This window comes from Neoarius graeffei, chromosome 4 (assembly GCF_027579695.1).
Source record: "Neoarius graeffei isolate fNeoGra1 chromosome 4, fNeoGra1.pri, whole genome shotgun sequence".
In the NCBI taxonomy this organism is placed as follows: domain Eukaryota; kingdom Metazoa; phylum Chordata; class Actinopteri; order Siluriformes; family Ariidae; genus Neoarius; species Neoarius graeffei.
Genome location: NC_083572.1, coordinates 26,746,310 through 27,034,667, shown reverse-complemented (window position 1 = coordinate 27,034,667; position 288,358 = coordinate 26,746,310). Strand labels below are relative to the sequence as shown.

The following is a 288,358-nucleotide window of genomic DNA, read 5'->3' as shown; positions in this document are numbered from 1 at the left end:
TTCTGTTTAACATACCATTCTGACAGTTTGGCCATATTGCTGTGTTGAACAGCTTGTTGCACCTTCCATTAAAGTGTTCACTTTTGTACACATCTTCTTGCGTTATTCATTCAGTTGTGGGGAATGGTTAGTAAGGTTGATTCTGACCTAGGCTATGTTGAGGTCACATATCTACTTTTTAAGTTCATGCTATAGTGCATACAATTTTAGAGATATAGCCTACATGTGCATATGCATTCTTCTTGGTGTTCTCACAAACAGGTGAAATAAATCAGTTTAAATTTGGCTGGCCTATTCTCAGCCATTACAAAATATGTTGTCTGACCATAATTTAACTGATCTGTATACCACTATGCTACTAGATAACAAAATGTCTGTTTGTTTTATTTCATGTGAGATGTTGATAAATGTGAGCTTCAACAAAATGATGAGCACCTCTCTGAGTGTCACATTTACGTAAAAAAAAGGTGTGCGTGCACGAGCATGGTCGCGTGCAAAAGTGTCCCGGTTTCAGACTAGGGAAATCTGGTCACCCTACCTTAACCCCAAAGCACAAAAAAAATAATGTATTTACAGTGCAATTCACAGATTGCACTGTAAATACATTATCAACAAAATACTGCTCATCTCCTTCTGTTTCAACTGGGAGGGGGGTTGAGGGAGGGTTTCCTAATCCTGAGGCTGCATCTGTGCATGTTGAGGGCAGACCTCATTAGTGAACAAGCTAGTTATAGCATGCACCTTAACCTAGCTGGCACACAAGCTGTATAGTGGACCTACAAATTCACTGAGCTCTTTGCAGAACAAATTACATTCATTACTCATCTCATTTTCAGTGGCAATAAAGGTAACCTATGAAATGTTTCAGTAAAATGACACTGCATTGTAAATTAAGTTGTTAGCTTGATCATCCAAGCAGTGGTTAAGCTACAATAATAAGCTCCTGTAGCATTAACATTAGCATGTGAGATTAATAGCTACCAAAGGAAGGTCAGTGAATAAATGTATAGGCTACCTTTCTTCGGAAAAAAGGATGACTAATTGTCGGCCCTTTTTCTCTCTGTCAGCTTTCTGCTGCCTCTCTTTACATTTCTGGTAACACGACTTCTTCATGATGGTGTCAATCTACTGATGGATTCACCATCAATTCTGCTTGTACCGTGCGCAGCTAACGTTAGTGCTGGATTGGAAAGCAACAAACCTAACACTGTGTCATGCTCTGGCTCTGCCTTCACAAAACTGTACCATGAAATGAATAGGGAGAGGGGTGAAATATAAAGACGATCTATTATAATAATTTTGCGGAAAATGGAAAATCAAACCAAAAGGTTGTTCTATTTACTCTATATAAGAGTGTGGCAGTGGGGGCGTGGTCAAGCGCTGGTCTGTGACAGGAGGGTGGAGTCAGGGAAGGTAAGTGGCAGAATTACTACACCTGACGTCAATTAACCTGTGTTTGTATGTCTTCCCAGTGACCACGCCCTATTTAAAGAGGGAGAGCAGAGAGCAAAGGAGCTCTCCCCGGAACCAGATGCTGAGTGTGTGTGTCTGTAAAAGTATTCAAAGTTGTTAGACTGAAAAGTGTGACAATAAAACGGTTTATCAACCTGAGCTCTGTCCTGCCATCTTCTGTGCTCCACCCCTACATAAGAACTGCCACAGTGGTGCCGAAACCCGGGATCTGGAGCGCAGAACGCCGAACCGCCCCATGGAGTCTTCCCCATTCGCCGACCCGGTCCACGCCCTTGCCACGGCCCAGCAAAGCCAGCACCAGGAGCTCGTCACTCTCCATAAGGAGCAGGAGCAGCGCTTCGAGGCCCTGGTGTTGGCCCAGCAAGAGGACCGATAGGCGTTCCGGCACCTCCTTGCGTCGGCGGGGACAATCGACGCTTCCACCGCGGGCCCGTCCCCCCTCACCCTGACAAAGATGGGCCCGCAGGATGACCCCAAGGCTTTCATCACGCTCTTTGAGCAAGTCGCGGAGACCTCGGGGTGGCCGATGGATCGGCGCGCCTCCTCCCCCTGCTAACGGGGGAGGCGCAGCTGGCCGCGCTACAGCTCCCCGCTGACCGCCAGCTGGCCTACGCGGACCTTCGCCAGGTCATCCTCCAGCGTGTGGGGCGCACCGCCGAACAGCAGCGCCAGCGCTTCCGCGCTCTGCACTTGGAGGAAGTCGGCCGCCCATTCGCGTTTGGCCAGCAACTCCGGGACGCCTGCTGGCGGTGGCTGAGGGCCAACAACCGCGACGCCGAGGAGATCATTGATCAGGTGGTGCTGGAGCAGTTCATCGTGCGCTTGCCCACAGGAACCGCGGAGTGTGTCCAGTGCCACCGCCCGGCGTCGCTGGATCAGGCCATCGAGTTGGCGGAGGACCATTTGGCGGCTGTTCCGGCGGCAGGACAGCAGACAGCCTCTTCTCTTCTCTTCTCTCTCTCTCTCTCTCTCTCCCCCTCCTTCTGTGTCCCATCCTCGCCCCATTCCCCCACCGCGGAGACGGGGGCCGGCACCACCCCAGCCGGCCCGCCGCACCCGTGGTGCCCTCCCGTTTCACCCTTCTGTGTCTGTCTCTCCCCCCCCCCCAGGTGAGTGAGCCCCAGAACACCGGTGCAGAGAGGAAGCCCGGGCCGGTTTGCTGGCACTGCGGGGAACCGGGCCACCTCCAACAGCAGTGCACGGCAATGGAGGTGGGCGCAGTGGTTCGGATCCCCGATGTGCCAGAAGCTGCCCTCGATCGGGCCGGAGCATATTGCATACCGGTGAGTATTCAAGGGGATACATATCAGGCGTTGGTGGATTCTGGTTGTAATCAGATCTCAAGTCACCAAAGCCTGGTGCAAAACGAGGCATTGGGGGGGCACAGGGGGTGAAGGTGTTGTGTGTGCACAGGGATGTTCACAGCTACCCTTTGGTGGCAGTCCACATTTTTTTCCGAAGGGAAAAATTTATAGTGAAGGCGGCGCTTAATCCTCGCCTTACCCACTCTTTAATTTTGGGGACTGATTGGCTGGGATTTTGGGGTTTGATGACACGCTTAGTAGAGAGTGGGTCCTGCCATTTAGCAGGGGGAGGTCCCGGTTTTGCTTTGGCGGGAGCAGCTGTCGCAGAGCCGTCTACGTCATCTCCGCATCAGAGTGAGGAGCCCCAGGCTCCTCCTCTCTCTCTCGGGGAAGCCCTCGCGGATTTCCCGTTAGAACAATCGCGAGACGAGACTCTGCGACATGCGTTTGACCAAGTGAGAGTAATCGATGGTCAAATGCTCCTGCCGAACGCCACCCCGTCCTTCCCCTCATCTCATCTCATCTCATTATCTCTAGCCGCTTTATCCTTCTACAGGGTCGCAGGCAAGCTGGAGCCTATCCCAGCTGACCACGGGCGAAAGGCGGGGCACACCCTGGACAAGTCGCCAGGCCATCACAGGGCCGACACACAGACACAGACAACCACTCACACCTACGGTCAATTTAGAGTCACCAGTTAACCTAACCTGCATGTCTTTGGACTGTGGGGGAAACCGGAGCACCCGGAGGAAACCCACGCGGACACGGGGAGAACATGCAAACTCCACACAGAGAGGCCCTCGCCGGCCCCGGGGCTCGAACCCAGGACCTTCTTGCTGTGAGGCGACAGCGCTAACCACTACACCACCGTGCCGCCCCGTCCTTCCCCTATTTCTCTATTATGAAGGATAGGTTATACCGAGTGACGCAAGACACGCAGATGAAAGAGCAAATCACACAGCTTTTAATTCCAAAGAGCCGCCGGGAATTGGTATTCCAGGCGGCTCACTTTAATCCCATGGCTGGACACCTAGGGCAGGACAAGACACTAGCCTGAATAATGGCCCGATTCTATTGGCCGGGGATTCGCGGTGACGTTCGTAGGTGGTGTATGGCGTGCCGCGAATGCCAATTAGTAAATCCAGCGGCCATTCCAAAAGCGGCTTTGCGCCCTCTACCTTTAATCAAGACCCCGTTTGAAAGAGTTGGGATGGATCTCGTCGGGCCATTAGATCGGTCAACACGAGGGTACCACTTTATATTAGTTCTAGTGGACTATGCAATGCGATACCCGGAAGCAGTGCCTCTGCGCAATATCTCAGCACGCAGTATTGCAGAGGCACTCTTCCACATTATCTCCTGAGTTGGAATCCCGAAAGAGATTCTGACTGATCAAGGCACCACATTTATGTCACGGACACTGCGCGAACTGTATGGGTTATTGGGGATTAAGCCGATCCGCACCAGCGTGTATCACCCACAAACGGACGGTTTAGTGGAACGATTCAATCGCACCCTCAAGAATATCATAAAAAAAATTCGTAAGTGAGGACGCACGTAATTGGGATAAGTGGCTTGAGCCCTTGTTGTTTTCAGTGTGAGAGGTCCCCCAAGCCTCCATGGGGTTCTCCAGGTTCAAATTATTATATGGGCGTAAGCCGCATGGCATTCTAGACGTGCTGCGGGAAAATTGGGAGGAGGGACCTTCATAAAGTAAGAATGAAATTCAATACGTTATGGACCTGCATGCAAAACTCCACACGCTCACCCACCTAACCCAGGAGAATTTGCGGCAGGCCCAAGAACGGCAAGCCCGCCTGTACAACAAGGGTACGCACCTTAGGGAGTTCACACCGGGAGATAAGGTACTCGTACTGTTGCCCACATCGAGCTCCAAATTGATCGCCAAGTGGCAAGGACCCTTTGAGGTCACACGGCGAGTTGGGGACGTCGACTATGAGGTGAGGTGAACGGACAGGGGTGGGGCGCTACAAATTTACCACCTCAATCTGCTTAAACTCTGGAACAAGGAGGTCCCTGTGGCGTTGGTGTCGGTAGTTCCAGAGAAGGCGGAGCTGGGGCCGGAGGTTCAAAAAGGGACATTGGCATCACGTACCTCTCCGGTCCCCTGTGGAGACCACCTCTCCCCGACCCAACTCACGGAGGTCGCCCAGTTGCAGACCGAGTTTTCGGATGTGTTCTCGCCCCTGCCCGGTTGCACTAACCTCATAGAGCACCACATAGAGATGCCCCCGGGGGTAGTAGTGCGTAGCCGCCCTTACAGGCTACCCGAACACAAAAAAAAGGTGGTTCGGGAAGAACTTGAGGCCATGCTCGAAATGGGCATCATCGAGGAGTCCCACAGTGACTGGAGCAGCCCGGTGGTCTTGGTACCCAAGGCCGACGGGTCGGTCCGGTTCTGTGTGGACTATAGAAAAGTCAACACGGTGTCTAAATTCAACGCATACCCAATGCCTCGTATTGATGAGTTGCTTGATCGACTTGGCACTGCTCGCTTTTATTCGACGCTGGATTTGACGAAGGGATATTGGCAGATCCCCTTGACTCCACTATCCCGAGAAAAAAATGGCCTTTTCCACACCGTTTGGTTTACACCAATTCGTCACCCTTCTGTTTGGGCTGTTTGGGGTGCCCGCTACGTTTCAGCGGCTGATGGACAGGGTCCTCCGCCCCCACGCCACTTATGCGGCCGCTTATCTAGATGATATCATCATCTATAGTAATGACTGGCCGAGGCACCTCGAACATCTGAGGGCCGTCCTTAGGTCGCTGAGGCGAGCGGGGCTCACAGCCAACCCAAAGAAGTGTGCGATTGGGCGGGTGGAAGTACGGTATCTGGGCTTCCACTTGGGCAACGGGCAGGTGCGTCCTCAAATTAATAAGACGGCAGCAATTGCAGCCTGCCTGAGGCCCAAGACCAAAAAGGGGGTGAGACAGTTCCTGGGGCTGGCTGGCTATTACCGTAGGTTTATACCTAATTATTCGGACGTCACCAGCCCGCTGACTGATCTCACTAAAAAGGGGGCACCAGATCCGGTCCAGTGGACGGAGCAATGCCAGCGGGCTTTTTCTGAGGTAAAGGCTGCACTGTGTGGGGGGGGCCACTTTTACACTCCCCTGACTTTTCTCTCCCCTTTATGTTGCAGACCGATGCGTCGGACAGAGGGCTGGGGGCGGTTTTGTCCCAGGAGGTGGAGGACCGCCCTGTCCTGTACATTAGTAGGAAGCTGTTGGTGCGTGAGGGGTGCTACAGCACCATAGAAAAAGAGTGTCTGGCGATCAAGTGGGCGGTCCTCGCCCTCCGTTACTACCTGCTGGGGCACCCTTTCACCCTCTGTTCGGACCACGTGCCCCTCCAGTGGCTCCACCGCACGAAAGATGCCAACGCGCGGATCACCCGTTGGTATCTGGCACTCCAACCCTTCAATTTTAAGGTGGTCCACAGGCTGGGGGCGCAGATGGTCGTGGCGGACTTCCTCTCCCATCAAGGGGGGGGGGTCTGCTGCAGGCCAGACGGCCGCCCGGCCTGAGTCGGGCAGTGGGGGTATGTGGCAGCGGGGGCGTGGTCAAGCGCCGGTCTGTGACAGGAGGGCGGAGTCAGGGAAGGTAAGTGGCAGAATTACTACACCTGACGTCAATTAACCTGTGTTTGTGTGTCTTCCCAGTGACCGTGCCCTATTTAAAGAGGGAGAGCAGAGAGCAAAGGAGCTCTCCCCAGAACCAGACGCTGAGTGTGTGTGTCTGTAAAAGTATTCAAAGTTGTTAGACTGAAAAGTGTGACAATAAAACGTTTTATCAACCTGAGCTCTGTCCTGCCATCTTCTGTGCTCCGCCCCTACATAAGAACTGCCACAAAGAGAGAAAAGTATTTTTTTATTAAATTAATTTACACATGGTAATTAATATTGTCTTCTGAGGACCTCCTGTCAATGCAGGGCCCCTAGAATCATCCCCCCCCATGGCACCCCTGCGTGCCAGGAACAAGTGGTGTTCTTTTCTATCTTTATATTAAATGCTTTGTTTGGTTTAGTGAAGTTACTGTAGCACATAGGGTAGGCTAGTTGGAGTAGTTGACCAGGGCGTCTACCCCCAGCATTGTTCTGGGAGTATGGCTGACTCAGGTATGAGGTTGTTTGAACCACTTACACAGCAGCATGTCGTTAAAATAGCATCAAATGCTTGTGTTGAAGATTGTAGTTTGGCTGCTGGGGAAATTGTAGGCCACAATAATATTTTGTCAGCAGCCTGCATGAAAAATGCGATTGTTCTGTTTTTGAGAAAGGTTGAAATGGTGAATGATTTAGTTGAAAATGGGGTTGTGACTGACAGTGTCCTTTCACTTTCTACCTCACTGAAGAAAGTTACCTTGTCAAATGTAGTGCCATTCATCAAACATGAGGTTTTGGCACAAACCTTGTTACGTTATGGTCAATTAGTTTCACTGATTGAAAAGATTCCGATCGCAAGTAAATCACCTCTTCTAAAACATTTAGTGTCTTTTAGGTGATTTGCATACATAATCTTGAAAGATAATGAAGATGAATTGGATTTTACTCTTAGTGTGAATGTTGACAACTTTAACTACTGTATGCAACTACAAATGTGATGAGATGCTTTGGTTGTCTTCAGATGTGGCATATTGTATGGGCTTATCCCAAAAAACAGGAGAGATCAGATTATGCAACCAGACAAATATGATAAAGCCGGTACGTCCTACAGTAACTCAATGGAGGAACAGTCTGCTGGTGGCGCTGTGTCTAGTGCTGGTGATGCGACAACTGCTTCACCCACTGCTGGAGAAACATCTGAGGTAATTCTGCCTCAGAATACATCAGAAGAAAATGTAACAAACTTGCAAAATGAGACTTGCAAGTTCTGGGGTTGTAGACAATGCTGAACCTGAATTCACAGCTAACTCGCAAAACAGTAATGATTCAGTTACTAACATTTTCACTTACTAAGGTTTTCCTAGACAAAAATGTAATTGAAATGGAAGAGAACATTTTTAAAATACCTCCGAAGAGAAAACGAGCAGCTCAGACAAATAGGAAAACTAAAAAGTCTGACCCTCTCACTGCTCTAAGTGTGACTGACACTGAAAGTGAGAGCAGTTTCTCTGACTGCAGTGTGACTTGCAGTGTGGCAGAGTGGGTTTACCAGTATTACTTACACCATGGGGGATATTAAATCTTTCTTGAAAGAAACAAAGCATGCTAGAAATGCCTGCATTGATGACTACTTCCCTGATGTTGAACAATTTATCACAAACACAAGGTCATTTATGAGTGAGGGTTATTTTCACAGTACAGGAGATTTACCATTGGAAGAAAACTCTAAGCTTAATGTTTTACTCAATAGCAGTGTATATAGGGTGTAATAATTCTCACTATACATTCGGACAGCACTACAAAATGGCGAACTCACTATATAGTCCACTATATAGTGAGTGGTCTTGGACACAGGGCCGAAACCACTTCTACAGCCAAAATTGTTTGGTGCATCAAAGCTTTTGACACTTTGCTCCACGATGACATCTGGTGGCTAATATGAATTCCTACACCAACTACATCATTCAGAAGTTTTGAACATTGCTATATCAGTTTAAGATTTATTTGTGTAAAACATACACAGAACATGTATGTTTTCTTCACCTTCTAAATAAAACTTTCATATCTTGAGCATGCCAATAAATCACTGAGTTTTCATGACACTGTTTGCTTGGCTATTGCTCTTCTTCTTCTATCTGCTCCCATTAGGGGTTGCCACAGCAGATCTGTTCCACACATTTGATTTGGCATAGGTTTTTACAGTGAATGCCCTTCCTGACACAACCCTCCCCAATCTATCCAGGCTTGGGACTGGTGCTAAGTATGTACACTAGCACTAAGCATGCACAGTTGTGCAACCCACTATTGTGTATTTTACCCAAGTCTTTGAACTGTGGGGGAAACCGGAGCACACCCATGCAGACAAGGGGAGAACATGCAAACTGCACACTAGTGCTGGTTAGCATTAGTTAGCTTAGCTAGCCAGTTTATTACAACCAGCTACACAGGAACATCTCATCTCATTATCTCTAGACGCTTTATCCTTCTACAGGGTCGCAGGCAAGCTGGAGCCTATCCCAGCTGACTACGGGCGAAAGGCGGGGTACACCCTGGACAAGTCGCCAGGTCATCACAGGGCTGACACATAGACACAGACAACCATTCACACTCACATTCACACCTACGGTCAATTTAGAGTCACCAGTCAACCTAACCTGCATGTCTTTGGATTGTGGGGGAAACCGGAGCACCCGGAGGAAACCCACGCGGACACGGGGAGAACATGCAAACTCCACACAGAAAGGCCCTCGCCGGCCCCGGGGCTCGAACCCAGGACCTTCTTGCTGTGAGGCGACAGCGCTAACCACTACACCACCGTGCCGCCCCACACAGGAACATGTAATATAAATATTTAACATCAACACGTTGCTGGTCCTCGTCTTGTCATGTCACTCATTCTGAGGCATTAGTGGAGTCTTGCTGTCCTGAGGCTGTGGTTCTTCTTGTGGTTCTTTTTATGGTCATCATCATTGTGACTCCTTGGTCCCTTGCATGTTGTGTAGTGAGAATTATTACACCCTATACTAGTGCATCTCAAAAAATTAGAATACCATGAAAAAGTTCCTTTCTTTCATAATTTAATTCAAAAAGGTAAACTTTCATATATTCTACAGTATATTCATTACATGTAAAGTGAAATATTTAAAGCCTTTTTTGTTTTAATTTTGATGATTATGGCTTATAGCTCATGAAAATCAGAAATCCAGTATCTCAAATTATTAGAATATTCCCTAAGATCAATCAAAAAAAGGATTTACAATACAGAAATGTCCAACTTCTGAAAAGTATATTCATTTACATGCTCAATACTTGGTTGGGGCTCCTTTACCATGAATTACTGTATCAATGTGGTGTGGCATGGAGGTGATCAGCCTGTGGTACTGCTGAGGTGTTACTGAAGCCCAGGTTGCTTTGATAGTGGCCTTCAGCGTATCTGTATTTTTGGGTCAGGTGTTTCTCATCTTCCTCTTGACAATACCCCATAGATTTTCTATGGGGTTCAGGTCAGGCAAGTTGGCTGGCCAATCAAACACAGTAATATCATGGTCAGCAAACCATTTGCTAGTAGTTTTGGCACTGTGGGTAGGTGCTAAATCCTGCTGAAAAAGGAAATCAGCATCTCCAAAAAGCTCGTCAGCAGATGGAAGCATGAAGTGCTCTAAAATCTCCTGGTAGATGGCTGTGTTGACTTTGGACTTGATAAAATACAGTGGATCAACACCAGCAGATGACATGGCACCCCAAATCATCACAGACTGTGGAAACTTCACACTGGGCTTCAAACACCTTGGATTCTGTGCCTCTCCACTCTTCCTCCAGACACTAGAACCGTGATTTCCAAATTAAATGCAAAATGTACTTTCATCTGAAAAGAGGACTTTGGACCACTGAGCAACAGTCCATTTCTTTCTCTCCTTAGCCCAGATAAGACACTTCTGACATTGTCTCTGGCTCAGGAGTAGCTTGATATTAGGAATGCAAAAGTTGTATCCCCTTTCTTGAAGATGTCTGTTCATGATGGCTCTTGATACACTGACACCAGCCTCAGTCCACTCCTTGTGAAGCTCTCCCAAGTTCTTGAATCAACTTTTCTTGACAATCCTCTCAAGACTGCAGCCATCCCTGTTGCTTGTGCACCTTTTCCAGCCACCCTTTTCAGCAGTGACCTTTTGTGGCTTAAGGCCTCTGCATGCTCTTGCGACAAGGCTTTCGCAGATAGCTTTTCGCAGACAGTTGTAATTTATTGTTGAGCAGGGATAATAGGCGTGCGCGATGTTATTCACTGGCACAACGCAAGGGGGCGCGAAGTCGCTAGGAGTAGTTGGTGGGTGTGGTTAGTGGAGTGTTTATCCTCCGGTTACTTATAATGACTAGAACTTTTTTTTTTTTATAATGACTAGAACTGGAGTCGTATAGATGTACGTACTTCCTCAATCAACTGCTCTTCATGCTGCTCCATCTTCGCTCGTGTTTTTAAAAATGCCGGTCGTGAAAACAAACCAAACCGGGAAAGTAGGGAAGCGGAAGTGCGTGTACAGCAGATGTAGAGTGGACCAATCAGAGCCCTCTTGTCTGCGAGGCTTCTGCGGTGGTCACAATTTTTGGGAGGTGCGCGCAGAGCGTCTGCGAAGGTGGGGGGCTACGCAGACACTGTCTGCGATGCTATCTGCAAGGACTGGGTTGTCAGCATAAATTGGCCTTTACCCTCCTTGTGGAGGGCATCAGTGATCATTTTCTGGACAACAGTCAAGTCAGCAGTCTCCCCCATGATTGTGGTTGTGTGTACTGAACTAGACCGAGAGATACACTGTGTTCATACTGTTTTACTCAAACTCGAAATTAAATATTTTAATATTTTGAGATGGGTTTTTTATATTTTTGTACTGTATGCCATACTGATTAAAATTAAAATGCTTGAAACATTTTAGTTTATGTGTAATGAGTCTATAATTTATAACATTTTCACTTTCTTAAATAACTGATGGAAAATATTGAACTTTTTCACAATATTCTAATTTTTTGGGATGCACTAGTATAGTGGACTCAATATATATCCCACAATGTGTCAATAAAAGTAGTGTACAACCGATGGTCACTAACAAAGCAATATATACCATCATGCATTGCGGTCGCACTGAAAGGAAAACTGTGAAAGCTATTTCATAAGGACCATTAAGTATTTTAGATTGAGTATAACAGTAGTTTGTTTTTCTTTATGACAAAGGGCATGAGACAAATTTATACAGTGGTGCTTGAAAATTTGTGAACCATTGTGAAGGAAATTTAGTGAATGAACATTCCTATTCTCTGTGTTTCTATGTGTTGAGTTCAAGTGGCCTAGTGTACTGAGAAATTGTTTTCCCACAAGATGTACGGTAATCGCCTTTGTGTCGTTGGCTCAACGGCTGGTGATAAGCAGGCTGCCTTGTTTACATTTCATGTTATGTTATGCCTAACCACGCATCTGCTGCGCATCTCAGAGCACACCAGGTGCATGCACTAACAAAGAACCAATGTTTAGCTTCAAGGGCAAGCCTCGAGCCAATCATGTGCAGACGCGAGCAGTAGGTGAATGCCTTTAGAGTATAATAGATAACAGCCACTAAGACACAACTCAGAGTGTGCACTCTCAGCATCACCTGAGGTTGTGTCTTTTTTTCTTTTCCTGTTTTATATCTCTGTTTTATAAGGTCTACTATAATAAATAACTGAAAAGACAACTGCTAAGCGTTCTGAAGTGTTTATTAGAAGTTTCCATTATACCCTTTAGAATTTTCTATATTTCTGCATAAATATGACCTAAAACATGATCAGATTTTCACACAAGTCCTAAAAGTACAGCACCCTCCACAATTATTGGCACCCCTGGTTAAGATGTGTTAAAAGCCTTAAAATAAATTCAATTTTTATTGCAGAAGCATAATCTCACACTGAAAATTGTGGAAAAATGTAACCCTTAACTCAAGTGAATTAAAAAAAAATCCTTGACAAATAAATTATTTTTCATAAAATCACCTGTTCCACAATTATTGGCACCCATAACAATTCCTAGAAAATAAATGCAATTGAAGCATTTCTGTCATTTCTACTGTAGTTTATAAAGTTGATCAGGGTATCTGGGAACCTTTAATTAGTAATTCATCACATCCTGTTTCCCTGGGGTATAAATATGATGTGACACAGAGGCCTATTTCTCTTATCCATTCTTCAACATGGGAAAGACAAGAGAACACACCATTCAAGTAAGGCACATGTGTCGACCTTCATAAGTCAGGCAATGGCTACAAGAAAATAGCCACTTGCCCATATCTACAGTCAGAGGAATCAAGAAGTTGAAAACAACTGGAACAGTGGCAAACAAGCCTGGACGAGGATGCAAGTTTATCTTGCCACCACGCACAGTGAGGAGGATGGTAAGAGAAGTAAAAAGTTCTCCAAAGCTCACTGTTAGAGAATTGCATCAAAGAGTAGCATCTTAGGGTCACAAAGTCTCCATAACAACCATCAGGTGCTATCTACATGCCAACAAGCTGTTTGGAAGGCATGCATGGAAAAATTCTTTTCTCACTTACAAGCATAAATGTAAACATCTGGAGTTCGCTAAGCGGTACTGGGACTTCAACTGGGACCATGTGCTTTGGTCAGATGAGACCAAGATAGAGCTTTTTGGCAACAAACACTCTAATACATCACAAAAGATGAGTATGCGGAAAAGCACCTCATGCCCACTGTGAAGTATGGGGGAGGATCGGTGACCCTGTGGGCCTGTTTCTCTTCCAAAGGCCCTGGGAACCTTGTTAGGGTGCATGGCATCATGAACTCTTTGAAATACCAGGATATTTTAAATCAAAATCTGGTGGCCTCTACCCAAAAGCTGAAGATGGGTCATCACTGGGCCTTTCAGCAAGATAATGACCCTAAACATGTGGCCAAATCTACACAAAAATGGTTCACCAGACACAAAATCAAGCTCCTCCCATGGCCATCTCAGTCTCCAGACCTCAACCCAATTGAAAACCTGTGGGGTGAGCTGAAGAGGAGAGTGCATAGGAAAGGACCCAGGATTCTGGATGATTTGGAGAGACTGTGCAAAGAGGAATGGTCGAATATCCCTCTCTCTGTATTCTCCCATCTTGTAAAACGTTATAGGAGAATATTAAGTGCTGTCTTGTTGGCAAAAGGGAGTTGTACAAAGTATTAACATCAGGGGTGCCAATAATTGTGGCACACATGATTTCATGTTAAAGAATTATTTCTTAATGTGGGATTTTTTCCCACTGAATAAATGCACTTGAATTAAAGGTTGGATTTTTCTCTTTTTTTGCATTGTTGTCCTATATATATTTTTTTAAATGAATTTATTAGAAGCCTAAGAACATATCTTAACGAGGGGTGCCAATAATTGTGGAGGGTGCTGTACATAAAGAGAACCCAGTTAAATAAATGAGAAAATATTATACTTGGTTATTTATTTATTGAGGAAAATGATCCAATATTACATGTCTGTGAGTGGCAAAAGTATGTGAACCTCTAGGATTAGCAGTTAATTTGAAGGTGAAATTAGTGTCATGTGTTTTCAATCAATGGGATGACAATCAGGTGTGAGTGGGCACCCTGTTTTATTTAAAGAACAGGGATCTATCAAAGTCTGATCTTTACAACACATGTTTGTTTCATGGCACGAACAAAGGAGATTTCTGAGGACCTCAGAAAAAGCATTGTTGTTGCTCATCAGGCTGGAAAAGGTTACAAAACCATCTCTAAAGGGTTTGGACTCCACCAATCCACAGTCAGACAGACTGTGTACAAATGGAGGAAATTCAAAACCATTGTTACCCTCTCCAGGAGTGGTTGACCAACAAAGGTCACTCCAAGAGCAAGGTGTGTGATAGTCAGCGAGGTCACAAAAGACCCCAGGGTAACTTCTAAGCAACTGAAGTCCACCATCAGGAGAACACTGTACAACAATGATTTGCATGGCAGGGTTGCAAGGAGAAAGTCACTGCTCTCCAAAAAGAACATTGCTGCTCGTCTGCAGTTTGCTAAAGATCACATGGACAAGGCAGAAGGCTATTGGACAAATGTTTTGTGGACAGATGAGACCAAAATAGAACTTTTTGGTTTAAATGAGAAGTGTTATGTTTGGAGAAAGGAAAACATTGCATTCCAGCATAAGAACCTTATCCCAGTTGTGAAACATGGTGGTGGTAGTATCATGGTTTGGGCCTGTTTTGCTGCATCTGGGCCAGGATGGCTTGCCATCATTGATGGAGCAATAAATTCTGAATTATACCAATGAATTTTAAAGGAAAATGCCAGGATATCTGTCCATGAATTGAATCTCAAGAAAAGGTGGGTCATGCAGCAAGACAACGACCCTAAGCACACAAGTCATTCTACCAAAGAATGGTTAAAGAAGAATAAGTTAATGTTTTGGAATGGCCAAGTCAGAGTCCTGACCTTAAGCCAATCAAAATATTGTGGAATGACCTGAAGCGAGCAGTTCATGTGAGGAAACCCACCAACATTCCAGAGTTGAAGCTGTTCTTAATGGAGGAATGGGCTAAAATTCCTCCAAGCCAGTGTGCAGGACTGATCAACAGTTACAGGAAATGTTTAGTTGCAGTTATTGCTGCACAAGGGGGTCACATCAGATACTGACAGCAAAGGTTCACATACTTTTGCCACTCACAGATATGTAATATTGGATCATTTTCTTCAATAAATAAATGACCAAGTATAATATTTTTGTCTCATTTGTTGAACTGGGTTATCTACAGTACTTTAACTCTTTACCCCTTAAAGCAGTTGCTACAGCCACCCTTGTCTATGTATATACTGTTCACCCTGAGAACATATTTACAAGAAAAAAAGTCTAAAGACAAGGTTTTGACAAGGTTTTAGACAAGGCATCATATGTCGTCATTATGGGATATACACGGGGTTGTCATATGTCGTCATTAAGGGATATACACGGGGTTGTCATATGTAGTCATTAAGGGGTAAAGAGTTAAGGACTTGTGTGAAAATCTGATGATACTTTAGGTCATATTTATGCAGAAATATAAAAAATTCTAAAGAGTTCACAAACTTTCAAGCACCACTAAGTTGTGACGCAAAAATGGCAATAATTTTGTAGTGTGTTGGGGTGACTGGACGGAGGAAGAAACACATTATAAATGATCATTCAAGTACAATTAAAAATAGTAAGGGAATAGAAAATAAGCTAAAACAGTATAAAAACACATAAAATACAAGAATAAAAGTTACAGTGCGTAGCAATGAATTAAAAAAAATTCAGCCTCAAATTTGATTTAATAAAAGGCAGCAGCAAAGAAGAAAGTATTCAGCCTTGATGTATTATTTTGAAAACCCACCAGTTGACTGATCTGGCATGTTTTAATTGTGCGACAGTAATGACATAACGGCATGGCAGAGTATTGTCCAAAAGCTTTTTTTTTTTTTTCCATTTTACCAATGGACTCACTATATGGTCCTCTATAATACTAATACTATCTAGAATTCCCTAGCAGTGGCGGGGGGGACTGCCCCCCCTAAAATTATGTTGGGGGGCTGTGCCCCCCAAGGTACGATGGGAGTCATTTGACTGTTTATAAGGAAGAAAAGGAAAGGGTAGTGTGAATAAACAGCCCACTGCGCACCTTTGTTTTCCCTTATTAAATCCCACTGAGTCCCTTCATCCCGGCACCCCAGCAGCATCCCTTTGTACTGTAGGTTGGTCGCACCTATTCGCATCAAAACTGATGCAAATTAGCCTGGCCCCGACATCACTGATTGCCTCCACTTTCCAGGATTTTCCATATTTAACTTGTGCAGAACTGCAAAACCCATTCACTTTAAGTAGACAAGCTGATTTATGAATATTCTGTGGACTAATTAATCCGTTGTTGTGGCAACTGTCTAGACATGTCTGGTCTCCTTGGGTACTCATGCCAAAGCGGGGACCCTGTGACAGCAAGGCTATGACAGTGTCACTATATTTGTATCTGATAACTCGTGTCCTGTCCAGATGACTAGATAGCGTTCACGAGGTGTACAAGCAGTTTTGATGCTGCTCTGACCACTCACTGAAAATCAGTATGAAGAAGAGTTTCAAACAAATATCCATTGCAAAGGTTTTGGGCTTGACAAAGCCACCCAAGTTGCTTGATGATAATGAGGTAACTTTTCAGTATAATTTTTTTTTTTTAACATCCCAAGTCAAATTTCGCAAACCAAGAAATGAATGACTGTTTACTCACAAAGAAAAATAAAGGAAAGACAGTTATTTGTGCTCTTGCTTAATACCACATAGCTGAGCAGGTATATAAATTTATTAGCACTTTAATTCAACAAGGACATTGAGGACAAATTTTCTCACATTTTGTTTTTGTGTACGTGTGTGTTTGTGTGTGTGTGTGTGTGGTGGGTGGGAGAGGATCCATAATGTAGTTTTTCCAGTTTACCGATACAGCCCCATATGTCATTCATACATGCTTCAATACACCAATATCACACAGTTTTGATTTGAAAAATATGCAACAAACAGAAAAAAAATTAATTCACACCCAATCTGGTGTTACGACCGGTCATTACCAGTCAGCTGGATTTCCTGGGAGCGGACAGTGGTACTTGAAGGATTGGGAATATTACTTTCATGGGCTTATTCCTCGGTCAAAACAGGATTGCCAAGAGATGTGATCGTTTTTTATATATTATTACGTGTTTATTCAAATTTTCCAAGGCTATCTGACCTAATCATTGAAATATTTGACTAGCACTGTGTGAAGTTTTGTCATGATACGTGTTGACAGCCAGTCGGTGTGAGTATGACTTGTCCGGTCAGTTCATTGTATCCATGTGTAGTATAGCTCGTTACACCGCCTCTGCTGTGTTAGCATTACTTCTTGTTTTAGCAGCTCTTCCTTTGTTAGTGTTACTTTCTTAAATTGACAGAGTAGCCATATTAAGAAAACTGCGTTTGACAGCTCTATTCTTGAATAAGTAACCTTTTTTTATTGAGTATAGTAAGTTGTCTGCATAAATAGAGATATTAAACTTAGCTTTACTCCACCAAAATTTGCCTCTCAAAATGTGGGAAATAGCGTTTTAGAGGGTTAAAAATTCCAAAATTTCTCGGGGTGGATGCCCCCCGACCCCCCTAGATTTGGCACACCTTCAGTGCATGACACATCGCCCCCCCCCCATCCAAAACTTCCTGACACCGCCTCTGCTGTGTTAGCATTACTACTTGTTTTAGCAGCTCTTCCTTTGTTAGTGTTACTTCCTGCTTTAGCATTGTCTCCTTGTAGAAACTTTGTGTTTTGGTGAAATATAGGGTAAAATATCTCTCTCCCTGGTTACCTGAAAGACACACAGAGACACACATTAATAGACAGTCAGTAATTAGACACAGGTGTAACTCATCACGTTACCTGCTGGTTCAGCCTGACTGCTCGCCATTCACAGCCGACGCTCGACCACACCCTTGCTGCTACATACTCTCACCGCCCAGCTTGGGCTGGGAAGCCATCCGGCCTGCAGCTGACTCCCCTGCAGGGATGGTAATCCGCTACCACCACCATCTGTGCCCCTGGCCTGAAGACCACTTTGAAATTAAAGTCAAATAAAACTCAAAGATAAACACTGTTTGCCGATCATGGCAAGTGCCCTGATGTATTCTCCATACATTTAAATTAAAAATAACACTTTATAACATTTTGTCCATTTTAAAAGTTAAGGTATTGCTAAAAATAGGCTTACCTGGACGCAACCGTTTGTACTGAAACCAGATAACTGCCTGTGAAGTTAACAGCACACTAGTAAGCCCTCTAAATTCGTTACACAGAGCCATCAAATAAAGGCTTCTAATTCTTGGGGGAAAAAAGAATAATTGCCGGACACCACTTCTCTCTCTCTCTGTGTGCATGTGTCTGTATGTGTGTGCATGCGTGCATTTTCACTGCTTCAGATGGGTTGAATACAAGAAAGAATTTCACTTTGCTGTGACAATGTGACAAGTAAAGGCTTCTATTTCTAAAAAGCTAATTAGAAATTTTCCATAACCATGAGATTTTTGCTGGCAACAAAACATGCAAATCAACAGACTTCAATTTCATGAAGTTTAAATCTCCCTTGGCAAGATAATGCATACGCAGTACTGACACGGATACAAGATTTATTTTTCTATGGCCACAGTTATCTTTGTGCCAGGCTTTCTGTGTTACAAGGGTCAGCAGGTCAGACTATGGAGTGTATTTTTGTTAGCCAGTTTAGGCAAGGCAAGTTTATTTATATAGCACATTTCATACACAGTGGCAGTTCAATGTGCTTTACAGAAGTAAAAGCAAAACAGTAAACAATAGAGAATAAAATTACATAAAATAAATGGGAAAAATATAAGAATTAAACAATAGTAGAAATAAAATAAAATGAAGTAGAAGTTCAAATAGGGGGAGAAAAAAACAGCAGAATAAAATGGAATAAAAGTTAAGTAAAATTTGAAACATGCAGAGACTGTAAAAGTACAGATTATAAAACATGTAAAGAAGACAATATTAATTATTTAACAGAAAGCATCTGAAAACAGCTTGGTCTTTAACCTAGATTTGAAGCTGCCAACAGCAGGAGCATTTTTAATGTCCTCTGGCAGTTGGTTCCATAGCTGCACTGCATAGTAGCTAAAAGCTGCTTCACCATACTTTGTTTTAACAACAGGTTTTAATAGTAAATTTTTCTGTTGCGATCTGGTAGATCTGATTGGGTTAGGCCACTGCAACATATCAGAGAGGTAATTGGGCCCTGTACCATTTAGAGATTTGTACACCAGCAGCAATGCTTTAAAGTCAATTCTGTAGCTTACTGGAAGCCAGTGAAGGGACCTTAGAATTGGAGTAATGTGCTCTGTTCTTTTTGTTCGTGTGAGAACCCTAGCTGCTGCATTTTGAACCAGCTGAAGTCGTTTGATGGTCTTTTTTGGCAGGCCTGTGAAAAGGCCATTGCAGTAATCAACCCTACTAGAGATGAAGGCATGTATCAGTTTTTCCAGATCATTTTTTGACATAAGTCCTCTTAGTTTGGAAATGTTTTTTAGGTGATAGAATGCCGTTTTAGTGATTGCTTTCATGTGACTGTCAAAGTTTAGCTCGCTGTCAATGAAAACACCAAGTTTTTTAACCATTTCTTTAGTTTTAATCCCCTTTGTGTCAAGAATACTGGTAATCCTGAGTCTTTCATCTTTTTTTCCAAATAGAATTACTTCTGTTTTATCTGTGTTCAGCTGAAGAAAATTTTCTGACATCCAGTTGTTGATTTGATCAATACACTGGTAGAGACATTCAAGGGGGGGCATAATCATTAGGTGATAAAGCAAAATAAATTTGGGTGTCATCTGCATAGCAGTGATACAAAATTGAATTGTTATTGATAATTTGCCCAAGTGGGAGCATATAAAGGTTGAAAAGTAATGGTCCAAGAATCGACCCCTGGGGGACACCACAGGTCAAGGACATTGACGTCGAGGAACAATTTCCCATGGTAACAAAGAAGCTTCTATCTTTTAAGTATGAATTTAACCAATTGATAACTTTACCAGTCAATCCAACCCAGTGTTCAAGTCGATATAGCAGTATGTTGTGATCAACAGTATCAAAAGCTGCACTGGGGTCCAGTAATACCAGGACCGATGTTTTGCCTGCATCAGTATTAAGACGTATGTCATTTATAACTTTAATGAGCGCTGTTTCAGTGCTATGATTGGCACGAAAACCTGACTGAAAATTATCAAAACGGCTGTTTGATATCAAGAAGGCAGTTAATTGATTGAAGACAATTTTTTCAAGGATTTTCCCGATGAATGGTAAATTTGATATTGGCCTGTAGTTATTTAATACTGAAGGATCCAGATTAATTTTTTTAAGTAGGGGCTTTACAACGGCTTTTTTCAGGGACACAGGAACAACGCCAGTCTCTAGGGATGTATTTATAATTTGAAGCACATCTGTAATTATAAGATGAACAGACTTAAAAAAGTTGGTGGGCAGAGTATCCAATTCAGATGTTGAGGAACTGAGATTTTGTACAGTTTTTTCAAGAGTCTCATCAATTAAACAAAATTCTGACATTGTGTTGAAGTTACCTATCTGTGTCATTGGTGATTGCAGTTTTTCAATTTTTTGCAGCTGAGATGTATTATGAGCAATATTCTGCCATATTTTATCAATTTTACCTTTGAAGAAGGATGCAAACTCATTGCATTTATTAACTGAGAGAAGTTCAGGTGCTAATTGTGGTGGGGGATTAGTTAGCTTCTCTACTGTTGAAAATAGAACACGGGCATTGTTCATATTCCTGTTTATGATATTGGAGAAGAAAGACTGTCTTGCTTTACGAATTTCATAATTATAATTACAAAGCATCTCTTTATGGATTTGATAATGGATGTGAAGTTTAGATTTGCGCCATTTTCTTTCAGTCTTTCTACATTCTCTCTTTAGCAGTTTAACAGCCAGGTACTGCTTCCATGGTGCTTTCTGCTTATCATTGACTCTTTTGATTTTGAATGGAGCAATATCATCCATAATTTGGGTCATATTTAAATTAAAAATTTCCAGTAAATCATCTACAGAGTCTGACATTTTGGTTGAGTTCTGAGAGAGAGCTTGTTCAAAGAGAGCACATGTGTTGTCTTTTATGACTCTCCTACCCATAGTCGTTGAGCTGTTCTGAATGTGAGGAGACATAGAAACATCTGAGAAAACACAAAAATGATCAGATAAGGCCAGGTCAACAACAGTAGGAGAAACAGTAAGACCCTTTGTGATGACGAGGTCAAGGGTATGACCACGAGAGTGGGTCGGCCCCTGTACATGTTGTACTAGGTTGAAGTTGTCAATAAGTGCAAGTAGTTCTTTGGCATAAGTGTTTTCAGTATTATCTACATGCAAGTTAAAATCCCCAGATATAATTAGACAATCAAACTCTAAGCAAATGACTGACAACAGTTCACTCTTCAAGAAAGACTTTGGCTGAATGTCTTGGAGGCCTATAAATAGTTAATAAGAATTTGTTAGGAGAGCATGTAACAAGTGCACATAAGTGTTCAAAGGATGTAAAATCACCAAGTGAGGATTGTTTACATTGAAAAGAGACTTTTAATATATTTGCGATCCCTCCACCTTTCCCTTGTCGAGTAACATTCAAAAAATTTAAATTTGGGGGAGCTGCTTCAATAAGGGTGGTAGCACTGTTTGCTTGATCCAGCCAAGTTTCAGTTAGAAGCAAAAAATCAAGATTGTGTTTGCAGATAAGATCATTAATTAAAAATGACTTGTTTAAAAGTAATCTAACGTTCAGAAGAGCTAGCTTTACAGAAAGTCTAGAAGTAATATCTGCTTGTGCACTCTGATATTGTTTTAAAACAGGAAGGAGATTAGATTGGTTTACCCCCTGGGTTAAATGTGCTCTATGTTTTCTATTTCTTATCAACACAGGAATAGAGAATGGCATAGGCATATTGGGTCCCAGCTGGTTTTCAAAACTACACCCATTTGCAGGGACCCAGAGTACATCAAACAAGACTTTCTAAATGTTCCATTTGGTTTGAGGGTGAAAGGATTGGAGATGACATGTATCTTTTAGATGGTGAGCCAGCTGAAAGTCCTGGGCGAACACAGTTTTGATGAACTGGGTACACTGCTTGTCGTGACAGATTTGGGCTGGAAAAAGAGTGTAGCCATTGGGAGCAATATCTGCATACTATTTGGGAAATCCATGCGTGTGGAAGATGGAGATGGCGTAGTGAAGTCAGAAGAGCGAGAAATTGGTGAGTTCTTTGTATGGCAGTTTGTCTCTGATTTTTGGCAGTCTGTCTTTGAATCTTGGCAGTCTGGCAGATCAGATGTCTGTGTGTCCTTGAATGACGACTTGCAAAGATGATTGTTTTGTCTTTGCAGAGGTATTGTTTTTTGTAACTATGTCAGTCTGCGACATCTTAACTGTTTTCCTCAGTGCTGGCTGAGAAAAGATTGCAAGTCTGTAATGGTCTACTAAGACCTTGGCTCCAATCCAGCTGAGTTCAGTGCTATTTGGCTTGAAGAATTCTCTGCGATTCCAGAAAAGGTTAAAATTGTCTATGAAGTTCATACCAAATGAAGAACAAGTTTTTCCAAGCCAGGTGTTAAGACTGAAGAGTCGAGAAAATGCAAAACTTCCTCTCGCTGGGAGTGGGCCACTAATAAAAGATTGTATTCCAGTCTTATAGAGATCAGAAAAAAGTTTTCTGAAATCATCTTGGACAAACAGCTGTTCTCTGAAAACATCATTTGCTCCAACATGCACAACAATACGTTTGATAGTTTTATGCTCGGACATGAGTTTCAAAATGCTGTCTTTGGTGTCAGAGATGGATGCATTTGGAAGGCAGCAAATAATCATCCCATGACCTTTTAAATGTTTTACAGTGGAATCACCAAGAACAAGGGTTGTGGGATCACGTGGTGTAACGAGCTGCTTTTTGCCTCTTCCCACAGCTCTTCGATCTTGGTGCGATCTCTTTTTACGATGTGTTTGTCCGCTTGAAAAATCCTCTTCCACATCCCTGAGGCATTCAAATTTGTTCTGAAGCCTTATGGGCTGTGAATTTTCCATAGGATTGTAAATCCTACTGTAATTTGTAGAACGAGCTGGTGTTGAGGTAATTACTCTTCTGTTTTTATTTTTGGGCTTGCCACCCATCATTTGCCAGTTTTCTGTACTCACATTTTGCCCAGCTTGATCGATGAATTCATACACTCGATCTGCAATGCCATCGGTCTGTCAGAGTGCAATCTCTGCATTCTCAGCCACTGTTTCTGTACTCCTTTCCTGAGATATCGCTTTTAATTCGTCCATCTTTGGCAGAGCATCAATCTTTGATTCCAGGATAGAAATCCTCTGTTCTAGTTCCATGCATTTTCTGCAGGATATTTTGTCCCCTGGCATTTTGTTTTAAAAGCTAACTTATCTTATAAAGATGAAAAATAAAATGAAAAAATAGTGGAAATTAAATTAAATTAAAAGCTGATAAAGATGAAAAATAAAATGAAAAAAAAATAGTGGAAATTAAATGAGAAAGTAAAGTATAGAAATAAAGATCAAGAAAGCAGGAGCAAAGCAAAGAAGCGTCCTACTCGCTTGAGTAGGAAGAGCGAAAGTTTAGAAAGTTAGTACTCTCTCATTCCAATATTTTATGGACCTGACACACAAAACTGCATCAGGCTGCTACAAATATTTTTCTAAGATAATTGAGAAATTATGTTGTATTACTTAGCCTGAATTTATGATATTATAATATCATATGATAGGGGTCTTTCTCACACTAGGCTCCATGAAGCTGAGCCTAGGAATAATTTGAGTTAAAATATTTAGAGGATCTTGTGTGTAACCATCTTGTGTTTCCTCACCACTGATTGCTATCATTGCAAAAGTTCTTAGCATGTTAAACACAGAATTGCGACCGTGTAGTTGAAACCTTAAGATGCCATATAATGGGAAATACGAGTGGGTCTGTTTTATTTCAAGTTCAGCAGAAGTTATGCTTTAGCCAATGAGAAGCCTCCATTGGGCCACCAATCAGAAGTCTGTGCTCAAAAAAGAATGATTTTACAATGACTTTAATAGGAGCTGCCATTTTGTTTTGGGGTGATTCTGAGGTGGGCCCCTGTAGCAGGATAGAGTTTAAAATTACTGGTAGAAAAGAAAAAAAAATCAGTGTGTATCCTGTATATCACTCAGTGCTCAAATTGTTTTACATAATAATAAAAGAGCTTTAAGGTGACTTCTTTTTGTACAGTGCCTTGCAAAAGTATTCATCCCCACTGGTGTTTGTCCTGTTTTGTCGCATTACAAGATGGAATTAAAATGGATTTTTGGGGGTTAGCACCATTTGATTTACACAACATGCCTACCACTTTAAAGGTGCACATTTTTTTTGTTGTGACACAAACAATAATTAAGATGAAAAAACAGAAATCTGGAGTGTGCATAAGTACCCCCCCCCCCTCCAAAGTCAATACTTTATAGAGCCACCTTTTGCTACAATTACAGCTGCAAGTCTCTTGGGGTATGTCTCTATTAGCTTAGCACATCTAACCGCTGGGAGTTTTGCCCATTACTCAAGGCAAAACTGTTCCAACTCCTTAAAGTTAGATGGGTTGTGTTGGTGTACAGCAATCTTTAAGTTATGCCACAGATTCTCAATTGGATTGAGGTCTGGGCTTTGACTAGGCCATTCCAAGACATTTAAATGTTTCCCCAAGTGGCCTTCCCTGTGGTTTAAAAACCACTCCAGTGTAGCTTTAGCAGTATGTTTAGGGTCATTGTCCTGCTAGACCATGAACCTTCATCCCAGTCTCAAACCTCTGGCTGCCTCAAACAGGTTTTCCTCCAGAATTGCCCTGTATTTAGTGCCATTCATCTTTCCTTCAGTCCTGACCAGCTTTCCTGTCCCTGCAGATGAAAAACATCCCCACAGCATAATGCTGCCACCACCATGCTTCATTGTAGGGTGTTCTCAGGGTGTTGGGTTTGCGCCATACATTGTGTTTCCCATGATGGCCAAAAAGTTCAATTTTTGTCTCATTTGACCAGAGAATCTTCTTCCGTGTGTTTGGGGAGTCTGCCACATGCTGTTGGGCAAACTCCAAATGTGATTTTTTTAAAAGCAATGACTTTTTTTCTGGCCACTCTTCCATAAAGCCCCACTCTATGGAGTGTATGGCTTAAAGTGGTCCTATGGACAGAAACTCCCATCTCCACTGTGGATCTTTGCAGCTCCCTCAGTGTTATCGTTGGTGTCTTTGTTGCATCTCTGATTAATGCCCTCCTTGCCCGGTCTGTGAGTTTTGGTGGGTGGCCTTCTCTTGTCAAGTTTGTAGTGGGTGCCATATTCTTTCGATTTTGCTGTAATGGATTTAAATGGTGCTCCCTGGGATATTCAAAGTTTGGGATATTTTTTTATGACCCAACCCTGATCTATACTTCTCCACAACTTTGTCTCTGACCTGTTTGGAGTGCTCCTTGGTTTTCATGTTGCTTGCTTAGTAGTGTTGCAGAGTCAGGGTCCTTCCAGAACAGGTTGATTTATACAGACATCATGTGGCAGATCATGTGACACTTTGATTGCACACAGCTGGATCTTAATTAACTAATTACGTGACTTATGAAATGAATTGGTTGGACTAGCTCTTATTTAGGGGCTTCATATGTAAGGGGGTGAATACTTATGCACACTCCAGATTTTTCATCTTAATTATTGTTTGTGTCACAATAAAAAAAAAAAGTGCACCTTTAAAGTGGTAGGCGTATTGTGTAAATCAAATGGTGCTAAACACCCCCCTCCCCCCCCCCCCCAAAAAAAATCCATTTTAATTCCAGCTTGCAATGCAACAAAACAGGACAAATGCCAAGGGGGATGAATACTTTTGCAAGGCACTGTATAAATGAAGATCAGCAATTTTTTTTTAGTTAAAATTATAGCTGCAACATGAATTAGTTCATTCTCCTCACAGTTTTGGCTACTGTGAATTTAATTTAAATTAGGCCTTTCTGCTTTAAATTAAATAAGATGACAAAGGAAATTTCTTTAGTATTAGGCATTTGTAGTGTATCAAATTAAGAATTTCTTCAGACACACAGTCTGGTGAAACAGATAAGTTCATCTGGGTGTTGTCTGAAACTGTGGTCAGCGATTGTGACAAACACTAAAGTGGAGTTAAGTTTCTGTTGGTGGTATCCTGGAAATAGTATTTAGTGTCCACTGAAACTTTAAATTAAAACTGTATAGTAAATTATGTTCCATGTCTCTAACTAGATGGATAGTTTTCCCTTTTACTTTCCTGGCTTGTAAATATGTTTTAATGTGGAGATAAGTGAGTATACAAGGAATGTACAGTACTGTGCAAAGGTCAAAGACCACCATTTAGTTTTCAAGAAAATGACCATTCAGTATTTATGCAGGTCAGTATTAAAATTCAATCATATAACTAAAATGAAAATACTGTTATTGCTTGTAGATAGCTATGAGTATCGTTTGCTTGAATGTTGGTTACAAAAAAAAAAGTGGTGATTGCAGACTTTTGGTCCAACCAAGTGCCACAGTTGTTTAACTATACAAATTAAGCCAGTGTAATTCATTTTCTAACTTTGAATCCAAGTGTGGCAAAATCCTACATACACCAGCACTTTCTGCATTATGGTGCTACATGCTATGCTCCGAGTATGTCAATGTCTCTGCAAGGAGAGCATGTGACTGAAGAGAGGGGGTGAGCTTTTTCAGTGGCTAAGTCAAGAGGAAGTTAGGAAGTTGCCAATATCACTTACAGCAGCTTTCACTATCATTTGCGGTTAATAGAGTTTGTTTTTTTTCTGAGCTGCTTATCAATATCTACAGAGCTGCTTGAGTTTAATCATATCCTGTCAGACCATCTGTTTGGAAGGCTAGGGTTCCCTTTCAGATCTTCATGGGGGTATTAACAGTGACATCTTTTTACACAATTTCAGATTTTGCACACATACATTAATGGAACATTTCTGTTCCAAAGCAACAGAAATGTTCATTAAATGAACATTGTGTAACATTTATTGTTTATATACACTATCTACTAAATGTTGGAACATTTATTTAAAAATAATGCTGGTTGGTACATAATTGTGCATGTTTTGAAACAAATTACATGCTGCAAAAAGTGACAAAGTATACTAACACTCATTTTACAAACAATTTTGTTAAGTAGAAATTAATATTTTTAATGAAAAGAGCATTCATGTTGTCATTCTAATGTTTTCATATCAATATATTGTAGTAATAGTATCATTTTTCACATCAATATTTTTCGATATTCAAGAAATAGCACAGTTGGTAACGCAACCCTCTTCACTTGAGTTGTTCACTAGACTAAGATTCACTGATGGTCTCAGTTATGTCCATTCTTGTGTTTATTACTGTTGCCAGATTTCCCTCTACCTCGGTCATTTCTTCCTCTGGCTCCCACTCCAGCTCAGCTGTGGCATCCTGATATTGCTGATACTCCGATACTAGATCATTGAGGTTGCTCTCCGCCTCTGTGAACTCCATCTCATCCATGCCCTCTCCTGTATACCAGTGCAGAAAAGCCTTGCGGCGGAACATCATGGCAAACTGCTCCCCAACTCGCCGGAAAATCTCTTGGATGGCTGTGTTGTTTCCAATGAAAGTAGATGCCATTTTAAGGCCACGTGGTGGGATGTCACAAACAGCCACTTTAACATTGTGGGGGATCCACTCCACAAAGCAATTGCTGTTCTTCTGCTGAACAGTGAGCATTTGTTCGTCTACCTCTTTAGTGGACATGCGACCGCGAAAAACTCCTGCAACAGTGAGGTAGCGGCCACGCCGGGGGTCACATGCAGTCATCATGTTCCGGGCATCAAACATCTGCTGGGTGAGTTCAGGAACAGTGAGGGCCTGGTATTGCTGACTTCCACGTGGTGTGAGAGGAGCAAAGCCAGGCATAAAGAAGTGAAGGCGGGGAAATGGCACCATATTTACAGCCAGCTTGCGGAGGTCAGCATTCAGCTGACCTGGGAAGCGCAGAGAAGTTGTAACCCCACTCATAGTCATAGAGACAAGGTGATTGAGATCTCCATATGTTGGTGTGGTGAGCTTGAGTGTACGGAAACAGATATCATAAAGAGCTTCATTGTCAATGCAGTATGTCTCATCTGTATTCTCAATCAGTTGGTGAATGGACAGTGTGGCATTATATGGCTCCACTACTGTATCAGAGACTTTAGGAGAGGGCATCACACTAAAGCTATTCATGATTCGGTCTGGAAACTCTTCACGGATTTTGTTGATGAGAAGGGTGCCCATGCCTGAGCCAGTACCACCACCCAAAGAGTGAACAAACTGGAAGCCCTGCAGGCAGTCACAGCTTTCAGCTTCATTACGGACACGGTCTACTACTTGCTCAACCAACTCTGCCCCCTCTGTGTAGTGACCTTTTGCCCAGTTATTTCCAGCTCCAGAACTCCCTGTCAATTAATGCATGAGGAAATAAATTACATTGACAGAAACAGAAACCAAGACCTCTACTTTGTTGTACAAAATTGTATGGTAACCTTTAGGTATTACTACTAGGTGTATGGTAACCTGTAGGTTGTATGGTAACCTTTATCTAAACATACATAAGATTTAAAAAAAAAAAGCGCTTTATAGCTTATTCAGTTCTGTACATGTTATTTGGTACCATACATTATTTCTGTCCACTACCATCCTCATACCATAGTTGAGGATCTGCAAACCAGGAAGCTTCCATGAATTCGCTTGGGTGATTAGAGTACACCAGAGGGACCCAAACCCTCATCTGGTGGTGGGTACACATATGGCCCTTTTCCACTACCCTTTTTCAGCTCACTTCAGCTCGCTTCAGCTCACTTCAGCCCGACACGGCTCGCGTTTCGACTACCAAAAAACAGCATGACTCGGCTCGCTTCAGCCCTGCTTAGCCCCTAAAACTCGCACCATTTTGGAGTGGGGCTGAAGCGAGCCAAACTGTGCCGAGTGAGGCTGGGGGCATGAGCAGACACTCCCCTGTGCACTGATTGGTGAGGAGGAGTGTCCTCACATGCCCACACACGCCCCGCGAGCACGCTGGGATCTGTAAACACCGCAAACCCGGAAGAATAATAATTACGAATTACGAGAATTTCTGAAGCCTTATGCGCCTCGCCTCATCTATACGCTCTTGCCAGTATCTGTTGGCGTTGTCGGTGACAACAAGCCACAGCACCAAGACCAGCAACACTAACGACTCCATGTCCTCCATGTTTATTGTTTACTATTCGGGTTGTGAGACTACCGCTTAAAAGCTCACTGATGTCACTGTTTGCGCTGCTTAACGACATCACGTGACGTCCACCCACTTTCGCTAACTCCACCCAATGTGTCCACCCACTTCCAGCCAGCACGGTTCAGCGCGGTTGTAGTCGAAATGCAACTCCAACAGCCCCGCTCAGCTCGACTCAGCACAGCCGCGTTTGTAGTGGAAAAGCGGCAGTACACACCTATGGACAATTTAGAGTAGCCAGTTGACCTAATCTGCATGTCTTTGGACTGTGGGAGGAAAGCAGAGCACCCTGAGGAAACCCATGCAGGCACAAGGAGAATACGCAAATTTCACACAAAGGCTGGGCTCAAACCCAGAACCTTCTTGCTGTAAGGCAACAATGCTAACCACTGCACCACTGTTCTGCCCCTTGGTACATTATGCCTCAGGCTTAATACCTGAGCTACTGGGTCACTCTGGCTGCTAAGGTAAAATAATGTATAATATTTACAGATTTATTCTTACCAGTAGATTTTACTGCCATTGAGAAATCTCTTGTAAATAAGGAGCTTTTACACTTGGTCTCACCATGTATGAAGTTATCTGGTCTGAAGAGTTTTCCAATGTGACTTCCCCTCACACTGTCTATTGTTCCTGGTTCCAAATCCACCAGCAGTGCCCGGGGGACATACTTTCCACCTAAGAGTATACAACAAGAAATATTCATCAGCAAAATCTTAGAGTAATTACTATACGTTATTTCTTGTTGAATTACTCATTTCTTGCAAAGGATTGGATTCTTAAGAAAACAGTAAAGGTTTGTACAGATTTAATTCTTAAGAAAATGGTAAAGGTTTTATCTATCTGTGAAGATTCTCAGTCATCCAGGTCACAGTAAACTGTGGGTGGTAAAAGAGAGCAACTGGACTTGCTTGAAGATTCTTGAAGACGTTTCACCTCTCATCCGAAAGGCTTCTTCAGTTCTGTCTGACTGGTAGGGAGCATCAGGTATTGAGGTTTTTCACCCACGTGACCAAGTCATGTGATGCTGCCATTTTGGACGTCACGGCTCAAATAAGTTTGAATGCGAGGAAGGCGACAAACGAAAAACATAAAAGAAAAAGGAGCGAGATGCAGAAAACACCTTCACTATCCAGCGACATAGGGCATTTACAGGGCAAGCAGAGGGAGAGGTATTTGCAAAAATTGAGGTTAGCAGGCTTAGAGAACGACGTTTACCTGCTTCCACCAGGGTTGTTCACTGACGTACGGAAGTACACAAAGCCCTCGTCTTTACCTGACTTCGGCCCGCATGATCTGTATACCTATGTCGTTAAAAACCCATTGCCATACACAGGTATTGATCTGAAAGTGTACAAGAGTTTGGATGCCTACAAATATTTTGTGTCTCATCTCATCTCATTATCTCTAGCCGCTTTATCCTTCTACAGGGTCGCAGGCAAGCTGGAGCCTATCCCAGCTGACTACGGGCGAAAGGCGGGGTACACCCTGGACAAGTCGCCAGGTCATCACAGGGCTGACACATAGACACAGACAACCATTCACACCTACGGTCAATTTAGAGTCACCAGTTAACCTAACCTGCATGTCTTTGGACTGTGGGGGAAACCGGAGCACCCGGAGGAAACCCACGCGGACACGGGGAGAACATGCAAACTCCACACAGAAAGGCCCTCGCCGGCCCCGGGGCTCGAACCCAGGACCTTCTTGCTGTGAGGCGACAGCGCTAACCACTACACCACCGTGCCACCCAATATTTTGTGTCAGGCTGGGTAACATGCCTACATCAGTGGGTCGTCCCTGGAGCCAGTGGTCGCCATCTTATTACAGCTAAGGTTTGTTCACATTTTCATTTACTTTCGGTCCTCAGGATAAACAAAATGTTATTAAATGTCATTGAAATAACTTCTTAGTCTGTTGAGACATGGCCCGTTATAAATTTGCTGTTACCAGGCAATGACCAAGAACTGTATTATTAGGGTCGGTGTCTGTGTTGTAGCAGTGTACTAGCAGCTAGCTGCTAGCACTAGCTAATGTCAACAACAGTAGCTAGTATGTTACTGTAGCAATGTTTACATTGCCATTTGGATGACTGTTAAAACCTTTCAGTCTCAAGTTTTTCCTTTACTGTATTTACTAGTTTACTGTAATTATGATCCGGCAGCTATTTACACCGGATCCAGTGTAAATAGCTGCCGGAGCCGACGTCCGAGCTTGCTGGAGCTAGCGTGCTCGGGCAGGCTGGGAGCTAGTGCACTCGGGCAGGCTGGGACGTCGGCTCCGGCAGCTATTTACACTGGATCCGGTGTAAATAGCTGCTGGATCATAATTACAGTAAACTAGTAAATACAGTAAAGGAAAAACTTGAGACTGAAAGGTTTTAACAGTCATCCAAATGACTGAACGTAAACATTGCTACAGTAACATACTAGCTACTGTTGTCGACATTAGCTAGCTTGACCTTCAAAATGGCGGACACCGGGGCGTCACGTGACCCTGTGACGTCAGGTGAAAAACCTCAATTTATCCTCTCATGGGTGAAAAGCTCATCTAAGGTGTCATTGAGTCATCCTGTTGGTGTGGGTCACTGGGGGCTGGTTGTGAACGGCCTCGAGAATCGTTAGGATGATCGATGGATTGCCCGTTAGGGTGATCAATGGAATGCTGATTCTCTCTGTCCTCATGTGAGTCACTGAAAACAGCTGGGTTTTGGTGTGCATTCAGTTGTCTGGGAAGTGTGCCAAGGACTGCATTGTAGGTGGCTGATAAATGATGTCTTAGGCTACATCCACACGACAATGGCAACGAGATGTTATTTAAAAAAATATCGCATCCACATGGGCAATGATCAGTAAAATATCAGGTCCATATGGCAATGCAACGCTTGCTGAAAATGATGCAATACACATGCCACACCTCTAGGGGCGCTGTAAGATGGTCCCTTCGGAGACACCAGAACAATAGAAGTAGTAAGGACGCATGCGCATAAACTGTTATGCGCGAGACTTCATATTAGCCACAAAGTCAGAAAAATCTGTTTGTAAAATTACATTATAATGACCAAATACAATGAAAAGTATTTTTCCAGTCTCACCTGTGAAGGGTAATCCCATGTGATCTCGTTTGGATGGCAAACCTGTTGGTACAGTTAAACGCAGCACATGAATGAGGCATCTTTATTCTCCGCTTTGACCCATCCAATATGGCGGCAAGGATGACGTATGATTCTACGCGGAAGGCGGCGTCTTTAATGATCCGGAATAAATTGAATGCTACACGTTGATGGATTAATTTGTTCTTCTACGCCCTTTTTGAGGAATGTATTGTAGGACTTAAACCAACATCTGAAGAGGTGAGATCGCTCCTTTTTTTCCCTATTTTTGCTGGCGGGATTTACTCTGCCCTAAGGGCAATTCTCTCTCTCTCTCTCTCTCTCTCTCTCTCTTTGCACCATTACACAATAAATATTCACAGTGAAAATATTTTGTAAGCGCGTTTCATGAACCAAGTTATAGGATTTGTTGACAACTCGCATCGAGTTCGTTACACTTCTACCCGGCGTGAAGCACTCACAGTCATGTGGTTGTGACATCATCGTAAACAAATCCGTTCTACTCATCCAGACGACTTTGCAACGGCAATGTTGCCAGATCTTTCCACTCTGGAACCTGTTCTCAAACGATTGCGTTTTGGGGCACCCAAAACGCCGGTGCCGTGTGGACGCCAGGCCTAAACGATAAACAATTGTATTGGATTCACCTGAATCCATTGCCGTGTGGACAGGGCCTTAGACCCCCACCTCTGTTCAGTGATGGCCATTCCAGGTTGGCAAAAATGGCTTCTTTAACTCCTCGCTCATACCAATGATCCTCTCTGGCTAAAATGCATACGTTGCAATCCTGAAATGAGTGTCCTTTGTTGTTAAGATGAAGGTAGACAGCAGAGTCCTGGCCCGAGGAACTGGCTCTCCTGTGTTGAGCCATGCGCCTGTGAAGTGGTTGTTTAGTGTCCCCAATATGAGTCCATGCATTCCTCACTGCACTGAATGGCATACACTACGTTGTCCTGTTTGTGTCTGGGTATTCTGTCCTTAGGGTGGACCAGTTTCTGCTTCAGGGTGTTACTGGGTCTGAAATGTACTGGAATGTTGTGTTCCTCAGGCCAGGACTCTGTTATCTACCTTCATCTTAACAACAAAGGACACTCATTTCAGGATTGCAATGTACGCATTTTAGCCAGAGAGGATCATTGGTATGAGCGAGGAGTTAAAGAAGCTATTTTTGTCAACCTGGAATGGCCATCACTGAACAGAGGTGTGGGTCTAAGACATCATTTATCAGCCACCTACAATGCAGTCCTTGACACACTTCCCAGACAACTGAGGCCCTGTCCACACGGCAACGGATTCAGGTGACTCCGATACAATTGCTTATCGTTTAGGCCTGGCGTCCACACGGCACCGGCGTTTTGGGTGCCCAAAACGCAACCTTTTTGAGAACGGGTTCCAGAGTGGAAAGATCTGGCAACGTTGCCGTTGTGAAGTCGTCTGGATGAGTAGAACGGATTTGTTTACGATGATGTCACAACCACATGACTGTGAGTGCTTCACGCCGGGTAGAAGTGTAACGAATATCACCAGGAAAAAGCCTTACAGAGCACTAGTGAGAGTGAAACACGAGCTTGGATATTATTATTATTATTATTATTATTATGTTCAGTGTTAGTTCACAGTAGTAATGCAAGAAGCAGAATAGTGACAGTAATAGTGAAGCAAAAACATGCAACTGTACAAACACTGCAGCTCTACAGCAAAATATTCATTTATGAAATGGTCTGATTCTTAACACCAGTAGTGCCAATGATCTTCTCATTGCGATGCGAGTTGTCAACAAATCCTATAACTTGGTTCATGAAATGCGCTTACAAAATATTTTCACTGTGAATATTTATTGTGTAATGGTGCAATCCCGCCAGCAAAAATAGGGAAAAAAAGGAGCGATCTCACCTCTTCAGATGTTGATTTAAGTCCGACAATACATTCCTCAAAAAGGGCATAGAGGAGCAAATTAATCCAATTTATTCCGGACCATTAAAGACGCTGCCTTCCGCGTAGAATCATATGTCATCCTCGCCGCCATATTGGATAGGTCAAAGCGGATAATAAAGATTCATGTGCTGCCTTTAACTGTACCAACAAGTTTACCGTCCAAACAAGATCACATGGGATTACCTTTCACAGGTGAGAAACAAATTAATCCATCAACGTGTAGTATTCAATTTATTCCGGACCATTAAAGATGCCGCCTTCTGCGTAGAATCATACGTCATCCTCGCCGCCATATTGGAGAGGTCAAAGCGGAGAATAAAGATTAGCTGCGTTTAACTGTACCAACAGGTTTGCTGTCCAAACGAGATCACATGGGATTACCTTTCACAGGTGAGACTGGAAAAATACTTTTCATTGTATTTGGTCATTATAATGTAACTTTACAAACAGATTTTCCTGACTTTGTGGCTAATATGAAGTCTCGCGCATTATGCGCATGCGTCCTTACTTCTTCTATTGTTCTGGTGTCTCCGAAGGGACCGTCTTACAGCGCCCCTAGAGGTGTGGCATGTGTATTGCATCGTTTTCAGCAAGCATTGCGTTGCCATATGGACCTGATATTTTACTGATTGTTGCCCATTTGGACGCGATATATTTTTAAATAACATCTCGTTGCCGTTGTCGTGTGGATGTAGCCTGAATGCACACCAAAACCCAGCTGTTTTCAGTGACTACGTTTACATGCACATCCAAATCGAGCTGCTGTCGGTAATCGAGCTGAAGGTCCCAGCAGGGTGCCAGAGAAATCCAATCCTACATGCACAGTGTTTAAATCGAGCTATTGTTATGAGGTGCATTGTGCACCCGAGCCACAGGTGGCGCTACACGCCCCATCGTGTTGGTACACTTCCGGTTATCGTCATGAAGAAGAGCTATTCAAGAGTATAAACAAAGTGACTACAGGCGGAAATTAGCATGCACTGCTATAACCTGGTACAGACATCTGTCCTTACCACAAGGATAATGTTTAATTTGTACACTGTCCCTTTTAAAAATAAAATAAACTCTAAACTCTAAGAAGAGTGTTTGTAGTTTGTATGTACGAACAGAAGTGTTCCTAATAAAGTGGGCGGCTAAGGTGAAGTGTCATGCCGACCGAGGCTGTTTTTTCGACACAATTCACAGCTATGCAACAGCTGTACAGATGTATTTGGTGATACAGTAAGTGAGCTAAATTTTAACAGTGCAAACAATGCCACAAAAAGAAAAGATTCATGCCGTTGTCATGATTCGTTGTCATGCCGACCGAGGCTGTTGTGTTTCCCCTGTGGTCTTGTCACTTCCGGAAGGGGTAGTGCTGAAGTAAGTAGCTCGAATACGTAGCTCAATAGGGTTTACATGCACAAAGTAGCTCGGCAGAAATCGCATAATCTAGGTCGTGTAGCTCGATTCCAAGAAATCAAGTTCGGTTCAATTTCAGCCGAATTAAGGTGTATACATGGCATTTTGAACTTCGATTTCAGTCGAGCAACGGCAGAAATTCGATTCTCTCTATGTGCATGTAAACGTAGTGACTGACTCACATGAGGACAGAGAGAATCAGCATTCCATTGATCACCCTAACAGGCAATCCATTGATCATCCTAACGATTCTCGAGGCCGTTCACAACCAGCCCCCAGTGACCCACACCAACTGGATGACTCAATGACACCTTAGATGAGCTTTTCACCCATGAGAGGATAAATACCTGATGCTCCCTACTGGACTACCTGAGCAACTGGACTTGCTTGAAGATTCTTGAAGACGTTTCACCTCTCATCTGAAAGGCTTCTTCAGTTCTGTCTGACTAGACAAAACTGAAGAAGCCTTTCAGATGAGAGGTGAAACGTCTTCAAGAATCTTCAAGCAAGTCCAGTTGCTCTCTTTTACCACCCACAGTTTAAAGGTTTTATCGAGCTGTTATGTAGCAGGAAAAATTACTGCCAACAACTGTAATTATGTACAGTCCCTTCTGAAAGTATTGGAATGGCAAAGCCAGTTCTTTTGGTTTTGCTATAGCTTAAAGACATTTGGGTTTGCGATCAAAAGTTGAATATGAGATAATAGATTAGAATTTCAGATTTAATTCCCTGATATTTAGATGTGTTAAACATCTTAGAACATAACACCTTTGATGGCAGGCCACCCAACTTTTAAGTGAGCAAAAGTATAGGGACAGATGTCAATAATTGAATCAAGCTGGCAATCCACTTTACTGTATATTTTAATAATAACTTTTATTACAGAACAATAAACTCATAAATTCAAATCTCTTACCATTTGCTTCATTAAAGTAGACATTAACCCTCTCCAGCTGAAGGTCCATATCCCCCTCATATGTCCCCTCTGTGCTGATACCATGTTCATCACTGATAACTTCCCAAAACTTTAAAAAAAAAACACAATGTTCAAATACAAGACTTGAAATGAGCACATCAACTTCAGGCACTGTAATGAAAAGTCTTGAATCTTGAATTTATTCCCACACTAACTAAAATGAAGAGAATGTCCAATTAAATGTACAATGAACATACACATATACTGGTATTTGCAAATTCGTGTAGCTAACCATTCTTTTGGTTAATTTAAACCACCATTTTTGTCCAAATTACAAAGCTGATGTAATCAATGGCATTACCCTAATTAAAACTAGGTTAGCTGTTCATTAAGAGGCTAGCCATTTAATTTCCTAAAGTATTATTTGTCAACTATATAAACTACTCTGTACTTATCTTTAATAAAGGCACCACATCCTTTCTAGCTTGTTCCTCATGTTTATCTTTCAGTACACTTGGATGAAGAAAAACCACCCTGCCACTTTGCAGAGGCATTATACTAACAATATCTTAGAATATAAAATATAGTTACACCTATGTCAAAATAGTCGGTTTATTGGTATGTTTAACTATACATACAAAGACAAACTATATAAAAGTCATAAATCAGATATGGACATCAGCTTTTCATTATAATCAGCTTTTCATTCATTCTGCAAACTCTAGATTCAATTTTAATTAATTGGTCAACATAAGGGCAAAAAATGTGCCTTTTTCAGAAAGTGCCAAACCTTTTTAACTGTGTTTTGGCTGTGTATTTGAATATGTTAAAGAATGTTATATCTATTATATTATACTCGTGTGGGAAAATGTAGGTGAAATTAAAATAACAGTTTTGCTATCACATACCTTTGAACTGATCTGATTCCCACATTGCCCGATCTGAAGATGAACAATCTCGCGCATGGTGCTCAGACTCACACTCCAAAGCAGAAGATAAATGCAAGAGCCTACTGTGAGTATTATACCAATGATGAGGTCATTGTCAGGGAGTCTCCCCCACTCTCCTGTCAATTTATATACAGTAAGAATATCTATATAAACAAACACTTGGTTAGTAAGAGATAACAGCATTTCATTTTAGTGGTATATCACAAAAGCATGTTGTTTTCCTATTTCTAAAATGTTGATACACTTGTGAATTGCAGACAATCTTAAGCAAATGTTAAATCTGTATTAATTTAAGTAATCCACATTAAAGGAGTGTTGTTAAAGTGTATCATAGCTTATATTGGGAGGGATAATGCTATTATTATTATAAATGAGTGAAAATTTATATGGATGCCCTGGCATTTATGCTTTCTAAGTGAATACAATATGAAGAAAAATGTTGGCAAGAATGTACGAGATGACGTTTCTGCCCATCACGCCTGTGGATGATAATACTATCTGGGACATTCAGACACAAACTGGTATCACATTCATTCACCATTCAATTCCACCACTTGTCACCAGAGGTCTCAGTTTTGCATCATATTCAAACCTGTATGATGGCTGAAATTGAGTTTAGCAGCATCCAACTACTGCTGATCACACTGAGCTCTATGTACAAATCTGGAGGACTTACAGGCTCGTCAGAGTGAAGCCATCTGGCCCCCATCTTACCACTCACACCGCAGAGTGGAACAGTCATTTAGGCTACTGGAAGCTACACAAGTTATTTTTGTAGTTGGTGAGAAAATTTACAAGAAAAATGCCTGCATGTGCAGCAGTGAACTGTACAAACCATCAAGTCAAAGGTTGTGGAAGGACATTTCACCTTGAGTATTGAAAGTGTGATCATTTTTACATGTGTGCACACAGTGCCATTTGCATGGACCCCCTATAGCATTTTAGGATGGCTTGCAAGAGCAAAAAAAAAAAAACCCAGAAAATCTGTCTTGTCTGGGGTTTTTTTTTGAAAATCTGACATTGATATCTGGGATCAACACTAACTGTGCCAGACTTTTGATAGAAATGTCCCAGATTAGCTCAAAGCCAAAGTCTAGATATGTTTGATACTGAATGTGAGAGCTCAAGCTCAATGGTTCAAATTCAAAAAGAAAAATGAACTGAGTAAATTAGCCTCAGTAGCCTAAATCAAAGAAGGACCAGAGCCAAAGGCGGAAATGGCAGTGAGGGATGCAAATAAAAAGAAATGTTATTGTGCTAGTTTGTCTCATCTCATCTCATTATCTCTAGCCACTTTATCCTTCTACAGGGTCGCAGGCAAGCTGGAGCCCATCCCAGCTGACCACGGGCGAAAGGCGGGGTACACCCTGGACAAGTCGCCAGGTCATCACAGGGCTGACACATAGACACAGACAACCATTCACACCTACGGTCAATTTAGAGTCACCAGTTAACCTAACCTGCATGTCTTTGGGGGAAACCAGAGCACCCGGAGGAAACCCACGCGGACACGGGGAGAACATGCAAACTCCACACAGAAAGGCCCTCGCCGGCCCCGGGACTCGAACCCAGGACCTTCTTGCTGTGAGGCAACAGCGCTAACCACTACACCACCGTGCCGCCCTGTGCTAGTTTGTTCAGTAGTTATTTTCATTTACCGGAGGCTAAGCACAATTGACAATATCAAATCTACATGTCGAGGGCGGCACGGTGGTGTAGTGGTTAGCGCTGTCGCCTCACAGCAAGAAGGTCCTGGGTTCAAGCCCCGGGGCCGGTGAGGGCCTTTCTGTGTGGAGTTTGCATGTTCTCCCCGTGTCCGCGTGGGTTTCCTCTGGGTGCTCCGGTTTCCCCCACAGTCCAAAGACATGCAGGTTAGGTTAACTGGTGACTCTAAATTGACTGTAGGTGTGAATGTGAGTGTGAATGGTTGTCTGTGTCTATGTGTCAGCCCTGTGATGACCTGGCGACTTGTCCAGGGTGTACCCCGCCTTTCGCCCGTAGTCAGCTGGGATAGGCTCCAGCTTGCCTGCGACCCTGTAGAAGGATAAAGCGGCTAGAGATAATGAGATAAGATGAAATCTACATGTCATACTCACATGCACAAATTGACAAAATGGGCATGATTGTTTTAACTACATGATTTTAGTTTAAATTGAGTGCAAGTATAATTGATGGAGTACTCTTAAATCAGGGTTGGTCATAGTTCCCGGCCAACGGCTTATTTCCCGGACAGCGTCCAAATATATGATTTCCTGTACAAAGTGAATAGGAGATGCATCATGTTTATATTTCACTGACAATTGACTGGGAAATATAACAAAATCAGGGAAAAAAAAACCCACACACTTGCAAAAGTATTTACCCCCCTTGGTGTTTGTTCTGTTGCATTACGAGCTGGAATTAAAATTGATTTTTTTTGGGGGGGGAGAAGGGGGTTAGCAGCATTTGATTTATACAACGTTCCTACCACTTTAAAGGTGCACTTTTTTTTATTGTGATACAAACAATAATTAAGATGAAAAAACTGAAATCTGGAGTGTGCACAAGTATTCACCCCCTTTCATATGAAACCCCCAAATAAGAGCTGGTCCAACCAATTCACTTCATAAGTCACATAATTAGTTGATTAAATTTAATCCCACTGGCAATAATAGTTGCCACACTTTTTTTTTTTTTTTTTTACTTCTGAAATCTCTTGAAGTGTTGGTTTGACTTTGGGTACACGGGCGCAGATGGGGGGGGCGGGGGGATTCGTCCCACCCAGATTTAAATTCACCTCGTTCGGTCCCCCCCACTTATAGGGAGGAAAAAACATCTATGCTGTCTTTCTTTGCATAAGGCAAACCTCACGGAAAAATCAAAAGACTAATTACCATTCGGTTTATTGAGGTGCACAGCAGTATATACATAGTTGCAACTGTGCAGACTGCACAGGTTGCGAGCTCGAGCTTGGTTGCTATGCTTGGTTACCCATAACAAGTTTGACAGGCATATCAGGGACATCTCCTTGTAGTTCAGGACCCCAACACGGCATGATGAAGGGTGCCAAAAGGCAGAAAACGACTGCATCGTTTTTCAAAAAAAAAAACGACTGTAAGTAAACTGTGCCTTACTTTATCATATCACCTTGCAATTTTTTGATAGTCTGTTCAAAGTAATGTCGTAGTGAAAGTAAAATCATACGGAGTAGAGATGCCTTTCTGGTAGCCTCCTTCTTTCGGTGGTAGCCTGTAGATACAGTGCTCAGAAGGCAGTTTTAATGTTTAATCTCGCATTCCCTGCCATAATTTCAGCGAGCATATTGTTTCATAAAGAAACTTTGCGAAGAGTTGTTGACTGACTGCCGCTCACGCAACACACAGGCATAGTTAGAAAGTCAGGATGCACTGGTTTACACTTTACACACACACACACGTAGCCCAGCCTCTCGCTATGTTTAACAGTTGGAACTTAGCGGTTTTAAAACTAGTTTTGCAATTTCTGTGCGTGATGATAATGTGTAAACTTTGGATTTCCATAGGCTATGTTAAAATGTTATCATTGTCCTGGCCTGCAGGTAGTTCCTGGTGATGGCAGTGAGGGAGGTGAAATAACATGTATACACACTACCGTTCAAATGTTTGGGGTCACCCAGACAATTTTGTGTTTTCCATGAAAAGTCACACTTTTATTTACCACCATAAGTTGTAAAATGAATAGAAAATATAGTCAAGACATTTTTCTGGCCATTTTGAGCATTTACTCGACCCCACAAATGTGATGCTCCAGAAACTCAATCTGCTCAAAGGAAGGTCAGTTTTATAGCTTCTCTAAAGAGCTCAACTGTTTTCAGCTGTGCTAACATGATTGTACAAGGGTTTTCTAATCATCCATTAGCCTTCTGAGGCAATGAGCAAACACATTGTACCATTAGAACACTGGAGCGATAGTTGCTGGAAATGGGCCTCTATACACCTATGGAGATATTGCACCAAAAACCAGACATTTGCAGCTAGAATAGTCATTTACCACATTAGCAATGTATAGAGTGTATTTCTGATTAGTTTAAAGTGATCTTCATTGAAAAGAACAGTGCTTTTCTTTCAAAAATAAGGACATTTCAAAGTGACCCCAAACTTTTGAACGGTAGTGTGTGTGTATGTATGTATGTGATATATATATATATATATATATATATATATATATATATATATATATATATATATATATATATATATGTGTGTGTGTGTGTATATATATATATATATATATATATATATATATATATATATATATATATATATATATATATATATATATATATATATATATATATATATATATATACACACACACATACATATATACACAAAATGGAATCATTTGCTGACAGCTCAGTCCCCCCCAGTTCAAAAATCCTATCTGCGCCCCTGTTTGGGTAGCTAATTTAAGTTTTAAAATGAAAAAAAAAAGTTGTCTCCTATAAATTATAACAATATCATGTAACTAGTGTGAATGGTCACATGACCAGGCCTCTTTACTTCCTGCCTGCACCTCCAGAAGGAGATGTCTGGCTCAAACTTTTACAAGAGGAAGTAAGTAAAATGCCTTAATGTACAGATATAACTAAAATATTTTCAACATGCATCTTTTAAAGGGTCTCCTACTGATATATAATGAGAACTGTGCGCCTTTATGCATATTTTGATCATAAGAGTAAATATAAGCATGGCAACATTTGTTGCCGCTAGCATAAAACATAGCCATAGTGTTATACCAAGTTTTATGCTAGGCTAGGTTTTAGGTGTTTCTTCTTTTTTTTTTGGGGGGGGGGATTTTTTCTACATAGCTTAAAACTGTCAGAGGTTTTGATTCTCCTAGACCTTAAGGAACCCCAAAGTGATGTATGCTACATCAGTCATTCCTACAGTTGAAAGTGACTGATGGTGACTGCTCAGATAGAGAGAGTACCAAGGCGAAACAGGCTATTTACCTGCTAGATTGCTAAACGGTGAAGCAGAAGTGACCCATCAGGTGGAGGAGGAAAATTTCATCTTGACAAGTCCAGACCTGTTCCCAGACCCTCTGTGTCCCCCCAATGGCCCCACCCTCTCACCTCTAATTCCTGCAGCATTTGGTGATGAAGAAAACCCATTGCCACTATTTGGCGAGTCTCCCACAGTGTCCAGCCATAAAAGGGGACTCCCTGAGGAAAATGAGACTCCACTACCAAAAAAAAAAGCCTGAGGAGAATGAAATCCCAAAACAGAAAATATCCCTTGATTCTCATGTGTCTCCCACAGCACCAAGCTGAAAAAGATGCCCAGAGGTTACTGATACCCCACAGTGCAGTAAAAGGAGATGCTCAGATGAAAATGAAACCCTGAAACGCAATAAAAAAAGTCCCTTCAAAATAAGCAAAATAGGGACACAGTTTTTAAAAGATCGCGACAACCAGCCACATCCAATATACCAGATTTTGTGGCCTATGGCCCAACTGCAGCAGATTGCATCAAACAAACCAAACCTGACCCTGCTGATTTGTTCCTGCTGATGTATCCTCCTACTCTGAGGGAGCTCACTGTTGAGATGTCAAATGCATATTCAATGCAAACCAAAGGGAAGGCACTTGATCTGAACATGGATGAGTTGCTGACTTTCTATGGGATTCTGCTCACATCTGGCTACAGTTCTGTGCCACGGAGGCACATGTATTGTCATATGACCCTGATGTCTACAATGAAGCCATCTCAAATGCAATGAGAAGGAACTGCTTTGATGAGATAATGGCCTCAATACATCTGGTTGATAACTCAAAAGCCACAGACGACCCTTTCTTTAAAGTGCGACCCATCTTCAGTGCACTCAATGACTCCTACAAGATGATACCATACACAAAACAGCTATCAGTTGATGAAGGCATGATCCCCTACTATGGCAAGCATGGCTGCAAGCAGTTTATCAGGGGCAAACCAATCCGGTTTGGATCAAGTTGTGGAGCCTTGCTTCACTCACAGGGTACATATTTCACATGGAGCCCTATTGTGGAGTCCACAAACTTTTTGCCATAAACTGGCTTGGGATAGGGCCCCAATGTTGTCCTTGGTCTGGCTGAGCAAGCAGAAGTTCCTCCAGGATGCACATTTGTGCATTATAACCTTTTCACTTCCCTTAGCCTCATTGATACCAAACAAGGGTATGGGTCCCTCAGCACACTGAAACAGTGCCGTCTGCATGACTTCCCTTTCACAGGTGTGAAGGATTTCAAAAAAGTACCTCATGGGAGCACCGAAGTCCTAAACAGAGGGGGAGAAGCTACTGGTGCATTGGAAGGATAAGTGTTGTGACCATGGCAACCAATGCTGTAGAAAAATATTCAGAAGGTCAAGCATCCAGGTGGAGCAAAGAGGAAAAAAAGCCTTTGTCAAAGTGCAACAGCCTCTGTGTTTCCTGACATACAACCACAACATGGGTGGCATGGATCTCCATGTGTCATGTAGGTGTAATTAATGATTTTGTGTATTTAAGATTGGATAAGTGATCAATCTTTAATAATTACATGAAATCAGTCTCATTAAATTTGAAGGTTAATAGTTAAAATGAATCAATCCTATTGAATTGTTTAATTTGACTCCTTTGAATTGAATCATACCATAGAATCAGTCTCATTTGAATCGTTTGAAGTGAATCGAATCAGTGAATCGAATCAGTGAATCATTTCGTGAATCATACCATTAATCCTGGTACTTCACAATAAATTACCAGACAGCTAAAATGGTATATCATTATTGATCACTTACCATGTTATATAAATCGTCTACACCTTCCTTGAATTCTTTGCGATTGGGCCACTTCAAAATATCGAAACAGCAGATGAATACACACAGCTTTGATAATAAATTAATTTATTATACAAAGATCAAAATGGATAATCAATTGGAATATATATATATATATATATATATATATATATATATATATATATTGAGGTGTGTGTATATGAATGTGTGTGTGTGTGTGTATATGAAAGAGAGGGAGAGAGAGAGACACAGGAATTTTCTTGAAGTTGGAATGTGTCCGTGCCAGGACGTGTTATCTGCAATCTTGGAGGAGGGGAATCCTCATGATTTAGTGAGCACGTGTTTTCTAAGTAACAAAGAAATTTCACACTCATAACATTATCAAACCCCCTGAAATCTTAATAAGGTCAAAATGTGTGTTAAGGAGATTGAGGATATCAGTAAAAGAATAAGAGAGAGAGAGAGACATGCACAAACTTATGGATTAACCAATTTTAAATCAACAAACAAATGATAGAGAACCAAAATTCAGTGTATACACTTCATTTAACCTCATATAACTTCACATTAAGTGAATAACTAATTCCTAAGACTTAAACTTCTGCCCAATGCCTTTTCTTACTGCAAAAGAAGTTCGTCTTCTGTCTGAAGAAAAGTTCTGTCTGAAGTTGGGTGGAAGCGCTTTGGTGGAGAGAGAGAGAGAGAGCGAGCGAGCGGTTGCTCTGGATTTTCCTTTGAAGATCTTCGTAGCTCATGAGAAGAAAGTTCTTATCAGACAGGGTTAGGACGGTCCAGCCGCTCCCAACACCAATAAAACTGCCTATTTGGTTGCAGTCTAGTACGTACTAAAAGATAACAAAGAACCGGTTTATAACTCACTTGAGTAAAAAGCGCGCGCGTTTCCGGAGTCCACCATGATCAAGGGTGGATAGAAGGAGGAGAACGTTCTAAAATGTGTCTCTTGCAGGAAAGAGTCGTGGTTTCGGACGGTCCAATGGTGAGCATCCCTCTATGGTCTGTTCTCCGCTGAGTCCAGACACCAAAGACAAAGAATAATGGAGTTTCCAAGTCTCTTATGTGAAACCTGAGGAATGATGTACGTGATCCCGCCCGTGACGTAGTCAACGCGGAAGTTGGCTGGGAGTTGTAGTTCTTAGACACAAAATGGCGGCATGATACCTACAGTCAAGATACAGATCTGCGATAAGGTCAAAAAAGTGGTGGTGGCCAGTCCTGGCTTGGTCTCTTCACAGTGCAGTGGTGAACAGATGGCTGTTCTTCAGAGATGTTGTTGGCAGTGACTATGACCTCCTGACAGCAGGTTGTGTCCATGGATCTCAAGAGATATGGAAAATGACCTCTTGGTCAAGGCAGAAGATCTGTAATTGTGAAACCTCGGAATTCCACAAGAGGTGATGGAAAACATCACTGGCCTGTCAACACGGGAAAATGCTACCAAAGATGCAGACGGTGCAACAAGTGCACTGCGTATATGCGAGAAGTGCGATTGAGTGCTTCAAGATTTTTCATGGAGAGTGAAATCTAACCAAAAAGCTTTTGAACTGTGTCTTGTTCTTATGTTAAGTAAATCAAGTTTGTTGAAACCAGTTCATGACACTGTTAAAAAAATTGTGCCCCTAATAGTACCCTAGAGTATGCACTGTATGTACTGTTATACCATTGCACAGTTTTTGAGGTACAGAAAATACTGGCAAGGTGTTTTTGTTTAATACTGTACACTCATTTTTGGTCATGATGTTACAGGATAGTAAATGTTATTTCAATCTAAGCTACTGCCACAATATGAATTTGATTCTTGTAACCTATTCTGAGGTCTCATTTTGTAAGTTCAATCACTTTTAGCTCTACAGTTATTTAACTGTTTTATAAGACTGAAATACAGTAATTCGTTGTCATTGTTGGTTCCTTTCAGTATACATTGTCATGGTATCTTCATGTATCTAATAAAATTTTGGAAAAAATTGTAACCATTCCTAGTTATATGTTACACTTGTTAGTTATATCCTGATTATTATGTGTAAATAGGTCAAACTGAAAAAATTGTGTAGATTTCGACTATGCTGTTTCCCACTGGCAACAATTGTTGCCGAGTATATTACCTACATTTTTCACTAACATCTCATCTCATTATCTCTAGCTGCTTTATCCTGTTCTACAGAGTCGCAGGCAAGCTGGAGCCTATCCCAGCTGACTACGGGCGAAAGGCGGGGTATACCCTGGACAAGTCGCCAGGTCATCACAGGGCTGACACATAGACACAGACAACCATTCACACTCACACCTACGGTCAATTTAGAGTCACCAGTTAACCTAACCTGCATGTCTTTGGACTGTGGGGGAAACCAGAGCACCCGGAGGAAACCCATGCGGACACAGGGAGAACATGCAAACTCCGCACAGAAAGGCCCTCGCCGGCCACGGGGCTCGAACCCGGACCTTCTTGCTGTGAGGCGACAGCGCTAACCACTATACCACTGTGCCACCCTTTTCATTAACATAACCAACATAAAATGAAAAAAAAAACACCACATATACTAGTGAGGTCTAAGGAATTAAATGCATGCACTTATTTTGCAGGGAAAATTTTGGGATTAAAACCGGTTAAGATCCACCTGTGTGCAATCAAAGTGTCACACGATCTGTCACATGATGTCTCAATAAATCAACCTGTTCTGGAAAGACCTCGACTCTGTATACTACTAAGCAAGCAACATGAAAACCAAGGAGCACTCCAAACAGGTCAGAGACAAAAGTTGTGGAGAAGTAAAAGATCAGGGTTGGATCATTAAAAAAAAAATCATCCCAAACTTTGAATATCCCAGGGAGCACCATTAAATCCATTATAGCAAAATGGAAGAATATGGCACCACTACAAACCTGACAAGACCACCTACCAAAACTCACAGATCAGGCAAGGAGGGCATTAATCAGAGATGCAACAAAGACACCAACAATAATGCTGAGGGAGCTGCAAAGATCCACAGTGGAGGTAGGAGTATCTGTCCATAGGACCATTAAGCCATACACTCCACAGAGTGGGGCTTTATGGAAGAATGGCCAGAAAAAGGTTATTGCTTTTTAAAAAAAAAATCACATTTGGAGTTTGCCCAACAGCATGTGGCAGACTCCCCAAACACATGGAAGATTCTTTGGTCAAATGAGACTAAAATTGAACTTTTTGGCCATCATGAGAAATGCCATGTGTGGTGCAAACCCAACACCTTGAGAACACCATCCCTACAATGAAGCATGATGGTGGCAGCATCATGCTGTGGGGATGTTTTTCATCTGCATGGACAGGAAAGCTGGTCAGGACTGAAGGAAAGATGGATGGCAATAAATACAGGGCAATTTTGGAGGAAAACCTGTTTGAGTCAGCCAGAGGTTTGAGACTGGGATGAAGGTTCACAGTCTAGCAGGACAATGACCCTAAACATACTGCTAAAGCTACACTGGAGTGGTTTAAAGGGAAACATTTAAATGTCTTAGAATGGCCTAGTCAAAGCCCAGACCTCAATCCAATTGAGAATCTGTGGCATAACTTAAAGATTGCTGTACACCAACACAACCCATCTAACTTTAAGGAGTTGGAGCAGTTTTACCTTGAGGAATGGGCAAAAATCCCAGTAGCTAGATGTGTTAAAGTGCATATCCTGGACCAATTTCATTTTTTTTTAAAATGTGAAAGTATGTCCCTTTACACACTCATCCAGAAGGGTAATTTTGCACAAGGCCATCTATTTACAGCAGAAAAAAAAAAAAAAAAACGCATCTGGAAAAATCCCAAGGGAGTTTGGAGCCAGATTCATGACATCACCTGCAGAACCAGGCTGCAAGAGCTTGCACAGTTTCAGTGCACAGACTGCATAGACCAAGTTTAGCAACTAGCGATCTTGTATTGAAATATGGAATTGTCACCTGAACGCAACATTACTTCACCTTTGGACAAAGAATATAACGAGATGTCAGAATTGGGGCTTTTGCCGATTTTCTTGGTCTTTTTCTCGGCTCTGTTTAGTCCTTGGCTTCGAGGGCCTCAGTGGATGCGGCACTTCGCCTTCTGTCAGGGGAGACAAACATGGCTGGCTCCTTTGGTGACACTGACAGATGGAGACGGTGTTGCTTTGGACATTGACAGATGGAACTACATCTTTTTTCAGATCAAGTTGCCTCACGAAGCCCAAGACCCTGAGAATTCTCGAAAAGTTCTCAAAAAGTCAGTCATCGGGCCTTGTGAAGTGAGCACCGCAAATAATGCTGTAGTCTGTAGCATGTAGCCAATTTTTCCAGGTGCCTTGCATGAAGCACTCCCATTTCTCTCTCATTGTCTGGTCTTTTGGAAAACAATGTGTACTAATCCCATCAAGATTGGTGTTGCTGCACCCTCCTATGATACATCTGTTAACCATTGTAATAATTACGTGATAATGTTGAAGAAATTTGCAGAAACCCACCAGGTCATTTTCTCATCAACAAACCAACGCTGACATAGGATTCAGAAGGAGGCATCCCTCATGTGACGTCACTAAAATCAAGGTTTGCCAGGAAATCCAAATGCCAAGTTTTATCAGAGGCGGACGAATTCGCCTCAAATGGCTTGATTTCAACTGAATTTCTCTGGTATTGTGCAAGGTAAAAAAAATTGCACAAAATGCAAAATGACATATTTGACTAAAGTTTAATATAAAATAGGAAAGTTACATTGATCTTGCTCCTGAATTTACCCATGATATGCACTTTAAGCTAATAGAGACATACCCCAAGAAACTTGCAGCTATAATTGTAGCAAAAGGTGGCTCTGTAAAAGTATTGACCTTGCAGGGAGGGTGAATACTTATGCACACTCCAGATTTCTGTTTATCTTAATTGTTTGTCACAATAAAAGAAAAACAAATGTGCACCTTTAAAGTGGTAGGCATGTTGTGCAAATCAAAAATGGTACCAACCCCCCAAAATCTATTTTAATTCCAGCTTGTAATGCGATAAAACAGGACAAAACACCAGAATACTTTTGCAAGGCACTGTATATACACAGTGTTCAGGATGTTTTAGATTGGGGGTGGTGGTGAATGCTTTCTTGAGCCTTTTGAAAGGTTTATTGGCTGCTGTGTTCCATGTCAGATATTTTGGTCTCTTCAGTAATAAGGATGTGAGGGGAATAGCAATGGAACTAAAGCCCCTGATGAACTTTCAATAGAAATTGGCAATGCCAAGGGATCTTTGGAGGTCATTGACTTTCTTGGGAGTAAGTATAAACTTTGCCTACTCCTTCTGGACCTGTAATGTACCCAAGGAAGGAGATGGTGGTCAAATGGAATTCAAATGTATCTTTTTACTTGAGCTGATTCTCAAGCAGACATGCAAGGAGTTGCTTGACATGCTGGACATGGGTCTCTGGAGTGGGAGAAGAGGTCAATATGTTGAATGAATTATACAGTATCACAAATTTTCCATGCATGTCCCTCAAGACATCATTTATTAGACACTGGAAGACTGAAGGGGTGTAAGAGAACCCATTTGGCATAACAGTACTCAAAGTGGCTGTCTTTCACTCATTGCCCTCTCTAAAGTGAACCAGGTTATAGGCACTGCATAGATCATATTTACTGAAAATCTTGGCTGAACTAAGCTGTTCCAGTACTGATGGAACAAGTGGAAGAGGATAGTGATACTTTACTTAAGTTCTCAAAATTCAATATACAGCCAGAGGCCACCTTTTGTTCTCCACAAAAAAAAAAAAAAATCCAGATGATGTTGGAGAGGTGGGGGATTGAATATACAACCCCAATTCCAAAAAAAGTTGGGACGCTCAGTAAACTGTAAATAAAAACAGAATGCAATAATTTGCAAATCATGGAAACCCTATATTTCATTGAAAATAGTACTGTAGTAGTCCTTGGATCCAAAAACATGATAGAAAGTCTTGACTGATGTGTAAGGTTTCCTTTATTTAAGTCCACCACAACAAGATGTTAAACTTTAATCCGTATCATCCTTACAGCACCCTGAAAACTGTTTTAAAACATACAAACATTTCACAAACTTATTTCCACGGCACACCTCTCATAAAATAAATACCAAGATAATCTCAACATTAAAATTTATACACACATGGTTCTATAACTTACAAATCTTAGACAAACAGACATCATACCTTGCTGCGCTCTCCAAGGAATGCAATATGTATATGATGGTCCTTTCTTCCATCATTAAATGTGCAAACAGGTACAATGCAATAGTTCCTTCTTCTGTCATTAAAACATGCATCGAAGACAAAAGCTCAAAAGTTGTGCAAATGAAGTGCAAAGTGCTGATAATAATCCCAACAGGCCCAAGCAAAGTAGTGTTCACCTGCCAACTACAGTACCTTGAAGGCTGTACAAAACTACGGCGCTACCACCAGGACAAATTTCAACACAAGAACATAGTATTTCTGGGTCAATTCACACATACAGGTCATATTAAAAACATACAAAATTCAGAATATTTATGATCTGAAAATAAAACTGGACATATTTTGCTCATAACCCAACGCATGTTCCCTTTTCAATATCAAACAGCACAAATACAAAACCTCAGTATGGTCCTTTACACTCCCACTGAAAGGGTTCCCCCAGCTGGAACGGTCAACTTCTCGAGACCAATGCCCTCGTGCCACCTGCAGAATTCTGGGGCGAAAAAACACTGCGAAAAAACAGACCAGAAAACCAGAGATTGGCTTCACCACTGTTTATTCACAGCCCTTTTCACCAAAGATAAAATATTTCACACAATCTTTTATAATATCCAAAAGCTGTTTATCTTCTATGTTTATGTGTTATGTCTGTATGTGTGTGATGAGAAGGGTGTGTGTGTTTAGAATGTGTGTGTGTGTTCAGGTGTGACCTCGGAGAGGGGTGGGTGTAGGATGTGTGTGTGTTATGTGTGCGCGTATGTGAGTGTGTGGATATCTTGTGCCAAGTCAGCAAATCACATCTCAATTCCAATGGAATTCCTTAATTCCATTCATATGCATGTGTGTAAGTGAAAATATATCCTGTATACATTTCAGATGTTCTAACAGATATCAACATTTACCTTATGTTCTGATAGAATGTTCCAAAACACGTCTCGAGCAATGTGTCTAGTTTAGACAGAAGGTCACACAGTAACTTACAAGTTACACAGAATTCAATGCCTTCTAACTGAAATAATAAAATAGAACAGAACAATATTAAGAATAAGTATTAAGAATTACTGCCTTCTTGGTCAAGAATAAATACTTACAATTATTTATCCTTACAAAGGAATAAAACCTTACAATACGTGTGAATGAAACCTTCGATCATAAGCAAAATAATATTCATATCAGCGATTCAGCAATTTCAGCATTTATGCACATCAAAGCGTGCGAGATATTTTCACAACAATTTTAAACAAGACACCATGTTTATGTCTAGCAAAGAGGAAGGTCAGGTTAGTCTAAAATAATAAAGGATCTTAAAAGCTCTAAAATATTAAAATCATAAAGTCTAACAATCCTAAATCACGTGTAGCTATAAAACTAACTTAAATCATGGCTTTAAATCTAACACCCACCAATCATTTCATGATGAACACTACATAAATCATGAATGATTTAAGATCTTAAGGGCCATTTAACCTTTGAATTGTGCAAATAAACATAGGATTGTATTATGTGAAGGGCTAGGTATTCACGCCTGTGTAAACGCGTGTGTGTGCGCTCATATTTCATTATTCACTTTCAAGAAGCAGCACTAATTTTTGAACCAGAGTCTTTCCATAATTGTAAATTTTGACTTAGAATGCCCCCCCCAGTCCTTCTCTCAAACTTGCAGTTTCACTTTCTGCACTAAACAGTCACTGTCCACAGTTGTTTTCACTATTCGTCCCAACTGCCACTGATTTCTTGGAAGGAGGTCCTCCTTTATGATGACCATATCATTCACCTTGAGATTGTGCTGAGCCACATGCCACTTCTGTCAGGTGGAGATGTTCAGGAGGTACTCCCTCTTCCATCAACCCCAGAATTGCTCAATCAAATACTGAACACAGGGCCAGCGCTTTATACTGTATACATCCTCGCTCACAAGTTTTCCTGGAGGTGGAAGAGTAGTCTTAGATTTCATTTGAATTAAATGATTGGGTGTTAGAGGTTCAAGAGAATTGGGGGCAATTTAACCCATCTACAGTTAAGGGACGGCTATTAACAAATGGCCATGGCCTTGTGTAAAGTGTTCTTAAAGAAGCAGTCAAGTCTTCCTAAGCTTTGAGACAAGGTGGCATTCAGCACATTTTGAATAGTGCACATCTGACACTCCCAAACTCCACCAGCATGGCTTGCTGATGGAGCATTAAAGACAAACTCGCAGTGCTTCTCGGTCAGAAACGTTTGCGACACTTGAGAATCACATTAAGTGATTCTTTCAGTTAATTCCTTGCTCCTATGAAGTTCCAACCTTGGTCACAGTAAAGTTGGCAGACAGTTCCCCTTAGGCTCTTATACAATTCCTTTTAATGACAAATGGTCCAAAGCAGTCCATGCCAGTGTGTAAATGGGGCAGATGCTACAACACACTCTTTAGGAAGTTCAGCCATATGCTGCTCTTTGACTGGATGCTTCAATTTCCTGCATTGCATGCACTTGTGGATCAACTTCGTGACCAACTTGCTACAGCTGATAATCCAAAATCCATTTGCTTGGAGTTCCATCAGAGTTTGAATTCTACCTTGATGGCATACTTGAAGGTGATAGTGAGATAAGATAAGAGAGTGATATGACTGTCTTTTGGCAAAATGAGCAGGTGCCTAAACTCTTCACTGAGAGAAGAATGTTTAAGTCTTCCACCAACATGCAGTATGCCCTCTTTCAAGATTGGATCAAGGCAAAAGAGAGGACTAGAAGAACTAAGACTTTCTCCAGCTTCAAGCACCTTTATCTCTTAAAAGCATGCTGTTTGGACAAGCTTTATCACTGCTTCGGCAATACCCTCATGCTCTTTGACAGTCACAACACCAGTAAGACATTTCTGCTTTGAAGCCAGTCTCTTAATTCTTGCCACCACCTTAAGAAGTGTTGCCCAAGATGAAAATCTTGACAGGCGATTGAGTACATCTGTACAAAGTCACCGATTCTTGTGGCAAAGGCCTTAACAGTTTTGACCTCTGGGTCACCAACCAGCAGGTCAGTTGACAGTCCAAGTTCCTCATGCACTTCTTCCTTCCACAATAATTCAGGACCTGACAGCCAGTTCGTTGAGAATATCGGAGGCTCCGAGTCCCCTAGAAAAGTGGTCAGCTAGATTTTCTGCTGTATCACTGGCTTGGACTAATGTTCTCTCTTACCAACTGGACACAGTTTGCCACAAAATACATGAAATCTTCGTGCATCATTGTTAAATGTATGTTAGAGTGACTTGAGAATCTGTCCAGAAGAACTCCTTATTGATCATATTGAGCTCCGATTTCAACAGGACAGTCAATCTGGCTGCGGTCACAGCAGCAGAAAGTTCTTAATGAGGGATGCTCATGATCTTTGTTGGAGCAACTCTTGTCTTAACCATGACTAGGCTACAGTGGACTTTGTTCTCATCATTCTTGTATTTCAGGTAGGAACATGCACCATATCCCACATTACTAGCATCTGAGAAGAAGTGGTGCAATTCTACCCTCACAATGTTGCCGAAGTCCTGTGGATGGCAACATCTTGGAATTGACCCCGATCTCAGGCTTTGAAGATCAGTCTTCCATTCCTCCTACTGTGGATGCAAGCCTTCAGGAAGGAGATCGTCCCATCCAATACTTCTGCAATACAGCTCCTGCAGAATGCACTTTCCACTCAAAACAAATGGAGCTACAAACCCCAGTGGATCATACAGAGAAGCTATGATGGACAGAATGCCACAGTGTTCATCAGGCTTATCTTTTAAGTTTATGTTAAAGCTAAAACAGTCACTTTCAATTAGCCACTGAATACCCAGTGCATGTTCCACTGAAGCTGAATTTGAATTGAGGTCAGGGCCTTCTGCACTTGCTGCTCTTTCAGATGGGTGCACACAGGAAAGAACTTCACTCACATTTGAGTTAAACTTATGAAGTCTCAGACCTCCTCTTTTGCACAATACTTGTGCTTCAATCAAATTAGAGGCCTCTTTGACTGTAGGGACACTCACTAACCCATCAGACATAGAAACTCATCTCGTTGTCTTCTTCTGCTTTATCCGGGACCGGGTTGCGGAGGCAGCAGCCTAAGCATGGAAGCTCAAACTTCCCTTTCCCCAGACACCTTGGCCAGCTCCTCGGGAAGAACACCAAGGCGTTCCCAGGCCAGCCGAGAAACATAGTCCCTCCAGCGTGTCCTGGGTCTTCCCCAGGGCCTCCTCCCAGGGGGACATGCCTGGAACACCTCCCCAGGGAGGCGTCCAGGAGGCATCTGAAAAAGATGCCCGAGCCACCTCAGCTGATTCCTCTCAATGTGGAGGAGCAGCAGCTCTACTCCGAGCTCCTCCCCCTATCTCTAAGGGAGTGCCCAGCCACCCTGCGAAGGAAACTCATTTCAGCCACTTGTATCCGCGATCTTGTTCTTTCGGTCATTACCCAAAGCTCATGACCATAGGTGAGAGTCGGAACGTAGATCGACCGGTAAATTGAGAGCTTCGCCTTTTGGCTCAGCTCCTTCTTCACCACAACAGACCGGTAAAGCGACCGCATCACTGCGGAGGCTGCACCGATCCGCCTGTCGATCTCATGCTCCATCCTTCCCTCACTCGTGAACAAGAGCCCAAGATACTTAAACTCCTCCACTTGAGGCAGGACTTCTCCACCTTCTCAAGGTGGAGAAGGCATAGAAACCATTTTTTTTTTAAAATGACGCTGCAGCTGGATAATCTGACGTGCATTTCTGTGCCAGATATTTAAGACCGAAGTTAGCACACCCTGGAGAAGAGGCAGCGCCAGAGGTGAACTGCCATCTGATACTCTTCAGGCAGGGAATCGAGGTTCCCATGCTCCCACCATAAAAACCTCAGATACGTGCAATGGTCAGGGTGTCACAAAGAACTGATGGAACATCCTCTCAATATCACAGATGACGGCAACTGCTTCCTTTCTAAAGCAACAGAGGACTCCCACCAAAAATTTGATAGGTCAGGACCTGTCAACAAGGTATCATTCAAGGAGATGCCACAGAATTTAACTGATCAAAAACAGCCCTCAGCTTGACAGGCTTCTTTGGATGGTACACACCATGGTGTGGTATGTACCAAACAACTTCTCCAGATGATACCTCTTGGGCAAGCTCAGCATCAGCATTATTGATCACATCTTCCATGAAGACCTTGTAATGATCATAGAACTGTTGATTGGCCTTAAGCTTTCTCTTTACATGATGTTGCAAGCAGATCATGGCCAACTTCTTATTGTTGGGTAGTGAAGGTGGACTACAGCCTTTAAATGGAAGAGGAATCTCTAGATGACTAGCCTCCCTTTGATGAATGTTGTAGGTATACAGTCCGTCTAAGAACTACAACACAGTCCCTTTAAGAAACTACATTTCCCATCAGCCAACTTCTGCGTTGACCTACATCATGCGTGGGCAGGATCACCAATGTCACATCCTCCATGAAAGCATAAGAAACCCAGAAACTCCTAGCTCCTCCTCTTTCCGCCTTGGGACCAGCAGTCTACGGACACAAAGAGGCTCGCTCTACCCGAGCAAACCCCAAAAGACCTCTTTCTTGCAAGATCCACGATTTAGTGCGATTTCTTTTTTACCCTTGGCCAAGGTAGACTCCAGAGTCGCGCAATCTTTAACTCAATCGAGTTACAACCGGGGCGGCACGGTGGTGTAGTGGTTAGCGCTGTCGCCTCACAGCAAGAAGGTCCTGGGTTCGAGCCCCGGGGCCGGCGAGGGCCTTTCTGTGTGGAGTTTGCATGTTCTCCCCGTGTCTGCGTGGGTTTCCTCCGGGTGCTCCGGTTTCCCCCACAGTCCAAAGACATGCAGGTTAGGTTAACTGGTGGCTCTAAATTGACCGTAGGTGTGAATGTGAGTGTGAATGGTTGTCTGTGTCTATGTGTCAGCCCTGTGATGACCTGGCGACTTGTCCAGGGTGTACCCCGCCTTTCGCCCGTAGTCAGCTGGGATAGGCTCCAGCTTGCCTGCGACCCTGTAGAAGGATAAAGCGGCTAGAGATAATGAGATGAGATGAATGAGATGAGTTACAACCGGTTTTATTCGTATTAGAAGTGACGTCACGACTGCCCAAGCAGTTTTAATTCAAAGTTAAGAGAGCAGCTGGACCCTTTTTTTAACTGAAGCTCTGTGCACATTGTTCTACAAAGATTTTCTTCCCGCAAGCTACGAAGTGTCGGACCGAGAATTCTCTGCTTTCCACAGACGTGCTCCACGAGCTCCTGTGAAACTCAGCCTCTCCCAGAAATCCCCTGTGCTTCACGGAGATCTCCACCACGGTGAAAAACTCCAAAAGTCTCGGGACATCTTCTCATAATCTCGTGTAAGACTGGCATTTTTGGGCATAATCAAAAACCTAGTCTTAGGAATTAGCTTTTATTGAAGTAGTGTGAATTTACCTCAGGAATGGTTTGTTACACTGTAAACATGCAGCGTGTTGAATTGATTTATTGTTTTGTTTTAATCTCTCAGTTGTTTTAATAGATAGGCTGTGCATGCTTCTCTTTATTCCTGACTAACACTTTAATTTCCTTATCACACATTTTGACCTTATCAAGGTTTCAGTGGATTCAGTACTGTTATAAGCTAGTGAAATTAGCCTACGGCTAATTACTTTTGTCCCATTAGCATCCAAAGCTAAGTGTATTGTCTTAGAAACACGTGGCGGTCCTCCCCCACTCACAAACACACCTTAGCTAGCTTCCCTTTGTCTTAGCTTAGCCACACGAGGTTAATCTAGGCCTACACGAACACGTGGTCACCAGGCCTGACACACACACAAACACGTGGTCACAGGCCTCACCTGGCCTCACAAATACACCTCAGTTAGCATCCCATGCTAGCTTCTTTCTTTTGCTAGGCCATAGGCCTTACCACGTGGTCAACTCCTCCCCCACAAACACACGTGGAGTTAGTTACCAGAGCTAATCCTTTTTGTAGGCCACACACAAGGCCTCTCTCTCCCCCCACACACAAACACACCTTAGCTAGCTTCCCTTTGTCTTAGCTTAGCCACACAAGGCTAATTCCTTTGTTCTCCTCAAATCCCACGTGGTGATCCCTACACCATGTGGACACACACGAACATACCTAGCTAGCATCCCACGCTAGCCTTCTGCTCAGGCCATAGGGCCTTTCACTCACACACACACACACACACCTCACTGTTTGTATATATTTCAACTGCCATTATCCATTTTTATCTTTGTTATAATAAATTCATTTATTATTGAAACTGTGTGTTTATTTGTGTTCCAATATCTTTGAAGTCCCCAATCTCCAAAGAATTCTAAAAGGTGCATATGATTTATGTAATATGGTAAGTGATCATAATAATTTGGAATATACCATAATTTAGCTGTTTGGTAATTTATTATTAAGCACCAAAATTAATGGTATTAATTAATGAGACTGATTAATGAGACTGATTCCATGAGACTGATTCCATGAGTGATTTAATGATATGAGACTGATTCAATGAAAATGATTCACTGAAAACGATTCAAATGAGACTGATTCAATTTTAATTATTAACCTTCAGATTTAATGAGATTGATCACTCAATTACCCAAATGCACCTACAATGTTATCACAGAGAAGCTGTATGAAGCGCACATCCTCTCGGGAAACATGTTTGCCCTCAGAGTTCTTCTCACTGAAGTCTGACTCAAGAAATTTCAAGACATCTGAGGCTGATGGGAGTAGCAGCTCTCTCACAGCAATTCTGTGTACATACCTTTGGCTTCCTTGTCTGTCAAGATGAGGCTTTGCGGCCCTTATTATACTCCATCCCAGCTCAGTTCTCTGTGCGAAAGGCTCATTCTCACCACCCATGATGACTTCAAGGGGTGCCAAAGCTGAAGAACAGTCGTATCCACTCAACAGCCCCACATCACAGTCTTGAAGTGTTGGCAACTTATTGGTGGGATGTTTGAGATGTGGCCACTGCAATGCTATGGTTCTATTTGGAATACAGGACATGTAACAGGAATGAAGTCACAAGTGCATGCTTAATGTATCTGTAAGTGATTTTCATAATGGAAATTTCGAATTTGCAAGCCACACACACTTTGACTGGGTATTACTGTATCTATAGTGGTCATTGTGCTAAGTTTCAACTGCAAAGGTCGAGTCGTGACATTCAGCTTTCTGACAAGATTTTCCAAAATGAAAGTTGAATCACTGTGTGTCAAGGAGAGCATGTGAGAATTTCCTTTTGAGGTTCTTTGCCAGATGACAAGACGACTGGAACAATACTAGAAGTAGCAGAAATGTGATGAACCAGTGCATGGGACAAAACTTTATGGACTTCCTGACTCATTTCCCCTTCTGTAGGAGTGGGAACTCTATTTGCTGCATTCTCGACCACTTCTCTCTTTATGCAGACAGGTGGGATGACGATGGCCACACACTCCACAGATGTGTTTGGTTCTACAGTCCTTAGTCTTGTGCCCTTTGCGCAGACATCCAAAGCACAGATGATTCTGAACACCTTTATCTCCCATTGACTTGGAATCAAAGACAGGGCACTTAGCTATGTCATGAAACTCTTCTTTGCAGATGAGGCATGGCAGCTTTGGCTTAGAAACAGACAGACTTTCTGATGACTTGGATCTATGATCTTTGGCTTGGGCATTAGTACCAAGAGCCTTTGCTCTCTTGGGGAATTTCTCATCTAACAATCTGGAGCTAAACAAGAAAGGAGAGGCAATGGAATTACAAGCTATACGAGCCTCCTTCTGCATAAATCCAGTAAAGTGTTCAAAGATGGGATATTCTCCAGATGTATCAAGTTCTTCTATGATGATTCTACTCCATTTATGTACAGTCCAGTCTGGTAACTTTAAGAGCTTATGATTTTCTTCACCATTATTTAAAATAGACAGGCCTTTAACATGGGGCATAGCCTCTGCACAGCTTTTTAAGAAGTCAGCAAAATCTGAGTGCAAGAGAATTAATCTTGGGCCATTTCACGAGTTTGTTTTGAAAAGCTTTCTGAATAGCAAATGGATTCCCATACCTGCCCTTTAAAAAACAGACCAGGCACCTTCATAAGCATCTTCAGAGCTCCTATAGAAGAATCCTTCTACAGCCTTACATGCCTCACCTGTGAGGTAGCTTTTTAGATATAGCATTTTTTCACTAGCAGGGATAGGTTTTCTATCAGAGTTGTGAATGACATCTTAATCTACAAACTTCAATGGATCACCAGCAAACAGTTGGTTCAGGAACAAGCAGGTGATTTAAGTGAACTTGCAATTGCGGGCGGTACAGTGGTGTACTGGTTAGCACTGTGGCCTCACAGCACGAAGGTCCTGGGTTCGAGCCCAGCGGCCAACAAGGGCCTTTCTGTGTGGAGTTTGCATGCTCTCCCGTGTCTGCGTGGGTTTCCTCCAGGTGCTTCAGTTTCCCCCACAGTCCAAAGGCATGCAGGTTAGGCTAATTGGTGGCTCTGAATTGACTGTAGGTGTGAATGTGAATGGTTGTTTGTCTCTATGTCAGCCCTGGGATGACCTGGCGACTTGTCCAGGGTGTACCCCGCCTCTTGCCCATAGTTATCTGGGATAGGCTCCAGCTTGCCTACAACCCTGTAGGATAGGATAAGCAGCTACAGATAATGGATGGATGGAACTTGCAATTGCTTCAGCCAAATTGGCTGCTGAACTTTGAGAAGAATCATACAATTGGGATAATGTAACTGTTGTACCTAGTTGTCTATTTAAATTCATAACTGGAGTCATTTTGACAACAGGGGCTGGGCTGTTACACTCGCCAACTGCATCACCTTCAATTTGATTACATGTTCAGACATGAGCTACAGCCACTAACATCCATTTCAGCTTGCATCATTTTAAGCCTTTTCTCCTCCTCAAAATTCAGATAAACTTCGGCTTGTGTTTCCTTCAATTGCACCATCATTTGTGACTCATGAAGTTTCCATTCACTTTCAAGCTTACAAAGCTTAGCTTGCTAAACTTGTATTTCCTGCATAGACTTTACTTGTTCTAATTTGGCTGCAAAGTCTGCTTCTGCATCTACTTTCTTACTTAAAGCTTTGGAAATGAATGACAAGTTGCCCAAATTCTCAGAGAGAACACTTTTTTCCACCAAAAATTGATACATATTCATCACGGTTTAAAATCATTCGCACTCGCTCTCAGCTTTTGATTTAAAAAGTATTTTGATCTAGACCTACTTCCAGTCATTTACTCACAAGATCACATATTTCTGTAGTGAGTGTATTACAAGCATCCATTTTCTGCACAATTTTGATTTAGACAATCATAGCCACTTTGAATTTGTTTATTTTAATCCAGATCCTCCTTCAGACAGAATTTCTTAAGTCTTGTTCTAGATTCTCTGGCTAGCTTCCAGGATTCATAAGCCCTCAGAACTGATTTTAAAGTGCATATCACAGGTAAATTCAGGAGCAAGTTCAATGTAATTATCCTATTTTATATTAAACTTTGGTCAAGTATCTGTCACATTTTGTGCAATACCAGAAAAATTCAGTTGAAATCAAGCCATTTGAGGTGAATTGGTCTGCCTCTGAAAAAAAATTGCATTTGGATTTCCCAGCAAACATTGATTTTCATGAGGTCACGTGTGAGATACCTCCTCCTGAATCCTAGGTCAGCGCTGGTTTGTTTATGAGAAAATTACCCGGTGGTTTTCTGCAAATGTCTACAACGTTATCACGTAATTATTAAAATGGTTAACAGATGTACGGTGTAGCAACACCAATCGTGATGGGATTAGGAGGGTGTAGCAACACCAATCGTGATGGGATTAGTACTCATCATTTTCCAAAAGACCAGACAATGAGAGAGAAAGGGGAGTGCTTTGTGCGAGGCACCTGGAAAAAGCCAAGGACCAAGAAGAGCTGAGAAAAAGACCAAGAAAATCGGCAATTCACAAGTTGACTGTTGCCAGGGTAAGAAATGAGACTATACTCGAACTCAGGTGTTTGTGTGGTACACGGATAATGTTACTGACACACATAAAAGTAAAAACAAAAGCGCTGGGCGAAAATACACTTGCTTAGATTAGCCAGAACTTCATTGATCCCTTTGGGAGGGTTCCCTCAGGGAAATTAAAAAGATACAGTCCACAGCCTAGTACAACTCCAATTCCAAAAAAGTTGGGACAAAGTACAAATTGTAAATAAAAACAGAATGCAATAATTTACATCCCCTCCTAGAACTGCCACCTTATTGTGGTGGAGGGGTTTGTGTGCTTGAATGATCCTAGGAGCTATGTTGTCGGGGGCATTATGCCCCTGTCAGGGCTCTTACTGTTGTTTGTGCCTACGGGCCGAATAGCAGTATAGAGTATCCGGCCTTCTTGGAGTCCCTGGGAGAGGTACTGAGGGGTGCTCAGACTGGGGACTCCATTGTGTTACTGGGGGACTTCAATGCTCACGTGGGCGATGACAGTGACACCTGGAGGGGCGTGGTTGGGAGGAACGGCCTCCCCGATCTGAACCCAAGTGGTGTTTTGTTATTGGACTTCTGTGCTAGTCACAGTTTGTCCATAACGAATACCATGTTCGAGCATAGGGGTGTCCATAAGTGCATGTGGCACCAGGACACCTTAGGTCGGAGGTCGATGATAGACTTTGTTGTCGTTTCATCTAATCTCCGGCCCTATGTCTTGGACACTCGGGTGAAGAGACCTGGCAGGCCCAAATGTATGGTGAGGGTCTGCTGGGAACGTCTGGCCGAGCACTCTGTTGGGGAGGTCTTTAACTCCCACCTCCGGGAGAGCTTTTCCCAGCTTCCGAGGGAGGCAGGGGACATTGCGTCTGAGTGGACCATGTTCTCTACCTCCATTGTGGACGCAGCTGTTCGGAGCTGTGGCTGCAAGGTCTCCAGTGTCTGTCGTGGCGGCAATCCCCGAACCCGGTGGTGGACACCGGAAGTAAGGGATGCCGTCAAGCTGAAGAAGGAGTCCTATCGGGCCATGTTGACCTCTGGGACCCCTGAGGCAGCTGACGGGTATCGGCAGGCCAGGCGTGCTGCAGCTCGGGCAGTTGCGGAGGCAAAAACTCGGAACTGGGAGGAGTTCGGGGAGGCCATGGAGAAGGACTATCGGTCAGCCTCGAAGAAATTCCGGCAAACCGTCCGGCGCCTCAGGAGGGGGAAGTAGTACTCTGCCAACACTGTTTATAGGGCGGGTGGGGAGCTGTTGACCTCGACTGGGGACATTGTCAGGCGGTGGAAGGAATACTTTGAGGATCTCCTCAATCCCACCGTCATGTCTTCAATTGAGGAGACTGAGGCTGATGACTCAGAGGTGGATTTGTCCATTACCCAAGCCGAAGTCACTGAGGTGGTTTGCAAGCTCCTCGGTGGCAAGGCACCGGGGGTGGATGAGAGCCGCCCTGAGTATCTCAAGTCTCTGGATGTTGTGGGGCTGTCTTGGTTGACACGCCTCTGCAACATCGCGTGGCAGTCGGGGACAGTGCCTCTGGAGTGGCAGACTGGGGTGGTGGTCCCTCTTTTTAAGAAAGGGGACCGGAGAGTGTGCTCCAATTATAGGCGAATCACACTTCTCAGCCTCCCGGGGAAAGTTTACTCTAGGGTACTGGAGAGGAGAATTCGACCAATAGTCAAACCTCAGCTCCAGGAGGAACAATGCGGTTTTCGTCCTGGTCGCGGAACACTGGACCAGCTCTTATACCCTTCATAGGGTGCTCGAGGGTTCATGGGAGTTTGCCCAACCAGTCCACATGTGCTTTGTGGATCTGGAGAAGGCATTCAACCGTGTCCCCTGTGGTATTCTGTGGGGGGTGCTTTGGGAGTATGGGGTTCGGGGCTCTTTGCTAAGGGCTGTCAGGTCCCTGTACGAATGGAGCAGGAGTCTGGTTCGCATTGCCAGCAGTAAGTCAGACCTGTTCCCAGTGCATGTTGGACTCCAGCAGGGCTGCCCTTTGTCACCAGTTCTGTTCATAATTTTTATGGACAGAATTTCTAGGCGCAGCCAGGGGCCGGAAGGAATCCTGTTTGGGAACCACAGGATTTCATCTCTGCTTTTTGCGGATGATGTTGTCCTGTTGGCTTCTTCAAACCAGGACCTCCAGCATGCACTGGGGTGGTTTGCAGTCGAGTGTGAAGCGGCTGGGATGAGAATCAGCACCTCCAAGTCTGAGGCCATGGTTCTCGACCGGAAAAGGGTGGCTTGCCCTCTCCAGGTTGGTGGAGAAGTCCTGCCTCAAGTGGAAGAGTTTAAGTATCTCGGGATCTTGTTCACAAGTGAGGGAAGGATGGAGCGTGAGATTGACAGGCGGATCGGTGCAGCCTCCGCAGTGATGTGGTCGCTTTACCGGTCTGTCGTGGTGAAGAAGGAGCTGAGCCAAAAGGCGAAGCTCTCAATTTACCGGTCGATCTATGTTCTGACTCTCACCTATGGTCATGAGCTTTGGGTAATGACCGAAAGAACAAGATCGCGGATACAAGTGGCCGAAATGAGTTTCCTTCGCAGGGTGGCTGGGCACTCCCTTAGAGATAGGGTGAGAAGCACAGTCACTCGGGAGGAGCTCGGAGTAGAGCCACTGCTCCTCCACATCGAGAGGAACCAGCTGAGGTGGCTCGGGCATCTTTTTCGGATGCCTCCTGGGCGCCTCCCTGGGGAGGTGTTCCAGGCATGTCCCCCCGGGAGGAGGCCCCGGGGAAGACCCAGGACACGCTGGAGGGACTGTCTCTCGGCTGGCCTGGGAACGCCTCGGTGTTCTTCCCGAGGAGCTGACCGAGGTGTCTGCGGAGAGGGAAGTTTGGGCTTCCATGCTTAGACTGCTGCCTCCGCGACCCGGTCCCGGATAAAGCGGAAGAAGACGAGACGAGACGAGATAATTTACAAAACTCAAAAACTGACATTATATTCACAATAGAACATAGACAACATATCAAATGTCGAAAGTGAGATTTTGAAATTTCATGCCAAATATTGGCTCATTTGAAATTTCATGACAGCAACACATCTCAAAAAAGTTGGGACAGGGGCAATAAGAGGCTAGAAAAAGTTAAAGGTACAAAAAAGGAACAGCTGGAGGACCAAATTGCAACTCATTAGGTCAATTGGCAATAGGTCATTAACATTACTGGGTATAAAAAAAGCATCTTGGAGTGGCAGCGGCTCTCAGAAGTAAAGATGGGAAGAGGATCACCAATCCCCTTAATTCTGCGCCGACAAATAGTGGAGCAATATCAGAAAGGAGTTTGACAGTGTAAAATTGCAAAGAGTTTGAACATATCTACAGTGCATAATATCAAAAGATTCAGAGAATCTGGAAGAATCTGTGCGTAAGGGTCAAGGCCAGAAAACCATACTGGGTACCTGTGATCTTCGGGTCCTTAGATGGCACTGCATCACATACAGGCATGCTTCTGTATTGGAAGTCACAAAATGGGCTCAGGAATATTTCCAGAGAACATTATCTGTGAAGACAATTCACCGTGCCATCCGCCGTTGCCAGCTAAAATTCTATCTTTCAAAGAAGCCGTATCTAAACATGATCCAGAAGTGCAGACATCTTCTCTGGACCAAGACTCATTTAAAATGGACTGTGGCAAAGTGGAAAACTGTTCTGTGGTCAGACGAATCAAAATTTGAAGTTCTTTATGGAAATCAGGGACGTCGTGTCATTCGGACTAAAGAGAAGGATGACCTGAGTTGTCATCAATGCTCAGTTCAGAAGCCTGCATCTCTGATAGTATGGGGTTGCATTAGTGGCATGGACAGCTTACACATCTGGAAAGACACCATCAATGCTGAAAGGTATATCCAGGTTCTAGAGCAACATATGCTCCCATCCAGATGATGTCTCTTTCAGGGAAGACCTTGCATTTTCCAACATGACAATGCCAAACCACATACTGCATCAATTACAGCATCATGGCTGCATAGAAGGGGGGTCTGGGTACTGAACTGGCCAGCCTGCAATCCAGATCTTTCACCCATAGAAAACATTTGGCGCATCATAAAACAGACGATACGACAAAAGAGACCCAAGACAGTTGAGCAACTAGAATCCTACATTAGACAAGAATGGGTTAACATTCCTATCCCTAAACTTGAGCAACTTGTCTCCTCAGTCCCCAGATGTTTACAGACTGTTGTAAAGAGAAAACGGGATGTCTCACAGTGGTAAACATAGCCTTGTCCCAACTTTGAGATGTGTTGTCATGAAATTTAAAATTACCTAATTTTTTTCTTTAAATGATACATTTTCTCAGTTTAAACATTTGATATGTCATCCATGTTCTATTCTGAATAAAATATGGAATTTTGAAACTTCCACATCATTGCATTCCATTTTTATTTACAATTTGTACTTTGTCCCAACTTTTTTGGAATCGGGGTTGTACAACATATTAAACTTCAAGGTAATCTGTTAACCACCAAACAAGAAAAAGCAAATCAGCTAGCAGAGACTTTTGAAAAGAATAAATCCATTGAGAACAGTCACCCTGATTTCCAGGCTACAGGAAGAGCAAAAACAATTTCTGTTCTGATAACACTGAGACATACAATCAGCCCTTCACACCAGAGGTGCTCCATAAGGAACTCTCGTGATATTACTGTTGGGCCAGATAAAATAATATCAGTTCTTAAAACACTTACTGTACCTCTGTGTGCAATCTCTTCTCTTGGGAAATTTAACACCATTTGGAAGTCAGGAAACATACCCAGATACTGGAATAATAATAATAATAATAATAATAATAATAATACATTAAAAAAATAACACTGTAGAACAGGATAAAGCGGCTACAGATAATGAGATGCAACAACCATCATTCCTAAATCAGGCAAGGGCCATACAGATTCCAATAATTACTGCCCAATACCTCTGAGAAGTTGTCTTTACAAAACCATGGAGAGAATGGTGAACGAGACAGTCAACGACAGTGTAGCTCACTCTGGCCCCATGAGAAATCAAATCTGGGTAGAAGTTATACAACCCTGATTCCAAAAAAGTTGGGACAAAGTACAAATTGTAAATAAAAACGGAATGCAATAATTTACAAATCTCAAAAACTGATATTGCTCCGGTTTCCCCCACAGTCCAAAGACATGCAGGTTAGGTTAACTGGTGGCTCTAAATTGACCATAGGTGTGAATGTGAGTGTGAATGGTTGTCTGTGTCTATGTGTCAGCCCTGTGATGACCTGGCGACTTGTCCAGGGTGTACCCCGCCTTTCGCCCGTGGTCAGCTGGGATAGGCTCCAGCTTGCCTGCGACCCTGTAGAAGGATAAAGCGGCTAGAGATAATGAGATGGGATGAGATGAAAAACTGATATTCTATTCACAATAGAATGTAGACAACATATCAAATGTCGAAAGTGAGCCATTTTGAAATTTCATGACAGCAACACATCTCAAAAAAGTTGGGACAGGGGCAATAAGAGGCTGGAAAAGTTAAAGGTACAGAAAAGGAACAGCTGGAGGACCAAATTGCAACTCATTAGGTCAATTGGCAATAGGTCATTAACATGACTGGGTATAAAAAGAGCATCTTGGAGTGGCAGCGGCTCTCAGAAGTAAAGATGGGAAGAGGATCACCAATCCCCCTAATTCTGCACTGACAAATAGTGGAGCAATTTCAGAAAGGAGTTCGACAGTGTAAAATTGCAAAGAGTTTGAACATATCATCATCTACAGTGCATAATATCATCAAAAGATTCAGAGAATCTGGAAGAATCTCTGTGCTTAAGGGTCAAGGCCGGAAAACCATACTGGGTGCCCGTGATGTTTGGGCCCTTAGACAGTACTGCATCACATATAGGCATGCTTCTGTATTGGAAATCACAAAATGGGCTCAGGAATACTTCCAGAGAACATTATCTGTGAACACAATTCACCGTGCCATCTGCCGTTGCCAGCTAAAACTCTATAGTTCAAAGAAGAAGCCATATCTAAACATTATCCAGAAGCGCAAATGTCTTCTCTGGGCCAAGGCTCATTTAAAATGGACTGTGGCAAAGTGGAAAACTGTTCTGTGGTCAGACGAATCAAAATTTGAAGCTCTTTATGGAAATCAGGGACGCCGTGTCATTTGGACTAAAGAGGAGAAGGACAACCCAAGTTGTTATCAGCGCTCAGTTCAGAAGCCTGCATTTCTGATGGTATGGGGTTCCATTAGTGCGTGTGGGCAGCTTACACATCTGGAAAGACACCATCAATGCCGAAAGGTATATCCAGGTTCTAGAACAACATATGCTCCCATCCAGATGACGCCTCTTTCAGGGAAGACTTTGCATTTTCCAACATGACAATGCCAAACCACATACTGCATCAATTACAGCATCATGGCTGCGTAGAAGAAGGGTCCGGGTACTGAACTGGCCAGCCCGCAGTCCAGATCTTTCACCCATAGAAAACATTTGGCACATCATAAAACGGAAGATATGACAAAAAAGACCTAAGACAGTTGAGCAACTAGAATCTTACATTAGACAAGAATGGGTTAACATTCCTATCCCTAAACTTGAGCAACTTGTCTCCTCAGTCCCCAGACGTTTACAGACTGTTGTAAAGAGAAAAGGGGATGTCTCACAGTGGTAAACATGGCCTTGTCCCAACCTTTTTGAGATGTGTTGTCATGAAATTTAAAAATCACCTAATTTTTCTCTTTAAATGATACATTTTCTCAGTTTAAACATTTGATATGCCATCCATGTTCTATTCTGAATAAAATATGGAATTTTGAAACTTCCACATCATTGCATTCCGTTTTTATTTACAATTTGTACTTTGTCCCAACTTTTTTGGAATCGGGGTTGTATGCACTGTAGGTACTCCTACCTTCATGCCAGAAAGAATCAAAATCAATCTGTGAAGAATTGAGGGAGAAGAACCAATGTGTGTGGAAACTGCTTGTTAGGGCTTAATTACTCCATATCATTATTACTTCCAGTTATGCAAATTTCGGTAGAAGCTATATGCACCCCAGGCAGACCTACCTTCCTGCCAAAAAGAATAAAGAAATCAGTGAAGAATAGAGAGAGTGTGTGATTTCCTATATTTTAAGGAAGTGACAGACTGAATGGGATGAAATGTCCCGAAAACAAATTGCATGATGTCACTTTGACCCTCATTTTAAACCAGACATGATCAAGTGGTGTATACCAGGTGTTACATTGGGTATTCAAGGGTCACCCATGTTTTTTCATGAAAGTGATACTGACAAAAACAGGTCTCCTTGGTGTCATTTTATAGATTTTAACGCAGACTTTCAATTTATGTAATTGCAAGGTGTGGAGATGAAAACTCAACAAAAAACATTTAAACCTCCCATTACGAAGCAATGTCTGGAATTCCCTTCCATCGAGAATTCCAGTTTGGGCCAATGACGTAGATCGGGGAACCCCTGCCTGGAAGGCACGCTGACAGAACATGTTTTCATGACTTACCATGAGCTGTGATCTGAGTCTGAAATCACTCTCATTCCCTCACTCCCTATCTAGGGAATTCTATATAGAGGACTATATTAGACAGACAGAACTGAGGATGCCTTTCGGATGAGAGGCGAAACATCTTCAAGACTTTTCAAGCAAGTCCAGTTGCTCTCTTCTACCAACCACAGATTACTATGTACCTGGATGACTGAGTATCTTCACAGATATGTTTCTACCCACTTTGGGATGAGTTCCCTTTGACTGGTGCGGGAGTATGAGAGGACTTCCAGAAAACTGGCAAACATCTTAGCCAGAGAGGATCGTTCATTATGATGATCCATGAGAGGATAAATACTTGATACTCCCTATTAGACAGACAGAACTGAGGATGCCTTTCGGATGAGAGGTGAAACGTCTTCAAGACTTTTCAAGCAAGTCCAGTGGCTCTCTTCTACCAACCATAGATCATGTACTGGGAAGCACTTACCTCTGACCACTCCCTGTGGAAGAACACCCTAAAGCAGAAGGGGAGACCAAGATGAGGGGAGACCAGGTCCTGGATGAGGCTATGGCTAGGCAAGCACACCATCGTGAACTCAGTAACGCCAACTGCACAAATCCATCTTGATTTGTATCCACTGTGGCAAAGACTGCCACTCAAGAATTGGGCTCTTCAGCCACAGCTGTAGCTGCTCAAGTAATCAGGCCACCAAATAGAATGAGACAGGATGCATCATCCTTAGTTGTTCTCAGCTGATGGAGGCAAAGAAGGTGAAATCACTCAACCAAGCTGTGTGTCTGTGGGGGGTAAACACTTGTGCAGATTGATTTAACCCCCAACAACTCATAAAGTCTGCAGAGGAGGGTGTGTGACATAAATGTTGTGCCCTGATCAGTCTGGATTTCTTTTGGAATCCTGACTCGGAAGATAATTTTAACCCTCTAGGGTCTGAGGGTACTTTTTTGGTATGCTCTGATTTTGTTGTCAATTCAATAAATCTAAGCAGTATTATCAAAGTCATATGAATTTTTTTGTATTCAGCACAAGTTCAGCGACAATAATATCTATATAGTATGTATGTCTTGATTGTACTTTTAAAAAATAACAGTTAAATGAAATTGTTGTAAAAAGCAGTTTTAGAACTGTGTTGGAATGTGTGAAAAAAATATTACCTTACTCATTGTGATGAACTGTTTTGATCACTTGAGGTGATTCTGTTCAGTCTTAGGAATGTATCAAACACAAAAAACTTAAATCTGCTCCATTGATTTGGACAATTAACTGGCCATCAAAAAAATTATGTCCTATTGTTTTGGGATAAAGGGTTGGCAGTGGGAGGGATGTTCAATGAGAAGGGTAAAAATTTGCAATTGCATTCAATGAGAAGAATGAAAACCCCTCCCACTGCCAACTCTTAATCCCACCAGGTCAAGTCACAATTGGTAAGGTCATGTTTCCTTCAGGGGCGGCACGGTGGTGTAGTGGTTAGCGCTGTCGCCTCACAGCAAGAAGGTCCTGGGTTCGAGCCCCGGGGCCGGCGAGGGCCTTTCTGTGTGGAGTTTGCATGTTCTCCCCGTGTCCGCGTGGGTGTGCTCCGGTTTCCCCCACAGTCCAAAGACATGCAGGTTAGGTTAACTGGTGACTCTAAATTGACCATAGGTGTGAGTGTGAATGGTTGTCTGTGTCTATGTGTCAGCCCTGTGATGACCTGGCGACTTGTCCAGGGTGTACCCCGCCTTTCGCCCGTAGTCAGCTGGGATAGGCTCCAGCTTGCCTGCGACCCTGTAGAAGGATAAAGCGGCTAGAGATGATGAGATGAGATGAGATGTTTCCTTCACACATTCCAACACAGTTCTAAAACTGCTTTTTACAACAGCTTCATTTACTGGTATTTGACTTTATTTTGGTATTTGACTCTATTCATTGTTACTTGAAATTAACTCTTGTACTATTTTACTCAGTTCAGAGCCACAACCTACCCTGTTACTCTGTTACACAATTAGCCTAGTCTGTAATTTTGCTCCCACTCCAACTCTAAATTTTACTCTCTAAACTTAAAGTAAAGCAAAATTAATTATTTTTGAGGAAAATACTTTTAACTATGGAAAAATTGTGCAGTCATTTTTCCTGTGTATGCACCACAGTGCACACATGTCAACCATAATAAATAGAAGTATTTACACTTACTCAAGCTGATATTTGGCTGGATCAAGTCAGAGTGAAAAAAAAAAATCACTGCTCATCATCAGTGTCACAGTTCTCAAGATTGAATTGAATTGCTGTCCTGAATCATGAATTGAATCATGATGAATCACTGTCCTGAATCATCCGAAGCACATAAATTCCGTGTGCCATCTTGCAACAAGTTTTACCTCCAAATAGCCTAAACTATGTCTGACAGATTTTATCCTGTTTACCATGGGCATTCCCACCATGAAGGAGAAACCAATTGAAACCGAAAGAGTCTCATCTCATCTCATTATCTCTAGCCGCTTTATCCTTCTACAGGGTCGCAGGCAAGCTGGAGCCTATCCCAGCTGACTACGGGCAAAAGGCGGGGTACACCCTGGACAAGTCGCCAGGTCATCACAGGGCTGACACATAGACACAGACAACCATTCACACTCACATTCACACCTACGGTCAATTTAGAGTCACCAGTTAACCTGACCTGCATGTCTTTGGACTGTGGGGGAAACCGGAGCACCCGGAGGAAACCCACGCGGACACGGGGAGAACATGCAAACTCCACACAGAAAGGCCCTCGCCGGCCTCAGGGCTCGAACCCAGGACCTTCTTGCTGTGAGGCAACAGTGCTAACCACTACACCACCGTGCCACCGTGCCGCCGAAACCGAAAGAGTGAACATGTAAATAGTCTTTTATGAATGCATAAGTGAGCGCTCAGCTCACTGACTCCAGTGTGATTGAGTATGGTGACAAGCTTTATGTTTCTTCTAATTTAGGGAATTTAAAGACTATAATATTATTTGGCAGTGGGCACATAGGAAAGTGTAAAGTATAAAGTTTATGTCAATATTTTTATCATGCTTGTCTCATAAAAAAAAAACTAATGAAGATATTTATCTCGATACATGACCAACTCATTCTAAACCTGTCAAGCTTTGCCAGCAAGGTTCTTGACCCCAGAGGGTTAGATAGTGCCTCTATGACATCATGTGCAGAAATGTTACACAGTGGTACTGCTTCCAGGGACTGCGTTGCATAGTCCACTAGGACTAAAATTGTTGTGGAAATCTGTAATTCAACAGTAGCCAAATAATATACTTACGTGAAAGAAGTTGCCTTAAATGCTTTTATTGTACAGAACCAATTCAAGCATTAGTGTATCCCAGGAAGCACTGAGGTCTGAACGCTTGATAACAGTTTTTAAGTCTGGTCCCTTTTTGGGAGACCTGCCCTAGGACTGTCCCAACCAAAATGGCAGATCCTATTAAAATCATTGTGAAAGGCCTTTCTTTGTTTGAAACACAGACTTCTGATTGGCTGAAACATTTCCTCCTATATTTCAAAAGAAAACAGACATACTAGATTTTTTTTAAGCTGCAGTGTCCATAATTATAACACAAGAGTAAGTAGCAATATTCATACTATGAGAATAAACTAAAAATCAGGACACAGGACGTTAGCTTTTTCAGCTGCCATGTGATATAATTCCCTGCCCAACTACGATAAAAATTCTGAGACTTTGAAGAAATTTAGAGTTAACTATTGGAAACAATTTTCTCATATTTAGATACAAATTTTATTCATTGTTAATAATTATATGCTTCTCTTGCTATTGTATATTACTTATTTTATATTATTTATATGATATATTTTATGAATTTAATAATGTAGATGATTAGCATAAATTTATACACATCTCCAGTGGAAACCAGCATCAACTGAATGGATGTTGTGTTAAATAAAGCTATCTACATTGGTGCTTGAAAGTTTGTGAACCCTTTAGAATTTTCTATATTTTCAAAGTCATTTATTTTTTAATCCACACAATGCACAGTCACTCGCTTCCCAAAATACAGGTTTTAAAGAGAAAAATTAGGTGATTTTAAATTTCATGACAACAACACATCTCAAAAAAGTTGGGACAAGGCCATGTTTACCACTGTGAGACATCCCCTTTTCTCTTTACAACAGTCTGTAAACGTCTGGGGACTGAGGAGACAAGTTGCTCAAGTTTAGGGATAGGAATGTTAACCCATTCTTGTCTAATGTAGGATTCTAGTTGCTCAACTGTCTTAGGTCTTTTTTGTCGTATCTTCCATTTTATGATGTGCCAAATGTTTTCTATGGGTGAAAGATCTGGACTGCAGGCTGGCCAGTTCAGTACCCAGACCCTTCTTCTACACAGCCATGATGCTGTAATTGATGCAGTATGTGGTTTGGCATTGTCATGTTGGAAAATGCAAAGTCTTCCCTGAAAGAGACGTCGTCTGGATGGGAGCATATGTTGCTCTCGAACCTGGATATACCTTTCAGCATTGATGGTGTCTTTCCAGATCTGTAAGCTGCCCATGCCACATGCACTAATGCAACCCCATACCATCAGAGGTGCAGGCTTCTGAACTGAGCGCTGATAACAACTTGGGTCGTCCTGCTCCTCTTTAGTCCGAATGACACGGCGTCCCTGATTTCCATAAAGAGCTTCAAATTTTGATTCATCTGACCACAGAACAGTTTTCTACTTTGCCACAGTCCATTTTAAATGAGTCTTGGCCCAGAGAAGATGTCTGCGCTTCTGGATCATGTTTAGATACGGCTTCTTCTTTGAACTATAGAGTTTTAGCTCTAGTTTCAGAGAGTTTGTTCCAGTAACCTAATCAATATAAAATTAGATCATACTGACTGTACAGCTGCTGCCAGCACCTTTGATCTAAAGGTGGGGCTATAAAATATTAGATCTCTTACATCTAAAGCGCTAATGGTTAATGAACTCATTACTGATCAGGAGTTTAATGTACTTTGTTTAACTGAAACATGGATTAAGCCAAATGAATATATAGCATTAAATGAAGCGAGTCCTCCTGGATACAGTTATATACACCAGCCTCGTCAAACTGGCAGAGGAGGAGGCGTTGCGGTTATTTATAACGATTATCTAGGTGTAACACAAAAACCTGGTTATAAATTTAATACATTTGAAGTTCTTCATACTCATATAATGTATGTAGCCTCGAAAAATAAGTCTACCCAGTTAATTCCATTGCTTATTATTTACAGGCCCCCGGGGCCATATTCTGAGTTTCTTTCTGAATTTGCAGATTTTATCTCAGATCTGGTTATTTCCTTAGACAAAGCTTTAGTTGTCGGAGATTTTAATATTCACTTCGATAACCCAGAAGACCCTTTAAAAACAGCGTTTGTGTCCATCTTAGATTCAGTCGGGATTAAGCAGAATGTCATAGGACCGACCCATAATGGTGGTCACACCCTTGATCTAATACTAACATTCAGATTAAACGTAGACAATACAGTCATACTTCCACAGTCTGAAGTTATCTCAGATCATTATCTCATCTCATTCAAACTATGTCTGAGTAATAATATATGCACCTCACCACGCTACTGTATTAAATGTACTTTCACGTCAACTACTACACAGAGCTTTATAAATTATCTCCCAGAGTTGTCAACTTTGACTGGGTCACTGTCAGCCCCTGCAGAACTTGATCAGGCAACTGAATGCTTAGAGTCAACATTCCGCCATACTTTAGATAATGTAGCTCCTCTAAAAAGGAAAATGGTCAGAGAAAAAAAATTAGCACCCTGGTATAATGATGACACTCGCACATTAAAACAGACCACTCGAAAATTGGAACGTAAATGGCGTCAAACAAAATTGGTAGTGTTCAAATTAGCTTGGAAGGAGAGCTTCCTGAAGTATAGAAAAGCTCTTAGTGCTGAGAGATCAACATATTTCTCCTCCCTAATAGAAGATAACAAAAATAATCCTAGATTCTTATTTAATACTGTAGCAAAATTAACCAGGAATAAGTCCACTATCGACACATGCACACCTGCAGTATGTAGTAGCAACGACTTCATGAATTTTTTTAATGACAAAATTGAGAATATCCGACAAAAAATTCAAACTACTAATTTAAGGTCAGACAATGCAAGTGACCGTGTAGTTAACAATATAACTGTATCAGATCATCAGTTAGAATGTTTTACTCCCCTTAAAGAAACTGAATTACTTTCATTAATCTCTACATCAAAAGCCTCAACTTGCGTACTAGATCCCTTACCTACACATCAAACAGATAATGCCTGGAGTAATTGAACCGCTTCTAAAAATAATAAATTCTTCTCTTACGATTGGCTATGTACCCAAATCCTTTAAACTAGCAGTTATCAAACCCCTGATTAAAAAACCTGACCTTGATCCCTGTCAGCTGTCCAATTATCGGCCAATATCAAACCTCCCCTTTATCTCCAAGATCCTTGAAAAAGCTGTGGCACAGCAGTTATGCTCATATTTACATAGGAATAACATCCATGAAATGTATCAGTCAGGATTTAGACCTCATCATAGCACAGAGACAGCACTGGTTAAAGTAGTAAAAGACCTACTGTTGGCATCTGATCAGGGCTGTGTCTCGCTACTTGTGTTGGTTGACCTTAGTGCAGCATTTGATACCATTGATCATTCCATTCTTCTGGATAGACTAGAAAATGTTGTGGGAGTTAAGGGAATGGCCCTCTCCTGGCTCAGGTCTTATCTAACTGATCGTTATCAGTATGTTGATATAAATGGTGATATTTCTAGATGTACCGAGGTAAAGTTTGGTGTTCCACAAGGTTCTGTCTTGGGTCCACTGCTTTTTCTCTATATATGTTACCTCTGGGTGATATTATTCATAAACATTGTATTAGTTTCCACTGTTATGCTGATGACACAGTTGTATGTCTCTGCAAAACCTGATGAGAGACACCAGCTTAATAGAATTGAGGAATGTGTTAAGGACATTAGACACTGGATGCTTATTAATTTCCTTCTGCTTAACTCTGACAAGACTGAAGTACTTGTACTAGGACCACATACAGCTAGAAGTAAGTTTTCTGATTACACAGTGACTCTGGATGGCCTTTCTGTTTCTTCATGTGCAGCAGTAAAAGACCTAGGAGTGATTATTGACCCCAGTCTTTCATTCGAAACTCACATTGATAACATCACCGGGATAGCTTTCTTTCATCTCAGAAATATTGCAAAGATAAGAAATTTAATGTCATTGCGTGACGCAGAAAAACTAGTCCATGCTTTCGTTACCTCCAGGTTGGATTATTGTAATGCCTTACTGTCTGGATGTTCCAATAAGTGCATAAACAAGCTCCTGTTAGTTCAAAATGCAGCAGCAAGAGTCCTTAATAGAACTAGAAAATATGACCACATCACGCCTGTCTTATCCACACTGCATTGGCTCCCAATCAAATTTCGTATTGATTATAAAATACTACTATTGACCTTTAAAGCACTAAATGGTCTCGCACCACAGTACCTGAGTGAACTTCTGCTCCTCTATGACCCGCCACGCCTACTTAGATCAAAAGGTGCAGGCTATCTGCTGGTACCTCGTATAGTGAAGGCTACATCAGGGGGCAGAGCCTTTTCTTACAAAGCCCCACAGTTATGGAACAGCCTTCCAAGTAATGTTCGGGAATCAGACACAGTCTCAGCATTTAAGTCTAGGCTGAAAACATATCTGTTTAGTCAAGCCTTTTGTTAATGGTGTTTATGAGGTAAAGGTGTAGATCTAGAGGGTCCTCAGACATAGAGTGTTTTGGTAAACTGGGATGTATGGATGCTGTCAGTCCCCACTCGCTTGCTCACTCGAGTTTGTTGACGGTGTAGTGGCTGGCTGATTTATGTCCCGGGGCTCCCTCATGCCTGTGTTACCTTCTGGCTCTCTCCTTTTAGTTATGCTGTCATAGTTAGTTGCCGGAGTCCCTGCTTGTACTCGGTGCAATATGTATACTGCTCCTACTTATTCAGGTGACATTGGGCATACCTAACAACCTGTGTTTTCTTTCCCTCCCCCCCACCCCAAATCTGTCCCTCTGAGTTCCATGGAGTCAACAGGAAATCTTTTGGTGGAGAGGGTGGAGACCTCGACTGGCTATCGTAGCCTGCAGGGAATCGGCCGTCAGACATTCTGTCGCATGTCCCAGACCCGGTGAAATGTAACTGAATTGTCTTGGCCAGCCCTAAGGGTCCCATCTGCATCTCATCATTGCTGAGGAGTGTGCTCCCATCACCCAATCAAGCATCCAGCCAGAGCAGGTCATGATATATTTTTTACCATATTAACATGCCATTGTTGTGTGTTATGCCTGATGCAAAGACTCTCGTCTCTGCGAGCCTACCACACAGATTTAATACTTGTCATTTTTAGGGCATACCTAACAACATGTGTTTTATTTCTCTCTCTCTCTCCCCCCCCAATCTGTCCGTCTGAGTTACATGTTGGTCCTGGGATTGAGATGCTGGCCTCTTCTGCCCCTCAGACCTGCTTGATCCATCCTGGTGCCCTGTGTCTGGTCAGAGTTTTATCGCACCACTCCTGTGAAGGACGGCCCCATGAGGACAGTTGAGGGTTATACCTGGAGGATGCTCTGGACTCTTACAGTGATGCTTTTATGGCTGAGGACTACAGTTGTCTTGTTAACTTTAGGACTGCAGTTATCATGAACAGTTTTGCACTCAAGTTTCCATCAATGAAGAGTTATAACATCAACGAAACTGCCCTCATGTTAAAACTGTTAATATTATAGTCAGGCTGTCTGTTGTTGCCCAAATGAGGATGGGTTCCCTTTTGAGTCTGGTTCCTCTCGAGGTTTCTTCCTCATGTCGTCTGAGGGAGTTTTTCCTTGCCACCGTCGCCACAGGCTTGCTCATTGGGGATAGATTAGGGATAAAATTAGCTCATGTTTTAAGTCGTTCAAATTCTATAAAGCTGCTTTGTGACAATGTTTATTGTTAAAAGTGCTATACAAATAAACTTGACTTGACTTGACTTAGCTGGCAACGGCGGATGGCACGGTGAATTGTCTTCAGAGATAATGTTCTCTGGAAATATTCCTGAGCCCATTTTGTGATTTCCAATACAGAAGCATGCCTGTATGTGATGCAGTGCCGTCTAAGGGCCTGAAGATCATGGGTACCCAGTATGGTTTTCCGGCCGTGACCCTTACGCACAGAGATTCTTCCAGATTCTCTGAATCTTTTGATGATATTATGCACTGTAGATGATGATATGTTCAAACTCTTGGCAATTTTACACTGTCGAACTCCTTTCTGATATTGCACCACTATTTGTCGGCGCAGAATTAGGGGGATTGGTGATCCTCTTCCCATCTTTACTTCTGAGAGCCGCTGCCACTCCAAGATGCTCTTTTTATACCCAGTCATGTTAATGACCTATTGCCAATTGACCTAATGAGTTGCAATTTGGTCCTCCAGCTGTTCCTTTTTTGTACCTTTAACTTTTCCAGCCTCTTATTGCCTCTGTCCCAACTTTTTTGAGATGTGTTGCTGTCATGAAATTTCAAATGAGCCAATATTTGGCATGAAATTTCAAAATGTCTCACTTTCGACATTTGATATGTTGTCTATGTTCTATTGTGAATACAATATCAGTTTTTGAGATTTGTAAATTATTGCATTCCGTTTTTATTTACAATTTGTACTTTGTCCCAACTTTTTTGGAATCGGGGTTGTAAATGACCAAGTATAATATTTTTGTCTCATTTGTTTAACTGGGTTCTCTTTATCTACTTTTAGGACTTGTGTGAAAATCTGGTGATGTTTTAGTTCATATTTATGCAGAAATATAGAAAATTCTAAAGGGTTCACAAACTTTCAAGCACCACTGTATGCTTGCCATGCGTCAGTGAATGTTTGAGGCAGAATCTCCCAGATATTCATGAGGCAGAATCTCTTCAGCAGCAGAGCTCTACATTCCTAGATCATACTTTTATGATGGCAGGCAAAGGCAGGAGCCTGGGCGTGCTGATCCTCAGCAGCGCAAATGAGTGATTGGGACGTGGAACATCACCTCTCTGGCAGGGAAGGAACTGGAGCTGGTGCAGGAGGCAGAGCGGTACCAACTAAATATAGTTGGGCTTGCCTCCATGCATAGCACTGGTTTTGGAACCAAACCCCTGGAGAGGGGGTGAACTCTTTCTTTTTCTGGTGTTGCCCAGGGTGAAAGGTGCTGGGCAGGTGTGGGGATACTTATGAGCTCCCAGCTGGGTGCCACTGTGTTGGAGTTCTCCCCAGAGAATGAGAGGATCACCTCTATGCGACTGCAAGTTGCTGAGTGGAAAAGTGTGACTGTTATTTGCGCTTATGCACCAAACAGTAGCGCAGAGCATTTGGCCTTCTTGGTGTCACTGAGTGGTGTTCTGGAAGGGGTGCCGACTGAGGACTCGATAGTTCTCCTGGGGGACTTCAACGGTCATGTGGGCAATGATGGAGAAACTTGGAGGGGGGTGATTGTTGGATCAGATTGTGGGGGAGGCTGCCAGACAGACCTGGAAAACCCAAGAGTGTAGTGAGTGTGAACTGGGAACATCTGGCGAAGTCCTCTGTTCATGAGGTCTTCAATTCCCACCCCCAGAAGAGTTTTTTGTGCATCCTGGGGAAGGTTGGGGCCATGGAATCCAAATGGACCATGTTCAAAGCCTCCATTGTAGAAGCGGCTGGTAGGAGCTGTGGCCAAAAGGTTGTAGATGCCTGTTGGGGCATTAACCTAAGAATCCACTTGTGGACACTGGTGGTGAAGGAAGCTGTCAAGCTGAAGAAAGAGGCCTTTCAGGCTTAGTTGGCCCAAGGGTCCCTTGAGGCAGCAGGCAGGTACTGGGAGACCAGAAGGGCTGCAGCTTCGACAGTTGCTGAAGCAAAAACCCGGGTGTGGGAGGAGTTCGGGGAGGCCATGGAGAAGGATTTTCGTTTGGCCTCAAGGAAAGTTCTGGCAAACCATTTGGTGACTCAGGAAAGGGAAGCAGGGCTTGCCTTAGGAGGAGAACTGAGGAGAACGGAGGAGAACTGCTGACCCAAACTAAGGATATCATCGGGCAGTGGAAGGAGCACTTTGAGGAACTCCTGAACCTGCCCTATATGTCCTTCAAGGAGGACGTGGAGTCTGAGGACTAGGGGGAAGCTTCACCCATATTGCTGACAGAAGTCACTGAGGTAGTCAAGAAGCTCCTTGGTGGCAAGGCATCAGGGGTGGATGATGAGATTCACCCAGAGATGCTGAAGGCTTTGGACATTGTTGGACTGTCTTGGCTGGCACGCCTCTTCAATGTTGCGTGGAGGTGGTGGTGATTCCTCCTTTCAAAAAGGGGGTCCAGAAAGTGTGCTCCAATTATAGGGGTATCACACTGCTCAGCCTCCCTGGGAAAGTTTGTTCCAGGGTGCTGGAAAGGAGGCTCTGACCAATTGTCATTGCTTGATGCCTGTAACTTGTGAAAGATCAGAAGCAGATTGAAATGTATTTTTCAAAAAGGCTGCAAGTTGGTTAAACATTTTATTAATGTGTTCAGAATCAGCACATGCAAAATAACTTTCCTATTTTCACTGGATTGACTAGATATGTCATGTTATTCATTCAAGGTGTTATTCTCAGCTTGCAGTATGCTGTCAGTGATCTCGGGTCCTAGGGCTCTCGTTAGAATGCAAAGAAAGTCAGGCCCAGTGAGCTGAGCATAGTGAGCCTGGGACTTCAGCTGGTCACAAAAGGCTTGGACCTGCTTGGGGTCAGGTAATGCTTTAAAAATAGTGTCAATTTCTGACAGCTGAGGTGGAGAAATATGATATTCATTCTCACCTGTGATCATGGGCGCCGCCAGGGGGGGAAAGGTTAGAACAATTCTAGGGGCCCAGCACTGCCATGGGGCCCTTTAAGGGGCTGATAATATGCTTTTAATTATTTTAATAAGACTTTTGAAATAACAACAATGCAATGTTCCATCTGGTAAAATGAGCTAATTGAACAAGGTTGTCTATTTCTTGAGTTCTTCAACATATTGTCATTTAACCCTCCCCCTTTTGCGAAATGGTTAGGTCCAGTTCTGGTAGAAGCGCGATGCGTTAAATCTGTGTGCTGATCAGTGCAACGCTACTTGCTGCTGTGTCGCGGTGCAGCAGCCAGCCAGCCAGCAGTGGAGTGCGTACAGTCTATGATCGCTAAATATGAAGAGTGGCTGTCAAAAACGTAAAGAAAGGCAGCTGAAAGCTGAGAGGGACTGGAGAGGCAGGCAACTGGTCACTCAGTTTTTCCCAAAGAAAGGTAGCTATCGCTCACGTGTGTTCAAAATATTAGTGAATGGTAAATGAACAGTATGAACGTGGTTGGATTAGCCTATCAAGAGAACACTTTTACAGTTTGTACAGTGACATTTTTTCCATTTTAATAACTGAACTGACTTGTGTGATAAACAAGATGAAATATTACGTTATGCTGGTGCTAATAACTAGTGCTAATAACCAGTTTCATAACTAATGGGGTGTCCTAAATATGCACAGATTCAGCCTCAGGGGGACCTCCGCCCTACCAAACCACTGAACCCCCCTTTGGAGAAAGAGGTAAGCAGCAATACAACCCCTAAATGCTTTAGGATTGAAGTTTTTAATGAGCGAGCGCCATATACAGTTTGCTAGATTAAAGTGTTGCTAATAACGGACACACTCCTGGTCCATGGAGGGGCAACCAATAGTCTAACTCTGCTTATGCTCAAATTTCTGTCTAGACACACTTTGCTTTGAACATATTCCCTTTTTGCAGAACAGTACACACAGCTTTCTACCTAACACATAACAAGCCATGGGATTTCCATAGGTATTTTGATGCTGGGTAGAAAACTTTTTCTATGATTTATTAGCAGTCACATCACACATTTCACTACCAATTGTCCTAGCACAAGAAGGCATGTGGCAAAATCTTGAATTTTCATTTGTGATTGTCCGTCCTTCCCTTTTTCCCCACCAAGTGGCGCATCGGCGCCTCGGGGGCGCCGCCGATCTCCGTTTCATGCACCAGAATTAGTCACTGACCAGTTTTCATCTAGTCCCTGGTAGGTTAATACATAAAAGGTAATAACAAAGTCACAAACTCAAGGTCCATGGGCTATCAAAAGTCAAATAATGACAATAGTGCAATTGTGACGAGGGTGGGCAAAGTTGGGGGGCCCAAAATTCTAATCTTTCATGGGGCCCAAAATTTCTGGCGGCGCCCCTGCCTGTGATCATGAAAGGGAAAGATGGGACTAAAGCACCAGTAGATAGCAGTGTTGATTTAGCTTCCACATACAAGCCATTTAGTCAAGTGGTAGGGTGCGGTGTGGGTGTCAAAGCTCTAATAGATGCATTGTAGCATGGCAGACATAACACATGTGTGGATGTAGGATTAATATTTGGCATTAGTTTAAGAGCTAAAAATTTTTTCATTATATTTTGATTAGAATGTTCACGGTCCCATTCAGGTTTCAAATCATGCCACTTTCTCAGTGCATTTCTCATATAGTTATAATCCCAAGGAGGATCTCCTATTCTATCATCTGTCATTACACCGGCACTTAACAAATTACCATCATCAAAAGAACCATCTTTAGGGAAAAGTCTATATTGAGGTTGACCCTCCGTCCATCTCTCTAAATTGTCAACAAAAGGCTGCGCATAGTATCACGGTCAGCGATTGTTCATGAATTCATTTGGAGTTTTACTGGACTGACCACTTCCACCCATCTTCACACACACACACTAGGGTTGCCACCCGTCCCATAAAATACGGAATTGTCCTTTATTTGGCAATTAAATCTTGTGTCCCGTATTGAACCCATACGGGACGCGATTTGTTCCGTATTTTCATAAATGTCCAGTACACATGTCTGTCTCACACATATCAACACTAAATCTAACAATAATGAACAAAATAAAACAGGAAATACTCCGTTGCGGGATCTACCCACGACACAAACCCCTCCACTCTGTGCGTCTGTGCCTGGCTGCATGCGTCACTGCGTGTGGCGCTGTCACGGTTGCCTAGAGACAGACAACACACACCGGCGCTGCTCAAAAATCCCGGGCCTTTTAAAAATGTCTGCTGCACCCGGGACTCCACCACGTCCTCAGAAGCGTAAACGCTTACAAAAATACAGACGTGAGTGGGAAGAGGCACATCCTTGGCTGGACAGCGTGAGTGGAGATGACTACAGAGCAAACTGTAAAGTCTGTCAGCGAGTGTTTTCAGTGGCGTACGGTGGGCTGTCTGACATTAGACAGCATTCGTCAGGAGAGCAACACTGCGGACATGTAAGAACACAGAAGACACAAGCGTCAGTGTCACAGTTCTTTATACCCCAATCATCTCCTGAGAGTGATACGGTATGGGACATTATGTTATGATTGTCGTTTGTTTGATTGATTGTTTGTTTGAATTAATGATCATTCATCCGTCCGACTGGACGTGTTAAAAAGGATGACAGAGTTGATCCACAAATCAAGCTCTCACTAAATCTCAGCACCTCACTCACTCACACACAGGACCCCTGTCTTCCACACTCAGTCCGCCCCCTCGCTTTCTCATCCAACCACGTACTTGCCCGTACTATACATATTCACTGACAGTCAGAAAACACACATTATTATTATTATTATTATTATTATTATTATTATTATTATACATTATTATTATTATTATTATTATTATTAGCACACATCATTCACATTATAATAGTAACAAATAAATAAATAAATACATACATACATACATACATACATACATACATACATACATACATACATACATACATACATACATACATTTCCTAGATTAAAAATTTTATTTTATTAGTGTGGTTTACTTTAACTGTTTGGATGACATGACTTCATTTCAAGTCATAAGACAGACAGCAGACAAATACTGTTCAATTTAATTAAGAAATTGTCATCCCACCCCTCCCCTCTAGGTTACCGCAGCTGAGGCGACACAGGTGTACCACACCTTCAGGCACAACCTCAGCTACAGTAGTGCTGACTGTGCACATAAACTGAATCAAAAGATTCTACCAGATTTAGATTATATTTTAAAAGTTCATTGTTGCCCACTTGTACATTATACATTTTTACAGCATTGGCAATAAAGCATTTCAAGCTTTAAGTATGAGTAATTGCTTTCTTGATCACCCCTTTACTAAAAACACCTACAAAATAAAACATACCACTGCTGCGGGCACCCCACCCCATGGGAGTCGTGCCCGTGGTGGTCATGGCCCCAAGGACCCGTGGTGGGTGTCCCTTATTTTCATTTCTGAATGGTGGCAACCCTAACACACACACACACACACACACACACACACACACACACACACACACACACACCCCACCACCAACAACAACAACAACAACAATAACACAAAATTACACAAACAGAGGAGAAATCGCTGAGCACAGTACTTAAAAGCCAATTGATCCTATAGGGTACACTTTTATGCGCCGTGAGTCAGACTTGTTACTTCCTAGATGAGCAGCCCTCAAATAGGGATAATCTGTATGCACTTAGAGTCTGACTGAGTCTGCCTTTATAATGAGCAGTAGTCATTAATAGGGTTTACACACAGATTACAACAGTCACTTCCCAGTGGTTCTGAGATACATCAGCAGAACGACTTTATAACATCAATTTATCCATTTTAAAAGTTATGATATTGCTGAGAATAGGCTTAGCTGGGCACAGCCATTTGCACTGAAATGGGATATCCGCTTGTGACAGAACTAGTACACTAGTATGCTGTTTCCCTTAATAACAGAAAGCCATCAAATAAAGGCTTCTAATTTGAAAAAAAAAAAAATCCCAGGGCACTGGCACGCACTGCTCTTGTGTGTGTTCACTGCTTCAGATGGGTTAAATGCAGAGAAAGCATTTTGCTGTGCTGTAATGTATATATGATAAAAAATAAAGGCTTCTAATTCTAATATTTAAAAATCTAATCAGAAATTTTCTGTAAGGCCAGCCTTAAAATTATTCTTGTTGGCGGTAATGCGGCCGGGTGGGCTGAAACTTCCCTAAAAACTGGCCGGGTGGATGATTTGGTAGTAAAAAAATAAAAATATAGCGGCCGGGTGGGAAGAAAATCTACAAAAAAAAAATCATTCTCAGACACCATTCTGTGGCTGCAAAATTATTGACGCTTTCGGACTCCATACTAGTAATTACTATCTAAGGACCGATAGTACCTTTGATCTGGCCAGTTAACTCAATGATGAATGTCCGACATTCAGTAAAACATATCTTATACCCAGAACAAAATTTTGTAATGACCACTATGCTGTATTTCTTCCAAATTATAGTATGAACGAAAAAATATTACCCGTGATATACCATGATAGGTGGGATTTTTTGCTACATGAGCTTGAATGCAGGTACCCTTAAAACACACATTTTTTTGGAACTGAGCGCACATCAACAACCACTATATATTGTTGTGTCTGTAGCAAAACTGACTCGCAATCAAACCCCCAGAATCACATGTTTTCCGTGACTGTCACTCTCTTTGGTGCACCATAAATGTTTTTTTTCTCCTGAAAAAAAAATTTTCAATATAGGCCGGTCAAGAAACACGTCTTCTAAATAATGGCCATTTTGAGTGAAACAGTCGCTGATTGGCTAGTTTTGGTGCTTCCGGTCCTTACTATCCAACGACATTAGATGCAAAACGTGTTCCTATTGGTGGATTTTTGTACTGGCGATTCTCATTGGCTGAATTTTTAAGCATCATCAAAACAACAAAAATGGCAGAAGCAGTGGATCCAACAGCACTGATTTCGGTCACGATTGTGACTGACAGCAATGAGATGAAAAAACATGCGAAAAATCATGTGGTAAGGGTGAATAGCAAGAAATCATTTGTAGATATCCTCAAAGATGTAGCCAAAAAACTGCTGCCAGACACTGAGATTGATTATGCCAAGTGTGATACCGTGTCAGTTGGTGCCGAGTTTGATGGCATGGGCAAGGGGGCCCAACTCGACGTCGATATATTCCAGATCCAGTGATAGATGATTCTGGTCACTACAAGAATTTCACAGATGTACTTGGTACAGCCACCACTGATCAGAACAGGCCATCGGTTCGCTTTGCCACAGCTACTGTTGTTGCTGAAGAACAAGTGAGTATATATACAAACATAAATATATATAAATATATATATATAAATTAAATATCAAGCATTGAAATATCAGTATCATGTGGAATAAAGTATATCTGGGTCATTTTGTTTCAGGGGTGTCCAGCATCTACACTGACAGGACAGAATGTCAGACACATCACTTCTTGTGCAGAATGCCAGAAACCTCGCTGCATATATGCCACAAAAGAGCTTTCATCAAGACAGACAACAAGACACTCCTGAGTTTCCATGAGTACATTTGTGGGAGCATCATAACACCAGAAGGTAAATTTTCACTCAGGTTATTTGTTGATATTGGTTCAGAAAATATACATTATTTTGGTGAAAATAAATTAACTGCATTTCATTTCAACACAGTTCTTATTTTATCTGCAGAACATGTGCTTCACAAAGTCGTCTTCTCTCGACTGGGAATTTCTTGTTCAAGCCCAGTGGAGTGGGCTTTTTATGCATCCAAGTTTGGCAGCCCAAGCACTTGTGCATTTTGTTCTTCCAGTACAGGAAATATTGACCAGACACTAAAGAAGCAATTCAAAACTGTTCTTCCTGTATGCCTGGACTGTTTGGCGAAGGGACACAAAGCTCTGACGCGTGGTCCTCTGGCTGGAGCAAAAAGGAAGAAATGAACAGTCATTGCAAGAAATGTCTGAAATTCAGTGTATTTTTCATGCTCAAGTTAATAAAATTATTGTTGGTTGCAATGTATGTTTTTATCTTGGCTTTATACAGTAATTCGCAAGTGATTTGCAAATATTGAGGGCCTGAGATGGAAAAAAAAAATCCCCGCAAATCCCTGGTGGCTCTGAGAGGCTAAAAAAAAAATGCTGCCTGCCTGGTGAATTTTATTTGGTCATGTTACCCCCAACAAAGATTTTTTTTAAGGCTGGCCTAACCATGTGATTTTTACTGGCAACAAAATATGCAAATCAACAGACTTCACTTTTATAAAGTGTAAATCTGACTCGGCTAGATAACACATATGCAATGCCCAGATACTAGTCGAATACAGATATGTAATACCCAGATACTACGGTAGTCAATAATGGCTGTTGTCATAGCAATGCAATTCTTGCCAGCTAAAAAGTTTGCTTCTCTCAGTGAATGGAAACTAAGGCATGCCACATAAAAATACAAGAAAAAAGAAAGAAAGAAAGAAAGAAAGAAAGAAAGAAAGAAAGAAAGAACACTGTGAGTAGTCAGTGATGGAGCTACTCACTGATAGGCAGCACTCAGTGCTAGGCAGCAAAAGGCTCCCAAAGGCTGGGTATGTGTCTGCTCACTGTTTACTTTGTGTGTGTGTTCACTGCTTCAATGATCGGGCTTATTTTTACAGCTAAATGCTTGACACTCTGGCATCTTTAGGGTCGTTTACAACAATTTAGAAGAGAAGTAGCCACTAGATCTCAGCCTCTGTAAGTCATGTGGCATGCAGGTTATGTCACTGTGGCAGCGGGGGCGTGGTCAAATGTCAGTTTGTGACCGGAGGGCAGAGTCAGGGAAGGTAAGTGGCAGAATCACTGCACCTCATGTCAGTTAAAGTGTGTTTTGTGTCTTCCCCAGTGACAGCCCTATATAAGGAGAGAGAGGGCAGAGGAAGGGAGCTCTCTCCCCAACCAGACGCCTTGTGTGTGTACGTGTGTGTGTGGCTGGGAGAGTGGAAAATAAGTACACTGAAAAGTGGAAAATAAAAGAGTTTTGTTGAACTCAGTTCTGGCCTGCCATCCTTCTGTGCTCCACCCACCCGTCAGAATTGCTACAGTGGTGCTGAAACCCAAGATCGGAGCACAGAGAAGAACAGCCCCATGGAGTCCTCCCCCTTTGTGGACCTGGTCCATGCCCTCACCACAGCCCAGCAGAGCCAGTACCAGGCACTAATCGCCCTCCGGAAGGAGCAGGAGCAAAGGTTCGAGGCCCTGGTGCTGGTGCAGCAGGAAGATCGTCAGGTGTTCCGGCACCTCCTCGCATCGGCGGGGTCCACCACCTCCACAGGCCCTCCCCACCTCACCCTAACGAAGATGGGCCCGCACGACGACCCCGAGACCTTCCTCACGATCTTTGAGCAGACAGCAGAGGCCTCGGGCTGGCTGGTGGAACAGCGCACGGCGCGCCTCCTCCCCCTGCAAACAGGCAAGATGCAGGTGGCCGTGCTACAGCTCCCCACCGACAGCTGGCTGGTCTACGCGGACCTCCAGCGTGTGGGGCGCACCCCTGAACAACATCGACAGCAATTCCACGCTCTGCACCTGGAGGAAGTCGGCCGGCCATTCGCATTTGGCCAGCAACTCTGGGATGCCTGCTGGTGGTAGCTGAGGGCTGACAACCGCGACGCCGAGGGAATCGTCGATCTGGTAGTACTGGAACAGTTCATCGCCCGACAACCCGAAAGGACCGCAGAGTGGGTCCAGTGCCATTGCCCGGCATTGCTGGATCAGGCCATCGAGCTGGCGGAGGACCATTTGGCAGCTGTTCTGACAGCAGGACAGCAGATCTCTTTTTCTCCCCTCTCCTTTCTCTCTCTCTCCCCCTCCCCTTCTGTGTCTTGTCCTTGCCCTGTTCCCCCACCGAGGAGGCGGGGGCTGGCTCCACCCCAGCCGGCCCGCCACACCCACGGTGCCCTCCCATTTCCCGCTTCTGTGTCTGTCTCTCCCCCCCCCTCAGGTGAGTGAGCCCCAGAGTACCGGTGCAGAGAGAAAGCTCAGGCGGGTTTGCTGGTGCTGTGGGGAGCTGGGGCACCTCCAGCAGCAGTGCTCGGCAATGGAGGTGGGCGCGGTGGTCCGGATCCCCGATGCGCCAGGAGACACCCTCGATCGGGCCGGAGCGTATCGCATACTGTTGAGTGTCCAAGGGGATACATATCAGGCATTGGTGGACTCTGGCTGTAATCAGACCTGAATCCACCAAAACCTGGTGCAAGACGAGGCATTGGGGGGAGCACAATTGGTGAAGGTATTGTGTGTGCACGGGGATGCTCACAACTACCCTTTAGTGTTGGTCCACATTCTTTTTCGAGGGGAAAAATTTAGTGTAAAGGCGGTGGTTAATCCTCACCTTACCCACTCGATAATTTTGGGGACTGATTGGCTGGGATTTCAGGAGTTAATGAGTCATTTAGTGAAGAGTGGGTCCTGCCATAGTTTAGCAGGGGGAGGTCCCGGTGTGGCATTGGCGGGAGCAGCTGTCACAGAGCCGTCTACATCATCTCTGCGTCAGAGCGAGGAGCCACAGGCTCCTCCTCCATCTCTCGGGGAATCCCTTGCAGATTTCCCGTTAGAGCAGTCGCGAGATGAGACTCTGTGGCATGCGTTTGACCAAGTGAGAGTAATCGATGGTCAAATGCTCCAGCCAAACGCCACCCCATCCTTCCCCTATTTCTCCTTTATGAGCGATAGATTATACAGAGTGACGCAGGACACTCAGACTAAGGAGCCGATAACACAGCTTTTAATCCCAAAGAGCCACCGGGAATTGGTATTCCAGGCAGCTCACTTTAATCCCATGGCTGGACACTTGGGGCAGGATAAGACACTAGCCTGAATAATGGCCCAGTTCTATTGGCCAGGGTTTCGCAGCGATGTCCATAGGTGGTGTACGGCATGCTGCGAATGCCAGTTAGTAAATCCAGCGGCCATTCCAAAAGCGTCTTTGCGCCCTCTAACATTAATCGAGATCCCATTCGAAAGAATTGGGATGGATCTCGTTGGGCCATTAGATCGGTCAACACGAGGGTATCAATTTATTTTAGTTCTGGTGGACTATGCAATGCAATACCTGGAAGCAGGGCCTCTTCACAATATCTCAGCACACAGTATTGCGGAGGCGCTCTTCCGTGTCATCTCCAGAGTCGGAATCCCCAAAGAGATTCTGACTGATCAAGGCACCTCATTTATGTCACGCACACTGAGCGAACTGTATGGGTTATTGGGAATTAAACCGATCCACGCCAGCATTTATCACCCACAAACGGATGGTTTAGTCGAGCGATTCAATCGCACCCTAAAGAATATAATTAAAAAGTTTTGTACGCGAGGACGCACACAATTGGGATAAATGGCTCGAACCCCTGTTATTTGCAGTGCGAGAGGTCCCACAAGCCTCCACTAGGTTCTCTCCATTTGAATTATTATATGGGCGTAAGCCGCGCAGCATCCTAGATGTACTGCGGGAAAATTGGGAGGAGGGACCTTCACCGAGCAAAAATGAAATCCAATATGTTATTGACCTGTGCGCAAAACTCCACACACTCACACACCTAACCAGGGAGAATTTGCCAGCCCAAGAATGGCAAATCCACCTGTATGACAGGGGTATGTGCCTTAGGGAGTTCGCACTGGGAGATAAAGTACTCGTACTGTTGCCCACGTTGAGCTCCAAATTGATCGCCAAGTGGCAAGGACCCTTTGAGGTCACACAGCGAGTCGGGGATATTGACTATGAGGTGAGGCGAACTGACAGGGGTGGGGCGCTACAGATTTACCACTTCAATCTGCTCAAACTCTGGAACGAGGAGGTCCCTGTGGCGTTGGTGTCGGTGGTTCCGGAGAAGGCGGAGCTGGGGCTGGAGGTTCAAAAAGGAACATTGACATCACTTACCTCTCTGGTCCTACCTCTTACGTGTTCTCGCCCCTGCCTGGCTGCACCTGCCTCATAGAACACCACATTGAGATGCCCCCGGGGGTGTTAGTGCGCAGCTGCCCTTACAGGCTACCCGAACACAAGAAGAAGGTGGTTCAGGAAGAACTCGAGGCCATGCTCGAAATGGGCATCATCGAGGAGTCCCACAGTGACTGGAGCAGCCCGGTGGTCTTGGTTCCCAAGGCTGATGGGTCGGTCCAGTTCTGTATGGACTATAGAAAAGTCAACGCGGTATCTAAATTCGATGCGTACCCAATGCCTCATATTGACGAGTTGCTGGATCAACTAGGCACGGCTCGCTTTTATTCGACACTGGATTTGACAAAGGGTTATTGACAGATCCCCTTGACTCCGCTATCCCAAGAACAAATGGCCTTTTCCACACCGTTTGGCTTACACCAGTTTGTCACACTTCCTTTTGGGCTTTTTGGGGCACCCACTATGTTCCAGCGGCTTATGGACAGGGTCTTCCGCTCCCACACCACCTATGCGGCCGCATACTTAGACGATATCATAATCTATAGTAATGACTGGCCGCAGCATCTGCAACACCTGAGGGCTGTCCTTGGGTCGCTGAGGCGAGCAGGTCTCACAGCCAACCTGAAGAAGTGTGCGATTGGGTGGGTGGAAGTACGGTATCTGGGCTTCCACTTGGGCAATGGGCAGGTGTGTCCCCAAATTAATAAGACAGCAGCGATTGCGGCCTGCCTGAGGCCCAAGACCAAAAAGGGGGTGAGACAGTTCCTGGGGCTGGCTGGCTACTATCATAGGTTTATACCTAATTATTCGGATGTCACCAGCTGATCTCACTAAAAAGGGGGCACCAGATCCGGTCCAGTGGACGGAGCAATGCCAGCGGGCTTTCTCTGAGGTGAAGGCTGCACTGTGTGGGGTGGCCACTGTTACACTCCCCTGACTTTTCTCTCCCCTTTATGTTGCAGATGGATGCATTGGACAGGGGGCTGGGGGCTGTTCTGTCCCAGGAGGTGGAGGGGGAGGATCGCCCTGTGCTGTACATCAGCAGGAAGCTGTCGGTGCGTGGGGGCGCTACAGCACGACAGAGAAGGAGTGCCTAGCCATCAAGTGGGTGGTCTCACCCTCCACTACTACCTGCTGGGACGCCCTTTCACCCTCTGTTTGGACCACGTGCCCCTCCAGTAGCTCCACCGCATGAAGGATGCCAACGCGCGGATCACCCATTGGTATCTGGCACTCCAGCCCTTTAACTTCAAGGTGATCCACAGGCCGGGGGCGCAGATGGTCGTGGTGGACTTCCTCTCCCGTCAAGGGGGGGGGGAGTTGGCTGCAGGCCGGACGGCTGCCTGGCCTGAGTCGGGCAGTGGGCGTATGTGGCAGCGGGGGCATGGTCAAGCGGTGGTCTGTGACCGGAGGGCAGAGTCAGGGAAGGTAAGTGGCAGAATCGCTGCACCTGATGTCAATTAACCTGTGTTTGTGTGTCTTCCCCAGTGACTGCGCCCTATATAAGGAGAGACAGAGCAGAGGAAGGTGGCTCTCTCCCCAACCAGACAAATGATGTGTGTGTGTGTGTGTGTGTGTGTGTGTCTGTGGTACTGGGAGATTGTGAAGCTTGAAAAGCTGAAAATAAAGAGTTTTGAAAACTCAGTTCTGGCCTGCCATACTTGTGTGCTCCACCCACCCACTCAAAGTCTTACAATGTCATTGAGAATATTATAAGGACAACATTAGGAATGGGAATCGAGAACCGGTTCCCAGTAGTTCAATTCCTTGGAATTGTTAGTCTGCTTGCCTAACGATTCCCTTATTGGTTCCATTGATGTGAGGACGCATTATAATGTCATACACACGCGCCATATTTGGTTCAGAAGTATTCAATATGGCATTGAGGCAGAAGCGCTCTAAAGTGTGGTTATATTTCACTAGGAAAGATGATAGTAGGGCCACTTGCAACACATGCAAAGCTTCAATTACAATAAAAGGGGGAAATACCTCCAACATGCTCAAACATTTAAATACACAGCATGCAATTAATTTGCATGAATCTTGCAATGTGTTTGATACAGTGCTTAGAGGTGATTAGCGGTGCTTTCAACACAGCATCCTCCATCTTAAATGTTGCGGGTAATGTTAAACTCTTCTGGTCCTGTAGATTGTGTTAATGTTAGCACCATTTCACTGTGTCAACCTGCTGTCACTATACTGTATGAATAACCTCCATCTCCTATCAACATTTAGTTGATGAGGACTGCCAGAGGCTGGCTCAGAGGCTGGTTCAGCGTCTAGCTCTTGCACACCGTTAGCTACCCCTTTCATCAAGGCAGGGAAGAGTAAAATGACCAAGGCGAAAATAAATAAATGTCACCAAGCAATGACTAGATTTGTGGTGAAAGGTTTGTACCCCTTTGCCACGGTGGATGCCTCTGAATTTCGGTAGGATAATTTTCTGCATATTATCTGGCATAGCTCAAATAAATAGATAGGCAACTTTAGACAACTTTGAAATTAGAATTGTTAATTGCATGTTGTTATTTTAACCAGTACAGTTCTGTTTCATTCATTCCCATTACATATTCTCTGTAGGGAGATGACAAAGACTCTGAACTCAAAATACCATCCCCCAAGCAGAGACAGTTTAACAAACCATCTGATCCCTGCTTGGTATGGGATTGAAAAGAGCAATCTGATCTCAGACCTGAAACAAGTCACAAAGGCAGCCATCACAGCTGATGGTTGGACAAGTTTTACTCAAGACCATTACCTCACTGTAACATTGCACTATAACAGGGAATGTCAGAATAAGGAAAAAGTCCTCAAAACCAAAGCAATGTATGAATCACAGACAGGGACAGCTGTGGCAGAGGAGATTGAGAGGGTCCTGGAGGAGTTTGGAGTAAAAGAGAAGGTTGTAGCAGCCACTGTGGAAATGCAGCAAATATGGATGTAGCTGTGAAAAAGCTGAATATTATCAAGTTTCCATGTTTCGCACACACGCTAAACCTTGCAGCTCAGAAGCTGTACACCTGCAGTACAATTTCCAACTGGGCAGCAAGGATTCGTTCTGTGATTGTATGGATGAAGAGATCCCACATGGCAAAAGTAGTCCTCAAGGAGAAGCAACAACTCTTCGGTAAGAGTATTTTAAATACTGTAATCAAAGCCAGCCAAAATGTAAGTGAACAGATTAGGGTCAATCTAAAATTATAATGATAGTATAATGTTGTTTATACTAATCTCATCATGTTGTTTGTGTGTGTGCCTTTCAGAGCTGCCCCAGCACATGCTCCTCTTAGATGTGAGGACAAGATGGAACTCTCCGTTTTTGATGATGGAGAGGTTCTGTGAGCAATTTTCTGCCATCCAAGCTGCAGCTGCACCCAAGGCTAAGAAACCCATGGAGAAAGAGAAATTGGCCAGAATTGGCAATGAGGACCCAAGGAAAGCAGAGGAGTTTGTGCTGCTGTGGAAGCATTACACATCTACACTTGCAGTCTGTAGCAAAAAAAGTCAGATCTGTGACCAGATACTGCCCATCATTCAGAAGCTGCACAAACATTACACAGTGCAGGCAGATGACTCTGCATTCACCAGGGGCATCAAGGAAAACATTTGGATTGATCTTTCTAAATGTTACAAGGATTATGACATACAAGCATTCCTGGAGGAAGCAACTGTATTAGACCCCAAATTTAAATCCAGAATGGATAGGGATGAAATCTGGGACAGGATCAGGGCAGCAACAGTGACAGCAAACACACAGGCAGCAGCAACAGAAGAGCTGTCAGAGCTGGGAGAGACACAGAGGCAGGCAGAAGAAGATGAAAAAGAAACTGTCTATACGCCACTCAAAGCAGCAAAAAAAAAAAAAGACAGCCCTAGGAGAACTTTTTGTGGAAAAGGACAGCAAGCTTCTGTCCCTGCAGCAGCAGCCCCCTATCTCAGTTGCCCAGAGAGTAGATCAAGAAGTTCAACTATATAGAAGCCTTCCTCCCATTCCAAACAAGGACAGCCCCACTCTCTGGTAGTGAATGAAGAGGGACACATTGCCAATGTTATCAGCTTTAGCTGAGAAGTATCTCTGTGTCCAAGCATCCTCTACCCCATCTGAGAGGGTGTTCTCCATAGCTGGCAATACCTTAAGTTCAGAAAGATCTTGTATCCTTCCTAAGAAGGCAAACATGCTAATTTTTCTGCACAAAAATTGTTAATTTGCCACTCGGGGCCAAATGGAGCCAGCAGAGACGATGCAGAAGTCATGTTAATAATGACTCCACACACACACACACACACACACACAGTCATGCTAATTTTTCTGCACAAAAATTATTGTAAATTCTTGTTTTTTCATGCCAGTTTTAATTTTATTCTAATATACTTTAAAGACTTAATATAAACAAACCCATTTCTACTATATTTTATTTCCTAACCCAATGAGAATTGATAAGAGAATCGATAAGGAATTGAATCGATAAGTGATAGATAATGGAATCGGAATTGCAAAATTCTTATCAATTTCCATCCGTAGAAAACATATCAAATGTTGAAACTAAGAAAATTTTTTTTTGAAAATACATGCTCATTTTTTAATTTGATGTCAGAAACATGCTTCAGAAAAGTTAGAACAGGGACAACAAAAGACGTGTGTAAAAGGTGTGTAATGCTAAAAAAAACTAATTTAGTTAATTGGCAACAGGTCAGTAACATGATTGGATATAAAAAGAGCATCTCAGAGAGGCTGTCTCTCAGAAGTTAAGATGGGGAGGGGTTCACCATTCCGTTTAACTGTGTGGGCAAACAGTGCAACAATCTAAGAATAATGTTCCTCAGTGTAAAATTGCAAAGAATTTGGTGATCACATCTATGGTACATATTAAATGATTCAGAGAATCTAGAGAAATCTCTGTATGCAAGAGATAAGGCTGAAAACTGACATTGTGACCTTCAGGTTCTCAGGCAACACTGCATTAAAAGCAGACACATGTCTGTAGTGGAAATCAGTGTATAGGCTCAGAAACACTTCAGAAAACCATCATCTGTGAAAAATATTTCATTACTGCATCCACAAATACAAGTTAAAAATCATATATAAACAATATCCAGAACACTGCCACCTTCTCTGGGCCTGAGCTGCTTTATGATGGACTGAGGCAAAGTGGAAAATTGTCCTGAAGTCTGACAAATCAAAAGTAGAAATTCTTTTTAAAAATCATGGACACAACATCCTCCAGGCTAAAGAGGAGAGGGATCATCCAGCTTGTTATCAGTGCAAAGTTCAAAAGCCAGCATCTGCGATGGTATGAGGGTGCATTAGTGCACATGACATGGGTAGCTTGTACATGTGGGAAGGCATCATTAATGCTGAATGATGTATACATGTTTCAGAGCAATATCCAGACACAGTGGTAAACATGTCCCTGTCCCAACTTTTTTGAAACGTGTTGCGGACATCAAATTCAAAATGAACATATTGTTATGGGAGCTGGAGATGTGGTGAAATTAGGATCCAGAAGCAGAACTCAACACAGACAGTAATCCAATAAATAAGGTGAGTTTAATCCAAGGAAAGGGTGTGGCAAAAAGGTAAACAAACAGGATGAAAAAACAAATAGGAAAAATAGTCCAGGTACAAAAGGAGACAAAAACTTGACAAAAACGAGGCAGGCAAGGACAAGAAAAATGCTAGTGTAAAAAACCAAGAGTGAGAAAAAAAAGCTAGTGCAAAAACCATGAACAAGAAACAAAACGCTAGAGAGAAAAAAAAACATGAAAAGCATTAAAGGCACAGAAATGGCTAGGGTAAACAAATGAGATGTTCTGGCAACACCAGAGTCTGAGAACGGCCTTTAAATAAGCAGCAGTAAAAAACAGGAAGTGAGTTCAGGAGAAATGGAATTCCCATCCCGGATCTGGTTTGGCACTGGCGTGGGAGAGCCGTAATCTCCAGAGTGGATGTCTGGGGCAGAGCATGACAGTACCCCCCCTTCAACGAGCAAAGGACTGGAAACCAGAGGTTTAAGCTTCTTGAGCTTCTCTAGCTTTATTCTTGTCCTTTTTCAGCTTAGTTTTGATATCCTTCTTGAGTTTTTTTCTTTAGGAGAGACACAGCCATGGGATCTTTTCACTCCTGTGGGGGGGTTGAGGGCTGGAGGTGGTTTGGCGGGAGGCAGAGCAGAGTTCAGGCAGGAGGCCAGGCAGGAAGGACTCCAGCCTAAGATGGTGTGATCAGTCCAATTTAAGTGGGGGTTGTGCTGCATCAACCAGAGTAGTCCAAGAATTACAGGAACGTGAGGGTCGTTCATGACGAAGTTGAATAGTTTCAGAGTGATTACCTGAAATCCTTAAAGCAGGGTGGTAAGGTGAGTGATGGTGGTCAAACCAGTGCCATTGAGTGTCAGGACAGTGAGAGGGACCTTGAGGGTGAGTAACGGGATTCCAAGATATTTGGCGGTGGCGGAGCAGATCAGGTTCCTGTCCGCCCCGAGTCGACGAGTGCTTGAAGATGGTGATGCTGGTTGCTGTGAGTGATGATAAAAGGTCGGTCAGCAGGGGGCTGGTTCCGAGCATTGCCCACCAGAGTCCCTTGATTCACTGGTGGGCTCGTCCTTTTTAGCAGGCAGGCTCGGCAGATGTGTCCTTGCTGACCGCAATAGAAACAGGCCCCCGTGCTTCACCGGCGCAGTCGTTCTTCCACTGACACCCATACCCGATCTACCAGCATGGGTTTGACGGACAAGGCGGGAGGTGGAGAGGAGGTGAGGCTGGGGCAGCTCTTCTCTCTCCCCCATTGTTGGATCCAAGCGTCGATATGATTGGCGAGGTCCATGAGAGTGGCGAGGTCCGACGGCAGTTCCCATGATACCATTTTGTCCTTGATGGTGCCGGCAAGCCATGTAGGAACACATCAACCTGGGCACTCTCGTTCCAACCGCATGATGCCGCCAATGTCTGAAACTCTATGGCATAGTCCGAGATAGCTCGGGACCCCTGCTACAGCTCCATGAGCTCCCTAGCCACCTCCCAGCCAGACAGAGAGCAGTCAAACGTTTGCCTCATTTCCTCGGAGAATTCCTTGAAGTTGGAGCAAAAGGATGCATCAGCGCCCCAGACTGCTGTTCCCCATTCCCTGGCCTCACCAGTAAGGAGCACGATGGCATAAGCTACCCGGGAACATTCTGTGGGGAAGGTCAGTGGTTGTAGCTCCAAGACCAGTGAACACTGAGACAAAAAAGATCTGCAGGTACCTGGTTCTCCACTGTAGGACTGAGGTGAAGGGAGTCTCGGTTCGTGGAGAGCAGCGGTGGTGGGAGCTGAAGAAAAAGGCAGCTGGGCAGGGGTAGGCATGGCTTGAGAGTGCTGGAGTTGCATGGCTAGGAAGTTGAGTGAACTGGACAAGGTGGCGAGGTCCTGGGTAACCTGTTGGAGCTCCTGTTGGTGGGTCCCAAGGAGAGCTCCTTGCTGCTGTATGGCCATTCTCAGATGGGCGAGCTCCGCTGGATCCATGCTGGCCAGAACGTACTGTTATGGGAGCTGGAGATGTGGTGAAATTAGGATCCAGAAGCAGAACTCAACACAGACAGTAATCCAATAAATAAGGTGGGTTTAATCCAAGGAAAGGGCATGGCAAAAAGGTAAACAAATAGGATGAAAGAACAAATAGCAAAAGTAGTCCAGGTACAAAAGGAGACAAAAACTTGACAAAAACGAGGCAGGCAAGGACAAGAAAAATGCTAGTGTAAAAAAACAAGAATGAGAAAAAAGCTAGTGCAAAAACTATGAACAAGAAACAGAATGCTCATGAAGAAAAGCCATGAAAAGCATTAAAGACACAGAACCGACTAGGGTAAACAAACGAGACTTCTAGCAACACCAGAGTCTGAGAACGGCCTTTAAATAAGCAGCAGTAAAAACCACAAAGTGAGTTCAGGCGAGATGGAATTCCCGTCCCGGATCTGGATCAGCACTGGCGTGGGAGATCCGTAATCTCCGGAGTGGATGTCCAGGGTGGAACATGACATATATTTTTCAAAAAACAATAAAATTTCTCAGTTTCAACATTTGATATGTTGTTTTTGTACTATTTTCAATTAAATATAAGGTTTCCATGATTTGCAAATTATCACATTCTGTTTTTATTTATGGGTGGCATGGTGGTGTAGTGGTTAGTACTGTCGCGTCATAGAAAGAAGGTTCTGGAGTTGAGCCCAGTGGCCGACGGGGGCCTTTCTGTGTGGAGTTTACATGTTCTCTCCTTGTCTGTGTGAGTTTCTTCTGGGTGTTCTGGTTTCCCCTCACAGTCCAAAGACATGAAGGTAAGGCTAATTTGTGGCTTTAAATTGAGCATAGGTGTGAATGGTTGTCTCTATCAGCTCTCCGATAGTCTGGCAACTTGTCCAGGATGTACCCTGCCTCTCGCTCGTAGTCAGCTGGGATAGGCTCCAGCTTGCTTGAGACCCTGCACAGGATAAGCGGTTACGGATAATGGATGGATGTCTTTATTTCCAGTTTAAACAGTGTCCCAACTTTTTTGGAATGAGGGTTGTATATTTCTATCATTGGTTAAAGTGAATAGCTATCATAAAATGATGAGAATTATATTTTTATTGATAGGCACAGAGCTTCTATACGGGCAGTTGAACTTGTAGTAATTAGTCATTTCAAATGAATAACGCAATAGGCTATGGGCCAAAAGGTTGCTTAAGAGCAATTTCTGTTTTTATTTATGGGTGGCACAGTGGTGTAGTGGTTAGCACTGTCGCCTCACTGTTGCTTAAGAGCAATTTCACAACGTGAAATTGTGCTTTAAAGCGAGACTGCCTTTCGATTTCATAAAATCTGTGAAATTTAATTCCCTCTGAAATTTGGTCATTGTGATCTATGTTTATTTCTGTAATATCTCACAAAATATCAGGCCATTCTGTGGCTGGGAAGTTATTTAATTTGAAGAAATTCCCTAGCAAATAATGTGCATGAAATCGCTCGCTTCACCAGTCAAGCAGACTGAGTAAGTCCGTGTGCGCATGTGCAGGTTTACCTTTGACCATGCACTGACACTTACACTGTTTTGTCGCTAAGCGAACAGCTGATCACATCCAGGTGCTCACTGACTGCTGATATTTATTAGTTTGGTCCTGCGTTTCCTTTCCTACATAAAGTCTTTTCTTCTTGCTTGCTGTTACTTGGGTCGGTCTTCCATGTTTCATTCGCACACTTACGTCCTCCATTTTTTTCTTCTGTTTCAAATTTGCATCCCACAATGCATTGTGCAAATGGGGAAAGCCCACCACGTGATGCATGACACACTATTTTGAATTGGGACATGTTAAAGCAAGCAGAAATAACAGAGAATTTAGCACCACTTGGCCCTTAATTCATTAATTGTTCTATTAGAAAAAAAAATAAAACTGGATGTCTGTGATTTGAATTCAGTAGCTTTTGGTCCACTAAACAAAATAATGAGCAGTGTTCTCCCCAGGATCAAAATAAAGCCATAACTTTTGGGTGGTCCGCAGGGCTGCGCCGCGCCAAAGGTGCACAGGGAGAGAGTACAAAAGGGGGGAAAACCTTGTTGGGGGGGGATCCGGGGGGCCTCCCCCGAAAATTTTGAAAAAAGGGAGCCCGTTTGGTGGCATCTGGTGACTTTTAGGAGCATTTTATGGTGGTACTGACACTGTCACTTTTAATTGTTAACCTGGTTGAACATAGCTGTCAACCCCAAAATGAAAAAAGAAGTGAGAAAGCCAGGGTCTAGGGACTGCAGGCCTCGGTCAGTTCCAGAACAAAGCCCAGGTGGGGGCTCTAAGGGGGTGCCCCCCAGCTGAAAATGATTTTGTCAACTTTAAGAGGGGATTGGTGGCCTTAGGATGAATATTTAGTTTTCACATTCTTGTTACTATTAATGAAAAAAAAAGGCTTCATGAGGACACCACATGTATTGACAAAACAATGCCAGGTAAACAATAACACATTTCAACATGATCATGAAATGAAAGATGTGCAATGATCACATTTCAAAAAGCTTTCACCACAAAACTTCATATGCATGCCACTTCATAGGAAAACAGGAAACACAATTTGTGTTGCCACCAAGTCATTTTTAAATCAAGGTTTTAACTCAGTAAAAGTGAATGTGTTTGGAATTTATTGCAGCATAGTTTGGGGTTTATTTTGCCCTTTATTAAATGAAAGTGTAAATAAATAATTATATTGTTACAAAAAATATCTGAATATAACACTACAAGCTGAGTAAATTTAATATTCTATCCTCTGTATTAAATTTCATTTATAAAATATTTATTCATTAGAGTTTATAACATGAAATAAATTATTAGAAAGATAATATTAAAGGTGTAGGTACAGCACATCTTCGCAACTACATCTCCCATAACTCCCTCACTTCTTGCCCTGGACAATATCCACCTCATCTCATCTTTCACTGCACCATGATTGGGTAATGTACTGCTGTGGATCATGATGCAAGCTCGCCTATAAATTAGGTGATCTGAACAAATCTCGCTCTCTCTGACCAATTCACTGTCGGTACTAAAGAGATACTACTACCTGCAGACAGAAAGAAAGAAACAAAGGAACAAGCATGCATTGTTGTACGGACCACTGGCCCCAGTTAAAAGTACCTCAGTCATGTTGTTTCGCTTTTGTTGTGTTTGAAACTGGTTAACGTTATTACTACACTGTAATAATGCAAATTAGGAAGCTTAGAGGCAAGCAGTTCCCTCTACGTCTTCAGCCAACGAATGCCAAGGACCTTCTGGATCAATGGGATCCCGCCTGGGAAGGACTTGTGCAACATTGCAGATCTGCATTATTAATCTGAATTGAATCTGTGCTCTGCACTCTTCAGAAGAATACCCAGAAATGGAGGATCATCGATGAACTCCTTCAGCTGCCATGCAAGAGTGGTCCCAAGTAAGGCTGGCATTTGGGCAACATTAGTCTTAGTTTGATTAGTTTATGTGAAAAGTGCTACTTAAACCTAAGGTTGTTTCAAGTGTGCACACAATAATCACATAGCTTTGGTCTGATCATATGTTATTGTATTTCTCAGTTTTACTCTGGTAGATAGACTTTGCATGCCCTATCTCTCTTTACCTCTCTCTCTAACACTCTCTTACCACACACCATTGTACGCACCTCAGCATTCAGACTTCAGTAAACTTTGGGGTGATTAGGTAATTGGATAACTAAGCTAATCCTTTGTTAAAATCCTTTGTCTAATCCGGCGTTTCTCAAAGTGTGGGGCACGCCCCACTAGTGGGGCGTAGAGGCATTGCAGGTGGGGTGCGTGAAATCGGAAGATTTATTATTATTATTTATGTATTTATTTATTTTGGATTCTTTATTTATGCCTTTCTGTTTTGCTTGTAAGTTACACTCGCTCAAAATGTGTTCAGTTATTGTCCTTGCTAAACGTGTTAAAGAACATTACATAGGAAACATCTGCACTCGACACCGGCCACCTTTCCTTTTTCATTCGCACTGACTATGCATTGCTATGCGACTAACCATTGTTTACATATCTCAGAAAGACTCTAGGGTGCTATGCACGCTAGAATCTTCAAACCTGCATTCGTGCTAGCTGAGCCTGAGACATCAGGACTAGGCACGAAAATGGATAAGTTTGTTAAAAGGGCCGCTAAAGTCAGGGATTTTACTGCGCCAATAGTGAAGGGGAAGGCAAGTACCAAATGCCAACCTAAAAGAAAATATGTTGAGTCCTACCTTGGCTTAGGATTCACGGTAGCTGAGGTAGGTGATGAGGAGCGACCTTTATGTGTATTATGCCTGCGGCAACTGGCAGCCGACAGTATGCGGCCTAACAAATTGCGCAGACACTTGGAGACTGCACACCCCACTCACATTGATAAACCCATAGCTTTTTTCGAATTAAAACTTGCGGAATACCGGCAGCAGGAAAAGGGAATGGTGAAAACTGCGTCAGTTAATAGCAGGGCACAGATGGCTTCATACAAAGTGGCATACCATATTGCCCAGTGCAAAAAGCCACATACAATAGCTGAGCAACTCATTCTCCCGGCTGCTATTGATATGGTATCAGTTATGATTGATGAGAAAAGCGCTTCCAAATTAAAATCAATCCCCCTGTCAAACGACACCGTTGCGAGACAAATTTCTGACATTTCTAATGACATCGAATCCCAACTCATTGAATAACTGCAAGAAAGTCACTTTGCTTTACAAGTGGATGAAGCAACAGACAGCAGTAAAACGTGCCTCTTCATTGCTTATGTCCGTTTCGTAAACGAGCTGTCACTAAATGAGGATTTGCTCTTTTGCAAACCTGTACCATCAAGAGCCACGGCAGAGGAGCTGTTCAAGATTATGGACAACTACTTCAAAGAACAAGGGCTGAGGTGGGAAAATTGCCTGGGGTTCTGTTCTGATGGAGCGCAGACAATGGCAGGAAAAAGGAAGGGACTCCAGGCATTGATCAAAAGGGCCGCGCCAGATGCACAGTGGACGCACTGCATTCTACACAGGGAAGTGCTGGCCTCCAGACACCTCAGCCCTTAATTAAACGAGGTGTTGACAGCAGTTGTGGATGTGGTCAATTTTATCAAAACAAGACCCCTGAAAGCGCGACTCTTCTCCACTATTTGTGAGGAGATGGGAGCAGACCATACCACTGTGCTGTTTCACAGCAAAGCGAGGTGGCTCTCCCGAGGCAAAGTCTTGTCGCGCATCTTTGAGCTTCGAACGGAGATCCGGGTGTTTTTAGAAGAAGAGCACATGTATGAGGCAGCGGCCAAATTTGGCGATGAACTGTTTCTGATGAAACTGGCTTACCTCAGCGATGTATTTGCAAAGCTGAATGAATTAAATTTTCAGCTTCAGGGAAAAGACAAGCACCTACCTCACCTGGCTGACAAGATCACTGCTTTCATCTGAAAGCTGGAGGTATGGGGGAAGCGCGTCGATCAAGGACATACCGAAGTCTTCGAAAATCTCACTGAAGTCGCAGAGCGCATCGATTCTGGTGCCACCACAGTGATCCCGTGTATACAGCAGCACATCACGGCATTGGGAGGATTCTTTAAAAAATACTTTCCCAACAGTGCTACACAATATGACTGGATAGTGGACCCATTTCATGCTGCAGGTATCTATCTATCTATCTATCTATCTATCTATCTATCTATCTATCTATCTATCTATCTATCTATCTGTCTGTCTGTCTGTCTTGTTAATGTGCAATGGCAAATAAAGTTTTTCATTTCTTTCTGCAGCACCAGCTGATTTTAGCTCTGCTGAAGAGGAACAACTGATTGAAATGACCTCTGACTCCACCCTGAGGTTAAGATTTACATCTCAGGCCCTCAGTCAATTTTGGCTGGAAGTTGAAAGCCAGTACCCACTCATTGGGCAGAGAGCTGTGGGCATTCTTCTTCCATTTGCCACATCTTATCTCTGTGAGATTGGTTTTTCAGCAGTTGCTTCGCTAAAAACAAAGTACAGATCTCAGCTTGACATTGAGCTTGACTTGAGAGTGGCAGTTTCAAGTATTCAACCCCGTTTCGAAAAAATCTGTAGCACAAAACAGGCCCATTACAGTCACTAATGCTGTGAAGGCAGTCATTTGTTCACCTGCCTCTGCCCTGCCTCTTTGTAAAGTTTAAAAAGTGACAAACTTAAGCACAATTTATTTAATTAGCCCATTTTCTATATAATTTTTTTTTAAACATTGTTCTTAATGTTGCTGGTGTTGAGAGAACTAGATAGAACTTTATGTTACTTAAATAAATTTTGAAAAATTGTGAACTTGAGTTATTTTTAACATTTTTATTTTGAACATATTGAATGTACAGTGGTGCTTGAAAGTTTGTGAACCCTTTAGAATTTTCTATATTTCGGCATAAATATGACCTAAAACATCATCACATTTTCACACAAGTCCTAAAAGTAGATAAAGAGAACCCAGTTAAACAAATGAGACAAAAATATTATACTTGGTCATTTATTTATTGAGGAAAATGATCCAATATTACATATCTGTGAGCGGCAAAAGTATGTGAACCTCTAGGATTAGCAGTTCATTTGAAGGTGAAATTCGAGTCAGCTGTTTTCAATCAATGGGATAACAATCAGGTGTGAGTGGGCACCCTGTTTTATTTAAAGAACAGGGATCTATCAAAGTCTGATCTTCACAACACATGTTTGTGGAAGTGTATCATGGCACGAACAAAGGAGATTTCTGAGGACCTCAGAAAAAGAATTGTTGATGCTCATCAGGCTGGAAAAGGTTACAAAACCATCTCTAAAGAGTTTGGACTCCACCAATCCACAGTCAGGCAGATTGTGTACAAATGGAGGAAATTCAAGACCATTGTTATCCTCCCCAGGAGTGGTCAACCAACAAAGATCACTCCAAGAGCAAGGCGTGTAATAGTCGGCAAGGTCACAAAGGACCCCAGGGTAACTTCTAAGCAACTGAAGGCCTCTCTCACATTGGCTAATGTTAATGTTCATGAGTCCACCATCAGGAGAACACTGAACAACAATGGTTTGCATGGCAGGGTTGCAAGGAGAAAGCCACTGCTCTTCAAAAGAACATTGCTGCTCATCTGCAGTTTGCTAAAGATCATGTGGACAAGCCAGAAGGCTATTGGAAAAATGTTTTGTGGACGGATGAGACCAAAATAGAACTTTTTGGTTTAAATGAGAAGTGTTATGTTTGGAGAAAGGAAGACACTGCATTCCAGCATAAGAACCCTATCCCATCTGTGAAACATGGTGGTGGTAGTATCATGGTTTGGGCCTGTTTTGCTGCATCTGGGCCAGGACGGCTTGCCATCATTGATGGAACAATGAATTCTGAATTATACCAGCGAATTCTAAAGGAAAATGTCACAACATCTGTCCATGAACTGAATCTCAAGAGAAGGTGGGTCATGCAGCAAGACAACGACCCTAAGCACACAAGTTGTTCTACCAAAGAATGGTTAAAGAAGAATAAAGTTAATGTTTTGGAATGGCCAAGTCGAAGTCCTGACCTTAACCCAATTGAAATGTTGTGGAAGGACCTGAAGCGAGCAGTTCATGTGAGGAAACCCACCAACATCCCAGAGTTGAAGCTGTTCTGTACAGAGGAATGGGCTAAAATTCCTCCAAGCCGGTGTGCAGGACTGATCAACAGTTACCGGAAACGTTTAGTTGCAGTTATTGCTGCACAAGGGAGTCACACCAGATACTGAAAGGAAAGGTTCACATACTTTTGCCACTCACAGATATGTAATATTGGATCATTTTCCTTAATAAATAAATGACCAAGTATAATATTTTTGTCTCATTTGTTTAACTGGGTTCTCTTTATCGACTTTTAGGACTTGTGTGAAAATCTGATGATGTTTTAGGTCATATTTATGCTGAAATATAGAAAATTCTAAAGGGTTCACAAACTTTCAAGCATCACTGTATCTGATGTTGTTATACAATAGAAATTGCTACAAATTGATGTTACCTCAATAAATTGAAAAATATGAACTTGTGTATTTTTTTTTACCATTTTGTTGGTGTGATATGGGACAAGTGGGGCGCAGAAAAATCCCCTTCTTCTGAGGTGGGGAATGATAGAAAAAGTTTGAGAAGCACTGGTCTAATCAGTCACACAGAGCGCCTAAGGTCCCCTCCCCCACCTTTAGCGAACATTGCACTCACTGGCATACACCATTTGCGTGCACTCCACTCAAACTCTCGTCTCTGTTAGGACTTGGACTGTTTTGGCCTCTAGAGGCCGCTGTTATTTCCTTTTCGTGTCATGTTTATTTTGGCCTCTAGAGGCCGCCACTGTTCCTGTGTTTTGTGTTTTTGTTAATTGCCTGTTTAGTCCTAATTATCTTCACCTGTGTCCTTAATTAGTTTGTGTATTTATACCCCTGAGTTCAGTCCTCTTGTCACGGAGTCTTTATGCTGTTATGTTTATCTACAGTTTCCTCTGTACCGTGTTCTTTGTTTTGCACTTTGCTTTTCTGGTTTTTTGGCTTTTGTTTTGTACCTTTGGATATTTTTATTTTTGTGATCTTCTGAGCTTTTGCATTTTTGCCTTTTCCTTTTTGGACTTTGAACTTTTGATATTTTATTTTTCCCTTTGTCTTCCCAGTATTGGATTATACTCTTTGTTTTTTTGTTTTGCCCTGTATATAGTGTATATAGTATAAATAAACCTTTTGATACTTTTTCTACTTCCGCCTCACGCCTCTGCATTTGAGTCATCCCCCTGGTGGCCTAGTGGGGGTTTGCTGGATTATCACACCAACAAACCAGGTTCGAATCCCAGCAAAACCCTAACAGAAAGACTCCGTCATGACCGACTCAGCAGAGGCTGCTTCAACTGTCTACCCGGCCAACCTTCAGGGAATTACAGCAGCTCCGACACGCTTCGGAGCAACCATGGACGCTCATGGACGTATGCTCACCAGCCAACGTGAGGCCCTTGCTCGCCACGAGGAACTGCTTCAGCAAATCGGGAAAACCCTGGCACAGCTGACATCTCTGCCTGCATCTCTGCCTGCATCTCCTGATCCAGCTCCTGCTCCTGTGCCTCCTGCCATGCTGCCTTCTTCACCTTGCGAACCCAGCCTTCCTGCACCACAGAGGTACGACGGCAAGCACAGTGAGTGCCAAGAGTTCCTTACCCAGTGTCAACTCACCTTTGAGCTTCAGCCTACCACCTACACTACGGATCGCCGCAAGATTGCCTTTGTGATCACCTTATTAGCTGGTAAGGCGCGAGCCTGGGCTACTGCTATCTGGCAAAGACAGGGACCTGAGTGCCTTGATTTCCAGCTGTTCTCTGAAGAGATGCTTCGGGCCTTCGATCAGGCGGACATCAGTACCGACGCAGCCCGAAAGCTCATGTCCATCCAGCAAGGAGGAAGCGTTGTAGATTACGCCATCTCGTTCCGAACGCTCGCAGCAGTAAGTGGATGGAACGAGACTGCCCTGGTGTCAGCCTTCCACCATGGTCTGTCTGACCCCATCAAGGATGGTCTGGCCTCTATTGGATGCCCAAGTGACCTTGAAAACCTCATCTCACATGCTATTCGTCTGGACAACAGGATGAGAGAACGCCACCAAGCCTTGAGCCCCCCCAGCCTCCCTACCTCTACCTGGAGACCGTCCACCTCCTTCAGTGACTGTCCAGAACCCATGCAAGTGGGTCGTACTCGCCTCTCCGCATCTGAGAGGGAGCGCAGAAGGAGGGACAAGTGCTGCATCTACTGTGGCAAGCCTGGTCACTTCCGAGCATCATGTCCTGAACTCGGGAAAAGGACCGCCCCGTCCAGCCGAGGGAGGGTTGTGACGGGGCCTACCCTCTCTCCCGGACTCCCTGGCCAAGGAATCTACATCCCGGTCTCCATCTCCTGGGGTGAGTCTGTCCACTCTTGTCAAGCTTTGTTAGACTCAGGGGCGGCTGGGAACTTTATGGATATTCACTTCGCCCAAACTATCAATGTTCCGACTGCACCTCTTGAAGTCCCACTGTCTGTGTCTGCCCTCGATGGCCAAGCGTTAGGTGATGGAAGAGTCACCCAAGTTACTTCTCCAGTCTTCCTCCAGTCTCAAGGTCACAAGGAAGAAATATCCCTGCACCTGATTCCTTCACCTGAGTTCCCAGTTATTCTAGGCCTTCCTTGGCTTACTCGCCACAACCCTCGCATAGACTGGGTAACAAGCCAGGTTGTGGAATGGGGCCCTGCATGCCATGCCTCTTGTCTGCTCTCTAGCTCTCCTGTGTCTCCTGCCGAGCCCCCTGATCTCACCGAGTTATCTCAAGTTCCCACAGAGTACTGGGATCTCAAGGAGGTATTCAGCAAGAGCAGGGCCGCCGTTCTTCCTCCGCACCGGGCCTACGACTGTGCCATCGACTTGCTCCCTGGGACTACCCCTCCTCGTGGCAGACTGTTTTCCCTCTCTCAGCCAGAACGCAAGGCCATGGAGGAATACCTCAAAGACGCCCTGGTCTCTGGGTTCATTCGACCCTCCACCTCACCTGCTGGTGCCGGCTTCTTCTTTGTCGGCAAGAAGGATGGGGGGCTCCGACCATGTATTGACTACAGGGGCCTGAACAAGATCACTGTGCACAACCGATATCCCCTTCCGCTGATGTCCACTGCTTTCGACCTGCTCCAAGGCGCCACCGTCTTCACCAAGTTGGACCTACGGAACGCATACCACCTCATCCGTATCCGACAGGGAGACTAGTGGAAGACTGCCTTTAACACCCCGTCTGGGCACTACGAATACCAGGTGATGCCCTTCGGACTCACCAATGCACCAGCTGTTTTTCAGGCCCTAATCAACGACGTCTTAAGGGACATGATTAACCTGTACGTTTTTGTCTACCTCGACGACATCCTTATCTTCTCCAAGACCATGCAGGAGCACCACCACCATGTCCGCCAGGTTCTCCAGAGGCTGCTACAGAACAATCTGTTCGCCAAGGCCCAGAAATGCAAATTTCATGTTCCCGAGGTCTCCTTTCTGGGATTTATTGTACGGACAGGCCAACTCCAAATGGACCCTGCCAAGACCCTGGCCGTCCGGGATTGGCCTACTCCCAAGTCCGTTAAGGAGGTTCAGCGGTTCTTAGGATTCGCTAACTTCTACCGCAAGTTCATCAGGAACTTCAGTTCTGTGGCAGCACCCATGTCAGACCTCACCAAAGGGACAGGTGGATCTTATGTCTGGTCTCCTCAGGCGGAAAAGGCGTTCAGAGACCTCAAGGACCGCTTCTGCACGGCACCCATTCTGGTCCTCCCGGACACCTCCCAACCATTCATCGTAGAGGTGGACGCCTCGGACAGTGGTGTCGGCGCGGTGCTCTCTCAACGTTCGGAAGGAAAGCTGCACCCCGGCGCTTACTTCTCCCACCGCCTGAGTCCTGCGGAGTCCCGGTACGATGTGGGGGATCGAGAACTGCTAGCGGTCAAACTGGCCCTTGAGGAGTGGAGGCACTGGCTGGAGGGAGCGCAACATCCATTCCTGGTTTGGACTGACCACAAGAACCTGGAGTACCTCCAGCAAGCCAAGAGACTTAACCCTCGACAGGCTAGGTGGGCCCTGTTTTTCAGTTGGTTTGACTTCACCCTCTCGTACCGCCCCGGCTCCAAGAACACCAAACCTGACGCACTGTCCAGGCTGTTCTCTGCCACTAACAGGGAGAAGGAAGTCGGGCCTATTATCCCTGTGTCCCGGATTGTGGCCCCTGTCTGCTGGGGTATTGAGGAGGCTGTCCGACGAGCCCAACGCCAGGACCCCGGTCCTGGGACGGGGCCACCGGGCCTCTTGTATGTCCCACATCAAGCCCGGGCCAAGGTTCTCCAGTGGGGTCACTCTTCCCCTCTCACCGCCCACCCGGGAGCTCGGAGGACCCTGGACTTCCTGAAAAGACGCTTCTGGTGGCCTAACATGGAGCAGGAAGTAAGGTCATTTGTCCTGTCCTGTGAGGTTTGCACCAGAACCAAGAACCCACGACAGCATCCCCAGGGTCTCCTGCATCCTCTGACCATTCCCCGGCGTCCCTGGTCCCACGTGGCAGTCGACTTCATCACGGGTCTCCCTGAGTCACAAGGTAACACGGTCATTTTGGTCATTGTTGACAGATTCTCCAAGGCCTGCCGCTTCATACCACTGTGCAAACTCCCCTCTGCTCTTGAAACAGCGAAACTTTTGTTTAATCATGTCTTCCGAGTCTTTGGTCTTCCACAGGACATCGTCTCAGACCGAGGGCCCCAGTTCTCCTCCCGAGTGTGGCACGGGTTCTGCAAGGTCATCGGAGCCACTGCCAGCCTCTCCTCTGGGTTTCACCCACAGTCCAATGGTCAGACGGAGAGGCTCAACCAGGACCTGGAAACCACCCTGCGAGGCCTGGCTATGGATAACCCGACATCATGGAGCACCTGGCTGCCATGGGCAGAGTACGCCCACAACACCCTGCAGTCATCGGCCACCAAGCTGTCACCATTCCAGTGCCAATTCGGGTTCCAGCCACCTCTGTTCCCAGACCAGGAGGAGGACGCGGGGGTGCCCTCGGTCAACCAATATGTGAGACGGTGTCGCAAGACCTGGAGCAAGGTCAGGAAGACCCTCATACAGACCTCCAGAACCAACCAGACTCAGGCCAACCGCCATAGAAGACCTGCACACACTTTCCGCCCTGGGCAGCGGGTTTGGCTGTCCACTAAGGACCTTCCGCTGCGGGTGGAGAACCACAAGCTTGCTCCTCGCTACATTGGCCCCTTCAAGGTGGTGCGCAGGGTGAACCCTGTCTCCTACCGGCTCCAGTTGCCCCGGACTCTGAGGATCAACCCCACTTTCCATGTTTCCCTGTTGCGGCCCGTACTGACGTCTACGTATGCCCCTGCCCCTAGGAACCCCCCACCCCCCTGCATCTTCCAGGGGCAGACTGTGTTCACTGTGCATCGCCTGCTTGACTCCCGCCGGGTCCACGGCGGCTTGCAATATCTGGTGGACTGGGAGGGCTATGGTCCTGAGGAGCGCTGCTGGGTTCCTGCTCGGGATGTCCTAGATAAAGAACTGTGTCAGGACTTCCATTTGGCCCATCCGGATCGCCCTGGGAACGTCAGGAGACGCTCCTAGAGGGGGGGGTCCTGTTAGGACTTGGACTGTTTTGGCCTCTAGAGGCCGCTGTTATTTCCTTTTCGTGTCATGTTTATTTTGGCCTCTAGAGGCCGCCACTGTTCCTGTGTTTTGTGTTTTTGTTAATTGCCTGTTTAGTCCTAATTATCTTCACCTGTGTCCTTAATTAGTTTGTGTATTTATACCCCTGAGTTCAGTCCTCTTGTCACGGAGTCTTTATGCTGTTAGGCTGCTGGGCCATAGAAGGTTCACGCTGCACGCTGCATGCTGCACGCTACACGCTACACGTTCATGTGAAGAACCGGACCCTGGGCCATTAAACTTCATGCTTGGATGTTCACGTGTTGCGTCTGTTCTACTTTGACCGAGTAATACAACAATAACCAACAATATGGACTCTTCAGATGATGACGATTGCCTCATTCTGCTTTTACTGAGACAGAGGAAGAGAAAAAGGAACAGAATTTGGAGCCGAGAACACTTCCTTCTGAGAGAAACCCGTGGTGAATTTCACTGAACATTCTATAATCTGCTTGACAATCCCGATGAAGAACTATTTTTCAATTATACCATTCAATTATATATTTTCTGAAGTTTTCCCCTGAAAGCATAGCGTTATCTCCCTAGACCCGTTCTGATTGGCTGGCGCGGCGGTGACCGCATGCATTGACTGGAATTTCCATCTTCATGCCTAGAAAAAAGTGTGCATGTTCATTTCACGCTTCACGCGTGAAGTGTGCAGCGTGCAACGTGAACGCCGTTCTATGGCCCAGAGCAAGTCATGCTACGTTTGTCCACTTTTCTTTACACGCGTGTAGCGTGTAGTGTGCAGCATGCAGCGTGAACCTTCTATGGCCCAGCAGCCTTATGTTTATCTACAGTTTCCTCTGTACCGTGTTCTTTGTTTTGCACTTTGCTTTTCTGGTTTTTTGGCTTTTGTTTTGTACCTTTGGATATTTTTATTTTTGTGATCTTCTGAGCTTTTGCATTTTTGCCTTTTCCTTTTTGGACTTTGAACTTTTGATATTTTATTTTTCCCTTTGTCTTCCCAGTATTGGATTATACTCTTTGTTTTTTTGTTTTGCCCTGTATATAGTGTATATAGTATAAATAAACCTTTTGATACTTTTTCTACTTCCGCCTCACGCCTCTGCATTTGAGTCATCCCCCTGGTGGCCTAGTGGGGGTTTGCTGGATTATCACACCAACAAACCAGGTTCGAATCCCAGCAAAACCCTAACAGTCTCCTCCCTCTCTGCATCTCTCTCCCTTCCTCCTGCTTTCACCCAGCATGCAGCCACACCATTGTACACACCCAGATGCTCATTCTCTCACTTATATGCAAACAGACAACATCTCCCTGTCTCATTTAGCATACAACCCTTTGTTAACCATTACCCTGCAAACATATACATATACACACACTTACACACATAATATTGCTACCTCATATCACCATTTTGTGCTTTGATTGTTAAACCGTTGCTAGTATTATTGACTGTACCTGACCAATATTATCCTCACTTGATTTTGTCATTTTAATAAATTAGATATTTACACGAAACTGTGTCTTGTCTGTTTTGCTGCAGTATTACTTGAAGCTATCCTCTGCCATCAAAGAATTCACATTGCCTTCATTGATGTAGTGCACCACTGGAGTAATTTAATAATTAATAGAAATATTGATTAGTAAAATTAATGAACTGATATTTTATGAGTGATTGTATGAGACTGATTTAATAATGCAATTGCACCTACAAAGGAATATAAAATGCATGAATTACTCAAAGTAATACCATCACCAAAAATCCCCAAACCATTATGACAATGATATATAACTTCCAATTATATAATTCTAGATTTATACATTTATGTGCTTATTTTTAATTTCCCATCACCAACACATACTAGCTAGGCTACTACTGTAACAATAATAAACATACCAAACACAGCATGCAAAGTTCCTGTTGAAAAAAATATTTGGCTATACATTTATGATAATATATCTGTGGGACAGTTCAAAATAAGCAATTATTTTACTTTAACTTAGCAACTTCGCAAATAGATCTAGTTGAGCTTAGATTAACTGAAACAAGGCATGTTTAACTTTTTTCAAACATGATAAAATATAAAAATATACCTTCTCACTGACAGAAGTCTGTGCTGCAAACGCAGTCAAGAGTGATCCTGATGACAATCTCGCTTTTTCAAGATCTTTGTGAGACTTTCTTTGCATGTGAAGTTCAACATCTCAAAGGTCTTGGTGTTTACAACTGATACTCCTGTTGCAAACAGTGCATTGGAAATGGTGCTTACTCACTGAATCAGCAATAATGCATGGATAGATTTTGGTCCAGGGGCGGCACGGTGGTGTAGTGGTTAGCGTTGTCGCCTCACAGCAAGAAGGTCCTGGGTTCGAGCCCCGGGGCCGGCGAGGGCCTTTCTGTGTGGAGTTTGCATGTTCTCCCCGTGTCTGCATGGGTTTCCTCCAGGTGCTCCGGTTTCCCCCACAGTCCAAAGACATGCAGGTTAGGTTAACTGGTGACTCTAAATTGACCGTAGGTGTGAATGTGAGTGTGAATGGTTGTCTGTGTCTATGTGTCAGCCCTGTGATGACCTGGTGACTTGTCCAGGGTGTACCCCGCCTTTCGCCCGTAGTCAGCTGGGATAGGCTCCAGCTTGCCTGCGACCCTGTAGAAGGATAAAGCGGCTAGAGATAATGAGATGAGATGAGATTTTGGTCCAGTTGGAATTAAACTTCATATCATACTTAGCTGCACCTTCATACTTGGAAATGTCCTATTTTTTAAAACTTGGAGGGCCGTGTGATCCAGATTCGCTGTCACTCATTATCGTCAGGTGCGTCTTTCTCCTCGGTAATGTGGAAATGATGAAGACAAAGTAATGTGATTTCATTGGTCAACTTCCTGCAGTCAACCAATCATGAACATCCTTTCACTGTGTGATTCAGTGCAAAAAATTGTGAGTCTCATGGCAAAGTCATGAGTTGACAGGGCAGTTTTCAGCAAGTGTCAGAACAACAACAACAAAAAAATAGCATGTTGGCAAATATAAAGCATGTTGGCCCCAACATGCAAAAGCGCTCTGGGGAGAACACTGTAATTAGGTGTCAGGGAAAATTCTTTTTATGAGCTATACATGAAAAATCTGAAAGGCAGTCTACCTTTAAACTTTACCCAGTGAAGCAAACCATGTTATTCTTAGTGTTTGAGAACCGTATTGGGTGGCTACTAGTTTCAATGGATGAAATGAACAAACAATTTGAAAAAAAAAGATTTGTTCATTTTACTGAAGGAGATTCAAAGTTTCGAGTCAGTAAAAAGGTCTGAACTTCCTATCACTCGGGAAAAATCCATAATGCCAAAGATGGCGGTTGTGTGCACATATCCCACCCCTTATCCTCAAAAAAACAATCGTCTGCCATATCAGGAAATATTGTTTTGTTGCACTGACGCAAGCGCATGCATAGTAGAAGTGTAGAGATTGCGTAATGGAGTCCAGCCAAGATGATGCTCTGAGTGCACACATTTTGTTGAGCTCCACAAACCGAACTGTTTTCTACATTGGTAAAGTATGAACAAAGTGACTTTTTGCAGCTACTATGGTACCACCTCTATCTGACTACCATTGGTTAACCTTTGCTTATTAAAATAAAAGCTTTAGATAAAGGAAGAATGATGCCAGAAAATTGCTAACTCTACTAGCAAAGCTGCTAACAAAGTTGCTACCACAATTCCCGCCTGGCAAGCTGATGCTAAAAACGTGCTCATCAACAACATGCACGACTATCTCAACTCAGTCTCCAATGTAGTGAAGGTTCCATTGATGGAGGAAGAGGTTCCACCTCTTCCCATTACTCCATCCAAGTCTCCTGCATCCAAACAGAGATGAGATGATGATATGGAGACAACCACTGCAATCCTCTCCCAGCTCTCCTCCCTCTCTCAGCTGATAAACAACAGGTCAGATGCCTTGGAAATGATAGTCAGTGACAACTCCAGTGTGATTGCTGAAGTGAAAGTAGCAGTTACAGAAAATGCCAGGCAGATTGCTGGTGTTAAAGAATCATTTGATACTGTTTGTGCTGAAATGAAAACCCTGAAAAAGAGAGTTGACTGCTGCAAATCACTGATGAAGGCATGCAAAGTAAGCTCTGACACAACTGAGAAACGGATTTCTTATCTGGAAAGTTACTCCTGTCACTGGAATCTTAAACTCTATGGCTTGGAGGAGAAGGATAAGCAGGATGTGCATCAAGAGATCATCCAGGTGTGCCAAGCTCTGCTTCCAGAGGCCAAAGCTAAGCTTCCAGATGTCATCGACACTGTGCACCACCTTGGCCCCAGGAAACCTAACAGCAATCGACCCAGAGGCATCATCATGAACTTCACCTCCAGGATCTACCATGATGCTGTCTGGCATTCTGCAAAAAACTCCAGCTTCCTGAAGAGAACCTAAAACTAGCGGAGAACTTGTCGGCAGAGGACAGAGAGAGATGGAAGAGACTGTGGCCCTCCGTGGAACAGGCACGGAAGGAAAACAAGCCGGTCTTTTATGTTGGTGGTCGAGCTTTTGTAGATAGAAAAGAAATTCTCCCACCTTGAGACACTGTTGGTGAGCCATCTTTAGTACACCATTTATAGTTTGGAAGGCTGTCTTTATTTATTTATTTATTTATTTATTAAATTCATTGTAATTAATTTCCTCCTCCTTCTGATCCTATGCCTAGGTTGTTTATTTTTTTTTTGGGGGGGGGGATATTTTATTTACACACATGAGTTAATAAAGACCATGTCATCCTATGGTATGTTTAACGCCTGACTTTATTTTGACATCTTTTGCAAATGCGACCTTATAATAGCACCTATATTACTTTAAAGTAGCTTTTATCAGCCTTCCATCTACTTTTTCTTTTGGAAGGGGAAAAAAGAGCATAAGGAAAACAGTTTCCTTTAAATCTTCCTTGCTATGTTTAGCTTTTTGATACTGTATCTTCTTGTTTACAGGTTACTTGATTACCCAGACAGTATATGTTCACCTACAGTATATGTTCATGTTCTTTTGTTGAAAGGTTTGCTGTTCTCAGCCCTATGTTAGCACATTCATAGAGACCTTAAATCCTTTTTACTTCAGTGTATGCATTACCATTTATTTGATCCCATTCTCTATTATCTATCTTCTTTTTTATTTCTTCCCTTATGTCTTTGTCCATTATTTCTCTAAATGCAAGATGTTTAAGAAACCACCTTAAATGTAAAGCTATTTTTCTATATTGTAAACATCTTAATACTGACTTTTGTTTTGTACAGGAATCTCACTCAACCCAACAGGATACTAATTTCTGAAGATCACAATGGGGATATGACTTATGGCTGTCTCATGGGTCTGAACGCTCGGCCGGTGAGTGTATTTTGAAAAACCGTTTCAGTGGAAAAGTCTTAATTTCTGATTGTGACAAAAATGACCGTTATATATTCTTGGTACTTGAAATTGCTAACATTAATTACATAATTGTCAATATTTATGGTTTTAACTCACAAGTGGAGAACAATAATTATGTTGAACAAATTGGAAGAATGACTTAGAGTAGAGTAGAGTAGAGTAGAGTAGAGTAGAGTAGAGTAGAGTAGAGTAACTTTATTGATCCCCAGAGGGAAATTAAAGTGTCAAGTAGCTTACACAAATGTACAAAAAACACATATTAAGATACAGAGAGGGAAGAAATTACACTAGATCAACATTACACTAAATTACACTAAATCAACACTAAATTACACTAATTCACCAAAGAGCAAAAACTTCTGGTATGGTGCAAAGAAAGTTATTAAAGGGAAACATTAAGTGAACAAATAACAAGTGAACAAATAGCAAGTGTCAGCCATGATAGGGGGGATGCTTCTCAATTCTCACAATAAAAAGTCCAGTGAAGAAAGTATTGCACAGTCAAAAAAAAAAACCCACCCACCCATACACACACACAGCACACACACACACGCACACACACTCACGCCCACATACATACACACCACACATGCACGTACACACACACGCACACATGCACGCACACACACACGCACACACACACACGCTCACACACACACGCTCTCACACACACGCTCTCACACACACGCTCTCACACACACGCTTTCACACACACGCTCTCACACACACACACACACTACAGTGAACAAGAACAGACTTATCAATTTTCACAGTGAGAAATCCAGTAAAAAATGTATTGCACAGTACACACACACACACACACACACACACACGCCAGCTGAGGCACACACACACACACACACACACACACACACACACACACACACACACACACACACACACAAGCATAGAAGCCTGGAATAAATGGAGGACATGGGTGTTAGGCAGTCCAGTCCCCAATGATGATGTCCTTGTTATCCTTCTGTGTGCAATTGAACAGTTGAATGGCCCGTGGGACAAAGGACCTCCGTAGCCTGTCTGTCCTGCATGAGGGGGCACGGAATCTGTGGCTAAAAAGACTCATCTGGTTGGTGAAAATGGTGTGAAGGGGGTGGTTTGGATTGTCCATTACAGAATCCAGTCTGTTCAGAGTTCTGTTCTCTGCTGTTGAGGTGAGGGTCTCTAGCTCCATGCCCACCACCGAACCTGCCTTCCTCACCAATCTGTCCAGGCGTCCAGCGTCCCTCCTCCTAATGCTACCACCCCAGCATGCCACAGCGTAGAAGAGCACGCTGGCCATGACAGACTGGTAAAACATCAGCAGAAGTCGGTTGCAGACATTGAAGGACCTCAGCCTCCTGAGGAAGTAGAGTCTGCTTTGGCCCTTCTTGTAGAGTGCCTCGGAGTTTGTAGACCAGTCCAGCTTATTGTCTAGGTGCACCCCCAAGTACTTGTAAGTGGAGACAATCTCCACATTCTCTCCCTCAATAGAGACCGGCACCACAGGCGGGGTGGATCTCCTGAAATCCACCACCATTTCCTTGGTTTTGGTGGTGTTCAGGTGCAGCTGATTGGTCTGGCACCATCCCACAAAGTCCTCCACCAAACCCCTGTACTCCTCTTCCTGACCTTCCTTGATACAACCAACAATTGCAGTGTCGTCTGAAAACTTCTGCATGTGGCATATCGCAGAGTTGTAGCTGAAATCAGTTGTGTACAGAGTGAAGAGCACCGGGGAGAGCACCGTTCCTTGTGGCGCTCCTATGCTGCTGACCACCGTCTCAGATGTAATGCCTCCCAGTCTAACAAACTGGGGCCGCTCGGTGAGGTAGTCTGTGATCCAGGTTACCAGGCCAGGCTCCACTCCCATCTGCACCAGTTTATCTCTCAGCAGCAGTGGTTGGATGGTGTTGAAAGCACTGGAGAAGTCAAAAAACATGATTCTCACAGCACATCCACCCTTGTCCAAGTGAGAGTGCACCCTGTGAAGAAGATACAGAATAGCATCCTCCACTCCTACGTTCTCTTGGTAGGCAAACTGCAGAGGATCCAGTGCATGTTGTACCTGGGGTTTGAGATGGTTGTGCAGCAGCACACGTTCTAATGTTTTCATTAGGTGAGAGGTGAGGGCAACCGGTCTGTAATCATTGAGTTCTTTGGGATGTGCTTTCTTTGGGATCGGTATAAGACACGAAGTTTTCCACAATGTAGGTACCTTGCCTTCCTGCAGACTCCTATTGAACAGGTGATGGAGTGGTTCGGCTAGTGACTCTGCACATGACTTTAGCAGTCTTGCACAGATGCCATCAGGCCCAGCCGCCTTGGACTTCAGTCCTTTCAGTGCCCCCCTCACTTGGCCTCTGGTGACTGTAGGTGGTGGGTGTGCTGGGTTTGGGTGTGGGGAGGTGGGTGGTGGGTAGGTTGTTTCTGATAGCAGAGATGAGAGGGCAGGGTGGAAAATGGAGGCAGTGGGAGTTGGTGAGCCAGTTGTGTGAGCTTGGGGACAGGGGGATGTAATATCCATGTCCACACTGGGGGTGGGGGTAGTGAGTGAGGGGGATGGGAGCTGGCTGAGCAGCCGATGTCCGGGTCATTGTCTGAGTCGTTATCACATGGGGGTAGCAGGGGGTGGGGGGGCTATAGGGGTGACAATAGAATTGGCTGCCCCCATCACAGAGTTGCCAAACCGGTTGTAGAAGTGGTTTAGGTCGTTGGCCATAGACAGGTCGCCATCAGCCATGCCTCTCTTCTTCCCACAACCAGTGATGTTTTTGATCCCCTGCCATGCCTCTTTAGTGCTGTTTTTCATTTTCAATTCCACCTTCCTCCCATATGCCACCCTGGCCTCCCTCAGGCTGCTTTTGAGATCCTGCTGTACATCCCTCAGCTCCGTCAGGTTGCCCTCCTTGAAGAATTTCTTTTTCTTGTTGAGGAGTTGTTTGACATCCCTGGTTATCCAGGGTTTATTATTGGGGTAGCCGCACACAGTCTTAGTTGGTGCAACAATGTCCATGCAGAAGTTTATGTAATCCATTGTACATGCTGTGGCCTCTTCCAGGTCATCACTGCCCTGTAGTAAACTCCAGTCAGTGGTGTCGAAGCAGTCTTTCAGCACCTCCTCTGCTTCTGGTGTCCATTCCCTGAAGGTGCGTGTGGTAGCTGGTAGCCTTTGTACTTTTGGAACATACACTGGCCGAAGGTGGATCAGATTGTGGTTGGATAAACCCAGTGGGGGAAGGGGAGTTGCACTGTATGCTTCCCTCACGTTTACATAAAGGAGGTCAATTGTTCTATTTTTCCTTGTAGCACAGTTGACAACCTGATGGAAATTTGTTAGGGTGGAGTCGAGGATAACATGGTTGAAATCTCCAGTTATTGCGAAGAAAGCATCTGTGTGTTGTGTTTGTAGCCTCGCAACAGTCGTATGAATGACATCACAGGCATTGTCGGGTACGGCTCGCGGTGGTATGTAAACACAGATAATGACGGCATGTGAGAACTCTCTTGGGATGTAGTAAGGACGCAAACTCACTGCCAGTAGCTCCACATCTTTGCTGCACACTGTCTCCTTCACCGTAACATGTCCCGGATGGCACCACTTGTTATTAATGTACATGATCAGTCCACCGCCTTTCTTTTTCCCCGAGAGTTAAATATCTCTATCCAGTCTAGCCACACTGAAGCCTGGCAAGTCAACATTAGCAGTAGGCGTGAGGCTAGTTAGCCCCGTTTCCGTCAGGCAAATCAGACTTGACTCTCTAAACAACTTTTGATTTCTTACCAGGGCAGACAACTCATTGGTTTTGTCTCATCTCATTATCTCTAGCCGCTTTATCCTGTTCTACAGGGTCGCAGGCAAGCTGGAGCCTATCCCAGCTGACTATGGGCGAAAGGCGGGGTACACCCTGGACAAGTCACCAGGTCATCACAGGGCTGACACATACCGGTAGACACAGACAACTCATTGGTTTTGTTGGTCAGTGAATTCATGTTTCCCATCACGATTGCTGGAACAGAGGGCTTAAATCTCCACTTCTTCTCACGTCGCCTAGCTTTAACTGCGACTCCAGCTCTGCATCCACGAAAACAAAACAATTCCTTAGGGATATCCCCATGTGCCGCTCTGCTGGCAAACTTGCGTAGCGCAAACAGCTGATTCCTTGTGTAAACAAGTTTGCTGTTGCCAGAATGTTGCATAGTATTATCCGTATCCATGGGATAGAAATAAAAAAAAAAAACACTTCTTGCAGCAAGCAGAAGTTAAAAAGAAAAGAGACGGAATTATAAAATTATAAAAAACGGCACAGAGATGAACTAAAAAGACAAACAAAACATGGAGCTACTGAGACCTGCTGCCATTCTCGTCGGCGCCGGAAGATTAAGGTGAATGTGAACAAAACAATTCAGATGCAGTTGAAGTTCAGATTTTCAGCTTTAATTCAGTGGGTTGAACAAAATGATTGCATAAAAATGTGAGGAACTAAAGCATTTTTTAAACACAATCACTTCATTTCAGGGACTTCTTCACTGGTAACTTATTTTCCAAGTTCTCTTATTATTTTAGGTGGAGATTTTAATATTGTGCTGGATAATCACTTGGACAGGTAGCCTGCAAGGAGTTTGGATCCTTCTCATTCTCATGTGAAGATGCTCTTACATAGTTTTAATTTAACTGATACATGGAGGGATACCCACCCACTGCAGAAATCCTACACGTGGAGCAATAGAACATTATCAAGACAGTCGCGTATTGATTTTTGGCTTACAGTTAGGTCCATAAATATTTGAACAGAGGCAACATTTTTCTAATTTTGGTTCTGTACATTACCACAATGAATGTGAACAAAACAATTCAGATGCAGTTGAAGTTCAGATTTTCAGCTTTAATTCAGTGGGTTGAACAAAATGATTGCATAAAAATGTGAGGAACTAAAGCATTTTTTAAACACAATCCCTTCATTTCAGGGGCTCAAAAGTAATTGGACAAATTAAATAATTGCAGATAAAATGTTCATTTCTAATACTTGGTTGAAAACCCTTTGTTGGCAATGACTGCCTGAAGTCTTGAACTCATGGACATCACCAGATGCTGTGTTTCCTCTTTTTTAATGCTCTGCCAGGCCTTTACTGCAGCGGTTTTCAGTTGCTGTTTGTTTGTGGGCCTTTCTGTCTGAAGTTTAGTCTTTAGCAAGTGAAATGCATGCTCAATTGGGTTGAGATCAGGTGACTGACTTGGCCATTCAAGAATATTCCACTTCTTTGCTTTAATAAACTCCTGGGTTGCTTTGGCTTTATGTTTTGGGTCATTGTCCATCTGTATTATGAAATGCTGACCAATCAGTTTGGCTGGATTTGAGCACACAGTATGTCTCTGAATACCTCAGAGTTCATCCGGCTGCTTCTGTCCTATGTCACATCATCAATAAACACTAGTGACTTGCGTACTAGATCCCTTACCGACACATCTATTCAAACAGATAATGCCTCGAGTAATTGAACCGCTTCTAAAAATAATAAATTCTTCTCTTATGATTGGCTATGTACCCAAATCCTTTAAACTAGCAGTTATCAAACCCCTGATTAAAAAACCTAACCTTGATCCCTGTCAGCTGTCCAATTATCGGCCAATATCAAACCTCCCCTTTATCTCCAAGATCCTTGAAAAAGCTGTGGCACAGCAGTTATGCTCATATTTACATAGGAATAACATCCATGAAATGTATCAGTCAGGATTTAGACCTCATCATAGCACAGAGACAGCACTGGTTAAAGTAGTAAACGACCTACTGTTGGCGTCTGATCAGGGCTGTGTCTCGCTACTTCTGTTGCTTGACCTTAGTGCAGCATTTGATACCATTGATCATTCCATTCTTCTGGATAGACTAGAAAATGTTGTGGGAGTTAAGGGAATGGCCCTCTCCTGGCTCAGGTCTTATCTAACTGATCGTTATCAGTATGTTGATATAAATGGTGATATTTCTAGACGTACCGAGGTAAAGTTTGGTGTTCCACAAGGTTCTGTCTTGGGTCCACTGCTTTTTTCTCTATATATGTTACCTCTGGGCGATATTATTCGTAAACATTGTATTAGTTTCCACTGTTATGCTGATGACACACAGTTGTATGTCTCTGCAAAACCTGATGAGAGACACCAGCTTAATAGAATTGAGGAATGTGTTAAGGACATTAGACACTGGATGCTTATTAATTTCCTTCTGCTTAACTCTGACAAGACTGAAGTACTTGTGCTAGGACCACATACAGCTAGAAGTAAGTTTTCTGATTACACGGTAACTCTGGATGGCCTTTCTGTTTCTTCACGTGCAGCAGTAAAAGACCTCGGAGTGATTATTGACCCCAGTCTTTCATTCGAAACTCACATTGATAACATCACCTGGATAGCTTTCTTTCATCTCAGAAATATTGCAAAGATAAGAAATTTAATGTCATTGCATGATGCAGAAAAACTAGTCCATGCTTTCGTTACCTCCAGGTTGGATTATTGTAATGCCTTACTGTCTGGATGTTCCAATAAGTGCATAAACAAGCTCCAGTTAGTTCAAAATGCAGCAGCAAGAGTCCTTACTAGAACTAGAAAATATGACCACATCACGCCTGTCTTATCCACACTGCATTGGCTCCCAATCAAATTTCGTATTGATTATAAAATACTACTATTGACCTTTAAAGCACTAAATGGTCTCCACCACAGTACCTGAGTGAACTTCTGCTCCTCTATGACCCGCCACGCCTACTTAGATCAAAAGGTGCAGTCTATCTGCTGGTACCTCGTATAGTGAAGGCTACATCAGGGGGCAGAGCCTTTTCTTACAAAGCCCCACAGTTATGGAACAGCCTTCCAAGTAATGTTCGGGAATCAGACACAGTCTCAGCATTTAAGTCTAGGCTGAAAACATATCTGTTTAGTCAAGCCTTTTGTTATTGGTGTTTATGAGGTAAAGGAGTAGATCTGGAGGGTCCTCAGACATAGAGTGTTTTGGTAAACTGGGATGTATGTATGCTGTCAGTCCCCACTCGCTTGCTCACTCGAGTTTGTTGACGGTGTAGTGGCTGGCTGCTTTATGTCCTGGGGCTCCCTCATGCCTGTGTTACCTTCTGGCTCTCTCCTTTTAGTTATGCTGTCATAGTTAGTTGCCGGAGTCCCTGCTTGTACTCGGTGCAATATGTATACTGTTCCTACTTATTCAGGTGACATTGGGCATACCTAACCACCTGTGTTTTCTTTCCCTCCCCCCCACCCCAAATCTGTCCCTCTGAGTTACATGGAGTCAACAGGAAATCTTTTGGTGGAGAGGGTGGAGACCTCGACTGGCTATTGTAGCCTGCAGGGAATCGGCCGTCAGACATTCTGTCGCATGTCCCAGACCCGGTGAAATGTAACTGAATTGTCTTGGCCAGCCCTAAGGGTCCCATCTGCATCTCATCATTGCTGAGGAGTGTGCTCCCATCACCCAATCAAGCATCCAGCCAGAGCAGGTCATGATATATTTTACCATATTAACATGCCATTGTTGTGTGTTATGCCTGATGTAAAGACTCTCGTCTCTGCGAGCCTACCACACAGATTTAATACTTGTGTCATTTTTAGGGCATACCTAACAACGTGTTTTCTTTCTCTCTTTCTTCCCCCCCCCCCAGTCTGTCCCTCTGAGTTACATGTTGATCCTGGGATTGAGATGCTGGCCTCTTCTGCCCCTCGGACCGGCTTGATCCATCCTGGTGCCCTGTGTCTGGTCGGAGTTTTATCGCACCACTCCTGTGAAGGACGGTCCCATGAGGACAGTTGAGGGTTATACCTGTTAAAACTGTTAATATTATAGTCAGGCTGTCTGTTGTTGCCCAAATGAGGATGGGTTCCCTTTTGAGTCTGGTTCCTCTCGAGGTTTCTTCCTCATGTCGTCTGAGGGAGTTTTTCCTTGCCACCGTCGCCACAGGCTTGCTCATTGGGGATAGATTAGGGATAAAATTAGCTCATGTTTTAAGTTGTTCAAATTCTGTAAAGCTGCTTTGCGACAATGTTTATTGTTAAAAGCGCTATACAAATAAACTTGATTTGATTTTGATTTAGTGACCCAATGCCACTGGCAGCCATGCATGCCCAAGCCGTCACACTGTCTCTGCCGTGTTTTACAGATGATGTCAAGTCAAGTCAAGTTTATTTGTATAGCGCTTTTAACAATAAACATTGTCGTAAAGCAGCTTTACAGAATTTGAGCGACTTAAAACATGAGCTAATTTTGTCCGTAATCTATCCCCAATGAGCAAGCCTGTGGCGACGGTGGCAAGGAAAAACTCCCTCAGACGACATGAGGAAGAAACCTCGAAAGGAACCAGACTCAAAAGGGAACCCATCCTCATTTGGGCAACAACAGACAGCATGACTATAACATTAACAGTTTTAACATGAAGACAGTTTCATTGATGATATAACTCTTCATTGATGGAAACTTGAGTGCAAAACTGTTCATGACAACTGCAGTCCTAAAGTTAGCAAGTCAACTGTAGTCCTCAGCCATAAAAGCATTAAAGTAAGAATCCAGAGCATCCTCCAGGTATAACCCTCAACTGTCCTCATGGGGCCGTCCTCCACAGGAGCGATGCGATAAAACTCTGACCAGACACAGGACACCAGGATGAATCAAGCAATTCTGAGGGGCAGAAGAGGCCAGCATCTCAATCCCAGGACCAACATGTAACTCAGAGGGACAGATGGGGGGGGAGAGAAAGAGAGAGAAAAAAAATACAGGTTGTTAGGTATGCCCTAAAAATGACACAAGTATTAAATCTGTGTGGTAGACTTGCAGAGACGAGTCTCTTGACATCAGGCATAACACAACAATGGCATGTTAATATGGTTAAAAAATATCATGACCTGCTCTGGCTGGATGCTTGATTGGGTGATGGGAGCACACTCCTCAGCAATGATGAGATGCAGATGGGACCCTTAGGGCTGGCCAAGACAATTCAGTTACATTTCACCGGGGCTGGGACATGTGACAGAATGTCTGACGGCCAATTCCCTGCAGGCTACGAGAGCCAGTCGAGGTCTCCACCCTCTCCACCAAAAGATTTTCTGTTGACTCCATGTCAGGATTAAACAGGAAGATGTTAATACCTGCAGGGCATTGCTGCCTGTCGCACCTCCTCTGGTGCCCATGGGTCAGCTGCAGGGTCATCAGCCAGAAACCACCATTCACCAACGTTTCGCTCCTTTAATTCTGGTACGTCTCCTGGTGGCAGAGCAGTGACAGGGATGTCTCCCTGTCACCCCCTGCAGCTGATGGGTGTTGTCCCCTGCGGCTGTTGTCTGGGGTTAGATGTTCTTCCCCCAAGTTTTGTCCTTCCTCCTGAGCCAGAGCCAAAAGCTCCCTTTTTCAGCCTCCTCTGCCAGGTCCTTTGTTGCCTTCCTGAGTCTTCCTCCGGTGAGTCCCACATCCCTCAGGAGGCGTGTGGTTGACAACCCCATGAAACCTCGGCATCCGACCTCCACTGGGTAGATGGTAGTCTTCCAGCCAGCCTCCCGGCACTCAGCAGCCAGCTCTGAGTACTTGGCCTTCTTACGTTCGAAGGCGGCCTCAATCCCCTCCTCCATCGGTACTGTGAGCTCGATGAGGATCACCGCTCTTGCCTTGGCTGACCACACGACTATGTCTGGCCGGAGAGATGTGATGGTGATCCCCATGGGGAACTGAAGCTTCCTGTCAAGGTCGACCCTCATGCTCCATTCCTGGTCAGGGGAGAAGGGCCTTGATGTTTCTCTTGGCCTGATGCTTCTGCTGACCCCTTCTTCCACAACAAAGATGGTGGGGTCCTCTGCAGATGCTGGTGTTTTCCTTCCCTGTCGGCACTCCTCCAGCACTTCAGCTAGCTTCCTCAGGACTTGGTCATGGCGCTATCTGTAGCGGCCCTGTGAGAGCACGATCTTACAGCCTGACAAGATGTGCTGGAGGCTTACATTGGGAGCATTGCAGAGCGCACAACATTCCTCACTCCCGAACCACTGGTGGAGGTTCCGAGGGCAGGGAAGCGTGTCATAGGTTGAGCGGATGAGGAAGCTGAGTCTTGCCTGTGGGATCTTCCACACATCTGACCAACTGACGTTTCTGTTTGTAATTCCCTCCCAGGTAGTCCAGCTTCCTTGCCAACCCTGCGACATGGCTTTGATCTTGTAGCGGTCTTCCTCCATCCTTGTCACCTCTGCCACCACCATCTCCTTCCTTTCCTTGCGGTTGGCCTTGGACCAGAAGTGTGGTGCATCTCCCCATCCTAGGCCTGCTCTTCCTACCTGGACTCTGCCCATGATCTCGTGATGTTGCAGCCGGCTGATAGCTTGGTCGACCTTGGTCTGGGCATTCCACTTGCGGCCAGTCAGAACCTTGGCGTTAGTGTTCCTTACTGACTTGTCTGTGGACTCCCTAAGCTCGAGGACCAACCTGGCCTTCTCTTGCATGTAGCCCAGCTGTAGTGACTTCAGTGGTAGCTGCAGCATGTTTTTTCCAAAGAGGCCGCTTCAGATAGGCACCGTGGCAGCCCCAACCACTTTCGGATGAATGAGTTGGCTTTCCCATCCATCTTACTCACGGTCGATGAGGGGATCTCACTCATTTTCAGGGGCCACATTACCCTCTGGTAGAGTGTGAATTGGTAGCACCAGACCTTGTACTTCCCAGGGAGTTGACTTTGAGCGATCCTTGCCAGGCCATCACAGAGCTGTTTCATGACGGTTTTCCCCATCTGCTTGTCGGACAGCTCTGCGGTGTACTGCCTCCCCAGGCTTTTGATGGACTGCTCTGCGAGGAGTGGTATCTTCTCCCCTCCGACAACAAAGGTGATGCTGTCGTTCCTGACTCCTTTCCTGAGTGACAGACTGCGAGACTTGGAGGGCTTGATCTTCATTCTTGCCCATGACATCAGCTCATCCATCCTCTTCAGCAGTCTTGATGTGCATGCTGCTGTCTGAAGGAGGGTGGTGACATCATCCATGTAGCTCCTTAGTGGGGGAAGCCTCTGGCCAGTTGGCAGTTTGATCCCTCCTACCATTTGTCTTGCACTGATGAGAATAATCTCAAACGCTGCTACAAACAGTATCGGAGAAATGGCACATCCCATCGCAATTCCGACTTCAAGCCGCTGCCACCCAGTAATGAAGTCCTGCATGGAGAAGCACATCTGCAGGTTGTTAAAATACTGTGCTACGATGTTCTTGACGCAGGTGGGCATGTGGAAGAAGTCCATGGCGTAGTTGATCAGCTGGTGCGGGACTGATCCATACGCATTGGCAAGGTCAAGCCAGATGACGTGCAGGTCGGTCTTCTCCCGCTTAGCCTTCTGGATCTGGTCCCAGATCATTGTGGAGTGCTCTATGCATCCGGGGAATCCTGGCACTCCTGCTTTCTGGCAGTTGGTGTCGATGTAGCCATTCTCAAGCAGGTAGTTGGTCATCCTTCTGGCTAATACTGAGAAGAAGATCTTTCCTTCTACGTTCAGTAGAGCAATGTTACAGAACTGGCCAATGTCTTTGAAGTTTGTTTCTTTGGGAATGAAAACTGCTACCGCTCTTTGCCACTCAGATGGAATGAGTTGCTTTTTCCAGACAGTTCTCATTAAGTACCATAGCAGCTCTAGTACCTTGGGGCAGTTCTTATAGAGCTTGTAGGAGACTCCATTGGGGCCTGGTACAGAAGAGGACCTTGCCTTCTCCACAACTTGCCTGACCTCACTGAGCTTGGGAGGCATGGTGTTAAACTCAACTGTCGGCTGTGCAGGCTGAGGTACGTATCCTGGTGTTCCCAAAGGGATGTTCCTTTGCGGATCACTGTACTGTCCTCTGACATGCTGTTCCAACTGCTCCCTGGTGGTTTCGAGCTTGTCAGTCTTCTTTTCCTCCAGCAGCTGTCTGGCATGCTTAAAGGGATCCTTGAAGGAGCTGGCTCGCTCTTTTTGCTTCCGCCTGTTGCGTTTTCGAATGCGTTCAGCTCTGCGAAGCCCGGCTAGTCTTTTCCTGACCTCCTCCCACAGGGCTTTCAGCCCCTCTTTCTCTGCATGGGTTGCCTTTCTCCAATTCTTACGGAGTTGCCGACGCCTTTGCACCAGCTGGAGGATTTCCTTTTCTCTCCTTCCCATCACTCTTAGGGTGGTCCTCTGTCTGGGGACAAACTCGCCAAACCTGGCCTTACAGAAGTATTAAATCTGTGTGATAGGCTCGCAGAGACGAGTCTCTTGACATCAGGCATAACACAACAATGGCATGTTAATATGGTTAAAAAATATCATGACCTGCTCTGGCTGGATGCTTGATTGGGTGATGGGAGCACACTCCTCAGCAATGATGAGATGCAGATGGGACCCTTAGGGCTGGCCAAGACAATTCAGTTACATTTCACCGGGTCTGGGACATGTGACAGAATGTCTGACGGCCAATTTCCTGCAGGCTACGAGAGCCAGTCGAGGTCTCCACCCTCTCCACCAAAAGATTTCCTGTTGACTCCATGTAACTCAGAGGGACAGATTTTTTTTTGGGGGGGAGGGAAAGAAAAAGCAGGTGGTTAGGTATGCCCAATGTCACCTGAATAAGTAGGAACAGTATACATATTGCACTGAGTACAAGCAGGGACTCCGGCAACTAACTATGACAGCATAACTAAAAGGGGAGAGCCAGAAGGTAACACAGGCATGAGGGAGCCCCGGGACATAAAGCAGCCAGCCACTACACCATCAACAAACTCGAGTGAGCAAGTGAGTGGGGACTGACAGCATCCATACATCCCAGTTTACCAAAACACTCTATGTCTGAGGACCCTCTAGATCTACACCTTTACATCATAAACACCATTAACAAAAGGCTTGACTAAACAAATATGTTTTCAGCCTAGACTTAAATGCTGAGACTGTCTGATTCCCGAACATTACTTGGAAGGCTGTTCCATAACTGTGGAGCTTTGTAAGAAAAGGCTCTGCCCCCTGATGGAGCCTTCACTATACGAGGTACCAGCAGATAGACTGCACCTTTTGATCTAAGTAGGCATGGCAGGTCATAGAGGAGCAGAAGTTCACTCAGGTACTGTGGTGTGAGACCATTTAGTGCTTTAAAGGTCAATAGTAGTATTTTATAATCAATATGAAATTTGATTGGGAGCCAATGCAGTGTGGATAAGACAGGTGTGATGTGGTCATAATTTCTAGTTCTAGTAAGGACTCTTGCTGCTGCATTTTGAACTAACTGGAGCTTGTTTATGCACTTATTGGAACATCCAGACAGTAAGGCATTACAATAATCCAACCTGGAGGTAACGAAAGCATGGACTAGTTTTTCCGCATCATGCAATGACATTAAATTTCTTATCTTTGAACATTTCTGAGATGAAAGAAAGCTATCCGGGTAATGTTATCAATGTGAGTTTTGAATGAAAGACTGGGGTCAATAATCACTCCGAGGTCTTTTACTGCTGCACGTGAAGAAACAGAAAGGCCATCCGGAGTCACTGTGTAATCAGAAAACTTACTTCTAGCTGTATGTGGTCCTAGTACAAGTACTTCAGTCTTGTCAGAGTTAAGCAGAAGGAAATTAATAAGCATCCAGTGTCTAATGTCCTTAACACATTCCTCAATTCTATTAAGCTGGTGTCTCTCATCAGGTTTTGCAGAGACATACAACTGTGTGTCATCAGCATAACAGTGGAAACTAATACAATGTTTACGAATAATATCACCCAGAGGTAACATATATAGAGAAAAAAGCAGTGGACCCAAGACAGAACCTTGTGGAACACCAGACTTTACTTCAGTACGTCTAGAAATATCACCATTTATATCAACATACTGATAACGATCAGTTAGATAAGACCTGAGCCAGGAGAGGGCCATTCCCTTAACTCCCACAACATTTTCTAGTCTATCCAGAAGAATGGAATGATCAATGGTATCAAATGCTGCACTAAGGTCAAGCAACACAAGTAGCGAGACACAGCCCTGATCAGACGCCAACAGTAGGTCGTTTACTACTTTAACCAGTGCTGTCTCTGTGCTATGATGAGGTCTAAATCCTGACTGATACATTTCATGGATGTTATTCCTATGTAAATATGAGCATAACTGCTGTGCCACAGCTTTTTCAAGGATCTTGGAGATAAAGGGGAGGTTTGATATTGGCCGATAATTGGACAGCTGACAGGGATCAAGGTTAGGGTTTTTAATCAGGGGTTTGATAACTGCTAATTTAAAGGATTTGGGTACATAGCCAATCGTAAGAGAAGAATTTATTATTTTTAGAAGCGGTTCAATTACTTCAGGTATTATCTGTTTGAATAGACGTGTAGGTAAGGGATCTAGTACGCAAGCTGAGGCTTTTTTTTAATTCAGTTTCTTTAAGGGGAGTAAAACATTCTAACTGATGATCTGATACAGTTATATAGTTAACTACAAGGTCACTTTCATTGTCTGACCTTAAATTAGTAGTTTGAATTTTTTGTCAGATATTCTCAATTTTGTCTTTAAAAAAATTCATAAAGTCATTGCTACTACATACTGCAGGTGTGCATGTGTCTATAGTGGACTTATTCCTCATTAATTTTGCTACAGTATTAAATAGGAATCTAGGATTATTTTTGTTATCTTCTATTAGGGAGGAGAAATATGTTGATCTCGCAGCACTAAGAGCTTTTCTATACTTCAGGAAGCTCTCCTTCCAAGCTAATTTGAACACTACCAATTTTGTTTGACGCCATTTACGTTCCAATTTTCGAGTGGTCTGTTTTAAAGCGCGAGTGTCATCATTATACCAGGGTGCTAATTTTTTGTCTCTGACCATTTTCTTTTTTAGAGGAGCTACATTATCTAAGGTATGGCGGAATGTTGAATCTAAGCATTCAGTTGCCTGATCAAGTTCTGCAGGGGCTGACAGTGACCCAGTCAAAGTTGATAACTCTGGGAGATCATTTATAAAGCTCTGTGCAGTAGTTGACGTGAAAGTACGTTTAATACAGTAGCGTGGTGAGGTGCATATATTATTACTCAGACATAGTTTGAATGAGATGAGATAATGATCTGAGACAACTTCAGACTGTGGAAGTATGACTATATTGTCTACGTTTAATCTGAATGTTAGTATTAGATCAAGGGTGTGACCGCCATTATGGGTCAGTCCTATGACATTCTGATTAATCCCTACTGAATCTAAGATGGACACAAACGCTGTTTTTAAAGGGTCTTCTGGGTTATCGAAGTGAATATTAAAATCTCCGACAACTAATGCTTTGTGTAAGGAAATAACCAGATCTGAGATAAAATCTGCAAATTCAGAAAGAAACTCAGAATATGGCCCCGGGGGCCTGTAAATAATAAGCAATGGAATTAACTGGGTAGACTTATTTTTCGAGGCTACATACATTATATGAGTATGAAGAACTTCAAATGTATTAAATTTATAACCAGGTTTTTGTGTTACACCTAGATAATCGTTATAAATAACCGCAACGCCTCCTCCTCTGCCAGTTAGACAAGGCTGGTGTATATAACTGTATCCAGGAGGACTCGCTTCATTTAATGCTATATATTCATTTGGCTTAATCCATGTTTCTGTTAAACACAGTACATTAAACTCCTGATCAGTAATGAGTTCATTAACCATTAGCGCTTTAGATGTAAGAGATCTAATATTTAATAGCCCCACCTTTAGATCAAAGGTGCTGGCAGCAGCTGTACAATCAGTATGATCTAATTTTATATTGATTAGGTTACTGGAACAAACTCTTTGAAAATTTCTACCTTTTTTTGAGCTCGGGGAACAGACACAGTCTCAATGTAGTGGACCCTGAGTGACGACTCTGTGCAGCTAGCAGACAGTCGGTTTAGCCTGTTCGTCTGCTCCCTGGCCTTGGCTCTGGATTGTCAGAAATTAACTAGGCCTGTTCTGAGACTATGACCTATGCTGCAGGAAATGACAGCAGCACCTACCCGAGTGGGATGGATACCGTCCCGCCCTAACAGGCCAGCAGTGCCCTCAAAATTAGCCCAATTATCTATAAAGCCCACACTGTTTTCAGAGCACCACCTGGACAACCAGCAGTTCAGCGACCATAACCTGCTGTAAGCTACATTGCCACGCCGCATTGGGATGGGGCCAGAGCATGCTACAACATCGGACATCGCCTTCGCTAATTTAAACACCTCTACAAAGTTACTCTTAGTAACCTCAGACTGACGAAGGCGTATATCATTAGCTCCTGCATGGATAACTATCTTTGAGAATCTGTGCTTGCCTAGGACCCTAAGATTACCTGCTATGTCCGGCACCCTGGCTCCCGGTATACACCTGAGTAAAGCTGCTGGTGCCCCTAAAGGCTGAGCTAATTTCATGTGCCATATGATAGAGTCCCCTATAACCAGAGCTCTTTCAGGTTTCTCAGTGGGTGCATCACTAAAGAGAGCAAACCTGTTCGACACGTGATGCGGAGAGGAGTGGTGCTCCAGTGGGCGAGCCTCAGCGGTAGCTTTAGCTCTACGCTTATGCCGCCGAGGCGTCACCCATTCGCCCCGCTGTAAGGGCTCTAATGCCGGAGTTGGGGGTATGATGTGGTATGCTTTGGATCATGAGCTGTACCACACCTTCACCATACTTTTTTCTTTCCATCATTCTAGTAGAGGTTGATCTTGGTTTCATCTGTCCAAAGAATGTTCTTCCAGAACTGTGCTGGCTTTTTGAGATGTTTTTTTTAGCAAAGTCCAATCTAGCCTTTTTATTCTTGAGGCTTATGAGTGGCTTGCACCATGCAGTGAACCCTCTGTATTTACTTTCATGCAGTCTTCTCTTTATGGTAGATTTGGATATTGATAGGCCTACCTCCTGGAGAGTGTTGTTCACTTGGTTGGCTGTTGTGAAGAGGTTTCTCTTCACCATGGAAATTATTCTGCGATCATCCACTACTGTTGTCTTCTGTGAGTGTCCAGGTCTTTTTGCATTGATGAGTTCACCAGTGCTTTCTTTCTTTCTCAGGATGTACCAAACTGTAGATTTTGCCACTCCTAATATTGTAGCAATTTCTCGGATGGGTTTTTTCTGTTTTCGCAGCTTAAGGATGGCTTGTTTCACCTGCATGGAGAGCTCCTTTGACCGCATGTTTTCTTCACAGCAAAATCTTCCAAATGCAAGCACCACACCTCAAATCAACTCCAGGCCTTTTATCTGCTTAATTCAGAATGACATAATGAAGGAATTTCCCACACCTGACCATGACATAGCCTTTGAGTCAATTGTCCAATTACTTTTGGTCACTTTAAAAACAGGGTGGCACATGTTAAGGAGCTGAAACTCCTAAACCCTTCATCCAATTTTAATGTGGATACCCTCAAATGAAAGCTGAAAGTCTGGACTTTATGTCTATGTCCATTATATAACTATAACTTGAATATGTTTCAGTAAACAGGTAAAAAAACAAAATTTGTGTCAGTGTCCAAATATATATGGACCTAACTGTATATCCAAAGATTTGAAGAATGTCTTAACAAATATCCTATCTACACCATTATCTGACCATAAAACCATACATATTCTCATTCAGTTATTGTCCTCCAGTCCTCCTAAATCTTCATACTGGAAACTTAATAGTACTGTTCTTAAACACAAGGATGTAACTACTGAGATTGAGAGATTGATTGAGCTTTACTGGAACAAAGCTTGAAATGAAAATGTTTATAGCAATAATTCATTAAAGTATGAAATTGCTAAAGACATTAGGAAATACAGTAATGACCTAGTTAAAAGAAGAAGAGCAGGTGAAAACGACACAATACTTAAAGGCGTCGTGCGGTAATTTCAGCAATCAGGCTATATCATGTGTCAAAATGTCGGGTTTGGTGGGTTATTCAAGCCCCTCGGTTTCCCGTGATCTCAGTGTCACGATGCGCCCGCTACAAGCATTTAAAGTTGACGCGCACAGCCAAATTTAGGCAGCCAGCCGTTAACTAGGTCAACTTATGTGTGACGTCATACCAGTAACCTCCCTTGGGTGATGCTGGCCTGTCCCCATGTTTTCTCTATAGCGTGCGTTTACCAGAGTTGTTTACATTGCGGATTTTGTGGATTTATTCAGTTTGTGGATAGTTTTGAACACTCAAAACACTATGAAATGATGTATTAATATTCTGTGATACAAAATGCCTAATCGGTGTATTCTGTTTGGCTGTAACAACGAACACTGAACACTATTTGTGACTGTTGTTATCAATGGATCTGATTTCAAGGTCATGGCTAGGTATTGATAGAAAAAAATTATTTTTTTAAAAACACATTGTGGCAGCAGGGGCGCGGTCAAGCGCCGGTCTGTGACAGGAGGGCGGAGCCAGGGAAGGTGAGTGGTAGAATCATTACACCTGACGGTAATTAACCTGTGTTTTGTGTGTTTTCCCAGTCACCGCGCCCTATTTAAGGAGGCAGAGCAGAGAAGAGCTCATCCCGGGACAAGAACACAGTGTGTGTGTTTCGCTATCAGATTAAAACTGGCGGTTATACTGAAAAGTCTGGCAATAAAAAGCCTATTTACATCTGAAGCATTGTCCTGCCGTCCTCTGTGCTCCACCCACACTTCAGAGAGCTCTGCAGTGGTGCCAAAACCCGGGACAAGGTGGAACACCAACCTCGCAGCCCCATGGAATCCTCCCCGTTCGCGGACCTGGTCCACGCCCTCACCACGGCTCAGCAAAGCCAGCACCAGGCGCTCGTCACGCTCCGAAAGGAGCAAGAGCGGCGCTTCGAAGCCCTGGTGCTGGCCCAGCAGGAAGATCGCGAGGCGTTCCGGCATCTCCTCGCGTTGGCGGGGTCCACCAGCGCCCCGGCCACGGGCCTGTCTCCCCTCACCATGACCAAGATGGGCCCGCAGGACGACCCCGAGGCGTTTCTCACATTGTTCGAGCAGGTCGCCAAAGCCTCGGGGTGGCCGATGGAGCAGCGTGCGGAGCGCCTCCTCCCCCTCCTGACGGGAGAGGCGCAGCTGGCCGCGCTATAACTCCCCGCCGGCTGGCCTACGTGGACCTTCGCCGGGCCGTCCTCCAGCGCGTGGGGCACACGCCAGAACAACAGCGGCAGCGCTTCCGCGCGCTGGAGGACGGCCCGGCGAAGGTCCACGTAGGCCAGCCGGCGGGGAGTTAAGGCCAATTTATGCTGACAACCCAGTCCTCGCAGACGGTGTCGCAGACAGTGTCTGCGTAGCCCCCCCACCTTCGCAGACGCTCTGCGCGCACCTCCCAAAAATTGTGACCACCGCAGAAGCCTCGCAGACAGCGCCGCAGACAAGAGGGCTCTGATTGGTCCACTCTACCTGCTGTACATGCACTTCCGCTTCCCTACTTTCCCGGTTTTTGTTTTCACGACCGGTATTTTTAAAAACACGAGCGAAGATGGAGCAGCACGAAGAGCGGTTGATTGAGGAAGTGAGGAAGTACGTACATCTATACGACTCCAGTTCTAGTCATTATAAAAAAAAAAAGTTCTAGTCATTATAAGTAACCGGAGGATAAACACTCCACTAACCACACCCACCAACTACTCCTAGCGACTTCGCGCCCCCTTGCGTTGTGCCGGTGAATAACATCGCGCACGCCTATTCCCCCGCTCAACAATAAATTACAACTGTCTGCGAAAAGCTATCTGCGAAAGCCTTGTCGCAAGAGCATGCAGAGGCCTTTATAGCGTGGCCAGCTGCGCCTCTCCCATCAGGAGGGGGAGGAGGCGCGCCGAACGCTGCTCCATCGGCCACCCCGAGGCTTCGGCGACCTGCTCGAACAATGTGAGAAACGCCTCGGGGTCGTCCTGCGGGCCCATCTTGGTCACGGTGAGGGGAGACGGGCCCGCGGCCGGGGCGCTGGTGGACCCCGCCGACGCGAGGAGATGCCGGAACGCCTCGCGATCTTCCTGCTGGGCCAGCACCAGGGCTTCGAAGCGCCGCTCTTGCTCCTTTCGGAGCGTGACGAGCGCCTGGTGCTGGCTTTGCTGAGCCGTGGCGAGGGCGTGGACCAGGTCCGCGAACGGGGAGGATTCCATGGGGCTGCGAGGTTGGTGCTCCACCTTGTCCCGGGTTTTGGCACCACTGCAGAGCTCTCTGAAGTGTGGGTGGAGCGCAGAGGACGGCAGGACAACGCTTCAGATGCAAATAGGCTTTTTATTGCCAGACTTTTCAGTATAACCGCCAGTTTTAATCTGATAGCGAAACACACACACACTGTGTTCTTGTCCCGGGATGAGCTCTTCTCTGCTCTGCCTCCTTAAATAGGGCGCGGTGACTGGGAAAACACACAAAACACAGGTTAATTACCGTCAGGTGTAATGATTCTACCACTCACCTTCCCTGGCTCCGCCCTCCTGTCACAGACCGGCGCTTGACCACGCCCCCGCTGCCACACACGTTTTAAATGTTTCTATGTATCAATCATTAATTGTACAAAATGATTTTCATACATTTATGTATTTGTCATATCTTTCTTTGTCACATGAAGTGTTGTCTTGATAACACATGTGGCACATAATTTTAGCAAATGGAATTATGTCAGCATAAATTGGCCTTAACTCCCCGCCGGCTGGCCTACGCGGACCTTCGCCGGGCCGTCCTCCAGCGCGCAGAAGCGCTGGCGCTGTTGTTCTGGCGTGCGCCCCACGCGCTGGAGGACGGCCCGGCGAAGGTCCGCGTAGGCCAGCCGGCGGGGAGTTATAGCGCGGCCAGCTGCGCCTCTCCCGTCAGGAGGGGGAGGAGGCGCGCCGCGCGCTGCTCCATCGGCCACCCTGAGCCTTCGGCGACCTGCTCGAACAATGTGAGAAACGCCTCGGGGTCGTCCTGCGGGCCTATCTTGGTCACGGTGAGGGGAGACGGGCCAGCGGCCGGGGCACTGGTGGACCCCGCCGACGCGAGGAGATGGCAACGCCTCGCAAAATGGACATTGGGCATACCTAACAACCTGTGTTCCCCCCCCCCCCCCCCAAATCTGTCCCTCTGAGTTACATGTCGGTCCTGGGATCGAGATGCTGACCTCTTCTGCTCCTCGGACCTGCCTGATCCATCCTGGTGCCCTGTGTCTGGTTGGAGTCTCATCGCATCACTCCTGTGGAGGACGGCCCCATGTAGGCAGTTGAAAGTCACACCTGGAGGACACTCTGGACTCTTAGAGTAATGCTTTTATGGCTGAGGACTACAGTTGACTTGCTAACTTTAGGACTGCAGTTGTTATGAACAGTTTTGCACTCAAGTTTCCATCAATGAAGAGTTTATAACATCAACGAAACTGACTTCATGTTAAAACTGTTAATGTTATAGTCATGTTGCCTGTTGTTGCCCAAATGAGGATGGGTTCCCTTTTGAGTCTGGTTCCTCTCGAGGTTTCTTCCTCATGTCATCTGAGGGAGTTTTTCCTTGCCACTGTCGCCACAGGCTTGCTCATTGGGGATAGATTAGGGATAAAATTATCTCATGTTTTAAGTCATTCAAATTCTGTAAAGCTGCTTTGTGACAATGCTTATTGTTAAAAGCGCTATACAAATAAACTTGACTTGACTTAAGATTACATCTTTAACTTCCAAACCAGTCGATGTCATCACTGACTCAGAAAAGGTTGATCTTATTAATCAGCAGCATAGGTTGGATGAAATATATAAACGCAAAGCTGAAGGGGCAATTGTTAGATCTCATCGTAAGTGGCTCGTAGAGGGAGAGCAGAACTCTGCATACTTTTTCAGACTAGAAAGACAGCAATAAAAAAACTCATTCAAGATCTCATTCAAGTTACTTCATAGATTTTACCCCACAAAAGTGTTTTTACATCATTTTAAGTGTGACATCGACGTGAATTGTTCTTTTTGTGAACTGCACCCTGAACTGTCTCTCATTTACTTTGGTCTTGTGAATTTACACATAAATTTTGGAAAGATATTAGCTCCTTTATTGTTAACGATGTTTTATCTGACTTTATTCTTTACTATAAAATTTTATATTTGGTTGTTATGATCACAGTAATAAGGACAATAATGCATTTTTCCTCATCAATCTGATCTTACTTCTTGCCAGATTTCACATTCATAAATGCAAATTCTCAAACAAGAAGCCGCATTTCATGGTGCTCAAGACAGAAAAATACTTTACAAAAATTTCCCCTGTACAAAACAAAAAAGCAGCTAAAACAATTAATATATGCACTGTGTTTGTTTTTACTTGTTTTTTTATTAATTAACCTTGCATTTACTGTTTAATTTTTTGCATTATTTTAATTAATTAATTAATTAATTAATTAATTAATTAATTAATTAATTAATTTATTTATTTATTTATTTATTTATTTATTAATATCTGTTTATTTATTTTATCTTTGTCTTCCTTTTCTTTATTTCATTTAATGTATACCTCTTGTCTCTCATTAATTTTCAACTCTTGCCTCTGAATGTAAGCAATTTCATGTCTACCTTTGTCAATGTTCACTGACTGTTTGAAATAAAGTTGTCAAAAAAACCCCAAAAATATATATAGCCGCTAGCGGCGATGAAGGGCCCTTGCACATGAGAACATACTGTAAACAATAGGGCATTGCACCCGGGGCCAAGCCTCTATCCCTGAGCAGCAGTGGCCAGGACTGATATGTATACCAAATTTCACGAGTCAGAGTTTTCGGCAATGGAATTATTACTGTCCAGGTCCAAATGGTGGCGATACACAAAAGGCTCACTTTGGGCATGGGGATATTGTCAGAACTCTGATGTCTTATAACCTGTGAGGTTTTAGCTCTATCAGGCAATGCATGGTGAATTTATGACACACTTCCTGTTTGCATGGTGAAACATACAAATTTATTGGTTCACCATTTCAACATCATGCAAGATATCACAAGTCCTGTCACAAGTCAATTGACTAAAGCAATGTGCATTTCAGTTTGTTCATTTTGGGGCACCCCACACTCCTACCAATTTTGACACGGATAGGTGAAACTATATACCAGGAAGAAGTCTCAGTGACATGGGGGGGGGGGGTGTTATGGAGTTCCTTGGACACATCCAGGGTCAAGCCTCTATCCCTGAGTAGCGGTGACCAGGACTGATGTGAGTACCAAATTTCATGAGTCAAAGTTTTTAGGCAATGGAATCATTGCTGTCCAGGTTCAAATGGTGGCACTGTACCAGAGGATCAAATTGGCCATGCAGATATCATCAGAACCATCGTATCCTATAACCTGTGAATTTTTAGCCATATCAGGCAATGCATGGTGAATTTTTGACATGTTCATGTGGCATAACATAAATTTATTGGTTCGCCATTTCAACATCTTGCAAGATATTGCAAATCCCTTCACACCTTAAAATCAGCAACATCTCTACATGACGTATACCAAATATGGCATGAATCCAACAATCCACCTTGGAAGAGTACATCAAAATGTAACACATGTTTTGGCAATGGAGTCATTATTGTCCATGTCCAAATGGTGCCGCTATACCAGAGGGTGTCTTTGGGCATGTGGATATCTTCTCAACCATGATATCCTATAACCTGTGAAGTTTGAGCCATACCAGGCAATGCATGGTGAAATTATGACTCATTTCCTGTTTGCGTGGCGTAATGTATAAGTTAATTGGTTCACCATTTCAACATCTTGTGACATATCACAAATGCCTTTGCAATTTAACATCAGCAACATCTTGACTTGACATACACCAAATATGACATGGATCCAACAAACCGCCTAGGAGGAGTGCGTTAAAAGGTTAACACATGTCAAAATGCACAAAACGAGAAATATCTCACTTCCTGTTGAGTATGGCTGATGCAATGTATAGGCAATTTTGTTTGACTCAGGGTACTCCACACACCTACCAAATTTGATACAGCTAGGTCCAACTATATACCGGACAGGAGTCTCAATGAGGCTCCTATATGGGGCGCTATGGAGTTCCCCGGACACACCTGGGGTCACGCCCCTGTGGCTGAGTACTGGTGCACATGACTGATGTGTGTACCAAATTTCATGAGTTTTTGAATATGTACAGGGTGTCAAATCTGTATTTTTGAACTAGGTGGCACTATGGAGTTAATGAAGCCCAACTAGACCAATTTACCATATCACCTCAAATTGTATCATAGGACAAATGTATGTGCAAATTTCATGAGTTTTAAGCAATGGCAAGCCCCTCAAAACAGTGTGGGAAAATTTCTAAATCCCACATTCCATTCAGCATAGCTGACTTCCTGTTGGGTGGAGTCAAATAGAACCAAGTGAAAATTGACCTGTATCACAACAGTATCGATCACACCAAATTTCGTGTTGGATCTGAGCAACTTCATCTCAACCATAGCCTGTTCTAGGGGGCGCTATAGAGCTCTGGGACCACGCCCAGTCCCTTGCTCAATGTAACTTTGTGATTTTACGCACATTTGATCAGTGTGCCTAAATTCCTGAGTTTTCAAGCATCGCAAGTGCCTCAAAAACAAGTTTTTCCACAGAGAAATAATAATAATAATAATAATAATAATAATAATAATAATAATAATAATAATAGGATGAAGAAGAAGAAGAAGAAGAAGAAGAAGAGAGGAAAAAAACATGCCAAAAACAACAGGGCTTTGCACCTATGGTGCTTGGGCCCTAAAAAAAAATTAATTAAATAAATTAAAAAAAAAAAGTTGCATAGTAGCCTTCTTCTTCTTCTTTTGGGTTTAATGGCAGTTGGCAAGCCAGCTTAAAGGTGCATTACCGCCACCTACTGGAGTGGAGTGTGAAACAGAAGATTGGCAGGAAAAAAACAACAAACAAACTAAATTTTGTCTACTACACCTGTTTCTTTTAAAAATGTTATTAGTTGGTCATATATATTTACTAATGCCTTACCTAAGATATTCTCCAGTGTGAGGTTAAGCTTTATTTCTTTAAGTGCTTCACTTAGTTTCTTTCTCTCCTCCTTACAGAAGTCACATTCCACTACCACATGCTGCACTAATTCTGGCTGATTGCAATGTCTGCATAACCCAGTTGGATGTTTTTACATGAAGTGTCTTGTTGAGTGCTGTATGGCCAATTCTTAGACCGGTGATGATGGTTTCTTCTCTTCTGTTTCTCCCCACCTTTCTCCCAACACCCACATGCTTTTGTATTTTGTAGAGATGTCTTCCTGTATCACTGGTGTCCCAGTACTCCTGCCATATTTTTTTTTCCGTTTGACTCTTAATGATGGTTTTAGCCTCAGCTTACATAATGGAATTTGCAGATGCATTGTTTGTGATTTCACAGATTGTTTTGCCAATATGTCTACATCCTCGTTTCCTTCTACCCCTACATGAGCAGGAACCCAAAGGAAACATACACTTAAACCCATTCTGTGTATTCTGTATATGATATGATATATGTCATTGATGATATCTTGCCTGCATGATTTCCCTGACCTGATGCTCATGATTGCTGATAAACTATCTGTTGCTATTAGTGTATTGTTTTGGTTGTTTTCCTCTACCCATAGTAATCCTAGCATTATGGCCACAAGCTCTACTGTGTATACTGAAAGATGGTACAGTATGTTGTTCACCTTTTTATAGCTGTGCCATATTGTGGGATAGCAGTGCTTCAGATTCAGGGTTCTTTGAACCATCTGTAAATAACACTGTCTTATCTGCAAAATGGTGCTGTTTGTAGCTTTGGACAATGTAACAAGCAGGCACTAGCTTGGACTGTTCTTTCATTTCTTTTTGTAAATTCAAATCAACAGATGGCATCACAAACAGCCAGGGAGGGATAGCTGAAATTGGAACTGTTTTGCTGTACTGGTGACTCGAATAAAAACCGCTTCAAAACTTTGGTGACTTTGCCCCAAAATAAGGTCCCAAGTCACCAAAGTTTTGAAGCGGTTTTTATTCGATTTGATCAGTGATTCTTTACATGCAGTTTTTATATCCCGGTGACCATAGAAAGTGCAGTTCTGACTCTCTCCCCATTCATTTAGATAAGCACTTGGTTTTGTTAGCCCAAAATAACTGTCCGGGTGCGTTACCAAGATGGCTGTGGCAACACTTGCCTAAGGACTTTGACTACATCATCTTACCAGCTGTCGCTCACCGTCACTCTGACGTCACGGTGAGTCTGTTTTATGCCACCTTTCTTGCCGCATCACATCATTTTCAGCTCGGGCACTGCTCTGTGTCGATTTGTTTTCATTGCTGCATTCAGTAAATATTGTGGTTGAAACGTCGTGTTTTGAACATAGTCAACTGAAAGTCAAGTGCTGCATAGCGAAACTGCAAGAGTCTTGCTAGGACTTTCTTTGTACTGAGATCACGCTACCGCCCGAATCGTGGCGATATGGCCAGGCCAGACCAAATCTTGCTTCTGGAACCTCAACACGAGTTGAAATTCCGAGGTAAGTTATATACCTAGAAGAGAGCACTAGATTAAATGCATGGATATTTTGAAATAAAGCATGGAGGTCATTTACTGCAAGAAAGGGGTCTTTGACAAAAGGTACACTTGGTCTCAGTTTTTGCAATACAGAATAACGCTGCGAATGTCGTCTGTTGATTTGTTAATTTGCATGCTTCGTAGACAAAAATGTCACTTACGTCATACTTGATATTAAGAGTCAGGTAAGCGATGTTAGCATTAGTAGTAACTGCTCGCAGAGCTAGCTAACTTTTGTAATGTATCTATATCCACAATGGAGTAATAATAGCTAGGCCCACTGTGTTCTTTCCATTAGGCACTCGACATTGCAAGAGGGTTATTGATTCTCCGAACGAAACAAGCTGCTTATTCATAATAAGTCACACAGAGTTGAATTTGTGCTGTACGGCAGGTGGTTCTTAAATATCAAAATGTGTCATACATACATGCATTTTATATATATATATATATATATATATATATATATATATATATATATATATATATATATATATATGTAAACGGAAGTGTGGGTTAACACATACATACACATGCATTTGGAATCCAAACAAATATGACAAGACCAAGGAAAATAGTTGGAAAATGGGTTGTTATTCACATTTGCCTACATGTAGTGCTGGGCAGTAAGATCAAAATTTTGTATCGCAGTATTTTTTAAGATTCTGGCGGCTTCATGGTATATCACAGTCTTCTTCGCATGATTGAGCCTTTTATATAGGTTTGTGGCTTATTCTACTGTCAGGAGTCCATAGAATATAAAACATTTTAATTTAAATATGCATGTAATGAAGACTTTGATTACTACACTGCAACTCCACTACAGCGAACTCCTTGGGGAATGTCCAAATAGTTCGTTATACCGAAAAATTTGTAATACTGAAATGGACCCACTTGTCACACCAAACACTCTTGTTATATGTGAAATTTTAGACACATTCTCCTTGTCATGAATTTGTCCTTTCAAATCACTATTGCAGTTCATTGACTGAGTTAAAGGATCACGAATGGAGGCGATGATTTTTGTCTGATATGGAAATGACGGAGGTTACCGGTGAATGGTGAAGATTTATTAAACATAACAAGTCAGTGGGTACACTGACTTGTTATGTTTAATAAATCTTCACCATTCAAGTCATTCACGTGTTGCAAATCACCAATGCTGTCATTTATACTGCCGAGCTGGGCGGGAGGTATAAAAATGCCACAGATATGTTTTAACTAGGTGTTAAGTTTAGCGGTGTCAGCAGTCATTTCATCCTTTTATTGATCCTTTGATCACCATTCTCGATGATTGTTAATGATGGACACCTAAGCTAGGATAGTTAAGCCTTTGTTTTATGGCATTAACATATATTGCTAACTTGACTATGGACTTTTGATTACTTATTGTTTGTCTCTGGTGGGAAGCGGAATACATGGCTCAGCGTGTCATGTAAGCAGGTGAATGATGGCTGTAATTGCAGGAAGAATATTTATTGACAAACAGGCAGGCAAACAGTTAAAAAAATGTAAGACAAAGGCAGGGTTGTGAAACAGGCAATGGTCATGTGAGGCACAAACAGGATGGCGGATGCAAAGATTAATCAAGATTTAACTTTATTTCCTTCAGAACTGTTGAATTTGGGTGAGCCTAACTCTTAAAACTGTAGCTCAGGTAATGGGTTATAACAACACATGCACCATAATGGAGTATTGAATAGGTTTTTTTTTTTGTTTGTTTATTGTTACAGTTAAAGTTTGAGTTTTCTTGAAAAATTAGAAATCATTAACGCATAAGGATTATCATAGCTATACCTGCTTTTTGATAAACTTTATCACTTTCCTTTTATTTAACTAGTAAATACATAGTAATAAAAAGGTTATGGTCAGGACAAGTTAATACATGGTCAGGACAAGTGAAAATCTTGCTGCTTGTCTGACTGGACAAGTGGATTAAAAAGTTAATGTCGAGCCCTGGACTGTGAGAAGGCTATTGAGACCCGGAAAAAAGCAGAGAGGTTGTTTAACAAATATTCAACAACAGAAAACCTCACTAGACTGAAAATTTGTCGAGCTCAATCATGCAGAATCATCAGTGAAGCAAATAGACAGAGCTGGAGGAGATTTGTATTAACTCTCATGTCAAACATGCCTACAAAGAAGGTCTGGGACTTGATTAAAAAAGATGAAGTGCAAGGCAAGTGGATCACAAATACAACCCCGATTCCAAAAAAGTTGGGACAAAGTACAAATTGTAAATAAAAACGGAATGCAATAATTTACAAATCTCAAAAACTGATATTGTATTCACAATAGAACATAGACAACATATCGAATGTTGAAAGTGAGGCATTTTGAAATTTCATGCCAAATATTGGCTCATTTGAAATTTCATGACAGCAACACATCTCAAAAAAGTTGGGACAGGGGCAATAAGAGGCTGGAAAAGTTAAAGGTACAAAAAAGGAACAGCTGGAGGACCAAATTGCAACTCATTAGGTCAATTGGTAATAGGTCATTAACATGACTGGGTATAAAAAGAGCATCTTGGAGTGGCAGCGGCTCTCAGAAGTAAAGATGGGAAGAGTATCACCAATCCCTCTAATTCTGTGCCGACAAATAGTGGAGCAATATCAGAAAGGAGTTCGACAGTGTAAAATTGCAAAGAGTTTGAACATATCATCATCTACAGTGCATAATATCATCAAAAGATTCAGAGAATCTGGAAGAATCTCTGTGCGTAAGGGTCAAGGCCGGAAAACCATACTGGGTGCCCGTGATCTTCGGGCCCTTAGACAGCATTGCATCACATACAGGCATGCTTCTGTATTGGAAATCACAAAATGGGCTCAGGAATATTTCCAGAGAACATTATCTGTGAACACAATTCACCGTGCCATCCACCGTTGCCAGCTAAAACTCTATAGTTCAAAGAAGAAGCCGTATCTGGATTTCCGGTTGGGCTCCAGCTAAGATGGCCACTTAAACTTGAACTTGCGAAGCCGCCTTCGGTATTTTAGTCATCAAACAGAGTCAAAAGTGTTTTTACGGCAGTTTTATTTGTTAATAATCTAAATGGAGTCGGCAGAGAAGAGAACAGCTGAAGATTTATGCCCCTCTACCCCCTCCCCGTTATCTAAATCGGCAAAGAAGAAAGCCAAGAAACAGCTCTTTGAGCACGAGGTTTCCATCTTGGAGGCTAACGTTAGTGCAGCTGAGGGCGCTGTCTTAGCTACGCTAATATATGAAATGAGGGGGACTCTACGCAAACTTTCCTTGGATGTTAAAGCTATACGGGGCGATATGGATGCTTTTCAGAAGAAACTCTCCAACGTGGAGACTGAGGTCTCAGCAATGAATGCTTCTCTAATGACTTTGAACAAACGTACTGACATCATGCAGGCTGCTCAGCGACAGGACAAGCTACAAGCTAGGGAAGCTACTTCTGCAATTGCTAAGTTACAGTCCTGCGTGGCGGAGTTAGAAGACCGAAATCGCCGAAATAACCTGCGCCTTGTTAATCTTTTAGAGAATGAAGAGGGGGGCAATGCTGTTGCCTTCCTACAATGCCAGCTACCAATCTGGTTCCCTTCTCTGGCTGGTCGAAGGATCATCGAAATTGAACAAGCTCATCGGATCTACAGTAAAGGTGAAAATTCATCAAGCAAGCCCAGAACCCTCATCTTCAAACTTCTGAGGTACAACGATCGCCAGGCTATCATGAAGGCATACAGACAAGCGGGTGCGAAGGTACAACATGGTCAGTCCCAGCTCATGCTATTTGCTGACTACTCCAATTCAACCGTCCTGAAACGCAAGGCTTTCTCATCCTGCATTGCTTCGCTCAAACAGAAAGGTATCCAGTTTTTCCTTCTCTACCCTGCCAACTTGAAGGTAACACTTGACTCGAACAACACGTGCATCTTCTCTTCTCCCTAAGAGGCTCAACACTACATTAAAGACATTTGATTTCAACAGCCTCTCTTTATCAAACTTAAGATCTGCTAGTGTACTGGTTAGCGACCTGACTATGTTATGCTGTTAATACTTATGCTATGGTATCTTAAACCTTGATTGATTAATGTAGTTTTTCCATTAGTGTTCTCGTCGGGTCAGTTCTTTCATAAATAATGACTCGTGTTAGAATATCCAAATTGAATGTGGTTCTGCAAGACTGTCTTAGCTCGAATCCAAGGAATGGTGATTATTTTTGTTCTAGCTAGACCTCGCAGGGATGTTAGCATTTTTCCCTGGCAGACTAGCAACGTTCTTGTTTTAAAGCAATGCTTCAAGTCTGGGGGGGCTTGTGCTTATTCTTTCGTTACGTTAAGTTTTTACGTGGCTACCATTTTATGTAATTTTATTTTTTTCCATGAAGTGTACTCTTGTTTCTACCATACTGTGCATGCATCTCAAGTAATATTTCATTTTTGCAACCTATCACCATGTATGGTCATAACAGTTAATGACTGATGACTACAATTTGACTTCTTGGAATGTGCAGGGAGTTAATGAGCCTGTTAAGAGGGTTAGGTGCCTTGATTTTCTACATAAAAAAAGAATACACTTTGCAATTTTGCAGGAAACACATTTAAGAAAACAGGATGTTCATAGATTTCAAAATAAGTTTTATAAAATCCTTTCTTTTTCTTGTGCCCCAAGTAAAACAAAGGGTGTTCTACTGTTAACTGACAGAAAGTTGAATCTGCATGTAGATGAGCTAGGTAATGATTCTGATGGTCGATTTTGTTTTGCTTTGATTACTTTAAATTCTGTTAAATACTGTCTAGTCTCCATATATGCCCCAAATATCTTTGAGCCGCAGTTTTTTGATTATGTCAATGTCAGACTCCTACCATTAAATGTTCCTATAATCTTAGGTGGTGATCTCAATTTATCAATTGATATCCTGGATAGGTCCAACTCTACTCCACCTACTTCCAACCAGCTTTTTTCATCTAACTACATTACAGACTTCATGAAGGACTTAAATGTAGTGGATGGCTGGCATATCAGGAATCCTAGTGCAAGGGATTACACATTTTTCTCTTCATGCCATAAAACATTTTCTAGAATTGATTACATTTTCATTTCACCTGCCTTACTAGAGTCTGTTTTGAATACTGAAATCCTACCCATGCTCATTTCTGATCATTCTCCGGTCAAAATCACCTTATCTAAAGCCTACTCCTCTGTGCGTTTTAAGCGTTGGCGCTTTAATGTATACCTTCTACAGGGTGAAAGTTTTCTTGAACATATTAGGAAAGCTCTGGATGAATTTATCTCCCTAAACAAATCACCTGATGTAAATCCTCACACTCTGTGGGAGACTACAAAATGTGCAATCAGAGGCAGCTGTATATCATATTCCTCCAAATTAGCCACGGACCGTAAGAAGAAAATCAGTGCCCTAGAAAAAGAAATTCAGCAAATGGAACTATCATAGAAAAATAATTATGATATTGCTAGAGCAAGAACACTGAAGTCCTTAAAGGCAGAATATAAGGATGCCACTAGCGTAAGGGCTGAGTTTACAGTGGCAGCCATTGAATTTGTTCCACGTTTCCGTGACAGGCCCTTGGCCGTCCCCTGACTGGTTCATGACTGTCTGCCGATTGGTTAGTGCAGATAATTTATCCCCCACAATGACGTAGTCAATGCAGTCCTGACTGGTGACGCCCCTAAGCAGCTTGTGTGAAAACCAGCTGCTATCCCTCATTTTTCCACGGGGAGGAGCAGTGATTGTCCGTTTCACAAAGCAGGTTTATCAAACGCTGAGAACAGCTGATTTCAGTTAGTTAATTCAACCCGGAGGACTTTCACCGGGAGTTAAAAAGCCATACGATTTTAATGCGCTCATATAGCGAGTTTGAATATGTTTTCTGAAAGAAGCGTAACACTGCTGCAGCTGCCAATCACACTGGGAAATCCTAATAGAAATGAAATTACTAATCGGTTACAGCACAATGTCAATATAATTAAAAATTAATTCAACAATAGTTGAATTAATTATTAACAATAAGTATTTGAATGCAAATGATTTAAGTAAAATTTAAAGCTGCAATATCAAGTGCCCGGTAACACTCACTTGCCAGCATTAAGTAAATTTTACTTACCATAAAACATAACAGTTGTGAAGATATTAAGAATGGTAACATTTACTTAATTACATCTAACTTTTCAGTTATATTTATTTAAGCAAATTAAGTAAAGTCTGCTTGTTTTTCATACCGTAGGCAGGAACATCATTTTACTCAAAATTTTAAGTAAATTTTATATTTCTGTAGTGTTTGCTGTTACGGTATAGAAGTAATTTAGTAGATTTTAATTATTTTCTTGTGCTTGACATTTTAATTTACTTGGTTGTATAACGTTACATTACTCATTAAAATTAGGTAATCATTGTCATTATTCTTTTGATAAATGTTACCAAATAAATTTAACCAATACTTTAATCATTTAATACGGTATATCTTTATCACATATCACACAAATAAATTACAATGCAATTAAACTGTTTATTTTTCATTTTAAACAGTTTAACAAACAAGCATCATCAAAGCAAATCCACTACTATTGTGGATTGAATTGCCCAATCCTTTATGGGGCAGCCATAAATTCAACATTGACATAACTGACATAAAAAGAACAAAAAGACAGTGTTACATAGTATACGGTACACTGCATCCAATATACGGCACACTATTGGGGCAAAATATTAGGAACACTGTCAAGACGGTATACTGGTAATGCACTATAATGGTAGACCAGCACCATCCACCACAACTTCAGTAATAAACATAAAGGCAAATTATCACCTTTCTGACAATGTTAATAAAAATTGAGCATGTACTGTAGAAGCTTAACAAAAGTACCGTAGAAGCTGGCAGAGCTGTTGTACCGGTACTGGAAATAATTGCATTAGATTCTGCAGGTGTCCCAAGACTTTTGTACCGGTACATGCAGTACAGATCTACCGTATATCTCATCTCATCTCAATCTCATCTCATTATCTCTAGCCGCTTTATCCTTCTACAGGGTCGCAGGCAAGCTGGAGCCTATCCCAGCTGACTACGGGCGAAAGGCAGGGTACACCCTGGACAAGTCGCCAGGTCATCTATCGTATATAGTGCTTTTCAAATATGCAGTGAAAAACTTACAACCCTCTGAAACAGAGTTTCAACATTCATTCCAGAAATATAATACTCAGATATTCAAGAATGTTTAACACACACAAACATGCTCAAAACAACTTCTGGGAGAGGGTCAGGACAGAAACAGCCTCTTAAACTTTGAGCAGTGGTGTAAGGATTACGGTATGTACGGTATACCCCTGTTTAAATGAAAAAAAAAAAAACAATCTACAAGTACTGCATTAATAGTAAAAGTGCATTGTATTGTACTGCATTAGCAGGGGCGTATCAAGCTTTCCAAAAGTGGGGGTCTTCTGGAATGGGGAAGCCATATCATTAGAAATCGGTTTATGGCTATATACACGCCCGGCGTGTACACTGTGATGTACTGTCAATGACCGATATGGAACTTTTTCATACCCATAGTCCATGGATGCAAATGAAAGGGAGGACAGCAGAAAGCCTATAAATCCAGGTGACTCCAGCCAAGTTCTGCATTTCATGCAGAGATCTATCATGTTGGGTTTCCTGCTTTTAATGTCTTTAATTATTCAAACTCGTGTACAAAACTTGTTTGCATCATGCATTACATCAGGTTTAATGCATACAATTTGAAAATGATGCAATAGACTACACATACAGTACAAGAAACACTTAATGGCCAAATAACATTACTGTACAACAATTATTGAACATTCATTCGATTTGAAATGCTTTTAAATCTCAATTGAAAAACTCTTCTAAAAAGTGATAAGCAGTTATAATGCATGAAAAGTAGACTTGGTACAAACACACACACTCGTAATAAAAAAACGCCTCAACTGACTTTACAACTAGTAACTACTATTAACACAATCTTTTAGGGCATGGCACCTGGGACAACTGTTTGAACGACGGCATCGCAAGCGCTTTGAGAAGGGTCTGTCTGCAGAGCCGCAGAGCCAGGCACAGTAAGCACCGCATGCGACGTCAAACCTGGCACGGTGAATCAGGAGCGGTAAAACTGGTGTTGGCTCTGCAGCTCTGCAGACAGATACTGTATTATTGAGCGCTTTCGGCACGCTACGCAAACTGGCTATTATATTCATGCAACTGCTGATTGGTCAGGTGAGAAAAACTGTTATGGCAATAGTTTACTTCCTTGTTACACATTTTATAGTAGCTGTATAATTTTCATAATGATGTCATTTTAATCTGACAAAAGTGTGGGGGATGAAATTGTGTTTCAACAAAAGTGGGGGGGATGAAACGTACGCATCCCCCGCGGGTGATACACCCCTGTGCATTAGAATTTGTACGGTACTAACAGTAAATTAAAGTTGTACCGGTTAGAATTCTCAAACATGCAATTAAAATCTTACAAACCTACACACTGAAACAGTGCAATTTCAACAAACATTTAAACCAGTCCTCTAGACTCGTGCACTTTTAATAATGCGATTAAAACATTAATGAAATAAAATCAACATAATCAATTAAAAATGAACAGCTTAAGGTGTCTAACCATTCTACTGTAGATGAAGAATAAAATCTTTACTGTAATTAACAGATACTTTATTTGACAAAAAATGAAAAACATTTATGACAGGCAACTTCTCACTAGTAAACTAAGATGAACTGGAACTCAGTGCTACCGGTAATTCTTGGCATTTCTTCACAAGGGATGCCACATTTTTCTCCTCTAGGATGACAAAGTCATGACATGCATTTACGGTAGGAAAGCAACTTCAACTTCAAGGTGTTTACTTTTGGGGACACTTTAAATCCATCCAGCTCCAACAAGAGCAAAACGCTACACTTTTAGAGTAAAGTTTATGTAGTATTTCTAGGTTGATGTACATACAACTATTAAATATGTAAATGTTTTTTTTATGATTTTGTGGATTAAAAACATGGAGATGATGAACCATCTGAAAGTCTTTTTTGTTGGGGGGGGGGGGGGGGGTACATCTTACGGTACCTTCTCCGAATAAGTAATGGTTACTGAGTGATATTAAGTACCTTTGATTAGTAATTATCAGGTATCACCTACTAGCAAACAAGAGATAATTTTACCCAATTTCAATGAGAAAGTAGCTGTTGAATAGATACATAAATGGGAGTTAAATTTTACTCACTTTAAGTATTTCATACAGTAGCTTTTTATTTCAGCTATTTTATACTCAACATATGGTTATTTTGACCAGTTATTTTGTTGTTTTTATTTTTATTTCATGTTGATGCTGAGAACAGTATATATCCACGTTTAAATGATTGATAAGTAGGCTAGTCTGTCCCAGAATCAGTTGGGAAGCTTACTGCTTCTGTTGCCAGGGTGCGCGCGCAGCCGTCTTTGATTACAAACAGTGAATGGGTCTATAAGAAAGACAGTAGAGAGGTTCGTGCCATTTGTGTATTTTTATTAAAACGTGCACAAATAGTGTAATCACAAAACACGTGCAAACGGTGGTGTTATGGTAAACAAACGAATGCAAAAAAGGTCACTAAAAGCCAAGGCGCTGTGACTCAGGGTCAACCTTTCGGGGACTTCTCAGTCTCTCGTTGATCCGGCTGCGGATTTTTGCCCACTGTTCCCTGGACAGCTCAGGAAACCGCTGAGAGGTGAACTGGTGGACAGTTTTTTTTAAGGTTTTGTGGCAATGCGGGTTTGCCATTGGAGCCACTCCAATTAACCGCCTTCCCCCAGCGCCGATACTGTTCAAACGGTGTAAGAGCCATGAAGACGCTTGCGGCATAAATATCTGGCCGATGCTGTCCTCGCTGGTAGCACTGCATATAAAAGTCCTCCTCCCGCTCAGCAGAAAGAGCTCTGAGCTCAATGTCCGGCAAGGGAGTTGTTGCAGCCAGGGTCCTAGGGGTGGGTCCAGCAAAGGCTGGTGTTGAGGGATTGATCTGTGGGTCCACTTCTGCCTCGAATGTCAACTGCCGTCGGGCCTGTGGTGGTGCTGGTGGGGGAGTGATCAGCCGCTGGAGAAGTTCCTCCATCTGTTTGAAACGTCCCTCCGCCCTGACACGTTCCTCCGCCCTGACACGTTCCTCCGCCTTTAAGCGCTCCTCTATCTGATTCAGACGCTGATTGATGCCACCCAGCGCTTCACTGCAGTCTGTGTGGTGGCTGCATCGTGCGTTCTCAACCGCAGCGACCCGCTTTCTGAGTTCCCTGATCTCTGCCTCTTGAAAACCACCAGCGCTGTGAGAAGAGCTGCCACGAGAGCTGCCACGGCATGAGGTCACTGTGGTAGCCTGTAAATGAAAATAATAAGCATGAGTCTCAATTCATAAAAGGAAATAGAGATTAAAATTCAACTAGGAGGAGTAGTGGATCCAATAAACGTGTCGGAAGAATAAGTAAACTTAAAAAGAACAAAGGCAAGCACACTAATAAAACATTTGAGGAGAAAGCTAAAATCTGTAATTTGCTCACACCGAGCAAAAACATGGCTGAATCCTGAATGACTCGTATTTGTATAAATAGGGGACTACATAGGCGGCAAAATGTAGTGGTTTTCCTGCCATGGAAGTGCACTTCTACTGTATAGTGAGGAGGAAGCCATTTGCATTACAACCGTGAATGAGAATTCAAAATGGCGTCTCGCCTCGGTTTTCCCTTTGGGTGCTCTCGTTTTCTGTTAGAATTTGGTATTCTTTACATCTCTCTCTCACCCAGACACTCTCCCCACCAATACACACTGTCACACAGTGTCGTGTTTTAAATGGCTTTGGTCAACAGCTCTGGCTCAAAGCCTCTTTCACATCATCACCCTTTAATATGTTTTGCAATTTTATTCAGAGGTTGTACAGGGTTTAAAACATGGATTTTGGCTGTAAAAGCGCAGTTTTAATTCGTTTTTTGCTGCTGCGCGCGCTCTAACGTCTAGAGTGGAGGAGCTCCTTATGACGTCATCACTCCCATTCATTTCAATGGCACGGAATTTTTCCTCATTCCAGACCGGGCCCTACCGTACGTTTCAGCGTTGGAACGGTGTGTTTATCTCAAAAGCCCTAGGAGGAGTAGTGGATCCAAAAAACGAGTGAAAATGAATAAAAATAATAATAATAAAAATAAAACTTAAGAAGAACAATAGTGTGCTTTTTCAAGCACACTAACAAACGGGCTTTATTTGGATTATATAAACATATTCTGCTCAACTCATTAGAACAGACAACAACTTACCTCTTTCTTTTTTACGAGGCGCACTTTGGTCCTTGTTGCTGGCGGCGTCTTGGTCACTCGCTGTATGGGCTGCTCTGCCTAGAAGGAGCAAATGTGAGATTACAATCGTGTTACAGCATAAAGTTTAGAATAAGATACTTTAGCAGCACCTAATTCACTGAGAGAAAATTGCACACTGTAACTTACTTTTGATATCAGACGTTCTGGTCTCACAGTCCGTGTAGCCTTGTAAAAATTGCTGGTCTCCATTGTCACCAAAGCAACGTGTTGTCAAAGAACTGTGAAATCATCGGGTAGCCTGGTTTACCTTATCAGCAAACGGGAGGTACCTCCCGGTACCTCCAACTTGCGATTAGCCCAGCTAGACTAATTTACCATATCACCTCAAATTGTATGGACAAATGTATGTGAAAAATTTCGTGAGTTTTTATCCATCGTAAGCCCCTCAAAACAGCATGGGAAATTTTCAAAATCCCACATTCCATCCAAGGTGGCTGACTTCCTGCTGGGTGGAGTCAAATACAATGAAGTGAGTTTGGTCCTGTATCACAAGCGTATCAATCACACCAAATTTTGTGCCGATCCAAGCAACTTCATCTCAACCATAGCTTGTTCTCGGGCGTGCTATAGAGCTCTGGGACCACGCCCAGTCCCTTGCTCAGTGTAACTTTGTGATTTTAGGCACATTTGATCAGTGTCCCAAAATTTGTGAGTTTTCAAGCATCACAAGTGCCTCAAAAACGAGTTTTTCCGCAGAGGAAAAAAAATATTAAGAAAAAATATATAGTTCCAAGCAATGATGAGGGGGCCTTCACACCTCCGGGTCCACGACCTGTCACATTTGCTCATCAAACAATGCACATGCATCTGAGATGTGAAACAAAAGCCTGGGTATCTAATGTATGCGCCAATGGTGATTAATTTTTCGGCAGTGGAGTCTCATCTCATTTCATTATCTCTAGCCGCTTTATCCTGTTGTACAGGGTCGCAGGCAAGCTGGAGCCTATCCCAGCTGACTATGGGCGAAAGGCAAGGTACACCCTGGACAAGTCGCCAGGTCATCATAGGGCTGACACATAGACACAGACAACCATTCACACTCACATTCACACCTATGGTCAATTTAGAGTCACCAGTTAACCTAACCTGCATGTCTTTGAACTGTGGGGGAAACCGGAGCACCCGGAGGAAACCCATGCGGACACGGGGAGAACATGCAAACTCTGCACAGAAAGGCCCTCGCCGGCCACAGGGCTCGAACCCGGACCTTCTTGCTGTGAGGCGACAGCGCTAACCACTACACCACCGTGCCGCCCGGCAGTGGGGTCATTACTGCCAATGTCCAAGTGGTGGTGCTATACCAGAGGGTCATTTTGTGCATGTACATATCATCAGAAACATTATCCTATAACCTGTGAAGTTTGAGCCGTATCAGGTAATGCATGGCGAATTTATGATGCGCTTCTTGTTTGCGTGGCATAACGTATAAATATATTGTTTCACCATTTCATTGTCTGGCAAAATATCGCAAATCCCTTCACAACTCAAAATCAGCAACATCTTGACATCATGTACACCAAATATGGCATGAAGACACGAAACTGCCTTGGAGGAGTATTTCAAAATGTAACAGATGCCAAAATGCACAAAACCAAAAATAACTCACTTCCTGTTGAGGATGGCTAATAGAATGAATCCAGCAAATAGAATGAATCTCCCTTCTTCTACTTCCTTCTTAGGTTATGTCATCAGTCCGGAAGGTGTCGTTATGGACGATCAGAAAGTGAAAGCTGTAATGAATTGGCCCGTCCCTACATCCATAAAGGAGCTCCAACGATTTCTTGGGTTTGCTAATTTCTACCATCGTTTCATTCGCAATTTCAGTAGTCTAGCAGCTCCCTTTACTACCTTATTGAAAGGACCAGCCAAGAGACTCTCGTGGAACCCCCGGGCGCAGGAGGCGTTTGAATCCCTCAAGGTAGCCTTCACCTCTGCCCCCATTCTGAAGCATCCTGATCCCACTCAGCCTTTTGTGGTGGAGGTGGACACCTCTGAGGTGGGCACTGGGGTGGTGCTATCCCAGCGCATAGGTGACCCCTGTAAACTACATCCAATTGCCTTTTACTCCCACAAATTGACCCCTGCCGAATGTAATTATGGTACTGGGGATAGATAATAGCTGGCCATGAAACTAGCTTTTGAAGAATGGCACCATTAGCTAGAGGGAGCTACGCATCCCTTCCTCATGTTAACAGATCATAAAAACCTAGAATATTTACGGTCAGCTAAATGGCTCAACCCCCGTCAGGCTTGGTGGTCTCTCTTCTTTTCCCAGTTTGATTTTTCCATCTCTTATCGCCCCAGATCCCGTAATACTAAAGCAGATGCTCTGTCTCGCATATATCCCAGTCCCGAATCCTCCCCGGAGGCAGTCAATGTACTACCCCCATCAGTTGTAGTCATCCCCATTAGATGGGAAATAGACGAAGAGATCCACCGAGAACTATCTGTCACTCCTGCTCCTGAATCTTGCCCCGTAGGAAGTAAATACTGTATGTACCCACTCAATGCAGGGATAAGCTGATTACATGGGCCCACTCCTCTCTGTCATCCAGCCATCCGAGAGACATGTACACACCAGTTATTGTCTGGCAGATATTGGTGGGAGAATATGCTATCCGATATCCATAGGTTTGTCTCCTCTTGCACCACCTGTTCTAAATGCAAAACATCCAAAACTCTCCCTGCCGGTAAACTCATGCTCTTGCCTGTCCCTTCCCATCCATGGTCACATGTAGCGGTAGACTTTGTCACTGACCTGCCCCCCCTCACAGAATTACATGGTCATTCTGACCATTGTTGATAGGTTCTCACGTGGAGTTAGATTTATTCCCTTCGTTAGCCTACCCACCGCCTTTCAGACAGCTGAAACCCTTTTTAATTTTGTGTTCTGTATATTTGGTATCCCAGAGAATATAGTGTCCGATTGAGGGCCTCAATGTACCTCGCAAGTATGGTCTACTTTCTTTGAGAGGCTGGGAGTTAATGGCAGCCTCACCTCCGGTTACCATCCCCAGTCTAATGGTTAATGTGAGAGGGATAACCAAGAACTGGGAAAGTTTGTGAGACTGTACTGTCATGAGAACCAAGCCGACTGGTCTAACTATTTGCCCTGGGCCGAAATGGCCCAAAACTCACTAATTAGCTCTGCTACAGGTCTCACACCCTTTCAATGCATACTGGGTTACCAACCCCCTTTAACGCCATGGTCTGCTACGCCCTCTGACAACCCGGCCATGGATGGTTGGATGCAACGGAGCGAGCAGGTCTGGGAACAGACCCACCAGCGGATCGCGGATGCCCTCTGCCGACACAAGAGGCTGGCGGATTGTCATAGAGGGGACACCCCTACCTACCTCCCTGGGGACAGAGTTTGGCTGTTGAACCGGGACTTCAGGTTTCCTGAGGGAGGTAGAAAATTATTACATAATACATAGGAGCATTTAAAATTCTCCAGCGAATTAATGAAGTTACGTACAAATTAGATCTGCCTGTGCATTACCGCGTTTCCAATTCGTTTTATGTATCTCTCTTGAAACCTGTTGTCTCCGGTCCGTTGGACGAGGGCACGCCCGATGTCATGCCCACACCTCCAGTGGATGTAGAAGGTACCCCAGTGTATGCTGTCCACCAGTTGCTGGACTCCAGAAGGAGAGGAGGGACCCTGCAGTACCTTGTGGAGGGCTATGGGCCCGAGGAGCGTAGTTGGGTTCCCGCACGAGATATCCTGGATCCGGGGCTGGTGGAGGAGTTCCATCAGCGTCATCCAGAGAAGCCCGCGCCTTGGCCTAGGGGCTGTCCCAGGCGCCATGGGTCTAGCAGTCTGTGCAGCAATGGTCCCAGAGGTCGTCCGCGGCCACAACCCTCTGTCCAGCACCGTGGCAGTTCTGATGGCACACTCAGGAGTGGTCCCGGCAGCGTGGTGGGTGGTCTTTGTGGTCGCCCTCGTCCTTCGGCCTCCTTGGGAGGGGTACTGTCATGCTCCCGGGCTCACCTAACACTCAGGACTCCACTTCCCACAGTCCCCCTCACACACCTGTCGCTACCACATGCACTCCATCAGCCAACCCGGAGCCACTTCCTAGGAGTGGCTCCCCCGAGTTCTAATTATCATCACCTGTACCTCTTTGTTTATATCTGTATTTATACCCCTCTGTTTGTTTTACCCTTTGCACAGTATTGCCTCCACATTTTCATGAGCCTACTGAGCATTTCTATTTCTGATTGCATTCCTGTGTATGACCCTTTTTGCCTTCCTGTTTCTTCCTGTTTTGCCTAGCCCTTGTGTTTGTTTGCTTGTCTCTCTCGCTTCCCGGTTTCTCGATCCCCGCCTGTTTTTTGACTCCGATTTGCCTAGCCCTTGTGTTTATCTTGCCTGTGCTTTTCTGATTCCCGGTTCTTGGACTATTGCCAGTTTCCCAACCACGATTTGTCTTACCCTCGTTACTGTGTTAGATGTCTCGGTATTGACCTGGCTTTTGTACATTGTCTTCTCTCACTGTGTTCATTAAAGCATTGAGTTTATTTTTAATCCGCGAGCATCTGGTTTGTCACAGCCGCATTACAATTTTCACCAAATTAGCATAATCAATACTAATTAAATACTGATTTGCATAATTTATTTATTTTACAAATTTTTCAAACTTTGTATACAGTATACAAGCATCTATGTGCCTGCCAATTTCCATGTAAATATCTTGAAAATTAAAAAAGTTATTAAGAAAAAAACATTTGATCTCATTCATTAATTAGGCCCATTTTGGACCTTGTTATACTAATACATATGTCAATTTTCCAAAAATTAAGCCATTTTTTTCAATCTTTGATTGGTAATATCTCAAGAATGGATAAACATATTTTAATTCTGTACAAAGCATGTTGTTTAGCATTCAGTGAGAGCAGTTTCAAGCAATTTGGATTGAATTTTCACCTGATATGCATACAATGGTGCTTGAAAGTTTGTGAACCCTTTAGAATTTTTTATATTTCTGCATAAATAGGACCTAAAATATCATCAGATTTTCACACAAGTCCTAAAAGTAGATAAAGAGAACCCAGTTAAAGAAATGAGACAAAAATATTATACTTGGTCATTTATTTATTGACGAAAATGATCCAATATTACATATCTGTGAGTGGCAAAAGTATGTGAACCTCTAGGATTAGCAGTTAATTTGAAGGTGGAATTAGTCAGGTGTTTTCAATCAATGGGATGACAATCAGGTGTGAGTGGGCACCCTGTTTTATTTAAAGAACAGGGATCTATCAAAGTCTGATCTTCACAATTGTCATGCTCCGCCCCAGACTTCCACTCCAGAGATTTATTATCTCCCAGTTCAGCGCTAATCCGGATCCGGAATGGGACTTTCATCTTGCCAACATTCACTTTCTGGTTTTCTCTGCTGTGTATAAAAAGGCCGTTCTCAGACAGGGACCTTGCCAGAACGTCTCGTTGTTTTTTTCACGTCGTCTCTGTGCCCTTATTGCTTCTTGGATTTATGCTTTCTGTTTTGCCTGTTTCTTGTCAGTCTTTTGCACTACGTTGTTTTTTGTCTTTTTTCATGTTTGTTGTGCTTTTTTTTTTGTCTCAAGTTTTTTGTCTGGACTATTTATGCTTGCGGTTTTTGTCCTTGCCTGCCTCATTATTATTATTTTTTAATTATTTTTTTATTTTTTGTCCCAAGTTTTTTCTGGATTATTTTTTGTTTATTTTTATTCCTATTAAATCTTTATTATTGGATTTACTGGTCTGTGTTCTGCTCTTGGATCCTACTCACCACATCTCCCCTCCCATAACAACACCACATGTTTGTGGAAGTGTATCATGGCATGAACAAAGGAGATTTCTGAGGACCTCAGAAAAAGCGTTGTTGATGCTCATCAGGCTGGAAAAGGTTACAAAACCATCTCAGGAGTTTGGACTCCACCAATCCACAGTCAGACAGATTGTGTACAAATGGAGGCAATTCAAGATCATTGTTGTCCTCCCCAGGAGTGGTCAACCAACAAAGATCACTCCAAGAGCAAGGCGTGTAATAGTCGGTGAGGTCACAAAGGACCCCAGGGTACTTCTAAACAACTGAAGGCCTCGCTCACATTGGCTAATGTTAATGTTCATGAGTCCACCATCAGGAGAACACTGAACAACAATGGTGTGTGTGGCAAGGTTGCAAGGAGGAAGCCACTGCTCTCCATAAAGAACATTGCTGCTCGTCTGCAGTTTGCTAAAGATCACGTGGACAAGCCAGAAGGCGATTGGAAAAATGTTTTGTGGACAGATGAGACCAAAATAGAACTTTTTGGTTTAAGTGAGAAACATTATATTTGGAGAAAGGAAAACACTGCATTCCAGCATCAGAACCTTATCCCATCTGTGAAACATGGTGGTGGTGGTAGTATCATGGTTTGGGCCTGATTTGCTGCATCTGGGCCAGGACGGCTTGCCATCATTGATGGAACAATGAATTCTGAATTATACCAGCGAATTCTAAAGGAAAATGTCAGGACCTCTGTCCATGAACTGAATCTCAGCAGAAGGTGGGTCATGCAGCAAGACAACGACCCTAAGCACACAAGTCATTCTACCAAAGAATGGTTAAAGAAGAATAAAGTTAATGTTTTGGAATGGCCAAGTCAAAGTCTTGGCCTTAATCCAATCGAAATGTTGTGGAAGGACCTGAAGCCAGCAGTTCATGTGAGGAAACCCACCAACATCCCAGAGCTGAAGCTGTTCTGTACAGAGCAATGGGCTAAAATTCCTCCAAGCTTGTGTGCAGGACTGATCAACAGTTACCGGAAATGTTTACTTGCAGTTATTACTGCACAAGGGGGTCACACCAGATACTGAAAGCAATGGTTCACATACTTTTGCCACTCACAGATATGTAATATTGGATCATTTTCCTCAATAAATAAATGACCAAGTATAATATTTTTGTTTCATTTGTTTAACTGGGTTCTCTTTATCTACTTTTAGGACTTGCGTGAAAATCTGGTGATGTTTTAGGTAATATTTATGCAGAAATATAGAAAATTCTAAAGGGTTCACAAACTTTTAAGCACCACTGTACATACAGTGTACATTATCTCAGTTCGGTTAACACAAGTGCCACTGTTTTGAAGTTGTAATATATAGGCTCAAGCGTGTTCTGCTAATGTCTATTAATAGAGTTGGTGTTCACTGCTGTTTTGTGTGCAAAATGTGGTGATGGCCTCATTTGTTAAATATTTGTACAACCTCAATTCCAAAAAAGTTGGGACAAAGTACAAATTGTAAATAAAAACGGAATGCAATAATTTACAAATCTCAAAAACTGATATTGTATTATACAATAGAACATAGACAACATATCAAAAGTGAGACATTTTGAAATTTCATGCCAAATATTGGCTCATTTGAAATTTCATGACAGCAACACATCTCAAAGTTGGGACAGGGACAATAAGGCCAAGTTTACATTAGACCGTATCTGTCTCATTTTCTTCGCGGATGTACTGTCCGTTTACATTAAACCGCCTGGAAACGCCGGGAAACGGGAATCTGCCAGGGTCCACGTATTCAATCTAGATCGTGTCTGGTCCGGTGTTGTGTAAACATTGAGAATACGCGGATACGCTGTGCTGAGCTCTAGCTGGCGTCATCATTGGACAACGTCACTGTGACATCCACCTTCCTGATTCGCTGGCGTTGGTCATGTGATGCGACTGCTGAAAAACGGCGCGGACTTCCGCCTTGTATCACCTTTCATTAAAGAGTATAAAAGTATGAAAATACTGCAAATACTGATGCAAATACTGCCCATTGTGTAGTTATGATTGTCTTTAGGCTTGCCATCCTTCCACTTGCAAGCGGTAAGTGATATGCGCTGGGATCACACACACAGCGGCTCAGTCCCGAATCATTGCTTGTGCACTTCACTCGCGCGCTCTGTGAGCTGCGCAGGGCCGGAGTGCGCACCCTCCAGAGGGCACTCGCTGTTCAGGGCGGAGTGATTTGGAGCGCAGGATGCCTGCGGAGCCGAGCATATCCGTGTATTGGTGTTGCTGTGTGCACGCAAATCATGTATTGGTGTTGCTGTGTGCACACTAATCGTTTTAAAAACGTTAATCTGATGATCTGCTGATACGGTCTAATGTAAACTTGGCCTAAGAGGCTGGAAAAGTTGAAGGTACAAAAAAGGAACAGCTGGAGGACCAAATTGCAACTCATTAGGTCAACTGGCAATAGGTCATTAACAAGATGAGAGCATCTTGGAGTGGCAGCGGCTCTCAGAAGTAAAGATGGGAAGAGGATCACCAATCCCCCTAATTCTGCGCCGACAAATAGTGGAGCAATATCAGAAAGGAGTCCGACAGTGTAAAATTGCAAAGAGTTTGAACATATCATCATCTACAGTGCATAATATCATCAAAAGATTCAGAGAATCTGGAAGAATCTCTGTGCGTAAGGGTCAAGGCCGGAAAACCATACTGGATGCCCGTGATCTTCGGGCCCTTAGACAGCACTGCATCACATACAGGCATGCTTCTGTATTGGAAATCACAAAATGGGCTCAGGAATACTTCCAGAGAACATTATCTGTGAACACAATTCACCGTGTCATCCGCCGTTGCCAGCTAAACCTCTATAGTTCAAAGAAGAAGCCGTATCTAAACATGATCCAGAAGCGCAGACGTCTTCTCTGGGCCAAGGCTCATTTAAAATGGACTGTGGCAAAGTGAAAAACTGTTCTGTGGTCAGACGAATCAAAATTTGAAGTTCTTTATGGAAATCAGGGACGCCGTGTCATTCAGACTAAAGAGGAGAAGGACGACCTAAGTTATCAGTGCTCAGTTCAGAAGCCTGCATCTCTGATGGTATGGGGTTGCATTACTGTGTGTAGCATGGGCAGCTTACACATCTGGAAAGACACCACCAATGCTGAAAGGTATATGCAGGTTCTAGAGCAACATATGCTCCCATCCAGACAACGTCTCTTTCAGGGAAGACCTTGCATTTTCCAACATGACAATGCCAAACCACATACTGCATCAATTACAGCATCATGGCTGCGTAGAAGAAGGGTCCGGGTACTGAACTGGCCAGCCTGCAGTCCAGATCTTTCACCCATAGAAAACATTTGGCGCATCATAAAACGGAAGATACGACAAAAAAGACCTAAGACAGTTGAGCAACTAGAATCCTACATTAGACAAGAATGGGTTAACATTCCTATCCCTAAACTTGAGCAACTTGTCTCCTCAGTCCCCAGACGTTTACAGACCCTTGTAAAGAGAAAAAGGGATGTCTCACAGTGGTAAACATGGCCTTGTCCCAACTTTTTTGAGATGTGTTGTTGTCATGAAATTTAAAATCACCTAATTTTTCTCTTTAAACTGAGAAAATGTATCATTTAAACATTTGACGTCATCTATGTTCTATTCTGAATAAAATATGGAATTTTGAAACTTCCACATCATTGCATTCCATTTTTATTTACAATTTGTACTTTGTCCCAACTTTTTTGGAATAGGGGTTGTATTTGTGTGTGTGTTACTGTTCTGAATTTTAATAAACCTCAACTATGGGTTGGTCATTAATTTTGTTCTCTTGAGCGTTCTTCCCTCCTGGCCTATCTGAAGTCTGTTGTGTTTATATACACTGTTTCGTGTATATGTCAATGTCAAAATCAATGTAGTAAAGGTAAGTTAAAGGTGTGTTGCTGATGTAACTGGTTACAACTCAAAGTGGCTTTGAGGTCCTAAGGTATGTTGAAAAGGTTTTAAAAAAGGTCTTACCGTAAGTATTAAATTTAACTTAAGAAATCCTGCATATACCCTGTCGTTCAAATCTGTTCTTATTTGTCAGGGACTAAATAACAATTATGTTCTCCTCACCAGCTTCTATAAACAAATAACCTCAGATGACTACAAAAACAATATCTGTGAAGAAACTCAGTCGTCCAGGTACATGGTAGTAATCTGTGGTTGGTTGAAGAGAGCAACTGGACTTGCTTGACGATTCTTGAAAACGTTTCGCCTCTCCTCCGAAAGGCATCCTCAGTTCTGCCTGACTACTAGGGAGTATCTAGTATTTATTCTCTCATGGATCATCATAGAATCCGAATCAGAATGCTGATGGCTGCATTGTGGGTGGCTGATAAGATGTCATAGACACCCACCTCTGTTCAATGATGGTCGTTCCAGGTTGACAAAAATTAACAATCCACTCTGGCTAAGACGTCTGCCAGTTTTCTGGAACTCCTCTCATACTCCCGCTCCAGTCGAAGGGATCTCATCCCAAAGTGCGTAGAAACATATCTGTGAAGAAACTCAGTCGTCCAGGTACATAGTAGTAATCTGTGGTTGGTTTCAAAGTTTCTACGCACTTTGGGATGAGATCCCTTTGGCTGGTGCGGGAGTATGAGAGGACTTCCAGAAAACTGCAGACATCTTAGCCAGAGTGGATCGTTCATTTTTGTCAACCTGGAACGACCATCATTGAACAGAGGTGGGTGTCTATGACATCTTATCAGCCGCCCACAATGCAGCCATCAGCATTCTGATTCGGATTCTATGATGATCCATGAGAGAATAAATACTGAATACTCCCTAGTAGTCAGACAGAACTGAGGATGCCTTTCAGAGGAGAGGCGAAACGTTTTCAAGAATCGTCAAGCAAGTCCAGTTGCTCTCTTCAACCAACCACAGATTACTACAAAAACAATGTGTTATATGTTTCAAAATCTATCTATCTATCTATCTATCTATCTATCTATCTATCTATCTATCTATCTATCTATCTATCTATCTATCTATCTATCTATTTCTAAATCTACTGTGCTTGATTTGCCAGCAACTCACCTGAGCAAATAGATAGATATATCTATTTGCCCAGGCGAGTTGCTGGCAAATCAAGCACAGTAATATCATGGTCAGCAAACTATTTGGTTGTAGTTTTGGCACTGTAGGCAGGTGCTAAGTCCTGCAGGAAAAGTAAATCAGCATCTCCATAAAGCTTATCAGTAGATGGAAGCATGAAGTGCTGTAAAATCTCCTGGTAGATGGGTAGATTGACTTTGGATTTGATAAAGCACAGTGGACCAACACCAGCAGATGACATGGCACCCAAAATCATCACAGACTGTGGAAACTTCACACTAGACTTCAAACACCTTGGATTCTGTGTCTCTCCACTCTTCCTCTAGACTCTAGGACCTTGATTTCCAAATGAAATGCAAAATTTACTTTCATCTGAAAAGAGGACTTTGGACCACTGAGCAACAGTCCAGTTCTTTCTCTGCTTAGTCCAGGTAAGACGCTTCTGACATTATTTGTGGTTCTGGTTTTGAGATTTTTTTGTTCTTTGTGCTGTAGGCCATAATTATCAAAATTTAAATAGAAAAAAATCTTAACATTTTAGTTTCTGTGTAATAGTGAAATTTTAATATTTTTGATTGTTCTTAAATAACTGATGGAAAATATTGAACTTTTTCACAATATTACATTTTTTTGAGATGCACCTGTACTGTTTAAGAAAAAAATTGACTCGATTATTTGTTTTCAGAAGTTGGTGAGGACCACACAAATGTTATTTACAAAGAAAGAATGAAGGAGGGTGTACTTTCTTCTTCCTATGACTGGATATGGAAAGAGAACAAGACTGGAGACAAGAGAATATGTTGTGTGATTTTTTTTTTTTGTCAGAATGGAAGCTCCATGGCTGTGTATGTGCACGTACACCATTTGGCCAATAGTGTGTGGACACTTGACCATCACACCCAGATGTGCTAATTGACCATCCCATTTCGGAGTTGGAGCCCCCTTTGCCACTATAAAAGTGTATAAAGGGATTTTTGAGGTCAGATAAGAAGGCCTGGTGTGCATGTTTCCGTTCATCCCAATGTGTTCAATGGGTATGAGGCTTAAGGCTAACCCTAACCATCTGTGCAGTCTAGTAGAGTTCTTCCACACCTACCTTATGATGTATATTAATTATATATTCTATGTTAGTGATTTGAATAGCCCAGTTAGATTGGGGAGGGTTGCATCAGGAAGGGCATCCAGTGAAAAACCTATGTCAAATGAAATGTGGGACAGATCTGTTGTGGGGACCCCTAAGAGGAGCAGCTGAAAGATGTTAGTGATTTGAATAAACCATAGTGGTTAAGCTATAATGAATGGTGAGATTGAATGGTGTTGTACTCACCTAGTTGCAGCTTTTACATTTAATGTGTGTATGTCTGTGCTTTTAGGTCCATTTTCAGATGTGGTGACCACGACCCTAAAGCTTGCTAACCCCTCAGATAGAAATGTGTGCTTTAAAGTGAAGACAACTGCACCACGTCGCTACTGTGTACGTCCAAACAGTGGAGTGATTGAAGCTGGAACCTCAGTTAATGTTTCTGGTAAATAAACCAATTGATCCAGCTAAACTTAACCTTATGAGCCCTGTGCTGTTTTAAGGGTAATTTCACTACCTTTACTTTTAAATTCTTGTCTTGGTCATTATAAGGGCTAGCCATACATGCTGTGTCTTGTGCCCCCCTCCCCCCAAAAAAAAACAACCACAAAAAACAAACAAACAAAAAAAAACAGTGTAGGCTATCCAGATCTTCCATCATTTGATTTGATAATACTTGCACATCTTTATATTAAAGTCTGTGTAAAGCAACTTCAAAGACTTGTTTGTAAACACATGATGCATAAAATAGTTGCTGAAAATATTTTAATACTGTGAACTATGCAGTACTGAATTGTGGGGTTGGACCATTAAACAGTTTTTCATCATTTTTGTGTTCAGGATTTTTTGGCCAGGTCAGAAATTATGGCTCAATGAAGCACTGGAGCCAAACTTTTTAATAACCCCTTTAAGGTTTATTTTGATTGGATTATTTTCCACATTGTATTTTCAAATTCACGCTCACCCACCATTATGTAAGTATTATTTTTTAAATTTGAATCTGTTTTTGTTCATCTAAACTTGCACTGCTGTTTTTCAAGTTTAGCCACAATATGGGTGCGCTCTCTTTTTGTGCTATTTTTTAATATGCTATTTGAAAATGGATTCATGCATGGATTAGTGGACTTTGACAGAAAAAAAATACATAGTGGTGTTTTTTTTTTTTTTTTTTGTGTGTGTGTGTGTGTGTGTGCACGATTGGACAATTTTTCTGACATTCAGAGCAATCATGTACACTTCTGGCTGTTGCATGGAGTTAAAAACAGACTTTGCTAATTTGATTGAAACACGAGCTCTACTGAGGAAAGGTAAGGTAGAATTTAGCTGGTTTATCTTTTACTGGTCTTTATATGACAGACTGGCACAGAGCCATGCAGCATTTTTCCTGCAAACCCCTGTAATGGGAGGGGTGGTGTGTGTGGGTGTGGGGGGGGTGTTTAGCTTTGCCTTTCTTTTTGTGATTGTAAATATTGATCTTGTGTCATTGTTTCATTCTTTCAGAGGCGATTGCATGGGTAAATTGGTGGATTTTTTTCAGGTCGTAGTGGTATTTGATACTATTTGGTATTTGAAAGTCTGCACCTTTCCTCCGATTGGGGATGTGGTTTCTCAGAGCAGAGAGTATTGCTTCTTTTTATGATTTTGAAACATAACTTTATATACTTAGCTTTTTTTTTTTTTTTAGATATTTTTTTGGGCTTTTTGCACCTTTATTGGATAGGACAGTGTAGAGACAGGAAATGAGCGGGAGAGAGAGAGACGGGAAGGGATCAGGAAATGACCTCAGGCCGGAATCGAACCCGGGTCGCCCGCATTCATGGTATGGCGCCTTAACCACCTGAGCCACGACGCCCCCTACTTAGCTTTTTTTTTAATAATTTATATTTGGCTTAGTGGTTTTGACACACCACTTTTTTGTGGTGTGTCAAACTCAGAACACATACAGTATGACTGGTTTACACAGACTTTAATCTTTATATCAAGGGGAAAAAGTCAGGTGTTATGAAATTGTTTTTACATGTCTCTCACAATAAAATAGTCAGTAAACATATCTTGATAATTTTGTAGGGGAGATTGGCTGCAATCTGGCAATATAAGAATGATGGTGGAATGCTCTATGACTTAGCAATTTGCAAAAATATGTGCTTCGTGCCTAACAGAAAAAAGTGTTTTTTTTTTTTTTTTTTTATGTTTGTTCTCCCCGCTCCCCTTCTGTGATTTTCAAAATTGATTTACTCAACAATGCTTTTGTTCGGAGACATGACTAGTATCATCAGAAAGGGTAAGCTCTGCTGTTTTTGATATGTGGTTCACAAGTTCAGGAGTAATTCAAGCAAGAGTAACGGATGTGGAGGTGGACACAGAGCTTCTTCCAGGCAAGTTTGTAACAGTTCCAGTTGGTATCCACATTTTATTATTGCCCTAACAGTAGAAATGGGCATTTCAGGCAAGTAGCTCTTTTTTTTTTTCCCTGACTTAGGAAGGTCAACATTTCTCCCTTGTTTGGTTTGTGTGTTCTCTTATCTTTCCCATGCTGATGGATGACTAGGGGAATTTGGCCTTGGTGTCACCTCATATTTGTACCCCAGTTAATCAGGAAGTCAAGGATTACAACTTGAAAGTTCCTTCACAGTCCAGTCAAGTCATAATTGTACAATAGGGAAGTGCGCTTCAGTTACATCACAAAAAAAAAAAAGATTTCTGAGTTTCATCAGCTGATATGCTGTCTCTGTACTATTTTCAGTGAAATATAGGGTTTCCATAATTTTGTAAATCATTGCATTCTGCTATGCATTCTGAAGGGGGATTATGTAGTGGCGATTTCCGTCCGTCCCTGGAAGGGTGCTCACCTTCTGAAATCAACTCCTCTCACAATCTGTGGAGGAATTTCATGAAACTTGAAAGAGGCATTGTTATAGGTTGGTACTACACATTGTAATTTTGTTAAATTCTGTCACATTTTACCAGAGTTACAGCCCTTGATTAACAAAATTATACTTTGGCAATTTCATGAGAGTGTGTTTTACTTCTGAAATCAACTCCTCTCACAATTTTTGGGGGAATTTAATGAAACTTGGCAAAAGGCATTGTTATATGTCATTGGTATGCATATTGTTATTTTGTTCAAGTCGGTCGCATTTTACCAGAGTTGTGGCCCTTGATTAACAACCTTGTACTTTCACGGTTTCATGAAGGTGTGCTTGCCTTCTGACATCAATTCCTCTCACAATTTTTGGAAGAATTTCTCGAAGCTTGGCAAAAGGCCTTGTTATTTGACGGTAATACACATTGCGATTTAATTTCGTTTGTGAAAATTTTACCAAAGTTTTGACCCTTGATTAAATAACTTGTACTTTGACAATTTCATGTGTGTATGTTCTGAAATCAACTCTTCTCACAATTTTACTTTGACAATTTCATAAGGGTGTATGTTCTTCTGAAATCAACCCCTCTCATAATTTGTGGAGGAATTTCACCAAACTTGGCAAAAGGCTTTGTTATATGACACTTATATGCATATTGAAATTTCATTTAATTTGGGCAAGTTTTACCAGAGTTATGCCCTTGATTATTAACAAACTTGTACTTTGTCAATTTCATCAAGGTGTGCTTGCTTTCTTTTTTTTTTTTAAGATTTTTTTTGGGCTTTTTGCACCTTTATTGGATAGGACAGTGTAGAGACAGGAAATGAGCGGGAGAGAGAGAGACAGGGAGGGATCGGGAAATGATCTCGGGCCGGAATTGAACCCGTGTCCCCTGATTTATGGTATGGCGCCTTATCCACCCTGGCAACTATGCCGTAACTCTGGTAAAATGCGACTGCATTTTACGAGAGTTACGGCATAGTTGCCAGCGTGGGATATTGTGCTCTCAGAGCACTCTTATTTTTATTTGTTTTACACAGCGTCACAACTTTTTTGGAATTAGAATTGTACTAGTGCATCTCAAATTAAAATATTATAAAATATTTTTTTCCTAATTGAATTTAAAAAATCCTAAATGAATTCAAAAATTTAATATATTCTATATTCATTACATATAAAGTGAAACATTTCAAGACTTTTTTAAATTTTAATTTTGATTATGGCTTATAACATGAAAATCAGAAATCCAGTATCTCAAATTATTAGAATATTTCCTAAGAACAATCAAAAAGGGATTTATAATACAGAAATGTCGAACTTCTGAAAAGTATGTTCATTAACTCAGTACTTGGCTGGGGCTCCTTTACCATGAATTACTGCAGCAATGCAGAGTGGCATGGAAGTAATCAGCCAGTGGCACTGCCGAGATGTTATTGAAGCCCAGGTTGCTTTGACAGCCTCCAGTGTGTCTGTATTTTCAGGTCAAGTGTTTATCTTCCTCTTGACAATACCCCATCTCTATGGGGTTCAGGTCAGGTGAGTTGGCTGGCAAATCAAGCACAGTAATATCATGGTCAGCAAACTATTTGGTAGTAGTTTTGGCACTGTAGGCAGGTGCTAAGTCCTGCTGGAAAAGGAAATCGGCATCTCTGTAAAGCTTATCAGCAGATGGAGCTCTAAAATCTCGGTAGATGGCTGCATTGACTTTAGACTTGATGAAGCGCAGTGGACCAACACCAGCAGATGACATGGCACCCAAAATCATCAAAGACTGGAAACTTCACACTATACTTCAAACACCTTGGATTCTGTGTCTCTTCACTCTTCCTAAAGACTCTAGGACCTTGATTTCTAAATGCAGTGCAAAATTTACTTTGGACCACTGAGCGACAGTCCAGTTCTTTCTCTTCTTAGCCCAGGTAAGATGCTTCTGACATTGTCTCTGGTTCAGGAATGTCTTAATATTAGGAATTAGAAACAGTTGTTGCCCCTTTCCTGAAGACGTCTGTACATGGTGGATCTTTTTGCACTGACACCAGCCTCAGTCCACTCCTTGTAAAGCTCTCCCATGTTCTTGAATCGATTTTTCTTGACAATCCTCTTAAGGCTGTGGTCATCCTTGTTGCTTGTACACCTTTTCCAGCCAGCCTTTTCAGCAATGATCTTCTGTGGCTTACCCTCCTTGTGGAGGGTGTTGACAGTTGTCCAGAAGACTATTATTAAGTCAACAGTCTTCTCCATGATTGTGGTTGTGTGTACTGAACTAGATTGAAAAATACATGGTATTTATACTGTTTTACTGAAACTCAAAATGAAAAAATTCAAATATTTTGAGCCCTCCGCTGTTGGTCATAATTATCAAAATTAAAATAGAAGAATGCTTGAAACATTTTACTTTATGTAATGAGTTTAGAATATATTAAATTTTCACTTTCTTCAATAACTGATGGAAAATTTTGAACTTTTTCATGATATTCTAATTGTTTGAGATGCACTAGTATTTGCTAATTCAACAGAAAGAAGCCCAACTTGCCATATGTCTTGCAACCTTTTATCTTTCTTAGCTCTTGTCAATGAATAAAAGCCAGGCACAGATTTACTCTTGTCTGGTCTCTTGCTCAGTCACTCTCTCTCTCTTTCTGTTCCTGGCTTCCTCTGACAGCGTTATCTTTGGTCTCTTCACCTCGACTGCCATGATGCCATACTAAGAATATTGATTTAACTTATTTTCATGGCTAGTGTTGCTTGGCCGATTTTTGGAAGCTGGCCAGGGTGCCATAAAGCATTACAGTTCTCTTTGTGCTTTAAAGCATTACATGGGTTATGCGAGAGGTCTCAGAGCTCAATGTTCCAGGTAGCTTTTCCAAGAGGGCAGGGTATCTATGATTATCGCGGGCAATTTTGCTTGCATCACTATAGAGAAAGAATCTGTCATGCAAAATTAGCCATACTGGGTAACTATGCAAGGTAGATTACGTTTTCTAAAAAAGCAAGCAAATCTGATACTTCTTAGTTAACCAGTATAATACGTTTCATAATGTCACTCTTGCTATGTCACTCTTATCCACTTGCATTTGCACTCTGAGCGAGCAGCAAGTGCCTCAAGGACTAATTACTATACACCTGTTCTTGATCAGAGCGCAATCACGTGGCATGCATATAAGGACTCCAAGCATTAATAACAAAGCTAATAAATTTAGCTTTGATCATGTATCTGTATTTTGCAAGTCACGGATAAGAAGAAGCCTTTATTTGTCACATGCACACTCAATCACAGTGAAATTCATCCTCTGCATTTAACCCATCTGAAGCAGTGAAAATAAACACACACAGAGCAGCCATGCTACAGCACCCGGGCAGCAGTTGGGGGTTAGGTGTCAAGCTCAAAGGCAGTTCAGCCCAAGGCTGCCTCTAACCACACATCTTTGAGCTGTGGGGGAAACCAGAGCACCCAGAAGAAACCCACGCAGACACGGGGAGAATATGCAAACTCCACACAGAAAGGCCCCTGTCATCCGCTTGGCTTGAACCCAGAACCTTCTTGTTGTGAGGCGACAGTGCTAACCACTACACCGCCCTATTAACAATGTACCATATTAATAATATGGTACATTGGGATTGTTAGTTTTAATTTATTACCGCAAAAATATTAGAGAAGATTTACAGATCTATGATTGCCTAAAATGAGATCATGGACCAAATATAGATTAGTAATGTTAGATCTGTTGACATACAGCAATCTGACTGTAAAGATCGAACGTCTAGATTTATTGCTATATTATAATATTAACGTCAGACCTAACAGTTAGGCCTATTTAAAATTAAATGGTTGCAATCCAATTGTAATTAGCCTCGACTAGGTCTAACGTTAGTTAATACTAATGGCATTAATTGATCATTAATATTAGTAGAAAATGTTAACGTTTGTGACTAAATTTTCAATGGTCTATATCCAGAGTTTCAGTCTATCAGTCATAACTTTTGACTGAATTTTAGTCCTCAATTTCTAGATCTACTTCTGTTCCGGCAAACAGAGATGCTAAGTACTGTGAGCTCCTTGCTGCTCACCAATTCTTTTTCTTTCATGCATTTTCATGCATACAGCAATCTGACTGTAAAGATCGAACGTCTAGATTTATTGCTATATTATAATATTAATGGCAGACCTAACAGTTAGGCCTATTTAAAATTAAATGGTTGCAATCCAATTGTAATTAGCCTTGACTAGGTCTAACGTTAGTTAATACTAATAGCATTAATTGATCATTAATATTAGTAGAAAATGTTAACGTTTGTGACTAAATTTTCAATGGTCTATATCCAGAGTTTCGGTCTATCGGTCATAACTTTTGACTGAATTTTAGTCCTCAATTTCTAGATCTACTTCTGTTCCGGCAAACAGAGATGCTAAGTACTGTGAGCTCCTTGCTGCTCACCAATTCTTTTTCTTTCATGCATTTGTAGGCATCGCTGCTTTTCAAACATACAGTGCCTTGTGAACGTATTCATCCCCCTTGGTGTTTGTCCTGTTTTGTTGCATTACAAGCTGGAATTAAAATGGATTTTTGGGGGGTTAGCACCATTTGATTTACACAACATGCCTACCACTTTAAAGGTCCACATTGTTTTTTATTGTGACACAAACAATAATTAAGATGAAAAAACAGAAATCTGGAGTGTGCATAAGTATTCAACCCCCCCCCCAAAAAAAAAAAAGTCAATACTTTATAGAGCCACCTTTTGCTACAATTACAGCTGCAAGTCTCTTGGGGTATGTCTCTATTAGCTTAGCACATCTACCCACTGGGAATTTTGCCCATTCTTCAATGCAAAACTGCTCCAACTCCTTCAATTTAGATGGGTTGCATTGGTGTACAGCAATCTTCAAGTTATGCCACAGGTTCTCACTTGGTCTGGGCTTTGATGAGGCCATTCCAAGACATATTTAAATGTTTCCCTTTAAACCACTCCAGTGTAGCTTTAGCAGTATGTTTAGGGTTATTGTCCTGCTATACCGTGAATCTTTGTCCCAGTCTCAAACCTCTGGCTGACTCAAACAGGTTTTCCTCCAGAATTGCCCTGTATTTAGTGCCATCCAGCTTTCCTTCAGTCCTGACCAGCTTTCCTGTCCCTGCAGATGAAAAACATCCCCACAGCATGATGCTGCCACCACCATGCTTCATTGTAGGGATGGTGTTCTCAGGGTGTTGGGTTTGCGCCACACATGGCATTTCCAATGATGGCCAGAAAGTTACATTTTTGTCTCATTTGACCATTCTTCTTCCATGTCTTTGGGGAGTCTGCCACATGCTGTTGGGCAAACTCCAAATGTGATTTTTTTTTTTTTAAAGCAATGACTTTTTTCTGGCCACTCTTCCAGAAAGCCCCACTCTGTGGAATGTATGGCTTAAAGTGGTCCTATGGACAGTTATTCCCGTCTTCACTGTGGATCTTTGCAGCTTCTTCAGTGGTATCTTTGGTGTCTTTGTTGCATCTCTGATTAATGCCCTCCTTGCCCGGTCTGTGAGTTTTGGTGGGCGGCCTTCTCTTGTCAGGTTTGTAGTGGTGACATATTCTTCCCATTTTGCTATAATGGATTTAATTGTGCTCCCTGGGATATTCAAAGTTTGGGATATTTTTTATAACCCAACCCTGATCTATACTTCTCCACAACTTTGTCTCTGACCTGTTTGGAGTGCTCCTTGGTTTTCATGTTGCTTGCTTAGTAGTGTTGCAGAGTCAGGGTCCTTCCAGAACAGGTTGATTTATACAGACATCATGTGACAGATCATGTGACACTTTGATTGCACACAGGTGGAGCTTAATCAACTAATTATGTGATTTTTATGAAGTGAATTGGTTGGACCAGTTCTTATTTAGGGGTTTCGTGCAAAAGGGGGTGAATACTTATGCACACTCCAGACTTCTGTTTTTTCATCTTAATTATTGTTTGTGTCACAATAAAACAACAATGTGCACCTTTAAAGTGGTAGGCATACTGTGTAAATCAAATGGTGCAAAAATCCATTTTAATTCCAGCTTGTAATGCGACAAAACAGGACAAACACCAAGGGGGATGAATACTTTTGCATTGACGCGTTATTGTAATAAGACAAAATGGTCGACAGAGCATGACTATAACCTGGTCATAGTGTGTTGTGATTGGTCAACATGCATTACTTTCATTGCAAATCAGCAACACTTGTTAGGGCACACTTTCTGTGACTGAATATTTGTGCCAGGTGCTTGGAATGTTCTGGAAAGTAGTGAGTAGGGCACATATAAATTTGGGCATGGTACTGGTATTGGAGAGCAGGGCACATCTTCTGGAGGGCAGGGCATGGCACCCCGGTAAAATAAACTAGCTGGAGCCCTGGGGATGCTCTACCAGAGTTACATAGTGAACCGGGTGCAGGCTTGGAATGGAAGACAAGCCAATCTCCCTGTTATAAGTCAATGTACCATCAAAATTATTTTGAAGCTGCTATTTTAAGGTAAACATCCTACCTAATGTTGCTTGGGTGGCACGGTAGTGTAGTGGCACTGTCGCCTCACAGCAAGAAAGTTTGGGGAAGTGTAAGGGAGGTGAAGCATGCAGTCAGTGCGGGTGCTGGAGGACTCAAGCTTGCCAGTGGTGAGGTCGCAGGAGGCAACTGGCTGCATCTGGGTCTTTCGGTGGTTGTTCAGAGGCAATGAAGGCAGCCAGATGTGGCATCAAAGGGAAGGCTTTCTGAGTTCTTCAGTGTTGTCCTCGATGTCAGTGAGGTGCCCTGAATCAGAGTGAGAATCAATGTGTGCACGCCAAATGAGCTTCACTAACTTTTGTGGCCAGCGCCTCTATATACTCTCCTGGCTGCTCAGGAAGGGTGAAATGAAGTGCCAATTATACTGCTCCAGCTGCTTTCGGCTGTCGAAAACAGTGGTGCTGAAGCACTGTCATGGAGCAATGCGCTGCTTATGCGGTGGTTTTCCTGGGCCACAGTCACATAAGACACGAGTGAGAATGACCAGTGTTACCTGCTGGTTCGACCCACCTCCTGTCTGTCCTCAGCTGATGGGTGAACATTTGTCCCACTGCCACAATATGTTTATATGCCTGTATAAACAATATGTTTACGCCTCACCTTGGCCTGTTGCATTTGTTCTCTGTACCTCCCCCAGGGCTTGCTACAATTTGAAATAGCCAGTAATGTTCAATGTAAACAATGTAGATTGGAAAATTGCTTATGATGAACGAGCGAGACCAAAATGCTTGCTTGAATGATCAAATGACAGAGGCAACGAAAATGGCAAAATTAATTTTCATTACATTTCTATAGACAACTCATCTCATTATCTCTAGCCGCTTTATCCTGTTCTACAGGGTCGCAGGCAATCTGGAGCCTATCCCAGCTGACTACGGGCGAAAGGCGGGGTACACCCTGGACAAGTTGCCAGGTTATCACAGGGCTGACAACCATTCACATTCACACCTACGGTCAATTTAGAGTCACCAGTTAACCTAACCTGCATGTCTTTGGACTGTGAGGGAAACCGGAGCACCCGGAGGAAACCCACGCAGACACGGGGAGAACATGCAAACTCCGCACAGAAAGGCCCTCATTGGCCATGGGGCTCAAACCCGGACCTTCTTGCTGTGAGGCGACAGCGCTAACCACTACACCACCATGCAGCCCTCTATAGACAACTGAGATTTTAATTTGCTCTTTCATTGCCTTTCTTTTTAGGAAAGCTTTGTTACTTCCACCTTGCTGTCTCATATTAAATTCATCATTCACAAGAAAAGGACAGAAATAAAATTGACTACTATCAGAAAAAAAATCAGTCTAATTCAGTAAAATAAAATGAGCTTTCTGTCATTGGTGTGACATCGGATAACATTGCAGCTACAGGTTTAAAATAATTCTATCAATCGTCAGATTTATTATAGAAAAAAAAATTCCCATGTTGACATTAGTGGTTAGTAGTCAAACTGTTTTTGACTATTTTCTAATTAATTTTTGATGTCTCTTTTTGTAGTTATGCTGCAGCCATTTGATTATGATCCCAATGAGAAGAGCAAGCACAAGTTTATGGTGCAGTCTTTAATAGCCCCATCTGACATGACTGACATGGAAGGCCTGGTGAGTACTCATCCAGAAGCAATAAAGTAAGGCTTTTATAAACATGGGACTAAATCTCAGAATTGTGTGTGGGAATAAGCAGTGTACAGGAAGTAGCTTTTAGTGTTATATTGCTATTTTATCATCACAACTTACCAGTAACAAAATGTATACTCTATGGTCAAAAGTTTGTGGACACCTGATCCACACCCATATGTACTTTTTTATGTACTTTTTTGAACATCCCATTCCAGATTTAGTCCATTCGTCTAGGAAGGCTTTCCCCTGCATTTTGGAACGTGGCTGTAGGGATTTGTCCATTCAGCCACAAGAGCATTAAAGAGGTCAGGTACTGCTGTCAGGTGAGAAGGACAATATACTTCTACAGTCTCTTCTGAAAGGATTGGAACAGTAAGGCCAATTCTTTTGTTTTTACGATACACTGAAGACACTTGGGTTTGAGATCAAAAGAAGAATATAATTAGAGCAGTGTTTCTCAAACTTTTTCAGACCAAGGACCACTTTGTCCCAAAAAAATTTCAGGGACCACCTGTCAACACCCCAACCCCACCCCCGGCCCCACACAACACACACACACACACACACACACACACACACACACACACACACACACACACACACAGACCATACAGAGATGTGTACTATTAGGTGTTTTTAATTGAAAAAATTATGGTTAACTAAATACATTAAAGGCCTATCCATTCCATATCCTCCGTGGTTTTTAAAGGCAAAAGTATGGAGGTTTTAAAATTCAGCAAACAGTTAATCAGAACATTTCATATCAATAGTTTAAAATTAGGAGGAACATGAATGAACTGAAATGAACAAAGCAAATTTTAGATTTAACAGATTACACTTACTTGTCTTCTGCTCAAAACTGACTCTTTTTTTTTCTTAATGGGATGAGTGGTGCTGATGCATACTAAGCATCAATGATTTAATATCTGGTTCCAAGCTGGATGGCTTTAATCTGAGATTGGGGGCCACATTGACTCAGTTTCGCTTTTTAGTTTTCAACCCAACCAGTGCTGAAACCCCAACCTCGCATCTGTATGTGGATGAAAATGGCAGGAGTGTTTTTAATGCAGACTCGGCAGGTTTGGGGTGTTCTGGCTGCACATGAACCCAGAAATCTGTTAGTGATTTTTCCCTAAATGCCATCTTTAGGGAGCCATCCGCTGCAATGTCCACTAGGCTGTCAACCTCTCTTGCAGATAATGCAGAACTGACACGTTCGATGTGCGTTTTGTCTCCAAATGGATTTCTGATCCACTCCAAGTCCGTGTCTAATTCCGGAAAGTATCGTTCCAATTGCGAGTGAAGGCCACGCAGGTGTTCTTTGAAAGCAGTGATTGTGTCTGTGTCCAGGACCTCATCGGCTGTAAGCAAGAAGTCAGCCAAAGTTGGAAAATTGTCGAATTCCAATCGATCCAGGTGTGTGCACCACAACTCGATTTTCGTGCGTGCTGCTTTAACTTTGTCCTGCACAGTAAAGATGGTGACTGTTGCGCCTTGAAGGGCCAAATTCAATGTATTCAGGAAGCTGAAAATATCAGCAAGGTATGCCAACTTTGCCAGCCATTGAAAATCATGCATTTGGTTGTAGAGCTCCTCGTTCTGATGCATGAACAACTTCACTTCGTCGCACAGCTCAAAAAGATGGGTTAAAACTTTGCCACGAGACAGCCAACGCACCTCTGTGTGGAAAAGCAGTTTCGTGTGGTTGCTTCCCATTTCCTCGCACAGAACTTTAAAAATGCGTGTGTTCAGTGCTTTGCCCTTAATCCCGTTAATGACTTTAACCGCCTCGTCCAGAACTGTTTTCAGACATTGTGGCATTTTCTTCACTGCCAGCTGCTCCCGGTGAATATAGCAGTGTGATGCTGCGGCGAATGGAGCAACTGCGCATACGTGTGCAACCAGGCCTTTGTGTTTTGCGGTCATTGCAGTGGCACCATCAGTGCAAATACCGACACACCTGTTCCAGTCCAGGCCACTCTGACACATGAAGGCATTCAAACAGTCAAAAATCACCTCCCCTGTGGTGTTCATTTGTAGGGATTCACAAAAAAGAAAGTCATTGTGTACAGCCCCATCATATATATATCTCATGTAACATAAAAGGTTTGCCTCATTGCCGATGTCCGTGGACTCGTCTAGTTGGAGAGAAAAAAGTGGACTCTGGCGGACCCGTGAAATCAGCTGATTTTTCACATCTTCGGCCTTTACTACTATGCGCCGTTGGACGGTGTCAGTGCAGAGTGGTACTTTTTCAATTTCATTGCTTGCTTTCTCTCCCAGCATTATCTTATTCATTAATTTCGCGGAGGGTTTAATCAAGGTCTGGGCAATAGAATAAGGTTGGCCAGTTTTTGCGATGAGCTCACATACCATAAAAGAGGCTTCTGTGGCCTTGGCATTTTCTCCGGGGGCGAAGTACTGCTTCGTCTCCTTTCGCATATGGCATTTAAGTTCCTCACATTTTCTCTCGAAAAATGCTAACGGTTTGCCAATGCATTCTTTGTGTTTCGTCTCAATGTGGCGCTTGAGTTTTGCTGGCTTTATTGCCTCGTTGGCTAAAATCTCATAGCACAGGACACAGTGGGGATTGGGATCTTCAGAATCCCCAGTCCAGAAAAATCCCAACTTTAGATATTCATTGTGGTATTTTCTTTTCACCTTTGCCGTTGGTTTAGTCTGCCGAGCTTGTTCTTCCTGTGTTGGGGACTCCGTGCTAACTGAATCTTCTTTTCTTTGCATTTTCTCCTTATTGATGCTTGTGTCAGTAGTGTCAGTTTTTTTCTTCTTAACTGAACCTGTCAGCCACTTCTCCATCCTTGTTGTTTCACTTTCAGTAAATTAAAAAAAATCGCCACGAACACGAGCTAGTTAGGATATGTTCAGAATTTTCGTTTGCTTGTTTTCAGGTCTGCCTGCCTGTTTGCCTGTGAGGCAGAGATTTGTGAGGTGACTGTTGCCTAGAGATGAGAGGCGGAATAAGAGCACGTGCACACTACAAGTTTTATGTGGTGCAAATTCAGATGCAGAACACTTTTTAAATAATAATAATGATGAAATTACAGGCCCATTTGATTGCTGTTAAAAACAAGATTGGATAAATTTAACTTTCTAATAATGTTACAAAGCATACGCTAGCTTATCTTGAAAACGCTGACTACATTTGTAGATCACCTCGCGGACCACTTGAGGTCTCTCGCGGACCACCAGTGGTCCGCGGACCACACTTTGCGAAACACTGAATTAGAGTTCTTGATATTTACATCTAGACGTCTTTGACAGACCACCTAAATTTATGGTGAGCAAATAGGAACAAATCTTAAGTCTTAAAGTAAATAATACAACATGACTTTGCTTGCATATCCTTTGCTTTTAATAATTACATCATGCCAACATCCGACTGACATCGTCAGTTGCATTCTTCTTTTTCTATGCTTTTCCAGGTTATTTTTGCTGCTGATGAGTGGTTTGCATATAGTGTGGCTTGAAGGCTTCTTGAAATCTTCTTTAAACAGTGCTTCTTTGAACAGTGCTCCTTTACCTCTGGCCTGTTGAGGTAGTTGTCACTGACTGTTGTTTTTAAGGTTTTTCTTCACAGCTTTCACAATACTAGTGCACCTCAAACAATTAGAATATCATGAAAAAGTTTGATATTTTCCATCAGTTATTTAAGAGAGTGAACATTTAATAAATCCTAGACTCATTACACATAAACTAAAATATTTCAAGCATTCTTCTATTTTAATTTTGATAATTGTGACCCCTCACCAAATCCAGGGACACATGTCGGCCGAAACGAATCCGAGATAATCGCAAAAGAAGCATTTTTTTTTCGAAATTTGTGATTTTTGTTTTTTTCCATCATGTGCAAGTTGAGATCTTGAAGAATGCAATCAGTATTTCAGATAATAGATTGTTTTGTTGGAAAAGCATACATTTTTTGTTGCAAATTGTCTCGTTTTTGTCAGGACTGTAGCCTGCTGGGGGGTGTGGGTAAATTACCATATGGGCCATTCACATGATGATTTAAGTCTTTTGTTGTTGTTTTTTTCGCGAATCAGCTGTATGATCCGAGTTGAGCGCATGGCTACTTAGTTCCATACAGGCATGTAATTTCACTATGGAATGAGTTACTAAACAGAGCACAGAGGAGCGAAACACCACGAAGCAAACAGACACACGGTATTTACATCGGAGATGACCATTTCTAGCAAAACAAAACCGCAACCTCGTTTTCCAGATTGAATGGAATACTTGAATGATCGGATGATACACGGACCGTACATTCCATCGGAGGCATTGGTGTGTGCAAGGCGCCGTTTCTCTTTCTGATGGGGTAAGTTTATTAATCTAAGGCTGTGTGGTTATTTTTGCATGTAACGGAGAGTGTTGTGGTTTGGTTAAACCTAGGTCACAACCGGACATACGATTTTTTGGCCGTGTGATTTTTGGCGTTTCCCAAATCGCTGCGGTTTTTTTTTTTGTTCATGGAGAAAGACGCGTGTTGGCCGTAAGTTTGTCTTGCAACCTGAAAAAAACGTAAGTGCCCGTAGAGTTTGTTTGACATGACAAAGAACCTCTGCGGCTCGAAAATCAGCACATCACACGCGCGCTCTCGTGCGTTTCATGCGCGCTCTTGTGCGTTTCTTGCGTTTTTTGCATGTAGACCAGCCGTAGGAGCGTGTACTGTACGGCCGGTTGTGACCGAGGCTTTACATGAAACTAATGTTGTGTTAGTTGTGTCATCATCGTGCTATCTTTCTTTCTTACGGTGTGAGTAATTTCCACAAAACGTTAAAGTATACTTTAGGACTTATTTTTGTACTTTATAATTGTGGCAGATCACAGAATCCAGGGACACATGTCTGCCCGGGGGCATTTTGAGTTATTGACAGATTCAGAAAGTACAGTTTCTAAGCTTTCCAATGATGCCTTCCATGTGGAGATCTGACAATATTTGAAGAATGTGTGGCCTTTTGAAAGTGTATACTTCTTAAAACAGAAAAGGGAGAAAATCACCCTCAAAGTTTTCCATCTCAGCTACTCTGGGTGTAGGGCGGGCACATAATGGTGCTCATTTGCATGACATTAAGGAAAGCCCTACCCCCTACAAGCTAGCACGATACTACTTTCATGTAAACAAAGATCACCACGTCAATTTTCCTTCCATGCAAAGTATGCCCAAAACAATTATGAAGTACAAAAATAAGTCCTAAAGTATACTTTAACGTTTTGTGGTTGAAAAATTACTCACACCGTAAGAAAGAAAGATAGCACGATGATGACACAACTAACACAACATTAGTTTCATGTAAAGCCTCGGTCACAACCGGCCGTACAGTACGTGCTCCTACAGCCGGTCTACATGCAAAAAACGCAAGAAACACACGGAGAGCGCGCATGAAACGCACGAGAGCGCGCGTGTGAAAAGCACGAGAGCGTGCGTGTGACATGCTGATTTTCGAGCCGCAGACCGGCCGCAGAGGTTCTTTGTCATGTCAAACAAACTCTACGGGCGCTTACGTTTTTTTTCAGGTTGCAAGACAAACTTACGGCCAACACGCGTCTTTCTCCATGAACAAAAAAAAAAAAAAAACGCAGCGATTTGGGAAATGCCAAAAATCACACGGCCAAAAAATCGTACGTCCGGTTGTGACCTAGGCTTAACCAAACCACAACACTCTACGTTACATGCAAAAATAACCACACAGCCTTAGATTAATAAACTTACCCCATCAGAAAGAGAAACGGCGCCTTGCACACACCAATGCCTCCGATGGAATGTAATCCTAGAACGGTCCGTGTATCATCCGATCATTCAAGTATTCCATTCAATCTGGAAAACGAGGTTGCGTTTTTTTTTTGCTAGAAATGGTGATCTCCGATGTAAATACCGAGTGTCTGTTTGCTTCGCGGTGTGTCGGCTCCTCTGCGCTCTGTTTAGTAACTCATTCCATAGTGAAATCACACGCCTGTATGCAGGTTAAGTAGCCATGCGCTCAACTCGCATCATACAGCTGATTCGCGGAAAAAAAAACAACAAATGACTTAAATCTTCATGTGAATGGCCCATATGGTAATTTACCCGCACCCCCCAGCAGGCTACAGTCCTGACAAAAACGAGAGAATTTGCAACAAAAAATGTATGCTTTTCCAACAAAACAATCTATTATCTGAAATACTGATTGCATTCTTCAAGATCTCAACTTGCACATGATGGAAAAAAACAAAAATCACAAATTTCGAAAAAAAAATGCTTCTTTTGCGATTATCTCGGATTCGTTTCGGCCGACATGTGTCCCTGGATTCGGTGAGGGGTCACAATTGTGTTGGGCATACTTTGCATGGAAGGAAAATTGACGTGGTGATCTTTGTTTACATGAAAGTAGTATCGTGCTAGCTAGTAGGGGGTAGGGCTTTCCTTAATATCATGCAAATGAGCACCATTATGTGCCCGCCCTACACCCAGAGTAGCTGAGATGGAAAACTTTGAGGGCGATTTTCTCCCTTTTCTGTTTTAAGAAGTATACACTTTCAAAAGGCCACACATTCTTCAAATATTGTCAGATCTCCACATGGAAGGCATCATTGGAAAGCTTAGAAACTGTACTTTCTGAATCTGTCAATAACTCAAAATGCCCCCGGGCAGACATGTGTCCCTGGATTCTGTGATCTGCCACAATTATGGTTTACAGTGCAAAAAAGACGCACCTCAAAATATTAGAGTATTTCATTTTGAGTTTGAGTAAAATGGTATAAATACCGTGCATCTCTCAGCCTAGGTCAGTATATGCAACCACAATCATGGGGAAGACTGCTGACTTGACAGATGTCCAGAAGATGATCATCGCCACCCTCCATAAGGAGGGTAAGCCACAGGAACGTCATTGCTGAAAAGGCTGGCTGGAAAAGATGCACAAGCAACAGGGATGACTGCAGCCTTGAGAGTATTGTCAAGAAAAGTCGATTGAAGAACTTGGGGGAACTTCACAAGGAGTGGACTGAGGCTGGTGTCAGTGCATCAAGAGCCACCAAACACAGACGTCTTCAGGAAAGGGGCTACAACTGTCACATTCCTAATATCAAGCCCCTCCTGAACCAGAGATGTCTCTCAACAGTCCAGTTCCTTCTCTCCCTAGGCTAGGGAGAGAAAGAACTGGACTGTTGCTCAGTGGTCCAAAGTCCTCTTTTCATATGAAAGTAAATTTTGCATTTCTTTTAGAGATAAAAGTCCTAGAGTCTGGAGCAAGAGTACTGAGGCACAGAATTCAAGGTGTTTGAAATCCAGTGTGAAATTTCCGCAGTCTGTGATGATTTGGAGTGCCATGTCATCTGCTGGTGTTGGTCCCTTGTGTTTTAAAGTCAATGCAGCTGTCTACCAGGAGGTTTTAGAGCACTTAATGCTTCCATCTGCTGACAAGCTTTATAGAGATGCCGAGTTCCTTTTCCAGCAGGACTTGGCACCTGCCCTTAGTGCTAAAACTACTACCATATGGTTTTCTGACCCATGGTATTACTGTACTTGATTGGCCAGCCAGCTCTCCTGACCTGAACCCCATGGAGAATCTCAAAATTAAAACAAAAAATGGCTTGAAATATTTCACTTTGTGTAATGAATATTGAATATATGAAAGTTTACCTTTTTGAATTAAATTATGAAAAAATTAACTTTCATGCTATTTTAATTGTTTTGAGATGCACTAGTATTTGTCATCAATCTTCTGCTGTTTTCCTTGGTTGATGTGTTCAGTGTCTGGTTGTTAGTACACCAGTGGTTTCTTTCTTTTTCAGGACATTCAAATTGTTGTATTAGCTATGCCCAGTGTTTGTACAATGGCTCTGATCAATTTTCCACTCTTTTCTCAGCTTCAAAATGGCCTGTTGTCCCATGGACAGCTCTCTGGTTTTCATCTTTTATCCTTTTTAATAATAAACACAGTCTTCACAGGCAAAACCCAAGGCTCAAAAGTGTACATTCAGATCTATTAACTGTTTAAACAATCAGTATAACAGAGCACACCTTGGCAAGAAAAACCTGTTAGTCACATGATCCAATATCTTTTATCACTTGAAAGATGGGTGGGTTCACACAAAATGTGCCATGTTCCAAGTTGTTTAATATATCTAGATGTAAATGTCAGGAAATGAAAGCTGAAATTCTGGTTTATTGTGTCATATTCTTTTGATCGCAAACCCAAATGTCTTCAGTGTACAGCAAAAACAAATGAATTGGCCTTGCCCTTTCAGTACTTTTGCAGGGGACTGTATATAGAAGGCATTCCATTTCATCCCAGAGGTATTCAGTGGGGTTTAGGTCAGGGATCTATGCAGGCCTTAAAAAAACAACCTTAAAAAAAACTTGCGCACATCCCCAGTTGAGACCAATTATGAATTGGGGTGATGGAGCAATATCAGAAGCAGAGTTCAGACACCATGCTGAGACGCATGCCATTTCTACCTCCTAGGGAGCCAACCAAATACAAATACATTTCGGTTTGAATAGCTATTGTGTTCCAAACTTGTACAAATAAGAAGTACCTTTAAAGTAATTATTTTTGAAATCTTGCACATTCAGATAACTGTTCATTTATTTTTATCATCTTTTAGAACTGTATATTGTTTATTACTCAATCTTGGCAGCACAGCAACACTGGTTTGCTCCAGTATCTCAGCCAAAAAATTGTCTTACTGTGCCCCAAAATGCAACCATATTTCTGCCATATTTCTAAAAAAACCTACCCCTAAATTTTCAAATGAAGTGAGCCTTTATATACAGGGTGACCTTTTATTACGCACCGTAAAGCTCACACACACCACATGCTGTGCAAAGGGGAGCATGTCTGCTGCTGGGGTATCCAAAAATAATCATTTAATATTAATTTGTATATTTCTTGTGTGTATGTTTTGTCATTCTTAAGTGTTATTAAAATAAAAGCTTCCTGTGAGTAATTTTCACTCATAGCAGCACTATATTCCATAGTATTTGACAGAAAATTTTATAAAATATTATGAGAACTGTGGTTCAACTAAAAGCAACAGTTCCCAAATTTGGGAAAGACGTCATTTTCAAAGATACAGTAGTTACCTAGGGCAGTGGTAGCTCATTAGTTAGTTTTCGAATGTTTTTTAGTGTTTCTCAGAACATATGGTTCACACACAACCCAAAAAAACACACACACCACAAAAAAAAACAAAACAAAAACCTTTGATATAGACTACTCCCACTAAATACATACAGATATTAATATTTGGTTCTAGAGCACTAAGCAGACACAGATAGTGGCATTGCATTACACCCCTAATACACAGATTTATTCTAAAATTGGCTTTTCACATTGCCGATAAAGACAGGGCAATATAAACAAATGTACGGTACTTGTGTAATGAATATATCAATAGTATTTAACAGTATTTAGAGAATTGGCCAACCAAAATGATGATACCCATCACTCAGTGCTTTAGCATCTGTGTCAGGATTTTAGAGATATCCCAGAAACACCATTGTAGTAAACTGCCCTTTCTCGCAGTACTTTATTAGTGAGATACTATATATACTTTATAGTGCTTTACTTATCAGACATTTTCACTCAGTATAAACAAATTAATTATTGTAACAAGTCTCTTATGATTAATCAGGACACTAGCTTTCTCTGTTGTGGTTTATCATAACTGTTTTGCTGCTGGTGAGCTGGGTGATGGGGAAAGGGAAGGGGTGTAAGCCCCCTGCTGGGCAAACAATTCACACCTCTCCACAATAACATTGGTACAGAGATAAAATGAACAGCACAACTAAAGCTTTTTTAATAGTCAAACACCATATGGGTAATTCCGCCCCAAATCACCAGATTTAGAAAAATGTTTGCCACTGACCATCTCAGATTTGCTTCATACTTTCTGGAAATATTGTCAGTGTGCCCAATAAATAGTGTACAAAATTTTAGGCTTGTACCTTCATTAGTTTCTGAGATATAGGGGCTTTAAAAAAGGGGCGTGGCCCCAATTTCACTGTTGAAACGCATGCTACAGAAAACGGACCTAACTTCCATAAGTCATTACTTTTAAACTATTCATGCAACATACATGAAATTTTTAAGGATTGTTCTTCAATGCCAGACGCCTTTAAATACTAAAATAGAAAGTTCACAGTTGAATATTTGCCAAGTTATGGCTTGCTGAAAATCATAAAAAAATGTCTTCTATCGTGCTTTGGAGCAACTTTGACCCCCCCCATATCTCCACATTAAAGCACACCAGATCTTTCACGTTTTCTTATGTATTACTCATGTTGTAGTACTCTTTAGGCAACTAGATATGTGTTCAAAAGAAATCAAACTTTCTGATTTATTAGGCTTTAAAAAAAAACATTTTGCGCCTATAATTCAAATGCATATTACAAAAGTATGACAAGGTCTACCATAAAAACAATTATACCAATGGAAAGAGCTTGTTCTGATCAGCAAATGCACAAAATATGAAGTTGGTACCCTAAACCAAACTATAAATATTAAGGTATCAAGTACGGCATGTTTTACGATAGACGGAAATGCTGTTTGAAGGCATATAATCTACTTGGATGCATCCAGAGATGCATAAAAACTGAAAAACCACAAAATTCATGAGGATTTTTATCACTATCCCTTAGAAGCACATATTTGAGCTTCCATTTGCCAGCCAGATACATCCCCAGCTGAAAAAGGTCATTTACTTCAGTGACGGATCAGCAGCCCAATACAAAAACTATAAAAATTTCACAAATCTAATAAAGCATGCAGACGATTTTGGACTTTTGGCAGAATGGCATTTCTTTGCCACTTCTCATGGTAAATCACCCTGTGATGGTATTGGAGGCACTGTAAAGTGGTCAGCAGCTCGAGCTAGCTTACAGGCAGTCACGAGTGATCACATACTAACCCCATCTGATCTGTTTTTGTGGGCAGAAAAGCATCAAGAGCATCCATTTCATCTGGGTTGGTACAGGGGAAGTTATGGAGAGTGGAAAAGCATTGGAGACCAGATTTTCAAGGTCAGCTACTATTCCTGGAACAAGAGACAACCACTCATTCATTCCAATCTTGTCCAACCAGCTGCAGGTCAGCAGGGTGTCAGGTGGTCCTAGCTTCATTGTGGATATGAGTGGGAATCGGCCACAAGTAATGCATAAAACCTCTGTTAAATCAGCAGTCTCTCTGGCAGATACAATTCCTGGTAAATATGTTGTATGTTTGTATGACAAACAGTGGTGGAAAGGTACTGTAACATTCGTGCATTATCAGAGGAGGAACAAGATGTAGGAGTAACATTTATGCATCCTCATGGTCCCTCTCAGACTTACAGCTGGCCCAGGAGAGAGGATAACTGTTGGGTCCCTCCGGTGCATGTCATGAAAATAATTGATGCCCCACTTACATCAACTGGCAGGCAGTATAAACTTCTATCTGATGTGGAAAAGCAAATCAATACACTGTTTAAGCTCTTCAAATAAATTATTTTTAAGGTTGTTATTTTTCCTACAGTGCAGGTTTGTAATTGTATTGTAATATGCCTTAACCCATTGACGCCTGAAACGCCTGCAAAAAAACGTCTGCAAATGCCTAAGCCAGTTTTTAGAAAAGGTCCCCATCTGCCTGAGGGTTTTCTGAAATAAAAATAATTCATTGAAAACGCCTATGAAAAATTAAATATCTCAGCCTCTGAAGCACATAAAGACATGAAATAAGTTGCATTTAAAAGATAAAATTCTCTGCTTTTATTGGATCATGCGCATTCAGCATTAACACTAACACATTTTTATAAAAAAAAACCAAATCTGGCATGCATTTTGAAAATAATGACAAATCAACAATGCTGCATTATGCAGCAACCAGCATTTGGGGCAATGTTGCGTTATGCAACAACCGGCGCTAGGGGCAATGTTGTGCGACGCAGCATCCGGCGTCAATGGGTTAAAACAGCATTTTCGTCTATCGTAAAACATGCCGTACTTGATACCTTAATATTTATAGTTTGGTTTAGGGTACCAACTTCATATTTTGTGCATTTTCTAATCAGAACAAGCTCTTTCCAGTGGTATAATTGTTTTTATGGTAGACCTTGTCATACATTTGCAATACGTATTTGAATTATAGGTGCAAAATGTTTTTTATTTTTATTTTTAAAGCCTAATAAATCAGAAAGTTTGATTTCTTTTGAACACATACCTAGTTGCCTAAAGAGTACTACAGTATTACATGAGTAATAAATAAGACAATTTGAAAGATCTGGTGTGCTTTAATGTGGAGATATGGGGGGACAAAGTTGCTCCAAAGCACGATAGAAGACATTTTTTTAATGATTTTCAGCAAGCCATAACTTGGCAAATATTCAACTGTGAACTTTCTATTATAGTATTTAAAGGCGTCTGGCATTGAAGAACAATCCTTAAAAATTTCATGTATGTTGCATGAATAGTTTAAAAGTAATGACTTATGGAAGTTAGGTCCGTTTTCTGTAGCATGTGTTTTAACAGTGAAATTGGGGCCACACCCCTTTTTTAAAGCCCCTATATCTCAGAAACTAATGAAGGTACAGCCTAAAATTTTGTACACTATTTATTGGGCACAATGACAATATTTCCAGAAAGTATGAAGTAAATCTGAGATGGTCAGTGGTGAGGCCTCTGGTGATTTCACCCATATACAACTACAACAATAAAACTGTAACATTTAAAATGAAACTTTAATAAACATTAACTTCCTTACATTACCTACAGAGACAAAAATCCTGTTCTTTTCCAGTTTTATAAATCATGAAAATTTCTATCGGGATATAGTCCCTCAGCATTCTTGAAGAAAATGCAAAGTTCCATATTAAGTCACAGATGTCTCATCTCATCTCATTATCTCTAGCCGCTTTATCCTTCTACAGGGTCGCAGGCAAGCTGGAGCCCATCCCAGCTGACTACGGGCGAAAGGCGGGGTACACCCTGGACAAGTCGCCAGGTCATCACAGGGCTGACACATAGACACAGACAACCATTCACACTCACATTCACACCTACGGTCAATTTAGAGTCACCAGTTAACCTAACCTGCATGTCTTTGGACTGTGGGGGAAACCGGAGCACCCGGAGGAAACCCACGCGGACACGGGGAGAACATGCAAACTCCACACAGAAGGGCCCTCGCCGGCCCCGGGGCTCGAACCCAGGACCTTCTTGCTGTGAGGCTACAGCGCTAACCACTACACCACCATGCCGCCCCAAGTCACAGATGTAATAATTGAAATGCATTGTGTGTTTTGGTATCCCACCCCTCTGAAATTTAGTAATTAGCCATATATTTTTGTATTGCACATTGAAAAATAACCCAGGTAACAATTGTACGTAGTAACTATGTACTTACAACATAGTGGTTTGGTAGATGTTACGTAGTGTCTTTACGTAGGTACTACATAAAATTCTGGACCACCAGCAACGTTTTTACTACGTCGTAAAGTTACGTAGAGAAATTACGTACCCACCACCTTCCCACTACCTTATGGGCACCTTCCCACTACCCTATGGGGACCTTCCTACTACCCTATGGGCACCTTCCCACTACACTATGGATACTTTCACACTCATATGGGCACATTCTCACCACCTTACATTTTCACATCCTAATATTACAAAACCCGAGTAATATTATGCAGAAAACATGGAAGAAGCAACAATATTTTGCATAGTCGGTGCATTTATTTCAACAACAAAAAAATAGCTACATCAGCCAGGTTAGGTTAGAAATGTGAACAATATATCTAAATCCGTGTGTACTAGTACACTTGACAATCATAACAGGTCATGTGCTGTAGTTTCACAGGATGATATAGAACAGTGGTTCTCAACCGGGGGGGGCGCGCCCCCCTGGTGGGGCGCGGAGGTACTCCAGGGGGGTCGCGAGTAGGCTTCATGTATGGAGGAAAAAAAAAATCTGGGGCTAACAGGCTATAGTAGCTAAGCAGATGCAACACATTTACCCATGTCAAAATGCAGGACATTGGACTATTACATACAAATCAATACTATTATAAAATCTATCAACAATCTATCATAAAATCTTGTGTGTGTGGCCGCATCAGTCGGGGGAACTGTGATATGTTCCCAAGCCTTGCAGACTTTATCAGTAATGCAGGCACTTCCCACGATTTCTCATCTGTCTTTCAAGCAGCGTCAGAGCACCTGTCGGTAATTGAGAAAACAGTTTGCGGCATACTTCACAGAGGATTATCGCTCTTTTGCGTGGGTTCGAGATCCATTTGTGTGTACTGCTGACGAACTTCCAGTTGACATGCAGGAACAGCTTATTGAGCTGAAGAGTGACAGTAGACTTAAGGCAGTCTTCACCTCATGCCCTCTTTCGACATTCTGGGCAGCATTGATGCAGGAGTACCCGCAACTGTGTGACGTAGCCTTGAAACTGCTCATCCCATTCGCATCGACCTACTTGTGTGAGGCAGGATTTTCAAAAATGACTGCGCTCAAAACGAAATATCGCAATCGTGCGCAAATTGAGGATGACTTGAGACTGTGCTTGTCAAACATTTCGCCAAGAATCGAGGATCTTTGTAAGGCAAAGCAGGCTCAGGTCTCGCATTAACGCAAATGCAGATCACAAAGGCACAGTAAAAAGTAAAACCTAAATTCACGCCTGGTCCCAATTCCCAATGATATCAATAGCCAGCTAATGATAAGCCTAATAAAATACCTAATAAAAACACTCATAATAATAATAATAATAATAATAATAATAATGATGCCTATTAATAATAATAGCATAATAATAATAATAATAATAATAATAATAATATCAACAACCAACAACAAGTCGCCAGGTCATCACAGGGCTGACACATAGACACAGACAACCATTCACACTCACATTCACACCTACGGTCAATTTAGAGTCACCAGTTAACCTAACCTGCATGTCTTTGGACTGTGGGGGAAACCGGAGCACCCGGAGGAAACCCACGCGGACACGGGGAGAACATGCAAACTCCACACAGAAGGGCCCTCGCCGGCCCCGGGGCTCGAACCCAGGACCTTCTTGCTGTGAGGCTACAGCGCTAACCACTACACCACCATGCCGCCCCAAGTCACAGATGTAATAATTGAAATGCATTGTGTGTTTTGGTATCCCACCCCTCTGAAATTTAGTAATTAGCCATATATTTTTGTATTGCACATTGAAAAATAACCCAGGTAACAATTGTACGTAGTAACTATGTACTTACAACATAGTGGTTTGGTAGATGTTACGTAGTGTCTTTACGTAGGTACTACATAAAATTCTGGACCACCAGCAACGTTTTTACTACGTCGTAAAGTTACGTAGAGAAATTACGTACCCACCACCTTCCCACTACCTTATGGGCACCTTCCCACTACCCTATGGGGACCTTCCTACTACCCTATGGGCACCTTCCCACTACACTATGGATACTTTCACACTCATATGGGCACATTCTCACCACCTTACATTTTCACATCCTAATATTACAAAACCCGAGTAATATTATGCAGAAAACATGGAAGAAGCAACAATATTTTGCATAGTCGGTGCATTTATTTCAACAACAAAAAAATAGCTACATCAGCCAGGTTAGGTTAGAAATGTGAACAATATATCTAAATCCGTGTGTACTAGTACACTTGACAATCATAACAGGTCATGTGCTGTAGTTTCACAGGATGATATAGAACAGTGGTTCTCAACCGGGGGGGGCGCGCCCCCCTGGTGGGGCGCGGAGGTACTCCAGGGGGGTCGCGAGTAGGCTTCATGTATGGAGGAAAAAAAAAATCTGGGGCTAACAGGCTATAGTAGCTAAGCAGATGCAACACATTTACCCATGTCAAAATGCAGGACATTGGACTATTACATACAAATCAATACTATTATAAAATCTATCAACAATCTATCATAAAATCTTGTGTGTGTGGCCGCATCAGTCAGGGGAACTGTGATATGTTCCCAAGCCTTGCAGACTTTATCAGTAATGCAGGCACTTCCCACGATTTCTCATCTGTCTTTCAAGCAGCGTCAGAGCACCTGTCGGTAATTGAGAAAACAGTTTGCGGCATACTTCACAGAGGATTATCGCTCTTTTGCGTGGGTTCGAGATCCATTTGTGTGTACTGCTGACGAACTTCCAGTTGACATGCAGGAACAGCTTATTGAGCTGAAGAGTGACAGTAGACTTAAGGCAGTCTTCACCTCATGCCCTCTTTCGACATTCTGGGCAGCATTGATGCAGGAGTACCCGCAACTGTGTGACGTAGCCTTGAAACTGCTCATCCCATTCGCATCGACCTACTTGTGTGAGGCAGGATTTTCAAAAATGACTGCGCTCAAAACGAAATATCGCAATCGTGCGCAAATTGAGGATGACTTGAGACTGTGCTTGTCAAACATTTCGCCAAGAATCGAGGATCTTTGTAAGGCAAAGCAGGCTCAGGTCTCGCATTAACGCAAATGCAGATCACAAAGGCACAGTAAAAAGTAAAACCTAAATTCACGCCTGGTCCCAATTCCCAATGATATCAATAGCCAGCTAATGATAAGCCTAATAAAATACCTAATAAAAACACTCATAATAATAATAATAATAATAATAATAATAATAATGATGCCTATTAATAATAATAGCATAATAATAATAATAATAATAATAATAATAATATCAACAACCAACAACAGCAATAATAATAATAATAATAATAATAATAATAGGCCTAATAATAATAATAATAATGCCTGAAAGAACATAAGTCTTGTACTACTGCCAACAGCTTAGTAATGATAATAGGCAATAATAATAATAATAATAATAATAATAATAATGCCCGAAAGCAGATTAGAAATGTGGTGCTACTGCCAATTATAACAATAGCCTAATAATGATAATAGGCCTATGTATTTCTATGGAATGGATAATGCTACTACTGCTGCTACTACTACTACTACTACTACTAATAAAAATAATAATAATAATAATAATAATAATAATCTAGCCCAGGGCTATCTATCTATCTATCTATCTATCTATCTATCTATCTATCTATCTATCTATCTGTCAATATAAGGTGCTGTAGGTCGGGTGGCGTCACTGCGGGTGAGTGTGTTGGGGGGGGATGGGGGCGGGGCGAGAAGAGGGGCCCCCAACTGCAATGAACCAGCTTTGGTGGGGCCCAGGTTGCAAAAGGTTGAGAACCCCTGATATAGAAGATTAATACATGCATTACCTGAATCAAACGTAATCATGAGTATCTGAGACAAATTTGCAAACCAATTAATATCTTGCAGAACGAATGGAATTAATTAAGCTAATGGTAAGATTTTGCTGTTTGTTTTTAATGAATGTAATATGCAAACTTTGGAGATGAATGATATTCCCAAGAGATAAAAAGAAATTCCACCTAAGTGAATTTTTCTATAGATTGCATAATAAATGCATGTAACAGTAAAACAAATGGAAATAGTGTGGAACAGCTTTATGAAAAATTCTAAATACCCCAAGTCTACATATGTTGTTACAGAATAAATTTTGTGAAACAATTTAGTTTTTAAATTTCACCAAACATTCATATTAGGATGCATGTTTATCAGTTTATATTGTAACAACACTAAATAACTGACCAAAGTCATCTTTTGATTGAAATCAAGAGGTAGTTAAACCTTCACAGCTTTAAACCACGGTTTAAAAAAGTGAATTAAATTACCCCATAAAGGATCCACACTAACATTCAATAACAGGGTTGCCACTGGGAGCCGGGACTCCTACACCACGGTCATCATCCCCCACAAACAATCTGGCACCGCGGCGCGCTTTCCTGCGGTGGATACTCATACACTAAAATTCGTTAAAATAAACATTTAACGATAACATTTGCATATAATATATCGTCAGACTTAATCACCTTACATTCACATAGTGACAACAATAGCAAGGGTAACATTCTTACCTTGAAAGATACTGTTGATCAAAACTCTCCAATTATAACGAAACACCTTCTCTTCGCTCAAAAAAAAAAAACCTGGGACACGGGAAGTCGATCCTTCAACGGGTTTTGAAAGACCGACGCGATCCGGAGCTAGCAAAGCATGATGGGATAGAGGTCAGCCAGCATATGCCCTTTTCCCGCCAAGTTAACAGGGTGGGGTGGTGGAGGGGGTCACGGGATAGGGGCGGGTATTGGATTTGGAAAAAAAAGTGGGGGAATATTGATAATTTCTCCGAAAAGCATCAACGAACGGCCCGAAGGCATGCGCCCTGGAAAATGAAAATGTACATGTTCATTCAGTGAATTTGAGCATATTTTGAATTAATTTTGCTTGCTTCAAGCTTTCTGTTGTGTTTACTGTTTTATACCTACCCCCCTCTCCCCTGGTCGCTGAAGGTGGGTGGGGGGTTAAACCCCTCCCCCAGATCTGCCACTGGGGGACCACAAAAATAAAAATTCTCAATCACACATCACAGGAATAGAAACAGGCTCAAATCACGGGTCACGGGAATAATTTGTTGCCAGTCACGGATCATGTGAAAGTACTCCTCTTCAGTTAAAGTTTTGCATGTACCGAACATGATTTTGGATAAAAAAAATACCACTAATAGTTATATTAGAGGGTTACAATGCAGATAAACTGCTAAAACATGCCTAACTGCAAAATCATGAATCTATGAACTTTTATTTCATTGAAATGGCCTCATTCAGCACTATTTTAAAGTTAAATAAACCACAATCAATTCCTCAATAGACCAAGATCACATTGTTAATGTTATTCATAGAGACATGCAACAAAATGTACAAAAGCAAATTATTAATACATCGATCATCAAATAGAAAATACACACAACATGTAGACTACGTAGTAGGACATACGTCACTGGATGGTCGCCAGATAACATGTCCATTACGTATTACCACTACGTTGTCGTTATGTATTACCACTATGTTGTCATTACGTATTGGCACAACGTTTTACAACCCCAATTCCAAAAAAGTTGGGACAAAGTACAAATTGTAAATAAAAACGGAATGCAATAATTTACAAATCTCAAAAACTGATATTGTATTCACAATAGAACATAGACAACATATCAAATGTTGAAAGTGAGACATTTTGAAATTTCATGCCAAATATTGGCTCATTTGAAATTTCATGACAGCAACACATCTCAAAAAAGTTGGGACAGGGGCAATAAGAGGCTGGAAAAGTTAAAGGTACAAAAAAGGAACAGCTGGAGGACCAAATTGCAACTCATTAGGTCAATTGGCAATAGGTCATTAACATGACTGGATATAAAAAGAGCATCTTGGACTGGCAGCGGCTCTCAGAAGTAAAGATAGGAAGAGGATCACCAATCCCCCTAATTCTGCGCCGACAGATAGTGGAGCAATATCAGAAAGGAGTTCGACAGTGTAAAATTGCAAAGAGTTTGAACATATCATCATCTACAGTGCATAATATCATCAAAAGATTCAGAGAATCTGGAAGAATCTCTGTGCGTAAGGGTCAAGGCCGGAAAACCACACTGGGTGCCCATGATCTTCGGGCCCTTAGATGGCACTGCATCACATACAGGCATGCTTCTGTATTGGAAATCACAAAATGGGCTCAGGAATATTTCCAGAGAACATTTTCTGTGAACACAATTCACCGTGCCATCTGCCTTTGCCAGATAAAACTCTATAGTTCAAAGAAGAAGCTGTATCTAAACATGATCCAGAAGTGCAGACATCTTCTCTGGGCCAAGGCTCATTTAAAATGGACTGTGGCAAAGTGGAAAACTGTTCTGTGGTCAGACGAATCAAAATTTGAAATTCTTTGTAGAAATCAGTGTCATTCGGACTAAAGAGGAGAAGGACAACCCAAGTTGTTATCAGCGCTCAGTTCAGAAGCCTGCATCTCTGATGGTATGGGGTTGCATTAGTGCGTGTGGCACGGGCAGCTTACACATCTGGAAAGACACCATCAATGCTGAAAGGTATATCCAGGTTCTAGAGCAACATATGCTCCCATCCAGACGACGTCTCTTTCAGGGAAGACCTTGCATTTTCCAACATGACAATGCCAAACCACATACTGCATCAATTACAGCATCATGGCTGCGTAGAAGAAGGGTCCGGGTACTGAACTGGCCAGCCTGCAGTCCAGATCTTTCTCCCATAGAAAACATTTGGCGCATCATAAAACGGAAGATACAACAAAAAAGACCTAAGACAGTTGAGCAACTAGAATCCTACATTAGACAAGAATGGGTTAACATTCCTATCCCTAAACTTGAGCAACTTGTCTCCTCAGTCCCCAGACGTTTACAGACCCTTGTAAAGAGAAAAGGGGATGTCTCACAGTGGTAAACATGGCCTTGTCCCAACTTTTTTGAGATGTGTTGTTGTCATGAAATTTAAAATCACCTAATTTTTCTCTTTAAATGATACATTTTCTCAGTTTAAACATTTGATATGTCATCTATGTTCTATTCTGAATAAAATATGGAATTTTGAAACTTCCGCATTACATTTTTATTTTCGTACTTTGTCCCAACTTTTTTGGAATTGGGTTGTATTAGGACGTGCCTACCACGTAACTACGACGTATTTCCCTGACATTACTAAACCACTACCTAACCACTACGTCGTATGTACATGTGTGTTTGCTGGGAACACCCTCTACCTTGGCTACACTGGACAAGCCGTGCTATAAATTTTAATACACGTTGCTTATTTATTTGACAGCCACATGGACAAATTGTAGAAGCTTTTACTTTTCAAACAAGACCTCACTTGACAAAATTGACCGTTCAAAGACAGCAACAACAATGTGCACACTCCCTCACCCCCACTTTTACGCATGCACCTATTTGTCTGGAGCTGTCTGTTGCTGGGTTTCACATGACGTCACATCCACCTCATTAGTTATTCAGAACTTTAGCTGGTGGTCTACCAAAACTCAGTTGACAAAGAATTTGTACGGAGAAGGTTTATTACTCGCATGAAAAATGCCTTACGCTTGCATTGTTTTAGGTTGTTCAAATCAATCAAACCGTGAAACTGATAAAAGTTTCTTCAGGGTTCCCCGTGGTCTAATAAAAAAGGGTGAACGAACACAGGATTTCACAAAAAGACGTCGAGACAGGTGGCTTTTCAACCTCTCACTGAAATCGAAGGGAGCCAAATTGAAGCATGCTCGAGTTTGCAGTGATCACTTCATAAACGGTTTGTATATCCCTCTCAGCTATGTCGTTAGTGTTTTCTAAGTACTTTTCTTGCTGTGTGTCGTTATTTTATGGTACTTATTTTTGTCATGAAGCGCTAAAGTCCCCAGCTGTTTCTTTGTTTACTCCTCACTCCTCCCAAAGTCCATATGCATGAAGATCACAACAAAATTCTTCCTCAGCCATACAGTTACAATGCGCTGTGATCACTTCTCCATCTTGTTTAACTAAGATCCAGGTCTTTAAAGGGGTTTCTGATGATCTTTGTGAATGACTTACCTGAGAGATAAGAGCAAACACAAGTGAGAATCAAGGGAACTGTTGTTTGTTTACACTTCAACTTGTAGCACTTTGTTGTAAAGACGTGAATTAAAAGCTTAAAAAAACATACTTACACGGGCAAAAACAATACAGGATTCATTCGGCAGCGACTTGATACCGAGGTCCTTTACCCAGCTACATACAAAAAAGTTGTAAGCCTCCATACTCTTCCATGCTTTCATCTGTTTTGCGGTGTAGAAGGATGCCTGCAACACCAGATAGTTCGAGATGTCGGGGAACTCGACTGAAGGGTAGTTTTCGAGATCATATGACAAATCCTTCTTTCCCAGACTGTATGGGTCTATTCCATTGCACATTGCAATCTCCTGAATATATCTAAAGTAAGCAGTGGCTTCTAGATTATGAGCATACTCTGATAAGTTATCGTTAGTTGTTTGCACTAGGCAGCCGTTTAGACCACCAGCTATTTCACTTCCGGTAAATCCGCTAAGAAAGTCACATGACTGAAACCCAGCAATATGCTGTCAGGCAGCAGGTAAAAGCGACTCACCTTTTAGCACCAGACAGTGTTTGTTGCACAAGCATCCTTGATGGCTGTGAAAGCCTGGTTTTCCTCCCCCCAAAAGTTGACAGAGTAAGTTTTGGCATGTTTTAGTCCATGCAGCATTTGTTTTCTTTGGTAGCTAGTTTTCTCTTGGTTTTTGCACAGTGTATTAGCATTGTATGATGATGGTATGTTCCCAAAAAGTCTGAATGTCAGAGGTTTTGGAAGAGTTATTTGGAAGAGTACTGCATGATCTGATGAGGAATTTGAAGTTTGAGGAAGACAGCATGGATTCAGACTGTGGGTGGTAGAAATGGGCAACTGGACTTGCTTGAAAATTCTTGAAAACGTTTCACCTCTCATCCAAAAGGCTTCCACCCACAGTTTACTATGACCTGGATGATTGAGAATCTTCACAGACAAGCATGGATTCAGCTGAGGAGCATGCTTTCCAGCAAGAACTGAACGCAGTCCTTGAAATGGATGCAAGCTATGTTGCGCGCTCTTTCAGTTTTTGCTTGCAGTATGGAAATGTCCTTTTGCAGGTAGAATGTGAATTCATGGCAGCATGGTGGTGTACTGGGTAGTACTCACAGCAAGAAGGTCCTGGGTTCGAGTCCAGTGGCCAATGAGGGCCTTACTGTGTGGAGTTTGCATGCTGTCCACGTGGGTTTCCTCTGGGTGCTCCGGTTTCCCCCAAAGGCATATAGGTTAGGCTAATTGGTGGCTCTAAATTGACCATAGGTGTGAATGGTTGTTTGTGTCTATGTGTTAGCCTTGTGATGACCTGATGACTTGTCCAGGGTGGACCCTGCCTCTTGCCCATAGTCAGCTGGGATAGGCTCCAGATTGCCTGCGACCCTGTAGAACAGGATAAGCGGCTACAGATAATGGATAGATGTGAATTCATTGTTGCGTGTAGAATGGAACTGCATTTTTGCATGCAGCATAACAGTGCATTTTGCATGTAGTATGTACGTAAATGTTTCACATTTAACATGGCACTGCATTTTTCACATGTACTGTGGAAATGTTTTATGTCTTGCACTTAGTGTAGTAATAAACAATAAATGTGCTCTTTTGGCCTTTTTCCACTGCATGATCCCAACTCAGCTTGACTCAATTCTACTTGCTTTTGCTATCAGGTGCTTCATTTTCCACTGCAGATAAATGTAGCTGGTAGTCAATACAATATTGCATGGAATTGCCGTGACATCATCGTGACACTCACAGGAACAATGGACGATATCAATGGGTTGCTGATTCTCTGTATGTGGCTGTTTTGTCACAGACTGTCACAAATTTCACCTTTGATCCATCACATTTGTTGTCTCCGCCACTCATACAGTTGGTGGGGGGAATAACCCAAACAGAGCAAAAAATTATTTATTTGACATTTGTTCCTTGAGTAATGTTTTGCCGCTTTTCCACTACAAACGCGGCTGAGTCGGGCTGAGCCGTGCCGTGCTGAGTCGAGCTGAGCGGGGCTGTTGGAGTTGCATTTTGACTACAACCGCGCTGAACCGTGCTGGCTGGAAGTGGGTGGACACATTGGGTGGAGTTAGCGAAAGTGGGTGGACGTCACGTGATGTCGTTAAGCAGCGCAAACAGTGACATCAGTGATCTTTTAAGCGGTAGTCTCACAACCCGAATAGTAAACAATAAACATGGAGGACATGGAGTCGTTAGTGTTGCTGGTCTTGGTGCTGTGGCTTGTTGTCACCGACAACGCCAACAGATACTGGCAAGAGCGTATAGATGAGGCGAGGCGCATAAGGCTTCATAATTCTCGTAATTCGTAATTCTCCTTCTTCCGGGTTTACGGTGTTTACAGATCCCAGCGTGCTCGCGGGGCGTGTGTAGGCATGTGAGGACACTCCTCCTCACCAATCAGTGCACAGGGGAGTGTCTGCTCATGCCCCCAGCCTCACTCGGCACGGTTTGGCTCGCTTCAGCCCCACTCCAAAACGGTGCGAGTTTTAGGGGCTAAGCAGGGCTGAAGCGAGCTGAGTCGTGCTGTTTTTTGGTAGTCGAAACATGAGCCATGTCGGGCTGAAGTGAGCTGAAGCAAGCTGAAAAAGTGTAGTGGAAAAGGGCCATTTGTTCGCTAACCAGCTAGGAGATGCTGACTGTAGGGAGACCATTCAGTGCAAGTGATCAGAGCATTGAAGTGCACAAGAAGTTTAATGGCAACCAACAAATCCATCCATCCATCCATCCATCCATCCATCCATCCATCCATCCAATAACTTATCTGTCAGGGTCATGGGGGTAGCTGGAGTGAATCCCAGCTAATTTCAGGTGAGAGGTGGGGTACACCATGGGCATGTCACCAATCTATTGCAGAGCAGTGAACAACCATTCATACTTGCACCAATGTGCATGTGTATTTAGAGTAGCCAGTTGACCTAATCTGCATGTCTTTGAACTGTGGGAGGAAACCGGAGCACCAAGAGGAAACCCACACATGTGGAGAACATGCAAATGCCAAGGTCATGATCTTTTTATTTGTCATTTCAACCATATACAGTTGGTACATTACACAGTTAAAACGAAACAATGTTTCTCTAGGACCATTGTGTTACATTAAACATCACAGGACTACAATCTACAATCCAACATAAAGTGCAATGAGTGCAACACTGCAGACAATAAATGACACAATAGACAGACAATAAATGACACAAACAACATAAGGTGCAGAGTTGGGTGTGCATATTGAGGTAGTATATGAAAAGGGAATAAATAAGTGAAAACCTTGGGTATGTCTCATCTCATCTCATCTCATTATCTCTAGCCGCTTTATCCTTCTACAGGGTCGCAGGCAAGCTGGAGCCTATCCCAGCTGACTACGGGCGAAAGGCGGGGTACACCCTGGACAAGTCGCCAGGTCATCACAGGGCTGACACATAGACACAGACAACCATTCACACTCACATTCACACCTACGGTCAATTTAGAGTCACCAGTTAACCTAACCTGCATGTCTTTGGATTGTGGGGGGTAAACCGGAGCACCCGGAGGAAACCCACACGGACACGGGGAGAACATGCAAACTCCACACAGAAAGGCCCTCGCTGGCCCCGGGGCTCGAACCCAGGACCTTCTTGCTGTGAGGCGACAGCGCTAACCACTACACCACCGTGCCGCCCCCCTTGGGTATGTGTGAGAGACATTGTAAACACTAAGGCAATAGTGCATTATTGTCCACTGTGTAAAGATTGCAGTGTGAGTGGTGTGTTCAACAATTCATGAGAATCAGTCCAGTCCCTCAGAGTTGTCCCTCAGTGCCATGCTGTCAGTGAGCCTGATAGCATGTGGGAAGAAACTGTTACAGAGTCTGGCTGTGAAGGCCCGAATGCTTCAGTACCTTTTTCCAGATGGCAGGAGGGTGAGGAGATAGTGTGAGGGGTGTGTGGGGTTGGTCACGATGCTGGTGGCTTTCCGGATGCAGCATGTGCTGTAAATGTCCATGATGGAGGGAAGAGAGACTCTGATGATCTTCTCAGCTGTCCTCACTATCCGCTGTAGGGTCTTGTGATCTGAGACAGTGCAATTCCTAAACCAGACCATGATGCAGCTACTCCGAATGCTCTCAATAGTCCCTCTGTAGAATATTGTGAGGATGGGTGATGGGAAATGGGTTTTCCTCAGCCTCCATAGGAAGTAGAGGCACTGCTGGGTTTTCTTGACAATGGAGCTGGTGTTGAGGGACCAGGTGAAGTTCTCCACCAGATGAACACCAAGGAATTTGGTGCTGTTGATGTTCTCTACAAGTGACCCATTGATGTACAGTGGAGAGTGGTCATTCTGTGTTCTTCTGAAGTCAACAACCATCTCTTTTGTTTTGTCCACATTCAGAGACAGGTTGTTGACTCTGCATCAGTCCAATAGCCATTGCACCTCCTTTCTGTATGCTGACTCATCGTTTTTACTGATGAGACCCACCACAGTCATGTCATCAGCAAACTTAATGTGATTTGAACTGTGAGTTGCTGTGAGTTGTGAGTAAGCAGAGTGAACAACAGTGGACTGAGTGCACAGCCCGGGGGGGGGCAGTGCTCAGTATGGTGGTGCTGGAAATTCTGTTCCCAATCACTGACTGAGGTCTCTCAGTCAGGAAATCCAATATCCAGTTGCAGAGGGAGGTGTTCAGGTCCAGCAGGCTCAGCTTTCCAATTAGCTGCTGAGGAATGATTATGTTGAATGCTGAAATTAAGTCTATGAACAGCATTTAAACATACGTGTTGTCTTTGTCCAGGTGGCTAAGGACCAGATGAAGGGTGGTGGCTATGGCGTCATTTGTGGACAGGTTCTGGCAATATGTAAATTGTATGGGGTCCAGTGAGGGAGGCAGCAGGGTCTTTGTGCCTCATTACGAGCCTCTTGAAGCACTTCATCAAATCAAATCAAATTAAGTTTATTTGTATAGCGCTTTTAACAATAAACATTGTCGCAAAGCAGCTTTACAGAATTTGAACGACTTAAAACATGAGCTAATTTTATCCCTAATCTATCCCCAATGAGCAAGCCTGTGGCGACGGTGGCAAGGAAAAACTCCCTCAGACGAGATGAGGAAGAAACCTCGAGAGGAACCAGACTCAAAAGGGAACCCATCCTCATTTGGGCAACAACAGACAGCCTGACTATAATATTAACAGTTTTAACAGGTATAACCCTCAACTGTCCTCATGGGGCCGTCCTTCACAGGAGTGGTGCGATAAAACTCCGACCAGACACAGGGCACCAGGATGGATCAAGCAGGTCCGAGGGGCAGAAGAGGCCAGCATCTCAATCCCAGGATCAACATGTAACTCAGAGGGACAGATTGGGGGGGGGGGGGGGGGGGGGAAGAGAGAGAGAAAGAAAACACAGGTTGTTAGGTATGCCCTAAAAATGACAAGTATTAAATCTGTGTGGTAGGCTCACAGAGACGAGAGTCTTGACATCAGGCATAACACACAACAATGGCATGTTAATATGGTAAAAAATATCATGACCTGCTCTGGCTGGATGCTTGATTGGGTGATGGGAGCACACTCCTCAGCAATGATGAGATGCAGATGGGACCCTTAGGGCTGGCCAAGACAATTCAGTTACATTTCACCGGGGCTGGTACATGCGACAGAATGTCTGATGGCCGATTCCCTGCAGGCTACGATAGCCAGTCGAGGTCTCCACCCTCTCCACCAAAAGATTTCCTGTTGACTCCATGTAACTCAGAGGGACAGATTTGGGGTGGGGGGGAGGGAAAGAAAACACAGGTTGTTAGGTATGCCCAATGCCACCTGAATAAGTAGGAGCAGTATACATATTGCACCGAGTACAAGCAGGGACTCCGGCAACTAACTATGACAGCATAACTAAAAGGAGAGAGCCAGAAGGTAACACAGGCATGAGGGAGCCCCAGGACATAAAGCAGCCAGCCACTACACCGTCAACAAACTCGAGTGAGCAAGCGAGTGGGGACTGACAGCATCCATACATCCCAGTTTACCAAAACACTCTATGTCTGAGGACCCTCCAGATCTACTCCTTTACCTCATAAACACCATTAACAAAAGGCTTGACTAAACAGATATGTTTTCAGCCTAGACTTAAATGCTGAGACTGTGTCTGATTCCCGAACATTACTTGGAAGGCTGTTCCATAACTGTGGGGCTTTGTAAGAAAAGGCTGTGCCCCCTGATGGAGCCTTCACTATACGAGGTACCAGCAGATAGCCTGCACCTTTTGATCTAAGTAGGCGTGGCGGGTCATAGAGGACCAGAAGTTCACTCAGGTACTGTGGTGCGAGACCATTTAGTGCTTTAAAGGTCAATAGTAGTATTTTATAATCAATACAAAATTTGATTGGGAGCCAATGCAGTGTGGATAAGACAGGCGTGATGTGGTCATATTTTCTAGTTCTAGAAAGGACTCTTGCTGCTGCATTTTGAACTAACTGGAGCTTGTTTATGCACTTATTGGAACATCCAGACAGTAAGGCATTACAATAATCCAACCTGGAGGTAACGAAAGCATGGACTAGTTTTTCTGCATCATGCAATGACATTAAATTTCTTATCTTTGCAGTATTTCTGAGATGAAAGAAAGCTATCCGGGTGATGTTATCAATGTGAGTTTCGAATGAAAGACTGGGGTCAATAATCACTCCAAGGTCTTTTACTGCTGCACATGAAGAAACAGAAAGGCCATCCAGAGTCACCGTGTAATCAGAAAATTTACTTCTAGCTGTATGTGGTCCTAGCACAAGTACTTCAGTCTTGTCAGAGTTAAGCAGAAGGAAATTAATAAGCATCCAGTGTCTAATGTCCTTAACACATTCCTCAATTCTATTAAGCTGGTGTCTCTCATCAGGTTTTGCAGAGACATACAACTGTGTGTCATCAGCATAACAGTGGAAACTAATACAATGTTTACGAATAATATCGCCCAGAGGTAACATATATAGAGAAAAAAGCAGTGGACCCAAGACAGAACCTTGTGGAACACCAAACTTTACCTCGGTACGTCTAGAAATATCACCATTTATATCAACATACTGATAACGATCAGTTAGATAAGACCTGAGCCAGGAGAGGGCCATTCCCTTAACTCCCACAACATTTTCTAGTCTATCCAGAAGAATGGAATGATCAATGGTATCAAATGCTGCACTAAGGTCAAGCAACAGAAGTAGCGAGACACAGCCCTGATCAGACGCCAACAGTAGGTCGTTTACTACTTTAACCAGTGCTGTCTCTGTGCTATGATGAGGTCTAAATCCTGACTGATACATTTCATGGATGTTATTCCTATGTAAATATGAGCATAACTGCTGTGACACAGCTTTTTCAAGGATCTTGGAGATAAAGGGGAGGTTTGATATTGGCCGATAATTGGACAGCTGGCAGGGATCAAGGTCAGGTTTTTTAATCAGGGGTTTGATAACTGCTAGTTTAAAGGATTTGGGTACATAGCCAATCATAAGAGAAGAATTTATTATTTTTAGAAGCGGTTCAATTACTCCTGGCATTATCTGTTTGAATAGATGTGTCGGTAAGGGATCTAGTACGCAAGTTGAGGCTTTTGATGTAGAGATTAATGAAAGTAATTCAGTTTCTTTTAGGGGAGTAAAACATTCTAACTGATGATCTGATACAGTTATATTGTTAACTACAAGGTCACTTTCATTGTCTAACCTTAAATTAGTAGTTTGAATTTTTTGTCGGATATTCTCAATTTTGTCATTAAAAAAATTCATGAAGTCGTTGCTACTACATACTGCAGGTGTGCATGTGTTGATAGTGGACTTATTCCTGGTTAATTTTGCTACAGTATTAAATAGGAATCTAGGATTATTTTTGTTATCTTCTATTAGGGAGGAGAAATATGTTGATCTCGCAGCACTAAGAGCTTTTCTATACTTCAGGAAGCTCTCCTTCCAAGCTAATTTGAACACTACCAATTTTGTTTGACGCCATTTACGTTCCAATTTTCGAGTAGTCTGTTTTAATGTGCGAGTGTCATCATTATACCAGGGTGCTAATTTTTTGTCTCTGACCATTTTCCTTTTTAGAGGAGCTACATTATCTAAAGTATGGCGGAATGTTGACTCTAAGCATTCAGTTGCCTGATCAAGTTCTGCAGGGGCTGACAGTGACCCAATCAAAGTTGACAGCTCTGGGAGATCATTTATAAAGCTCTGTGCAGTAGTTGACGTGAAAGTACATTTAATACAGTAGCGTGGTGAGGTGCATATATTATTACTCAGACATATTTTGAATGAGATGAGACAATGATCTGAGATAACTTCAGACTGTGGAAGTATGACTATATTGTCTACGTTTAATCTGAATGTTAGTATTAGATCAAGGGTGTGACCACCATTATGGGTCGGTCCTATGACATTCTGCTTAATCCCGACTGAATCTAAGATGGACACAAACGCTGTTTTTAAAGGGTCTTCTGGGTTATCGAAGTGAATATTAAAATCTCCGACAGCTAAAGCTTTGTCTAAGGAAATAACCAGATCTGAGATAAAATCTGCAAATTCAGAAAGAAACTCAGAATATGGCCCCGGGGGCCTGTAAATAATAAGCAATGGAATTAACTGGGTAGACTTATTTTTCGAGGCTACATACATTATATGAGTATGAAGAACTTCAAATGTATTAAATTTATAACCAGGTTTTTGTGTTACACCTAGATAATCGTTATAAATAACCGCGACGCCTCCTCCTCTGCCAGTTAGACGAGGCTGGTGTATATAACTGTATCCAGGAGGACTCGCTTCAGTTAATGCTATATATTAATTTGGCTTAATCCATGTTTCTGTTAAACACAGTACATTAAACTCCTGATCAGTAATGAGTTCATTAACCATTAGCGCTTTAGATGTAAGAGATCTAATATTTAATAGCCCCACCTTTAGATCAAAGGTGCTGGCAGCAGCTGTACAGTCAGTATGATCTAATTTTATATTGATTAGGTTACTGGAACAAACTCTCTGAAAATTTCTACCTTTTTGTTGAGCTCGGGGAACAGACACAGTCTCGATGTAGTGGGCCCTGAGTGACGACTCTGTGCAGCTAGCAGACAGTCGGTTTAGCCTGTTCGTCTGCTCCCTGGCCTTGGCTCTGGATTGTCAGAAATTAACTAGGCCTGTTCTGAGACTATGACCTATGCTGCAGGAAATGAGAGCAGCACCTTCCCGAGTGAGATGGATACCGTCCCGCCCTAACAGGCCAGCAGTGCCCTCAAAATTAGCCCAATTATCTATAAAGCCCACACTGTTTTCAGAGCACCACCTGGACAGCCAGCAGTTCAGCGACCATAACCTGCTGTAAGCTACATCGTCACGCCACATTGGGATGGGGCCAGAGCATACTACAGCATCAGACATCGCCTTCGCTAATTTAAACACCTCTACAAAGTTACTCTTAGTAACCTCAGCCTGACGAAGGCGTATATCATTAGCTCCTGCATGGATAACTATCTTTGAGAACCTGTGCTTGCCTAGGACCCTAAGATTACCTGCTATGTCCGGCGCCCTGGCTCCCGGTATACACCTGACTAAAGCTGCTGGTGCCCCTAAAGGCTGAGCTAATTTCATGTGCCATATGATAGAGTCCCCTATAACCAGAGCTCTTTCAGGTTTCTCAGTGGGTGCATCACTAAGGAGAGCAAACCTGTTCGACACGTGACGCGGAGAGGAGTGGTGCTCCCGTGGGCGAGCCTCAGCGGTAGCTTTGGCTCTACGCTTATGCCGCCAAGCCATCACCCATTCGCCCCCCTGTAAGGGCTTTAATGCCGGAGTTGGGGATTGCTAACTCCACCTAGGGCGTCCAGACTTTCCCTAACAGAAACTACACTGTTCTCACGCTCACTAACCTGCTCTAAAGCCTGGACATGCACTTCTAGCACTGTAATCTTCTCCGTCAGAGAGCTAACTAATCTACACTTATCACAAGTAAAGCTAATAAAGCTATCGCTAGTGACGGAGGAAGAATGACTAAACATCCTGCACTCAGCACACTGAACAGGCTGAAGGTGTGCCATGATGAAAAGATTCACGTACCTTAAATGAAGATTTGTTGATATTAAAGCAGATCCTTCTTCATAATGATGGGTGTGAGTACAATGGGATGGTAGTCACTGAGGCAGGACACTGAAGACTTCTTCGGCATGGGGACGATGGTAGTGGTCTTGAAGCACTTAGGAACAATGGTGTTGTGTTGCTCAGGGAGATGTTGAAGATGTCAGTGAGAATATCTATCCTCTGAGCACCTTACCAGGGATGTTGTCTGATCCACAGCCTTCCGTGGGTTGATTCTGCATAGAGTTTTCCTCACATTGGCTGTGGCACACAGAAAGGCCTCAGTTGGCCACAAGATTTTTGCTCCAAGGCGACAGTGCTAACCACTGTACTACCGTGCCACTTCACCAACAAATACATAAAGTTAAAATGCATTACCCACAGCCCACAGAAGTTTCAATATATTTATTTCAAAAGTGTCTGCAGAATGAAACTGTTTTAGCAATCAAATTCCCTGTGAAGATTCCTTGGATTCTTTACCCTTTGCAGTACATAGGGAGCAGGGGAAGAGAACTGAGGGACCCTTCCTATTGGAATGCAACCTTTAGCTTGTTCAGGATGTCCCATCGTGCACAATGATGACACTGTGATAGTGATTCTTTCTGACCAATGGGTAGTCTGTAGTGTTTTCATCTCATCACCTCAACTCACTTGAAACCTCAACGGAGGTGGTAACAAAAGAGGTACCAGGTACTATCTTCAACTTTTTTTCCTGATAGAAAACAAAAAGAAATTAGTAGAGTTCAGCCAGTGCCATGCAGTAGAAAGGAACATTTGATGGCTAAATATAAAATATTATAGTTGTTGTTTATAATAAATGGCCAATTAGCATTTACTAATCATGATTTTGGGTACTACTTATACTTTGTATTCATGATCATTTATTGTTGCAGAGAAGAATAAAGTGCTCCTGATCCTCTTTACACTTCTTCTGTGGCCTCCTCCCTCAACACCCACATGGATCTTACCACAGCAAAACTAATTACTTTTAACTCCTCCTCCTCCAGAGAAGAGACAGCACTTTGTCATCTGTTTGAACCATTAGGAGGGCCAGCGTGCCTTGACTTGGCCCAGTAAAGAATCACTATCGCAGTGTCATCATTGTGCACGATGCAGCACAACCTCAACATGATGGGTGGCACAATATTAATGAGGACAGTGTGCCTCCCGTACATCACTTTTCTCCTGCCTACACTCCTGGGGTACAGCCTGATAGCCACAAGCAGCACACTCCTCTCAACCTGTTCCAGTTATTTTTTTGATAAAGCTGCAATCAAGAGTCTCTGCAACAACATGAACCTGTATGCAGAGTATAAGAAGGGCATGTAGACACCATGGAGTCCCATAACCAGACTAAAGAGGCACAAATTCCTGGGCCAAGTCATTTATGGTGGCCTACTAAAGCCTAATAAAACCATTTAGAGTTTGAGATTTGTGGACCAAGGATAAGCTCTTTAATTTTCAATTCCTAACCTCTGTCATGGCACAGTACAGATTTGAGGTAATATTCTGGAACCTGCGCCTGAGCAACATTAAAGACTATAAGCACCTAAAAGGCATCACTGGCTATTATTGGCTTTTTCATGTGAAGGTTCTCAGGAAGCAGTCTTAGTGACGTGCATAGCATACAACCAGGACACATTACAGATTACAGGCAAGTAATGGAGTCACAACATCTAAAAATATGACTTTTGGGATTGATGAAGCCACAAATTCAGTGTGTCCGAGCCAGTGGAGGCTGCAGCTGTCATTGTCACAGATGGCAGAGCTCACTGTGTACTCTGCCATCAGAGGAGGAAGTACAGCAAAATGAATGCAGTAGTGCAGGTCTTGCAATGTCTCATCTCATCTCATTATCTCTAGCCGCTCTATCCTTCTACAGGGTCGCAGGCAAGCTGGAGCCTATCCCAGCTGACTACAGGTGAAAGGCGGAGTACACCCTGGACAAGTCGCCAGGTCATCACAGGGCTGACACATAGACACAGACAACCATTCACACTCACCTACGGTCAATTTAGAGTCACCAGTTAACCTAACCTGCATGTCTTTGGACTGTGGGGGAAACCGGAGCACCCGGAGGAAACCCACGCAGACACGGGGAGAGCATGCAAACTCCGCACAGAAAGGCCCTCGCCGGCCACGGGGCTCGAACCCAAGACCTTCTTGCTGTGAGGCGACAGCGCTAACCACTACACCACCGTGCCGCCCGTCTTGCAATGTGTCCCTGTGTATTAGTGGACTGTCTTTGTTTCACTTGCATGGCATAATATCAAGGCCAATTCAAATATCATAATATCAAAGCCAACCTAGATGCACACTACAATCCTGCTCTTAAATCTTTTTTTTTTTTTAATTCAGTTTTTTTCACCTTTGTTGATGTTTTGCATTGACTAGATAACATTTTGGGTGGCATGGTGGTGTAGTGGTTAGCACTGTTGCCTTACAGCAAGAAGGTCCTGGGTTCGAGCCCAGCGGCCAGCGAGGGCCTTTCTGTGTGGAGTCTGTGTGGTTTTCCTCTGGGTGCTCCAGTTTCCCCCAAAGACATGCAGGTTAGGTTAATTGGTGGCTCTAAATTGAATGTGAGTGTGAATGGTTGTTTGTCTCTGTGTCAGCCCTGCGATAACCTGGCGACTTGTCCAGGGTGTACCCTGCCTCTTGCCCATAGTCAGCTGGGATAGGCTCCAGCTTGCTTGTGACCCTGTAGAAAAGGATAAGTGGCTATAGGTAATATTTTGTACTTTTATACCTGTGTAAATAGTTATTTTTGTCTCCTAAAATCCTACCCCACAACCACATCATAGGAGGTTAAAATATCACTTTCTGTAAGCCTATATAACACATTTGACAATGCTAACGGGGCTCTGATGCCAATTTCAGTAAGGCCTAAATGAGATTACTTTCAGACTTTTTAATTTGCACCTTTTTAAACTGCCATTTGATATTTCATTTTGTGCCATTTGGAGACATTTGTTGGTGGTTTGTGCTATTTGGACATGTTGTTTGTGCCATTTTTAGCAATGCTGCTACTTCTAGAAGTTTAGGTTCAAGAAGCAGCTTTGGGACCAAAAGGTCAAGTCAAGTCAAGTTTATTTTTATAGCGCTTTTTGCAATAAACATTGTCACAAAGCAGCTTTACAGAATTTTTACGACTTTAATTTTTATTAGCTTCATGTTTACATGAGCTAATTTTATCCCTAATCTGTCCCCAATGAGCAAGCCTGTGGCGATGGTGACAAGGAAAAACTCCCTCAGACGACATGAGGAAGAAACCTCGAGAGGAACCAGACTCAGAAAGGAACCCATCCTCATTTGGGTCATAACAGACAACATGATGATAACATTTTTAACAGTTTTAACATGAAGTCCATTTCTTTAATAACTCTTCAGTTGATGGAAACTTGAGTGGAAAACTGTTCATGACAACTGCAGTCCTAAAGTTAGCAAGTCAACTGTAGTCCTCAGCCATAAGCATTACTGTAAGTGTGCAGAGCATCTTCAAAGTGTGACTTTCAACTGTCCATATGGGGCCGTCCTCCACAGAAGCGATGTGATGAGACTCCAGCCAGACATAGGGCATCAGGATCGATCAGGCAGGTCCGATGAGCAGAAGAAGTCAGCATCGCGATCTCAGAATTGACATGTAACTCAGAAGGACAGACAGAGGGGGGAGGGGAGAAAAAGAGAAAGAGAGAAAACACAGGTTGTTAGGTATGCCCAATGTCACCTGATGAGTATGAACAGTATACATTTTGTGCTGAGTACAAGCAGGGACTCCAGCAAAACTAACTATGACAGCATAACTAAAAGGGGAGAGCCAGAAGGTAACACAGGCATGAGGGCATCCCAGGACATAAAGCAGCCAGCCACTACACCGTCAACAAACTCAAGAGAGCAAGTGAGTGGGGGACTGACAGCATCCATACATCCCAGTTTACCAAAACACTCTATGTCTGAGGACCCTCTAGATCTACTCCTTTACCTCATAAACATTATTAACAAAAGGCTTGACTAAACAGATATGTTTTCAGCCTAGACTTAAATGCTGAGACTGTCTGATTCCCGAACACTAATTGCAAGGCTATTCCATAACTGTGGGGCTTTGTAAGAAAAGGCTCTGCCCCCTGATGTAGCCTTCACTATACGAAGTACCAGCAGATAGTCTGGACCTTTTGATCTAAGTAGACGTGGCGGGTCACAAAGGACCAGAAGTTCACTCAGGTACTGTGGTGCAAGACCATTCAGTGCTTTAAAAGGTCAATAGTAATATTTTATAAACAATACGAAATTTGATTGGGAGCCAATGCAGTGTGGATATGACAGGGGTGATATGGTCATATTTTCTAGTTCTAGTAAGGACTTTTGCTCATGCATTTTGAACTAACTGAAGCTTGTTTATGCACTTATTGGAACATCCAGACAGTAAGTCATTACAATAATCCAACCTGGAGGTAACAAAAGCATGAACTAGTTTTTCTGTGTCATGTAGTGACATTAAATTTCTTATCTTTGCAATATCTCTGAGATGAAAGAAAGCTATCTGGGTAATATTATCAATGTGAGTTTCGAATGAAAGACTGGGGTCAATAATCACCCTGAGGTCTTTTACTGTTGCACGTGAAGAAACAGTAAGGCAATCCAGAGTTACTGTGTAATCAGAAAACCTACAGTACCTTGCAAAAGTATTCATACCCCTTGAATTTTTTCACATTTTTCCACCTTACATCCACGAACTTAAAAGTTTTTTATTAAGAACTATGGGTGGTAGAAAAGGGCAACTGGACTTGCTTGAAGATTCTTGAAAACGTTTCACCTCTCGTCCGAAAGGCTTCCTCAGTTCTGTCTGACTAATAGGGAGTATCAGATATTTATCCTCTCCTGGATCAGAATCAGAATTGTGATGACAAGCTCATTTAAGGTGTCGTTGAGGCATCATGTTGGTGTGGGTCACTGGAGGCTGGGTGTGAACGGCGATTCATTAGGGTGATCAAAGGATTGCCCGTTAGGGTGATCAATGGAAAGCTGACTCTCTCTGTCCTCCTGTGAGTCACCGAAAACAGCTGGGTCCTGGCGTACACCCAGCTGTCTGGGAAGAGTGTCCAAGACCGCATTGTAGATGGTTGATAAATGATGTCTCAGACCCCCACCTCTGTTCAGTGATGGCTGTTCCAGGTTGACAAAAATCGGCTTCTTTAACTCCTCGCTCATACCACAGGGATGTGATTTTTCCGCGAATTCGCGGAATTCCGCTTTTTTCACCTCAAAATTAAAAAAAAAAAAATTTTTCCGATTTTTCGCTCAAAAATCCGCATTCATATCCTATTCGTTCCGACTTTCAGTAATTCCGTCATTGAGATGAAACGAGGTACGTGATTGGCCCATCGCTCTGTAACAACCAATGAACACGCTTGTTAGATAGCTGTACGTAAGCTCGCTTCAAACAAAGAGTTGAAAGATGGCAGCCTCTGTGATCGAGCGTAAAGATGCACCTGATCATCAGTTTGGTGTGTGTGTGTGTGTGTGTGTTTAAAGTAAATAAACATGGGAAAGAAGAAAAAAACAACCCAGCTCATTTCTTTCCCCATAATAAACCTGTGAGTGGTGATGGCGTCACTGGACATGCGACAGTTGGGTATGTTTTTGCGGGGTGACGAAGGTTGCCGTGTAAAATGTGTACGTTACAATCCTGAAATGAGTGTCCTTTGTTGTTAAGATGAATGTAGACAGCCGAGTCCTGGCCTGAGGAGCTGGCTCTCCTGTGTTGAGCCAAGCACCTGTATAGCTTGCCTGTGACCCTGTAGAACAGGATAAAGCGGCTACAGATAATGAGATGAGATGAGAATTATCATTTTCACCTATGAATTGGCCACCACAGTATCCTGACTTTAACCCCACTGAGAATCATTGGATGTGCTGGAGAAGACTTTATGCACAATCATTCTCAACACAAGATCTTGGTGAAAAATGAATACAACTCTGGACTGAAATAAATGTTGTGACATTGTATAAGTTTATTGAAACAATGCCATGGTGAATGCATGCTGTAATCAAAGCTAAAGGCGGTCCGACGAAATATTAGAGTGCATAACTTTTTTTTTTTGGCAGGGTAGTGTATTTTGCACTTCATAATCTCATCTCATTATCTCTAGCCACTTTATCCTTCTACAGGGTCGCAGGCAAGCTGGAGCCTATCCCAGCTGACTACGGGCGAAAGGCGGGGCACACCCTGGACAAGTCGCCAGGTCATCACAGGGCCGACACAGACACAACCATTCACACTCACATTCACACCTACGGTCAATTTAGAGCCACCAGTTAACCTAACCTGCATGTCTTTGGACTGTGGGGGAAACCGGAGCACCCGGAGGAAACCCACGCGGACACGGGGAGAACATACAAACTCCGCACAGAAAGGCCCTCACCGGCCACGGGGCTCGAACCCAGGACCTTCTTGCTGTGAGGCGACAGCGCTAACCACTACACCACCATGCCGCCCGCACTTCATAATATGTTACAAATTTTTATTTGAAGGCAGACAGGCCAGTTTACTACCTGCACTCTTTTACTACGAAGCCATGCTCTTGTAACATGAGCAGAATGTGGCTTGGAATTGCCTTGCTGGAATAAACAGGGACAACCCTGAAAAAGATGCCATCTGGATGGCAGCACATATTGCTGCAAACCTGTGTGTTCCTTTCAGCATTAATGGTGCCTTCACAGATGTGCAAGTTACTCATGCCATAGGTGCTAACACACCCCACACCATCACAGATGCTGGGTTTTGAACTTTGAGCTAGTAATAATCTGGATGGTCCCTTTTCCTGTTTAGCCTAGAGGACGCAGCATCCCTGATTTCCAAAAACAATTAAAAATGTGGACTTGTTAGACTATGGCATACTTTTCCACTTTGCGTCAGCTCATCTCAGATGTGCTCGGGCCCAGAGAATTTGGCAGTATTTCTGGATGATGTTGATTTATATAGCTTTTGCTTTGCATTTGTAGATGCAGCAATGAACTGCGCTTACTAACAACAGTTTTCCAAAGTGTTCCTGAGGCCAAGTAGTAATGTCCTTTATACAATCTAGTCGGCTATTAATGAAGTGCCGCCTGAGTGATCGAAGGTCATGGGCGTTCAGTGTTGCTTTTTGGCTTTGCCCCTTACATGCAGAGATTTCTTTGGAATCTTTGAGTCTTTTGATGATGGTATGGATTGTCAGTAGTGAAATCCTTAAATTCCTTGCAATAATATGTTGAGAAACACTGTTCTTAAACTGTTGGACTATTTGCCCAAACAGTTTTTCACAAAGTGGTAAACCTCACCCCATCCTTGCTTGTGAATGAGCCTTTCCAATTCCAGAAAAATGTTTCTTGAGCATTTCACAACTTTCCCAGTCCTTTGTTGCCCCCTGTCCCGTTCTGGAATGTGTTTCAGGCATAAAACTCAGAATTAATGTATATTTACAAAAAAGAAATAAACAAAATCTGTCAGTTTGAACATTAAATATCTTGACTTTGTATTGTATTCAGTTGAATATAGGCTGAAAAGGATATTGATCATTGCATTCTGTTTTTATTTACGTTTTACATAGCATCCCAAATTTTTGGAATCGGGGTTATAATAATATAACCCTGGTGCCCTGTGTCTGGTCGGAGTTTTATCGCCCCACTCCTGTGAAGGACGGCCCCATGAGGACAGTTGAGGGTTATACCTGTTAAAACTGTTAATATTATAGTCAGGCTGTCTGTTGTTGCCCAAATGAGGATAGGTTCCCTTTTGAGTCTGGTTCCTCTCGAGGTTTCTTCCTCATGTCGTCTGAGGGAGTTTTTCCTTGCCACCGTCGCCACAGGCTTGCTCATTGGGGATAGATTAGGGATAAAATTAGCTCATGTTTTAAGTCGTTCAAATTCTGTAAAGCTGCTTTGCGACAATGTTTATCGTTAAAAGTGCTGTACAAATAAACTTGATTTGATTTGATTTGATAATAATAAAATAATAATAATAATAATAATTATTATTATTATTATTATTATTATTATAGTAGTGCACTATGAAAAGCATGGAAAAAATGTCATATAAAGATGATAATTAACATCAAGTGCTAATTAAAGTACTCCATGAAGAGGTAGGTCTTTGTTTAAAGACTGCCAGTGACTCAGCTGTTCAGACATCTAGTGGAAGTTTGTTCCACCACATAGGCATCAGTGAGCAAGGCTTCTAACTCCCAACTGCTTCCCAGGTGCTGTAGCATAGCTGCCCACTGCTCTGTGTGTATGTGTTCACTGCTTCAGATGGGTTAAATGCAGAGGATGAATTTGACTGTGCTTGAGTGTGCATGTGACAAAGGCTTCTTCTTCTTCTAAAACAGAGAAAAGCCTCAAGGCATGCCTCCCCTGAGAGACGGTCAGTCCTGTTGCACAGTCCTAGAAGGTCGAAGGGAGCATGGTACAGTGTGCGTGGTGATGAGTGCTTTAAGGTAGAGGGGGTACTGGTCCATTTTTGGCTTTGTAGGCAAGCATCAGTGTTTTAAATCTTATGCAGCCAGCTACAGGAAACCAATGGAAGGAGCATTGTGTATCAGTCGGAGAGGATTAAAAACAGTGGGAAAAAAACACAACTTGACACATATCTTCTCTTATTGTGCTCTTCTATCCAAATTCTCCTCTGAAGTGAGTTCTACTAAGGCTGCCTTCTACAAGAAAAATCTGGAAACTTGTGCAGAAGATCCTCGCAAGTTCCACAAAATCTTTTCTTCACTACTTAACCCACCAGCTCCTCCTGCTCTGTCCTCCCTTTGCTACCTTTTATGATGGGAAGATTGAAAAGCTCTACTAGACCTTCACTCCTACCCCAACTCCTACACTACACACTCAGGATTCCTCTTCTCTTTCAACACGTAACACATTGTCTCCTCCCATCCCTCAGACACTTATCTGAGGGAGTTTCTGCTCTCATCTCAACATGTGTCGGTGGCACGGTGGTGTAGTGGTTAGCGCTGTCGCCTCACAGCAAGAAGTTCCAGGTTCGAGCCCCATGGCCGGCGAGGGCCTTTCTGTGTGGAGTTTGCATGTTCTCCCCGTGTCCGCGTGGGTTTCCTCCGGGTGCTCCGGTTTCCCCCACAGTCCAAAGACATGCAGGTTAGGTTAACTGGTGACTCTAAATTGACCGTAGGTGTGAATGTGAGTGTGAATGGTTGTCTGTGTCTATGTGTCAGCCCTGTGATGACCTGGCGACTTGTCCAGGGTGTACCCCGCCTTTCGCCCGTAGTCAGCTGGGATAGGCTCCAGCTTGCCTGCGACCCTGTAGAACAGGATAAAGTGGCTAGAGATAATGAGATGAGATGAGATCTCAACATGTGTGGCAGATATCTCATAAGTTTCAGCTGATGAGCTGCCATCCATGATGAGATGTCTGCCAGTCATGCAGACATCCAAGCAGAAATGTGTGTCTGAGGACGGAACAGAGAGGATAAGTTGAGCATCATCTGCATAGTACTAGTATGAAAACCCATGTAAGGTTATGACCTCACCAAGATTTCAGGTATAGAGGAAGAACAGAAGAGGACCAAGCACTAAGCCTTGTGGGACACCAGTGGGGAGTCTGCATGGAGTGAATATTGATCCCTTCCATTTGACCTGATATGACCAATTCCCTAGGTAGGAAACAAACCCTTGCAATATGATGTGCCATCAATTCCAAGACTCATTTGAATGTCCATTCAAATGAGTCTTGTAATTTCAGTTGGCTGCATCAAATACTGCTGAAAGGTCAAGGAGGATGTGGACTGATGATAGTTTGACTGATCTAGTGGCATGGAGCTTCTCCATGACAGCCACAAGGGCAGTTTCTGAGGAATGTACCAATTTGAAGCAAAACTGTACAGGATATTGGTGATTGTTCTGGGTGAGAGAGATGGTGTCTTGAGGGTTTTTAGAAAGAAAAGTGAAATAAAAAATGATGCCATTTGGTAGTTGCTGACATCTGAGGGATTCAGAGTGTATTTCCTCAGGATGGGAATTACTGTTGCTGTCTTGAATGCTGTTGGTACATTATGTTATGGAGCCATTGATGATAGTGATAAAGAGGAGGATCTCTGTTAATAAATGAGAATAAATTAGAAAAATGCATCAGTGAAAGTGGAGGGGAATCCTGTATGTGTAGTAGAGGAGTGAAGGTCTGGAATTTTTTTTTTCAATCTTCCATTCAAAAAAGTGGCATGAGCAGGCAGGGAGGATGGAGAAGTCATTGGGTTAAGAAGTGATGCAAAGATGATGTGGAGTTTGCAAGGTTATTTTGTGGAAACCTCCAGCTTTTCCTTGTAAATTAAGTAGAGGTCACATCATATAATAATTTGGACACAAGAGCATGGTAAGAGATGTGAATAAGTTGTAATTTTCTCCACTTTCTCTCTGATTGTTGTGCAACACATCTAATAGCCAAGGAACAGGGTGAAAAATTTATCCTGGGTTTGGAAAAGAGAAAACAGAGGAGGTCCATAGATGAGGAAAGTGAAGAAATGAAAGTGTCAGTGGCTAAATCCAGTGGTAGAGATGAAAAGGAGTCCGGGTCTGGAAGGGATGATAGGGTGCAGGAAGCTACAGAGGATGGTGAGATGGAATGGAGGTTTTGGTGACTGGGAGAGCGGTATTGACAGCTGATATTAGGTAGGATGGGGAGTGTGATGGAGAAGAATATCAAATCAAGTCAAGTTTATTTGTATAGCGCTTTTAACAGTAAACATTGTCACAAAGCAACTTTACAGAATTTGAATGACTTAAAACATGAGCTAATTTTATCCCTAATCTATCCTCAATGAGCAAGCCTGTGGTGACGGTGGCAAGGAAAAACTCCCTCAGACGACATGAGGAAGAAACCTCGAGAGGAACCAGACTCAAAAGGGAACCCATCCTCATTTGGGCAACAATGGACAACATGACTATAACATTAACAGTCCTAACATAAAGTCAGCTTCATTGATGCTATAAACCCCCCACTGACGGAAACCCGAGCGCAAAACCGTTCATAACAACCATAGCCCCAAACTCAGCAAGTCAACTGCAGTCCTAAAGTCAGCAAGTCAACTGCAGCCCTAAAGTCAGCAAGTCAACTGCAGTCCCCAGCCACAAAAGCACCACTGCAAGAGTCCACAGCGTCCTCCACAGGAGCGATGTAATGAGACTCCAACCAGACACAGGACACCAGGATGGATCAGGCAGGTCGGAGGAACAGAAGAGGTCAGCATCTCGATCCCAGGACAGACATGTAACTCAGAGGGACAGATTTGAGGGGGAGAGAGAGAGAAAAAAAACAGGTTGTTAAGTATGCCCAATGTCACCTGAATAAGTAGGAACAGTATACAGCACTGAGTACAAGCAGGGACTCCGGCAACTAACTATGACAGCATAACTAAAAGGGGAGAGCCAGAAGGTAATACAGGCATGACGGAGCCCTGGGACATAAAGCAGCCAGCCACTACACCGTCAACAAACTCAAGTGAGCAAGCAAGTGGGGGACTGACAGCATCCATACATCCCAGTTTACCAAAACACTCTATGTCTGAGGACCCTCCAGATCTACACCTTTGCCTCATAAACACCATTAACAAAAGGCTTGACTAAACAGATATGTTTTCAGCCTAGACTTAAACGCTGAGACTGTGTCTGATTCCCGAACACTACTTGGAAGGCTGTTCCATTACAGTGGGGCTTTGTAAGAAAAGGCTCTGCCCCCGATGTAGCCTTCACTATACGAGGTACCAGGAGATAGCCTCCACCTTTTGATCTAAGTAGGCGTGGCGGGTCATAGAGGACCAGAAGTTCACTCAGGTACTGTGGTGCGAGACCATTCAGTGCTTTCAAGGTCAATAGTAGTATTTTATAATCAGTACGAAATTTGATTGGGAGCCAATGCAGTGTGGATAAGACAGGGGTGATGTGGTCATATTTTCTAGTTCTAGTAAGGACTCTTGCTGCTGCATTTTGAACTAACTGGAGCTTGTTTATGCACTTATTGGAACATGCAGACAGTAAGGCATTACAATAATCCAACCTGGAGGTAACGAAAGCATGAACTAGTTTTTCTGCGTCATGTAGTGACATTAAATTTCTTATCTTAGCAATATTTCTGAGATGAAAGAAAGCTATCCGGGTGATGTTATCAATGTGAGTTTCAAATGAAAGACTGGGGTCAATAATCACTCCGAGGTCTTTTACTGCTGCACGTGAAGAAACAGAAAGGCCATCCAGAATTACTGTGTAATCAGAAAACTTACTTCTAGCTGCATGTGGCCCTAGTACAAGTACTTCAGACTTGTCAGAGTTAAGCAGAAGGAAATTAATAAGCATCCAGTGTCTAATGTCCTTTACACATTCCTCAGTTATTTTAAGCTGGTGTCTCTCATCAGGTTTTGCAGAAACATACAACTGTGTGTCATCAGCATAACAGGGGAAACTAATACAATGTTTACGAATAATATCACCCAGAGGTAACATATATCAAGAAAAAAGCAGTGGACCCAAGACAGAACTTTGTGCAACACCAAACTTTACCTCAGTATGCCTTGAAATATCACCATTTACATCAACATACTGATAGCAATCATTTGAATAAGACCTGAGCCAGGAGAGGTCTGTTCCCTTAACTCCCACAACATTTTCTAGTCTATCCAGAAGAATGGAATGATCAATGGTATCAAATGCTGCACTAAAGTCAAGCAACACAAGCAGCGAGACACAGCCCTGATTAAATGCCAACAGTAGGTCATTTACTACTTTAACCAGAGCTGTCTCTGTGCTGTGATGAGGTCTAAATCCTGACTGATACATTTCATGGATGTTATTCCTATGTAAATATGACCATAACTGCTGTGCCACAGCTTTTTCAAGGATCTTGGAGATAAAGGGGAGGTTTGATATTGGCTGATAATTGGACAGCTGACAGGGATCAAGGTCAGGTTTTTTAATCAGGGGTTTGATAACTGCTAGTTTAAAGGTATTTTAAGTTCGTTTCTTAGACAAGGATTTTTTTTTAAACTTGTTACCTTGTTAACAGTTTCGGCGAGAATCTTCCGCCTTCTTCAGAAACAGTCACCAGATGTCGAGTGCTGACGTGCCTTATCAGCTGATGTTGCGTTATGGAGGTGTGAACGTCCCGCCCAATTTGACAGGTAGTTCACGCCTCCTGCTGTCAGGTCGCTCCTCCAGGACGGCGCTCCAGGTGTGCAACAGCGCATACGCTCCCTCATCCCAGTTCATCGTCCTCTGTCCCCGCTTGCGTATCTCCACTGCCTCTAAAATCCAACGCTGGTATCTATTTTCTTCAGCGCGAATGACTCTGGCCTCTTCCCAATTCATTATGTGATTTTGCCGTTTGCAGTGGTCTGAAATGGCTGATTTTAGGTTTTCTTGGTTTGCTTTGAATATGTTGGTCCTGTTGAATATGTTGGTCCTCCTCTTGTCTGTCTTTCTCCTCCGTGATGCTCTTATTCAACAGGTATTAAAAAACTGCCAATATCCACTGTGGGCAATCCGAAAAGGGAAATTACAGACACAAATAAAGGAAAAAAACAAACAAACAAGAAAAAACACTGAAAAAACAAACCGGGGTTTTGTCACACTACCATACATAAAAGGAGTCACAGAACACATCCAACGATCCATGAGGAAATACCACATCAACACCCCGGTCAAACCATATAAGAACCTCCGACAGCTGCTAGTTCACCCCAAAGACAAAATACAACTGGACAATAAATGCAACGTCATCTATGAAATCCCTTGCCGTTCATGCAATAAAGTCTATATTGGTGAAACGGGCAGATGCTTCCATACTCGAAGGAAAGAACACCAAATAGAATGTGAAAAAGAAACAACAAAAAGACTCACAAGATCCGAAAAAGAAAAAGCAAACCAAGAAAACCTAAAATCAGCCATTTCAGACCACTGCAAACGGCAAAATCACATAATGAATTGGGAAGAGGCCAGAGTCATTCGCGCTGAAGAAAATAGATACCAGCGTTGGATTTTAGAGGCAGTGGAGATACGCAAGCGGGCACAGAGGACGATGAACCGGGATGAGGGAGCGTATGCACTGTCGCACACCTGGAGCGCTGTCCTGGAGGAGCGACCTGACAGCAGGAGGCGTGAACTACCTGTCAAATTGGGCGGGACGTTCACACCTCCATAACGCAACATCAGCTGATAAGGCACGTCACCACTCGACATCTGGTGACTGTTTCTGAAGAAGGCGGAAGATTCTCGCTGAAACTGTTAACAAGGTAACAAGTTTAAAAAAAATCCTTGTCTAAGAAACGAACTTAAAATATCTATAATAGATAGACATAATGAACTTCCACTACATGCTAGTTTAAAGGATTTGGGTACATAGCCAATCGTAAGAGAAGAATTTACAGTATTATTTTTAGAAGCGGTTCAATTACTTCAGTTATTATGTGTTTGAATAGACGTGTAGGTAAGGGATCTAGTACACAAGTTGAGGCTTTTGATGCCAACATTAATGAAAGTAATTCAATTTCTCTAAGGGGAGTAAAACATTCTAATTGCTGATCTGATACAGTTATATTGTTAACTACAGGGGCACTTACATTGTCTGACCTTAAATTAGTAGTTTGAATTTTTTGTCGGATAGTCTCAATTTTGTCCTTAAAAAAATTCATGAAATTGTTGCTACTACATACTACAGGTGTGCATGTGTCTATAGTGGACTTATTCCTGGTTAATTTTGCTACAGTATTAAATAGAAATCTAGGATTATTTTTGTTATCTTCTATTAGGGAGGAGAAATATGTTGATCTCGCAGCACTAAGAGCTTTTCTATACTTCAGGAAGCTCTCCTTCCAAGCTAATTTGAACACTACCAATTTTGTTTGATGCTATTTACGTTCCAATTTTCGAGTGGTCTGTTTTAAAGTGCGAGTGTCATCATTATACCAGGGTGCTAGTTTTTTGTCTCTGACCATTTTCCATTAAAGAGGAGCTACATTATCTAAAGTATGGCGGTACGTTGACTCTAAGCATTCAGTTGCCTGATCAAGTTCTGCGGGGGCTGACAGTGACCCAATCAAAGTTGATAACTCTGGGAGATCATTTATAAAGCTCTGTGCAGTACTTGACGTGACTGTACGTCAACTACTGCAGAGTGATAACCAGAGACGTGGACTAGGGGTAACATTGAGGTCTGTAGCTGGAAAGGGGTACCTGAGGACCAGGTCCAAGTGATTTCCTTTCTTGTGTGGATCACAAATGCAAACAGTAAGCGGTTGTGATTGCAGTAAGAAATTTTATTAAAACCCAGTTTTGTCCAAAAAAAAAACCCTGAGCAAGGGTCAGGTGATCAATAAACATGAACCAGGCAAAATACAAAAAAAAACAGGAAGGAAAGCAAGGTCAAAAACCAGAATATCAATCAAAAAATACAAAGGCTTGGTAAGTCAGGTAAAGGTACACTGAGCGTTACTTCGCAAAGAGTTTTGTCTGGAGTCTGCTTATAAAGGGTGTGAGCTAGTGGTGGTCAGATAAAGCTTCATGAAACACTGAAGCTTCCTGCCAGTTGTGCTGAAGTGGTTCATTTCTCAAGGCTTCACTTTCTCACTAGAGACATGTGCTGGTCATATGATCAAACATACAATAATACAGTATGTTTGTATAATGGCGGGGGCTGAGGAGCCATGTCCATTTCTTCATGAAAATCTCCTCAGGGACCATGAGGGCAGTAGACGTCTGATGAGAAAGTTGATTGTAGAGGTAATTGTAACAACATGGAATTTGGAGGATGAGATGTTCAAATGAAACCAGGAAAGAGGCATGGACACAACAGTCCCTGCCAGTTTCTCGCCAAGTGTGAGAAAGCAAAAACAGAGCAGCCAGTGTAGCCGAGCTCTGTGGAGTGATCCAAGTCTCATTTAATGCCAGAAAGTGGAGAGTGTAATGGGAAGCTAAAGCCAAAATAAAATCTGCATTCTGTATGGTGGACTGACAGTTCCAGAGCCCACCTACCACCAATGTTTGAGACTGAGACAACAGTGGAGGGTACTGGTGAGGTTCCTGGTCATTCAGCCTCTGGTTTGTGGAGGAGAGTGTCTATAAGATGACTGACATAGGTTTGAGGCACATATCAGCAGCTTAGGTCAGTAGTGAGGTCAGTGAGTCAGTAGTGAGGTCAGTGAGTTCAAGAAGGGCTGAGAGGGAGCTGGTAAAACTATTTAACTGAAAAAAGGAGGTAAAAACACAAACTAAACTCGACACCAACTAAATTTTTGCCTCTAACCCTTACAGATGGAACAACTTAAAGCACCTGCTTCTGATTTCCGACATTATAGATCGGCAAAAGAGACAAATTAGTTCTTTTGTCTCTTACTGGAAATATGGATTGTGAAGAGGGACAGTTTTTTCATACTGTAAATATGGACGGTGAAAAGGGATAAAAGTCACATTATGCATATAATTATGACATGTGTCTGTGTGTGTAACAGTCAACCAGTGCTGAAGATTTGTGTCACAGCACAGTTTCTGCAGGAACTGAACTATCTGGTTAATCTTGAAGACCATTTTCCTGTCTACTCCTTCATCTTTCAAACCATTTTTCTTTTTTTTTTTATCTTTTTCTCATGCAGTGGAAGGAGGCCAAGCCAGAGGAACTGATGGACTCTAAGCTGCGATGTGTCTTTGAAATGCCAAATGAAAATGGGAAAATGGTAACTGTACTGTACTTTTATTCAAGAACTAAAAATGTATTATCACTTTGGTAAACATACTGTGCAGTTGTGTCAATGTGAAGAAAATGTACATTTCACTTTCCACTTTATTAATAACACCTGTACAACTGCACATTCTTGTAGTTATCTAATCAGCCAATTATGTGGCAGCAGCGCAATGCAGAGAATTGTGCAGATACAGGTCAAGCACTTCTGGTAATGTTCACGTCAGAATGAGTGGGGAGAAAAAAGAAACAGTGTGATGTTTGTGACTTTAACCGCAGCATGGATGTTGATAACAGATGGCCTGGTCTGAGTATTTCTGTCACAGTCCGGTCCAGTCCATCTATGCCTTAGATCAGGGGTGTCAAACCTGATCCATAAAGGGCCGTGTGGCTGCAGGTTTTCATTCCAGCCATGCAGCAGCACCCTGATTTGGCTTATTCAATCAACTGACACACCCACCCTTTAATCAAGGGTGGGTGTGGCTGCAAGTATTTGACTGTGTGAAGACAGTTCAGTTGATTGAATGAGCCAAGTCAGGTGTGCTGCTGCATGGCTGGAATGAAAACCTGCAGCCACAAGGCCCTTTATAGATCAGGTTTGACACCCCTGCCTTAGATTGTTTCTCTTTACACTGCCTGTTTTCCATGCTGGCTCCAGGCCGGATCCAGGACAGGAATTCAGTCCTGCCTTGCTGAAGGCCATTTCCTGAAGCGGCACTCCCACACCTGCTACCACTCCTCTCCCATCAGCCAGGGCTTTTTAAGAACTGTTTGGAGCTACTCCGTTTGCCAGACTGTCTCTTGTAGACTTTCCTTGTCTTGCTACAGCTCATTGGCATTGTGTCTTCTTGATTCCCCTGCCTGAATTTTTCCTTGTTTTTTGTCAAGTTTTTCTGTCCAGTTTTTTGTCAAGTCAAGTTTATTTGTACAGCGCTTTTAACAATAAACACTGTCGCAAAGCAGCTTTACAGAATTTGAACAACTTAAAAAATGAGCTAATTTTATCCCTAATCTATGCCCAATGAGCAAGCCTGTGGCGACGGTGGCAAGGAAAAACTCCCTCAGACGACATGAGGAAGAAACCTCGAGAGGAACCAGACTCAAAAGGGAACCCATCCTCATTTGGGCAACAACAGACAGCATGACTATAACATTAACAATTTTAACATGAAGACAGTTTCATTGATGTTATAAATTCTTCATTGATGGAAACTTGAGTGCAAAACTGTTCATGATAACTGCAGTCCTAAAGTTAGCAAGTCAACTGTAGTCCTCAGCCATAAAAGCATTACTGTAAGAGTCCAGAGCATCCTCCAGGTATAATCCTCAACTGTCCTCATGGGGCCGTCCTTCACAGGAGCGATGCGATAAAACTCCGACCAGACACAGGGCACCAGGATGGATCAAGCAGGTCCGAGAAGCAGAAGAGGCCAGCATCTCAATCCCAGGACCAACATGTAACTCAGAGGGACAGATTGGGGGGGGGAGAGAAAGAAAACACATGTTAGGTATGCCCTAAAAATGACAAGTACTAAATCTGTGTGGTAGGCTCGCAAAGACGAGAGTCTTGACATCAGGCATAACACACAACAATGGCATGTTAATATGGTTAAAAAAAAAATCATGACCTGCTCTGGTTGGATGCTTGATTGGGTGATGGGAGCACACTCCTCAGCAATGATGAGATGCAGATGGGACCCTTTTGTCCCTGTTTTCACTTGCCTGTTCTTTTGGATTGTGTCTTTTGCTACCTCTGCCTGGATTTCCCTTGTCCCTGTGTTCATCAGTTTTTGTGAAGATTTTTCTGCCCTGTTTTTTGTCCCTGATCATGTCTACCTGCTCCTGTGTTTTTGACCTCCTGGCCTGTTTTTTGATTACTGATTTTTGCCTGAGCCCTACTGTACCTTTCTGCCATCTACTTCATTAAAGAAGTTTTCTCTTTACACTGCCTGTTTTCTGAGTCTGCTCTTGGGTTCTCACTTCACCTTAGTTTGCCAATCATGACAATTTCAGACACTGCTGATCAGCTGGGATTTTCTCACCCCACAGTCTCTAGAGTCTACAAAGAAACAAACAAAAAGTCCTGTGAGCAGAGCACTGTTCATTTTTTTTAAACTTAATTTTTATTTAGTTTCATCAACAGCAATATAACATTTTCATACAATTACTTTCTTTTCCATTTCACAGCTGTACATAAGCTTTTTACATACAACCCCAATTCCAAAAAAGTTGGGACACTGTGTAAACTGTAAATAAAAACAAAAATGTGATAATTTGCAAATCATGGAAACCCTATATTTCTTTGAAAATAGTACAAAGACAGCAGATCACATGTTGAAACTGAGAAATTGTATTGTTTTTTTTTCGAAAAATATGTGCTCATTTTGAATTTGATGTCAGCAACACGTTTCAAAAAAGTTGGGACAGGGGCATGTCTACCACTGTGTTGCATCACCTCTACTTTTAACAACACTCTGTAAATGTTTGGGAACTGAGGAGAGCAATTGCTGTAGTTTTGAAAGAGAAATGTTGTCCCATTTTTGCACGATACACAATTTCAGTTGCTCAATAGTTCGGGTCTCCTTTGTCATATTTTGAGCTTCATAATGCACCAAATGTTTTAAATGGGAGACAGGTCTGGATTGCAGTCAGGCCAGTTTAGCACCCGGACTCTTACGACAGAACCATGCAGTTTTAATATGTGCAGAAAGCAGTTTGGCATTGTCTTACTGAAAGAAGGAAGGCCTTCCCTGAAAAAAATATTTTGTCTGGATGGCAGCATGTTGCTCTGAATCATGTACAGTGGTGCTTGAAAGTTTGTGAACCCTTTAGAATTTTCTGTATTTCTGCATAAATATGACCTCAAACATCATCAAATTTTCACACAAATCCTAAAAGTAGATAAAGAGAACCCATGAGACAAAGATATTATACTTGGTCATTTATTTATTGAGGAAAATGATCCAATATTACATATCTGTGAGTGGCAAAAGTATGTGAACCTTTGCTTTCAGTATCTGGTGTGACCCCCTTGTGCAGCAATAACTGCAACTAAACATTTCCGGTAACTGTTGATCAGTCCTGCACACCGGCTTGGAGGAATTTTAGCCCATTCCTCTGTACAGAACAGCTTCAACTCTGGGATGTTGGTGGGTGTCCTCACATGAACTGCTGGCTTCAGGTCCTTCCACAACATTCCGTTTGGATTAAGGTCAGGACTTTGACTTGGCCATTCCAAAACATTAACTTTATTCTTCTTTAACCATTCTTTGGTAGAACGACTTGTGTGCTTAGGGTCGTTGTCTTGCTGCATGACCCACCTTCTCTTGAGATTCAGTTTATGGACAGATGTCCTGACATTTTCCTTTAGAATTCGCTGGTATAATTCAGAATTCATTGTTCCATCAATGATAGCAAGCTGTCCTGGCCCAGATGCAGCAAAACAGGCCCAAACCATGATACTACCACCACCATGTTTCACAGATGGGATAAGGTTCTTATGCTGGAATGCAGTGTTTTCCTTTCTCCAAATATAATGCTTCTCATTTAAACCAAAAAGTTCTATTTTGGTCTCATCCATCCACAAAACATTTTTCCAATAGCCTTCTTGCTTGTCCACGTGATCTTTAGCAAACTGCAGACGAGCAACAATGTTCTTTTTGGAAAGCAGTGACTTTCTCCTTGCAACCCTGCCATGCACACCATTGTTGTTCAGTGTTCTCCTGATGGTGGACTCATGAACATTAACATTAGCCAATGTGAGCGAGGCCTTCAGTTGCTTAGAAGTTACCCTGGGGCCTTTGTGACCTCGCCAACTAGCTCTTGGAGTGATTTTTGTTGGTCGACCACTCCTGGGGAGGGTAACAATGGTATCGAATTTTCTCCATTTGTACACAATCTGTCTGACTGTGGATTGGTGGAGTCCAAATTCTTTACAGATGGTTTTGTAACCGTTTCCAGCCTGATGAGCATCAACAACGCTTTTTCTGAGGTCCTCAGAAATCTCCATTACTCATGCCATGATACACTTCCACAAATGTGTGTTGTGAAGATCAGACTTTGATACCATAGGTCCCTGTTCTTTAAATAAAACAGGGTGCCCACTCACACCTGATTGTCATCCCATTGATTTAAAACACCTGACCTTAATTTCACCTTCAAATTAACTGCTAATCCTAGAGATTCACATACTTTTGACACTCACAGATATTCAATATTGGATCATTTTCCTCAATAAATAAATGACCAAGTATAATATTTTTGTCTCATTTGTTTAACTGGCTGCTCTTTATCTACTTTTAGGACTTGTGTGAAAATCTGATGATGTTTTAGGTCATATTTATGCAGAAATATAGAAAATTCTAAAGGGTTCACAAACTTTCAAACACCACTGTGTATATCATTCAGCATTCATGATGCCTTCCAAGATGTGCCAGCTACCCAATGTCACGTGCATTAATGCACCCTCATACCGTCACAAACGCTGGCTTTTGAACTGTGCACTGATAAGCCGGATGGTCCCTCTCCTTTTTAGCCTGGAGGACGTGATGTCCAAGATTTCTAAAAAGAATTTCAGATTTCGATTCGTCAGACCTTGGGACAATTTTTCCACTTCACCTCAGTTCATCATAAAAGAGCTCGGGCCCAGAGAAGGTGGCGGTGTTTCTGGATGTTGTTTATATCTAGTTTTAACTTGCATTTGTGGATGCAGTAATGAACTGTTTTCACAGATGATGGTTTTCTGAAGTGCTCCTGAGCCCATCCAGTGATTTCCACTACAGACACGTGTCTGCTCAGTCAGTGTCACCTGAGGGCCTGAAGATCACAGGCATCCATTGTCAGTTTTCAGCCTTGCCTCTTACATACAGAGATTTCTCCAGATTCTCTGAATCTTTTAATGATATGCACCATCGATGATGTGATCCCCAAATTCTTTGCAATTTTACATTGAGGAATGTTATTCTTAAATGGTTGTACTGTTTGCCCAAGCAGTCTTTTACAGACTCTGCCTCTCTGGGATGCTCTTTTTATACCCAATCATTTTACTGACCTGTTGTCAATTAACCAAAATCCTTTTTTTAAGCATTACACAACTTTTTCAGTCTTTTGTTGTCCCTGTCCCAAGTTTTCTGAAATGTGTTGCTGACATCAAATTCAAAATGAGCATATATTTTTCAAAAAACAAAATTTTTCAGTTTCAACATTTGATATGTTGTCTTTGTACTATTTTCAATGCAATATAGGGTTTCCATGATTTGCAAATTATCGCATTCTGATTTTACTGATGTTTTACAGTGTCCCAACTTTTTTGGAATCAGGGTTGTATATTCAAAGTATTTAATCAAGAGATGACACAAGGAAAATAAAATAAATTTTCCACTCTGAGGTATAATCAACTAGATAAAAATACAGGTGCAATATGTGCTCTTGGAAGAGGTGATATGAGCACATACGGTGTATGCACAGAAAATCTAAGTAGGTGGTGGACTGAGCAGTCATGTTCTACGGACCTCTTTCTCTCTGCTATGGGACTATGGGGCTTTGTGCTTAAATCTTTGGTGACTTAGCAGTCCAATTCTTGACCGACAGTGGCGTTGGCAGTCTAGACAAGCAAAGGTGTCTCCTGGTGGTTGGGCTAGTAGCCGCACCTTGCGAGCTGTACATCGTTCTTGAAGCTTGGTGATCCGTTAGTCCTCAAAGTGCTTCGCACCAGCATAGCATGTTGCTCACCACTCGGCTTGATTAAGCGCTTGCTGCTCCCAGGTGTCAATTGAAATGTCACGCGCTTTAAGATTAGACTTCAGAACGTCCTTGTACCTCTTGTACTGGCCCGTTTGTTAGCTCCCCGTAGAAGAGGGCTTTTGGTAGCTGGTTGTCCTCCTTTCGGACAAGATGCCCTGACTAGTGAAGTTGACACTTGACGAGGAGTGTTTTGATTCCTTCAATGCCACAGTGTTCCAGCACAGCAGTATTTGGCACTTTGTCTCTCCATGAGATCTCACAGATTTTACGGAGGCACCTCAGGTGAAACTGGTCGATCTTCTTCACATGCTGCCTGTACTATGTCCAGCTTTCACAGCCATGTAGAAGAGTGGTTAGAATAGCTATCTTTGTACTCAGGTAGATTCCATGATCTGACCAAACTCTCTGATGTAGCCTTCCAAAAACTGTGCTTGCCTTTCCTATATGCACTATGATCTCATCGTCGATATGGGCATTCTGCAAGAGAAAGCCACCGAGGTAGCAGAACTTCTGTACAACCCTCAGTTGGTCATTGCCAATGTTTATGACTGGTTCTTGAGAAAGACCACCCGGCTTTGGCTGGAACATAACCTCTGTTTTCTTTATACTGATATTTAGGCTGTAGCGGTTTGTTGCTCTGGCAAAATCGTCCACCATGGACGTAGGTCTTCCTGGGAGTATGCCATCAAGGCACAGTCATCTGCAAAAAGGAGTTCACACACCATCATTGTTGAGACTTTCGTCTGCGCTTTTAGGCACCGGATGTTGAAGACACCACTGTCCTTTCTGAATCTGATGAGGACGCCTTTGCCGCAGTCCTTGAAGGCATTGTGAAGCATCACAGAGAAAATGATACCAAACAGAAGTGGAGCCATGACACATCCCTGCTTTGTTCTGTTAGAAACTGGAAATGCATCGGACGAGCTTCTGTTGTCTGAGATGCGTGCCATCATGGAATGAGCGGGTTATGTTAACCACTCTCGACGGGCAGCCAACCTTTTGGAGGATTTTCGATAGTCCCTCACGACTGATCGAGTCGAAGGCCTTGGTGAGATCTATAAATACCATGAACAAGTCAAGATTTTGTTCTCTGCACTTCTCCTGGCAGTGGCGTAGCCAGGATTTTTTACATGGGGTGGCCAAAGGGGGACCAAGGATATACAAGGGGTGGCCATGCTGTGACTAAATAAGGAGGGGGTCCTCCCCTGGGAAATTTTGAATTAGCTAGATTTGATTTCCTGTATTCTGATGGCATATCTGATGCCTAACTCATGAACAAAACCCATGTGAGCCAAGAGGTCAGAAATTAATGTATTAATTTATTTATGTAACATAAAGCATCTGCAAAACAAAGAAACCATCCAACTTGTTTACTCTAGTTAAGCATCAGGATTTTAACGATCACTACTAAAATGCAAAAGTAAAAACTAAAAGATTGCCTGTCCCAGGCACCTGGGAAGTCGTAAGGATATTAGTCAGGCTTGAATAAGGCAAGGCAAGGCAAGTTTATTTATATAGCGCATTTCATACACAGTGGCAGTTCAATGTGCTTTACAGAGGTAAAGGCAAAACAGTGAACAATAAAAAATAAAATTACATAAAATAAACGGGGAAGAAGAGAAAAAAATTAAAATAATATGAGAATTAAGCAATAATAGAAATAAAGTAATAAAATGAAGCAAAAGTTCAGTAAAAAACAGCAGCATAAAATGGATTAAAAGTTAAGTTTAAAACATGCAAAGACTATAAAAGTTAAGTAAAGTTTAAAACGTAAAGATGACATTTATCAATTATATATATATTTATCTTTATTTATAAATGAATAAAGAGTGCTTTGCTCAGGAAAAGGAAAATACTTGTATACTTAACTCATACATACAACATATGTAAACACTTACAACATGTTGTGATATTGTCCATTGTAAGTACTGTACAAACTAAATGTGTTGAGTTACAAAATGTGTTTGTGTGTGTGTGCGTGTGTGTGAGTGAGTGAAAGTGTTACACTGATGTAACACATGACAGATGAGGTGTAGTGCATGAGTGGTATGTGTGTGTGAGAGAGAGAGGGGGGAAAGTATGTGCACTGCATGTACGGTAGATATAGATGAGCTGTAGTATACGAAGTGTGTGTGTGTGTGTGTGTGTGTGTGTGTGTGTGTGTGTGTGTGTGTGTGTGTGTGTGTGAGAAGATATGTTACATGTAAATACAAAAATGAAGTGCATAAGTTGTGTGTGTGTGAGAGAGAGAGTGTATGTTCAGAGTGCATGAGTGTTGTGTGTGTTATATGTGAATATAGAAATGTAATGCATGGGTGGTGTGTGGGTGAGTGTGTGTTCAGAGTGCACAAGTGTTGTGTATACCAGTGAGTGTGTTACATGTAAATATAGAAATGTAGTGCATCATGCATGAGTGGTGTGTGTGTAAGAGAGGGTGTGTGTTGAGAGTGCATGAGTTGTATCTTATAGTGAGTGAGAGAAAGACATAGTGTGTGTTAAGAGAGTGAAGTATGTGTTCATATATGAGTGAGAGAGAGTGTTAAGACAGTGCATGAGTGTTACATTTAAATATAAAAATTTAGTGCATGATTTGTGTGTCTGTGTTGAGAGTGTATGAATGTTACATGTAAATATAGAAATGTAGTGCACAAATTGTGTGCATGTGTGTGTGAGAGTGAGATTGACAGTGTGTTAAGAGAGTGCATAAGTGTTGTGTATGAGTGAGTGTGTTACATGTAAATATAGAAATGTGGTGCATGAGAGGGGTAGGGGGAGAGTGTGTGTTGAGAGAATGCACGAGTGTTGTGTATGTATGAGTGTGACAATTATTAATCAATGTGTACTCCCACCAGTAACACACAAGATCTCTATATTTTCATGTAACAGTCAAACATTAACTTTAAAAGTTGTATTCTGCGGTTAGAGTGAGCAAAGTGATTCACAGACAGCTAACTTGCCGACGTAATTTTCTCTTTTGAGTCGTACAATCAAAAACCACCGGCGTTTTGCTTTCTATCTATCTATGTGTGCACACAGCACAAATCCCACTGTAGCCGGATATCTATAAAGACGCATATTTATCTATACGGTTGCATTTACATGTAAACGAAGGTTTCAGTCACTGAAAACGGATACTTTCGAAAACCCCGGGCAACGTGGAGATTTCTGGAAACTCTGAATTGTCTGAGGACAGAATTGTAACTGTATGTCTACAAAGTGAGAAAACTTGAAGAGAGTATAAGAGATGAATAACTTACATCCCAAATTAATCGCACGTTCACGTAGATCGTAGGTTGTTGTGTTGTCGGACTAGAGCAGGCATCACCAAATGGCGGACCTCGGTCCGGATCCGGACGCAGTGATGGTTCTGTCCGGACCCGTGACCAATGGTAAATTCACGAGATTAAGTAATTTTCATGGAGCATTATTTTGGATGGTCGTGGCTATTGACAGTGGGCGCTGCTACTCCAGTTAATACGATAACAGCTTCACTCAGTTGAGCCAATAAAATCATTAGTTTACCCAGCGCACCACAGCAGAGCAACAAGCAGAGAGGAAGAGAGTTAAGTTCAGAGACAACCGACCGAGACAACATGGCTTGCTCCAAAAGACGGCGGAAAGTAGACAAGAAAAATCGTTGCTTTAAAGATGAATGGATGGAGAAATATATGTTCATTCTTCCGGCGAGCAGTTCAAAACCAGTGTGCCTCATATGCTCCGAAAACGTGGCATTAATTAAAAGCGGCAACGTGAAGCGCCACTACGAAACGAAGCACAGCTCTTTTGAGCAAAGTTATCCCCTGAAGTCTGAGCTGAGGGCACGCAAAATAACCGAACTGCAAGCATAGTATGACAGGTCTACCCGACTCATCACACATACATTTACAGCCCAGCAATGTGCAAACGAATGTTCCTTAAAAGTAGCGTGGATTTTGGGGCAACATGAAAAAAACATTTAGTGATGGGACAGTTGTGAAGGAGTGCTTAAACGCCATTGCCGAGACATTGATCTGCAAGGAAATGCTGCATTAAGAGAGCATTTTGAGACAACTGACCCTGCTACTTTCTGGTTACAGACTGTTTCTGAGAGTGTGTTCCCTGGTCTAACCAAAGGAGCACTGCACACCTTGACTATGTTTGGATCGACTTACAGCTGTGAGTCAGCTTTTTCCACTATGAACATTGTCAAAACCAAGTACCGTTCTAGGCTCAACAATGAACACCTACATATCTGCATGAGAATGGCACTAACTCCATTCCAACCAAGATTTAAATTACTGGCAGGTCAGCCACATGCCCATTTTTCTCATTAAGAAAAGTAAAAGAAGAAGAATTAAAAGAGAAAAGTTCAAAGAAAAATGTTCTGTTTGCATTTCCTCCCCAAAAAGCCACTTGTTTTCTGAAGGCAAGGCAAGGCAAGGCAAGTTTATTTATATAGCACATTTCATACACAATGGCAGTTCAATGTGCTTTACAGAAGTAAAAACAAAAACAGTAAACAATAGAGAAATAAAATTACATAAAATAATTTTAATAAAAGAATTAAAAGAAAATAATAAGAATTAAACAATAGTAGAAATAAAATATTAAAATGCCAAAAAGAAAAAGGAGAAAAAGAAAGAGAAAGGGGAAAAAAACTAGCAGAATAAAATAGAATAAAGTTAAAGTAAATTTAAAACATGCAGAGAAAGTAAAGATTATAAAAAATGTAAAAATATTAATTATTTAACAGAAAGCATCTGAAAACAGCTTGGTCTTTAACCTAGATTTGAAGCTGCCAACAGCAGGAGCATTTTTAATGTCCTCTGGCAGTTGGTTCCATAGCTGTACTGCATAGTAGCTAAAAGCTGCTTCACCACACTTTGTTTTAACAACTGGTTTTAATAGTAAATTTTTCTGTTGCGATCTGGTAGATCTGATTGGGTTAGGCCGCTGCAACATATCAGAGAGGTAATTGGGCCCTGTACCATTTAGAGATTTGTACACCAGCAGCAATGCTTTAAAGTCAATTCTGTAGCTTACTGGAAGCCAGTGCAGGGACCTTAGAATTGGAGTAATGTGCTCTGTTCTTTTTGTTCGTGTGAGAACCCTAGCCGCTGCATTTTGAACCAGCTGAAGTCGTTTGATGGTCTTTTTTGGCAGGCCTGTGAAAAGGCCATTGCAGTAATCAACCCTACTAGAGATGAAGGCATGTATTAGTTTTTCCAGATCATGTTTTGACATAAGTCCTCTTAGTTTGGAAATGTTTTTTAGGTGATAAAATGCCATTTTAGTGATTGCTTTCATGTGACTGTCAAAGTTTAGCTCGCTGTCAATGAAAACACCAAGATTTTTAACCATTTCTTTAGTTTTAATCCCTTTTGTGTCAAGAATACTGGTAATCCTGAGTCTTTCATCTTTTTTTCCAAATAGAATTACTTCTGTTTTATCTGTGTTCAGCTGAAGAAAATTTTGTGACATCCAGCTATTGATTTGATCGATACACTGGTAGAGACATTCAAGGGGGGCATAATCATTTGGTGATAGAGCAAAATAAATTTGGGTATCATCTGCATAGCAGTGATACAAAATTGAATTTTTATTGATAATTTGCCCAAGTGGGAGCATATAAAGGTTGAAAAGTAATGGTCCAAGAATCGACCCCTGGGGGACACCACAGGTCAAGGGCATTGACGTTGAGGAACAATTTCCCAGGGTAACAAAGAAGCTTCTATCTTTTAAGTATGATTTTAACCAATTGATAACTTTACCAGTCAATCCAACCCAGTGTTCAAGTCGATATAGCAGTATGTTGTGATCAACAGTATCAAAAGCTGCACTGAGGTCCAGTAATACCAGGACCGATGTTTTGCCTGCATCAGTATTAAGACGTATGTCATTTATAACTTTAATCAGCGCTGTTTCAGTGCTATGATTGGCACGAAATCCTGACTGAAAATTATCAAAACGGCTGTTTGATATCAAGAAGGCAGTTAATTGATTGAAGACAATTTTTTCCAGGATTTTCCCGATGAATGGTAGATTTGATATTGGCCTGTAATTATTTAACACTGAAGGATCCAGATTATTTTTTTTAAGAAGGGGCTTTACAACAGCTTTTTTTAGGGACACAGGAACAACACCAGTCTCCAAGGATGTATTTATAATTTGAAGCACATCTGTAATTATAAGATGAAGAACAGACTTAAAAAAGTTGGTGGGCAGAATGTCCAGTTCAGATGTTGAGGAACTGAGATTTTGTACAGTTTTTTCAAGAGTCTCATAATCAATTAAACAAAATTCTGACATTGTGTTAAAGTTATCTATCTGTGTCATTGGTGATTGCAGTTTTTCAATTTTTTGCAACTGAGATATATTATGAGAAATATTCTGCCGTATTTTATCAATTTTACCTTTGAAGAAGGATGCAAACTCATTGCATTTATTAACTGAGAGAAGTTCAGGTGCTAATTGTGGTGGGGGATTAGTTAGCTTCTCTACTGTTGAAAATAGCACACGGGCATTGTTCATATTCCTGCTGATGATATTGGAGAAGAAAGACTGTCTTGCTTTACGAATTTCATAATTATAATTACAAAGCATCTCTTTATGGATTTGATAATGGATGTGAAGTTTAGATTTGCGCCATTTTCTTTCAGTCTTTCTACATTCTCTCTTTAGCAGTTTAACAGCCGGGTACTGCTTCCATGGTGCTTTCTGCTTATCATTGACTCTTTTTATTTTGAATGGAGCAATATCATCCATAATTTGGGTCATATTTAAATTAAAAAATTCCAGTAAATCATCTACAGAGTCTGACATTTTGGTTGAGTTCTGAGAGAGAGCTTGCTTAAAAAGAGCACGTGTTGTCGTTTATGACTCTCCTACCTATAGTCGTTGAGCTATTCTGAATGTGAGGAGACATAGAAACTTCAAAGAAAACACAGAAATGATCAGATAAGGCCAGGTCAACAACAGTATAAGAAACAGTAAGACCCTTTGTGATGACGAGGTCAAGAGTATGACCACGAGAGTGGGTCGGTCCCTGTACATGTTGTACTAGGTTAAAGTTATCAATAATTGCAAATAGTTCTTTGGCATAAGTTTGTAGTGGTCTGCTAAGACTTTGGCTCCAATCCAACTGAGTTCAGTGCTATTTGGCTTGTAGAATTCTTTGCGATTCCAAAAAAGATTAAAATTGTCTATGAAATTCATACCAAATGAAGAACAAGTTTTTCCAAGCCAGGTGTTAAGACTGAAGAGTCGAGAAAAAGCAAAACTTCCTCTCGCTGGGAGTGGGCCACTGATAAAAGATTGAATTCCAGTCTTATAGAGCTCAGAAAAAAGTTTTCTGAAATCATCTTGGACAAACAGCTGTTCTCTGAAAACATCGTTTGCTCCCACATGTACAACAATACGCTTAATCGTTTTATGCTCGGACATGAGTTTCAAAATGCTGTCTTTGGTGTCAGAGATGGATGCATTTGGAAGACAACAAATAATCATCTCCTAACCTTTTAATTGTCTTACAGTGGAATCACCAAGAACAAGGGTTGTGGGATCAGGTGGTGTTACGAGCTGCTTTTTGCCTCTTCTCACAGCTCTTCGATCTTGGTGCGATCTCTTTTTACTATGTGTTTGTCCACTTGACAAATCCTCTTCCACATCCCTGAGGCATTCAAATTTGTTCTGAAGCTTTATGGGCTGTGGATTTTCCATAGGATTGTAGATCCTATTGTAATTTGTAGAACGAGCTGGTGTTGAAGTAATTACTCTTCTGTTTTTGTTTTTGGGCTTAGCACCCATCATTTGCCAGTTTTCAGTACTCACATTTTGTACAGCTTGAGTTATGAATTCTTCCACTTGAAATCCTCTGTTCTAATTCCATGCATTTTCTGCAGGATTTTTTGCTTCCTGGCATTTAAAAAAAAAAAAAGTGGAAATTAAAATTAAATTAAAAGCTTATAAAGATGAAGAAAAGAGAAAAAAAAAAGTGGAAATTCAATGAGAAAGTAAAGTATAGAAATAAAGATTAAGAAAGCAGGAGCAAAGCAAAGAAGCGTCCTACTCGCTTGAGTAGGAGGAGCAATTGATGTGGATGTGGATTGATGAGCAAAAAAAATGTGGATTTTTTTTTTCTTGAAAAGTAGGCCCTCATTTTTTTAGGCTGGGATCTCCTTATTTTAAGAACAAAGAAGAGAAAATGTTAAGTCAATGCTCTGTTTTCACTTTTTAGTTAATGTTTTCTGAGTTGACTTTTTTACTTGAAGTGTAGGCCTTCAATTCTTCAGGTTGGGACCTCTTTAATTTAAGAGAAAAAGGAGTTATTCCACTCTGTTTGCACTTTATTTATTTTATTCTGAGGTTTCTGTTTTCTTTAATCTGAAATAAAGGCCTTGAATTTATTTTCCTGGGACTACTTTTATTTATGGTAAAAGAGATAGTTGTGCACTCAGTTCATTTCCTGCATTGGAAATTAACAATAAATACTGTTGAACCCATATGAAAATGTGGACATAGGGGAAGGCTATAAGACACAAGCTGGACTTCAGGTCGGACCTTCTACTTGGACAAAATTTAATAACTGGACCTCAGTGACTTTTAATTGAATACCCCTGGACTAGAGCATGACTATCTATAATAATAATAATAATAAGTTAAATTTATATAGCGCCTTTCAAGAAACCCAAGGACGCTTTACAATTATAGACAAGGAAAAAAAGTAAATAAATAAAAAATAAACATTTTTTTTTAAAAATAATAAATAAATAATAAAAAGTAAAACGTTCACTAAGTAGGGGTCAGGATGTAATTCCAGTGGTGTAGCAGCCACAGTCCCACCAAAAGGTGCACAAAAACGAGTCCCACATCTCCAGCACCGCCGCCGTGACGCCGTCAGCAACATCGCTCGAACACCACGCCATGGGTCCACAAAGCGAGCAGAGAAGCTCCGCCATGCAAAGTGCTGGTATGTCCAAACCTCCTGCACAGCCGCCGCGACACCACCGAGCAACATCGCTCAGAACATCACGCCAAGCATTAAAGCACAGAGTGCTGGACAACCACGATGTAAAATGAGCAATGAGCTCACTGCAGTCCACAGCTGGGAGCACAGGCATCACCCACAGCGAACCAAGGCCTGGAGGGAACCGACGCCCAAAACTGGGTCCAGAGCTACACCACCACCGGTGGACAAAACACTCAAACAAACATCAAACTACACAAACACACAGAAAAAATAAATAAATAAAATGAAAATATAAAAAGAAAGAAAAATAAAATAAAAAAGCTCTGGTGAGAAGCGGCAGCCAGAACGCGCACGACGTACTCTCAACCGGAAATGGAAACGGAAAAAAAAAAAACTTTTATCTGATACCACCTGCTGCTTGAACGCGCAAAATGTTTATGTGCTACGGTAATATGCATCCCCGCAGAAACCAAATAGGCGGAACTAACATTTCGTGGGACATATATTGGTTTTATAAATTTTATTGTCTGGCTCTGGGGTGGCCACGCCCCCCAGCCACCCCTTAGCTCTGCCCCTGTCTCCTGGATTTGTCGAGCTGCGAACATCATGTCAGTGATTCCTCTTCCAGATCTGAAACCGCACTGGCTTTCAGTAAAAATGCTGTCTACGTGGGGCGTGAAATGATTGACTATGACCCTGGCGACATTGAGAAGGGATATACCATGGTGATTGTCACGGACCCACCTGTCACCCTTGTTCTTATAGGTGTTTCAGAGACACATCTGTAACAGTTCCCTGATGAGGGTGGAGTACAGAAGCATGACAGGTGGGAATTGATGTTCGCACACGTTCTTTATTTTCTTTATTTTCCACTTTTCAGCTTCTCACACTCTCCCAGGTACACACGCGTGTGCACGCACACACACACACACACACACACATGTGTTCTGGTCGAGAGAGCTCCCTTCTATACTCTGTCACTGCAACACAGACACACAACGTTTATTAGGCACAGGTGCATTGACTTTGCCACTCACCTTCCCTGGCCCCGCCCACCATTCACAAACTGATGCTAGGCCACACCCCCGCTGCCACATACCCCCACCGCCTGACTACCCCCCCCCCCCCCCCCGACAGGACAGGAAGTCCACCACTATCATCTACGCCCCCAGCCTGTGGACCACATCGAATTTAAATGGCTGGAGGGCTAGATACCAACAGGTGATCCGCGCATTGGCATCTTTCATGCAGTGGAGCCACTGGAGGGGTGCATGGTCCAAACAGAGGGTGAAAGGGCGCCCCAGCAGGTAGTATCAGAGGGTGAGGACCGTCTACTTGATGGCTAAGCACTCTTTCTCAATGATGCTGTACTTACTCTCGAGCATCAAGAACTTGCAGCTGATGTACAGCACAGGACATTCCTCGCCCTCCACCTCCAGGGACAAAACGGCCCCCAGCCCTCTGTCTGATGCATCCATCTGCAAAATAAAGGGGAGAGAGAAGTCAGGGGAGTGTAAGAGTGGCCCCCCACACAGTGCAGCCTTTACCCTGGTGAAAGCCTGTTGGCACTTCTCCGTCCACTGGACCGGATCTGGTGCTCCCTTTTTAGTGAGATCAGTCAGCGGGCTGGTGACATCCAAATAATTAGGTATGAACCCTACTATAGTAGCCAGCCACCCCCAGGAACTGTCTCACCCCCTTTTTGGTCTTAGGCCTTGGGCAGGCCGCAATCTCTGCTGTCTCGTCAATTTGGGGACGCACCTGCCCATGACCCAAGTGGAAACCCAGATACCGTACTTCCACCCGCCCAATTGCACACCGCCTATAGAGACGAGGTTGGGTGGCTGGCGACATGGTGCAGTAACAACAACCTGCTCCTAAACACGACAAAGACCAAGGAGCTAATTGTGGACTTTAGGAAGAAGAAAACAACTATTCAGCCTTTATTCATCAATGGGGACAGCATGGAGAGGGTTTCTGACTTTCGCTTCCTGGGTGTCCACATCTCGGAGAACCTGACCTGGGGCGCCATGACAACAGTACTGGTAAAGAAGGCCCAGCAGAGACTTTACTTCCTGAGGGTCCTCAGGAAAAACAACATCTCCCAAAAACTGCTGGTGTCTTTCTACCGCTGTTCCATTGAGAGCATTCTAACTTACTGTCTCTGTGTGTGGTACACCAGCTGCACGATGGCACAGAGGAAGGCGCGCCAGGGGGTCATAAAGGACGCCCAGAAAATAGTAGGGTGCCCTCTCCCCCCATTGGAAGAATTACACAGTTCCCACTGCCTCAGGAAAGCTCAACACATTCTGCAAGACTCATCACATCCGGGTCATAAACTGTTTGAACTGCTGCTATCAGGCAGATGATACAGAACACTTAAAACAAGGACAAACAGACTGGGAAACAGCTTCTTCCCAGTAGCTGTCAGCACACTGAATGCTGCAAGTATCGAGATGTTTTGTATTGTGTGGCCGTGTTTTTATTCTTTCTTTTTAAAGTATTTTATATTTTTGTATATATCATTTTATATTTTTGTATATATTGTATAACTTCTCCCCTTTTATATTGCCAAGGTCTGCACTTTTATTTAATTTTGTTGTACATGTTACAATGACAATAAAGATTTCAAATTTTCTCATAGGATGCAATTTGTACTTTAATTCCCCGGTACACGAGGCCAGGGAATGGAAATGGGAGGCGGAAGTAAATGTATTGCACGTGGACCATGTCTTGTTATATAAGTTTTAAAGAGTGGGACTAAGCAGTGAGACCAAATGGAGTGGAATAAGCAAAATAATTACTACAGCTGTACCAGATTTTTTTTACTTCAACAGAAGAAATAGGAACGTGAATAAGGAAAAGAGATGATAACCTCATTGTTCTTATGTTTAACACAGGATCCCCAGGGAACGGAGGGATCAGAACTAAACACAGAACCTATTAAAAATACAGTTAACAAGCATTAACAGTACTTGGGATCTCGTACCTAGCCGCTAAAGCAGCGAGAGTGCACAGTCTAGATTGAGTTTGACTGTGCTTTGAGTGTGCTAAGATATGGAAAAAAAGAAAATGAAATCAACATTACCAAAGATTAGTATTCAGGCTCCTGCAGAGCCCAACATATGAAATCACACAGCTTGGTTATGTATCCATCTGAGTTGCCCACAAACTCAAGCTCCATGAAAATGTTATTAGTCTCTTCTCATAATAACTATTAAGGAGGTAGATAAAGTGAGTGACAGCCATAAGAAGATAGGACCCTGTCTCATACAAGGGACATATTAATTTGTTAGCTACAGTATAAGGCACAATTTGTCATGTTTAATGCACCCAGTGAGATTCTAATAATGAGCAAGGAGTAATGACGTATCAATAAAATATTAAGATATAAACGTCACTCATTATCATCACTGGTTCATACTGTTTTGGTTAAATATGGGCAAGAATACACTCAGCTTTCTGAATCTGTTGGTGGGAGAATGTTCTTGATATACTCCATGGCCTTTTGGGGATCTAGAAACTCCTTGTTCTTGTCCTGGTATGAGATCCGAAGTCTGGCTAAGTAGAATAGACCGTAGTGGATTCCTTTCTGGCCTCGTAGTGCTTTCTGTACATCCGTGAATGCCTCCCTGGCCTTAGCAACACTGGTGGTGTAATCAGGGAATATGGCAATCCGATTCTCATTGTAGATCAGTGGGGCTCTGTCTCAGGCTCTTCTCAGGATCTCCACTGCATCTTCATCATAGTGTAATTTAGTGATAATCACCCATGGCTTCTCCTAGTCTCCTGGTTTTCCAGCAGTAAGTGTGTGGTGTGAACGATCTACCTTTATGTTTCAGCCCATCTGTAGAGCTTCTCTGATAACTTTAGCAACTGCTTTGGGGGAGCTGGAGTCCAATTGCTCTTCTATGCTGGCTATCCTGATGTTGCTCCGTCTCATTCTCCCCTCCATGTCTTCATATCGGTCCTTAAGAGTTACCATCTGGTTTTGAAGACTGGCTGCTGTGACTTACAGTGAAGCCACTTCGTCAGACCACGTTGATTATCCACCCTTTATGTCCTGAATGTCCACTTTCATGTGGTTAACTTCTGCTCGGATTGCTTTCGTACTGTTGATGATTTCAGAGCGCACCCCTTGTAGTTCTGTTTTAAGTGCGTTGAAATACTCCACTAGTGCACTTTTAAGTTCAGCCCTTATAATTTTAGAGATCTCTCCCCTCAAGATGTTAGCTTTAATTTCTTCAGTATTAGTATTTATTAGTATTAGTTCCTCCAATCCCTGGGGGGACAAAGGGCGGAAAGTCCTCTTCATCATCATCTGTCTTGGGTGGCGTTGTTTCGCTCTTCCCATGTGAGTCCCCTCACCGCCAAGTCCTCTCTAAATGTTGACCTCCATGTTGTCTTAGGTCTGCCCCTCCTGCGTCTTCCATCTGTTGGTGACCAATGGATGAGTGATTCATTGCCGTTTCAGTAGCAGTCTAAAGTTTTTGGGGGGGCAAGGTGCTAACCCACCGCCCAACCATTTTGGAGGGAATGAACCCTGTTTTCTGTTAGGGTTTACTCCCTTAGCCCTTACCTAAAAAGGCTAACCCACAAGGCAGTGGGTTGTGTCTATCCACCAGATACTATTTACCCATAGCTGGGACCCTTTACAGGTGCTACCACCCTGGGCCAAGGTGGACCTGGGAGCAATGGAGACCAAGGGGTTGCTCCAAATTCCCCACAACTCTAGCTCTCCCGAGCCAGAGTTTCTCCACCGGTTGCAGTTTTAGGTCTTACCCAGGACCAGAATTTCTTCAGTAGCCATATCTAAACTTTCAGTCCAGATGGGCGAGGGTTGGTCTGAATCACCTGGTGTATGCTGCCTCATGGTTCTTGTGGGCCATAAAGTGCTAGCCTTGCCATCGTACTTATTTTTGGAGCTTTTCCATCATTCAAATCGACACTATGCATACAGTTTGACTGTTTGTGCCTTATGTTGTCCTTTGTGAACTTTGGGCCTGGTCTTCATGTAAAAATAGCTGTATTTATGGAAAAGTATTGTCAATTCCACAGAAGCTCTGAAAAGAACGTCTTAATCCATGTTTTGCTCACTTGTGCCCCTCAGCACTGTTCACGTCTGTTGTTTTAGTCTGTTCAAATCAAATTCAAATGCATTCATCACATACACAATCATACAGAGTACAGCATGCACTGAAATGCTTATTTCAATGTTCTGTAAGTCGTGAAGATAGCAAGTCATGAAGATAATTTGGAGGGAGAGAGTAATAAAGAAAGGGAATGAACGAGGATAAAAAAATTAAAAATGTGGTGATAGAATGTTTTGTAGAATATACACAATATACAGAACTGCATGAAGAGGTGTAAGAGATGAGGGTGGAGTGGTGATGAGACCTACAGTGGTGCTTGAAAGTTTGTGAACCCTTTAGAATTTTCTATATTTCTGAATAAATATGACCTCAAACATCATCAGATTTTCACACAAGTCCTAAAAGTAGATAAAGAGAACCCAGTTAAACAAATGAGACAAATATTATACTTGGTCATTTATTTATTGAGGAAAATAATCCAATATTACATATCTGTGAGTGGCAAAAGTATATGAACCTTTGCTATGGGCGCTGTGTGAGACGGCTGCCTCTCCAGTAGGTCTGTAGTTTTTACCTCTTTAAACCGCTTTTTTCCACCTTTTTTTACTTTTCTGCTCTTCTTACGAAGACATAGTGTGTTTTACTATATAACATGGATATATTTAACTTTAACACGCAACCAGGAGCCAGTTTTCTCACTTATTCGAGAGAGGAGCTACTGGCCCTGAAAACAATGGGACGAGCCGGGATACAACACCCCATCCCGGCGGAGCTGAGGAGGAAACCCAGGGGCTGCAAGGCTGGAGCTAAGCTAAAGGCTAGGCTAGCGGACAACCGGCAGTGCTACAAACCATCCATTCCCTCCGTTATCATGGGGAATGTGAACTTGCTACCGAATAAAATCGATGAGCTATCCGCACTGAACAACCAGCGGATTTCCTGGGAGAGCAGCTTATTTATCTTTACGGAGACATGGCTAACACACCTTGTACCGGATGTTAACGTGGACCTGCGGGGATTCACTGCTGTGAGAGCCGACAGAGACACTAACACATGCGGGAAAAGCAAAGGTGGGGGACTCATCATTTATGTTAACAACCGCTGGTGTAACCCGGGACATATCTCTGTAAAGACAGTTTTATGTTGCCCGGACTTGGAGCTGCTAGCCATTAGCCTGCGGCCATATTATCTGCCGAGAGAGTTCAGTCACGTGATCACCATCTGTGTTTACATCCCTCTGAGGTCTGACGCAGCCGCTGCATGTGAGAGGATTCACTCTGTCACAGCAAGGCTGCAGACACAGCACCCTGAGGCATTTATCATAATTTCTGGGGACTTTAATCATGCTACTTTGGACTCTACTTTGGCTGCTTTTTACGAGGCTGTGGATTGTCCAACAAGGAACAACAGGACAATTGACTTGCTGTATGCTAATGTGAGGGATGCATACAGAGTCACACCCCTCCCCCCACTAAGGAAGTCTGACCACAACCTGGTTCTTCTACAGCCGAAGTACGCCCCCCTGGTTCAAAGGCAGCCTGCAACAACTAGCTCCATCAGGAGGTGGTCCTCTGAAATGGAAGATGCCCTCAGGGACTGTTATGACATCATGGACTGGGATGTGCTGCTTAGCCCACACTGTGAGGACATAGATGGGCTGACACACTGTCTGACGGATTACCTTAACTTCTGTGCAGACGTGGTTTCCCCCGCTAAGACTGTACAGTGTTACCCTAATAACAAGCCATGGGTAACACAGGAAGTCAAAGCTGTTCTCAACAGGAAGAAGGCTGCCTTCAGGAGCAGGGATAGGGAGGCAATAAAAGCAGCACAGCAGGAGGTAAAATGCTGCGTGAGGAAAGCTATAAGGACAGCTACAGGAGAAAGGTGGAGCAGAAGCTGAAGGAGAACAGCGTGAGGGAGGTCTGGGAAGGTGTGAAAACCATCACAGGCCACAATACAAAGACCAGAGTCGTTGAGGGGACAGTGGAGAGGGTGAATGAGTTGAATGACTTTTTCAATCGGTTCAACCAGCTCACGTCCCCCCCACCCTCTCCCTCACTGCAGCCATCTCTCCTTCTTCCCTCAACACACCTCCCCCCAGTCATCACAGCAGCCCCCTCCTCCCCCACCTCAACACAGACTCCTCCATGCATTACTGCAGACCAGGTCAGAGGTCAACTGAGGAAGCTTCACCCCAGGAAGGCAGCAGGCCTGGACAAGGTGTGTCCCTGACTACTGAAGACCTGTGGTGCTGAACTGGGTGAACCACTCCAACGCATCTTCAACCTTAGCCTGCAGCTGGGGAGAGTGCCCACCCTCTGGAAGACATCATGTATTGTTCCAGTTCCCAAAAAGAATCGGCCCAGCGAGCTGAACGACTTCCAACCAGTGGTACTCACTTCACATCTGATGAAGACATTGGAGCGGCTCTTCCTCAGCCTCCTCAGACCCCAGGTACAACATGCCCAGGACTGTCTGCAGTTTGCGTACTGGGCAGGTGTTGGTGTGGAAGACGCTATCCTCTACCTGCTACACCAAGCCCACTCGCATCTGGATAAGGGAAATGGCACAGTGAGGATCCTCTTCTTGGACTTCTCGAGTGCCTTCAACACCATCCAGCCCCTATTGCTTCAGGACAAACTGAACAGGATGCAAGTGGACCCCTGCCTGGTCACCTGGATCTCCAGCTACCTCACTGACAGGCTGCAGTACATCAGGCTGAAGGACATCATGTCTGACACTGTGATTAACAGCACCGGAGCACCCCAGGGCATGGTGCTGGCCCCTCTTCTCTTCACCCTGTACACCGCAGACTTCCGCTACAACTCGGAGCTGTGTCACATTCAGAAGTTTGCTGATGACACAGCCATCGTTGGGTGTATCACTGACGACAGAGAGGAGGAGTATAGGAGCCTGGTGAGGGACTTTGCTGTGTGGTGCAACAGGAACCATCTGCAGCTCAACACCTCGAAGACCAAGGAGCTGGTCATTGACTTTGGGAGGTCCAGACCAAGGTCACGACCAGTTCTGATCGAGGGAGTCGAGGTGGAGGCTGTGGATTCCTACAAGTACCTCGGGCTGTGGCTGGACAGCAAGCTGGACTGGACTTGCAACACCAAACACTTATACACGAAGGGACAGAGCAGGCTATACTTCCTTAGGAGGCTGTGGTCCTTTAACATCTGCAGGAAACTCCTGTGGATGTTCTATCAGTCTGTGGTTGCCTGTTTTACACCGTGGTGTGCTGGGGGGGCAGCACATCCAAGAAGGACACATCCAGGCTGGACAAACTGATCAGGCGGGCCGGCTCTGTGGTTGGCATGAAGCTGGACTCTCTGGTGACGGTGGCAGAGAAGAGATCTATGGACAAACTATTGAACATCATGGATGATGCCAGTCACGCTCTGCACACTGTCATCAGCAACCAGAGGAGCCTGTTGAGTGACAGAATGCTCCTTCCCAAGTGCAGGATGAACAGACTTAAAAACTCCTTCGTCCCTCACGCCATCAGACTGTACAACTCCTCTCTGGGAGGAGGAGGGGTAACAGGAGGACAGAGGATGGGAAGGAGCAGTAGCCTAGCCTAACAATAAGCAATACCGGACAATGTGCAATATAATGTGCAATATAAAGTGCAATATCTCTGCTGCCGCCACCCCCCCCCTTTTCCCCCCTCCTTCTCTTCCCCATATCTTATTCATTTTATATTTGTATATGTAAATACTTAATTTATTTTAATTTATCTAGAAGTTTTCTTTATTTCTTTTCTCTGTTTACCTGTAACGATGCTGCTGGAATCTTAATTTCCCTGAGGGAACAAGCCCAAAGGGATCAATAAAGTTTTATCTTATCTAATCTAATCTAATCTTTCAGTATCTGGTGTGACCCCCTTGTGCAGCAATAACTGCAACTAAACATTTCTGGTAACTGTTGATCAGTCCTGCACACTGGCTTGGAGGAATTTTAGCCCATTCCTCCATACAGAACAGCTTCAACTCTGAGATATTGGTGGGTTTCCTCACATGAACTGCTCGCTTCAGGTCCTTCCACAATATTTCGATTGAATTAAGGTCAGGACTTTGACTTGACCATTTCAAAACCTTTATTCTTCTTTAACCATTCTTTGGTAGAACAACTTGTGTGCTTAGGGTCATTGTCTTGCTGCATGACCCACCTTCCCACCTTCTCTTGAGATTGAGTACATGGACAGATGTCCTGACATTTTCCTTTAGAATTCGCTGGTATAATTCAGAATTCATTGTTGGCAAGCCGTGCTGGCCCAGATGCAGCAAAACAGGCCCAAACCATGATACTACCACCACCATGTTTCACAGATGGGATAAGGTTCTGATGCTGGAATGCAGTGTTTTCCTTTCTCCAAACATAATGCTTCTCATCTCATCTCATTATCTCTAGCCGCTTTATACTGTTCTACACGGTCGCAGGCAAGCTGGAGCCGATCCCAGCTGACTACGGGTGAAAGGCGGGATACAACCTGGACAAGTCACCAGGCCATCACAGGGCTGACACATAGACACAGACAACCATTCACACTCACATTCATACCTATGGTCAATTTAGAGTCACCAGTTAACCTAACCTGCATGTCTTTGGACTGTGGGGGAAACTGGAGCACCCGGAGGAAACCCACGTGGACACGGGGAGAACATGCAAACTCCACACAGAAAGGCCCTTGTCGACCACAGGGCTCGAACCCGGACCTTCTTGCTGTGAGGCGACAGCACTAACCACTACACCACCGTGCTGCCCCTTGACGAATTAGTGATTAGGATAAAGCGGCTAGTAATGATGAGATGAGATAAGACTAATTCGTCAAAACTTTGCTACAATGAACTGCAAAGCATTCTGTTTCCAACTGTGGCAGCGGGGGCATGGTCAAGCATCGGTCTGTGACCGGAGGGTGGAGTCAGGGAAGGTAAGTGGCAGAATCACTACACCTGACGTTAATTAATGTGTTTGTGTGTCTTCCCCAGTGACCGCGCCCTATTTAAGGAGAGAGAGCGAGAGCAGAGGGAGCTCTCTCCCCAACCAGACGACTGATGTGTGTGCGTGTGTCTGAGTGTGTGAGAGAGTAAATATAAAAGCTGAAAAGCTAAATAAAAAGAGTTTTGTGAACTCAGTTCTGGCCTGCCGTCCTTCTGTGCTCCACCCACCTACACGAACTGTAGCTCCCTCTGCTCTCGCTCTCTCTCCTTAAATAGGGCACGGTCACTGGGGAAGACACAAACATATTAATTAATGTCAGGTGTAGTGATTCTGCCACTTACCTTCCCTGACTCCGCCCTCCGGTCACAGACCGATGCTTGACCACACCCTGCTGCCACACCAACAAACTGTAATACCACTAACTTGAGGAATCTTCAACTTCCAGTCCCCTAAACCCCTTAAGGCGCAGAGGTGAGCTCGCACCGGGGTGAATAATGTCCTGAGGTGCGGGCCTAGTGGGCTATGCCCATGCTGGTTCGCGAGAGCTAGGGGACATGGAGGTGCATGCGAAATCTCGCCTCACTGCAAACTTCCCTGGCTGAGTTATGAATTTTTAAAATCCTCCTGGATCATTGAATCATATGGAAACTCAAGGCATGGAGTAGAGCTCGCGCCAAGGCAAATAACGTCCCAAGGTGTGTCCCAAGGGCCGTGCCCATGCTGGTTCGTAGGGGATCGTGTAGAGGGAGGTGCCTGCAAAATTTGGCTTCTCTGGGACCTCCGGTGGCCGTCTTATGAGCATTTAAAGGCCGGCTGAAGCCGTGGATCAAATTGAAACTTAAGGTTCATCATTGTCACTGTCACTGACCCCGCTCTGATCGGACAATTCTGGCTTGAATCGGTATGGTTCGATACCTCTCTCTTCTTCCTTATTGCTGGCCACTTCTTCCTCTGTCAGTACATCGTCATCAACTTGAACTGATAAAAACTACTAAAACAAAGTTTCTGCCTCATGAAATTCCTGCTTGCTTTGGTTGCTCATATTGCTGTTCGTGGCCGACACCCTTGTAACCACATGCGGCTCCCGTCTGCTACTTCCAGGTGGTTCTAAAAGGGCCAAATTTACTCGGCTTTTGTCTGCAAATATATCCTCTACCGTGTGGTGTAGAGAATAGTTGCCTCTGTTGAGGGGCTCAATAAACCTAACCGAATTTAACTGCTATTCTGCTTTAGCACAAAAAAAAAATGCATTTCTCTAGTCCTTTAATCCAAATCGATCTTTAAGATCCTGGAAGTGCCTCAATGTCCCCCCCAATAGAGATCACTGTGTTTTACATCCCAATGTGGCATGGTGATGCAGCTTACAGCAGGTTATGGTCGCTGAACTGCTGGTTGTCCAGGTGGTGCTCTGAAAACAGTGTGGGCTTTATAGATAATTGGGCTAATTTGAGGACTCTGCTGGCCTGTTAGGGCGGGATGGTATCCATCCTACTCGGGAAGGTGCTGCTCTCATTTCTTGCAGCATAGGTCATAGTCTCAGAACAGGCCTAGTTAATTTCTGACAATCCAGAGCCAAGGCCAGGGAGCAGACGAACAGGCTAAACCGACTGTCTGCTAGCTGCACCGAGTCATCACTCAGGGTCCACTACATCGAGACTGTGTCTGTTCCCCGAGCTCAAAAAAAAAGGTAGAAATACTCGGAGAGTTTGTTCCAGTAACCTAATCAATCTGAAATTAGATCATACTGACTGTACAGCCGCTGCCAGCACCTTTGATCTAAAGGTGGGGCTATTAAAAATAAGATCTCTTACATCTAAAGTGCTAATGGTTAATGAACTTATTACTGATCAGGAGTTTAATGTATTGTGTTTAACAGAAACATGGATTAAACCAAATGAATATATAGCATTGTTCTACTTTTGTCCTCTCAATTGTTTAATAGATAGGCTTTGCATGCTCTCTATTCCTGTCTAACACTTTAATTTCATTATTACACATATTTTGACCTCATCAAGATTTCAGTGTATTTAGTAATGTTATAAGCTAGTGAAATTAGCCTACGGCTAATTCTTTTGTCTCATTAGCATCCAGGGCTAATTGTATTGTCTCAAGGGAACACGTGGTGGCCCTCCTCCACACTCACATACACACCTTTCGTCTTAACTCCACGAGGTGGGATTCTTGGGCCTTAGCTAGCCACACACACGGCTAATTATTTTGTCTCGTTAGCAACCAAAGCTAACTCTCTTGTTTTACTTAGAAACACGTGGTCACAAGGCCTCACACATACAAACACATCTCAATTAGCAACCAAAGCTAACTCTCTTGTTGTACTTAGAAACGCGTGGTCACAAGGCCTCACACACACAAACACATCTTAGCGAGCATTCCCTTGTCTTAGCTAGCAACACAAAGCTAATCTTTTGTCTTCACCACAACACACACACACACTCACACACACACAAACACACACACACACACACATATACCTCATTGTTTGCTGAAGATTTCAACTGCTATTATTCATTTTTATCTTTGTTATAATAAATTCAATTCATTATTGAAACTGTGTTTATTTGTTGTCCCGATAGTTTTGAAGCCATCCAATCTCAAAAGAATTCCAAGGTGCATATGAGTTATGTAATACAGTAAGTGATCATAATAATTTGGAATATACCATAATTTAGCTGTTTTATAATTTATTATTAAGCATCAAAATTAAAGGTATTGTTTAATGAGACTGATTTAATGGTATTTAATGAGATTGATTCAATGATTTAATGAGATTGATCACTTAATGACCAATTGCACCTACATTAGATTGGTGCCCCGTGTGAGGAGATTGGTGTTGACTTCTTGAATATTGTTGCAACAACAGATAAACTATCAGTTTGATTCAGCAGTTGCCAAGGTATATCCCCAGGTGTGTTAATGGTTAACAGTAGCGTGATAACCATATCACAAAATACTAATAACCTATTCATAACTTAGGATAAGAGATAGCATTTTCAAACAAACAAACTTTATCAATTGATTAATTAATTATGTAGTTAATATTAATTAATTAATTAACTCATTGATTAATTAATTATCCAATATCCAACCTAAGCAAAATGGTATCCCCTCGTGTCTCAAGAATTGAAGACAACGCTCAAGACGTGTCTCTCCTTGAGGTCATCGCAGACCTCATTCACTGCTCTGCCTCCGAAAAAGCAAACATTAGGAACATGAGTAAGAGTGAATGCCAAAACAACATAGATAACTCAATAAAACATATGAGAGATCCAAAAAGAACAACCATTGGTGTCCAAGAGGCACAAGGTAAGCTATTCCTGTCATACTTCCGAAATACTGATTCAGAAATCAGATGCTTCCGCGGAGAGGTTGAAAGGCTGACCACCAGAAACGCCGAGCTGGCAGCCAATAATAATGATTTACATAGGGAGCGTGAGCTCTTGAAAACCTCCCTTGATGATTGCGCCGAAAGGCTAGAGAAAGCCGAAAAGGCTGCCAAGAGGGCTGCCAAGGAGCAGACCCCCCAAGAAGGGCGCGAGGGGCGTGAAAGACCCCCAACAATGCGCCGAAGCTCAGAGCGGGAAGAGGCGTCCGAACCGGACACTGTAGATTACCTGGTCGAGGACCAGACACCCCGCCGAACTCCATCAACTCGCTACACGACTTCGTCGTTTAGCAAGGGTGGAGCCGTACTGTGCTCATCCCGAGCCCAGGACCATAGCACACCCAGGTCAGTGTGCTACAGTATCCCTGATCCATCTTTGGATGAATCAGGCTATGAATCTAGTGCGAAACGGGAGCAATACCAGAGTAGCTTAGATAGTGAGTACTCAGGAGAGCCAAGAAGGCCACACAAGGACGTGCACCAAACTCTTCGCTTACGGCAAATTGACCTACTTGCCAACGATGTTGAGCGATTCGATCCCGACAATAAAAGAACTAATGTAAATGATTATTTACGAGAAATTGACCGATGCCTGATGGACCTACTGAAAGCCACAACGCGAGAGAAACTTAAACTGATCTGGAAGACCTCCAGTAGCAGCGTTCATGCCTTTTTAGAGACTCTACCCCCAAACATTCGCGATAGTTATTTGAAACTTCGCAATTACATGAGGGAAGAATATGCGCCGTACACGGACAAAACCTCCGCGACATTGTGTGCATTACAGATTAAACAGAAACGGTCTGAGGCGCCTCGTGAATATTACAGACGGCTACGTACTGCCTATTTCCAGAGTAGTAGCGCACCAGGCTTGGAAGAAGATAGAGGCTTCAAATCCCTCTTCTTACATAACTTCCACCCAAGCATGCGGACTCAAGTCACACTGACGTGTCAACAGGGTTTCCACTCAATGAGGGAAATTAGGCAACTAGCCCAAATGACCTGGGAGACCATTGTCAAACCCACAAACAGAAACAATGATGAACCCAGAGTCCTTAGTCTCCAGAGTGCAGGCAGGCCCCCGCTAGCCTTAGGAGGAGGCGAAGCTCCAAAAGGGGGACCCCCCCTGGAGAAATCCCGGTCCGAACCGCCCCTTGCCATCACCAGCGTGAGCGGAGAAATCGGCAAGGTAAGGCCAGGAGGGACCGAAGGCAAGTCCACAGTGACTATGGCATCTGCCCATCATGTGAAAAGGGTCATAGGGAACAAGGCGGTTGGCAGCAAGATCGTCATCCCCGCTCTGGCCAGAGACGGCAGGAGCGTTCCGACCGTAGCTCTAAACGTAGGGGTAGAGGTGACCGACACAGTGACTCAGACCAACCTGGTGAGTTCCACTCAGAGCTGGATTCTTTAAAAGCCCAGTTGGCTGAGATTAAAGAACTGTTACAGAGGTCAGACCCCTCAACAAATAAATAGAAATGAGCGTAAAAGGACAAAAGGCCTTCTACGACCGAAAAGCCTCCCATCACAAATATCAAATAGGCGACAAAGTCCTACTTTTTAACTTTACCAAGCCGGTAGAAGTCTCAAAAAGTTCCTACCACACTGGTCGGGACCTTTTGATCGTGGAAAACTGTCCCCTGTCTCGTATCGCATTAGGACATCCAGGCCTAATCAAACGCCGTCATATCGATTTCCATAACAATCAAATCAAGCCTTTTGAACAGTCCTCACTCCAAAAGGGGGGGACGATAGTTAGGCCCATCCTGTCCACCTAGCTTGTACGCCTCACTCACCATAAGCGTACACTGACATTCCCAGTCACATTCACCAACCCAATACCTTTCCAGAAGATTAGGTTTACCAAGCCAAACACTAATACTTCTTTTCTTCCTTCCTTCCTTCTCTTTTCTTGTTTTTTTATGCATAGGAAATTAAACACTACATGTTTTTTTTTAAAGATTTTTTGGGGGGCTTTTTCCACCTTTATTGGATAGGACAGTGCAGAGACAGGAAATGAGCGGGAGAGAGACAGGGAGGGATCGGGAAATGGCCCCGGGTCGGAATCGAATCCGGGTCCCCGGATCCATGGCACGGCGCCCCATCCACTTGAGCCACGATGCCCCCAAACACTACTGTACATGTTTAATGTTTTTTTTTTCTATAGATGTGATTTTGACCTAGTTAGATAGTGTGATTATATGCCCAAATGCCTCTGCCTCCAACTGTCTTACTGGAACTCATGAGTTTACACAGTTTTCACAGGACACCATGGACTGTACAGAGCAAGGCTACCTCAAGGACTATGGACATGTGGACTGTACGGTACTGTGCTCTCAGTGCTACGACTCCGTCATACCCCTGAGACCAAAAGCGGGATTGTAGGTACAACAGCCCGTCTCTTTTTAAAAACTACAGATCCCACCAACCAACACGCGTTGACCTACGTCACGCCTGGGCGGGATCACCTACGTCACTTCCTCCATGAGCCCATAAGTGACTCAACCACAGTCCGTCTAAGAACTACAAATCCCATCAACCAGCTTCCGCGTTGACCTGCGTCACGCTGGGGTGGGATCACCAATGTCACATCCTCCATGAAGGCATAAGTAACTGAACACGTTTCCGCTCTTCCTCATTCCATCTGGACCAGCTGTCTGCAGGCACAAAGAGCTTTGCTCGGCCAAGCAAACCAGATAAAGACATTTTTTTTTTGTCAAGAATCAGAGTTTCGCGCTTTTCTTTTACTTACCTTTGGCCATGGTAAAGTCTAGAATCGCGCGATTTTGACTCGGATTGAATATAACCGGTTTCATTTGTTCCTTATAAGTACGTAAGACTCCAGCCCAAGCAGTTAATTTAAAGTTAGAAGCAACCGGATCCTTCTAATTGAAGCGCTGTACACATTGTCTGATCAGAGACCTTCTTTTCATCACGAGTGACCACGCGTCGGACCAAGAAATTCTCTGTGCTTCACGGAGGCCTTCACAACGGTGAAACTCCAAAAGTCTCGGACCATCTTCTCATAATCCTCCGATAGAGGCAAGATACTGAAGTAAGAGACTGGCATTTGGGCAAAACCTAGTCTTAGGAATTAGCTTTTTGAAGTAGTGTGAATTTGAACTCAGGAACGGTTTAATTGTGTACACTGTAAACACTTAGGGTGTTGAATTAATTATTGTTCTACTTTTGTCCTCTCAATTGTTTAATAGATAGGCTTTGCATGCTCTCTATTCCTGTCTAACACTTTAATTTCATTATTACACATATTTTGACCTCATCAAGATTTCAGTGTATTTAGTAATGTTATAAGCTAGTGAAATTAGCCTGCAGCTAATTCTTTTGTCTCATTAGCATCCAGGGCTAATTGTATTGTCTCAAGGGAACACGTGGCGGCCCTCCTCCACACTCACATACACACCGTTTGTCTTAACTCCACAAGGTAGGATTCTTGGGCCTTAGCTAGCCACACACGGCTAATTCTTTTGTCTCGTTAGCAACCAAAGCTAACTCTCTTGTTTTACTTAGAAACATGTGGTCACAAGGCCTCACACCCACAAACACGTCTTAATTAGCAACCAAAGCTAACTCTCTTGTTTTACTTAGAAACACGTGGTCACAAGGGCTCACACACACAAACACATCTCAGTTAGCAACCAAAGCTAACTCTCTTGTTGTACTTAGAAACACGTGGTCACAAGGCCTCACACACACAAACACATCTTAGCGAGCATTCCCTTGTCTTAGCTAGCAACACAAAGCTAATCTTTTGTCTTCACCACAACACACACACACACACACACACACACACACACACACACACACACACACACATATACCTCATTGTTTGCTGAAGATTTCAACTGCTATTATTCATTTTTATCTTTGTTATAATAAATTCAATTCATTATTGAAACTGTGTGTGTTTATTTGTTGTCCCGATAGTTTTGAAGCCATCCAATCTCAAAAGAATTCCAAGGTGCATATGAGTTATGTAATACGGTAAGTGATCATAATAATTTGGAATATACCATAATTTAGCTGTTTGATAATTTATTATTAAGCATCAAAATTAAAGGTATTGTTTAATGAGACTGATTTAATGGTATTTAATGAGATTAATTCAATGATTTAATGAGACTGATTTAATGAGATTGATCACTTAATTACCAATTGCACCTACAGCATTAAATGAAGCTAGTCCTCCTGGATACAGTTACATACACCAGCCTCGTCTAACTGGCAGAGGAGGAGGCGTCGCAGTTATTTATAATGATTATCTAGGTGTAACACACAAACCTGGTTATAAATGTAATACATTTGAAGTTCTTCATATTAATATAATGTATGTAGCCTCGAAAAGTAAGTCTACCCAGTTAATTCCGTTACTTATTATTTACTGGCTCCCGGGGCCATATTCTGAGTTTCTTTCTGAATTTGCAGATTTTATCTCAGACCTTGTTATTTCCTTAGAGAAAGCTTTAGTTGTCGGAGATTTTAATATTCACTTCAATAACCCAGAAGACCCTTTGAAAACAGCGTTTGTGTCCATTTTAGATTCAGTAGGGGTTAATCAGAGTGTCATAGGACCAACCCATAATGGTGGTCACACCTTCGATCTAATTCGGGTGAAACGTAGAAAATATAGTCACACTTCCACAGTCTGAACTTCTCAGATCATTATCTCATCTCATTCAAAATATGTCTGAGTAATAATATATGCACCTAACCACGCGTCTGTATTAAATGTACATTCATGTCAACTACTGCACAGAGCTTTATAAATGATCTCACAGAGTTATCAACTTTGATTGGGTCACTGTCAGCCCCTGCAGAACTTGATCAGGGAACTGAGTGCTTAGGGTCAATGTTCTGCTATACTTTAGCGGAAAGTTGATCATTTTCCTCTTAAAAGAAAAATGATGAGAGAGAAAAAATTAGCACCTTAGTATAATGATGGCATTCGCACATTAAAACAGACCACTTGAAAATTGGAACGTAAATGGCGTCAAACAAAATTGGTAGCGTTCAAATTAGCATGAAAGGAGCGCTTCCTGATGTATAGAAAAGCTCTTAGTGCTGCTAGATCAACATATCTCTCCTCCCTAATAGAAGATAACAAAAATAATCCGAGATTCCTATTTAATACTGTAGCAAAATTAACCAGGAATAAGTCCACTATAGACACATGCACACCTGCAGTATGTAGTAGCGACTTCATGAATTTTTTAATGACAAAATTGAGAATATCCGACAAAAAATTCAAACTACTAATTTAAGGTCAGACAATGTACGTGACCCTGTAGTTAACAATATAACTGTATCAGATCAGCAATTAGAATGTTTTACTCCCCTTAGAGAAACTGAATTACTTTCATTAATCTCGGCATCAAAAGCCTCAACTTGTGTATTAGATCCCTTACCTACACGTCTATTCAAACAGATAATACCTGAAGTAATTGAACCGCTTCTAAAAATAATAAATTCTTAGGATTGGCTATGTACCCAAATCCTGTAAACTAGCAGTTATCAAGTCCCTGATTAAAAACCTGACCTTGATCCCTGTCAGCTGTCCAATTATCGGCCAATATCAAACCTCCCCTTTATCTCCAAGATCCTTGAAAAAGCTGTGGCACAGCATTTATGCTCATATTTACATAGGAATAACATCCATGAAATGTATTAGTCAAGATTTAGACCTCATCATAGCACAGAGACAGCTCTGGTTAAAGTAGTAAACAACCTACTGTTGACGTCTGATCAGGGCTGTGTCTCACTGCTTGTGTTGCTTGACCTTAGTGCAGCATTTGATACCATTGATCATTCCATTCTTCTGGATAGACTAGAAAATGTTGTGGGAAAATGTGTTGTAAATGGTGATTTTTCTAGACATACTGAGGTAAAGTTTGGTGTTCCACAAGGTTCTGTCTTGGGTCCACTGCTTTTTCTTGATATATGTTACCTCTGGGTGATATTATTCGTAACCATTGGATTAGTTTCCACTGTCATGCTGATGACACACTGTTGTATGTTTCTGCAAAACCAGATGAGAGACGCCTGCTTAATAGAATTGAGGAATGTGTAAAGGACATTAGACACTGGATGCTTATTAACTTCCTTCTGCTTAACTCTGACAAGACTGAAGTACTTGTACTAGGTCCACATGCAGCTAGAAGTAAGTTTTCTGATTACATAGTAACTCTGGATTGCCTTTCAGTTTCTTCACGTGCAACAGTAAAAGACCTTGGGTGATTATTGACCCCAGTCTTTCATTCAAAATTCACATTGATAACATTACCCAGATAGCTTTCTTTCATCTCAGAAATGTTGCTAAGATAAGAAATTTAATGCCACTACACGACGCAGAAAAACTAGTTCATGCTTTCGTTACCTCCAGGTTGGATTATTGTAATGTCTTACTGTCTGGATGTTCCAATAAGTGCATAAACAAGCTCCAGTTAGTTCAAAATGCAGCAGCAAGAGTCCTTACTAGAACTAGAAAATATGACCACATCACTCCTGTCTTATCCACACTGCATTGGCTCCCAATCAAATTTCGTACTGATTATAAAATACTACTATTGACCTTCAAAGCACTGAATGGTCTCGCACCACAGTACTTGAGTGAACTTCTGGTCCTTTATGACCCACCATGCCTACTTAGATCAAAAGGTGCAGGCTATCTGCTGGTACCTCGTATAGTGAAGACTACATCGGGGGCAGAGCCTTTTCTTACAAAGCCCCCCAGCCTTTGTAAGAACAGCCTTCCACATAGTGTCCGGGAATCAGACACAGTCTCAGCATTTAAGTCTAGGCTGAAAACATATCTGTTCATTCAAGCCTTTTCTTAATGGTGTTTATGAAGTAAAGGTGTAGATCTGCAGGGTCCTCAGTCATAGAGTGTTTTGGTAAACTGGGATGTATGGATGCTGTCAGTCCCCTACTCTCTTGCTCACTCAAGTTTGTTGACAGTGTAGTGGCTGGCTGCTTTATGTCCTGGGGCTCACTCATGCCTGTGTTACCTTCTGGCTTTCTCCTTTTAGTTATGCTGTCATAGTTAGTTTTGCCAGAGTCCCTGCTTGTACTCAGCGCAAAATATATACTGTATATACTGTTCAGGTGACATTGGCTATACCTAACAACCTGTGTTTTCTCTCCCTTCTCCCCCACCCCCCCAATCTGTCTCTCTGAGTTACATGTCAATCCTGGGATCGAGGTGCTGACCTCTTCTGCTCCTCGGACCTGCCTGATCCATCCTGATGCCCTATGTCTGGTTGGAGTCTCATCACATTGCTCCTGTGGAGGATGGCCCCATATGGACAGTTGAAAGTCACACTTGGAAGACACTCTGGACACTTACCGTAATGCTTTTGTGCTAACTTTGGGACTGCGGTTGTCATGAGCAGTTTTGCACTCAAGTTTCCATTAATGGAGAGTTATAACATCAACGAAACTGACTTCATGGTAAAACTGTTTATGTTTTAACATGTTGTCTCTTGTTGTCCAGGTGAGGATTGGTTCCCTTTTGGGTCTGGTTCCTCTCGAGGTTGCTTCCTCGTGTTGTCTGGGGGAGTTTTTCCTTGCCACCATCGCACTTGCTCATTAGGAATAGATTAGGGATAAAATTGGCTCATGTCTTGGGTCATTCAGATTCTGTAAAGCTGCTCTCGGACAATGTCTATTGTTAAAAGCGCTGTACAAACAAACTTGACTTGACTTTTATCAGCTCTCTTTCAGTCCATTGTTTAAATCTAGCATCTGCCCTGTTGGGTAGAAAGTCTGAATCATATCCTATCCATCTCATGATTTGATATGGTTCTTTGTCCTGTTTTCCCTAACCACCCTGTGCCAGATCCTAATGGATGTCTTTATCCATGTATTTTCCTCCTTTAGATAATTACTTAACCCACTATCTCCTATAATTGCTTGCAGTGGAATGTTACTAATTATCTGGCATTCTATCTCTTTCCGGTCAATTTAGAGTCACCAGTTAACCTAACCTGCATGTCTTTGGACTGTGGGGGAAACCGGAGCACCCAGAGAAAACCCACGCGGACATGGGGAGAACATGCAAACTCTGCACAGAAAGGCCCTCGCCGGCCACAGGGCTCGAACCCGGACCTTCTTGCTGTGAGGCGACAGCGCTAACCACTACAGCAGTGTTTCTCAAACTTTTTCAGACCAAGGGCCACTTTGTCCCAAAAAAAATTTCAGTGACCGCCTGTCAACACCCCCCCCGCCCCACACAACACACACACACACACACACACACACACAGACCATACAGAGATGTGTACTATTAGGTGTTTTTAATTGAAAAAATTATGGTTAACTAAATACATTAAAGGCCTATCCATTCCATATCCTCCGTGGTTTTTAAAGGCAAAAGTATGGAGGTTTAAAATTCAGCAAACAGTTAATCAGAACATTTCATATCAATTGTTCAAAATTAGGAGGAACATGAATGAACTGAAATGAACAAAACAAATTTTAGATTTAACAGATTACACTTACTTGTCTTCTGCTCAAAACTGACTCTTTTTTCTTAATGGGAGGAGTGGTGCTGATGCATACTAAGCATCAATGATTTAATATCTGGTTCCAAGCTGGACAGCTTTAACCTGAGATTGGGGGCCACATTGACTCGGTTTCGCTTTTTAGTTTTCAACCCAACCAGTGCTGAAAACCCAACCTCGCATCTGTATGTGGATGAAAATGGCAGGAGTGTTTTTAATGCAGACTCAGCAGGTTTGGGGTGTTCTGGCTGCACATGAACCCAGAAATCTGTTAGTGATTTTTCCCTAAATGCCATCTTTAGGGAGCCATCCGCTGCAATGTCCACTAGGCTGTCAACCTCTCTTGCAGATAATGCAGAACTGACACGTTCGATGTGGGTTTTGTCTCCAAATTGATTTCTGATCCACTCCAAGTCCGTGTCTAATTCCGGAAAGTATCGTTCCAATTGCGAGTGAAGGCCACACAGGTGTTCTTTGAAAGCAGTGATTGTGTCTGTGTCCAGGACCTCATCGGCTGTAAGCAAGAAGTCAGCCAAAGTTGGAAAATTGTCGAATTCCAATCGATCCAGGCGTGTGCACCACAACTTGATTTTCGTGCGTGCTGCTTTAAATTTGTCCTGCACAGTAAAGATGGTGACTGTTGTGCCTTGAAGGGCCAAATTCAACGTATTCAGGAAGCTGAAAATATCAGCAAGGTATGCCAACTTTGCCAGCCATTGAAAATCATGCATTTGGTTGTAGAGCTCCTCGTTCTGATGCATGAACAACTTCACTTCGTCGCACAGCTCAAAAAGATGGGTTAAAACTTTGCCACGAGACAGCCAACGCATCTCTGTGTGGAAAAGCAGTTTCGTGTGGTTGTTTCCCATTTCCTCGCACAGAACTTTAAAAATGCATGTGTTCAGTGCCTTGCCCTTAATCCCGTTAATGACTTTAACCGCCTCGTCCAGAACTGTTTTCAGACATTGTGGCATTTTCTTCACTGCCAGCTGCTCCCGGTGAATACAACAGTGTGATGCTGCGGCGAATGGAGCAACTGCGCATACGTGTGCAACCAGGCCTTTGTGTTTTGCGGTCATTGCAGTGGCACCATCAGTGCAAATACCGACACACCTGTTCCAGTCCAGGCCACTCTGACAAATGAAGGCATTCAAACAGTCAAAAATCACCTCTCCTGTGGTGTTCATTTGTAGGGATTCACAAAAAAGAAAGTCATTGTGTACAGCCCCATCATATATATATATATATATATATATATATATATATATATATATATATATATACAGTGGTGCTTGAAAGTTTGTGAACCCTTTAGAATTTTCTATATTTCTGCATAAATATGACCTAAAACATCATCAGATTTTCACACAAGTCCTAAAAGTAGATAAAGAGAACCCAGTTAAACAAATGAGACAAAAATATTATACTTGGTCATTTATTTATTGAAGAAAATGATCCAATATTACATATCTGTAAGTGGCAAAAGTATGTGAACCTTTGCTTTCAGTATCTGGTGTGACCCCCTTGTGCAGCAATAACTGCAACTAAACGTTTGCGGTAACTGTTGATCAGTCCTGCACACCGGCTTGGAGGAATTTTAGCCCATTCGTCCGTACAGAACAGCTTCAACTCTGGGATGTTGGTGGGTTTCCTCACATGAACTGCTCGCTTCAGGTCCTTCCACAACATTTCCATTGGATTAAGGTCAGGACTTTGACTTGGCCATTCCAAAACATTAACTTTATTCTTCTTTAACCATTCTTTGGTAGAACAACTTGCGTGCTTAGGGTCGTTGTCTTGCTGCATGACCTACCTTCTCTTGAGATTCAGTTCATGGACAGATGTCCTGACATTTTCTTTTAGAATTTGCTGGTATAATTCAGAATTCATGGTTCCATCAATGATGGCAAGCTGTCCTGGCCCAGATGCAGCAAAACAGGCCCAAACCATGATACTACCACCACCATGTTTCACAGATGAGATAAGGTTCTTATGCTGGAATGCAGTGTTTTCCTTTCTCCAAATATAATGCTTCTCATTTAAATCAAAAAGTTCTATTTTGGTCTCATCCGTCCACAAAATATTTTTCCGATAGCCTTCTGGCTTTTCCATGTGATCTTTAGCAAACTGCAGACAAACAGCAATGTTCTTTTTGGAGAGCAGTGGATTTCTCCTTGCAACCCTGCCATGTACACCATTGTTGTTCAGTGTTCTCCTGATGGTGGACTCATGAACATTCACATTAGCCAATGTGAGAGAGGCCTTCAGTTGCTTAAAATTTACCCTGGGGTCCTTTGTGACCTCACCGACTATTACACGCCTTGCTCTTGAAGTGATCTTTGTTGGTCGACCACTCCTGGGGAGGGTAACAATGGTCTCGAAGTTCCTCCATTTGTATACAGTCTGCCTGACTGTGGATTGGTGGAGTCCAAACTCTTTAGATATGGTTTTGTAACCTTTTCCAGCCTGATGAGCATCAACAACACTTTTTCTGAGGTCCTCAGAAATCTCCTTTGTTCGTGCCATGATACACTTCCACAAACATGTGCTGTGAAGATCAGACTTTGATAAATCCCTGTTCTTTCAATAAAACAGGGTGCCTACTCACACCTGATTGTCATCCCATTGATTAAAAACACCTAAGTCTAATTTCACCTTCTAATTTTAACTGCTAATCCTAGAGGTTCACATACTTTTGCCACTCACAAATATGTAATATTGGATCATTTTCCTCAATAAATAAATGACCAATTATAATGTTTTTGTCTCATTTGTTTAACTGGGTTCTCTTTATCTACTTTTAGGACTTGTGTGAAAATCTGATGATGTTTTAGGTCATATTTATGCAGAAATATAGAAAATTCTAAAGGGTTCACAAACTTTCAAGCACCACTGTATATATATATATATATATATATATATATATATATCATGTAACATAAAAGGTTTGCCTCATTGCCGATGTCCGTGGACTCGTCTAGTTGGAGAGAAAAAAGTGGACTCTGGCGGACCGGTGAAATCAGCTGATTTTTCACATCTTCGGCCATTACTACTATGCGCCGTTGGACGGTGTCAGTGCAGAGTGGTACTTTTTCAATTTCATTGCTTGCTTTCTCTCCCAGCATTATCTTATTCATTAATTTCGTGGAGGGTTTAATCAAGGTCTGTGCAATAGAATAAGGTTGGCCAGTTTTTGCGATGAGCTCACATACCATAAAAGAGGCTTCTGTGGCCTTGGCATTTTCTCCGGGGGCGAAGTACTGCTTCGTGTCCTTTCGCATATGGCATTTAAGTTCCTCACATTTTCTCTCGAAAAATGCTAACGGTTTGCCAAGGCATTCTTTGTATTTCGTCTCAATGTGGCGCTTGAGTTTTGCTGGCTTCATTGCCTCGTTGGCTAAAATCTCATAGCACAGGACACAGTGGGGATTGGGATCTTCAGAATCCCCAGTCCAGAAAAATCCCAACTTTAGATATTCATTGTGGTATTTTCTTTTCACCTTTGCCGTTGGTTTAGTCTGCCGAGCTTGTTCTTCCTGTGTTGGGGACTCCGTGCTAACTGAATCTTCTTTTCTTTGCATTTTCTCCTTATTGATGCTTGTGTCGGTAGTGTCAGGTTTTTTCCTCTTAACTGAACCTGTCAGCCACTTCTCCATCCTTGTTGTTTCACTTTCAGTAAATTAAAAAAATCGCCACAAACACGAGCTAGTTAGGATATGTTCAGAATTTTCGTTTGCTTGTTTTCAGGTCTGCCTGCCTGTTTGCCTGTGAGGCAGAGATTTGTGAGGTGACTGTTGCCTAGAGACGAGAGGCGGAATAAGAGCACGTGCACACTACAAGTTTTATGTGGTGCAAATTCAGATGCAGAACGCTTTTTAAATAATAATGATGAAATTACAGGCCCATTTGATTGCCGTTAAAAACAAGATTGGATAAATTTAACTTTCTAATAATGTTACAAAGCATACGCTAGCTTATCTTGAAAACGCTGACTACATTTGTAGATTACCTCGTGGACCACTTGAGGTCTCTCGCGGACCACTGGTGGTCCACGGACCACACTTTGCGAAACACTGCACTACACCACCGTGCCACCCTGCCTGATGATAATTTTTGATATTTGGAAGGGAGAGACCTCCTTTATCTTTTACCAGTTGAAGAGTCTTAAAACAAATCCTCGGCCTTCTCCCCTGCCAAATGAATCAAGATATTAATTGATCTAATTCCTGGAATTTTTCCTCTGGGAGGTTTGCTGGGATGTTTTGGAATAGATATAATAATCTGGGTACCATGTTCATTTTTATTGCTTCCACCCTCTGTCCTAGCCCTAAGAAGGGCACTAGATTCTATCTGGTCAGGTCAGACTTAATCTTAGAAATTAAGGGGTCATAATTTATTGATGTAATCAAGTTCGGGTCCTTTGGGATATTCACTACTAAATATTTAATCAACATTTATTCTTTATTCACTTTGAATTCATTTTTAATCGATTGGCTGGGAAAATAATTAAATATCAAAATTTGGGACTTGTGGGTATTTAGGGGGTGGCACGGTGGAGTAGTGGTTAGCACTGTCACCTCACAGCAAGAAGGTGTGAACCCAGTGGCCGGCGAGGGCTTTTCTGTGTGGAGTTTGCATGTTCTCCCTGTGTCTGTGTGGGTTTCCTCTGGGTGCTCCAGTTTCCCCCACAGTCCAAAGACCTGCAGGTTAGACTAATTGGTGGCTCTAAATTGACCATAGGTGTGAGTGTGAATGGTTGTTTGTCTCTGTGTCAGCCCTGCTGGCGACTTGTCCAGGGTGTCCTCTCACCCAGCTGGGATAGGCTCCAGCTTGCCTGTGACCATGTAGAACAGGATAAGCGGCTACAGATAATGGATGGATGGATGGATGGATATTTAGTTTATAGTCTGATAGCAATCTGTATTCCATTAGGGTTGTGAGCAGTTCTGGAAAGGAAGTAGCTGGATGCCCCAAGTATATTAAAATGTCATCTGCAAATAGGGCTATTTTTTGCTCTTCTTGAGATATCAAAATTCCATTTATCCTCTCATTTTGTCTTATCCACTGACTCAGGGGCTCTATGAAAATCGCAAATAAGAGTGGGGATATAGGGCAGCCCTGTCAACATCCCCTTTCTAGTTCGAAATTATTTGATAGTCCACCATTAATCCGTATTTTAACTGTCGCTTTGCAATAAAATGCTTGTATCGTCCTAACAAAATTTGTGTGAAACTGGAATCTGTACAGTACCTTGTATCAGAAAGGCCAATCAACCGAATCAAATGCCTTCTTTGCATCTAACCCCAGCAAGACTGCTTCTAAATTGTTTTTGTTTAAATGGTTAATAACATGTAGTGTTTGCCTAACATTGTCCGGTGTTTGCCTCTGTCTAATAAAATCTGTCTGGCCCAGCTGAATAATATCTGGAAGTATTGCTTCTAATCGTCCTGCAAGAATTGATGTGAAGAGTTTATAATCCTTATTCAACACACTGACTAGGCGATAATTAGAGCAATCCGTCTTATCCTTCCCTTCTTCTTCCCTTCAGCTATGATCGCTTCCCTACAAGATTGGGGGATCTCCCCTTTCTGAAGGACCCGGTTAAACATTCTCAATAACAATGATGATAGTGAGTCACTAAAGGTCTTGTACCATTTGGCTGTGAATTGTCAGGTACGCAAGGGAGGCGGATGTATGTGCAGAAGTAATCAGTTTAATAACAAAGTGCAGTGTGTAATATATATATATATATATATATATATATATATATATATATATATATATATATATATATATACATATATATATACACACACACACACACATATACAGTGAAACAATATACACACAGGCAAACAATCCAAAACAGCAGGCTAAATTAAAAACATAATAACAGGCAAAAAGGTCAGGTGAGGCACAAACAGGATATCAGAGGTAAAGCAAGAACAGGAATGAGAAACAACCACAGGAATCAAGAAACCAGGAAATCAAGAACATGGGTAAAAATGCATACTGACATAGCATAATACTTCACAAAGATTGTGCTTCAGCATGGTTCTTAAATAGGTGCACACATAGCTCCTTAATTGAGTTCAGGTGCACGTCATTAACAGTGCGCGCCCTGGAGTCCGCTTGGCGTGCGCACAGACCAAAGCACATCTTCAGTTGCACGCACCACAGCGCACAGGACTGACAGAACCCCCTCCCAAAGAGCTCCCTCCGGGACTGAAAACCCATCATTCTTGGCTCTGTTGGGGGTTCGGGCTCAGGACAAGACTTGGACTCCTGACTAGGAGTGGGCTCAGGACTTGGTCTCTGGGCCAGAATCATGCTCAGACTCTGGACTTGACTTGGGTCTTGGACTTGGCTCAGATCCAGGACTGGCGCTGGTTCTGGCACTGGAACAGATGCTGACACTGGCTCTGGCACTGGAACAGATGCTGGTGCTGGTACTGGCACCAGCTCTGACACTGGAGTGACGGCCTCCTCTGCTGCGTCAGCCCCTGGAGGGAACTCTGGAGCGACGGCCTCCTCCGCTGCGTTGGCCATCGGAATGATTGCCCCTCCCCAAAAATTTTCATGGGATTCCTCCTTTTCCAAAGATTCAAAAATGAACTTGAGCATGGCAAAGAAAGTCTATGAACTCCAGAGGCAGGGTGCTCGACTCGGATCAAGTAATCCACCCATTGGCTTGCTCATCCAGAAACAAACGTTAGGATGATGCTTACCCAGATGGGTTCGGGTGTCTTGGGTTCTTGGAGGTCCTCATAGAAGACGCCACACTGGATGCTGAATCCACACGGGTGATACTCGCCATCGTAGGGTGTAGGAGTGTAAGCACCGGTACGCTGGCGGAAAAATAAGGATAGAGGCAGAGATGGGGAAACCCGGAAGTGGCGTGGAATTGCGTACTGAAAAATGGCTGCTACATCCATAGTAAGGTGAAGTATTCTGTCAGGTATGCGAGGGAGGCGGATGTATGTGCAGAAATGATCAGTTTAATAACAAAGTGCAGTATATATATATACAGTGAAACAATATACGCACAGGCAAACAATCCAAAATGGCAGGCTAGGTAAAAAATGTAATAACAGGCAAAAGGATCGGGTGAGGCGCAAACAGGATATCAGAGGTAAAGCGAGAACGGGAATGAGAAACAGGCACAGGACTCAAGAAACCAGGAAATCAAGAACATTGGTAGAAAGGCTTGGTAATGTGTACTGACATAGCATAATACTTCGCAAAGATTGTGCTTCAGCACAGTCCTTAAATAGGTGAACACATAGCTCCTTAATTGAGTTCAGGTGCGTGTTGTTAACGGTGCGCACGCTGGAGCCTGCTCGGGGCGCACGCAGCCCAAAGTGCACCTTCAGGTGCACCTTCGTGCCACAGCACACAGGACTGACATGAATTCATCTGACCCTGGAGACTTATTAAGTTTGAGTCTTGATATTGCCTTTTGCAATTCACCTATCTTCACATTGGCCATCAAGATTTTATTCTGGTCATCTGAAATTGTTGGGAGATTGAGTGATGCAAGTAGAGACTCTGGCATTTTTTCCCCTTTATGGACCATCCAAGTATATAGGTTTTTAAACTATTTTTCAAAACAGCTATGGATGTCCTGGATTTCATGCCTTATTTGTTTCATTATTGGATCTTTAATCATATGTATTACTCTCTTTGCTTGTTGCCTTCTTAATTTGTATGCCAGAATTTTAGCTGACTTATTACCTATTTCATAATACCTCTGTTTCAAAAAGGTTAATTTTTTTCTGGATATCTGCTTCGTATATTTAATTTATCTGGTTTTTAGTTTCCCTAATCTTTTTAGTAATATCCAATTGAGTACACTTTTTGTATTTTCTTTCCAAACTTTCCAGCTCTTTTTCTAATTTATCTAATTTTTCCCATCTAAGCTTCCTTTGTAGTGCCAATTTTGCTATGATTCTCTCTCTTAAAACAGCCTTATCGGTATCCCACACCATAATCAGGGACACTTCCCTATTATCACACTCTGACAGGTATGTCTGAATTGATTTCTGCAGTTCTTCTTTCATTTTCCCCCTAAATACATTTGAGTTCAGTCTCCATGAGAAAGTATTTTTCTTGTTTTTTTTATATTTAAGTCTAGATAAATAGGACTGTGGTCCGACAAGTCCATTATTCCAATTTTACATGACTTTACAAAGCCGATATTATACATAAAAAAAAAAATCAATCCTTGAATAGGACCTGTGCAGTGATGAGTAAAAGGTATAACCTCTAACTTTAGGATTGAGTTCTCTCCATACATGACAAACGCCCATCTCTCTTAACATCCTTCTCACTTTCTTGCCTGCTGCGTTATATTGAGTCCGAGTTAATCCTGAGACATCCCACTTTGGATTCAGTCTCAAATTAAAGTCACCCTCACAAATCACCATTCCTTGTGCTTTTAGTAATCATTAGATTGAAAATCTGTCTGTAGAATCCCCACGTTGCACCTGGAGGTGCGTATACATTTATAAGAGTAATTTCTGTTCCTTCTAATCTTCCTACCACCATATTGTATCTTCCTTCCTTATCTCTAATTTCCAAAATCTTTTCAAAAGTTATCCTTGCCTATCAGTGTTGCCACTCCCCTTCTGCGTACTGATTTATAGGATGCTGAATACACCTGGCCAAAACCCTGTCTTTTAAGTTTGGCATGTTCTGATTCAATTAAATGAGTCTCCTGAAGAAATATTACATCTACCCTGTCTTTTCTCATTTTGCCCAGTATTTTACTTCTTTTTACCTGGTTGAGTACACCCTTCACATTGTAAGAAGCCAACCTAAGTGGAATGTTTTGGCTTTCCATATTGTGTCAAGCGTCACCTTTGACCCCAATACCTCCCTCCACTCAAACTTCTAAAGAACCTGAACACATAAAATAACATAAATAGAACAAAGTTGAACTTTTGAGGTCTTTTTTGTGACCCTGAAAGAGCCAAGATCTTCTGCCGGCTCAGAGGGAAAGCCTCCATACATCCCTGGTTGTGGAGGGCTGTCCTTTAATGATTCAAAGTGCTCCATGCTTTTAGTTTGGTCAGTCCTTCCCCGATCAGGTACTCCATACTGTTAATGTCTTTATCCTAGCCCAAACACACCCTGTACCAAATATTTATTACTTGTTTGTCTCACATTCACTGCTAAACATCCCACTTCTCTCTCCAAATGTATCTCACCAATTGAAGGAGTTTTACCTCATCATGAAAACCCTACGCTGAAACAAAATTAAGTCCACTGTTCACTCCCGCCTGAAAACGTCCAGTCTCTTTTTATAATCGTCCCGCTGAGCTTTGCCCTGTTACATGTCTCCTCTTGGGGTTCGGGTCTTGTGTCACATCAAGTTTTTAATTCTATCAGCTCAGCTTGCTGGTGGTTTGTATATCGTAATGGGGAGACCTCTCCTCACTATGTCTTTGGTGGCCTCCTCTGCCGAGTTGTACAGGCATGTCTGTCCCTTGTAGAACACTCATTTTGGCTGGGAAAGGAGTTTGAAACCAAATTTTATTCTCCTTCAGCACTTTCTTCACCTCCGTGTATTCCCGACGCTTCCTGAGGATTTCCAGTGCATAGTCATGGTCCACAAAAATTATTTTCTCTCGATACATAAATCCTTTTTTTGCCATGTCAACTTGAAGATTTCTTCTTTCGTCTTACTGCTTGAAAACCTGACTATGGATCTTGGGGGAAATTCGGTTGGTGGTTTCGTGCCCAAGGCGTGGTGTGCACGCTCAATCTTGAGGTCGTCAGTATGAGGCAACTTCAGTTTGTCTTTAAGCAGATTTTCCACAAATACCATCATCGATGAGGAATTGTCCTCTAACCCTTCCTCTGTGCCATAAATTCTTATGTTCTCCCTCCTTTCTCTTCCCTCCTGATACGTTAGCCTAGCTTCCAGCCTGGCCTGTAGCTTTAGCAGTTCCTTCGTGGCCTCTTCCAACCCTTGCACTCTTTCCTCTGTCTGTAAGATTTGTGTTTCAGTTTCGTCCACTCTGCTGTTGGTTGCCTTAATGTCCTCTCATATTTCTCGGAGAGTATTTTCACTCCAAAACTCTCTCAATTCCTATAGTACCACTTGCAAGCTAGCCATGTCTGTAGCCACCTGTAACTCCCCCATGTCAGAATGGCTATCTGTGTCGTCTTTGACCGGCTCTTCTTCAGCCAAATTAGTCTGCTCTTTTGCCTGTGAAACATTCTTTTGTTTCACTTTGGTCATATTAATAACACCTGTTTAATATCAAGTTCTAATAACTACTAATCATTCAACAAAATACGGCATTATCTTTAATGATCAGGGAGCCCTGGTGTTATGCTGCTTTCCTCATGGCGCCTCACCTGGAAGTCGAATAGACTTAATTTTATGAGTTTATTTTTACCCCTATTCTTTAAATTCGTTTCTTAAGACAAGGATTTTTTAAGATGTTACCTTGACAGTTTCGGCGATAAACTTCCGCCTTCTTCAAAACAGTCACCAGATGTCGAGTGGTGACGTGCCTTATCAGCTGATGTTACTCTAAGGAAGTTTATCACTGAAACTGTCAAGGTAATATCTTAAAAAATCCTTGTCTTAAGAAACGAATTTAAAGAATAGTTTCAATAGGTAGACATAATGAACTTTCACTACATATTTATTTTTACCCCAATCCCTGTTAGGGTTTTGCTGGGATTCAAACCCAGATCGCTGGTGTGATAATCCAGCAAACCCCCACTAGGCCACCACAGGGATGACTCAAGTGCAGAGGCGTGAGGCGTAGGTAGAGTATCAAAAAACAGTTTATTTACAATATATACAATCCGATGGAAAAAACAAAAAGAAAATCCAAAAGCTCAGAAGATGACCAAAAATAAAAATATCCAAAGGTTCAAAGTCCCAAAAAACAAAAGGAAAGGCAAAAATGCAGAACGCTCAGAAGATCAAAAATACAAAGTCCAACGAAAGCAAAAACATCAAAAAAACAAGGGCACAGGCAAGATACGTGGGACAGAGGAAACTAGCACAAGACAACATAGCATAAAGACTCCGTAACTAGGGGAAAAAACAGAGGGGTATTTATACACAAACTCATTAAGGAACAGGGCGGGGCAGGAAACAGGCAATCAAGACAAACACAAAACACAGTGGCGGCCTCTAGAGGCCAAAACAATCATGACAAGATAAACATAACAGCGGCCTCTAGAGGCCAAAACAGTCCCAGTCCTAACAGGACCCCCCCCCAGGAGCGTCTCCTGACGTTCCCAGGGCGATCCAGATGGGCCGAATGGAAGTCCCGGCACAGTCCTTTATCTAAAATGTCCTGGGCGGGGACCCAACAGCGTTCCTCAGGGCCATAGCCCTCCCAATCTACCAGGTATTGAAGCCCGCCGCAGACCCGGCGGGAGTCAAGCAGGCGATGCACGGTGAACACAGTCTGACCCTGGAAGATGCGGGGGGGTGGGGGATTCCTAGGGGCAGGGGCATACGTGGACGTCAGTACGGGCTGCAACAGGGAAACATGGAATGTGGGGTTGATCTTCAGAGTCTGGGGCAACTGGAGCCGGTAGGCAACAGGGTTCACCCTGTGCACCACCTTGAAGGGGCCAATGTAGCGAGGAGCAAGCTTGCGGTTCTCCACCCACAGCGGAAGGTCCTTGGTGGACAGCCAAACCTGCTGCCCAGGGCGGAAAGCGTGGGCAGGTCTTCTGTGGTGGTTGGCCTGAGTCTGGTTGGTTCTGGAGGTCTGGATGAGGGTCTTTCTGACCTTGCTCCAGGTCTTGCGACACCGTCTCACATATTGGTTGACCGAGGGCACCCCTGCGTCCTCCTCCTGGTCCGGGAACAGAGGTGGCTGGAACCCAAATTGGCACTGGAATGGCAACAGCTTGGTGGCCGATGACTGCAGGGTGTTGTGGGCGTACTCTGCCCATGGCAGCCAGGTGCTCCACGATGTCGGGTTATCCATAGCCAGGCCTTGCAGGGTGGTTTCCAGGTCCTGGTTGAGCCTCTCCGTCTGGCCATTGGACTGTGGGTGGAACCCAGAGGAGAGGCTGGCAGCGGCTCCGATGACCTTGCAAAACCCGTGCCACACTCAGGAGGAGAACTGGGGCCCCCGGTCAGAAACGATGTCCTGTGGGAGACCAAAAACTCGGAAGACATGAGTGAACATGAGTTTGGCAGTTTCCAGGGCAGAAGGGAGCTTGCACAGTGGTATGAAGTGGCAGGCCTTAGAGAATCTGTCTACTATGACCAAAATGACAGTATTACCTTGTGACTCAGGGAGACCCATGATGAAGTCGACTGCCACGTGGGACCAGGGATGCCGGGGAATGGTCAGAGGATGCAGGAGACCCTGGGGATGCTGTTGTGGGTTCTTGCTTCTGGTGCACACTTCACAGGAAAGGACGAATGACCTCACTTCCTTCTCCATGCTAGGCCACCAGAAGCGTCTTCTCAAAAAGTCCAGGGTCCTTCGAGCTCCCGGGTGGGCAGTGAGAGGGGACGAGTGACCCCACTGGAGAACCTTGGCCCGGGCTTGATGTGGGACGTACAAGAGGCCCGGTGGCCCCGTCCCAGGACCGGGGTCCTGGCGTTGGGCTCGTTGGACGGCCTCCTCAATACCCCAGCGGACAGGGGCCACAATCCGGGACACAGGGATAATAGGACCAACTTCACTCTCCCTGTTGGTGGGAGCGAACAGCCTGGAAAGCACGTCAGGTTTGGTATTTTTGGAGCCGGGGCGGTATGATAGGGTAAAGTCGAACTGACTGAAAAATAAGGCCCACCTAGCCTGTCGTGGATTGAGTCTCTTTGCTTGCTGGAGGTACTCCAGGTTCTTGTGGTCCGTCCAGACCAAAAATGGGTGTTGCGCTCCCTCCAGCCAGTGCCTCCACTCCTCAAGGGCCAGTTTAACAGCTAGCAGTTCTCGATCCCCCACGTCATACCGGGACTCCGCAGAACTCAGGTGGTGGGAGAAGTATGCGCAGGGGTGCAACCTTCCTTCCGAGCATTGAGAAAGGACCGCGCCGCCGCCGCTGTCCGAGGCGTTCACCTCGACGATGAAGGGTTGTGAAGGGTCCGGGAGGACCAGAATGGGTGCCGTGCAGAAGCGGTGCTTGAGGTCTTTGAATGCCTTTTCCGCCTGAGGAGACCAGACATATGATCCACCTGTCCCTTTGGTGAGGTCCGATATGGGCGCTGCTACAGAACTAAAGTTCCTGATGAACTTGCAGTAGAAGTTAGCAAATCCTAAGAACCACTGAACCTCTTTGACGGACTTGGGGGTGGGCCAGTCCCGGACGGCCAGGGTCTTGGCTGGATCCATCTGGAGTTGGCCTGTCCGTACAATAAAACCGAGAAAGGAGACCTCGGGAACATGAAATTCGCATTTCTGGGCCTTAGCGAACAGATTGTTCTGTAGCAGCCTCTGGAGAACCTGGCGGACATGGTGGCAGTGCTCCTGCACGATCTTGGAAAAGATTAGGATGTCGTCAAGGTAGACAAAAACATACAGGTTAATCATGTCCCTCAAGACGTCGTTGATTAGGGCCTGAAAAACAGCTGGTGCGTTGGTGAGTCCGAAGGGCATCACCTGGTACTCGTAGTGCCCTGATGGGGTGTTAAAGGCGGTCTTCCACTCGTCTCCTTGTCAGATACGGACAAGGTGGTATGCTTTCCGTAAGTCCAACTTGGTGAAGACGGTGGTGCCTTGGAGCAGGTCAAATGCTGTGGACATCAGCGGAAGGGGATATCGGTTGCGCACGGTGATCTTGTTCAGGCCCCTATAGTCAATACACAGTCGGAGCCCCCCATCCTTCTTGCCGACAAAGAAGAAGCCAGCACCAGCAGGTGAAGTGGAGGGTCGAATGAACCCAGAGACCAGGGCTTCCTTGATGTATTCCTCCATGGCCTTGCGTTCTGGCTGAGAGAGGGAGAACAGTCGGCCCCGAGGAAGAGTAGTCCCAGGGAGCAAGTCGATGGCACAGTCGATGGCACAGCGCGGTGTGGAGGAAGAACGGCGGCCCTGCTCTTGCTAAAAACCCCTTTCAGATCCCAGTACTCTGTGGGAACTTGAGATAACTCAGTGAGATCAGGAGGCTCGGCAGGAGACACAGGAGAGCTAAAGAGCAGACAAGAGGCATGGCATGCAGGACCCCATTCCACAACCTGGCTTGTTACCCAGTCTATGCGAGGGTTGTAGCGAGTAAGCCAAGGAAGGCCTAGAATAACTGGGAACTCAGGTGAATGAATAAGGTGCAGGGATATTTCTTCTTTGTGACCTTGAGACTGGAGAAGTAACTTGGGTGACTCTTCCATCACCTAAAGCTTGGCCATCCAGGGCAGACACAGACAGTGGGACTTCAAGAGGCGCAGTCGGGACATTGATACTTGGGCGAAGTGGATATCCATAAAGTTTTCAGCTGCCCCTGAGTCTAACAAGGCCTGGCAAGAGTGGATGGACTCACCCCAGGAGATGGAAACCAGGATGTAGATTCCTTGGCCAGGAAGTCCGGGAGAGAGGGTAGGCCCCGTCACAACCCTCCCTCGGCTGGACGGGGCGGTCCTTTTCCCGAGAGCTCGGGACATGATGCTCGGAAGTGACCAGGCTTGCCACAGTAGATGCAGCACTTGTCCCTCCTTCTGCGCTCCCTCTCAGATGCGGAGAGGCGAGTACGGCCCACTTGCATGGGTTCTGGACAGTCACTGGAGGAGGTAGACGGGCACCATGTTGAGGCAGTGAGGCCGGGGAGACTCAGGACTTGGCGGCGTTCTCTAATCCTGTTGTCCAGATGAATGGCATGAGAAATCAGTGTTTCGAGGTCACTTGGGCATCTGATAGAGGCCAGACCATCTTTGATGAGGTCAGACAGACCATGGTGAAAGGCTGAAACCAGGGCAGTCTCGTTCCATCCACTTACTGCTGCGAGCATCCGGAACAAGATGGCGTAGTCTGTGACACTTCCTCCTTGCCAGATGGACATGAGCTTTCTGGCTGCATCTTTGCTGATGTCTGCTTGATCGAAGACGCAAAGCATCTCCTCCGTAAACAGCTGGAAATCAGAGCACTCGGGTCCCTGTCTCTGCCAGATGGCTGTTGCCCAAGCTCGTGCCTTACCAGCTAACAAGGTTATCACAAAGGCAATCTTGCGGCGATCCGTAGTGTAGGTGGTAGGCTGGAGCTCAAAGGTGAGTTGGCACTGGGTAAGGAACTCCTGACACTCACTGTGCTTGCCATCATACCTCTGTGGTGCAGGAAGGCTGGGTTCGCGAGGTGAAGGAGGAGGCAGCATGGCAGGAGTGGATGGTGGAGCAGGAGCAGAATCAGGCACAGGAGATGGGGCAGAGAAGTCAGCTGTTTTCCCAGTTTGCTGGGGCAGTACCTCGTGGCGAGCAAGGGTCTCACGTTGGCTTGCAAGAGTCCGTCCATGAGTGTCCATGGTGGATCCATCATTCCCTGAAGGTTAGCCGGGTAGACAGTTGAAGAAGCCTCTGCTGAGTCGGTCATGACAGAGTCTTTCTGTTAGGGTTTTGCTGGGATTCGAACCCAGGTCACTGGTGTGATAATCCAGCAAACCCCCACTAGGCCACCATGACTCAAGTGCAGAGGCATGAGGCATAGGTAGAATATCAAAAAACAGTTTATTTACAATATATACAATCCGATGGAAAAAACAAAAAGAAAATCCAAAAGCTCAGAAGATGACCAAAAATAAAAATATCCAAAGGTTCAAAGTCCCAAAAAACAAAAGGAAAGGCAAAAATGCAGAATGCTCAGAAGATCAAAAATACAAAGTCCAACGAAAGCAAAAACATAAGGGCACAGGCAAGATACGTGGGACAGAGGAAACTAGCACAAGACAACATAGCATAAAGACTCCATGACTAGGGGAACAAACAGAGGGGTATTTATACACAAACTCATTAAGGAACAGGGCGGGGCAGGAAACAGGCAATCAAGACAAACACAAAACACAGTGGTGGCCTCTAGAGGCCAAAACAACCATGACAAGATAAACATAACAGCGGCCTCTAGAGGCCAAAACAGTCCCAGTCCTAACAATCCCATTCAGTGAAGACTGTAAATTTTCCGTTATTATGCAGTAAGGGTGTCCTGCAGGAATGGGAACAAATTGGCAAATCCGAAACATTACTCTTCCCCCTGTCGACCTAGTAACATAGATGACACTTTTTTGGTACAGCTCCAGTGGGAATTGGGACCATCAGATTCATGTGTTGTGACATTTGTGTCGTTGCTGGCGGTGACATAAATGATGTAGTGATATTGAGATGGCACTACTCATATTGCCTCAATGTAAAACAACCTGCAGCATACACAAAACAGTCAAGTGTTGGTAGATATAGTGGAACCGCCATATCTGTGGGGGATACATTCCTAGATCTAAAGCGGATAGCCAAAACCATGGATAGTCAAGTTTATTTGTATAGTCGCAAAGCAGCTTTACAGAAAATTAAAGACTTTAAAAATATAAGCTAATTTTATCCCTAATAAATCTATTTATCCCTGATGAGCAAGCCTATGGCGACGGTGGCAAGGAAAACCTCCCTCAGACTGCCAGGAAGAAACCTTGAGAGGAACCAGACTCAAAAGGGAACCCATCCTCATTTGGGTGATAACAGATAGCATGATTACAAATAACTTGCTATTATAACTGTGTACAATCACAAAGTACAACTGTGTAACCAGGAAATTCATTATGGTTTTAGCATGAAGTCTATTTTGTTGAAGTTATCAACTGTTCATTGATGGAAAATTGAATGCAAAATTGTTCATGACAACTGCACTGCTAAAATTAACATGTCGGTTGTAGTCCTCAGCCATCGTAACAAACTGTAAGTGTCCAGAGTCATCTTCCAAGTGCGACTTTCAACTGTCAATATGGGGCCATCCTTCACAGGAGCAATGTGATGAGACTCCAGCCAGATGCAAGGCATCACTATGCCTATGAGTTAGGAGCAAACCTTGTTTAAAGCTTGATTTCCATGTATATGCATACCTACGATAAAGTTCTATTTATAAACTACATACAATATTACAAACAGTCACTAATAATAAAATGTATTTTAATAAGTTTGTGAATGTGGTCTCTCTCGGGATTCTGATATTTCCACTTAATATTTTTATTATGGTCGAGGCATGGAGATGGATGCAATTGTGGAAACCTTGTATTTACACAGGATAGTCAAAGCAACTAAAAACACCAGGCATGAAAATAGAAGTCAGTAGAAGTGAGGAACACAATGCGCATCGGCATGGAAAATAAAAACAAACACAAGACAAACAACCCTCTCAACAGAGACGTGATGGAGTTCAACTTGTGCCATGTTGCTAACTACCTAATGTCTCAGCTACTGGCTTGAGCTTTTCACAACAATAGACTTGCCACCTCATGAATTATGTCATATCTGGTGTCATATGGTTGGTGTGTTACCGCATTCTGTTAAATACAGTCAGGTGGGAATACATAATATCTGTAACTTTTTACATTATGGAAGATTGAGTGGGAATGAAAATGCATCTTTTCCATGTTGCTTTTACCTCCTACATTAACAGATTTCATATGTGAAAGGTGTGTGTGTGTGTGTGTGTGTGTGTGTGTGTGTGTGTGTGTGTGTGTGTGTGTGTGCAAACTGTTAATAGCATGACACGGACACCAGTAAGATGATTTCCTCTAGTTCTTTTAAATCTGATTCGTCCACGTTGTCCATGAAGTTGGGGTCCAGTTTGGATGATGGAGAGGTGAAGAGGATTATGGAAGAGTGCAGAAGACTTCAGGTGGAGGTGCAACGACTAAGAGAAGAAAACAAACAGATTAAGGTAATGTTTCACAGACTAACTAGTAGATAGTTTGAAATATTTAGAAAAATTGAAACATGACAAGATGAAGGATCATGTATTAAATACTACAGAACACTGTATAATTGTGCCTATATCTTATACTTCCTCCCTAACAGGAAGATGATTGCCTGCGACTGAGGAAGAACACCGCCACGGCAGCTCAGCATTCTATACCTTCATCTGTCAAGGTGAAGGAAGAGGGCTTGAGCATCAGGATCATCGCTGTAGTTGTGTTGTTCTTTGTCATTGGTGTCACTGTAGGGAAGTTGTTCATGTAAAAATAAGGAAGAAATTAGTGACTGCATGCATTGTGAATAAACTTAACAAAATGTATTGGATGCTGAATATCCAGTTGCAATGCCATAGCATTTTGTTAGTGCTTGATCATGAGTTATGTAAAACTAAAAGGAATAATATTCCACCTTGTGTGCAAAGAAACAATTGGGGGAATATATTAACCAAGCAGTGTCCCTGTAGTAACAAAATGACATCATTCAGGTCATTCACAGAACTATTTTAGAAACAGTAGTGCTAAAATAATAATAACTAATAATAATAATAATGATTTGATACCAAGCTGTTATCTGATATACTGTCATCTGAACTACAGAGTTAAACTGAGATCAGTTAAAGGTTATGCTTGTTTAGTTGAGACAGTGCAGGAACTGCAAGCTTATTACATTTACTTACATTTACACTAAAAGTGTTGCATATGTATCTGTCACACTGATCATAACAAATGGTCATATATATGATCCATGATCTGTCCATTCGAATCTTGTATATGAAGTCCTTCATTTATGTCAGAAAGGGGAAGGAAAAACAGGGTTGATGTCAGAAAAATGCTTCCAGTGTTGATATTTAGCTTTGGGCAAATCCTCTTCCCTGTAGTATTTTTTTTAGTATTTCTTGACCTTTTTTTTTTTCGACAGTTTATAGTCTCTAATAGTTGATGTTTCCAACTGCTTTTTTGCTACAGCTCAGCACCATAAATTGAATATTTGTTTATCATCTATAATGGAGATATTCATCAGAAATAAACTTGTCCTTCCAATAGTATGTGCAATAGTTACCGTAGCAACCTGAAAAAACCCACAGGTTAATGCTATAGCTTTAACAACCACTACCCTACCCAGTGGCCTCTCCTGTGTCCAGTACTGCTCATGTGCAGTCTCTCAATATTTAGACAGTGAGAGTTCTATTTTAGCTATATACCACAGGATATTGGAGATTAAATTAATTAACATGAGCTCAAAATGCGGGCTTTAAGGGTATTTACAGTACAAGGAAATGGGTGAAAGGATCCCATAGCCATTACCAGATGCTGGGTTTCTTTCCTGATGATGCTTTGCCAGGCCTTTGCTGAAGCTGTTTTAAGTTCCTACTACTTCTTGGGGCATTTTTTTTCTTAAGTTTTGTCTTTAACAAAATTGGATTTAATTGGATTCAGGTCAGGTGATCAACTTGGCCATTGCAGACCATCCCAAGTCTTTGCCTTACAAAAGTCTTGGGTTGCTTTTGTAAGGGTTATCTGCAGTTGAAAGCACTGCCCAATGAGCTTTGAACCATTCGGCTAAATCTAAGCAAATATTATAGCCCTACGCTTCAGAATTCATCCTGCAGCAGTTACATCAAAAAATAAAATACAAGGGAACCAGTTCTGTTGTCAGCTATATATGCCCACACCATAAGATGAGGTGGTATTCTTTGGATTATGACCAGTTACTTCCCTTCTCCATACACTTCTCTTCCCATCATTCTGGTACAAACTGATCTTTGTCTCATCTGTCCATAGGATGTTGTTCCAGAACTATACAGGCATTTTTAGATGTGCTTTTTGGCAAACTATTTATGGTCTTCCTTTTTTTGAGGTTTACCAGTGGTTTTACATCTTGTGGTAAATCCTCTATATACATCTACACTGTGGCCAAAAGTTTGTGGACATAACCATAACACTTGTGCATTTTGAACATCTCTTGAGCTCTAGTTCCCCCTTTGCTGTTATAATAACCATCACTCTTCTAGGAATTCTTTCCACTAGCATGGCTGTGCAGATTTGTCCTTTCTCCCACAAAAGCATGAGTGAGAGCAGGCCCAATCGACACATCAACTTGTGCATCATTAGTGTAGTAGATCAGTTTTTATACAAAACAGCCACAACACCTACAGCATGAGACTGTTACGGCTCGTGACGCGGCAGCTATGTAACCTTTTTTATTTGTAATGCGACTGAATAAACATTTTGACTATGACTCAATAAAATAACCACATAGCTGAATGTTTTTGAGTATTTTTTTGGTTTAATAATTGGGCCAAAAAGAGGAGTGCCAGTTTACCTTTATGAGAATGTGCTCTTGTAGTTGCTGGCTTGTGAATTAGCAGCTCTTCCACATAGCCACTAAAAAAAAATTGTTCACGAGCTATTGTGACTTAAACTCTTTCATAATGTATGCACTCTATAATCTATAATTATGGAGTGCATAGTGTATGCACTCCATAATCTTGTTTGTGCATACACAAACTCTTGTTTGTGTATGCACAAACAAGATTATTCATTTATTTAATTGTAACCCTGATATGCTGTGGTAGACTGCTAAAATAACAATTTTGTCAACATCCAAGTAGTTATGGCCTGACTTTTGTTTTTTAAGCCACAGGGTTTTCAGACAATTGCATGGTTCACAATTAATCTTATTGTGTGTTTCTGTTGTACATTGTTTATTATTCCTAGGTGCTAAAAAAGGCAACTGGACTTGCTTGAAATTCTTGAAGATGTTTCACCTCTCATCCAAAAGGCTTCTTCAGTTCTGTCTGACTAGTGGTTAGTTCCAGGTATTTATCATCTAGTGGATCAAAAGCAACCCTAAGGAGAGTTGGTGAGGTCACCTGGGTCGTTGAGTCATCCTGTAGGTGTAGGTCACTGGAGGCCGGGTGTGAACAGTGTTAGCAGCCTAGAGAGTCGTTAGGATGATCTGTAGGTCATTGGCTCTCTCTGCCATCATGTGAGTCATTGAAGTCAGCTGAGTTTTGGTGTGGATGTGTATTCAGTTTTCTGGGAAGTGTGCCAAGTACTGCATTGTAGGTGCCTGATAAGTGGTGTCTCAGGCCAAGTTTACATTAGACCGTATCTGTCTCGTTTTCTTCGCGGATGCACTGTCCGTTTACATTAAAACGCCTGGAAACGCCGGGAAACGGGAATCCATCAGGGTCCACGTATTCAATCCAGATCGTGTCTGGTCCGGTGCTGTGTAAACATTGAGAATACGCGGATACGCTGTGCTGAGCTCTAGCTGGCGTTGTCATTGGACAACGTCACTGTGACATCCACCTTCCTGATTCGCTGGCGTTGGTCATGTGACGTGACTGCTGAAAAACGGTGCGGACTTCCGCCTTGTATCACCTTTCATTAACGAGTATAAAAGTATGAAAATACTGCAAATACTGATGCAAATATTGCCCATTGTGTAGTTATGATTGTCTTTAGGCTTGCCATCCTTCCACTTGCAAGTGGTAAGTGATGCGCATGCCCGACATGCACTGAGATCACACACACAGCGGCTCAGTCCCAAATCACTGTTTGTGCGCTCCACTCATGCGCTCTGTGAGCTGCACAGGGCCGGAGTGCGCACCCTCCAGAGGGCACTCGCTGTTCAGGGCAGAGTGATTTGGAGTGCAGGATGCCTGCAGAGCCGAGCGTATCCGTGTATTGGCGTTGCTGTGTGCAGGCGAATCGTGTATTGGCATTGCTGTGTGCACACTAATCGTTTTAAAAACATTAATCTGATGATCCGCTGATACGGTCTAAAGTAAACCCCACCTCAAACTACCTCCTCTGTTCAGTGATGGTCGTTCCAGGTTGATAAAATGGTTTCTTTTACTCCTCTTTCAAACCACTGGTCTTCTCCTGCTAAAATGTGTACATTGCAGTCCTGAAACGAGTGTCCTTTGTTATTGAGATGAAGATAGACTGCAGAGTCCTGGCCTGAGGAACTGGCTGTCTTGTGTTGAGCCATGCACCTGTGAAGCGGTTGTTTCATTTCCCCAATATGCAGGTCCATGCATTCCTCACTGCATTGGAGTGCATACACTATGTTGTCCTGTTTGTGTCTGGGTATTCTGTCCTTAGGGTGGACCAATTTCTGCCTCAGAATGTTACTGGGTCTGAAATGTACAGGAATGTTGTGTTTGTAGAAGATCCTCCTGAGTTTCTCAGATAGTCCAGAAATGTATAGGGAATGACAATGTTCTTGCATTTTTTGCTGTTTTCTTCCCTGTTCATTATGTTTCTTTTTCTGATCTTGACAAAAGCCCAGTTGGGATACCCGTACTTCTGAAGTGCTTCCTCGTTGTGTTTTTGCTCCTTCTCTTTTCCCTCTACAGTTGTAGGAATGTTCTGAGCCCTCTGATGACCCCCGACTTGTGTTCCAGTGGGTGGTGAGGGTCAAACAGTAGGTACTGGTCTGTGTGTGTGTGTGTGGGGGGGGGGGGGGGGGGGGGGTCCGGTAGACCTCGATGCTAAGGCTTCTGTCTTGTTTGATGTGCACGCCGCAGTCCAAAAAGACTAGGTTGTTTCCACTAACATCCTCCCAAGTGAACTTGATGTTGATAACTGCATTGATGTGCTCTGTCAGACACAAACAGGACAACATAGTGTATGCAATTCAATGCAGTGAGGAATGCACAGACCTGTATATTGGAGAAATTAAACAACCGCTTCACAGAAGCCATTTTCATCAACCTGGAACAACCATCACTGAACAGAGGAGGTGGTTTAAGACACCACTTAGGCCCTGTCCACACGGCAACGGATTCAGGTGAATCCGATACAATTGTTTATCGTTTCGGCCTGGCGTCCACACGGCACCGGCGTTTTGGGTGCCCCAAAACACAATCTTTTGAGAACAGGTTCCAGAGTGGAAAGATCTGGCAACGTTGCCGTTGCGAAGTCATCTGGATGAGTAGAACGGATTTGTTTACGATGACGTCACAACCACATGACTGTCAGTGCTTCACGCCGGGTAGAAGTGTAACGAACTCGATGCGAGTTGTCAACAAATCCTATAACTTGGTTCATGAAACATGCTTACAAAATATTTTCACTGTGAATATTTATTGTGTAATGGTGCAAAGTGAGAGAGAGAGAGAGAGAGAGAGAGAGAGAGAGAGAATAGCCCTTAGGGCAGAGTCAATCCCGCCAGCAAAAATAGGGAGAAAAAGGAGCGATCTCACTTCTTCAGATGTTGGTTTAAGTCCTACAATACATTCCTCAAAAAGGGCGTAGAAGAACAAATTAATCCATCAACGTGTAGCATTCAATTTATTCCGGACCATTAAAGACGCTGCCTTCCGCATAGAATCATACGTCATCCTCACCGCCATATTGGATGGGTCAAAGCGGAGAATAAAGATGCCTCATTCATGTACTGCGTTTAACTGTACCAACAGGTTTACCATCCAAACGAGATCACATGGGATTACCTTTCACAGGTGAGACTGGAAAAATACTTTTCATTGTAGTTGGTCATTATAATGTAATTTTACAAACAGATTTTTCTGACTTTGTGGCTAATATGAAGTCTCGCGCATAATAGTTTATGCGCATGCATCCTTACTTCTTCTATTGTTCTGGTGTCTCCGAAGGGACCGTCTTACAGCGCCCCTAGAGGTGTGGCATGTGTATTGCATCGTTTTCAGCAAGCGTTGCGTTGCTGTATGGACCTGATATTTTACTGATCGTTGCCCATGTGGACGCGATATTTTTTTAAATAACATCTCGTTGCCGTTGTCGTGTGGATGTAGCCTTAGTCACTGACAATGCAGTCCTTGGCACACTTCCCAGAAAACTGAATACACATACACACAACTCAGCTGACTTCAGTGATTCACATGATGGTAGAGAGAGCCAACAACCCACAGATCACCCTAATGACACTCTAGGCTGCTAACACCGTTCCCACCCGGCCCCCAGTAACCTACACCTACAGGATGACTCAACAACCCAGGTGACCTCACCGACTCTCCTTAGGGTTGCTTTTGATCCACTAGATGATAAATACCTGGAGCTCCCCACTAGTCAGACAGAACTGAAGAAGCCTTTCGAATGAGAGGTGAAACGTCGTCAAGAATTTCAAGCAAGTCCAGTTGCCTTTTTTAGCACCTATGGTTTATTATGATCTGGATGACTGAGAACCTTCAGACATATTGTTTATTATTCTGCATTAGACTTGAAAGTTGCTGTACCTCTGATTTTACTATTTGAATTGTACCATTGAAGGACCTCTGATTTTGCCTTTTTTTTTGAGTGATCCTTTCAATTAAGCTATGAATAAGGCCTTTTATTGCACAGTACTGTTTCTGTAAAAGAAGTGTACTATATAAAATAATATTTTCTCAACATCTGTCCATGAAAGTTTTTCCCATTTATTCAGTGTCTGAAACATGTCATATGAGGAGTTCATTGTTCAACCTCTTAAGACAATTTATCTGCCGTGTTTTCATTGAACAGCTTTTTGAATGTATGTGGGGCCAAATCTTTCAGTGCTTTATCTCATTTATTTGTACTATCTGAAAACTTTTATAAAGTAGGTTCCTATTTTGAGAGGTGTACTAGCAGCATCAATTGTAATAGTATATCTGCATTTTATTCTAAGGGCTTTGCGGGCTGATTTAGCCACTCATCTGGCTAATAAATTCTTTGTGTTCTAGTGCCACACACCTTTTCCATCAGGAGATAGGTTAACTGTTTTCTATGAATATATAAGATTACCTATTTATTTATAATGTGAAAATAAATGTTAATATTCCTTATCAAGCAGTATATTATGGTGCAAAAACACTTCTGAATTTGTTGGGCTATGTGGCTCAAATAAATTAAAGTCCCAGATATACTTGTATACAGATATATGTGTTACCTTCTTCCACCTTACAAGAATATATACACAACCCCAATTTCAAAAAAGAGGGAACACTGTAAAACAGAATGTGATTTTGCAAATCCCTTTCAATTGATATTCAACTGAATCCAATACAAAGACAAGATATTTAATATTCAAACTGAAACTTTATTGTTTTTTGTAAATATACACTCATTCTGAAATTGATGCCTGCAACACATTCCAAAAAATTTGGGACAGGGACAACAAAAGACTGGGAAAGTTGTGAAATGCCAAAAAAAAAAAAAAACACCTGTTTAAAACATTCTACAAGTAAACCATTTAATTGGTAAAAGCTGCTAGTATCAAGAGTGGGTATGAAAGGGGCATCATCAAAAGCCTCAATTCACAAGCAAGGAAGGGGTGAGATTCACCATTTTAAGAGCAACATATCTTAATGTACAACTGCAAAGAATTTAGGGATTTCACCATCTACAATCCAGAATATCATCAAATGATTCAGAGAATCTGGAAACATCTCTGCATGTAAGGGGCAAGGCCCAAAACCAACATTGAACACCCATGAACTTTGATTTCTTTGGTAGCACTGCATTAAAAACAGACATGATTTTATAAGGACATTACTACAAGGCTGTGATGACCTGGCGACTTGTCCAGGGTGTACCCCGCCTTTCGCCCGTAGTCAGCTGGGATAGGCTCCAGCTTGCCTGCGACCCTGTAGAAGGAAAAAGCGGCTAGAGATAATGAGATGAGATTAGACATTACTACAAGGGCTTGGGAACACTTTGGAAAACCGTTGTCGGTAAACGCAATCCATCACCACCTTTATAAACCCCATTTCCAGAAAAGTTGGCCTATTTTCCAAAGTGCAATAAAAACAAAAATCTGTGATTTTTTTAATTCACATGAACCTTTATTTAACTGATAAAATTACAAATAAAGATTTTCAATAGTTTTACTGACTAACCTAATTGTATTTTGTAAATATAAAAGA

At 42.9% G+C, this 288,358-nt stretch overlaps 2 protein-coding genes across 7 annotated transcripts; one reads left to right on the top strand and one right to left on the bottom strand.

Moving 5' to 3' along the window:
• Nucleotides 1–18,663: 18,663 nt before the first annotated feature.
• tubb1 (tubulin, beta 1 class VI) lies at nucleotides 18,664–37,698 on the bottom strand. 2 transcript variants are annotated; one of them, XM_060919079.1, is made up of 4 exons: nucleotides 37,544–37,698; nucleotides 36,636–36,744; nucleotides 29,839–29,949; nucleotides 18,664–21,155 (listed from the first exon to the last, which is right to left on the bottom strand). In XM_060919079.1, exons 1-4 carry the CDS (start codon nucleotides 37,598–37,600, stop codon nucleotides 19,744–19,746), a joined length of 1,689 nt encoding a protein of 562 aa, XP_060775062.1. In that variant the 5' UTR covers nucleotides 37,601–37,698; the 3' UTR covers nucleotides 18,664–19,743. The 2 variants fall into 2 exon arrangements, with proteins under 2 accessions (XP_060775062.1, XP_060775063.1); XM_060919080.1 differs by lacking the exon at nucleotides 18,664–21,155 and adding an exon at nucleotides 27,165–28,456 and having other exon boundaries at nucleotides 37,544–37,681.
• Nucleotides 37,699–143,040: 105,342 nt separating this feature from the next.
• Nucleotides 143,041–282,749, top strand: vapb (VAMP (vesicle-associated membrane protein)-associated protein B and C). 5 transcript variants are annotated; one of them, XM_060919076.1, is made up of 8 exons: nucleotides 143,041–143,281; nucleotides 165,855–165,959; nucleotides 166,214–166,373; nucleotides 166,902–167,054; nucleotides 177,493–177,596; nucleotides 225,877–225,957; nucleotides 280,274–280,450; nucleotides 280,588–282,749. In XM_060919076.1, the coding sequence occupies exons 3-8, from the start codon at nucleotides 166,355–166,357 to the stop codon at nucleotides 280,747–280,749; spliced, it is 696 nt and encodes a 231-aa protein (XP_060775059.1). In that variant the 5' UTR covers nucleotides 143,041–143,281; nucleotides 165,855–165,959; nucleotides 166,214–166,354; the 3' UTR covers nucleotides 280,750–282,749. The 5 variants fall into 5 exon arrangements, with proteins under 5 accessions (XP_060775059.1, XP_060775060.1, XP_060775057.1 ...); XM_060919077.1 differs by lacking the exons at nucleotides 165,855–165,959; nucleotides 166,214–166,373 and having other exon boundaries at nucleotides 280,346–280,450; XM_060919074.1 differs by lacking the exons at nucleotides 165,855–165,959; nucleotides 166,214–166,373.
• The last annotated feature ends 5,609 nt before the right edge of the window (nucleotides 282,750–288,358 follow it).

Bases quoted from the DNA above. Each gene is read 5' to 3' on its own strand.
- tubb1 (XM_060919079.1), bottom strand. From the start codon at position 37,600: ATGCGCGAGATTGTTCATCTTCAGATCGGGCAATGTGGGAATCAGATC. The intron at 29,950-36,635 runs GTAAGAGATTTG...GTATACTCTTAG, and splicing joins CTACTTTAATGAAGCAAATG to GTGGAAAGTATGTCCCCCGG. The intron at 21,156-29,838 runs GTGAGACCAAGT...GTGTTTTCTCAG, and splicing joins ACCAGATAACTTCATACATG to ATGTTTCTATGTCTCCTCAC.
- vapb (XM_060919074.1), top strand. From the start codon at position 143,224: ATGGCCAGGCCAGACCAAATCTTGCTTCTGGAACCTCAACACGAGTTG. The intron at 167,055-177,492 runs GTAAATAAACCA...CTCTTTTTGTAG, and splicing joins AACCTCAGTTAATGTTTCTG to TTATGCTGCAGCCATTTGAT. The intron at 280,451-280,587 runs GTAATGTTTCAC...CCTCCCTAACAG, and splicing joins AAGAAAACAAACAGATTAAG to GAAGATGATTGCCTGCGACT.